Source organism: Gorilla gorilla, chromosome 8, assembly GCF_029281585.2.
Source record: "Gorilla gorilla gorilla isolate KB3781 chromosome 8, NHGRI_mGorGor1-v2.1_pri, whole genome shotgun sequence".
Classification (NCBI taxonomy): Eukaryota; Metazoa; Chordata; class Mammalia; order Primates; family Hominidae; genus Gorilla; species Gorilla gorilla.
The window spans coordinates 65,838,893-66,111,516 of record NC_073232.2 but is presented as its reverse complement, the minus strand read 5'-3'; the positions used below and the strand labels follow the sequence as shown (position 1 = coordinate 66,111,516).

Below are 272,624 nucleotides of genomic sequence, written 5' to 3'. Positions count from 1 at the left end.
AGAGGGTCTCTGTTGACCACTCAGGAAGCTCCAGGAAACAGGCCTTAAGTTTTGAGCTCAGAGACTCAGTAGCAGAGTGTTCAATGTCTTCTAGAAACTGGACTTCATCATTGTCTATGTCTTTGCTATTCAGACTTTGATCCACAAACCAGAAGCATCAGCATCATCTAGGAGTTTGTTAGCAATGCAGAATCCTAGCCCCACCCTAGACCTACTGAATCAGAATCCATATTTAAACAATATTCCCAAGTGACATGCACATTAAATTTGAGAGGCACTGCTCTCTGTAATATCAAGAATGTTTCAGCCCTTTAGAGAAAATTATGCCCTAGGTAAGGCTGTCAGCAAAAAGGATGCATAAAAAGGACCAACTTCGTGGCTTAATTTTCAGTGAGTTCATCTTTAAATATGTTAAATAAAAACTCCATCTTTACTTAAACAATTGAACAAGCAGAAAACAAATAACCCCATTAAAATGGGGCAAAAGACATGAACAGGTACTTGTCAAAAAAAGACATACAAGTGGCCAAAAAACATGAAAAATTGCTCATCATCACTAATCATCAGAGAAATGAAAATCAAAACCACAATGAGATACCATCTCACACAGTCAGAATGGCCATTATTAAAAAGTCAAAAAACAATAGATGTTGGCAAGACTGCAGAGAGAAGAGAATGCTTACACACCACTTGTGGTGATGTAAATTAGTTCTGCCACTGTGAAAAGCAGTTTGGGATTTCTCAAAGAACTTAGAACTGCCATTCAGCCCAGCAATCCCATTAGTGGGTATATGTCCAAAAGAAAACAAATTGTCCTACCAAAAGACACATGCACTTGCAGGTTCATTACAGCACACTATTCACAATAGCAAACTCATGGAATGAACCTGGGTGCCCATCAACAGTGGATTTGATAAAGAAAATGTGGTATGTATACACCACAAAATCTTACACAGCCAAAAAAGAAAAAAAGAATAATATCATGTCCTTTGCTGCAACATGGTTGCAGATGGAGGCCATTATCCTAAGTGAATTAAAGCGGGAATAGAAAAACCAGATACCGCATTTACTCACTTATAAGTGGGAGCTAAACATCAGGTACACATGGACATAAAGACGGCAACAATAGACACTGGGGACTACTGGGGGAAGGCCAAGGTTGAAAAACTAACATTGTCAGTACCTGGTCAGTATCAAGGTACCATGGTCAGTACCTGGATGATGGGACCATTTGTATCCCAAACCTCAGCATCACAAAATGTACCCACATAACAAACATGCACATGTACCCTCTGAATCTAAAATAAAAGTTGAAAAAGAAAAACAATTTAAAAAAAGAAAAAAAACCTCCATCTTGTCCAGGTGTGGTGATGTACCTGTATTCCCAGCTATTTGGGAGGCTGAAGCAGAAGAATCTCTTCAGCCCAGGGGTTCGTGCTCAGCATGGACAACATAGCAATAGCTCATCTCTAAAAAAAATTAAAAAACAACTCCATCTTGACTATCTATGTTCAAGAGTTCCAATATTTGGAAACATTTTTCCTTTTGCCACTTCCTCAGAGGCAGTTGTTTCTCTTCCAAGTGCCACTAGGGAGTGTTTCCTACTATGACTTTTATGGAAGACCACAGAAATATGAAATGGGAAGGCCTTGCTTGTGTGTGGTTCACAAACAGGCATTTCTTTTTAGGAGTTTGCATTGCATTAATATCTACATTTTAAAATAACACATTTTTAACGTTTTTATTATTGTTAATCATTTATGTCTGGCTCCATTCTTCTCTTTGGCCTCTCATCCTTCCATGGTCATATCAGGGCCAAAGAAATAAATCTCTCGGAGGTTGGCTAATTGTTGTCTTAATTTCTAAAGCTAGAGATTTTAGCATAATTACTAAAGGAAATGAGATCTGGCTGCATCAGGCAAGAAAAGTTAATGCACTTGTCCCACCAAGTGTGGAACAGTGGGCAGCCAGAAAGCAGCTGAACTTTCAGGACCAAAGGCAGCGCCCGGACCTCCACTCTGTTGCCATCTGGTGACCTGGCAGCTTCTGCCACTGCAGGCACAATTCCCAGCTCTGGATTTACAGCATCTCAGGGAGCCACAGAATCTCAAATGTCTCTAGACTTCAGAATTAATTCATTAAAAAAAATTAACTAATGTGTAGCACTTTACAGTCAGGTGAGTAGAATGTTATAAAAGCCAAATAAATGATCTTATGCTACAGAGCACAAAATATGGAAAGTGACAAGATGGTATTTAACCATGGTGGTTCAACTAAGACCGATATGGCAGTACTCTCCTTTGCCAAGCCTTCCACCTCCCTATACATCTCTGCCAGCATCTCTTTCCTCCTCCTCTGCCCAGATCTACGGGCTCTGAGGGGGTTAATTACTGGGTGACCTGGTAAAGGACTCTGAGGCATCTCAGGGCATCCAGATTATAGGAGTATCCATACAGCCAATTGTAAATACATATCAGAAACCTCAAAATGTCCACTGTGGAATGCTCTGTTGGGAAATCTATCCCAAATAAGCAAGTTTAAAAATAGTAAAGTTACACACATGGAGATGTTTCTTGCAGCATTGTTTAGAATAGCCCTAAGTTAGAAACAACCTAAAAGTCTAATTGTAGGGAAATGGCTAAATAAATTAATATACAGCTATATTATGGCTTATTTTCTAATCTTTAAGAAATGTGTTCATGAAGAGTGTTACAGTGAAAAATGCTTCTGATAGAATGCTATTATAGTCAATACTTATAAAGCACTTACTGTGTGCCAGGTATTAAGTGCTTTAAAATTTTGAATTTAACTTATTTAATTTTCACAAGTCTATGAGGAAAATATTGTTATTATTATCCCCTTTTTGAGGAAACTAAAACACGGAGAAATTAGACCAGCCCAGGGTCTAATGCCAGTAAGGGATAGAAAAAAATTCAAACTTGTGTGTACAGTATAAACTCACCTACACATATATACACAGAAAGACACAATTTTAACATCCTCCTTTTTAAAAACTTTTTTCTTGAGCTGTAACTTATATGTTAGGTTGGTGAAAAAGTAATTGCTGTTTTTGCCATTACATACAGTTAAGTACATCAATCTTATGTGCACGGCTTAATTTTTACATGGTATACACCCATGTAACTGCAATCCAGATAAGCACAAAGATAGTTTCCAGCATCCCCAGAAGGCTCCCAGGTACTGCCTCTCAATCAGTGCTTCCCAGAGGCAGCCATCATTCTGATCTCTATCACTATAGGTTAACTTGGGCTGGTTTTGAACTTTATATAAATGGAATAGTGCAGTATAAATCTCTTGTATCTGATTTCTTTCAATCAACATTATGCTTGTAAGATTCATCCTTATTGGATGTCTTGGTCATTTTCATTGCTGTATAGTATTCCATTGTATGCATATACAGCAATTCATTCACCCATTCTACTCCTGTTGGACTTCAGAAATTTTTTCTACTATAAATAATGGTCTATGAATATTCTAGTACGTGTCTTTTGGTGGACCTAAGCCCTCATTTCTATTAGATACATTTCCAAAAGTAGAATTGCTGAGTCTCGGGGTATGGTAGATACTGCCAAATGGTTTTTCCATTTGGTATGGCAGTATCATAGGAGAAAAGCCATGACACAGGAAGTGATGGAGGACTTAACACTAAACTCCAGATCCATCACTGAGTCACCCTGGATCTCAAGCGTGTAAATTGTGGGGTGAAACAACCTTATATGAAGTATTTGGTGTGCTTGGGGAGTGATATAAAGGTGTGCAAAAGTCTTCTAAAGAACTATTTTTAGGCTGGGCACAGTGGCTCACGCCTGTAATCCCAGCACTTTCGGAGGCCGAGGCGGGTGGATCACCTGAGGTCAAGAGTTTGAGATTAGCCTGGCCAACATGGTGAAACCCCATCTCCACTAAAAATACAAAAATTAGCTAGGCGTGGTGGCAGACGCCTGTAATCCCAGCTACTCGGCAGGCTGAGGCAGGAGAATCGCTTGAACCCAGGAGGCGGAGGTTGCAGCGAGCCGAGATTGCACCACTGCACTCCAGCCTGTCGACAGAGCGAGACTCCGTCTCAAAAAAAAAAAAAAAAAAAAAAAAAAAAAAGACAGTGCTAAAAGACTTTTAGGACAGTTAAAACTATTTTAACGGTAGATATACGTCATTTGACGTTTGTCTAAACTCATAGAATGTACAACATCAAGATGAACCCCAATGTAAATGGTGGCCTCTGATGAAATGTCAATGCAGGTTCACCCACTGTAACAAATGCGCCACTCTGGTGCTAGTGTTAACAGTTGGGGAGGCTGGGGGGTGGATATATGGGAACTCACTGCACTTCCTGCTCAATTCTGCAGTGCATAGAAAACTCCTCTACAAAACAAAGTCTATTTTTAAAATTAAAAAACTTTAAAGATGGTGCCAAACACAATGCCCAGCACGTAGCAACTGCCCTGTGAACATCAGCTGCAACTGTGGCATTATCATTATCATTATTATTGTCTTGCTGCTAGGGCCGTGTTCCTGGAGAGATGCCCCTGTGAGCCGTTTTGGGAACTTACAGATGGCACCTGAATCTTCTGGTGGTCTCCTAAATGAGCCCTGTCCCCCAGCAGGCCAAAGCCACACCACCCTTGGCAGAGCTCCCACTTGCCTGTCTGCCACACTTGCTTCCTTACCATTTTTTGTTCTTCATACTTAATTGCCTGGTTTGTTGAACTGTACTCAAAACACCTATTTTACTAGAAAACCTAAACCAAGGTCCTCTGAGCTGGATCAAAGGCATCTTATCCAGTTAATAGAAATGTTTTAGAAATTTAAATCCATTGCCTTTAGATTGGGCATGTCAACTCTACTTGTTCACAGACCTCACTATTCCCTACTACTTTCCTCTCTCCAGGTTGTGTAACCCCCCTGGCTCCTGCAGTTATCTGTCTTATTGGCCCCTGACATAAATTCTGTATGAATCTATCATTATTTTCAGACTGATAATGACTTTTTGTCAAGTGTTAGGATAAGAAAGGAGTGTGCTGAGGAAGGCCAAGTCTTCAGCTTCTAGCATTTCAGGGTCTCGTTCAGTCCATTTCAACCCTTCTCTCCTTCTCCCTTCTTTTTTTTCTCTCTCTCCTTTCTCTCCTTCTTTCTTTCTCTCTCTCTCTCTCCTTTCTCTGTCTCTCCTTCTTTCTCTCCCCTCCTCTCAGATATCTAGCACCTACTCTGTGCTATGCCAAGGGATGCAGATCTGAGCTTACAGCCCTGGGGAACCAGCCCCTAGGGATTCTGGCTAGGGAAGGAGATGGGGATCAGAGGGAAGGGAAACTGGTACCACGTGGAAACCACACCCAAAGGTACTGGATCCACTGGACCTTGTCTCCACCACCCTAGAGGAACTTCTGGATGGGCAGCTCTGAGAACATAGCTCACCTCCAGCTGGGGAGGAGGGGAGGAGCTCCTGTCCTTATGTGCTCTCCGGCAGCTTCCAATGGAGAAGAGCCCAAAGACACAGTATCTCCTCTGTCCCCAGAGTTCTCTCCAGAGTCTTATCAAGGGGTCTTGACAGGGCTAAGCATCAGCCGTCAGCCTCCTAATGGGACAATCTTGAGGGGCTGGACCCCACATTGGTCTGGGAGACCTCCTCCGGGTACACCCACAGGTTCGATTTCTAAGATCCCGGCATCCAAGACTGCTCTAATTGATTCTCTGGAGTCACTGACTTGGAGCAAAATACTTTTATAAGTATTTAGTTGGTAAGTCTAGCTATTATTAACATGCAATAATGAATTGCTAATAAGAAAACTAAATCAATCTAAGGAAATCTCAAATTGGGACCTGCCAGAAATAGAAGAAAGATCTCAGTCTCCAAGTCTAAATTATTTCACCGACAAACCTCTAGAAAAAAGAAATAGCTTTCAGGTTCAGCTCTTGGGTGCAAAGCTCTTTGGGAGCATTCATACAACTTGAACTAACATGTACGACTTGTGGTACATGGAGAGGGGACTGGAATGGGAATAGCAGAGGCAGGGTTGGCGGCCAGTCCTCCTGATCCCCAGCCCAACACCCCCAGCTGCTCCCTCCTAAATAGGACGTGGCTCCCCTCAAACAAAACGTACATTCGATTGCCCATATTAAGTGCTTGATAAATGTGTGGAATTTAATGGAAATGACTATGGAAGGAATGAAGTAAGTTTGCTACATGAACAAGACTCTGCCTCAAAAAAAAAACTATTTTTAGTCATTAAGGTCTGATCACTTCTGCTATGCATGGTGGCAGATACATGGTGGCTTTTCCTTTGATGAATTATGTTTTCTTTGCCATTTCTGAGATTATTATAGCTTAGCTGTGTCTGAACACTGACATCAAATTACAAGATGCATGAGTCATCATGGAAGAGACCCAAGGGAAAAAAGCAGGGCCTAATAAACTAGCCTCTGGGTCACAGCCTAACAGCATCCTTCTCCAAAGGGATGAGCTAAGCCTGCAGCCAGACATTGTCAGTGACTATTAAGGAGATCTGAATGCAAAATGTGAATGTCACCTGAGTCAGGATTAGTGGATGCATGAGACTCTCCTTTTCCTAGCAAGTAGATTCTTACCTTACTGAGTTCTACTCTGTGCTAGGGACATGATCCCTGCCCTCAGGCGTCTCACAGTCTGCACAGCAGAAACAGATAAATAAACGGGAAATCATGACCCAGCATAATAAGTCATGTCTGATGGAAACTGCAGGGCCCAGGGCCTAAGAAGGGCAGATTTTAATGTCTTGAAGAATTTAAGCTGACCACCAATGTTGAGAGGTGAAGCCAGCTGGACTTCCTGGGTCAAGTGGGGACTTGGAGAACTTTTCTGTCTAGCTAGAGGATTGTAAATGCACCAATCAGCACTCTGTGTCTAGCTAAAGGATCATAAATGCACCAATCAGCACTCTGTAAAATGGACCAATCAGCACTCTGTAAAATGGACCAATCAGCAGGACGTGGGCGGGGACACATAAGGGAATAAAAGCTGGTCACCCCAGCCAGCAGTAACAATGCTCTGGTCCCCTTCCGTGTTGTGGAAGCTTTGTTCTTTGGGTTTTCACAATAAATCTTACTGCTGCTCACTCTTTGGGTCTGTGCCACCTTTAAGAGCTGTAACACTCACTGTGAACCTCCATGGCTTCATCCTTGAAGTCAGCGAGACCAAGAACCCACTGGAAGGAACCACCTCCGGACACATGTGAGTCAAGAAGAAGGGCAATAGAACTTTTGAGCAAATAGCGATGCACCTGAAATTTTTTAAAAGTTAGCTTTCAGAGGCTAAAAGAGGCCTTTGAGTCTCCCAGACACAGGAAGTGTATTACAGGGAGACTAGTTCTAACCATCAGGTTCAAGAGCAAGGGGTTGCACATGTAAGGAAGGAGTTGCCAGGGGTCCTGGTTTCTGATCCTAGCTTGAATGCACTCTGCTTGTGGAGTCCTGAGAGGCCAGGTGCCTTCTCTGGGCTCAGTTTCCCTACTTGGGAATAGGTATAGACCAGAGGATCTCTGCAAGCTTCTTTCCAGATAGGACATGCTATGGCTGCTTAATATTTTTAAACAGGACAGATCTGCATCATCTCAAATGCTCATGGCAAGTCAACTCCACTGTATGCATTTTATCACTTCATGATATAATTTAATTTTGCTTGTGAACTCATCGTACATATCAAACCACATGCAAAAAAAAAAAAAAAAAGCCAAGCCAGAGAGAACATAAAAAAAGACAATGGCTTGAGGACATGATCTGGGGTCAAGAAATGAGACCCTTTTAACTCTTGAGTGCTCATGATGCAAAGTGAACCTGAGACCATCCAGGGATGACGAATGGATGCGAGCCACTCTTCCTCCACAGACTTCACCTTCCTTCCACCATCCTCAGAGTACCACGTCTAAAACTAGGATACTCATCAGTTGAATTGGATGGGAATGAAATCCAAGTCCCACCTCCATGGATTCCAGCCACACTCACTAAACATGAGAACAGGTAGAACGCACACAGAATGAGAAGTGGGCGTGTGAACAGGGGGCTGAAGTCTGGAAGGCACTGAGCAACAGAAGCTACCAGCTCTTTCGCCTTGAGAAAGCCTGGCTGTGCTTTGTATCTTGTCTGTAAATATCTGTTTACTGAGTTAAAATGCAAACAGTCCGGGTGTGCCTTAAAAGTGAACACCAAAGAGGAAAGGCCTAACCCAGTTCAGTGGCTCATGCCTGTAATCCCAGTGCTTCAGAAGGCTCAGGTGGGAGGATTGCTTCAGGCCAGGAGTTTGACACCAGCCTGGGCAACACAACAAGATCCCGTCTCTATAAAAATTTAAAAATGTAGCCGGGCACAGTGGTGTGCACTTGTAATCCCAGCTACTTGGAAGCCTGAGGCAGGAGGATCTCTTGAGCCTGGAAGGTCGAGGCTGCAGTGAGCCATGATTGCACCACTGCACTCCAGCCTGGGTGACAGAACAAGACCCTGTCTTAAAAAAAAAAAAAAAAAAAAAAAAGGGAGGGAGGGAAGGAGAGAAGGAGGAAAGGGAGGGGAGGGGGAGAGAAGGGGGAGGGAAGAGAGAGGGAAAGGGGAGGGGAGGGGAGAAGAAAGAGATCTGTGGGAAAGCTGATGTGAGCGTGACAAGGGAGGCGTCCTCATTCAACACATTGACTTTTGCGGTTTGCTCTGTGCTCAGGGCTGGGAACTCAGGGATGAGATAGCCAGTCGGTGTCCTGCTAAAGCAGAATGGTAAGACACACACAGAAATGAGAACAAAACCCTGTGCTGAGAACACTGCATTCTTCCACTCGAAGCATTGCGTGGACCTGTAGCGGCAGCACCACCTGGGGGTTTGTTAGAAAAGAATCTTAGGCTCCAGAACCAGAATCTGCATTGTAGCAGGAACTCCAGGGTTTTAGAAGCATGGCTGCATAGGGTAAGGGGCCCTGGGGAGCTTACAGTGGGAGGAGAAGGGCTGATTCTGTCTAAGAGGGTCAGGGAAGGCCTCCCCCAGGAAGTCACATTTGGGCTGGATCTTCAAAGATGAGTAGGAACTTAATTTGAGAAGAGATGGAGGAAATTCCAAGCAGAGGAAGGGGTAGGATGAGATGGTGACAGACTGCAGAGAGAGATGATGCTGAACTGGAAACGGGCTAGAATCTGATTTTGAAGGCACCTGTACTCATCTACCATATTAAAGAATTTATATTTTGTTTGTCTCCTGAGGATGAGAATCAAGTAAGGAGGGAGAACATTCTCCAGGCACCATGCTGACGTTTAATCAATGCAGGGTGTTCAGGGCACATTAGAGATGCTGATGACCTTGTTCACAGCGGAGATTTGCTCTCAGGGAAAATAGTAAAGACTGGTGCCTTTCAGGTCTGCTCACAGAGGGTGGGAGGGTCCTGTATTTAAAGGGAAACAGAAAAAAATGTTTCCATCTAAGGACGACTTCTTCTTCTTTTTTTTTTTTTTCCTGAAGGTGATAAAAGCAAGGGAATTATCAATTACTCTAAGTGGTAGGAAGCCAAAATATGGTGCCAAAGGACTGGAAAGTAATTTTTCTTGGAGGCAAAGTAGCAACTGTTTAATCTTTTAAACAGCCTCATGGAAGGCCAAGGCAGAGAGAGAGAGAGAGCTTGCTTCGCCTTAGCAGAAACCTGGTTGTAACTCAGGACTCAGAAGTCTGCTGTTGTCCAAGGACGGTCCACAGACCGACTGGTCCCATGGCGGGTGGAGCCCACGCTGCCCAGGACCCCGGCTCTGGGAGCGATTGCCTTCCCCATGCAGGCCTGGGCCCTCCTTCAGCTCCCAACTGGCCAGATCCTCTCAATGACGAGCCAGAGGAAGCCATGTGCTTTTAAAAATGCCAGAGGACATTTGTCACACTCTGTTATCATAATGATTATTGATTGCTTAAGTGGTCTTGTGTGTGTGGAATAATATAGCACATCCAATCTAGCACAGATAATTCAGACAGCTCCCACTTTTAAAGATAATGTTGTCTTGGCATCTGAAGGTGTTTTATTGTAGCGACAGTCCTTGGGCCGTTGGGACTGTGTATTGGGGGTATAGTATGTGAGAAGTAAAAGGAGAGCGTTAGCAACCAGGATTAAACTATGCTGCAATGTGTAGAAGGAAAAAAAAATGTGGGAGCTTCTGTTATTAGCACTCATTAAATGCTGTCCCTTTAATGAATGCTTTCTAGCACTCATCTCTAATTCATTCCACAACCCTACAAGAGAGCTGTCATTAGCCCCATTTTCAAATGAGTAACCTGGGGTCCGGTGAGGGTGGTTGTCAGGGCCCCGCGGCCAAGCTGTGCAGAGCTGGTGTTCAGGTCTAGGTCAGCCTGTTGTGGACCACAGCTCACCACTCTGACTTCCTGTAGTGTACTACCCTGCCATTCAGAAGTCTCTAAGATGCTGCAAGTTTGCTGAGAGTTTGTCTAGCCTTCAGAAAATTCACACAAAAGAAAAAAAACAGGGAAAACGCAGAAAACAGACAAAATCCACATAGGTAAAACATGAATTAAATATTAATTATTAAATAGCATACGATGTGTAAATTATATATAATCATATATAATAAATTTTTGTTGAAAAAGCTTCATTTTACAAAAGACTTCCACATAGGTTTTGTGTATACAACTTCTAAACGTACTTAAAGTGATCTGTTCACAGATATTTAGTTTGTAGTTTTTCCAGAATAGTTTTCGTTTCCATATTTCGCAGAGGAAGAGGATTTCACATAAGCCCAAATCTATGGATCCATTTGATTCCTTGAGACATTGGTATGAGCAAATCAATGAGCATTTATCTATGACTACTCCTTTAAAGATGCTGTGTTAAATCCTGGAGGAGAAATGATGGCGAAGGAGATACAGGTTCATCTCTAAAGAGGTCTCTCTCCAGTAGGGGAGATGAATCAAACAAGTAGAAAATTAAGTAAAAGAAGTGTGTTGCTGTTGTCACTGTTGTTTTTAATGTTAGTGACAAAAGTTAGAAAGAGAGATAAAGGTTTTACTGGCCTAAGTAATATTCAGATGACACTTACTGTAGGCACTCAGAAAGGAGAAATGAGATCGGGTTCAGGAAGGAAAGCTGTACAAAAACCAAGACTTGTTGCTGAATTTAGAAGAGAGTTAAGATGCTGAAAGACAGAAAGAAAATGTATTTATCAGAGCCCAACAAAAGTACACAGGAAGATGTACTTAGGGAAGAGTATCCAGACTAATTTGAATTTGAAGAAACATTTGCAAATGGACTAAAGAGTGTTAAGCCTGAAAAGGCAGGTTGGAGCCACACCAGCAAGAAAGTCTTGAAAGACTCATGCAGCAATTGGGACAGCTCTCTTTGGTGTGGCAGCCACAGAAGGTTTTTGATCTGCTTAAAGTACTTTCTTCCTTTTCAATAAACAGAGCTGGGAGAACTGGATATGCACATGCAAAAAAGAAAATGAAGTTAGATCCCCTATCTCACACTACATCCAAAAATCAACTCAAAATAAGGGTGGGCATGGTGGCTTGTGCCTGTAATCCCAATGCTTTGGGAGGCTGAAGTGGGTGGATTGCCCTGAGCTCAGGAGTGCAAGACCAGCCTGGGCAACATGGTGAAACCCTGTGTCTACCAAAAATACAAAAAAAAAAAAAAAAAAAAAAAAAAATAGTCCCAGCTACGTGAGAGGCTGAGGTGGTAGGACTGCTTGAGTCTGGGAAGCAGAGGTTGCAGTGAGCCAAGATCGCACCACAGCACTCCAGCCTAGGCAACAAAATGAGATGCTATCTCCAAAAGAAAAAAAAATCGACTCAAAATAGATCACAGCTGTATATGTAAGAGCTAAAATATACAACTATCAGAAGAAAACACAGAAGTAAAGCTTTGTGATCTTGAATTAAGCAATTATTTCTTAGGTACGACACTGAAAGCACAAATTATTAAAGAAAAATTGATGTTGAATTTAATAAACATTTTAAAACTGCATTTCGAACAACACCATCAAGAAATAGAAAGGAGGCCAGGTGCAGTGGCTCACACCTGTAATCCCAACACTTTGGGATGCCGAGGTAAGAGGATTGCTTGGCCGGGCGTGGTGGCTCACACCTGTAATCCCAGCACTTTGGGAGGCCGAGGCCGGCAGATAATCTGAGGTGGGGAGTTCGTAGACCAGCCTGACCAACTTGGAGAAACCCTGTCTCTACTAAAAATACAAAATTAGCCAGGTGTGGTGGCGCATGCCTGTAATCCCAGCTACTCGGGAGGCTGAAGCAGGAGAATTGCTTGAACCCGGAAGACGGAGGTAGCGGTGAGCTGAGATCATGCCATTGCACTCCAGCCTGGGTGACAAGAGCAAAAAACCCCGTCCCAAAAAAAGAAAAAAAAAAAGGATTGCTTGAGGCCAGGAGTTTCAGGCCAGTTTGGGCAATATTGTAAAACTCCGTCTCTACAAAAAAATTTTTAAAAATTAGCTGGGCCTGGCGGTGCACACCTGTAGTTCCAGCTACTCAAGAGGCTGAGGTGGCAGGATCACTTGAGCCCAGGAGGTAAAGGCTGCAGTGAGCTAGGATCACAGCACTACACTGTAGCCTGGGCGACAGAGCAAGACCCTGTCTCTAAAACAAAACAAAACAAAACAAAAACAAAGAAAGAAAGAAGAAAAGAAAATGGAAAAGACAACTTACAGACTGGGAGAAAATATTTGCATATCATATATCCAATAAGATACTATGTAGAATTAAGAAAAAAAACTCTTACAACTCAGTAATAAAAAAAAAAGTTTTAGTGGGCATAACCCATTTGAACAGACATATCTCTAAAGAAAGTGTAGAGCCAGGCACAGTGGCCCATGCCTGTAATCCCAGCACTTTGGGAGGCCAAGGCAGGCGGATCACCTGAGGTCAGGAGTTCAAGACCAGCCAGACCAACATGGAGAAACCCCACCTCTGCTAAAAATGCCAAAAAAATTACCAATTTTTCTCCTCTTACCTCGGCATCCTAAAGCCGGGCGGTGCATGCCTGTAATCCCAGATACTGGGGAGGCTGAGGTGAGAGAATAGCTTGAACAGAGGTTGTGGTGAGCCAAGATCATGCCATTGCACTCCAGTCTGGGCAACAAGAGCAAAACTCCATCTCAAGAAAAAAAAAAAAAAGAAAAGAAAGCATAGAATGTGCAATAAACACATGAAAAGATGCTCAACATCATTAGTCATTAGAGAACTGCAAATCAAAAATACAGTGAGACACCACTTCTTTTCCACTAGGGTGGCTATAGTAAAAAGCAGACAATAACAAATGCTGTTGAGGATGTGGAGAAAGTAGATTCCTCATACACTGCTGGTGGGATGAAAAACAGTACAGCTGCTGTGGAAAACAATTTAGCATTTCCTCAAAAATGTTAAACCTAGAGTTACCATGTGACTGAGCAAGTCCTCTCAGAGAAATTCTTTAAGAGAAATAAAAGCCGGGCACGGTGGCTCACGCCTGTAATCCCAACACTTTGGGAGGCTGAGGAGGGTGGATCACTTGAGATAAGGAGTTCGAGACCAGCCTGGCCAACATGGTGAAACCCTGTCTCTACTAAAAATACAAAAAATTAGCAGGGCATGGTGGTGTACGCCTGTAATCCCAGCTACTCGGGAGGCTGAGACAGGAGAATCGCTTGAACCCAGGAGGCAGAGGTTGCAGTGAGCCAAGATCATAGCATTGCACTCCAGCCTGGGCAACAGAATGGGACATTGTCTCAAAAATAAATAAATAGGCCAGGCACGGTGGCTCATGCCTGTAACCCCAACACTTTGGGAGGCCAAGGCTGGCGGATCACGAGGTCAGGAGATCAAGACCATCCTGGCTAACGTGGTGAAACCCCATCTCTACTAAAAATACAAAAAATTATCCAGGTGTGGTGGAGGGTGCCTGTAGTCCCAGCTACTCGGGAGGCTGAGGCAGGAGAATGGCCTGAACCCAGGAGGCGGAGCTTGCAGTGAGCCAAGATTGCACCACTACACTCCAGCCTGGATGACAGAGCGAGACTCTGTCTCAATAAATAAATAAATAAAGAGAGAAATAAAATGACATTTGTACTAAGATTTGAACACGTATAGTCATAGAAGCATTACTCACGATAGCCATTTGGCTGTGGAAACAACCCAAGTGTCCATCAACTGACGAATGGAAAAACAAGATGTGGTCTATCCATATTGTGGAATACTATTTAGCCATGAAAGAGAATTGAGTACTTACACATGCTACAACATGGATGAACCTCAGAAGTGTTATGCACAGTGAAAGAAGCCAGACACAAAGACCATGTGGAAGGAAAATTAATCTTGGGACCCCCAAATCACTAAAGCAAAGGGAAAAGTCAAGCTGGGCACTGCTAAGGGCAAACCTGCCTTAGTAGCTTAGACAGTTACTAAGAAGAAAAAGCTACATACCTCCCTCACAAGGAATTCCCTTATGGATAAAGGACAGACAGAGCTCAAAGTCATCCCTCAGCTCACTGAGATAGATGCATATCTGATTGCCTCCTTTGAAAAAGCTAATCAGCAACTCGAAAGAATGCGATCCTTTGTCTCTTACCTATGACCTGGAAGCCCCCTCCCCAACTCGAGTTGTCCCGACTTTCCAGATGGAACCAGTGTACATCTTAGGTAGACTGATTGACATCTCATGTATCCCTAAAATCTATAAAACCAAGCTGTGCCCCGACCACCTTGGGCACATGTTGTCAGGACCTCCTGAGGCTGTGTCACGGGCACAGGTCCTTAACTTTGACAAAATAAACTTCGTAAATTGACTGAGACCCATCTCAGGTATTTAGGGTTCACAATCACATACTATAAGATTCCATTTCTAGGAAAAGTGCAAACAAGGCACATATTCAGACAGGGCTGGAGGTGAGAATAGGATGTAAGTGAGCATGAAGTTTCTTTTTGGGATGAGGGAAATATTCTAAAATTAGATTAGAGGGCAGCACAACTCTATAAATATACTAAAGATCATCGAAGTGTGCACTTAAAACAGGTGAGTTTTATGGTATATAAATTGTATCTCAATAAAGCTGATTTTTTAAAACTCTTCCTTCATTCCTTTCTTCCTTCCTCCTTTTCTCCTTTCCTGTCTTTCTTGTCTTCTGTTCTCCTGTCCTTTTTTTTTTTCTCTTACTCTTTTGCCCAACTTTTAACCACAGGGAAGCATTTAAAACATAAATGTTGAGCAAACAGTCAGGTTGCCACTATTCAGGTCAATAAATGGAATGTTTCTAGCTTCCCAGAGGACTCTCCTGCATATATAGTGTCTCTTCTCAATTGCAACTTCCCCCTCCTCTAAATACCAATTATCCTAGCTTTTATGGTAGCCACTTTCTCACTTTTCTATACAGTTTTACCGGTTTTACTACTAAGTATGCATTTCTAGACAATATTAATTTTGTTTGTTTTTGAAATAGATATACAGGTACAGATATTCATACATTATGCATAGTTTTCTGTCTGGTTTATTTCATTCAACATAATGTTTGTAAGAATAGAATTTTTGATGAAAAGAAGCAAACTCTAAAATATTTGAAGAGATTTATTCTGAGCCAGCTATGAGTGACCAATGGCCCATGACACAGCCCTGTCCCCTTCTCAGGGTAAACACACCTGGCAGTGGTGTTTATCTGGTTCACCAGGCTGGCTGCTCCCTCAGGAATAACTTCCTGTGCGTCCTGATCAGATATATTCATCGGCGATTGTTTAATAGTGAGCTATGGGTGCTGCATCAACCCAAACATGCTCTTTCATTCTCTGGCATTGAAAATTAAAGATACTGGCCTGGTGTGGTCGCTCATGCCTATAATCCCAGCACTTTGGGAGGCCGAGGTGGGTGGATCACCTGAGGTCAGGAGTTCAAGATGAGCCTGGCCAACATGGTGAAACCCCGTCTCTACTAAAGATACAAAAATCAGCCAGGTGTGGTGGCACGCACCTGTAATCCCAGCTACTCAGGAGGCTGAGACAGGAGAATTGCCTGAACTCGGGAGATGGGGGTTGCAGTGACCCAAGATCATGCCACTGCACTCCAGGCTGGGCAACAGAGCGGAACTACGTCTCTAAATAAATAAATACATAAAACAATTAAATTAAATTAAAGATACTGATATGGTTTTATTTGTGTCCCCACCCACATCTCATGTCAAATTGTAATTCTTGTGTGTCAGGGAAGGGGCCTGGTGATAGGTGATTGGATCATGGGTGTGGATATCCCCTTGCTGTTCTCGTGATAGTGAGTGAGTTCTCACGAGATCAGATGATTTAAAAGTGCATGGTTTTCTTCACTGGCTCTCTCTCCTGCCACCTTGTGAAGAAGGTCCTTGCTTCCCCTTCGCCTTTCACCATGATTGTAAGTTTCCTGAGGCCTCCCAGTCATATTTCCTGTTAAGCCTGCAGAACTGTGAGACAAGTAATCCTCTTTTCTTCATAAATTACCCAGTCTCAGGTAGTTCTTTATAGCAGTGTGAGAACAGACTAATACAGATACTGTCCTTAAAGTAGTTGTTTTACAATCCATTACAGTAAAGGTTTCTCAGGAAGCCGATGATACCGATTTACAAAACAGATCCATTCCTTTACATTATCCCCTCTGGTTTTAATAGTTACTTGGGTTTGCCTTTCCCTTGACCATCTTCTTGGCAACCACAGGTCTCAGAGGTAACTTTTGTTGCCCTGGCTTAATTTTTCCTTTTATAGGTAGCTTCGAGGCTGGTGGCCTGAGCTGAGATAGACCCATACCTGAGCTTGGTGCAGCCTTAAGGCCCAACCCAGCACTCTTTTACTTCCCTTTTAGCTATTGCAGATAATAATAACCAAGGGATTGAATATTTTATCTTTTTCTCATTAGTTTGCATTTTCTTATGCATTCAATGAACCAACTCCCTAGGAGTATGAGTATGGCCCAGCTCTAAATTCCACAGGAAACTTTTACCTTTAGTAACTGATGCAATCCACTGCAGCTCCTTAAGATGGGTAACCACGTGGCCACCCAGGAGTCTAAGGTTTTTGATTTCCCACCTTTTTACCTTCCTCTTTATCCATTTAGATTTAGCCATATAATTTTTCCTTTATTTTAAAGCAACTCAAATAGCCTTTAAACTAGAAAAAAATTACATTTTCTTTAGCAAACATCCTCGTGTTTTTATAAACCTCACCAAAACATTTCTTACTCTTTTACTATTTTATCTCTTGGTAACCCAAATTCCAAGTGAAAAACCCAAGGTTACTTAATTTAATATAATATGACCTTAAGATTCTGAACTACTGGAGAGAATTTTGAGATTAAATTTACCAAATTAATCGTACCATATATTACTATAGCCATGTGAACTAAAAGGCATCAGAGCTAACTTTCGTTAGTCTGATTAGCACTTACTTTTCTTTAAGCCAATTGATGAGAGCTCTTTCATATAGTTTGATAGTTAATTATCACTTCCACATAACACATGTCGATATAACAGATACACAGACAAAAGCAGATCCTATAAGATTTTTCTTTCTTTCTTTTTTTTTTTTTTTTTTTGAGACGGAGTTTTGCTCTTGTTGCCCAGGCTGGAGTGCAATGGCGTGGTCTTGGCTCACTGCAACCTCTGCCTCCCACTCAGCTAATTTTTGTGTTTTGTTTTCTGTTTGTTTGTTTTTGTTTTTTGAGACGGATTCTCACTCTGTTGCCCAGGCTGGAGTGCAGTGGCGTGATCTTGGCTCACTGCAACCTCTGCCTCCCGGGTTCAAGCGATTCTCCTGCCTTAGCCTCCCAAGTAGCTGGGATTACAGGCATGTGCCACCACACTCGGCTAATTTTTTGTATTTAGTAGAGACGGGGTTTCACCATGTTGGTAGGCTGGTCTCGAACTCCTGACCTCAGATGATCTACCCCCCCCTCAGCCTCCCAAAGTGCTGGAATTACATGCATGTGCTACTGCGCCCGGCAATTTTTGTATTTTTAGTACAGACAGGGTTTCACCATGTTGGCCAGGATGATCTCAGTCTCTTGACCTCATGATCCACCCGCCTCGGCCTCCCAAAGTGCTGGGATTACAGGCGTGAGCCACCACGCCTAGCTATTTACCTTTTAATAACACATTTTTTAGAAAAATGTTTTTCTATAGTTTTTAAATTAGAAACTACCCAGTTAATGAATTCTATTATTTAATGTAACTTTAGATTCTAAATTATATATCAAGTTTGTTTATAAGCATTTATTCCATTACATTTACCTGATTAATTTTGATAGTTTACTTAGGTTATTTATGAAAACTGTGATAGTCATCATTTAAAGCTATTTCCTGTTAACCTTTTTTATAGCCTGCGAGTTTCTTACCTAAGTAAGAAACTTAAGGTTAAATATCAGTATTTTACCAATAACTCAGAATTTAGCTGTTTTCATTAAACCAACAATAGTAAATGTCTTATTTATCAAAAATTATACAAGAGGGCTGGGCGTGGTGGCTTACACCTATAATCCCAGCACTTTGGGAGGCCAAGGCGAGCAGATCACTTGAGGCCAGGAATTTGAGACCAGCCTGGCTATGATAGTGAAACCCTCGTCTCTACTAAAAATTCAAAAATTAGCCGGGTGTGTGGCACACACTTGTAATCCCAGCTATTCGGGAGGCTGAGGTAGGAAGATCTCTTGAACCCAGGAGGTGGAGGTTGCAGTGAGCTGAAATTGTGCCATTGCACTCCAGTTTGGGCAACAGAACAAGAGTCTGCCCGCCCCCCCAAAAAAACAGCAACAACAAAAATTACACAAGTAAAGATCATTTTGTTTTGGACTGAGTTTACAGTTTTATAACTCTTATACCAAATTTTGACATCTTATAGTATTTGGCAGGGATAAGTTTGAAACTGCTTCCATCATTCAATGGAAACAAAAATGCTGACAATTCTTAAGACACATCTAAAATTTACTAATAATTTTAAAGCTGGCTTATTTATTAAATATTTTACTTATGTCACATGAAGTTGAAAAACATTTGGGTTTATTATTTATGAGTACTCTTTAAGCCAATTTGGTACATTGTGGCCACAACACATAAAGTACATGTACATATACATAAACACACATACACACTCATACAAAAATCCTGTTGCTTTTACTTCAGAATTCTAGACATGAGATATTAATACGAACTCACCAGTTTACAAAAACAAACAAATGGCCTGGCACAGTGGCTCATGCCTATGATCCCGACACTTTGGTAGGCCAAAGTGGGCAGATCGCTTGAGCCCCAGGTGTCCCAGACCAGCCTGGACAACACAGTGAAACCCCGTCTCTACAAAAACAAACAAACAAACAAAAAATTAGCCAGGCATGGTGGTGGGCACCTGTGGTCCCAGCTATTCAGGAGGCTGAGTTGGGAGGACCGCTTGAACCGGGGAGACAGAGGTTGCAATGAGCTGAGATCATGCCACTGCACTCCAGCCTGGGTAACAGAGCCAGACCCTTCTCAAAAAAAAAAAAAAAAAGAAAAGCCAAATAAAATGGTTGAATCCAAGCAGTGATTTTTTTTTTAATCTCAGCAGAATAGTAACAACAGATTTTAAGCAGCAAAAAATAAAACAGAGAAATAGAGAACTTAAGAACTCCGTAGTTGCAGGTGGACCATTGGGCTCTGAATTTTTCCGTGATGTAATTTACCCATCAGTTCAAAATGTGCACAACAGACCATAGTATGTAACCAGCTCAACTACTAGAAAACCTGGCGTGCCTTTGGACTTTTCGTTTACTTTTCTTTCTTTTTTCTTTCTTTTTTTTTTTTTTTTTTTTTTAAGACAGGGTCTCTCTCTGTTGTCCAGACTGGAGTGCAGTGGCGTGATCTCAGCTCACGGCAATTTCCACCTCCCAGGTTCAAGTGATTCTCCCGCCTCAGCCTCCTGAGTAGCTGGGATTACAGCACCTGCCATCATGCCCGGCTAATTTTTCTATTTTTTGGTAGAGACCAGGTCTCACCATGTTGTCTTGAGCTCATACTCCTGAGCTCAAGCATCCTCCCACCTCAGCCTCCCAAAGTGTTGGGATTACAGGTGTGAGCCACTGCACCCAGCCAGACGTTTTTTTATTTCGTACAAACACTTGCAAGTAGAGCTGCCATAAAACCAATGGGCTGTCCAAAAGGCAGTTGTTTTTTTTTTTTTCCTCATTCTTAGATTATTTGTGTCCCACTTTTTTTTTTTTTTTTTTTTTTTTTTAAGGAGGAACTGAGCTGTGGCCTAGGGTTTAGTATGGTGGCTCAAAGTTTGCTGCTTGTGGGCGGGACTCCAGTGTGTCACAATTGAGTCGTTTCTGCCCGCTAATGTGTGTCAGTTTCCCTCTCCGGAGGTCTGTCATCTCCAAGAGGGCTTGAAACACAGAGTTATCAGCTCTTATATGCATTTCCTGGGTGTGCTTTTAAAACTAATTTTGTTGGAGGATTCCCTGCTGCAGGGCCGCTGCATATTACAAGGAGTCAATCCCTTAGAGGCTCCCACTCCAGCCCCTTGTCATCTAGGGGCACCTTCAGACTGAGAGGAGCAAAATCCCCTCTCTCTTCAGAGCTAAGGAGCTCAGACTCTCATTTATCTATGAAAAGGACAGTTCAGTTGCTCATGCAAATGCACAGACAAGCAAATTGAGCTTAATTTTGGGAGAAAAAGCAATGGAGAAGACCCTTTAGAATGCACCTCTGAACTAGAATTAGGATCCTAAACAATTTCCTAGGCGGAAAAAAAAAAAAAAACAGCTCAAAATAAATCAAGGATCATTTATAAACAAAAGGGAGGTCCAGGGCTCGTGAAGACTTCCCAGTTCCACTGGAGGAGAAGCTCGAAGTCGGGAAGGTTTCAGTGGGCCCCTGCTGGTACCTTAGCTCCAAGAACAGGCAACTCCTTCTGGGTCATGAATCTTCTCTGAGGCCCCACGTGTTTGGGCACCAAATTACTGTTGACAAAAAGAGCCAAACCCTGTAAAATATTTGAAGATATTTGTTCTGAGCCAAATATGAATGACAGCCCGAGGAGATCCTGAGAACATGTGCCCAAGGTGGTCATCGTGCAGCCTAGTTTTATACATTTTAGGGAGACATGAGACATCATTCAAATACGTGTAAGATTTACATTGGTTCAATCTACATTGAACAGCGGGTGGTGGGGAGACTTCCAGGTCATAGGTAGACTTAAAAATTTTCTAACTGGCACCCAGGCGCCATAGCTCATGCCTGTAATACCAGCACTTCGGGAGGCTGAAGCAGGAAGATCACTTGAGGTCAGGAGTTCAAGACCAGCCTGGCCAACATGGTGAAACCCCATCTCTACTAAAAATACAAAAATTAGCTGGGCGTGGTGGTGCGCACCTATAATCCCAGCTACGCAGGACGCTGAGGCTGGAGAATCGCTTGAACCCAGGAGGCAGAGGTTGCAGTGAGCAACCACTGTTCTACTGTGTGGAGAATGTGCCACTGCACTCCAGTCTGGGCAACAAAGCAAGACTCCGTCCCAAAAATAAATAAAATAAGACAAAATAAAATTTTTCTGATTGGCAATGGGTTGAGTTATTATCAATGGAAAGGAAAGTTTGGGTTATGATAAGGGGTTGTAGAGACCAAGGTTTTATCATGCAGATGAAGCCTCCAGGTAGCAGGTTTCAGAGAGAACAGATTGTAAATGTTTCTTATCAGACTTAAAAGAGGTTTATCAGTAATTCCAAAAGGGAGGGGGTATAAACGAGGCATGTCTGGCTACCCTTCCCATCACGGCCTGAACTAGGTTTTTTTGGTTTGGTTTTGTCTTTTTGAGACAAGGTCTCATCTGTTGCCCAGGCTGGAGTACAGAGGCACAGTCTTGGCTCACTGCAACCTCCACCTTCCAGGTTCAAGCAATTCTCGCACCTCAGGCTCCCGAGTAGTTGGGACCACAGGTGTGAGCCATCATGCCCAGCTAAATTTTTTGTATTTTTGGTGGAGATGGGGTTTTACTATGTTGCCCAGGCTGGTCTTGAACTGAGCTCAAGTGATCCACCTGCCTTGGCCTTCAAAAGTGCTCGGATTACAGGTGCGAAGAACCACCCCCAGACTGAAGTAATTTTTCAGGTTAACTTTGGAACACCCTTGGCCTGGAAGAGCGGTCCATTAAGATGGTTAGGGGGCTTAGAATTTTATTTTTGGTTTATGGAGTCTGGAGATAGATTCACACACCTTCATTAATTTTTTTTTTTTGAGACGGAGTCTCGCTCTGTCACCCAGGCTGGAGTGCAGTGGCGCGATCTCGGCTCACTGCAAGCTCCCCTCCTGGGTTCACGCCATTCTCCTGCCTCAGCCTCCCTAGTAGCTGGGACTACAGGTGCCCGCCACTACACCCAGCTAATTTTTTTGTCTTTTTAGTAGAGATGGAGTTTCACCATGTTAGCCAGGATGGTCTCAATCTCCTGACCTCGTGATCCACCTGCCTCAGCCTCCCAAAGTGCTGAGATTACAGGCGTGAGCCCCCCCGCCCAGCACCTTCATTAATTTTTGATGAAGTTCCCAAGGCAATTCAATGAGGAAAGAAAAGTCTTTTCAACAAGTGATGCTGAAATAAATGAACATTTATGCAAAAAAAAAAAAGAACCCTGACCCCTACTTTATCACATATACAAAAATTTACTTGAAATGGATCTTAGACTTAAATTTAAAACCTAAAACTCCAAAACTTTTAGAAGAAAATATAGGAGGAAAATCTCTGTGAACTTTGGTCAGGCAAAAATGTATTAGACAGGACACAGGTGGCACAGGCCATTACATTTTTGAAATAAATTTTACTTTACCTTACTTTTAAAAAGCCTGTTGAAAGACACTGTTAAGAAAATGAAAAAATAAGACACTGACTGAATAACATATTTGCCAAACACATATCTGATAAAGGATTTATATCCAGAAAACATAAATAATATTTAAAATTTAATAATAATTCCAGTGAGTTTAGCTAAAATTAAGAAACCTGGCCTGGCATGGTGGCTCATGCCTGTAATCCGAGCACTTTGGGAGGCCAAGGTAGGCAGAATGCTTGAGCTCAGGAGTTTGAGACCAGCCTGGGCAACATGGTGAAATCCCATCTCTATAAAACATACTCGAGTTAGCCGTGCATGGAGGCACACTCCTGTAGTCTCAGCAACTTAGGAGGCTGAGGCAGGAGGATCACTTGAGCCTGGGAGTCAGAGATCACAGTGAGCTGAGATCACTTCACTGCACTCCAGCCTGGGCGATGGAGCTAGACTCTGTCTCAAAAATAAATAAATAAATAAATAAATAAATAAATAAATAAATTTAATTTAATTAAGAAACCCAAGGATACCAAGTGTGGGTGAATATTCAGGGCAAATACCATTCTCATATATTGCTGGCGAAAGGACAAAATAGTGCAGCCACATTGGAAAGCACTTTGGCAGTTTCTTTTAAAGTTGACTATACAACCCAACCATCCGACTTTTGGGGTTTTACCCAAGGGAAGTGAAAATACATATCCACACAAAGACCAAATGTTTCTAGGGGCTTTATTCATAATCACGAAAACCTGGAAACAACCCAGTGTCCATCAACTGGTGAATGAATAAACAAATTATGGTACCTCTATACAATGGAATACTGCTCGGTAATAGGAATGAGTTACTGATAACTGATATGCTACAACATAGATCACTCTCAAAAAATGTGTGCTAAGTGAAAGAAGTTAGATAAAAAGATAAATGATTCATTCAAGATGAATGAATGACTCCATCACATTCTGGAAAAAGCGAAACGATAGGAACTGAACTCATATCAATGTTTGACAGAGGGGCTAGACCATAGGGAGGGGATTGACTTCAAGGGGCAAGGCAGAACTTTGGGCAGTGAACCTGTTATAGTTATGGTACAAATTGAAATGCTATGTTATAGTTTTCTTCTGCTCCATAGTTTTAGGGAGAGTTTCATGGGCTGAAATATTCTGATTCTTTTTGTTTTCTTCTTGTGGCTTTGTGTGGATGGAAACTGCCCATGTGCATGCATTCCGTGAATGGGATTGGGAGGCTGGGTGGTTTACAAAATCCCTCCTCCCTCTTCTGTCACTGCCGGACTGTCCTTGCATTTTCCCTAATAGATGGCTTTAGGGAAGGGTGTGTGTATGAAGGAGTATTTCATGTGTCCTTCAACTTTTTGGCTCTCTTCTGTCTTCCAATAGTCTATATTCCTCTCTTGTTCTTTCCCTTTCACCACTCAGGTTTCAAGAACCATTCTTTCTCCTTTTTCTACCTTTTTTTGTCTCACTCTGTCACCCAGGCTGGAGTGCAGTGGCACAATCTTGGCTCACAGCAACCTCCGCCTCCCGGGTTCAAGCAATTCTCCTGCCTCAGCCTCCTGAGTAGCTGGGATTACAGGCACGTGCCACCATGCCCAGCTAATTTTCATAATTTTAGTAGAGATGGGGTTTCACCATGTTGGTCAGGCTGGTCTCGAACTCCTGACCTCATGGTCCTCCTGCCTCGGCCTCCCAAAGTGCTGGGATTACAGGCATGAGCTACCGTGCCCGGCCTTTTCTAGCATTTTTGTGAGGATGCTCAAATATACAGAAAATAATTCTCCAGCAAGCACTCATATACTCATCACTTAGATTCTACAACTGGCATTTTATAATTACTGCTTTCCCACATGTTGCTGAAACTATCCCTCTCTCCCTGCACTAATCCATACTGTGTTGATACATTTCAAAGTAAATTGTACACATCTGTCCATTTCCCCTTAGACACTTTATCATATGTATCATTAAACAGAGCTCAATATTTCTTTGCAGTTTTTAAATGTAAAATCTACATACAGTGAAATTCACAAATATCCAGTATGTATTGCTAAATGTTGACAATTGCATAGTTCTGTTTAACCCAAACTCCTATCAAGATATAGGATATCATCATCAACCCCAGATAGTTTTCTTATGTTCCTCAGTAAATCTTCCACCCCATATTCACAGACAACATCGTTCTGATGTCATCATGGGTTTTTTTTTTTTTTCTGCCTGTTCTAGAATTTCATATGAACTGCAACTGTATGGTGTGTACAGTTACATGCTTGCATCAGCTTTGCATAAGCTTTGCATAAGCTTATTTCACTTAGCATGTTTTTGAGATTCATCCATATTGTTTTTATTAGTAATTTTATCAGTAATTCATTCTTTTTTAGTTCTGAGTAGTTTGAATATACCACAAATTGCTTATTTATTCTCCTGTTGGACATTTGGGTTTTTTCCAGTTTGAGGCTATCAGGAAAACGCTGCTAGTTATTCAGAGATGCCCTTTATCAGTCTAAGGGCTTCCTTCCGTAGCTTGCTGAGAGTTTTTATCATGAAAGAATATTGAATTTCCTTCCTAAAAAAAAAAATCTTCCTAAGAAGCCATGCCTTTCAAGGCTACCACCATGAGTCTCATAAACTTTTTTTTTCCCCCAAAAGAGCATCAGTTTCTCAACCCATAAATTTTCAAGGCCCATCCCTTTAGTGTTCTGATTTACTGTTTTGCAAAATTTAATTCACATACATGAAGTGTACAATTCAATGGTCGTTAGTCTATTGATAAGTGCAACCATCACCACAGTCCCTTTTAGGATATTTTTGTCACTGCAAGAAGAAACACCATACATATCATACATATCCTTTGGCTATTACCCCTGTTTTCCCTTCATCCCTGCCCCCAACCCTAAGCAACAACAATTCTACTCTTTCTCTATGAGTATGCCAATTCCGAACTTTCCCATGAATGGAATCATACAAGATGTGGTCTTCGGTGTTTGGCTTTTTTTTTTTTTAGACAGGGGCTTGCTCTGTCGCCCATGCTGGAGTGCAGTGAAGTGATCCTAGCTCACTGCAGCTCAACCTCCCTGGTTCAAGCAATCTTCCCACCTCAGCCTCCTGAGTAGCTGGGACTACAGATGTGCGCCACCATGCCCTGCTAATTTTAGCTTCTTTCGCTTATCATGTTTACAAGGTTCATCCGTGTAATAGCAAGTATCAGAACTTCATTCCTCTTTATGGCAGAATAACATTTTATTGTATAAATATCCCACATTTTATTGACTCATTCACCTGCTGATACATTTGGGTTGTTTCTATCTTTCAACTATTGTCAATAATGCTCCTATAAACATTCATGCGCAAGTTTCTGTATGGACATGGGCTTTTCTTTCTATTGTCTATGTAGCTAGAGTGGAATTGCTGGATCACGTGGTAAATTTCTGTGGAGTAACTGCCAGACTGTTTTCCAGAGTGGCTGGCCTATTTTTATGTTCCCACCAGCAGTGTTGGTGGTTTCCATTTCTCCACATTCTCACCAGCAACTGTTGTTATCTGAGTTTTTGATTCTAGCCATCCTAGTGGGTGTGAAGTGGCATCTAATTGTGGTCTTGATGTGCATTTTCCTGATGACTAATGATTCTGAGCATTGTTTCATGTGCTGTTTGCCATTTGTGTATCTTCTTTAGAGAAATGACTATTCAGATCCTTTGCCCTTTTTTTATTGGTTTATTTTTCTTTTTATTATTGCATTGTAAGAGTTCTTTATATAGTCTAGATACAAGGCCCATTAGATATATGATTTGCAAAAGCTTTCTCCCACTATGTGAACCATCTTTTCACTTTCTTGATGGAGTCCTTTGAAACATAAAAGTTTAAAATCTTGATTAAGTCAGCTTATCTATTTTTTCTTCTGCTGTTTGTTCCTTTGGTGTCATATCTAAAAATATTTTGCCACATTTAAGGTCACAAAGTTTTTTTTTAATTTTATTTTTTATTGTGGTAAAATATATACAACCACATACATATTATATATATATACTTGATATATATATAGTTTACCATTTTTAACATTTTCAAGTTAGGCTCAGTGGCATTAAATGCATTCACATCGTTCTGTGCAACCATCACCACCATCCATTTCTAAAACTTTTTCATCTTCCCAAACTGAAACTCTGTACCTATTAAACGATAACTCCCTGTATCCCCCTCACTCTTCACCTGGTCCCTGGTAACCAGTGTTCTACTTTCTGTCTCTATGCATTTGACTACTGTAGGTACCTCATATAAGTGGAATCATGTAATATTTGTCCATTTTTTATCTGGCTTATATTCCACTTGGCATAATGTCTTCAAAATTTATCCATGTTGTAGCATGTGTCAAAATTTCCTTCCTTTTTAAAGCTATATAATAATCCATTGTATGCATAGATCACATTTTGTTTATCTATTCATCTATTGTTGGACATTTTCCACCAACTTCCAACTTTTGGCTATCGTGAATAATGCTACAATGAACATTGTGTGCAAATACCTGTTTGAGTCCCTGCTTTCAATTATTTTGTGGGTATACTCAAAAGTGGGATTGCTGAATCCAATTAAGTAAAAAATTAATTCAGGCCAGGTGCAGTGGCTCGTGCCTGTAATCCCAGCACTTTGGAAGGCCAAGGTGGGCAGATCACCTGAGGTCAGGAGTTCAAGACCAGACTGGCCAACATGGCAAAATCTCTTCTCTACTAAAGATACAAAATTAGCCAGGCATGGTGTCCCACGCTTGTAATCCCAGCTACTTGGGAGGCTGAGGCAGGAGAATCACTTGAACCCAGGAGGCAGAGGATGTGGTGAGCCAAAATTGAGCCATTGCACTCCAGCCTGGGCAACAGGCTCAAAAAAAATAAAATTAATTCAATGTTTAAATTTTGGAGGAACTGAAAGGCCATCAAGGTTTACACCTATGTTTTCTTCTATGAGTTTTATAGCTTCCGCTCTTACATTTAAAATGTAATGTGTTTTTGACCCATTTTGAGTTTGTTTACATGTGGTATGAGGTAAGGGTTCCAACTCAACTCTTTCGTATGTAGTCTATCCAGCTGACCCATCACCATTGTTGAAAAGACTATTCTTTCCTCATTGGATGGTGTTAACACCCTTGCATAATCATACATTTATTTCCAGATTCTTAAACTATCCCATTAATCCATATGTCTCTCCTGGTGCCAGGAAGTTTTGCAATAGATAAATGTGAGTCTTTCTACTTTATTCTTTTTTTTTTTTTTTTTTTTTTTTTTTTGAGGCAGAGTCTGCTCTGTCACCCAGGCTGGAGTGCAGTGGCACGATCTCAAATCACTGCAACCTCCACCTCATGGGTACAAGCAATTCTCCTGTCTCAGCCTCCCAAGTAGCTGGGATTACAGGCACGTGCCACCACGCCCAGCTAATTTTTGTATTTTTAGTAGAGATGGGGTTTCACCATATGGGTCAGGCTGATCTCGAACTCCTGACCTCACGTGATCCACCTGCCTCGGCCTCCCAAAGTGTTAGGGTTACAGGCGTGAGCCACCGCGCCTGGCCACTTTATTCTTTATTTTCAGGATTGTTGTGACTCTTCTGGCTCCCTTGAAATTCCATGTGAATTTTAGAAGTATTTCATCAATTTGTATAAAGAAGTCAGCTGGGTGCCTGTAGTCTCAGCACTTTGGGAGGCTGAGGTGGGCACTTGAGGTCAGAAGTTTGAGACCAGCCTGGCCAACATGGTGAAACCCTGTCTCTACTAAAAATACAAAAATTAGCCCGGTGTGATGGCACTCCCAGCTACTCGGGAGGCTGAGGCAGGAGACTCGCTCGAACCTGGGAGGTGGAGACTGATGTGAGCCAAGATTGCACCACTGCACTCCAGCCTGGGTAACAGAGTGAGACTCTGTCCCCCGCCCCCCAACAAAAAAAGTCATAAAAGTATATTATATCCAAGATATAGTTTTTTTTTTTTTTGTCGTTTTTGGTTTAGTATTTACTCCATTTTACTGCTTAAAAGCAGAATTTTCTGAGCGCTTTCACAGCCCTAAGGCCTGGTAAACTCTAAAACCTCAATATATAGTGCAAACGTGTATTGAATTTAGGCTTAGTTTTTTTTTTAGAGAGAGAGAAAGAGATAAGGTCTTGGTCTTTCATCTAGGCTGGAGTGCAGCGGCGCCATCATAGCTCACTGTAACCTCCAACTTCTGGGCTCAAACAATCCTCCCACCTAAGCCTCCTGAGTAGCTGGGACTACAGGGTGTGGGCTACTATGCCCTGCTAATTTTCTACTTTTTTAAAAAATATTTTTTGCAGAGACAAGGTTTTATGTGTTGTCCAGGCTGGTCTCAAAATCCAGGCCTTAAGGGATCCTCCCACCTCAGCCTCCCAAAGTGCTGGGATTACAGGCATGAGTCACCACATGCCAGCCTGGTTTCCCTGTTTCAACATCTTGCATTGCTGTGATATATTTGTAACTGCTGGGGCTATATCGATACATTATTATTAACTCAAGTCCATTACATGAGGGTTCACACTTTGTGTTGTACAATTCTATGGGTTTTGACAATGCATATGTCATGTATCCACCATTACACTATGGTACAAAATAGTCTCATCGTCCTAAAAATCCTGTGCCCCATTTTTCACCCCTCCCCTCACCTGTCTACTCACCTTGAACCCCTGGAAACCACTGATATTTTTACTATCTCTGTAGTTTCACCTTTTCCAGAAGTCATAATTTGAATGATACAGTATGTAGCCTTTTCAGACCAGCTTCCTTCACTTGGCAATATGCATTTAAGGTTCTTCCGTGTTTTCTAGTGTTTTGACAGCTCATTTCTGTTTAGCACTGAATAATATTCCATAGTCTGCATGGAATGGTCCATAGTGCATTCACCTACTGAAGACATCTTTGTTGTTTCTATATTTCAGCAATGAGAAATAAAGCTGCTGTAAACATTCATGTGAGGATATTCTGTGGATATATTTTCAGTTCACTTGGGTAAAAACCTGGGAGGTCGGCTGCTGGTTCATATGGTGAGACTATGTTTACATTTGTTAAGAAGCTGTCTTCAAAAGTGGCTGTACCTTTTACATTCCCACCAGCAATAAATGAGAGTTCCTGTACCTCCACTTCTGATCAGTGTTTAGTATTGCCAGTGTTTGGGGTTTTAGCTATTCTAATAGCTGTGTAGTGTTATCTCTTTGTAGTTTTGATTTGTGGTACACTAGTGACCTAGAATGTTGGGCATCTTTTCATATGCTTACTTGCCATCTATATATCTTCTTTGGTGAGGTGTCTGTTCAGATCTTCTGCCTACTTTTTTTTTCTTTTTTGAGACAGAGTCTCACTTTGTCACCCAGGCTGGAATGCAATGGTGCGATCTCAGCTCACTGCAACCTCTGCCTCCCAGGTTCAAGCGATTCTCCTGCCTCAGCCTCCCAAGTAGCTAGGATTACAAGTGCGCACCATCACGCCCAGCTAATTTTTGTATTTTTAGTAGAGATGGGGTTTCACCATGTTGGTCAGGCTGGTCTCGAACTTCTGACCTCATGATCCATCTGCCTCAGCCTCCCAAAGTGCTGGGACTATAGGCATAAGCCACCACGCCCAGCCTCTGCCTACTTTTTAGTAGGGTTGTTTTCTTATTGTTGAGTTTTAAGAGTTTTTTTCTACACTTTGGATACATATTCTTTTTATTTATTTATTTATTTTTTTAAGACAGAGTCTTCTCTGTCACCCAGGCTGGAGTGCAGTGGCTCAATCTCCACTCACTGCAACCTCCATCTCCCAGGTTGAAGCAATTCTCCTGCCTCAGCCTGCCAAGTAGCTGGGACTACAGGTGCGCGCCACCATGCCTGGCCAAATTTTTGTAATTTAATAGAGACAGGGTTTTGCCATGTTGTCCAGGCTGGTCTTGAACTCCTGAGCTCAGGCAATCCACCTTGACCTCTCAAAGTGTTAGGATTACAGGCCTGAGCCACTGTGCCCAGCTGGATACATATTATCAGAGTAGCTGGGACTGCAGGCACGTGCCACCACACCCATCTAATTTTTCTATTTTTTGTAGAGATGGGGTTTCACCATGTTGCTTAGGCTGGTCTTGGACTCCTGAGTGCAAGTGATCTGCCTGCCTCAGCCTCCCAAAGTGCTGAGAATACAGGTGTGAGCCACTGTACCTGGCATTGTCTGTTTTTTTGTTTTTGTTTTTTTTTTTTTTGGCATGGTTTGTGCTTTTGATGTTATATCTACAAATTCATCACCAAACCTAGGTCACCTAGATTTTGGCCTTTAGTATCTTTAAGAAATTTTATAGTATTGTGTTTCATATTTAGGTCCATGATCCGTTTTTTAGTTTAATTAATTTTTGTAAAGGTATAAGGTCAGTGCCTAGATTCTTTTTGCACATGAATGTCCAGTTTGGATGTTGGTTAAAAACAGTATCATTTCGGCCAGGCGCAGCATCTCACACCTGTAATCCCAGCACTTTGGGAGGCCGATGCAGGTGGATCACCTGAGGTCAGCAGTTCGTGACCAGCCTGGCAAACATGGTGAAGCCCCGTCTCTACTAAAAATACAAAAATTAGCTAGGTGTGCTGGCGGGTGCCTGTAATCCCAGTTACTCAGGAAACTGAGGCAGGAGAATCGCTTAAACCCAGAGGTGGAGGCTGCAGTGAGCCGAGATCAAGTCTACCGATGTTCCTTTTCAGTATTGTGTTGGCTGTTTTGAGTCTTACTGTTCCATATAAACTTTAGAACCACTTTGTCAATATACAAAAATAACTTGCTGGATTTTGACTGAGACTATGTTGAATCCATTGATCAAATTGAGCCTTGGTAACAATGTTGAGTCTTCTGATCAATGAACATGGAATATCTCTCCATTTATTTATTTATTTATTTATTTATTTGAGATGGCGTCTCGCTCTGTCGCCCAGGCTGGAGTGCAGTGGCGCAATCTCAGCTCACTGCAACCTCCAAACCCGGGTTCAAGTGATTCTCCTGCCTCAGCCTCCTGAGTAACTGGGATTACAGGCATGTACCACCATGCCTGGCTGATTTTTGTATTTTTGGTAGAGACGGGGTTTCACCATTTTGTCATGCTGGTCTTGGTCTCCCCACCTTGTGATCCACCCACCTTGGCCTCCCAAAGTGCTGGGATTACAGGTGTGAGCCACTGGGCCCGGACTGGTATTTCTCCATTTTTTTAGGTATTTTTTATTTCTTTCATCTGAATTTGGTAGCTTTCTTCATATAGATCTTGCACATATTTGTGAGCTTTATGCATAAGTATTTCATTTTTTGTGCTAATGTAAATTTTATGGTTTTTAATTTCAAATTCTAACTGTTCATTGCTAGCATACAGCAAGGCAATTAACTTTTTATACTAAACTTGTAACCTGAAACCTTACCATAATAGTTTGTTTGTTTTCTTTGTCTTTTCTTTAGGATTTTCTAGATAAGCATGCCACTGGGAATAAAAGCTGTTTTATTTCTTCCTTCCTAGTCTGTGTGACTTTTTAAAATTTTCTTTTATTGTCCTATTGCATTGGCTAGGATTTCTAGTACAATGTGGGAAAGTAGTGGTGAGAAGAGAGAGCCTTGCCTTGTTCTTGATCTTAAATGTGAGAAATCTAACTTTTCAACATTGAGTATGATGTTAGCTATAGATTTTTATAGCTCCTTTTAAAAAAATCAAGCTGAGGAAGTTCCTCCTCATGCCTAGGTTGTTGAGAGTCTATTAACCTGAATGAATCTTGAATTTTGTTGGATGCTTTTTTCTACATCTATTGATTGATAATATGACTTTTCTTCTTTGGCTTCTTGATGTGATAGATTACGTTTTCAAATATTGAACCAGCTGGGCACGGTGGCTCATACCTGTAATCCAGCACTTTGGGAGGCTGAGGTGGGAGGATCACTTGAGCCTGGGAGTTCATGACCAGCCCTGGCAACATAGCAAGATCCTGTCTCTACAAAAATTTAAAAAAAAAAAAAAAAGCTAGGCATGGCAGCACATGCCTGTGGTCCCAGCTATTTGGGAGGCTGAGGTGAAAGGATCAGTGACTTGTGGTGGCACCATTTCACTTCAGCCTGAATGACAGGGTGAGACCCAGTCTGAAAACAATCTCAAAAAACCAAAAATATTGAATTAACCTTGCATACCTGGGATAAATCCCACCCTATTGCTCAATTCCATTTGCTATTTGCTAAGATATTTGCTAAGATATTTTTAGGCAGTTTTGCATCTATATTTCTACAGGATATTGGTCTGTAGTTTTGTTTATTTACTTTATCTGGTTTTGGTATTAAAAGGAATTGGGAAGTTGTTTCTCCTCTTCTGTTTTCTGAGAAAGATTGTATAGACATGGTATTAATTATTCCTTAAACATTTGGTAGAATTCTCCAGTGAAACAGACTGGGCCGGAATTTTGCTTATTGTGAGTTGTAAAATTAGAAATTCAATTTCCTTACTAGCTATATGGCTATTCAAATGATAAATTTACAAAATTAAACATACTCTTAACCATATGACCTAGCATTCACACTCCTTAATATTTATCCAAATGAATTGAAAGCTTTATTCACAAAAACCTGCATGTAGATGTTTATAGCAGCTTTATTAGTCATTGCCAAAATTTAGAAGCAACCAAGATGTTCTTCAGTAGGTGAATGGATGAAGAAACTGTGTCACATCAAACAATGGAATATTATTCAGTACTAAAAAGAAGTGAGCTATCAAGCCATGAAAAGACATGGAGGAAATTTAAATGAATTTAACTATGTGAAAGAAGCCAGTCTGGGCTGGGGGCGGTGAGTCATGCCTGTAATCCCAGCAATTTGGGAGACTGAGGTGAGCAGATCACTTGAGATCAGGAGTTCAAGATCAGCCTGGCCAACATGGTGAAACCCCGTCCCTACTTAAAATAGAAAAATTAGCTAGGCGTGGTGGTGTGTGCCTGTAGTCCCAGCTACTCAGGAGGCTGAGGCAGGAGAATCATTTGAACCTGGGAGGCGGATGTTGCAGTGAGCCAAGATGGCACCACTGCATTCCAGCCTGGGCGACAGAGCGAAATTCAGTCTCAAAAAAAAAAAAAAAAAAAAAAAAAAGAAGCCAATCTGAAAAGGCTACACACTAACACACTATGTAATTCCAACTATATGACATTGTGGAAGAGACAAAATTATTAAGATAGTAAAATATCAGTGGTTGTCAGTGCTTGCGGGGAGGGAGGAATGAACAGATGGAGCACAGAGGATTTTTAGGGCAAATGTATTCAATCAGTTGTAGTAATTTGTAAAACTTTTGGAATTTTTGGTCCATTTCATCTAAACTGTAAAAAATATCTGTAGAGTTGTTTGAGCATTCCTTTATTATCCCTTTTGAGATTTGGAAGGTCTATAATAATATCCCTTGTTTTATTCCTGATACTAGTAATTTGGGTCTTATTTTTTTCTTTCGGTCTTGTGAGAGGTTTGTTTTATATTTTGTTGATTATTTCAAAGAACTAGCTTTTTGCTTCATTGAGTCTCTCTTGATGTTTGTTTTTCATTTTCATTGATTTCTGCTCTTTATTTTGTTGAATTATGCTCACTTTGGGCTTCTTTTACTCTTTTTACCAGTTTCTTCAGGTGGGAGCTTAGGTTACCGATTTGTGAGTTTTCCTCTTTGTGTATGCACTTACTACTATAACTTTCTCATTCAGCACTGCTTTAACTGCATCCCACACATTTTGATATGTTTTCATTTTCACTCAGTTCAACATATATTTCAGAATTTTCCCTTGAGACTTCCTCTTTGATGCATTTATTATTTTAAAGTATGCCGTTTACTTTCCAAGTCTTTAGAGATTTTTCTTTTATCTTTCTGTTATTGATTTCTAATTGATCCACTGTACCAGAGAACACATTTATATGATTTCAACTTTTAAAAATCTGTTTCATGGCCCAGGATATAGTCTATCTTGGCATATGTTCCACGGGCACTTGAAAAGGATGTGCATTCTGCTGTTTTGAGATAGAGTGTTCCATAATCGCCGTTTAGACCCTGTTGATTTATGGTGGTGTTGCGTTCCTCTGTATTTTTGCTGATTTTCTGTCAAGTTGTTCTGTCAATTATTAAGGGAGGGGCGTTAAAATCACCATCTATAATTGTAGATGAGTCTATTTCATCTTTTATTTCTATTGGCTTTTGCCTCACATATTTTACAACCCTGTTATTTTGTGCATAAACATTTAGAATTGTTGTCTTCTCAGTGGCTTGACCCTTTAATCATGTAATATATCTCATTCCCTGACAACTTTTTTTTGCTCTAAGGTCTGCTTTACTTCATATTGTACAGGCACTGCTGTTTTCTTTTGATTAATGTTTGCAAGGTACACATTTTATTCCACTCATTCACTTTGAATCTACCCATATTACTATACTGGAAGTAAGTTTGTTACAGACACCATATAGTTCATATAATTGCATTCGTTTTTATAAGCTCTACCAATCTGTCTTTTATATCTAATGTCCTTAGAGTTCACGTAACTACTAATGTATTAGGGTTTACAGTCTTCCACTTTTTAAATTAATAAACTTCACGTTTTATAGTTTCAGGTTTACAGCAAAAGTGAGCAGAAATTACAGTTTCCATACATCTCATTTCTGCACATACACAACCTATCAATATCCTGTACTGCATTGGTACTTTTTTTTTTTTTTTTTTACAATCAATGAACCTACATTTACACGTCATCACCTAAAGTTCATAGTTTACATTAGAGTTCACTTTTGGTGTTGTACATTCTATGGGTTTTTATAAATATAAAGACATGTATCCCCACCATTGTAGTATCATACAGGACAGCTTCATTGCCCTAAAAATCTTCTGTGCTCCACCTATTCATCTCTCCCTCCCCACAAGCACTGGCAACCACTGATATGTTACTATCTTCATAATTTTGTCTCTTCCACTCTGTCATATAGTTGAACTATACAGTATGTAACCTTTTCAGATTGGCTTCTATCACTATTTAAATTTCCTTCGTGTCTTTTCATGGCTTGATAGCTCGCTTCTTTTTAGTACTGAATAATGTTCCATTGTTTGGATGTACCATAGTTTTTTGTTTGTTTGTTTGTTTTTGAGATGGAGTTTTGCTCTTGTTGCCAAGGCTGGAGTGCAGTGGCGCGATCTCAGCACACCACAACCTCCACCTCCCGGGCTCAAGTGATTCTCCTGCCTCAGCCTCCTGAGTAGCTGGGATTATAGGAATGCGCCACCACGTCCAGCTAATTTTGTATTTTTAGTAGAGATGGGGTTTCTCCATGTTGGTCAGGCTGGTCTTGAACTCCTGACCTCAGGTGATCTGCCCACCTCGGCCTTCCAAAGTACTGGGATTACAGGCATGAGCCACTGTGCCCAGCCAGGATATACCATAGTTTCTTTATCCATTCATCTACTGAAGAACATGTTGGTTGCTTCCAAATTTTGGAAATGATTAATAAAGCTGCTATAAACATCTATGTATAGGTTTTTGTGTGAAGTTTTCAATTCATTTGGATAAATACTAAAGAGTATGAGTGCTGCATCATATGGTAAGATTATGTTTAGTTTTGTAAGAAAGTGTCAAACTGTTTTCCAAAATGGCTATAAAATTTTGCATTCTTACCAGCAATAAATGAGAGTTCCTGTTACTCCACACGCTTGCCAGCATTTAGCGTTGTCAGTGCTTTTGATTTCAGCCATTCTAATAGGTATGTAGTGGCATCTTGTTGTTTTAATTTGCAGTTTCCTAATAACACATTATTGTTGAATATCTTTTCATATGTTTACTTGTGATTTGTGTATCATTTTTGGTGAGATGGCTGTTCGGTATTTTGTTTTTTTTTTTTTCTTTTTTTTGGAAATGGAGTCTCGCTCTGTCGCCTAAGCTGGAGTGCAGTGGTGCGATCATGGCTCGCTGCAAGCTCCGCCTCCTGGGTTCACGCCATTCTCCTGCCTCAGCCTCCCAAGTAGCTGGGACTACAGGCGCCTGCCACCATGCCTGGCTAATTTTTTGTATTTTTAGTAGAGACGGGGTTTCACCATGTTAGCCAGGATGGTCTCAATCTCCTGACCTCATGATCCGCCCACCTCAGCCTCCCAAAGTGCTGGGATTACAGGCGTGAGCCACCGTGCCCGGCCGTTTTGTTCATTTTTAATTAGGTGTTCTTTCTCTTATTGTTAAGCTTTGAGTCCTTTCTGTGTATTTTGGAGAACAGTTCATTATTAGATCTATCTTTTGCAAATATTTCCTCCCAGCCTATGACTTGTCTTTTCATTCCCTTAACTGTGTCTTTTGGACAGCAGAAGTTTTGAATTTTAATGAAGTCCAGTTTATCAATTATTTCCTTTATGTAGTGTGCCTTTGGTGTTGCATCTAAAAAGTCAACTGGGTTTTCTCCTATGTTGTCTTCTAGGGATTTTATAGTTTTGCATTGTACATCTAGGTCTATGATCAATTTTCAGTGAATTTTTGTGATGAGTGTAAGGTCTATATCTACATTTATTTTTTAACATGAGATATCCAGTTGTTCCAGCATCATTTGTTGAAAAGACTGTCTTTGCTTCATTGTATGGCATTTCCTCCTTTGTCAAAAAATGAGTTGACTGTATTCATATGGGTCTATTTCTGGGCCTCTATTCTATTCCATTGGTCTATTTATTTTTGCCAGTATGAATTACTGTAGCTTTATTTATCATTTTAGACCCAGTTGTTTAGTAAGTTTTGACGTCATGTCAAAGTCTTCCAACTTTGTTCTCCTTCAATACTGAGTTGGCTATTCTGGGTCTTTTGTCTCTCCATATAAAGTTTAGACTTAGTTCATCAATATCCATGAAATAATTTGCTGAGATTTTAATTGGGAATGTGTTGAATCTATAGATTAAGTAGGAAAAAACTGACATCTTGACAATATTGAGTCTTCTTATCCATGAACATGGTTTAGCTCTTTGATATCTTTCATTGAAGTTAAGTAGTTTTCTTCATATACATCTTATACATATTTTGTTAGATTTACACCTAAGTATTTTATTTTGGCAGGGGGTAATGTAAATGGTAATGTGTTTTGAATTTCAAATTCCACTTAATTGCTGGTGTATAGAAAAGCAATAGACTTTTGTACATTATATTATATCCTGGGCAGGTGTGGTGGCTCAGACTTGTAATCCCCGCACTTTGGGAGGCCAAGGCAGGTGGATCACTTGAGTCCAGGAGTCGACACCATCCTGGCCAACACGGCAAAACCCTGTCTCTACTAAGAACACAAAAAATTAACCGGGTGTGGTGGTTTATGCCTGTAGTCCCAGCTACCTGGCAGGCTGAGGTGGGAAGATCCCTTGAGCCCCTAAGGTGGAAGTTGCAATGAACTGAGATTGTGCCACTGCACTCCAGCCTGGGTGACAGAGTGGAACTCCATCTCAAACAAAACAAAACAAACCCAAAAACCATTGTATTCTGCAACCCTGCTGCAATTGTTTATCAGTTTATTTGTCAATTCTACATGTCATCTGTGAACAAAGTATTTCCCTTTATTGTTGTATTGCATTAGCTAGGATTTCCAGTACGATGTTAAAAAACAGTGGTGATATGGGATATCCTTGCCTCATTCCTGATCTTAGCAGGAAAGCTTCACGTTTCTCACTGTTAAGTATGATGTTAGCTGTAGGCTTTTTCTAAATGTTCGTGATCAAGTTTAGGAAGTTTTCTTTCTTTTTTCCCCCCAAAGATATCTTCATAACATTCAAAGTTTTCTTTCTATTCCTAGTTTGCCAAGGGTTTTTTTTTTTTTTAAATCATGAATGTGTGTTGGATTTTGTCAAATGCTTTTTCTGCGTCTATTAATATGATCACATTATTTTTCTTCTTTAACCTGTTGATGTAATGGATTACATTAATTGACTTTTGAATGTTGAACCAGCCTTACATACCTAGGATAAATACCACTTGGTTGCATGTATAATTATCTTAATACACTTCTGGATTCAATTTGTTAATATTCTGTATGGGATTTTTACATCTATGCTCATAGGAAATATTAGCCTGTAGTTTCCTTTTCCTGTAATGTCTTTGTCTGGTTTCAGTATTAGGGCAATGCTGACCTCAGAGATTAAGTTAAGAAGGATTCTCTCTGCTTCTATCTTCTGAATAACATAGAAAATTGGTATAAATTCTTTCTTAAATGTTTGGTAGGATTCACCAGAAATCTGGGTCAAATGCTGTTTCAAGGTCATTAATTATTGATTCATTATCTTTAAAAATCATAGGTCTAGTCATAGTGTAGTCATAAAATAGATTCTCTATTTCTTCTTATGTGATTTAAAGCAGATGTGTTTTTCAAGGAATTGGTCCATTTCTTCTAGCTTATTAAATTTGTGAACACAGTTGTTCATAATATTCCTTTATTATACTTTTAATGTCATGGGATATGTAGTGATGCCCTCTCTTTCATTTACTATTATTATTTTTTTTGAGAAGAAGTCTCACTCTGTCACCAGGCTGAGGTGCAGTGGTGCAGTCTTGGCTCTCTGCAACCCCCACCTCCTGGGTTCAAGTGATTCTCCTGCCTCAGCCTTCCAAGTAGCTGGGACTATAGGCACGTGCCACTATGCCCACCTAATTTTTGTATTTTTAGTAGAGACTTGGTTTCACCATGTTGGCCACGATGGTCTCGATCTCCTGACCTTATGATCCGCCCGCCTCGGCCTCCCAAAGTGCTGGGATTACAGGCATGAGCCACTGCGACTGGCCATTTTTTATATTAATAATTATGTATCTTTACTTTTTTTTTTAGTCTGGTTACAGACTTACTGATTTTATTGATCTTCTCAAAGAATCAGCTTTTGTTTTTTCTGACATTTTTTTTTTCCCGGTTGTTCTCTCTTTTTTTCTTCCTGTGGGTTAACTGAACTTTTTTTTTTTCTTAATTTCATTTTGGCTTATCTGTAGGGTTTTTGAGTATATCTCTTTTCATAGCCTTTCTAGTGGTTGCTCTAGCTACTACATTGTATTATGTATAGCTTTTCACAGTCTACTGGCATCAACATTTTAATTGTGTGAGCCGAAACCTTACCTCTATGCCCCTTTTCTTTCCCACATTTATAACAATTATTTTCTCTGCATACAGTGAAAACCCCAATAGACATAATTATATTTTGCTTCAAAAAATGTAATTTCAAAACCCACAGAGGTGTATTGTATTTACCCATACTTTTACTGTTTCTACTCTTCCTCCCTGATCTTCCAAGATTCCTTCATTGATGGTTTCCTTTCTGTTTCAAGAACTTCTTTAGCATTTCAGCCAGAACCACGATTTTCTAATAATTCACCAAAATGACAAACACAAAAAGGAGGAGAGGCACCTGATATATGTTCTCTGGACCTTTTATAACATGCAGTTGTTCCTTTGGCCACATACACACGAATCTAACAAGAAAAGTCATACCGTAGACATCAGTATGGGAACTGTTTCAAAAGGAATACCCCACAAATGTTCCCATGGCAAAACTGGGAGTCCACAATGTTACCCACCATGCTATTGGCATTGTTGTAAACAAATTAAGGGAAATACTCTTGTCAAGAGATTAATGTGCATACTGAGTGTAGTAAGGACTCTAAAGGTTGAGATAGCGTCTTGAGAAGTGTGAAGGAAAATGACCAGAAAAAAAGGAAGCCAAAGAGAAAGGTACCTGGGCTTAACTGAGGCGCCAGCCTGTTCTTCTCAGAGAAGCACACTTTCTGAGAACCAATGGGAAGGAGCCTGAGCTGCCAGAACCTGTTCTCTACTAATTCATGCCATAATAGGTGTGTAACAACAACAACAACAAAAGACCTTTGGACTGTTTAAAAAAAAACAAAAACAAAAACAAAAAAAACTTCCTTTAGCCATTTTATCAGGGCAGGTCTGCTGGCAACTAATTCTGTTAGTTTTCCTTTTTTGTGTTTGTCTTGTAGACAATGTGTCATTGCTTTTGGTTGCACTTTCCTGGTCCTTTAGCTACAGAGAATGGGCTCTTCTTGAGCCTCTGTCTACATACAGCCATTCCAGGTTGTTGGGTTCTCCAGTAACTGGTATTAAGTATGGGATATACAAGGCAGTAAGAAAATCCAGGGAACTCACCACTATTTTATTCCTTGATTCCCAAGGTCTCTAAGCAATTCTGCCTTCTTTTTTCCAACTTTCAAAGTGTTCTTGTTTGTTTTATATATAATGTTCAGGGCTTTTTAAATGAGTTTAGAAGAAAGAATAGAGAAAAGTATGTTTATTCCATCTTTTGGAATCAGAAGTCCTTTTCCGATTATTTTGATGTGTGTGTGTGATGATCCTGTGGTCATCTTTTTAAGACATACTGATTTACAGATAAAATATAATGTCTGGGATGAACTTTGTAATAATTTGGCATGGGTAAATGGGTAGGAATATAAGTGGAAGTGAGATTAGCCATGAACGGATAAATATTGAAGATGAGTGACAGGTACATTACCCTATTTTATTTTTGTATATGTCCAAAATGCTCCTTTAAAAAAAATTTGCTGACTATCCCACTCTAATATTACAGAATCTTACAATAATCATGATTTATCTATAGCTATTGTCTATGTTCCCTGGTAGAGTATAAACTTGTTAACAGGGATTCAGTCTATCTTGGTCACAATTATAAGCTCCAAAGCTTTAAAGTGACTGGCATATAGTTGTTACTCAAATTACCATGTTTTGTCAAATACAAGATGCCATAGATTGTAAAATGTGTCTTAATTTTATGTACCAGTAGGAAAAATTTCTGCAAATTGTGACACATACTACCAGTTTTTCTTTTTTTTGAGATGGAGTTTTGCTCTTGTCACCCAGGCTGGAATGCACTGGCATGATCTCGGCTCACTGCAAACTCCACCTCCTGGGTTCAAGCGACTCTCCTGCCTCAGCCTCCCAAGTAGCTGGGATTACAGATGCCTGCCACTATGCCCAGCTAATTTTTTATTTTTAGTAGAGATGGGGTTGCACCATGTTAGCTGGGCTAGTCTCGAACTCCTGGCCTCAGGTGATCCACCCACCTTGGCCTCCCAAAGTGCTGGGATTACAGGCGTGAGCCACTGCGCCCGGCCGACATACTACCAATTTTTAGAAGTATTTTGATTTGGGAGATGCTACAATGTGAAAACATGTCTATTGGTATCTGTGGAATAAATAAGCTGAAATAATGTGAGGTTTACATAATGGTGAATATGTGTTCAAGGACAGATCATGTATTAATTGGTAACAGCTATATTTTTTAGTCTATTATCAATTCTTCAGTGAATGTTCCTTCCCAAATATTAAAAATTTATGTTCAAGTTTGTAGGACTATTACAAACCTTAATAGAAAATGCAAGATTCCACAATGATGGTCTCCACCTTTTACCACCAAGAACCTCCTGTATTAATTTATCCCCAAGGTCTCCATATTTTAAAATACTTTGATAACCAAGTAAAGTTCATTTGTTAAGCTAATTTTGTCTTTTATGGATGAAATTATACTATTTGGATTGAGGTAATATAATTCCAGCTACAATAAAAGAAACTTCACCTTTTGCCCTACTTGTATGGATTCACTACAGGGAAATGTAACATTTCCATTAGAATATAACTTTGTAACCTCTAGGCCCCAGTGGAATGGGGATGGCAGTCACTGACTGGCTCTTAGCTCCTACATTAAGTCAACAAAGGGCATTTAGCTGGCCCATCTTACATTTATGTTAGGAGTTAGGCCATTTGTTTACACAGCTCTCCACAAAAGAGTCTTACTTTCTGTGTTCTGGAATACCCAGCTGGGTGACTTCTTACTTGGATTAATGATTTCTCTACCATAAGAACCAACCTACCCTATTCATGAAACATTTTAAAGAACGGGTCACTTAGTCTTGGGCTGCACAGGAGGAGATGAGTGTGGGGCTAGAAAAAGTGAGGACATGAAACAACCATGAATCTGCAACCAAAGCAAAGAATGGGAAAGATTTTAGTATCAACAGAACTAAAGACAGATTCTTCCAAATTTGAGAGATGACTAAAAATCTTAGTTATTGTGGTAAAAAACTTCAGTGACAAGTGGCTGCCTTCAGGTGCCAAATCTCACTATCCTCTCAATCTCTACATAAACAAAAAGTGCGATGGCCACCAGCCAAGGCCCTGTCTTTTTCCTGCCAGTAGCAGGAGGTCAGGCCATCCACTGAAGTGCCTTACGAATAGGATTTGACCGCCACTAGCGTTTCCTGACAGCTGATAGTAAACCAGAACAACAACAGGGTGGTTTAGGATTGTTTTGGAAATCTGAGTAGTAAGTGCTTCTGTGATGAAATTCCACTTTCGGTTAACACAGGATGGGCTTTGGCTTTCACTTTAACCTCTGAAAGACATTATTATTTATGTTTGTCGCCAGATTTAAAAATGCATAATTGTGATAAAGGACGTTAAACAGAACCCAAATAATGCCTAAACCTAATTGTTTCCCACCAGTCCAATTTTATTTAGATTTTATGTGCTCACATATAGACACACTTAAAGAGCATACGTTTATATATACATATATAAAATATAGATGATATGGGAGTTTCTGACAAAGTGATTTATTAATGAAAATTCATTCACTATATAACCTTTGAATACCAGAGAAACTTCAATATGTACAAATCAGCATGAAGTTCCCAGTTCTCAAACTTTGGTTATATGAATATGCCTCAAGCACCACAAAAGAAACATTAGTCCTAATTTAAAAAGAAAAAAGTACCAAGAAACAAATAAAATCTTCAATTCTCTTGAATCTGTTTTCTTTACACCACATCAGGAAAACCTCCTTTTATTCCACATTTCCTTTCATCTCAGCCAGTCTCCAAAACTGGTATAAAAAAATACTGATCAGAGGAAAAAAGACAGACAAACCATTACAGATAAAAGTGATACCTCAAAAGGACAATTTCTGGAAATTATTCTATCTTAAATAAAGAAACTATTTTAACCTAGGAGGTTTGCATTATGCAACCCACATATGAAAAAAACCCTAATTATTAATTTTCAGAATTTAAAAACTTAAACAATGCAAGCATATTAAGAGTTGAGTGGAAGGCTCACAGGGAGATTTTTAGCAAAATCAGTTAAAGAGATTCCTGGATTTCAACTTGTTTCCTGGCATCGCTGGCATCTGCGGGCTGCAGAAGCAACTGGTATAATATATGGGCAGGAAGAAAGAGACCCGACAGGCTGAGCACAACCTTCCATGGGATTTCACAAGAGATCTGATGGACAAAAGAAATAAACATCAAAGAATGAAAACTGAAATAGAAGAAAATAGAAACAAAACATATCTAAGTCCACGTGAGTCAGGATGGAGGGAGTTTAGATGTACCAATTGACAACTGCATATGTGTGGAAGAGATTGCGTCCTTGACTACAAATGTGGATTATATACACATTTATATTAACTTAAGTCAATTCATATATTACACCTGACAGCTCAAACAGGACGTCTCTGGTGGGAGGTGGGAGGAGATGCTATTCGCTCGGCTCCTCAGGTCCCTGTCCTTTGCCCTGAATGGTCAGCGGTCTCTGCACAGGACTCGACAGCATGGTATATGAATGGATAAAGCTTGATGTCTGGTCCAGGGGTGGAACAGTTTCTGCATTCTTCATTGTAGTATCGTAGCAACAGCTTATACACATCTCCTGGAGAGCAAAAGGTCAGACCAGAGGCACATTAAAGTATGTAATTGAAAAAACCTTAGAAAGAACACTCCAGTTTTATCTTAATCTAAATGGCATATGCTCAGACTTGGCTTTTGAAAATACAGCATGAATTTCATATGCCTGAAAGGCTTTCCCAACATAAATTAAACAAAATTTTTAACACTCTTTAAAGAAACAACTTCTTTGCTCCTGATAACAACAGGCTATCCATGGTACACTGTCCATGCACCCTCCTGGGAGTTCATGGCAGCCCTCGTTATACACTTTGCTCCTGAGGTAGCAAGCACACTGGATGAGCGCTGGCAGGTCTGAGAAACAGGACAGTGGGGCTTTCAGATCTGAACTTACCCTCATTCATCTTTCTCATTTTAGATTTTTATAGACACAAAAGTAAAAATGAACACCAACTCCAGCTTCTTGACCTTACTTTAGTAAGCTGATATACCCTATCAAGACTGTGGATGAAACTCTGACAGAACAAGAAGACTCTGCAAATGCTGCCCCTCCGAGAGCTTTGTCCTTCCTGCTTAGAGCCATGCTTTTGTTTCTTCGTACCCACTGTGATTCATCCAGATTTAGCAAGTGTTCCCACTGAATGGTGTACAATCCATCTAGATACCAAGTGTCAAGAGTATCTCCTACTTACCAACAGTGAGTTTCCTTTCAGTAAGGAAAATGTGCATGCTGTAAATGTCTCTCATCAATTCTGAGTCCCCAAAGGTGAAATAAACCACATCTCGCTCAGCTGCAGCAGCTGCCAATATCTGTATTAAGGCTGAGGCAAAGAGAAAAGACACAGCTATATCATGACATTTTCCACCTACATACCTTTAGCTCTTTACCAGCTGGTGTGCCACAGCTTCATCCTAAAGATTTATAAACCTAGTATACATGGTATTAGAAATGGGGAACACAAGGCTGGGCGTGGTGCCTCACACCTGTAATCCCAGCACTTTGGGAGGCTGAGGCGGGCAGATCACCTGAGGTCAGGAGTTCGAGACCAGCCTGGCCAACATAGTGAAACCCTACTAAAAATATAAAAAAAAAATTTAGCCGGGTGTGGTGGCAGGCGACTGTAATCCCAGCTACTCGGGAGGCTGAAGCAGGAGAATTGCTTGAACCTGGGAGGTGGAGATGGCAGGTGAGCCGAGATTGCACCACTGCACTCCAGCCTGGGTGACAGGGCAAGACTCCATCTCAAAAAAAAAAAAAAAAGAAATGGGGAATACAGGATGGACATAAATCATCTAGTTGCGTGGCTTTTCAGACATGCTGCCAAGAATATCGTCAAACTATAGAATTCCAACACAGGCACCTTTGCTGAACCACAAATAAAGGAAGCTGCAAACCATGGGACTAAGGTAGTATTTATATTCGCTTCTATTAATCTGGAACTAAAATTTTTTGTGTTTGCTTACTTGATATAATTGCTGTGTCTTATCACACAGCCACTGGTCTTTTGTATAGGCACATTTGGGAGGTTCTAATGTTCTCCTTAATCCCACAGCAGGAGTTCTCAAAATGGGCTGGGGAGCACACCTGCGTCCCTCCTGCACTCCCACCTCCACTGGCCACTGCAGAACTCCCGTTCTGCAGAGTTCCTGAAAACACTGGACAGTCACTCTCTGGTGTGTTATAAGAATGAAAAAACAATCGAGATCTACTGTCTCCAGGAATCAAAGTTACAAATCACTGAGCCTGAAGTATGTTTCCGAAAATTTAGTTACCTTACAATCTCAATAGATAGGATTTATTTTAAATAACCACAAAATTGAATACAGTTACAATAAATGCCCTTTTGCTAGTTATAAATCTCTTACTTCATAAAAGGGAAGATGGGAATCAAATTAAAACATTAAAGAGGATATATATATTTTTTGAGATGGAGTCCTGCTCTGTCACCCAGGCTGGAATGTAGTGGTGTGATCTCGGCTCACTGCAACCTCTGCCTCCCGGGTTCAAGCGATTCTCCTGCCTCAGCCTCCCAAGTAGCTGGGATTACAGGAGCCTGCCACCATACCTGGCTAATTTCTGTATTTTTAGTAAAGACACGGTTTCACCATGTTGGCCAGGCTGGTCTCGAACTCCTGACCTCAAGTGATCTGCCCGTCTCGGCCTCCCAAAGTGTGGGGATTACAGGCATGCGCCAATGTGCCTGGCCAAAGAGGGTATCTTTTTACAGTTTTGATTTTTGACAGCATGTTAATATTCTACATATTTACAAATTAAAATTAAAATACTAAGAATGGGAATGGGGAGAAACCTACAATTGAAGGTAAACTAAAATAAATGAGCGTAATTTTAGTCCAAATAAATACCATAACCACACTGAAGGGAAAGGAAGAAGAAAAGGAAGAAAGAAAGAACCCAAGTAACTTACAAAGACAATATATGACTTATATAAGTCCATAAGACCATAATATATGGTCTTAGGCCAGAAGGAGAGAACTGCAAACAAATTCCCAACTCTTTTTACAAGGTTTGCTTACCATAGTAGTAGAGGTGAAGCAACTCTGAAACTATTTTGAACTGTATTAGAGGAATGAGCAAATGAATAAATGTGTTGATGCTGCTGGGAACAGGTGTCTCACTATGGAAGGAGGGACACACAAAAATGGAATGGAGGAAGACAAAAAAGAACTGTGTGAGGATGGACTGAAATGGAAGGCATTGGTGTATACTCATGATGTCGAAAATATGTGTATCTGTGTGTGTGTGTGTGTGTGTGTGTGTATGTGTGTGTATGTACATATATATTTCCTAGCTCTGTCTGCTAAAAGGGCCAAAAGGGAGACACCACAGTAGCAATGAGCACACTCAGCACCCAAATCTTGGTCTCTACCATCATTCCCCGTAAATGGAACTAGATTTCTCAAGAAGTGCTTAATGCTATAGTTTGGATAAGAAATGTACAAGATGACCTCAAAATATTTTGTTATACCAGAAGGTAAAGTAGTGTTCAAATGGATAAAACAAAACAAAACAAAAAACAGAAGGGCCAGCTCTTCCCCACAGGAGAAAGCCAAAGACTAACTGGTAAGTGTGGTTGGGGTGTTAGAATAGGAACATCCTTTCTTTGCAACCACTGTGGTAAAGGTCAGGCAAGAATCATTAACAGATGCTAAATCTAGGGAAAATTTTGCCTTTGTTTTCCTACAGATTGCTTATTAGTTACAAGGGAGGAAAAAAACCCTCAACTCTGCAGTGGGGAAACTGGGCAACAGCCTGACACAGTGATCAAAATTAAGATCACCAGTAGTGTCAGATGGCCATCAAGTGCCTCTTGACAGTGTCACTGATGCAGCATTCTGACAGAGAATGCATAACCTCAACCTCATCACAAGGAAACAGCAGACAAACTCAAAGAACGTTGTATTCTTTAAACACATCAATGTCATAAGAGACAAAAAAAGGCTGTGGAAATATTCTCAATTCAAAAGGAGGCTAACAAACATGACAACTAAATGCAGTAGCTGACCCTGGACCCTGTGCTAGAGGGGAAAAAGGCTAGAAAGGGCTTTATTAGGTCATCTGACAAAATGAGAATATAGATGAAAGAGTAAATAAGATATCAGTGTACATTTATGAATTTAATAACTATAATGTGTTTATATAAGATAATATTTTATTCTTAGGAAATACAAATTGAAGTATTTAGGAAAGAGGGCATAGTATATGTAAGTTAAGCTCAAATAATTCAGAAAAAAATTATGTGCATGTGTATACATATATATGCATACATAAAGGTGTGTATTTTTATTTTTATAAATTTGAAATTATTTTTAAATAGAAAGTTTTAAAAATTACATAGGAAGAAAACATTTTAAGTTGAACAAGTAAAATTTGATATCGTTGAGTATTTCCCAGATTTGGGAAAGAATCTATGACATAATATATGTAAGACCCTAAAATACCATCAAAGTATGCCCTAATTCCCAAACTAATATTTATTGAGTACCCACAACATGGGAGGTGCCATGACTATGCCTCATTAATCTCAGAGTATTGAAAGTAATTAACTTCAAAATAGAGATAAGTTTTAATTAAAACTGCTCAACCAACTTATCCATACATTAAAGTTTCAATACACCCTATTTCAAAAGGTTCTTAATTAACCTAAACTACACATAAAAATGGGAACGAATGAATCATCATCTTTCTCGACCAAGAAGTACCATTTCTTACCTTTTACTGAAAATGAAAATTTAGCTTTAAGTATTTACTATTAAAAAAGACAGAGACCCAAAGAAGAGTCTTTTTCATCCTATTTCCTACTAGATCTCTAGTCATTTGCCATTTGTGAAAATGAAGTATTAATAAAAAACATTTAAAATTTATCTCTTTATAGAATTTATTTTATATTAAGAGAAAATCAAAAAGTAAAACCAATTCACATTACATTCTTGATTTCACACCCATTTCTATTAGAGTACATATTGTACCATAAGCACGTGTTAGACTAGTTAGGACTGGCAGGCAGGAGATCCAAGTTCTATCTTCAGCCTTCTGCCAGCTATCTAGCTCTGTGACTAGCCAGTTACTCTCTGGGCCTCATTTTTCTCAAGTACACCATGGAGTTAAATCAGATGCTCCCTGAAGATTCTGTCAGAGTTTAGAAATCCATAATCACTGTTATAATTGTTTTCCCTCCATTGAATGCTAGACTATACATACATAAATGAAATTTCCAGAAAGATAATCTCGATCCTAGATACATCAGTAAACACTGACAAAAGTTTATTTTAAAACATCACTGTCTTCAGGCCTCCTTGTCTACAACACCCCCAAGATCTTTGCAAATCTACAGAATTATGCTTCATGATTTAAGTGAACTCTCTTGCATCAAAAGTTAGATGAGAATAAATCACAAGTCTATTAGAGTATGTGGACTGATTCCAAGTATGATATAAAAACATCAAATTCTAACTTCAAGCACAACTATGTGCCAAAATAATCACTTAAATTAACCTGCAGGGAGCTTGGTTTTAATTTTCTTTTTGGCATCAATGTTAAGCTATGAAAAAATACAAATAAATATGAATAACATGAAAAGCAATTCATAGTGTCCTGTTGCAACAAATGGACCAAGCACAAAATGGGTAAGATGATTGATACTCACACCACAAGTGTGGTGTGAGGCCACCAGCATGTAATATTGGTAACAACTGCTAACACTGGGCTCTTATAGCATGCTGAACACTGTTCTAGGAGCTTTACAAACACTACCTCGTGATTCCTTACAAAAACTCAACAAGGGAATTATTATTTCCATATTGAAAATAAAGAAATTTAGGCATCAAAAGGTTATGTAATTTGTCTCAGGTCACACAGCCAGAAAGCAGTGGAGCTGACTGGGACACCAACTCAAGAATGCATGCCCTTGCCCACTGCTTCTGGGCTGCTGTAGCAATTCACCCTGGTCAACTCCAAGCAGACCTTACCACATGCCAGCCAGAGCAATGTCTTTACATTGTTTATTCAAACGATTTAAATGCATGCTGTCAAGGAGGCCAAAATAGTACAGATCTGAAAGTACTACGCATGTCCTTCTACTGAGCTCACTTCGTGAGCTCTCACATTTTGGGTACCCTGAGAGCTCAGCTTTGCTCACCAGTCCCAAAAGCATTTCACTTCTTGTTTCTACCACACAGCACTCTTCGAGGCCAACTCTTATTCTCCAATTGGTCTTGTCCTCTGGCTACTGTTTTAAATCTTGACACTCCCTCCTTTTCCACTATGGATGTTACTAATGGCTCAATCTTTGGTCCTCTCACCTGCTTTAAATACACTCTCTCTTCAAGAATGCAGCTACCATCTCTAGAATGGTAACTCCCAAATCTAGATCCAGATCCAGAGCTTGCAGCCAATACGGATTAAATAACAAAAGCACACAAGGGCTTCAATCCTGGTTTGAATCCTGGCACTACCACTTGCTATCTGTATGACTCTAGGCTAATTTACCTCTTGATGCCTCAGTTGTTGCCCCTATACAGACAAAAAAGAAAACTTACCTAAATAGGTTGTTGTGTGCTAACACAGGTAAAGAATATATTTAGTACAATTCCTAGAACATAGTATGCACTCAATATGTTCTCAACTAATAATAACAACAATAGTAATGAACATATATTGGTTTTTAAGAAGATGGAGCCAAGTTTGAATGTTGGTTCTGACACTTGCTAGCTGCTCTCTTGGGACAGGTTTATTGGCTGTCTATAAACCTTGGTTTCTCATTCTTAAAAGAGGGGCAATAAATGGAAGGGTAACTGTGCAAACCATAAGAGAAAATGCAGCGACTGTTAAACCTGGCTGATCCCAGCTCACAGATAGTTAAAAAAATTCCTAAAGCCATTTTCCAAGTCCACTAACTCAGCAGTATCTCTGAGGTGCTGACACAGGTTGAGTATCCCTCATCTGAAATGTTTGGGACCAGATTGGTTTTGGATTTCATTGTTTTTTTGGTAATATTTGCAATATCAGTTGAGCATCTCAAATCTGAAAATCCGAAATTAAAATGCTCCAAAGAGCATTACCTTTGAGCATCATGCACTCAAAAACTTTTGGTAAATTTTGGAGCATTTTGAATTTTGGATTTTCAGATTTGGGATACTCAACCTGTAAGAAATACATACTTGCTCCAGACACCTTTGAATGCACATTATCATGCCAGACCCCATTCTCAGCACTGGGGCCACGAAAAAGGATAATACAGAAATGTTAAGAAAGTAATCTTCCTGAGCAAGGCTGAGAGAGACCAAGAGAGTGTGATCTGTTCTGGCAGAAGAAAGCAAAGTGAGGAGGAGCCTGTGGTAGACAAACGAGGTGACCTGATCCAATGCTCTATACTCCTACCTTCCATTTTTGGTTGGAAGTCACCCCTTCCCCAACTCCATAACCACACTTCCTATAAAACTCAGTCAAAGGGCTAGTCTAGGCCAATCACAGCATGGTGGAAAATGACATATCAGCACTGTCTAAATTCTTTTTCTAGAGAAATGGTCTTTCTGGAGTTTAACTATCTTGATTCCAAAATTACAAAATAACTAGTGAAGACATTATTTAAGGTTGATATAAATGGACATAAGGTCTGAAAGAAATTTATAAAAAGTTTCTATATCTCAGCAACATTTCACTTAATATACATATGTCATGGAAATAAATTAGAAATCCTTTAAATCTCATTAGTGGATGTGTCTTGTGTTTCTTGATCCCTGGCTATGACAATTTGGTCCAAAGGATGAGAAGTAATCCCAGTTGGTCAAATTAGAGTATTTTTGTGACATTTTAAAACTAAGGAGTCCTCCTTTCTTCTTGGGTCACTCAACTGCAGGGTTGCAAGACTGGAACTATTTGGTCCTGGTTCCTGTCAGGCAGAGATAATCTGATGGAGACAGATGAAAATGAGGCCATTATATTGAAAGAAGCAGGCAGGAGAGGAACCAACACAAACAGAGGGAGAGCCTGATTCTAGGATCAACTCATACCTGAGGCCAACTCTACCCTGCTTTTCTCAGCCACGTCAAGCAACAGTCCCCTTTTAGGTGGAAGGTATAAGCTACATTAGTGTCTCTTTCAACCAAAAGAATCCTAATACAGAACTTTTCTGGTGGAAGGGAATGAGGGTCTTTCTGGAGTAGTTACCACTGGAGTAGAATCTTACAAGGGACCGAAGTAATTAGCCAGGTACAGACAGACAGTTACAGAAAAATGTGCAAAGCCCAAGATTAATTAAAGGCACACAGAAGCTACTGAATATATTTGTTAAATAGAAATTCATTGAGCATACTTTATTTGCAAGTCACTTTTAGGTACTGAAGGTAGGGAATGGGGATAGAAAAGAAAATGCAAAAAATGCAACAAGACACCTTTTAATGATAGTAAACTGGCAATGGCATACTGGTTTACAGGTCAGGTAACATATACGGGGAAGTCCAAGGGACAGAACACAGTCACGGGTTCTTAGTTTCTGTTCCTGATTGGGCCAGTAAAGCCCTTTCCTCATACCTCTTTTCCGCTTACCACTAGGGCGAGAAACTAAAAACCACAGCTTCAGGCTGCTAAGCACCTAAAACAAAACAAAACAGAACAAAAACAACAACAAAATAAGGCAAGTTGGAAGAACTTGTAAGTAAACAGCAAAGGAAATGCTAGGAGAAATTTACAAAAGCACAACAGAAGAAGGAACATTAAAGTAGCACTCAATTCCTTCACAAAATAAGCAAGTAAAGTCACAAGGACAGAGTCTGACCTAAAAGGTATGGAATCTTACAGCAAAAGAGTAAGTCTTATACCTTTCAGAGACACCTTTTCAAGTGCCAACATGTCTGCAATAATTGACTATGTTAGGCCATGAAGAGAAGTTCAAGAAACACCAAAAAGTAGAAATAGTATTATCTACGTTCTTTGATTACAATGTAATAAAATTAGACATGAGATAAAAGCAAAATTTTTAACAAACTAACCACTGAGATAATTTTAAGTTATCTCCTAAAATTCTCATGGGTGCCTAGGGTCTGGTGGTACATTTGAGGCAGAAGCCCCCCCCCACGCAAAAATCTCTGCTGAGACGAGATGTAGAAAGCTTAAAAAAAAAAAAAAAAAAAAAAAAGCTGCTTCTACCCCAACCATGAGAAAAGCCCAAATGTTGTAATCTACAAAATTATGACTTTTTCTGAGTTTATAAGAGAGCTGAGTTTTTCGAGGCAACCAAAGGGTGACAAGCCCCTCTGAGAAGATAAAACACATGAACTGTTTTATGTTTGAAAGTAACAGGAGAAAGAGGTGGTCACCACACAAATGGGTAGGAATAAATCAGCTAAAACTTCAATGAAATGTTAAAAGCCAAGTATGAACTAGGGGGTCACTTTGGAACAGTTAGGAGCACCAGAAATAAGTAGAGCTTGCACTGGCTCAAAAGCTTTCACATGAGTTCCACAAGGTGCTCAGAAAAATGCAGGTCAGGTAGGAGACCACAGGGAGCCCCTTTGGTGGCACAGGCATGCAGGAGGCCACTGGCTGCTGCTGGAGCCAGGCCCAAAGCCCCTCCATCTCCCCCTAGTCCCTTCTCTCCTAGCCTGTGGCTCCTAGGGCCACTGGCTGCCTGAGGAAGAATGTTGTTAGTAAACTGTCTATTGAATGAACTAACATATTAAAAATGTTCTCTTAATAGTTGTCAAAGTAATGTACAATTAAAGCAGTTCAAAACTAATTGTGAGGCTGGGCATGGTAGTGCATGTCTGCAGTCCCAGCTACTTGGGAGGCTGAAACAGGAGGATCCCTTGAGCCCAGGAGGTCGAGGCTGCAGTGAGCTATGATCACGCCATTGCACTCTAGCCTGGGTGACACGATGAGACCCTGTATCTTACAAAAACAAACAACTAATTGTGGTAAAACACAAAACTCATGTACAATTAAGTAACAAGCATGTTAAAAATATTTTGCCGGCCGGGCGCGGTGGCTCATGCCTGTAATCCCAGCACTGTGGAAGCTGAGGCAGGTGAATCATTAGGTCAGGAGTTCGAGACCAGCTTGGCCAACATGGTGAAACCCTATCTCTGCTAAAAATACAAAAAATTAGCTGGGCGTGGTGGCAGGCACCTGTAATCCCAGCCACTTGGGAGGCTGAGGGAGGAGAATTGCTTGAACTCAGGAGGTGGAGGTTGCAGTGAGTCGAGATAGTGCCACTGCATTCCAGCCTGGGCGACAGTGCAAGACTCCGTCTCAAAATAAAAAAAAAAAAAATTTGCCTTCTTTCTTTTGTAATTTTCTTTTTTTGTAAGAGATGTGGTCTTACTAGGCTGACCTTGAACTTCAGGGCTCAAACATTCCTCCCACCTCAGCCTCCCAAGTAGCTGGGACTATAGGTGCATACCATCGTGCTCAGCTTAGCCTTATTTCTATTAATAATTAAAGAAATACAAGTTTAAGGATTTATACCTGCCCATGTTACCCACCATGAACATTTTTTATAAGATTTTTTTGTTACAAAAACAATATATGCTCACAATAAAAAAGATGCAGATTAAAAATAAAGTATAAAACATCACTGACCAAGTGTGGTGGCTCACAAGTGTAATCACAACACCAGCCTAGGCAACATAGTGAAACCCCATCTCTACTAAAAATAAAAAATGAAAAAACCCCCAACAAAACAAAACAAAAAGAGTATCACCCACTAGAGAACAAACATAGTTAATCCTGGCACGTAAACAGATGAACATAGAGAACTTCAAATTTATGTGTGATATTTTATATTCACAATTTAATTTTAAAATGGTTTATACGGCATACATTGGGTATTTCTCCCATTTGTCAATATTCCAAAACCATCTTTCCCTGTCAGCAGACACATTTCTATAATGGTTTTTAAAGGAAGCATAATATTTTATTGCATAAATGTACCATAATTTCTTTTTTTTTTTAGCATCATAGTTTAGTAACCAATTCCCCATTGAAGGACATTATGACTCGTTCTAAATTTTTAATGACTATTTATGCTAATGAAGGGGAGGGAAATGTCACAGTTACTCCAAAATTTAAATCTCAATAGTTGAGGAAATGAATTATATAATGGAAATCTTAGACTACTATGCTTGATAGTCACCAGAGCAAGCACAGCTGCAGTCTGAAAGGCTTTTAAGCCAGAAAAAAAGAAAAAAGGAAAAGAAGTGAACACATTTATAAAGCTTTCCAAACTGTCTATCACAAATGACCACGGCTTACAGCAGACCTAGCTTCTGGATTGATGACTTGAATCTAGTCATTCATTTTACTTAAGAGAAAGACAGGAAAAAAGTATCTGTCGTAAGATCAATAAGCCCAGAGTGAAAAATAGGTTTCCTCAAACACCGAAAATAGCACCATGCAGTTTTTGTCTTTGAATTTGAAGAAAATGTAGGTGAAAGTCTTTAGCATAAAGGGACAGGAAAGATCTTTATAAGCACACCACAAAAATGTGAACACATAAAAGCTAACTCAGTAACTTCAGCCTGATCGGTTGAAATAAATGAAGAAGCAGAAAAATGTTTATAACATGTAACAGTTAAACAATTAACATTTTTTAATATACAAAGAGTTATTACTAGCCAGTGATAAAATCAAACTACTCCCAAAGAGATGAATGGGCAGAAGGCATGAAAAAGCAATTCACAAAACAAACAAATGGCCAATAAACACGAAAACTGTTGAACCTCAGAGAAATGAAAAATAGTAACAAAGTCCTGTCTTGGTGATGTTGTTCATGTGAGGAAGACAACGTGACTTGATATCACCTTTCAGAGTGAAATCTACAAGGATCAAAATGAAGTATACGTATTCTTTGAGTCATTAATTTCACCTCTAGGAATTTACCTTAAGAAGATAATTACACATAATATATATAATTGTACTACACACTGTAGTACTCCTTATAATATAATGAAAACAAACTCTGAATGGAGAATCTGTGAAATAAATTATGGTACATATGTGCATACAACAGAATACTGTGTAGCCACTAACAAATGCTGAGTACTCAGTAGATCTACATTTGTTAGATGGATAGTTGAAAACTATCCATGAGACTGCAGACTTTCTAAAAGGAGGAGGCTGGAGAATAGAATAGAGGGTGTCACTTCACCAAGTTACATACATTGCTACTGAGGTGACCTGAAGGATGGCCACCAAATGCTGACAGTGAATTCTAGTGATTTTTATATACTTCATGGTATTTTTCTAGATTAAAAAAATAATAATAAATGTGTCATTTCTATAAAAATATTAAGAAGCATTTTACTGATGAGGGGAAAGGCAGTTACATTATGACAGACTCAAGTATTCTCAAAGAGATGAATTTTATCTAAATATAGTTCGGCTATTAAGGCCAGCTGGCTGTTTTATGTCTGCTTTATTGCTTGTTACTTTGTAACTGTGGTATAAAAAAGAATTTTTCTGGTGTGCCATCTTGGGTTCCTGGTAGAAGCTTCAAACACCCTTGGAATTTCCTGAGTGCTGGTGCCTTTGTTCTGCTAATGAGGCGATTCAGATTGCACACCCGGGAGTCAGAGGAGGGCAGAGACCGAGCTCAATCATGCGGCCAATGATTTAATCAATCATGCCTACAGAATGAGACTTCAATGAAATCTTTGGTCACCAAAGGTCAGTGCAGCCTCCTGACTGGTGTACACGCTGATGTGCCAGGAGAGTGGGGTGCCCTGACACTAAGGGGAAGGGTTGTAGAAGCTCTGCTTTCCCTTCTAGGCTTCGCTTTATGTGTCTCCTTTATAATAAAACTGCAGTGGTAAGGACAGGACTTTTTTCTGAGTTCTGTGAGTCATTCTAGTAAATTATGGAACCTGAGGTGGGGACATGGGAACCTCCTACAATAGTAACCAGCTGTACAGAAATGTGCGTGGCCTGGGGATTCCCCTGAAACTTGTGGATGGAGTCTGAAGTGGGGGCAGTCTTGTGGACTCTGTTCTTAATAGGCGAGATCTGCGATTACTCCAGGTAGTCAGTGTCAGATTTGCAATGCAGTACACCCAGGTGGTGTCAGACCAGTTGGGATGAAATGGAAAAGTAATCATCCTAAGTAATGATATAGTATTATTTTCTATAACTGATACTTTGAAAAAATGTCAATGTAGTAAACGGCCAATAGCTTTGTTGATCGGGTTTTGTGAATTTCCTACCACAAACAATAACACGTAAGAAATATTTCTGCTTCTTGGACATCCAGATGCCTCCTATCTGTGCCATTCATGCAGCTCTCCCAGGCTGTGCTCCCACAGCCCCGTGGGCCTCCACTACAGCACTCATTCCCATTGTACTGCATCGGTCTCATACTGCCTCTCTCTCATACGCTGGACTGTGAATTCCAAAGCAGGCATCACATCTTCTCCATCTTTGTATCTCAGAGCCTACCACTGTGCCTAGAAAGTGGCAGAGGTGCTATTAAATTTGGTGGATGAATGAGTCAGTGAAATAACTGTCCATAAAAATCACTCCAGTGGAGGAAAGTGCAAACTCAGGTTTGAAACTTCGCAGTCATTATATGCTCTTCTCCTCCTGCCAACCTTTCAATATTCAACAAAATACTGTGTCTGGGGGATCAAAGTGATAAGCGACCTCTGAAGGAAAATGGTAAATGAAATAAGAATTCCTTCAAACATAATAGGAAAAAAGAAAATAGTGTTAAATATTCCTTTTCCTTTTCTCTTAGATTTTTGTGGTCTCATGACAGGACATGAGAAATCTGGTTTGAAGGACTAACTTTTTTTTTGTGGGCAGAATGCTTTTATCCTTTTCTACAACAACTTACCTTTTAACCTGGCATCACCCCCAAAGGCACCACAGCCCCAGTTTCCTGTGGCCACTGCAGAAAGATTCTCTGAAGAAACTCCAGGACGGAGAAATCCACAGTAAGCCTGCAGGATAAAAGAATTATCAAAGCCTGTGAGTGCCTAGACACTAACAGTGTTTCTGACTGATGTACTAGGATCAGTGTCCATTATCAAGCTTATGTTCAATTTCTCATTTTTTTTTTCCATAGGGGCCAAAATAGAGGGAAAAACAAAGAGGGAGGAAGGGAGAGAAAAACCTGGGATTATGCAAGGAAGAGACTAAGAAATGATAAATTCTAATATTTATTTGTTTGAATGCTAAGCATATAAAATCCCTTAAACTAATACAGGTCCCAATTTATTTTTCCACTTCAAACAAACAGAAATGAAAATAGCAGATATTTCAAGAACTAATAGGATCCCAATTATAAACTACTAGGAAAAACTACCAGGAAAGGGACTTGTTAGAACAGTTTTCTTTTTCTTTGAAGGCTTTAATCACTATTTTTTTCATCAGGCAAAGGGTCACTATTATGCCTCCTCAGCATTCTCTCTCTCAGTTATGGAGATTAGATTAATAAATGTGCTTCCTGCTACTGACATACTTAACAAAGAGCAAGCAACTATCTATAGAAGGGATTCCTATACCTGGTTATGAAATAACCTTTAAGATGCCTTTTGGCTCTAAGATTCTCTAGTTTCACAGCTCTGTTTTAAGCTAGAATATTTAAAAATTTGCCAGTAATCTGAGAAAAGTACAATATATTCTGAGGATGCTGGCTAAGTATTAATTAAATGAACAGCTCATTTTCTATATGAGAAGACCATTGTGTAAGATCCCAGAGTTCCTGATTTCCACCTCTTTGCTGTCAGCTAGTTGGTCTTTCTGGCTTCTTTCTAAATTCTTATTTTCTGAAGTGATCAGACTGTAACAGGCTTGATACAGCAGCAAAGCAAAACTCCCCTGGGTTCTCAAGTTCCAAACGAAGCCTAAAATATAGCTTACATATAATAGCAAATACAATTAAAAGAATGATCTTGACAAATGTTCCCAGAGAAAAACCAAGGATAAAGAAAGATGCTTCTATGAAACCCACACATAGAAATATATTAAATTGTTCTTTGAAGTTTCCACAAAGGTATAAAAATTTATTTTACAGACTGTCTCGATGGATTAACAAGGCTATTCCTTCCATACCCTCCTAGACTGTAAATCCTGACAGATATTAATTATAAGTTGGTACCAGATCATTATTCAACACTGTGGTATAGAGCTTACACAAGCGCTCACAAATTACCCGCATAGTCAATTGCATGGAGCTTCTGAAAATCTCTTTCAGGTCAAAAAAATCTGAGAGCTCCATTTGTTTTGAATAGGCTCTTGAAAGATAGTCTGTGTCACTAACGAACAAGGGAAAAAACAAACCCTCTGGAAGAATAAACATAACTTTGCCGCTTTGTTTCATGTCAGAATTTTCTAACATGCCTAGAGAGAAGAAGGCTTCCTCAGATTCCTAGTTCATTTCTCTGTTTTATACTATCAGGATGGTTTTAGTTTCTTTCTTACTGCTGTCTCTAAACAACTGGGTTAACTTTACTTCAATGTGCAAAAATAGCTTAGTGAAACTAAGGCCTAATGATTGAGAATTTGAAACATTTAAATTATTAGAAGCAAAATCTAGTATAAAATATTATCCAATTTTCCTGGAAAATTATCTATCTTGAAAAATGGCCATAAAAACAAACCATGAAACCGAAAATAAACCTCATTCAGTGTTTAGATCAAATCTTTAAAAGTTCACGGCTGTAACCCCAGCACTTTGGGAGGCTGAAGTGGGAGGATCACTTGAGCTCTGGAGTTTGAGACAAGCCTGGGCAATATGGCAAGACCTGTGATGTCATCTACTTGGGAGGCTGAGGTGGGAGGACTGCTTGAGCCTGGGAGGTCTAGGCTGCAGTGAGCCATGATGGTGCCACTGCACTCCAGCCTGGGTGGCAGTGAACTCTATCCCCCACCCCTGCCACCAAAAAATATTAATCAGATAAAAATTAAATGATAAAATTACATAGAAATTAGAATAACTGGTTATAATGATTAAATACAAAATTATTTTATTCTGTTAAGAAGCAAGCATTTGTAAGGTCAGAAATAAGACAGCAGTAGTATGCTGCCCTGAGCCCTCTTTGGAAAGTCAGCCCAGGCTTCTCCCTTCTCTAGGAAGAAGGATGCCTTAAGTGCTGGAGACCAGGGCAGAGCCTTGAATCAGGGGACCTTTCCTTTTATGAGTAGGAATTGAACTCCTTTGGTAAAGAAACAAAGATGAGATAAGGATAGAGACCTTAAAAGAGTTGCCAAGTTCTCACTCCACAGCGAAAGGCACTAGGAGTTCTCAAGAGCTCTATATTGGCAAATGCGTTTGTTTTTCCCCCACCCAGAGCAAGAGTACTTGAGAAGACTCATCAGAAAGCTGCGAGAATAAAAGAAAGCCAGCTTGAACTCTAGCCATACCCTGCCCTGACAGTCTGCAATGACAGAGCAATTTATTTTTACTAATCAACAACTCAGAAGGGGGAAAAGAAAAAGGAAGCACTGAGACCTCAGGATAGTAAGCAGAAGATACCAATGAACAACCCTCTCTTGGAATGAGTTTTGATGGGAAGGGAAGAAGACAGCGAACATAAAGGTAATTTGGGAGTCCTGAAGGTTGCAAAGGGGTGTATTGAGAAGAAAGATGAAAATATTAGTACCTGGAGTTAAAAACTAGAGACCAACCAGGAAATGGTAATGATAAAGATGTAGGAAAGAAGGAAAGAAAAGGGAAAAGAGACCAAACAAAACTGGTATAAAGTCTACAGGCCCAAAATGAGGCCCAGGAAAGAAATGGTATCCAGGGGAATAGTCTGGCACAAACTGATGTATAAGATTTTACACTTAAGTAAGATCTTTGGCTTCAATATCAATTTTAGAAGGCCCAAGCAGATAGACAGTTACGTGCTGCATAGTGATGTTGCAGTCAACAATGAAGCACAAACATGACGATGGTCCTATAAGATTATTATACCATTATTTTCATAGTACCTGCCCTATGTTTAAGACACAAATACCTACTGTTGCGTTACAGCTGCCTATAGTATTCAGTATAGTAACACACTCGACTGGTTTGTAGTCTAGGAGCAATAGGCCATACCATCTAGCCTAGGTGAGTAGCAGGCTATACCACTTAGGTTGTGTAAAGTGACATGTGCACAGTGACTACTTCACAGAACATATCTCCATCTTTAAGTGATGCATGATTTTACTTAAAAGATGTCTTTCATTATCATGTAAATACATTATTCTATTTGCTGGAATAATTTAATAATTATTGTTCCTAAAGAGTTACTCATTTATATGAAATCAATCTACTATACTTCTTTAACTTAATACACAGTGGATATTGATACTGATTTTCTGAGGTTTTTAGTATTCTGTGATTTCTTACGACTTTTTTTTTTTTTTTTTTTTTTTTTTTAGCCCAGGCTGGGTTCAGTGGTGTGATCCTAGCTCTCTGCAAACTCCACCTCCCAGGTTCAAGTGATTCTCCTGCCTCGGCCTCTCGAGTAGCTGAGATTAGACTTTATCCCTAAAATAATTATAACATTAATACATTGTTTTTGCTATTCTAAAATGCAATATATAAAATGAAAGAAGTATGCAGATCTTAGTTTCCTGATGTATAAAATCCAAGATTGGGTTATGTATTTAATTGTTATTCTGATTCTATATATTGGGAAACTTAAGGGAAAACCCACTACAAATGACACATTTTGAACATTCTCGAAAAGTAAAGTGACACATATTTTATGAAAAGACTGTAAGTGCTCAGATGCTGAACTTCTTAGGAATATCAGCAGCAAATACTGACTGGTTTTGTTTTCAGGCTTTGGTTTAATAACAGTCCTATTCCAAATACGGTGGTGAATAATAACAAAAACATCAATAAACAGATCAATTTTTAAAAAGGTAATGGGGATGATTTCTATCTCTCCACCTTGTTCAATTTCAGATTCAGAAAGCTCCACAAAACATATTCATTACTTAATCCTACCTAAAATCCTACCTAACATGGCAAATACAACTTTTCACAAGTGATTTCTTTCTTCTCTTGCAGTGCTATTTGCCACTTTTACAAGCTGAAGTCATTAATCTTTCTAACCCTAAAATAATTCTCCTTTAGAATGATACCCAGCTGATCTCTCACAGGATTAAACATTCTAACATTATCAGTTAGATAAAAGGAGACTGGCTCCCCCCTTTAAAAACCAACTCTACTTGCAGGTCACGATGGGGGTCCAATAAGACCGGTGGAGCCTGGATGGAGCAGACCTTTTCCAGAGGCCTGGAAAGCACTTTGTAGGATTGGCTTTTCAATTATTAACTGGTGAGTAATGCTTAAAAGTAGCAAACAGGTCCCCAGAGGTCAGAGATCCATACTGAATTCTGACGGTGAAAACTGGTTTTACTTTTTCGCTTAGAAAAATGTGGGTTTTTTTTTTCTTTTCCTCCTTTCTCTCTGGCATGCATATACACACACACACACACACACAAGCAGAATTGTGCAAGTCATCTCTAAAGTGATTTAACACAGACTTCTGCTCTAAAAGTTTGTAAAACATGAGATATAAAATATTAAACATTGTCTCCAAGTTGTGCTGTCAGTTTATGTGAGACTCCTGCTGCTCATAACCAAAATTCTTAAGTCAATTTTAATAGGTAAATGTAACTAGTAAGGGACAAATGCTTTAATTTAGAAGGCCTAAAGTTGTTTGGATTAGTTTCTGATTAAGTTGCCAATGACATTTAACAAAATCATTTACTGCTTTTTCCTTTTTCAGTGAAAGAATTAAAAAACTAATTCCTTGTTAAAATAACACATTTTTTGGAATATATCAGTGAATAAAAGAACACACATTTATCAGATGCCTTCCCATGTGCCAGGCCCTGAACTAGGTGCTTTCTCAAAGTTAGTCCATGTGTTGATAGGCTCTATTACACTCGAGGTATTTCCTTGTCTCACAGGTGGGGAACCCTCAAATTTCCTTGAAAAACTATATCAAACAGAAAAGCATATTGAGAAAAGCATTTAACAGGTACCTTGCTCACAGCAGAAGTTTATGATCACAAAAGGAGAGTGATTCAGGCATAAGTATGTAGGAGACTATTCCAAAAGCAGAAATATTCTCAATGATTTAAGTTTGAACCACAAAAAGTCTAGAAGGTGAAGCCTAGTTATAGTAGTCTCTGTGTGCAGGATTTACATTTTTAAAAAATGATTTGGCTGGGCGCAGTGCCTCACGCCTGTAATCCCGGCACTTTGGGAGGCCGAAGCGTGCGGATCACCTGAGGTTGGGAGTTCGAGATGAGCCTGACCAACATGGAGAAACCCCGTCTCTATTAAAAATACAAAAATAGCCGGGAGTAGTGGTGCATGCCTGTAATCCCAGCTACTCAGGAGGCTGAGGCAGGAGAATCGCTTGAACCCGGGAGGTGGAGGTTGCAATGAGCCGAGATCATGCCATTGCACTCCAGCCTGGGCACCAAGAGTGAAACTCCGTCTCAAAAAAGAAAAAAGATTTGAAGTCAGGGGAGCCTGAATTTGAGCCCTGGTTTGGTCAGTGGTCAGCTATGTGACCTGGCCTGTGACAAATTACTCAACTTCCTAAGAAGTGAACTCACTGTCTCCAAATGAGAGACAAGAAAAATAGTTACGCCTCCCTGAGTGGTTAGGACTAAATCAGACACTGCATTTAAAGCACTAAGTAGAATGCCTCATAGAGAGTAAGCAATCATTTAATGGCAAGAATTACTTTTACTATTGTTATCTGTATAATTTGAAAAAAAAATTCCACCTGCATTTGACTGAAAAGAATCTTTTATGAATTATAAATTAGACTTTATTGCATATTGACATGAATAATTGCAGGTTGAAAATGAATGTAGAACTGCATCACTATACATTAAAAATTAACCCATCTGCTTCATATGGCTTCATCTGTCCCAAACTTGATTTGACACTCAACTTACTAGGCTTTATTGAGCACTTAAAGAATATTTAGGAAATATATAACATTTTGTGACATATTGAGTGACTTAAGATAATGTACTTATGTAACTTCTAAAATATTTACCTCAAAAACCTAAATTAACATTGTCTAAGAAGTTATTTAGGCCAGGCGTGGTGGCTCACGCCTGTAATCCCAGCATTTTGGGAGGCCGAGATGGGCAGATCACCTGAGGTCAGGAGTTGGAGACAAAACTGGCCAACATGATGAAACTCCATCTCCATTAAAAATACAAAAATTAGCCTGGCGTGGTGGTGCGTGCCTCTGGTCCCAGCTACTTGGGAGGCTGAAGCAGGAGAATCACTTGTACCCGGGAGGCAGAAGTTGCAGTGAACTGAGACCATGCCATTGTACTCCAGCCAGGGCAACGAGTGAAATTCCGTCTCAAAAAAAAAAAAAAAAGTTATATAATTGTCAGTCAAGTCATTTAACAAAATATTTTTGAGACACTTCCATAAGGCAGTGTGACTGACTGCCGCCAACTCCTAATGAAATAAAACTCCTGTTGCCAGGTTACTTGAAGACTCATTCTTTGTATAAAACACCCCTCATTAAGACTCTATATTCTATAAATAAATGTTCTTCCATGTTGCCAATATTTACAACTAACTTGACCTATTCACATATATCTTTTAAATTTCTGGTGTCTTTGAGGATGGGCAAACTGAAGGTTGGTGATACACAAGTAAGTGCAGAGAGAATCAACTGGACCTGGCAATTTTAAAAAAGACTTATGCCCAAAGTTACCTTCTTAAAAGATCATAATTGAGGATAACTTCTAAAAGTGAATGATCTAGTTCTCATAGGAAAGTATATGTGGGAGTATACAGTTCATTCATAAAATAGTGAAGCTTTCAGTTTGTATTCATGTATTAACTGTGGCTAAACACATTTTGGTTCTACTTTCCTTTTCCATATTTCTCTCCAACAACCTACTGCTTACATAAATGTCCTCTTGACCGTGTGACAAATTCACATATACGTGTTTAGGTAAGTAGCACCTCATGAAAATTTAAAGACAAATCTTATTCTACTTGATATGCTCTATCCTAAAAACATCATGGTACTGGGGACAACTGCTTTAAGGCAAGAGTTTGGAACAGTGAAAACAGGCTTACATTTAAAATGTATCCAATTACTAGTAAAAGATACTTTTCAGGCAGGGCATTGTGGCTCATGCCTATAATCCCAGCACTTTGGGAGGCCGACGGGGAGGAGATCGCTTGAGCCCAGGAGTTTGAAATTGGCCTGGGCAATATGGTGAAACCCAGTGTATCTAAAAAAGAAAAATTAGCCAGGTGTGGTGGTGCACACCTGTACTCCTAGCTACTCAGGAGGCTGAGATGGGAGGATCACCTGAGCCCAGAGAGGTTGAGAGTCTGCAGTGAGCTGTGATCGCACATGCCACTGCACTCCAGCCTAGGCAACAAAGACCCTGCTTCAAAAAAAAAAAAAAAACACAACAAAAAAAAATCTTCAGTACAGGCAAATCTCTGACTTTCAGAGTCAGGTAGGAGAGAACTTTAGAACTGTTGATACACCAAAGGCCAGTCTTTCTGGATAGCTTTTCTGAGGGATTACTTTTTATTTTCATTTTTAAATAAATGACATCTGTTACGTAAGTTCAACTTTAAAAAACAGTGCATTATTCTTCAAACATTTTATAAAATTTGAGAACTCTAAACATTAAAATAATTTAAAAAATTATACATACGAGAACATGTTCAACAATAAATTAGATTCTCCCAAATAGATCAGGATATAAGATACTTAATTATGTTCAAAATATCTACTAAGTTGTAAGTGTAGTAAAAGTCTGCCTAGATCACTGTTATTATTCTCAGAAGTCTGTGTAGGAACTGGCACACCATGTATAGCCATGTAAAAACCACAAGCCTCATTATCCTAATAATCTCATAACTAAATCCTACTCATGGGAGTGAAAGAATGATTTTCAGAATTGGGTCAGTCTTCTTGGCTGTGTGAATAATTTGTGGAACTAAAGAAAATCTCTAGGCTGGGCACAGTGGCTCACGCCTGTAATCCCAATACTTTGGGAGGCTGTGGCGGGCAGGATCGCCTGAGGTCAGGAGTTCGAGACCAGCCTGGCCAACATGGTGAAACCCCATCTCTACTAAAAATATAAAAATTAGCTGGGCGTGGTGGCGGGCGCTTGTAATCTCAGTTACTTGGGAGGCTGAGGCAGGAGAATCGCTTGAACCCGGGAGGCGGAGGTTGCAGTGAGCCAAGATCATGCCATTGCACTCCAGCCTGGGCCACAAAAGCGAAACTCCATCTCAAAAAAAAAAAAAAAGAAAAAAAGAAAATCTCTGCTGAGTGAATAATTCGAGGAACTAAAGAAAATCTCTGCTGTTTTGGGAAAGCCCAAAATCCAGAGAACAGAATCAGCTCTCTATTGTGTAACAGAGTTTATTTATTATGGTTGCCAACACTGAAAATTTGAACAACAGGTATGGTTCATTTTTATATTTCTGTAATAAAAAAGAAAAAATGAATATAGTAGGCGGCACTAAGTATTACAGAAAATAATAGATACCATCATAAATCTTATCTAAAATAAAACAACATTTGATTTGGCTTTTTCAGTTTTTCTGTTTTAACCCTGATAGCATACTTTGTAGAGAAAATGTCATTAAGCAGGTCTGAGAAAAAATTTTCAGAGCTCATTTGTTTCTATATGGTTTTACATTGATAATGTCCCATAGCAGCTAAGGTACTTGATGAGATAAATGCATGTGTGGGGTTTAAAACTAAGCAACAGCCTATCTGGCAACCTTAGCTGCGAATCAAACAATTACAAAATGGAAAGTACATCTTGTACAAGCTGACAGAGCCATTAAATCAGGAGAGCTGTGGGCAGACATACTGACACTGCAAGAATTACCAGAAAGCATTAATTTCAGCATTAATAAAATGGCAGTAAATAGATGACAGCTGCCAGATTAACTAAGAAATAAGGTTACTGGCCTTGTTCAGCTCGCGTCTCATTTTCTCAGGCACAAACTGATCGAGGTAGCGTCTGAAGTGAAGAGCATCGATGGCAACGATCTCAGTGCAGCGCCGCTGCCAGTCGTCCCTGGGACAGGATGGAAAGGGGAGAAAAGATAAGGAACAGGTAGTCGCTCAAATAAAATCCTCTCAGGGGTCAGGTTGCCAAGACTTTAGCTCTGTTAAAATATTAAAAACAAACCAGTGTCTGCAGGTCTGAGCAAAAGGAAAGGAAAGGAAACACCCTTTATTTTTAGATTGAGGCATATACAGTGTGCACTGCCAGGCTTTAAAAACTAAAATGAAAAATTACCCAGAGACAACACAATGACATAGTGTAAACAGGTAAATCATTTATAGTAAGTCTCAGAGGTTAAAGGATTTGGGGGCAAACAAAAGGAATCTAGTTCTTTGTTTTCCTCTTATACTAAGGACATGGCACTTGCATCCTGACAAAAGCTCATTCCTCCTTTGCTTTGAGAGATCTGCTTTAAATCACTGGGGTTGTAACATCACTATATACTGTCCAGGAAATAATCCTAAGAAGTGTTACAAAAATGTGAAAGAATTCAGTGCAGCATTCTACCTACTGTGCTCAATTGCTGACTGTGAGAAACTATTTTTAAAATGACAAAGACATCAAAGCAGACAATACCATGTTGCCTGTGGAAATAGAAAGGACTGGTTGAGATGATAATTTTGGAAACATGTAAAATCCCAAATATTTAATCTCTTTATAAACTTGCATATATTGCTGTGCCAAGCAACTTTTCAAACTGAAAACCAACAATAGAAATCTTCATGCTGGTTTGTAAATAATTGTAAATAATGTAGAATAAACATCTACATAGATGTTTGTTGCAACCATATATTTTAAACAAAATAGAAAGAAAGCAGAGGATGGACTTGAGACATTATGAGGAATAAATTTGTGGCACGTGGGCAAGAGCTGATTCTTTCTGCCACAATGGTTTTCTCAACAAATAACAAACAAAACAAAACAAAACAAAACACCCCACAAGCTTTCAGGTAGCATTTCTGCAAAATTTTATCTCTGGTTAACTAGAAGTAAGAATGTCAAAGTAGAAGACTATATTTCAAGAAGATATAGGAGACAGAAGCAGCAAAGCACACCGCAGGTTCTGCCATCAACTGGTTTGTGGCATTAGGTCAACTGTCGCAACATAGGTTTCCTCCACCTAATTTCACAGAAAAATTAAAGATAACTTAATAAGTTGGTCAAAGGCTTTAAGCTCTAATTAGAACCTATTCTACTCAGATTTAAACATGGAATTTAACCTCCACAGTTTCTGACTGTAGCTCAGAGGTAAAGAACTGTAGAGAATTCTGCCCCTCTTTGTCTTTGCTTTAGACTTTTGGTTTTATCTTCTCTGTTCTTCCCTTTGGTACAGGAAGATGGTAATAGTGTTTTCAATGCCAATGAACCTGTAATGCTGATTTCTTTTCTTTTTTCTTTTTAAGTTCACTTGCTGAAATACAAGTAGACAGAATGAGAGTGTGTGAGGGTCAAGCCCAAATTCCTTTGCTTTTAGCCATGGAATACTGAAGACAGAAACAGACTCACCTTTCACTCCCATCTTCGTGGCTCCGGGACCAACGATATGTCTCAGCATAGCCTGTGTATTCACTGTACTGCTCAGTACCTGAAACAAACAATCTGTCACTATTAACTTCACACTTGATGGCAAAAACATTCCACCTATCATAACATGGCAAGAATAACTTCTGTTTAGCACTGTACTGAAGGTCTCTCCAGCCAGTGCAATAAGGCAAGAAAATAAACAAAAAGGCATAAAGAATGTAAAAAAATAAGTCAAACTGTCCCTATTTGTAGATATCATGATTGTTTACATAGCAAATCCTAAGGAATCACTGAACTAAAGAGAGAGGCCAGGCGCAGTGGCTCATGCCTGTAATCCCAGAGGCGGGTGGATTACCTAAAGTCAGAAGTTCAAGACCAGCCTGGCCAACATGGTGAAACCCCACCTCTGCTAAAAATGTAAAAATTAGCCAGGTGTGGTGGTGTGTGCCTTTAATCCCAGCTACTAGGGGGGCTGAGGCAGGAGAACTGCTTGAACCTGGGAGGCGGAGGTTGCAGTGAGCCAAGAGTGTGCCACTGCACTCCAGCATGGGAGACAGAGCGAGATTCAGTCTCAAAAGAAAAAAAAGAAAAGAAAAGAAAAGAAAGGGGAAATTAAAATAAAGAAAAAGCATATAAGTAAACTTAGATCAAGGGTATGTCTGTGTACTAGCAACAAACAATGGGAAAATAAACATTTTTTTAAAATCCATTACCCATAATGTCAAAAACCATAAAATACCTAGGAGTAAATATAACAACAAAGAAGACACTACTGGCCAGGCGCAGTGGCTCATGCCTGTAATCCTAGCGCTTTGGGAGTCCGAGGCTGGTGGATCACCTGAGGTCAGAAGTTCGAGACCAGCTTGGCCAACATGGTGAAGCTCCGTCTCTAATAAAAATACAAAAATTAGCTGGGCATTGTGGCGTGTGCTTGTAATCCCAGCTACTCAGGAGGCTGAGGCAGGAGAATCACTTGAACCCGGGAGGCAGAGGTTGCAGTGAGCGGAGATTGTGTCACTTCACTACAGCCTGGGCCACAGAGCAAGACTCCATCTCAAAAAAAAAAAAAAAAAGACACTAGAAAAAACAAGAAAACTTAAACGGAGACCTGGGAGGCGGAGGTTGCATTGAACTGAGATCATGCCACTGCCCTCCAGCCTGGGTGACAGAGCAAGACTCCATCTCAAAACAAAAACAAAAACAAAAAACAAATGAACAAACAATGAAAAAACACCTTCAGGAAAATGTTTAGACAAGTCTGGAGAAAAAATATTTGCAAATCAAATATCTGACAAAGGACTTGTGTTCAGAATATGTGACGAACTCCTACATGTCTGCAATAAAAACACAACCCAATTTAGAAAAATGGACAGAAGACCTGAATATAAACTTCACACAGGAAGATATACAACTGGCTAACAACCACATAAAATATTGCTCAACATTATTAGTCATCAGAGAAATGCAAATAAAAAAAATCACAGTGAGAAACCACCATACACTCAAAAGAGAGGCTAAAATACAAAAGAATAAAAACGAATGACAACACTAAATGTTGACGAGGATGGAAAACAAGTGGAAATCTCATTATATATTGCTGGTAGAACATAAATTGGTGTAATAATTTTGGAAAAGAGTTTGGCAATCCCTTGTAAAATTAAACATACATGTAACCTTTGACCTACAATTTCCATTCCTAGATATCTACTAAACAAATACTGAAAATGTGTGCTCACAAAAACTGCAAAGAACAATGTTCATAGCAGGTTTCCTTACAATAGATTTGTGTCAGTCATTGCTCAACCAGAGAAATGGAACCAGGAGGACGTATATATGAAGAGATTTATTGCCAAAAATTGGCCTACACAATTGTGGAGCTGACTAGTCAGGTCCAAAGGGTGCACTGGAACTCTCAGGCATGGGTGAAGTGGCAGTGCACAGAATGAATTTCCTCTTCAGAGAAGCCTCAGCTCTGCTCTTAAGGCCTTCCACCCAACTGAATCAGGCCCACCCAGATTATCGCTTACTTAATGCAAATTGTATTGAATGTGGCTAAGCACAGTGGCTCATGCCTGTAATCCCAGCACTTTGGGAGGCCGAGGTGGGGAGATCACTCGAGGTCAGTAGTTCGAGACCAGCCTAGCCAACATGGTGAAACCCTGTCCCTACTAAAAATACAAAAATTAGCTGAACATGGTGGCAGGCACCTATAATCCCAGCTACTTGGGAGGCAGAGGCAGGGGCATCACTTGAACCCAGGAGGCAGAGGTTGCAGTGAGCCAAGGTCACATCACTGCACTCCAGCCTGGGCAACAGAGTGAGACTTTGTCTCAAAGGAAAAAAAAATGCTTATTGAATGCAATAAGATTAACTCCTTTACTTGTAGACTTTGATCACATCTATAAAATACTTTCACAGCAATACCCGAATTAGTGTTTGACAGAATAACTGGGGGCTGTAGTCTAGCTAAGCTGACATTAAAAAAAAAAAAAGACTATCACAAAACTAAAGGTGGAAACAATCCAATTATTGATAAAAAATTAACAAAACATTTGCCACGATGACACAAAGGAATACTCCTTAGTAATAAAAGGGATAGAACCACTGACACATTAAAAAACATAGATAGATCTCACATTATGCTAAGCAAAAGAAGCAAGATACAGAAGTGTGTATGACATGTATTTACATGACATTCTAAAAAAAAGAAAAAAGTAATTTATAATGAAAAGAATAAAAATTATGGTTGTTTCTGGGGTTGGGGACTGACCAGAAAAGGGCTCAAGGGAATTTTCTGAGGTGATAGACATGTTTTTTTTTTTTATGTCTTGATAGGGGTGTGGGATATAAAAGCATATCTATTTGCCAAAACTCACCATATTATCCACTTAACATTGTATACTTCAATGTGTGTAAATTTTACTTCAAAAATAAAAGAACTGTAAACAAATAATGAACTCTATTTAACAGGTTTACTTTTTGCAGTGGCATGGTTTAGAAGTTCTGAAATCACCCTTTGTATATATTAGGCTTAAACAAATGAGAAAAATTGAAGATATTGGGAGCCACATTCTTCATTGTTGGGGAAGAGAGTTCCAATTATGGAAAGGGGGAAAGACTATAATATAGGCTGTGATGCTGGTTAAGAATGGGAGGTATCAATATAAATTCACAGTTGTATATGTGTGTGTGTGTGTGTGTGTGTGTAACATATATGTTCTAGTTCAAATCTTGGCTTCCAAAACTAACTAAAATCCAGGACCACCTGCAGAAATGGCTGATTCCAGAGCTGGTGCAGGGAATATATAAGATGAGCCTACAACATCTTTTTGTGCTAAAAAGATGGAGATGCTCAAAGAAGAAAGTGCATTAAAGAATGATGGGCACATGTCAAAGGCACACAATAGTTAACTTGAAGGCATTCCCACTGATGGAATATGGGACAATTTAGCACCAAAGAGATAATAGCAATGGATCATAATCCACTGAATACAATAAGAATGCAAGTGTCTATACTTGCATATATATTAATAAATAATAAATATTAATAAATAAGTATACACAAATAAGGAAAAAGGGAAAATCCTTCCTTATAGTAGAATGCCAACTACTAAATGTAGAAAGAATGGGAGTTTAAAAAATTAGCAATGACTGCTAAAGTTAGTAGGTGAAAGTTTGATGAGGACAAGATGTTTACAGTTTCAAAGTATATAAAATATATAGCAATACATTAATTACAGAATGAAAAAGTATAACCTGACAGTGGAGGAACCTGGTCAACCCAACTTAACCAAGTCATTACAATGGTGTCACAAATATTGGGACAAACTGCTATCACATGTCTCCTCAAAAGATATACTAAATAGAACACAGTATCACTTCAGTGGGATTCCTACCGAAATGAATAACCTGAACCTAATTAGGAAGAAGCAGTGGGCAAACACAAGAAGGACAATCTACAAAATAACTAGCCTATCCACTTTAGAAATATCAAAGTGAACAAACACAAGGAAAGGCTGAGAAATGGTTCCAGTTTAAAGAATACCAAGGTATGAGCCTGGACTAATTGAAGACTGGAAAGAAAGCTACAAAGGTCATAATTGGAATAACAAAATTATATTATAATATAGATTAACTAACAGTACTGTATCAAATTAAATTTCCTGATTTTGATAACTAACTGTGCTGTGCTGATGTAAGACAATGTCCTAGTTCTTAGGAAATATACAACAAAGTATTTAGGGATAAAAGGGCACAGTATCTCCAATATATTCCTAAACAATTCAAGAAAAGAAAATAGAGAAAATGATGAAGTAGATGGGACAAAAATGTAAACTGGTGAATCTGAGTAAAGAGTATATGGAAATTCCATGTATTATTCTTACAACTTTTCTGTGAATCTGAGTAAAGAGTATATGGAAATTCCATGTATTATACCTGCAACTTTTCTGTAAGTCTGAAATTTCATATACATACACATAAAAACACTTAATATAAGGCCCGGTGGGGTGGCTCATGCCTGTAATCCCAGCGCTTTGGGAGGTCGAGGCGGGCGGATCACAAGGTCAAGAGTTCGAGACCATTGTGGCCAACGTGGTGAAACCCCATCTCTACTAAAAATACAAAAATTAGCTGGGCGTGGTGGCGTGCACCTGTAGTCCCAGCTACTCAGGAGGCTGAGGCAGGGGACTCACTTGAACCTGGAGGGTGGAGGTTGCAGTAAGCTGAGATTGCGCCACTGCACTCCAGCCTGGTGACAGAGTGAGACTCTGTCTCAAAACAAACAGAAAAACACACAATAAAAACCACATAATATAAATAATGCTATGAAAATACTCTATTTTCATATATGATTAAAAATTTCCAGAATAAAAAGTTCCAAGATTTAAACTCAATACTAGAGTTTCCAGTCTATTATTTAATATACTACTTCTAAAAATAATTTGTATTTTAATTATTAGACATTTATCTAGAATTTTGGACAAGATATTCATGCTAAAAATCAAGAAAATAACTAGAAAATTTATGTTATTTCTTTTATGAAGCATTCCTTGACACCATAAGTAGGGTTGATTGTTCTTCCTCCATGCTCCCAAGGTATTTTGCACATAACATTGGTAGAGCACTTAATATATTGAATTGTAATCTGAAAATCAATTGCATTTCCACATAGTAGCAATGAATAATTAAAAACAGAAATTTTAAAAACTTACAACAGCAACAAAATTATGAAATACTTACGGATAAATCTGACAAAACGGGGAAGAATTATACAATGAAAACCATAAAATACTAATATAAAATACTAGTGAGTAAAACTGACATGAATAAACAGAGACATATACCCTAGACATGTGTCAAAGACAAAACATTGTTAAGATGTCAATTCCGAGATTGGCGGATCACCTGAGGTCGGGAGTTCGTGAGCAGCCTGACCAACATGGAGAAACCCCGTCTCTACTAAAAATACAAAATTAGCCGGGCATGGTGGCACATGCCTGTAATCCCAGCTACTAGGGAGGCTGAGGCAGGAGAATCGCTTGAACCTGGGAGGCAGAGGTTGAGGTAAGCTGAGATCACGCCATTGCACTCCATCCTGGGCAACAAGAGCGAAACTCCGTCTCAAAAAAAAAGTCAATTCTCCCCAAACAGATCTACAGATTCAAAGCATTCTCAAAATTCAGCAAGCTGTTTTGGTAAACATTGAAATACTGATTCTAAAACTTGGCAAAACGACTCTGAAGGAGAAAAAAGTTGAAGGACCCATACTACCTGATTTTAAGACTTATTATGAAGCTATAGCAACCAAAACAGGAAGAAAACAACACATTAATAAGCTTACTTCAAAACTTAAAACTTCTGTGCTTCAAAAGTCACTGTGAAGAGAATGAAAAGACATGCTAGAAATATCTGATAAAGGATTTATATCCAAAATATATAAAGCTTTCAAAACTCAATTAAAACAAAAAACAAAACTTAGACAAAAGATAGCTTCATGGGTGTAGTCATACGTCCAAACTTACATAATTGTATACTTTAAACAAATAGTTTATTTTATGTCAATTATACCTCAATAAATCTGTCTTAAGAAATGGAATCTGACTCCCTCACTAGACTCTCAGCTCCTCAAGGGCAGGGATTATAAATTATAGGTGGGGTGTGTTGGCTCATGTCTGTAAGCCCAGCACTTTGAGAGGCCGAGGCAGGAGGACTGCCTGAGCCCAGGAGTTTGAGACCAGCCTGGGCAACAGAATGAGACCTCGTCTCCACTGAAAATTAAAAAAAAAAATTAGGTGGGTGCAGTGGTGTGAGCCTGCAGTTCCTGCTACTCAGGAGTTTGAGGTGGGAGGATCCCTTGAGCTCAGGAATTTGAGGTAACAGTGAGCTATGATTGTGCCACTGTACCCTAGCCTGGGTGACAGAGATCCTGTGTCTAAAAAAAGAAAAAATAAATAATATTTTTATCTATATTAGCATCTTGTAATGCAAGAATATAAAAGCAGTTGAGTAAGAACTTGCCGAATAAACATAATAATTAATGAGCCAAAGAAATTTAACTGATGATTAAAACAATGAGTCCAGAAATAATCTGAAGGCACTACATAATTGACGCATACTAAAAATTCACATCTACAATAAATGCATGGTATGGTAAAAAGAGCACTGCACTGAGATTAGGAAACGTGAGAAACTCAAAGTGGATCTTCACTAGCTAGGTGACCTTAGATAACCAAACCTCACTGGACATCATTCCATCATCTGAAATTCAGGGTTCTTAATAATTCTTATTTTGTTTACATCATAGAATTCCTTGGGAAACTAAATAAGACAAGTACAAAATTCATTCAAACCCACAAAGCCATCAGTATTGGTGTCATTAGAAATAAATTTTTTAAAGGGGTAGAGAAACCACAGATACGTGATTCTATTTACTCGGGGGTGAAAAGCAACCTGGTCTACTTGCCTGATAGGAACCAAGACAGCAAGGACTACTCCTTCTTTCCTGTTTTCTGCCTAGCGGTAGACAAGCCTTGTTTTTCCTGTTCATAAAAAGATAAACTGCCTATTCTGATCTGTTAACTCGGAAAACAAATACTTGTTCTGTCTTTTTAAAAGAAAGTGGCTGAAAAATATAAAATATCAATTATCATGTTTCTACTTCATGTTAATATAGTTTCAGTGTTCTTCTCTGAGAGGAACAAGGTTAGATTTACTTCCTTCCCTCCTTCATGGGAAATAAAAAATACACATACAAACACTTTTGTACTAAACAAGTTAAACCCTGGGTTTTCTAAGTAGACACCTTTTAACATGCCAACTGTCTCCTTCGAAAAAAGTGAATGCCCTTAACTTGTTTAAAATTTAAATTAATGAACTATGATGAAAATATAAAGGTAAACTGGTAACAGCTACTGAGACAGAAGACTGAATGACCTTTGTGATAGCTCTCACTAGGGATGGGCCTTTAAGACTTCATAGTCAAAGACCTTCACTTAAGGAAAAAACTAGAAGGAATCCATTAAAATCTTATGAGGAGTTCATGACCTCTTTATGATTTTTTAGATTTAGTAGTAAGAAACATGGTTATTTTCCCTTATTAGGAATAAGAGTTTGTAACGATCATGGGAAAAAACATTCGGAGATTAAAAAAAATTCTACTTACCAATGGATTGTTCCCTTGGAAAGCAGGTTTATATAAACACCATTTTACCCAAATTTTATTAGCATCACTCAAACAGTAGTGATTATGCAGTAAATAGAAAACTCTTGCTTTTAATTCTAATGATTATTAAAAACTTAGAAAAGACAAGCATAAAAACGTTTAATTTCCAAACATTTTTGGAAAACTCCAACTGAATTTGGACCTTTCCCAATGAGCTGGTGTCTTGACAGGCACCTCTAGTACTTTAACTCTAGAAGATGTCACCAGTCCTATAAGCAATGGTGTCTACTTGTTATCATTTCTATCAGCTCTGCTGACATTCGGAAAAGATGTAAAGATTTGTGATGTCTGGGATAATCCGATTCACTAGAGGCAGGTTTTACGTTAAATACAGGAATACTCTGCCCAGTAGGTTTCATGTCTAGGCACCTGGTTTATGTGCTCACCAAACAGAAGCAGAAAAACAACTCTTAGAAAACTCAACACCCTTTAGTATTGAAACTATTTTCTGGATGTTGTACAGAAACAAATAAGAGAAGACAAAAAATAAAAAAAGAAGAAATGGGAAGATTGGAATTTTAACTCTTTCCCTCTATCTATACTTACTGAAAGGTTTTTAACTCATGGCTGCCCCAGGCAGGATCACAACAAACAGAGGGATAACACTGTCTGTATAAAAGTATTTGCCTGTTTGCATGACCTGTTTCATATTCTTTTAGAATAATGATACCAACCAGATGTCCCACAATGATGATAAATTTAATTTATTTCCAATTTCTCAAACTCTTCTACAGATTCAGGCAGCACAGTCACAGCCATTAGCTCACTGAGCTGGACGCATCATTGAAGGAACGGAATTGATCAGGCAGATAGATTGCAGTGCATGGCTAAGAGTCTCCTAAGGAGGGAGATGGCAGAAATCCAGACATCAAATAGATGATGAAATGGCCATTTCCATTAAGGTAACATCACATCACAGATATTAATTAGGAGGCACTATAATAAAGTTAAGTGGATGTGGGGGAAAATGCTGAGTTAAAAGTCACCCCATATGTCCTTAGCCTGAGGTAATTACAGATCTGAAGGTGAGTCATGGATCTGCAATTTTCCATTCATTTTACAATAGCTGCAGGAACGTTTAGAGATTACGTAAAAGGAGATTAGAACCCTTTTTTAGACTGGGGACAAATTATCTTTAAAAAAAGAAAATATTCTTATGTTTTCCTTTTAACATTCCTGTTTTATTCCCAAGGAAAATGACATCCTTTATTTACATTAACATTAATGGAGGATGACAATGTACTGACTACTTTCTTCTTCTTTTTTTCTTTTTTTTGAGACGGAGTCTCGCTCTGTCACTCAGGCTGGAGTGCAGTGGCACAATCCCGGCTCACTGCAACCTCTGCCTCCCACGTTCAAAAGATTCTCCCACCTCAGCCTCCTGAGTAGCTGAGACTACGGGCGCACACCACCATGCCTGGCTAATTGTTTGTATTTTTAGTAGAGATGGGGTTTTACCGTGTTAGCCAGGATGGTCTCAATCTCCTGACCTTGTGATGCCCCCTGCCTTGGCTTCCCAAAGTGCTGGGATTACAGGGGTGAGCCACCTTGCCCAGCCCAGTTCTTACTACTTTCTAGAGCAATTAAGCAAATGAAACAAGTTAGCTTTAAGTTTAAATGCATTTTACCAAGTTTTTTATTTCAAGAATGTAAATTCATCTTAAAAACTGATGGGATATTTTGTTCTCAGTGTTCAATCCAAATCTACCTTAACAGCTAAAAAAAAAAATTTTTTTTTTTTTTTTGAGACAGAGTCTCGCTCTGTTGCCCAGGCTGGAGCACAGTGGTGTGATCTCAGCTCACTGCAAGCTCCGCCTCCTGGGTTCACGCCATTCTCCTGCCTCAGCCTCCCAAGCAGCTGGGACTACAGGCGCCTGCCACCAGGCCCAGCTAATTTTTTTTGTATTTTTAGTAGAGACGGGGTTTCACCACGTTAGCCAGGATGATCTCAATCTCCTGACCTCATGATCCGCCCGCCTCAGCCTCCCAAAGTGCTGGGATTACAGGCGTGAGCCACTGCACCCAGCCGGAATAACAATCTTTTAAAGTATTATCTGATGTACGTAAATGATGAAGACAGTCATATTCCAAACCTGCAGAGCTTCCCTACAATAGTATGAGACCAATAGCCAAAGTGCTGGTTGCTCAACAATAGATTTATGCCAGTTTTTTTTGTTCTGTAATTCCTTGCAATCTTATCTCCCCTAGTACCTTGCCCAATTATATACTTCCCACGTGCATCCATGATAACTAACAAATGCAGACAGATGGCCAAAATGTGAGTTGAGGAAGTGTTGAGTACAAAAGGAGTTTATCTTTCCATTTCTGTATAATTTGGATCATAATCTCAGAATTCTGGATGCAGTACTCCAAGTCACTAACTTCAAATGGCTGACTGAGGCTCTCTGTCCAGGAAAAAAGTTCCTTTGCAGAAGTTCCAATCTTAATTTCCTACATAAACTCAGATAATTTACAATTTTTTATTTTTTGCCTTACTTCACCAAAAAAGCAGAATCACAGGGATAAAAATTTACATAGGATGTCTAAATGATGTAGAATAACTCATTGAAAGCTCCTTTATCCACGGGTGCTTACAAAAGATAAAAAGATATCAGTAAAAAATGGTGCAGTAAAAACCTCTGAAAACTCTCTCCTCCATGAAAGCAATGTGAACACTGTGATGAGCACTGTGAGAATCAACTGAAAAGTAGCCAAAGGCTTGCAGCAATCCAAGGAGTGCTTATTCAAGAAAAACCAGCTGAATCTTGGTAAAAACAATAAACTTTGCAGTGTTTTATTTGCCTTATTCCCATCCCACTCTCCCAAGCTCCAGCTCGGCCTTAAAAACTAACCTTCCTGAATCACAATGAAAATCAGAAGCCATCAGAGGGGGCAAAAGCAAGCTGAAGCTCCTTCAAAGCCCAATTCTCAGAGAACTGTCATTATTTGACCTGTCTGGTGGTCCCCTGGAGGGCCGCGCTCAGAAGGCTGTCTTTACTTTACAGGACTTGGAGCTTGGCCAGTAGGAAAAGCATAATTCTTTTGAGGGTTTGATGAAAACAATTACAGGGATTGTTTAACACTGAAACTTCTTGAGGTGGTGGCAAACAGCTGGGGCAAACAATAGGCTAACCAAAAGCTTCAAAGGAAAAGTTGAAGAATGAGAATGTCCACAAAGGGCTTTGAAAAGTTCTAATATATTAAAACAAGAAGGAATCTACAGGGCTCATGTGTGCCCATGGCCATATGAATGCTCAGGAAAAACTAGAGAAAGCCCTCAGCTCTCTCCTCTGCCTGACCTTGACAGGAAGTGAAGGCTAAGGCAGAGGCATCAACTGCTTAGTGCAGTGTTGAAGGTAGGCTGCACCTGCACATACAGCCCTTCAACAAAGACTATTAGACTTTGTTGAGACTTATTAGTTTCAGGCATCTAAGGAAATCTGTTCAAGCATTAGCTGACTAGTAATCTAACGAGCAGGGACTTCACTGGCCACACACAGAAAGAACACAGACATCACAAAATTAGTTTAGAAAAGTCATTGAAAAAACAGCAAGAAGGATGAACTGTGATGAAAAGAGAAAATCTGATTTCCAGGGTCACATTACATTATTTTAAATGTCCAGTTTTAAATGAAAATTAGAAGACATGGAAAGAAATGAGAAAGTATGGCCCATACTAAAAAAAAAAGCAGTCAGTAGTAACTGCCCCTGAGGAGCCCAGATGTTGGACTTAGTAGACAAAGAATTTACATCAGCTATTTAAAATATACTGAAACAACTAAAGAAAACTATGTCTAAAAAACTAAAGTATAAGAATGATGCCTCTCAAATAGAGAATATTAATAAAGGGATAGAAATTATAAAAAATAAACAGAAATTTGTAATTGAAAAGTACAATAACGGAAATAAAAAATTCACCAGTGAGATTGAAAGCAGTTTAGAGCAAGCAGAAAGAACAACCAGTGAACTCGAAGACAGGTCAATTGAGATTGAGCCTCAGGAACAAGAAGAATAAAGAATGAAGAAAAATAAACAGAGCTTCTGAGACCCGTGGAACATCAAGTGAATCAACAAACATGTAATTTGGGAGTCCCAGAAGATGAGGAAAGGGGAAGAACAAACATTTGAAGAAATAATGGCCCAACATGTACCAAATATAACAAACATTAGAGAGGTTCAAAAAACTTCAAGTAGGATAAAGTCAAAGAGATCTGCATGTAGACACACCATATTCAAACCATTGAAAGTCAAAGAGAATCTTAAAAGCAAAACATAAGAAAATATACTCTTCTGAAGGTTGTCTACAAATCTATCTGAGGCACAGTGTGGCTTCAAGATTAGACTTTGGAGTCGGTTTTGTCATGTATGTCTTTGGAGGTAATGCGGTTGGGTACACATTTTATATAACTCATGGGGATGGTTTTTCTCCTATTATAATTTTTGGGAATAACAATAAACTAAATTCTACAACCCAGGTGAGTGTTTAGACCCCTAAACTCATCTCCAAGCAGTAACAGATTCTAAGTGGAAATAAAAAATCCACTTTTTCAGGAAAAAAAAATAGTACCAGCAACTCATGGTGCATTAACGGCACTTACGTGGGAATATTCTTTTACATACTTGAATAAAAGACTCAACTTACATATGGTGCCTGATTAAGAGTTTCTTAAGAGATATGAGGTAATCATCATTTTTCTTGATAGCTTATTCAAAGAAAATACTGTTACATAGTGATCTCAGTCTGAAGAAACAAAAAAAAATTAAATCTCTATAACAGACCTAAAGCATACACGTGACTAAATTTCCCCCCTCCTCCTCCCATATTAGCGTAAAGAAATCAAGAAGAACAGGAAGAAACACCAAGATAATCAGACTTTTTTTTTCTTGAGATGGAGTCTTGCTCTGTTGCCCAGGCTGCAGTACAGTGGCGCAATCTCAGCTCACTGCAACCTCTGCCTCCCGGGTTCAAGTGATTATCCTGCCTCAGCCTCCTGAGTAGCTGGGATTACAGGCACCCGCCACCGTGCCTGGCTAATTTTTGTATTTTTAGTAGAGACGGGGTTTCGTCATGTTGGCCAGGCTGGTCTTGAACTCCTGACCTCAGGCGATCTGTCTGCCTTGGCCTCCCAAAGCGCTAGGATTACAGGCATGAACCATCGCGCCTGGCCATGATAACTGAACTTTTTCTTTTAGGATTCTAAATAGGGTAAACAAAAGGTTACTGATTTCTCTAAATACTGTTCCTGTGCTTCTTATATTTACACAATGTCTTCATACTAAAGTACAAGAAACCACTTGAAAATTATTTTTAATAGAAACAAATCACTCTCAAATGGAAGAATTACAACAGAATACATACTAGAGGCATATCACTATGTTCTTCTTAAGAGCATTATTATGTCATAAAATTTCAAACTGCCAAGCGTGGTGGCTCACGCCTGTAATCCCAGCACTTTGGGAGGCCGAGGCGGGCGGATCACCTGAGGTCAGGAGTTCGAGACTAGCCTGACCAATATGGAGAAACCCTGTCTCTACTAAAAATACAAAATTAGCTGGGTGTGGTGACGCATGCCTGTAATCCCAGCTACTTGGGAGGCTGAGGCAGGAGAATCGCTTGAACCTGGGAGGCGGAGGTTTCGGTGAGCCGAGATTGCACCATTGCACTCCAGCCTGGGCAACAACAGCAAAACTCTGTTTCAAAAAAAAAAAAAAAAAAAACAAATTCAAACTGTGGGGTAACTGAATAGTTTTTAATCCCTGTTCCTCAGATAAAGATGCCACGAAAGAAAGAAAAGGTAAAAATAAGATGTCTTACTTAAGATCAGGAAAATAAGGCTGTAATAATTTCAAAAACTAAGTATAAATTAATGGATAAAAATATTGGGACTAATGCCCATGGAAGAGAAAAGCTATACTGGGTAGTCTCTAGTTTTCATGACAGATATTCACAGATGGGGAAGACTACCCAATTTTCCAGGCTTCCCAAAACTAACCTGTGATAATTAGACATTCATTGTGATCCAGCACCTCAGTGAAGAGCCGTGAAATAATCAACTCAGGATTGATTAAAAAGCGGATTTCTTCTTGCACAAGTCCTGCACTGGTTACACCACCTCCAACAAAACGATTTGCAAAATCCACCTGTTGGGGAAATGTGGCATATTAAATAATGGTCAAAAATACCTACATATATGATCAAGAAGCACATAGTCTCTAAGCTCTCATCTTTTCCTCTCCCATGAAAATCAATCCCCAAATAAGTAATCTTCCCAGGAAGAGCAGATTATGGTTGCTTAAGCTCTTTCCACCTCACTGCAGTTAACATCTCTGCACATTTTTCTGGATCCCAGAACCAGAGAAGCAATCTGGAAAATGGAGCTTTTAGGCAAAATATTATGTATCATACAGACTCTTGTTTATAAACCTATTTGTGTCTCATGGGCCACAAATCAAGGGAGGTCTTTATCTGGGAAGGTTTCAAAGTCATTCTCCCCCATTCACTACTCAATTTCCCTTTATGTATTTCACGTGACTTTAATATAATTAAACTTTTCTTATGTAATATGGTAACCAAACACTTGCCCTAAAGAACTGAAAAGTTTAGTAATCAACTTTTTGGGTAACCTTTTCCAACTTTATTGTGAGAATAAAGAGATCGAATTTTTGTCCTTCTAAATTCAACCCCAAACCCCAAACTACATGAACATTACAAACTATTTTTTAAAAATATAACTAAGGAAAAAAGGAAGAAAGAAAACCCAGTATAGCAACAAAGATTCAATTAAAGTAATATTTCCAATTAGGTTGGAAACTCTTAAGCTTTATGTGGAGTAGTATGATGGGATCCCCAAATGCCTACTAATAAAGAAGAATTACACAATCCTCCAGAGAAAGCAAACTCAACTTGCTGGCATTATTTCCGTTTGTCCAGTGTGTCCAGCACTATGCCAGCCTCATGAAGCAGTATGTAAGAAATAGCAACCATCTTTTCCTTAGTGAGACTATCTGAGGAGTCAGATCACACACACACACACACACACACACACACACACACACAACTTGTGTATATACATAGTCATACACACAAGTAAAATAGGATTTACTAAATACTATGAGGCTTATATTCTTTCAAACTATTTTAAAATATACGATTTCTTAAAACTTCAGTGTTCTCTAAAGCAAGATACTAAATGACAATCTGAAGCCTATTTTACAAAATAGTGAAACAATAGTATGAATCGTTTGATATGTAAAAATATATGTCAAAAGACAGAAATTAATAGAAGGCGAAGCAGTCTTCTTTTACCACAGAAGAACTTAGAAAATACTAAAACATACCACTGAGGAGTTCTTCAATTGAGCTACCAGAGAGAATCATATATTTGGATTTGTGTTCTGGAGTACTAAAACCAATGCTAAAAAACTAGAGTAACTCTTTAGCTTAAATAGGAAAATAATTTTGGTGAAACCAGTCTGTTGATTAGAATTAGCTACCTACTACATATGAGGTCTATGGGCACTGGGTGATTCATGGCTTAAATTGTCCAATTCAACAAATATTTACTGAGTATTGTGCTGGGAATCACTGGATACAAAGATGAATAAGATATGTATGGTTCCTGGCCTCACGGCATTTGCAATTTAGATGGCAGTCAGAATGAGCATAAGCAGAATGAGAAGATGATTATTGAAGAGCTTGTTACTATGTATTTGATACTTTCTAATAATACAATTAACTAAAATTGGAGCATGGCAGGAAGATAGGAAAGCTTTACAAGGGGATGTGGCAGCTGACATGCAGGCTGAGGGCATAGCTGCACAAGGACACAGGGCAAAAAAAAAAACAAATGTAAATGACTGTACAAGGGGAATGGTAAACAGATTCATTGTGTTTGCCTGCAGTGTAGAGTAGGTGGAGGCTTACAGTTGGTGATGAGGTGGTCTGAGGTCTAGGGAATTTTTACTCAGTTTCCCTCTGAAGGTTCTGGGAAAGATTCAAGTTAACATCTGGACCTATGTTTTAGGAAGATAATTCAGGCTAGAGTTTAAAGAATAAATGGAAAACTGTAAAACTAAAAGTAAAAAGGCTGGTTAGGTGAGTACTAAATAGTTTATACAAGCACTACTAGGGCCTCAAACAGGAAAGTGGTAAAGTAAAGGAAAGAGAAGAAACTCGGTAAAGAAATAAAATGGACTGTACTTGAGAACTAAGAGACTGGCTGAGTGCCTAAAAGTATAATGATATTGTGACTACAAATGAGAAACAGACGAGGTTTAAGACTGGCCTAAATTAATTTTTACTGGAATAAGGTACATAACAAAAATAAAAAGATAAGCTCTATCCAACTTACGTACTACTTGATAATGATGATGAAATACATTCAATGTGTATGTTATTGTTTACTCTTTGAATAAAAGGCCCACATTTTTAACTTGAAAGGTGTGCACAGAAATAAAGACACTAAACTCAGTATGCCTCTAAATGCCAGAGTCTTTTAGAAAACCAAAGTTTTACTACTTAAAAAAGTTCTTAACAATAAAGACCCTCTACAACAGTTGAGAAACCTGTTCCAGTACATGAAAACAAGAATGTGAATGCATCCTTATTTTTAGCCAGTTATTTTCCAAGTCACTTTAAAGCTACTCATTCAGATTACTCAGCTTCTGAATTATAACTTGATGAAAAGACAGGAATGATAAAGCTCCTCAGAGAGGTTTTGTTGTTGTTGCCATTCAGCATAATGTAATTTATATGCTACACAAGGAGCTCTGTAGCATTGCAATACAATATTCCCCGATCTCCTGTGGAGACATGGCATGGGTAGGGAGAACAATTAATAGCAAGAAGCCCTTACGGTATTCTCTAATCTACCGAGGTCTCACATTTCATCTATAATATATTCCAAGGAAGTGGGGAGGATCTCAACCTTAACTGTTGTTAAATAATTCCTTGTTGAATTGTATTGTAATGAAAGGTCAGCATTCCTGTGGTGCTAACTAGCAGTAACTTTGTTTAGTTCATGTGTATTAAGAATCTCTCAGTTTATCCAAGACTTTAAAGATGGAAAGAACTTCATCAAGAGGGGAATGTGGGGGAAAAAGTGATATTAATTTGAACCAATATTTAAGCATATTTTAAGATTATTTTTTAAACAGAAAAAAGGTATAGGAGTAAATGCAAATTTAAATATGTTTTGTTTTTGTTTATAAGCTCAAATAACCACTGGGAGAAGGTGATTTAGAATAAAACATAGTTTGTCTCTTTGAAGATTTTAATTACAAATATGTCCAAATAAAAGGCCATTTAAAAAAGAATCTCAGTTTCATTTAAATAATAACTAGACGTAAATTTTATAGTAAGCATTAAGTTATTCAAACAAATCAGTCCATTTTCAGGCAACTGCTTTATTTAGATTCTGAACCAATATAAGCAACAAATAAGAATCTAAGAAGAAAAATAAACTATTATCAGTATAAATGAGATGGTATACAAGCTTCTTTCAAAGAAAACTCAGTTTACAATGCTCTTATAAATGGGATAAGAACACAAAACACTAACATCATTAGTGAATTTTAAAGAAGCATTATAAATCAAAAGATTAGGTTAGATATTACTATATTTTAAACACGGGGCTTTTGTTAACCCCCTTCTCCAAAAATACTTTTTAAAGGTAAAGGCAGTAACAGATTATTAACAAAGATTGAGAAGTGGACCAGAATTACCTGCTTTTAACGGGGAAAAGACATAGCAAACAGCTAGCTCACGTGCGTGAAACTGTTACATATGAGAGAGAGGCCTTTCTTATCAATCAGTTTTAGATGTCTGCCCCCTCAACCTAAACAAAGCTGTTGGTGGCAGAAAAACATCTCCATCTGGTCATCAACTGGGGCAGAGCAAGAAGAGCCTTTAAGGAAAAAGAATAAAAATGCCTGGTGACAGTCTGTCAAGACTATACCCTGGGAACTTCCTCCACTGTCAACCTACTATCAATGTCTGAACCAAGAGGCTGATGCTGTCCAGATCTTGGGATTTTCTGTCAAAGGCTTTTTAGAGAAGCACATATAAGAAACAGAGAGTATACACTGGCAAATAACAACATTACCAAGGCTGTCACAGTGATCTGTTTGGTGTTTTTCTTCATTCTGCTATCATGCTTCTTTGCATTAAATCAGTTTAGGAGACAAATAAACAGCTTTTCAAATTTCTTTTGCTGTCAGAAGCTTGACAAGAAAAAGTCCTACCCATACACAGACACTACTAAGATTCACCTACCTGTAGCATGCCTCGGCCATTTTCTTCTATGGTACCTTCGTAAGTGACATGCAATCGTGTCAAGGGTTTTTCACATCTACAATATAAAAAGACATTCCCTTATTTATTATTTTAATGATAAGTTGTTCACTGCAGACAAAAGTGAAAATATAGGTAACTATTCAAAAACCGAAACCACCCCAAATCTCGAAAGTCAGAAACAGATGCCTACTGTTAACATTCTTGGTATTGATCCTCCTTTATCCAAACATGTAAATATACATATTTAAATTAAAATTGGATAACATAGTTTGAAACCTGCTTTTCCTCTAAATAATATGAAAGTTTTTCTTCTTTAAAACAGTTGAAAAACATTACAAAATATTAAAAAAATTAAGATCTATGAAATTTTGTTATGGCTAGAGTTGGCAATCTGAGGAAAAATGTACAAAAAATTTGGCAATAAATCATATATGATTCTCTTCTGGCTTCCATTTTCTATTTTCACTGTTTGATAACCGTGTGTGTGTGTGTGTGTGTGTGTGTGTGTGTGTGTGTCTTGATGAAAATACATGCCACAGAAATTCTGAACAATGGTATTTTTCTATTAATACGGTTAACAGATAAACTTAGTACCTGTAATTTAGAAGGCATAATTATTTTCTTTCCCTTTCAACCATGGCCACTAAGGTATTTACTGGACTTATGTTATATTAACAACAAATTCCATTGTATTAAAAGTATTTGTTAACATTATTTGCCTTATTAGATATTTTTCCCCTGATCACTTACTGAATAAAAAATATAAATGAATGAAACAGAGGAGATCCAAAGTTCTAACTCACATAAGAGTGCCCATAATCTTTTTTGGGAGGGAGGAGATGATTATATTTTTAGAAAATAGTCTGGGAGGTTAGCTGGAAAAGTACTGAGAATTGTTTGATCCCTTCCTGGTTTCATTGAGTTTAAATACATTTCTGGCAAAACTCCAGCCCAACAGGCTGATAGCTTTAACTCAGAAGGTAATTCTGCACAGGTTCTGTCTAAGAGCCTTATTTGTATGAACTCATTTAATCCTCTCAACAACCCTATTACTATGTCCTTTTATAGACGGGGAAACAAAGCACAGAACATCTAAGTAAGCTAACCAAGACTAGTGAAATAAAGCAGCAGAGATGTGAAACTAGGTAGACTCACTCAAGCTCTGAATCAGTATGCTACACTTTTAGAAAAATTACTTTCCCGGTCTCTTGTAGAAAACAGTATCGTAAGTTTGATATATTTTTTTAACTTCCTTTTTTTGGTCCTACTTTCCTAGCCATTTTATTCAGAGGAAGACCCCTGTAAGCATACTACTAAAAAGATAAAGAAGCATAATCTAAAAATCTCTGGGCTGTCAGTCAGGACTTCAGAATGGGAATTCCATCTGTTGTCAACTATTCTCCATGACTGAAGCTAGAAACTTTATAGTATAGCTCTTAATAAAATCACGAAATTGCTAGAAACTTTTTCTTGGTTTTGTTTTGTTTTGAAGCATTTTCTAACTTCCCAATAGGTCATCCTCTACACCCCTGCCCCAGGAGTCAGAGACGTAGATGATTCTGGCTCTCTGTGATTAAGCCTGGCTAAAGTATTTGCTGATAATCAAAGGGTTAACTATAACATGCCGGAAACATGGAATTCAGGAAAGCCTCTAAGTTCCTGGACCCATTTAGCCCCTTACGCTTGGGAACACCAACAATCCTTATCTTTTCTTCATTCTCCCTCTTTAAGTGAATGCATGTTTCTGGTTCTGTGGAGCCTGGGAGACTGATTTTAATTATATTCTCCAACTCACTTATAAAGCAACTAAAACAAAAAAGAGATCAATGAAACAAAAATAAGTCAAATTCTGCCTATCAAAATTAAGGTGACAATCTTCGTCTCACTTAGAGGCAAAGTTACTGTGTCTCATTGACACAGCAGCCTTGCCAGTCTCTGCATTTTGACCTGTCCCTTCTCTCCCACATGGTGGTATACAAATGGGTGCTCTTTCACATTAGTGCCAAATGAATATCAGATGCAAATTAGAGATCCTGGATGACTTAAAAATAAGCTCTCAGATTGATCTATAAAATCTACACCAAAGTAACAGGAACAAAACATATGCATTCCTATTAGAGATTAATAGAAGAGTGAAGAAAAACAATCCTCTGCACCATAGAGATGACACAGCGGAATGGTACTTTTAATTCCAGGCACCATATTTTAAGGGGGCCCAATGAATGGGAGTATGTTAAGAGCAGAGACAAAGGGTTTAGAATCCATATTACATGTGAAATAGAAGAAACGAATCATTTTAGTATGAACTTGTATGCACTGTTAGAGAGGGAAGTAGGTTAAGAAGCCATTAAGATACATGAAGGAGGGTCAAATGCTAAAGAAAACTAGAAATTCAGATTTATTTATGTAGCTCCAGAAGGAAGAACCAGGAATGGTGGAGAATGAATGTAGAAAACATTTTTAGTGAATGAAAGCATGAGATGATAACACAAGCAGCCACCAATGGAACAAACTGATGTGAAACAGCGGATCTGCCATCACTGAAGCTATCCAGTCTTCTGTCTGTTGCAGGTATTACAGAGCTGATCAAGAGTTTTAGTAGGCGGCTGGGGTTCCTTTCAGATCTAACATGCCATGATGCCAAAATGCTGTACATGTGCTCACCTTTTTCTGGCTCATTTTTTTTTTCTCTCTTCAGGTCGCTTAACCTTTTATCTACTTCCCTCTATTAATAATCATCTAAACCATGCACTCAGTCTTCTGAAGTAAATTTCTTTATCTTTCACTTCACAAATAAACATCTTTGATGGATGAAAACACTGCAGGAAAGCCACCTAAGCAGATATGACTTCTCAAGTTAACTTTTTTTTTAAGTGATTTCCATTCATCACTAATTCCAAACAAAACAATTACAAACTATCATAAAATTATTAGAAAGTGAAAATGGGAGGCATTGGTTAAATATGTATTTAGTATGCTTCATCATGTCCTCAAACATATTTAAAAAGTTAATCCACACTTCTTTAAGTGTCCTGGGGGACTTGCTTTAGATTAAGAAATATGTTAACTATTTCAGGACCCTTCTTTAAGTATATTGGGAGACTTGCTTTAGATTAAGAAATATGTTAACTATTTCAGGACACTAAGGACTTTACAAATCTGAATTAGCTCATATTGGCTGCTATCTCCTCAATATTTTCTGATAAATAAGAAACAAACAGTAAATAGCAACTTCCACAAAATCTACCAGTAGTACACAAGGGCAGCCAAACTTCAAAATTCTTGCCACTCGATGAACTCTAGATGGTTACTATTTACTAAAATGTAAATAATAAAAAGACTTTTCTCAATCTTGTCCTCCAGAAAGAAAACCCATAAAGTTCAAACGCTAACCAAAAAAAAGGGTAAGGAGAAACATTTAAATATTGGTGTTCCTTTTATTAGTGTCTTCACATACAACACCCCTCAATTTTAAACAGGACTTTGTTTCAGAAGACAAAACCAAGACAAAATGGTAGAAATCAAAGGGTTATAGACTTTGATTTAAAAGGCATAACCTTTTCAAACATGAGAGCTATCAATGGATCACTCATGAGAAGAAATTCCCTGGCACTAGGATAAATAGAGGTTGGAAAACCATCTTTCCAGGTGCTATAAGATAGAATCCTCTCATGGTGCAAGAGTCCTTCTATTTCTAGGGGGTCTAGGATTATTTTTATTATTGTTGTTACCTTTCCCATTCTGGAAAATCTTCAAGACTCTGTCTTGTAAATGTCACCAACCCAGTAGGTTCTACAGAAGCAATAAAAGAAAAACATACCCAAAATAAGTTTCAATTTTGAAAAGATTATACACACACACACACACACACACACACACATACACACACTCGGTAAAAGAATAGGTCTAACATTGGCTATAAAACTAACCAGGAAATACAAAGCCTAGCATTGGAAAATAACAGAATATTGATTGAAAATAATATCCTTACAGTAGAAACTCCTTCTATAAAATAATAAGACTTCACTAAACGAAACTATACAAATAACAGCACAACAGTAGGATTTGAGTGCTGGTATTTTTGGTAAAGTTTTTGAAGCTGAATACACTTTTTTTTTTAAAAAAAGCATTGAAAAAAAGGATGTATAACTGGTACAGCTAATGCAATAAAGACAAAATTGAATTCAAATTTGTAGACTCCTTTACAAAGAAAGGACTTAACCCTACATTCAAAGACTGGAGAATAAATACACATTTATGTACTATATGGTAAAGTGAAATGCCACAGATTTAAAAAGGAAATCATTTGCACATCCTCTGGAGTTAGTACAGCTAAGTCTCGGGCTTAAACAGTGGGCAATCACTCTACTTGTTAGTAGCAGTCGTAGCCAGAGGAGAAATTACTGGTTCTAAGAGTTTACAGAACAAAGATGACATATTTTTCAAGGAGCAATAAATTTGGGAGGATCTAAATGAGGTACTATTAATGTAGTCAATAATTTTAGGGGATGAGATCCTTTTCTAGTCAGATTTATTTATTTATTTTTTAAAGCTAGTAGCAAAAGAAACAAATAAATCAGCTGGCCAGAAGTAATTTGTCTGATTCAAATCAAAGAACAAACTAAAAAGGCCATGCCATTTCTGTTTTCTTGAATACAAAAAAGCTCTTAAGGAAAGAGAGAGATGTCAGGAACTATTAGTGATGACAGTGTATAACCCAGTGAAAGCCTGGCCATCATTTCATTCCTGTGCACAATTCCACATTTCCTTGTTCTCTGTCAAAAGCAGGAACCACTCAAAAACCATATGGAGCAGTTGCAGTAGAAAACAAATTTTTTGTTAACATGGGTCTTACGTCTTTTAGATACCTAACTTTAAGATAAATGGATAACATATTTAAAACTCACAAGTAAGTGGTCAAACAACTCAAACACTAGTGAAGCAATTCCATGAATATAATAGAAAACATCTCTCTTGTCATTCGGTAACTTAGCAGAGAAGTAAGAACATCAAATGTCCTTAATACATACTAAGAGATGCTAAAAGAAATTCATAAACACTGCTGGCAAAGCAAGAAAAGGCAGAAGAACATGGTTTCTTAGATTAACAAAAATGCCTTGAGAGCACGTCTGTTAGCGTTTTTTCATAACAAGGCAACTTTCATCTCAGAATAGGATACTTTGATTAATCAAATGCTTCCCATAATAAAATCACAATATATACTACATACAGGTCATAAATTTTCAAAAACCTGATCTATAAGACACTTTATCTAAAACTATATAGAAAGTAATTTAATTCGGAAGGCTTTTTAAAATACTTCAGTCTCAAGATCTTCATCAGATATAAAATACACATGTTTAACAACACTGAAAAGTTGGTCCTGATGGAATTCTAGTTTATCAGTTCTAAAAGGCATGTTTTTTCACGTTACATTTCCGAAACTGGAATACATCTTTTATAATGGAGGTATCTTACCATAGGTCTAGACTAGAGGTGAATTTTCCCAGAGAAGATGTGCATCTGCTTCTGCTGTCATCTGGGAACACTATCAGCCTGATACCATCTGAATTAATCCTTGGTGGCAGGCCTTTGTGGACCACATTGGTGGTAAGGCTGCACACTCAAAGCTTAGGGCTTGTGGTTCAAATTCTCAGAGAAATGTTTTTTTCCTTTCTCTATTTAGTGTCAAGGTTGAGACTTGCACGTTTCTTTATGGTCCCTTTTCTGGATGGTCAAGTTAATTTCTCATTTATCCTTAGGTGTACCAGCCTTGTGGGTCATGTCTCCTACTAAACTCCCTGTCCTGAGTGTTTTTTCCTTCTTAGAGGTATATAATATAATAGCATTTTTAAAAAGTAATCTATGACATCTCAGATTCGATGAAATATGGTACCTTAAATAAGCTTCTGAAGTCTATTGAGTAGGCTCCAGAACTTCTACACAACCACTCATTATACTGCAACCTCTTTTATTCTCTTTAGTATTTCCTCCTAAACCGTTAGCTTTACACACTGAAGACCAAGAGCAATGTTGTACTGTATTTCTACAAAGAACTTAATTAACATGTACAGTGAAAAAGTCAGAAAATAAAATGTCTACTTATAATCTATTTCTTCAAATTCCCAATACTTATAATGGCATATACATTTCCAGTTGAAAAAACAAACTTTAAGCTTTTTCCTTAAAGTATCTGAAATCCTAAAATTTAGAAAGCCAAGTTAGTTTTTAGAGAAGACATACATGATTTGACTCCCAGGACAAAAAAGTAAACTCTGTACTACTTAGTTATAATAATTCTACTTAAAACGGCAACTCAAAGTACTGTAAAAACAAAACAAAAAAAAAAAACAATAGTAATAATTCTAATTAGACCTAGAATAGCCAAAAAAAGCAGTCATTTATTTATTTTTTTAGACAGACTCTTGCTCTGTCGCCCAGGCTAGAGTGCAGTGGCACAATCTCAGCTCACTGCAACCTCCACCTCCCGGGTTCAAGTGATTCTTGTGCCTCAACCTCCCGAGTAGCTGGGATTACAGTCTCCCGCCACCGCGCCTGGCTAATTTTTGTATTTTTTAGTAGAAACGGGGTTTCACCATCTTGGCCACGCTGGTCTGGAACTCCTGACCTCGTGATCCACCCACCTTGGCCTCCCAAAGTGCTGGGATTACAGGCGTGAGCCACCGTGCCTGGCCTTACATAGTCATCTTTTTAACAAGTCATTACAAATTCTAATTTGATTTTATGTCTCATAGGTCCAAATGATTCTGCATTTTAATATTTCATTCAGTACAGGGCACAAAACTGAAATTCAATAAGCTATGAGATAAATAATTCCATATCAGAGAAGCATGTAATTTTCCCTTAAATATCAAAATCCTGATAATTGATTTCATTCTAAAAATTTAACAATGTCCAATAGCAACACATTCAAGGGGGAAGATGCCAAGTACACTGTAATGCAAGAGTAAAAGAAGGATATGAGAAAAATGACCTTAAAATGATTCAAAGACATATTTTAAGACAATCCTATGACCCAGAACTGAAAAAAGGCCATTTCACTTGACCAGGTTGACCTTACCTACTTAGCACAAAGAAACTTTTGAGGTGTTCTGGTTTACATCCACTTGTAGGAAAGGCTACCCATTGATAATAGCTTACATTTATTAAGCATGTATCTTCTTGTTTAATATCTATAACTACCCTGTAAGGTAATTGCCATTATTATATTATTTCATAGGTGATAAAACTGAAGCTTAGAGGTGTCAAGAAACTTGACCATGGTCATTCAGCTTCTGAGATAAGAGTGGCAATACCAATCTATTATCAGCTGGTCATTACCAGTATTTGTTGGACATTTACTATTACTGTCTTAGCTGCTATCAAGTTTTGGGGAAGCAAGAATGTTAAGGTTCAACAGAGGAAGATGGAGATATAAAACTCAGTACAAAACAGTTTTATAAGAACTCCACAAAGGGCTTAGGGGGGCACAAAAGAGAGGAATGGGTAGAAAAGCAATGCGTTAGTTGACTTATGCAAATAAACTAGTGAATACTTCTTTAAATAAAGAGCATCCAAAATTTATTTCCTGGTCAATATACTTTCTCTGGTTTTTATTCATGAAAATCTTTTGATGTATATTACAGATTTCAGAGAATATGGGTCCGATTTCAGAGTATGTAAACCCCGCCCCCCTACATTTAGCACACGCTTATGCTTATACACAACATAAGCATAAAATCTAGGTTATATTGTCGCATCATTACTAGTGTTTCAATGTGGTTGGGACAGGAAGGTTTACGTTAAACACAAAATGTTCCTCACATGTCACTTGACTTGAACTGTTCCCATCAGCAAGAAAAATTACAGTAAGAATGAAAGGAATTTACTTTTCTCTGTGACTCTTCTAAAGTAGCAGAAGAGCGTTTTAAGTTTCTCCGGTTTCCTTGATGAACGTCCCTCAAACAATCTAAAAGAGATAAAAAATAAAAGAGAATGGAAGATAAGTTAAAATGCCTGAATGATTCACAAAACTACATCCATATTGCTACCAAGTAATAAAAAGAAATAATTCTTCCAGAAGACAATTCTGTAATGATAAGAACTGGAAAATTGGTTTAGATTCAAATGGCATCTGGAAAGAACTGAAACCAACTAGAACCAGACTTCTTCAAAGCTGCTCAAATCAGACATCATTTACTACCAACCACATTTCTCCAACCTATCTTCCACCACAGAGAAGGCACCATCCAGCCCTCCCAGTCAATTGGGGTCAGTCAGTCAGTGCACAGCTACTTTCTCAACGGCTAATAACATTTATAATTCATAATGTTACTACGTAGTTTGATAAGTAACAAAAACAGTATCAAAAAAAAATCCTTATCTGAGTGTTTGTGAGGAAATGAGAGTGGAGGGTAATGGGGGTAGGGACACAGGCAGGTATAACAAGATATCAGGGCTCCACAATCCTTGTTAATTAAGGCTCGACAATCCTTGTTAATTAAACAACTAGATTCTTTTATGGACTGAATGTTTGTGCCCTCTCAAAATTTATATGTTGAATCCTTAATCCCTAATATAGCTAAATTTGGAGATAGGGCCTGTGAGCAGGTAGTAACAGTTAAATGAGGTCATAGGGGTGGGACTCTAATCTGATAGAACTGGTGTCATTTTAAAAAGCAAGGTGAGACTACAGTACTCTCCCTCTGCCGTGTGAGGACAAGATGCCAGCCAACCTATAAGCCAGGAAGAAAGCCCTCATCAGGAACCAAAGCAGCAGCACCCTGATCTGCAGCTTCTAGCCTCCAGAACCATGAGAAAATAAATTTCTGTTGTTTAGGCCACCCAGTTCTATGGTATTTTATTACGGCAGCCCAAGCTGACTAATAGAGATCCTTTGCATGGTAACCACAACAGTGCCTACCCTGTGTCATCTAGTTTTCAGCAACCCGGACTTGGATTACTTAATTCCGTTTTCTTTGAAATGATGTGGCATTGTTATTGGTAACATACAATTCAGTTTATTCTGAGGAAAGAAAAGCAGGGCTTTAAAAGCATTATGACCTGAGTAAGTAGCTCACTAAAAGATTTCTGACACAAAAGCATGCTTTTGAGCATAAGATCTAGCTTTCCAAAGGCATTTAAAAATTATAGAGACTCAGTGGCTATGAATGATGAGGTACTCTTCATCTGCTTCTAGTCATGTGCTCTGACTTTAAAACCAGAGACCCTTCAAGTAAAGTCCATGTTAATAAGTGCTGAAATGGGTAATTATTTTTCATGATTACAACAGCAAGCTTATGTAACTACGCTGAGAGGGAAAAGTTAATTCCATGAGAAAATCCTATTGAGCGACTGAAATAAATAAGGAAAAGGAAAGGAAATGCACATTTCAAATGGTTCCGTTTTCAATGATCTGAAATCTGTATTCAGGGTCAATTTCTGGAAAAACAATTTATATGAATATTTATTTCCTAAAAAGAATACTAATGTATGCTAGTATTTTAACCAAATCTAAAATCAGATCTCTTTTTAAAAATAGTTTAAGACAGCCTGTGTGATAATTTTTATTTAAAGAACCTATCTTTCTAAAATATTTAATACACATACTCTTATAATCCAGTTGCCAGCTGAAAGAAAGGCTCTTTGAGGGTGCAGGTTTCAGCACGGCTTCTTCTAGAATAGAGTTTAAGTCAAAATGAAGAAGCCACATGGCAGTTTAATTAAACATCCTGTATCAATAAATATGATTTACTAAATGAATACCTAAGGCTCCCCTGCAAAATCTCTTTCTAGGCTCACTATGTACTAGAGGAAAGCAATATGAATACAAAAGTAGCCACCACCTTTTCCTAGAGATGAATTGATGTACTATACAATTCAATTAAAGGATTAAAGTTCTTCTTCAATAGAACTATTGCATAGTGAGGAGAAAATGGCTGTTGCTCTTAAGAAATAATTCTCTAAAACATAGGAAAAGTGTCCCTAGCTTCCATATGCGGTCATCTGTATAAAATCACATAAAAGGTCACATACTTCACAACCATGATGACAAATTATTAACTTAAGGAGCCTCGTGAGACTGCAGATTTATTACCCTGGCAAGACAGACTTTCCTGGAAGATTTTATGGCTGTTATTATCACCCACTACAAATGAACACCACTGTTTATTTTGCAGGTACAAATCTTAAAGGTACAAATCAAGCAGAATCTCAATGTATTCTGTTTATTCATTGCTCCAATCCTAACTTCAAATCACTGTGTAACCAAATACACTTTCCCATCTTCCTGATAGAGCAGGGGGAAGTGGGGGAAGTGTCGTGGTGGGTGTCGGGCGTAAGAAGTGGAGATAAAGTCAGAGGAGATGAAGCAGGTTTAAAATCCTTGTGACAATTCTCAGACTTGGCTGTTGTGAAATTTTAAAGTTGTATGCACAGCCACTCAAATAAAATGAATTATCCTGATATGGAAGCAAGTAAAAATAACATAAGACAGGCAAACAGCATGAATGAAAGTCATCCCAGGAGTGATATACAATCTGAGGGACAGCTTTTGGGAAGGAGGAGGAAAACAAAAGGACTGAGGCTGGAGCCCAAGAAAGGGATGAAGGGAGAGAAGAAAGATGGGGCAGGGAAGATAGAGAGAAGAGAAAGGCTGATAGAAACGGGGTTAGACAAAGAGAGCACGAGAGACAGACACACACAGAGAAAGACATACACAAACAGGCTCAGAGAAAGTGAGACCTTCTCATAATCATTAAGCATCATTCCCCCGCCCCCACTTTTTTTGTAAACTTCCCAACACCTTTCTTTTTTAATTTAGATTTTTCAAGTCCTGGGTATGTATATTTGAAGGCATATTTTAAGTCAGCAGTGTGCACACAAACCAGGCCACAATAACTCCTCTACATGTAGGGAGGACATTTGGGCATTTAATTGAAAGATAATTACAGATTATTAAAGAAATCAAACAGAAAAAGCCAGTCAGGAAACCTTACTTTGCTCTAAACAAAACTGTTGGTATTTTCAAAGACAGACATCAGTCAAAGGTCAGACACTTATTAGCTGGTGTTTTTCTTTGCATACTTATAAGGAGAAACAGAGTTGAATAAAATCTTTCCCTGAATGGAATACTGATAACATTACTGGAATTTTATTCTAGGTATATCCATCCCCACCCCCACCATGACCCACTATGCCATTTCAAGTTAAGTAATAATCCCATTAGTATACAGTAAATCAAACCCAAAGCACTACAACCTCCATTTTAAAATACGAGCAAGTGATAATCCGGAACCCAGCCAGAAAGTCATTCCTGGCTCTTCTGTGAGGCACTCTGCCATATGGCCCCAGCAGCATTTTCAGTCCAGGGAAGAGGCAGATGTAAAAACCTCCTGGGCTGACCACTGCTGAGACCCACAATTTATCTCTGACCATCTAGTTTCCATGCAAACTCAGAAGCATCAATGCTAATCACATTGGAAGCCTTTATATGAATGTTTAGGACCTGAAAGGCAAGCAGGGAAAAAGGTCAGGGGTATTTACCATAACTAAGCAGGGCTTAAAGAACACAGCAATAAATAAAAAAGGGAAGACATATTCAATTTATTGACATCAGCCTCCCACCACATACTCTTACCATTTTTCTTATTCAACTAGCTAGCCATACCTCTCTTTTGAGATTAAATACACTCTCACACACACAACTCCCCACTGCTAGAAACTGTAATCATAAGTAGAAACTATGCATAAAAGGAAATAACACAATAAAATGCTACATAATCAGCTTAACAAATGGCTCATCAGATTACGTACTGGATCTTTCAGAAGCCACATAAAAGTGGGGGGACTTTCAGTTGTTTGGCATTTCCGGAGCACTCAGAGCATTTTGCTCATGACAGGCTTTGAGATATAATAAAAGAACACTGAGTTTGAGTAGAAGACAGTGATCAAATTCCAGTTGTGCTAACAATTCATTTATTCTCCCTGAACCTTATCAGTAGAGAGGCTTCCCTACCTAGAAAATTCCATAGACAGAATCAAAGCAAGCCATCAAAAGACAGTATCAATGGTGATGTACAGTTGTTGTTCCTATTATTTGCTAGCTTAGGCTCATTAAAACACACACCATCTCACAGTGAAAGGCAAGTGCAGACATCCTGGCTGCTTAGGATTCTCTACAACATTGTGGAGACTAACACTAGGTTACCTGCCTTAATTCATTTTTCATATTCTGGTATCCAAAAGAACATCCATCACCTAGGAAGACAAGAATATGCCTGATTTCAAATCTTCAACGGAACTACTTAAACTCTTATTTGGTGAGAATGCTATTTGCTGCAAGCTTAAATCCGTCATGGTCACTCTGGACTTACAAATGGCTTTAATTCATTTAATAGATCAATGATTATTTCTAAAAATAGTTCTAATTTTTGACTAGTCATGAGGTAAGAATTATTAATTCAGTTCAAAGGGAGACTGCGTAGCAGAATGGTTAAGGGACACAGCTTCTCAAAGGAGACTACATCCTGCGTCTGAATCTCAAGTCTACTAGTTACTGTGTTAACTTGGTGAAGTAACCTCCCCTCTCTAAACTTCCACCTCATTTTAAAAATGAGTGTAACAACAATTCCTAATCAATATTCTAATTCATATGGTTAATGTGACAAGCAAATGAATTTCAGATAATGCTGAGTAAGCTAAGGTACTTGCGCTAAAATAAGGCATTACATAATGCCCAGGCAAAAAAAATCAACATTCATTTACATAAAGCAGTTGCATTGTTCTAATTAATATTCCCTTCATTTAAAAAAATGGCCCAGCCTTGATTCCCATCAAGCCCAACATGCTGACTTTCAGCGCTAACCAGCTCAGCCTTCAGGATAAATGACCATGTACAATGAGAAAGATAAACCTGCCATCGCCAAGAAGCCCCAGACTTCCCCACTCAGAAGTTTGGCTGAAAAACAAAGGTCTTTTAAAATTAAAATATATAATAAAATTGGCCGGGTGCGGTGGCTGATGCCTGTAATCCCAGCACTTTGGGAGGCCAAGGCTGGTGGATCACGAGTTCAGGAGACTGAGGCCATCCTGGCTAACACAGTGAAATCCTGTCTCTAATAAAAACACAAAAAATTAGCCGGGCGTGGTGGTGGGTGCCTGTAGTCCCAGCTACTAGGGAGGCTGAGGCAGGAGAATGGTGTGAACCCGCGAGGTGGAGCTTGCAGTGAGCCGAGATGGCGCCACTGCACTCCAGCCTGGGCGACAGAGCGAGACTCTGTCCCCCCAAAAAAAACAAAAACAAAAAAGATATATATATGAATGTAAATTCTGGTAATTGGTTACAGGAAATTGGAAGTCACCAAAGCCAAGCCTTCCCAAGACATCTTGACCTCTGCCTGTCAGCCATCCAGCAGCTATGGGTCTTTGCTCCCTACAGAACTCTGTGGATTCTATTTCTTCCATAAGAAATAAAATGCTATATGCTGAATAAGTAAAATAGGGTGAAGTAGACACAATGACAATGTGTCTATGGAGGAGTAATTGGAAAGAAGCTATCCACACTAGCTTTTTTGGAAAAGCCTCAAAAAATCTGTGAAATTCCACCCTCAAAATCAAATTACAAAAATTGTCCACTCTTATTAACTTTGTGTTCAGCTTGATTTCTGGCAACTGACTTGTTCTTCCCTGAACTATCTTTTCTTCTGCACGTAAAAGTAATATATGGGCTGGGCGCAGTGGCTCACGCCTGTGAAACAGGTTTTTTATATAACTGCAATTGCAGATGCCAATGCTCGGTGTTTTCTCTCAATTCTACCCCAATTACTAACGAAATCAGAAGTAAAAGCTATGTTTGATTATATGTGGCTTAAAAATAAAACATCTTGTAATTCCTAAGACATAATATGAAAAAAGACAAGAGACTGAGAACAAAGGGTCTAAATTATAGTCTTAGCACTCTGCCACTAACCAGCTCCATTACTCAAAGCAAGTCACTTAATTCTCAAATATTTCATCTGTAAAATTTTTCATTCATTCAAGAAGCATTTATTGAAGGCCTACAATGCATGAGACTTTGTGAAAATAACAAAGACAGTTAAGATCCCTGTCCCACTGAAATGATTAAATAAGCAATTATGAAGTAGTCTAGGTAGTACAGTAGGAAAAGTAGGGGACAGTAAAGGCACACATCTGGTTGTACAAACCTAAGGAGTACCTTGGATGCCTCTCTCCGCCCATCTACCAATCCTGTCCATCACCATCACTCTGGCTACCCCTTCAAATGTCTCCACACCTCTGTCCCCTCCCCTACACTATCCCAGCTACCATCCTCTTTCCCGGTGCATTGCAGTAGCCTCTCCAATTGGGTAAACTCATGTACTCTGGCCCCTCTCCGCTTGATTCCCACATTACAGCCAAAATAAACTTTTGAAAATGTAAATCTGAACACATGTGCTAGTCTCCCTCTACCCACATATCTAATCCTCCAATGACTTCCTGTTGTTTTCAGATGGCCTAGTGAGGCACAGCATGGTCCAGCCTCCAGCTACTTCTGTAGCCTCTACCACCTCCATGCTCCTTCTCACTCTCTGTGCTGCAACCACACTGTCTTCTCTCAGTCTCTGGACATGTCAGGTCCTTCTTGCAACAGTGACTTTACACATACTTTTCCCCTGCCTAGAATGCAACCACCTCTCCTTCTCCTTGGCAAAACTCTTATTCACCCTTTTGTACTTAATTCAAAAGTTGCGCTGGGCATGGTGACATGTACCTGTAGTCCTAGTTACTTTAGAGACTGAGGTGGGAGGATCTCTTGAGCCCAGGAATTTGAGACCAGCCTGGGCAACATAATGAGACCCAGTCTCAAAACAACAACAGCAAGAAAAGTTATTTCCTTGAGGAAAGTTTCCTTTATTAAATTATATCTTTCTTTAATAAAACATCATGGTGCTGTGCACCTCTCCAGAGGTACACACAGGCTAGCATAGGAACCTAGAGTAGCAAACCTATCCTAGCAGAATCTGAGACACCAGAAAAACTGATACGTGAACTGAGTATTGGAGGAGGAATAAAAGCCATATGGAAAAGAGAAGGGCATCTGTGACGTGAGGTTTGAAAATGAGACAATACTACATAACAGTAAGAACTCAGAAACTGGCTTCTCCTTTCTCTGTAACCTTATGGCACTTAATACACTGTGGGGAATATTGCAGTTGCTCATTGTACATTTGAACTAAACATTGACTAAATACCAGTATCTAAAAACAAACTTACCTACTGTACAAACTTGAAAAATAGATTAAAAATATGCCCCTTGCAACTAATATTTACGTAACCAAGGAGCATATTATATATAAAAAAAACTATCCTGTTTGCTAACACTAGGATTTTAAAGAAATTTTCTTAGATAACATTATTTTTCATTCTTTGCTGCCCCTTTCTTAGTGTTGATAGTAGAGGGTAATCATATATAATAACAAATTATCATCAATATTTTAATGTTTGAAGGTCATAAAAATAGAACCCAAGAATTATGACAGTCTAAGAGCAGCTTATATTCAAGTCATCTGCTATACTTTCATCTGCTAAACACACAATAAATGCACTGAAATGTCTAGTTTTTAAGTTTAATTAAAAATTTACATTAGGAACTAACCAGCTGAATTCTAGAATTCTTCTCATCTTAAGAGAGTAAAACATTCTCCAATTTTAAAAGGCTAAAAAATATGGTCTTCGGGGCTGACACTCTGATATTGGAGAGAATTGTGAATTCATTTCTCTGCTGCCATGTGGAGTTATAAGAAATGCTGCCCACATAAAGTAAGTTGCATTAGAAACAATGACACTCTAGCAGCAATGAGCACACCTATCACCTAGATGTTGGTTTCTAAATACTGTTGTACAATAAAAGAGACCAGGAATCCTTGAGAAAATGGTTCATTCCAGGATTGAGGCATGGAAAATGTAAGATGAACCTGGAACAATGTATGATTCCAGAATGAAAGTTAATGCTCAAAAAAAGGATGGGGCTTATCAAAAGAACATAGGAGTCAACCTAAAGGAGCCCTAATGGCCAAAGCTAGAATAATTAAAGCAGTAAAATAAATAATACTGTTTAATTTAAACTGGCACAACAAAATAAATATCCATGAGTCCATTCTGATATTTTAAAAATGGGGGAAAAGGGATAGCTCTTCCTTACAATGGAATTTCAATTAGCAAATGTAGAAGAGGGAAGCAGAAAATTCACAACAGGCAAACACTATGGTAATAATCATTGCAGACAAGATGCACCAATGGATGACAAAATTAGTAGGGATAAATGTGAGGCAAAACAACATTTGCATAGTGTTTTATCTTTTGGAAAATATTTATTAATCACAAAAGGAAATATGGTAACTTTACAGTGGAAAAAGTCAGCAGACACTACCTTCGCCAACTGATCACCAGTAATAAGAAGTATCATGATCCCACTGATACGGTGCACTGAGAAGGACACAGGATCATTTGTGGTATTCTCCCAAAAATGCATGACCTCATTCCAATCCTGAAAAAACATCAGCCAAACCCAGACTGAGAATATTCTCCAAAATAACTGTGATGACTACTCTTCAAAACTGTCAAGATCACGACAGAAAAGAAAAAACAAGGAACATGTTGGAGGAGACTAGGTAATTAAATGTAACTGGGATGCTGGGTAGGATCCTGGAACAGAAAAAGGATACTAGAAAAACTGGTAGAATCAGACTGGGTGCAGTGGCTCACACCTGTAATCCCAGCACTTTGGGAGATAGAAGCAGGCAGATCACCTGGGGTCAGGAGTTCGACACCAGCCTGGCCAACATGGTGAAACCCCGTCTCTACTAAAAATACAAAAATTAGCCGGGCGTGGTGGCATGCACCTGTAAGCCCAGCTACTCAGGAGGCTGAAAAAGGAGAATCGCTTGAACCCGGGAGGTGGAGGTTTCAGTTGGCCAAGATTGTGCCACTGCACTCCAGCCTGGGCAACAGAGTGAAGCTCCGTCTTAAAATTAAAAAAAAAAGTGGTGTTACTGATCATTCTACTTTGGAGACAAAAGCAGTATGGCAAACAAAAGTGGGTTTTGTTTGTGTATCCGCTTTATGACTTTATCTCCTACTCTGCATACTGCCCCACCCTCAGAGGCAGGCTCTGGGTGACCAGAGGCAGTGAAGGGCATTACACACAGCCTGCTGGGAAAGGGGCACAGGTTATAGCAATTTTCTCAAGTCTCACACTGAAATCAGGGAAGAAAACTCATATATTCTATTCATGGGTCCTATAAATATAATTCTCAAGTGAAGAAAGAAACAGAGGTGGGGATATGGGAGTAGTGAGTAGGAGGGAAGAAAAAACATTAATTTGCCAAGAAGATTCTTTAAAATATTTTTGTTTGTGTAGAAGATAGAGAAAGTAGTCACCTGGGAAAATGGCTGGAATCTAAAACTTTATCAATACCTTCACACTGTATTAATTTAGTCGAGCAGTTTGAACATTCTTTTGTTTTTCTTTTAAAAATATTACACTGATAAATTAACCATGTCTATAAAGGGTCAAAATCACCTTTCACTTTTCATCAAAACAATTACATTTTTCAAGTCTCATAAGACAGCTCATGACTTTAGACTCTCATTTTATAAGACCTTTGTAGAAAGGAGGACTTTTCCTCTACCTTTCACAGTATTTCAGCATTAAGGAATATAAGCACAACAAAAGTTCTCATGAATAATCAAACTGAAGAGGCATGTGGAGTCCAGAGAACTGGGGAATCATCTGAGAGGACAGAAAGAGCATGGGCCCTGGAGTAAGACAGGCCTGAAATAAAATCTCAGTTCTGTGACTTACTAGCTCCTGGATCCTAATCAAGTTCTTTTAACCTCAATGAACTTTAATCACCTTGCCTGCAAAATGGTGAAAATGTCACTTAAGTACTGTAAAAATTAAATAAGACAACTGCATATAAAATGCTTGGCCTATGGAATTCATTCAAAAAATATTATTAGTTCCTTCCACCTTTGTCTTTTTCATTGTTAAAGAGGTGTTTTCTGAAAACATACCGATTGAAGTTAATGTCTGGGTAACTAGAATACTCCGATTTCATCTTAGCATTTCGTCGTGGAAATGTGCAGAAGAAAGCATTAGCTAAAAGACTGGCAATCTGTTCCTGCGACATTGTGATGGAATGATTCATATTCTGTTTCAGGAGTGGTATTGGCTGATAAAAGAAACAAAAAAATACAGACGAGAAGAGCAATAATTAGTTTAGCAATTTCAAAAGCAGAGGCACCAAACTGCATTTGCTAAATTAAGGCAGAAATAATTTCAGGCCATTCTTGAATCCTTAAATCAGCAATATTGTAAAAGTCAAGGGCTGTTTATCAGGGATGATTCAGAAAATGCACTTATTTGACAAACTGCAGATTTCTAATCAATAATGATAGTGAAGAGAATATAAAACATTACTTATTAGTGAAAAACAAGATTGCTTCAGCAAGTAAATAAAAACACATTGCCCATGTAATGAAAAATTAAAACAAAAGATGAAACAAAAATATATAACATTGTTTAAGCTAAATTTTGTTTTTATATTAAAAATTATTGGCCAGAATAATCTTTCTTAGTCCTCAATAAAATGATCTAAGATAATTCAACAAATAAGTCTTAACCCTCTTATTCCAAATTACACTTCATACTCACAATTTCTTTATAAGAATCAAATCTAACTTCATTAAAGCTATTAATAGAACATGTAAAAGCCACCATACGGACATGCATAAGTTGTAAAAAGATAAGACATTTCTTACATAACCAAACATTCCAAGTCAAGGAAGATGTAAGACACTTTTCCTTCAAATCTTTTATGTCTAAAATGTCTTCTAGTTATGCCACCAAATTCACTTACCTTTTATTGTCAGTATAATCCACACCACCTGAGTATTGTGTTCAGTGGGTTTTATTCTGTTTGTAAACCAAAAATAAAGTTCCAAGCCCCCCAACCAACTGAATGAACCCCTCCTCTTGACCAAGGGGATTCCAAAGTTAACCTGAAACACTAGTCCACACCATGATAGGAAGTGTGGGTCTGACACGCCTCATTATATGCTCCTCACTTTAGAATTCAGCACAAGTGACCAGCATTAACAAGAAAACAGAGACCTTAAAACTGATGAAACAAATCTTTTTATAATAATAAGACTCAACTCCAGCCTGACTCGAGTATAGCATCACATGACAGATAGCAGACCTTGAAAGAATTGAAGTATTTTACCCCAAAATATATTTCTTTGACATATTTTGAAACAGCCCTGCAAAGCTGTCTGTTGGGAAAATGTACGTTCTGTAAAGAATCCCTATTCCTTTCCAGGTGAGAATTAAGAAAGGGTGTGGTACCTTTTTAGATCTGATAAAAGCTCTGAAGCCTGCTACAAGGTTTCATCCACATGATAAAACCTTGGTCTCCACAAACCCTTATCTTAACCCAGATATTCCTTTCTATTGATTCCAGGTCTTTGGATAATAACTCTTCCAACCAATTGCCAATCAGAAAATCTTTGAATCTATCTAAGACCTGTAAGCCCCCCTTACATGTATTGATTGATGTCTTATGTCTCCCTAAAATGTATAAAGCCAAGCCTGACCATCTTGGGCACATGTTCTCAGATCTCCTGGGGCTGTGTTACAGGCCACTGGTTACTCCCATTTGGCTCAACATAAATCTCTTCAAATATTTTACAGAGTTTGACTCTTTTTGTCAACATATTTTAAATGTTAAACTATGTTTTTAAAGACATGCTGATAAAATCAAAGACCAACTACCAGTTTATCCTTCAGATGTTAAGTTTCAAAATGCTCCCACAGAATATTTAGAGATACATTTCATTCTCCCCTTCAGTAAGACCCAGAACTAAGAGTTTCGGGTAACTGCACTCATCTCAAAATGGCATGCCTAGAGCAAACTTTCCTGATCATATCTCAGGAGTGGACACCCAGAATGAACCTGAGGAAAGGGCAGGCAAGACAAACCAAAACTGCGGTGCTGAATAATGAATGCTTTTCTAAGTACAGAAGCACACACCACTGCTAGAATAAGAGTTTGCCAGAAAAAAGAACAGATTAAACTTGCAATTCAACCGTTTCTCTTGGAAAAATTCAAAGGTAAACAAATAAGCAAAAGGTAAAGAATCTATTTTCACTATGTTATACAAAATTCTCTCCCCTTCAGGTCTTAGCAATCACCATTTCTGAGAAAAATAGAGAGCTCATATTGATCTCCATTTTCCATCCCGTGCATTTGTTCACAACCAAGCAACGAGTTTAGAAAAGGTGACAGTGCATCAATGGCTTCAAGCAAAGTGCTGCTTGGTTTTAGGAAGAAATGAGTTTTTAACTACCATTTACCAAGTTATTCAGAAAAATGATTTTAAAAATTAATGGTAAATATTTCAGGCTTAATGGACTTCAAACACAAACATTTCTTGTCTCCCAAATAAACAAATAGTATAATTTTAAATAGAGTTAATGATTTCTCCTCTCTTGGTGAGGAGAAATGACTAAAAACTCATTATTTGGAGAAATCAGGAGATGTAAATCTTACTGTCAAGCAATCGGCTCAACAAAATAAGAGGCTGGTTACTGTGAACCAAGATATTTCAAAAAGTTCCTGACCAAATTTGTTTCCTTTAATTTTATTTTGATAAATCTAAAATTTACCCTTTAGATTTGGCCTAGAGTACTTCAATGTGATAAATTATTAAACACCAACATATACAATTTAACTTGCCACAAGACGTATTTTGATCTCAAATAAAAATCTTAACTTTCACAGCAGAGATTGACTTTTCAATAGGGGGCAAAGCACGGAATTTCCATGCTCTCCCCGTTGATATGGTAATGGAGAAGAAAGTCACTGGGAGAAGCCAGGACAAAAAGCTGAGGACTCAGGGGTCTGATTTTGGTTCCAAGGGACTTGTTATAGCTTACAAAGTTAGATACCTTTGAACAAAAATTTCTCATTAAATAAAATATGGAAACTCTCATATGCACGAGGGGAAGAGGATTAAATGGCCCACACCCAAAGGCTACCTACTACCTATTATTGATTATGAACTACATATTGAATTCAAAAAGCATATAATTAAGCACCACGCAAACCAGGGACACAAAGAGGATCTCCCTTTAAGGAGACTATAATCCAGTGGCAAGAGATATATAATGACAAGAATTACAAAACAATGATTTGAGTGCTTCAAGAGGGATGAACCTTGCCTGGGAGGCAGGGAAGGCTTCACAGGGGAAGTAACAGACAGGCATACCTAGGAGGTAGGGAGAGATTTTACTAAGTAAGGAGAGAAAGGAAAAAGAACAAACATGGAATATGATCAAGCAAATAACTTCCAACAGAAACAAGAAGATATGTTTTAAAATATATTTCCCCTGCCCAATAGTAAAACTTATTTCAGGCACAATGCATTACTGAGGTGAAATTAAAGTTACATAAAATTGAAAACATCACACTGGAAAACATTTCATGGGTCTCAACTGAAGGTGGCATAGTCCAAGAAGGCATTTGGATAAGTATGGGTTGTTTTCTGGTTGCCTCAGTGACCCTATTTGTGGTTTTTGGGGTGTCCTAATGACATACTGCAATGCATGGGACCATTATACACATTCAGAAATTGTTCCACCCAAATGTCCATAGGGCCCCTGTGGAGTAAAATGCTAGCAGAACCCTGGTAGCAGCCATGCAGCAAGAGGCGTTGGCCCTAGAAATAAAAGACAAAGGCAAATTCAAGCACGGTTGTGAGAAACACAGGAATAAAATTTTGAACAAAACAAACCCTGTGGAGGTTTGAAAATACGTTCACAAATTCTTTGATGCTCCTCTCTTTAAGAGGTGGAGTCTTGGGCACGGTGGCTCATGCCTGTAATTTCAGCACCACGGGAGGCAAAGGCGGGCGGATCACATGAGGTCAGGAGTTCGAGACCAGCCTGGCCAAAATGGTGAAACTCCGTCTCTGCTAAAAATACAAAAAAATTAGCCGAGTGTAGTTGCACACGCCTGTAGTCCCAGCTACTCAGGAGGGTGAGGCAGGAAAATCACTTGAACCCAGGAGGCAGAGGTTGCAGTGAGCCAAGATCATGCCACTGCATTCCAGCCTGGGGGACAAGGATGAAATTCAGTCTCAAAAAAAAAAAAAAAAAAAAAAAAAACAGGTGGAGTCTAATACCCCTCCCATTGGGTACTGGCTAGCTTCCAATGAACAGAAAAACAGCAGAAGTGATGCTAGGTACCTTGAGAAAAATAGGTCATAGAAGACACTGCAGCTTCCTTGCTCTCTCCCTTGGATTGCTTGCTCTGGGGAAGTTAGCTATTATGTCATAAGGACAATCAATCAACCTATAGAGAGGCCCATGTCAGGGCGTTCTGCCAACAGCTCTGTAAGTAAGCCAACTTAGAGGTGTGTCCTTCAGCCCCAGGCAAGCCTTCAGATGACTGAAACCCTGGCTGACATCCTCACTGCAACCACGAGAGAAATCCTGATCCACAACCACTCAGTCAGCTAATCTGCTCCCAAAGTCAACAGAAGCTGTGAGATAATACATGTTTATTGTTTTAAGCCATTAATTTTGACATAATTTGTTATGTAGCAATATATAATTAACGTACTCCAAACAAAATAAAATACAGGATTCTTTATTTTTAAAAGTTAAGGCTGGCACAGTGGCTCACACCTGCAATCCCAGCACTTTGGGAGGCCAAAGCATCATCTGAGGTCAGGAGTTTGAGACGAGCCTGGCAAACATGCTGAATCCTCGTCTCTACTAAAAGTACAAAAAGTAGCCAGGTGTGGTGGCGCACGCCTGTAATCCCAGCTACTTGGGAAGTTGAGGCACAAGAATTGCTTGAACCCAGGAGGCAGAGGTTGCAGGGAGCTGGGATTTGTGCCATTGCACTCCAAAAAAAGAAACAGCCGGGTATGGTGGCACATGCCTATAATCCCAGCTACTTGGGTGGCTGAGGCAGGAGAATTGCTTGAATCCAGGAGGTGGAGGATGCAGTGAGCCAAGATTATGCCACTGCACTCCAGCCTGGGTGACAGAGCAAGACTCTGTCTCAAAAAAAGTTAAGAAAGTATCATTAACTCATTTGTTATAGAATTTGGGGGAGGGTGAGGAAGGAGTGGGTCATATTAAGCCATTTTGAAAATACGCTATTCCAGGGGGGAGGAGCCAAGATGGCCGAATAGGAACAGCTCCAGTCTACAGCTCCCAGCGTGAGCGACGCAGAAGACGGGTGATTTCTGCATTTCCATCTGAGGTACCGGGTTCATCTCACTGGGGAGTGCCAGACAGTGGGTGCAGGTCAGTGAGTGTGCGCACTGTGAGCGAGCCGAAGTAGGGCGAGGCATTGCCTCACTTGGGAAGCGCAAGTGGTCAGGGAGTTCCCTTTCCGAGTCAGGGAAAGGGGTGACGGACGGCACCTGGAAAATCGGGTCACTCCCACCCGAATACTGCGCTTTTCCGATGGGCTTAAAAAGTGGCGCACCACGAGATTATATCCCGCACCTGGCTCAGAGGGTCCTACGCCCACGGAGTCTCGCTGATTGCTAGCACAGCAGTCTGAGATCAAACTGCAAGGCGGCAGCACAGCGAGGCTGGGGGAGGGGCGCCCGCCATTGCCCAGGCTTGATTAGGTAAACAAAGCAGCCTAGAAGCTCCAACTGGGTGGAGCCCACCACAGCTCAAGGAGGCCTACCTGCCTCTGTAGGCTCCACCTCTGGGGGCAGGGCACAGACAAACAAAAAGACAGCAGTAACCTCTGCAGACTTAAATGTCCCTGTCTGACAGCTTTGAAGAGAGCAGTGGTTCTCCCACCACGCAGCTGGAGATCTGAGAAGGGGCAGACTGCCTCCTCAAGTGGGTCCCTGACCCCTGACCCCCGAGCAGCCTGACTAGGAGGCACCCCCCAGCAGGGGCACACTGACACCTCACACAGCAGGGTACTCCAACAGACCTGCAGCTGAGGGTCCTCTCTGTTAGAAGGAAAACTAACAAACAGAAAGGACATCCACACCAAAAACCCATCTGTACATCACCATCATCAAAGACCAAAAGTAGATAAAACCACAAAGATGGGGAAAAAACAGAACAGAAAAACTGGAAACTCTAAAAAGAAGAGCGCCTCTCCTCCTCCAAAGGAACACAGTTCCACACCAGCAACGGAACAAAGCTGGACGGAGAATGACTATGACGAGCTGAGAGAAGAAGGCTTCAGACGATCAATTACTCTGAGCTACGGGAGGACATTCAAACCAAAGGCAAAGAAGTTGAAAACTTTGAAAAAAATTTAGAAGAATGTATAACTAGAATAACCAATACAGAGAAGTGCTTAAAGGAGCTGATGGAGCTGAAAACCAAGGCTCGAGAACTACGTGAAGAATGCAGAAGCCTCAGGAGCCGATCCGATCAACTGGAAGAAAGGGTATCAGCGATGGAAGATGAAATGAATGAAATGAAGCGAGAAGGGAAGTTTAGAGAAAAAAGAATAAAAAGAAATGAGCAAAGCCTCCAAGAAATATGGGACTATGTGAAAAGACCAAATCTACGTCTCATTGGTGTACCTGAAAGTGACAGGGAGAATGGAAACAAGTTGGAAAACACTCTGCAGGATATTATCCAGGAGAACTTCCCCAATCTAGCAAGGCAGGCCAACATTCAGATTCAGGAAATACAGAGAATGCCACAAAGATACTCCTCGAGAAGAGCAACTCAAAGACACATAATTGTCAGATTCACTAAAGTTGAAATGAAGGAAAAAATGTTAAGGGCAGCCAGAGAGAAAGGTCGGGTTACCCTCAAAGGGAAGCCCATCAGACTAACAGCGGATCTCTCGGCAGAAACCCTACAAGCCAGAAGAGAGTGGGGGCCAATATTCAACATTCTTAAAGAAAAGAATTTTCAACCCAGAATTTCATATCCAGCCAAACTAAGCTTCATAAGTGAAGGAGAAATAAAATACTTTACAGACAAGCAAATGCTGAGAGATTTTGTCACCACCAGGCCTGCCCTACAAGAGCTCCTGAAGGAAGCACTAAACATGTAAAGGAACACTCAGTACCAGCCACTGCAAAAACATGCCAAATTGTAAAGACCATCAAGGCTAGGAAGAAACTGCATCAACTAACGAGCAAAATAACCAGCTAACATCATAATGACAGGATCAAATTCACACATAACAATATTAACTTTAAATGTAAATGGACTAAATGCTCCAATTAAAAGACACAGACTGGCAAATTGGATAAAGAGTCAAGACTCACCAGTGTGCTGTATTCAGGAAACCCATCTCACGTGCAGAGACACACATAGGCTCAAAATAAAAGGATGGAGGAAGATCTACCAAGCCAACGGAAAACAAAAAAAGGCAGGGGTTGCAATCCTAGTCTCTGATAAAACAGACTTTAAACCAACAAAGATCAAAAGAGACAAAGAAGGCCATTACATAATGGTAAAGGGATCAATTCAACAAGAAGAGTTAACTATCCTAAATATATATGCACCCAATACAGGAGCACCAAGATTCATAAAGCAAGTCCTGAATGACCTACAAAGAGACTTAGACTCCCACACATTAATAATGGGAGACTTTAACACCCCACTGTCAACATGAGACAGATCAACGAGACAGAAAGTCAACAAGGATACCCAGGAATTGAACTCAGCTCTGCACCAAGCGGACCTAATAGACATCTGCAAAACTCTCCACCCCAAATCAACAGAATATACATTTTTTTCAGCACCACACCACACCTATTCCAAAATTGACCACATACTGGGAAGTAAAGCTCTCCTCAGCAAATGTAAAAGAACAGAAATTATATCAAACTATCTCTCAGACCACAGTGCAATCAAACTAGAACTCAGGATTAAGAATCTCACTCAAAACCGCTCAACTACATGGAAACTGAACAACCTGCTCCTGAATGACTACTGGGTACATAACGAAATGAAGGCAGAAATAAAGATGTTCTTTGAAACAAATGAGAACAAAGACACAACATACCAGAATCTCTGGGACGCATTCAAAGCAGTGTGTAGAGGGAAATTTATAGCACTAAATGCCCACAAGAGAAAGCAGGAAAGATCCAAAATTGACACCCTAACATCACAATTAAAAGAACTAGAAAAGCAAGAGCAAACACATTCAAAAGCTAGCAGAAGGCAAGAAATAACTAAAATCAGAGCAGAACTGAAGGAAATAGAGACACAAAAAACCCTTCAAAAAATTAATGAATCCAGGAGCTGGTTTTTTGAAAGGATCAACAAAATTGATAGACCGCTAGCAAGACTAATAAAGAAAAAAAGAGAGAAGAATCAAATAGACACAATAAAAAATGATAAAGGGGATATCACCACCGATCCCACAGAAATACAAACTACCATCAGGGAATACTACAAACACCTCTACGCAAATAAACTAGAAAATCTAGAAGACATGGATAAATTTCTGGACACATACACTCTCCCAAGACTAAACCAGGAAGAAGCTGAATCTCTGAATAGACCAATAACAGGACCTGAAATTGTGGCAATAATCAATAGCTTACCAACCAAAAAGAGTCCAGGACCAGATGGATTCACAGCCGAATTCTACCAGAGGTACAAGGAGGAACTGGTACCATTCCTTCTGAAATTATTCCAATCAATAGAAAAAGAGGGAATCCTCCCTAACTCATTTTATGAGGCCAGCATCATTCTGATACCAAAGCCAGGCAGAGACACAACAAAAAAAGAGAATTTTAGACCAATATCCTTGATGAACATTGATGCAAAAATCCTCAATAAAATACTGGCAAAATGAATCCAGCAGCACATCAAAAAGCTTATCCACCATGATCAAGTGGGCTTCATCCCTGGGATGCAAGGCTGGTTCAATATACGCAAATCAATCCAGCATATAAACAGAGCCGAAGACAAAAACCACATGATTATCTCAATAGATGCAGAAAAAGCCTTTGACAAAATTCAACAACCCTTCATGCTAAAAACTCTCAATAAATTAGGTATTGATGGGACGTATTGCAAAATAATAAGAGCTATCTATGACAAACCCACAGCCAATATCATACTGAATGGGCAAAAACTGGAAGCATTCCCTTTGAAAACTGGCACAAGACAGGGATGCCCTCTCTCACCACTCCTATTCAACATAATGTTGGAATTTCTGGCCAGGGCAATTAGGCAGGAGAAGGAAATAAAGGGTATTCGATTAGGAAAAGAAGAAGCCAAATTGTCCCTGTTTGCAGATGACATGATTGTATATCTAGAAAACCCCATTGTCTCAGCCCAAAATCTCCTTAAGCTGATAAGCAACTTCAGCAAAGTCTCAGGATACAAAATCAATGTACAAAAATCACAAGCATTCTTATACACCAACAACAGACAAACAGAGAGCCAAATCATGAGTGAACTCCCATTCACAATTGCTTCAAAGAGAATAAAATACCTAGGAATCCAACTTACAAGGGATGTGAAGGACCTCTTCAAGGAGAACTATAAACCACTGCTCAATGAAGTAAAAGAGGATACAAACAAATGGAAGAACATTCCATGCTCATGGATAGGAAGAATCAATATTGTGAAAATGGCCATACTGCCCAAGGTAATTTACAGATTCAATGCCATCCCCATCAAGCTACCAATGACTTTCTTCACAGAATTGGAAAAAACTACTTTAAAGTTCATATGGAACCAAAAAAGAGCCCGCATTGCCAAGTCAATCCTAAGCCAAAAGAACAAAGCTGGAGGTATCACACTACCTGACTTCAAACTATACTACAAGCCTACAGTAACCAAAACAGCATGGTACTGGTACCAAAACAGAGATATAGATCAATGGAACAGAACAGAGCCCTCAGAAATAATGCCGCATACCTACAACTATCTGATCTTTGACAAACCTGAGAAAAACAAGCAATGGGGAAAGGATTCCCTATTTCATAAATGGTGCTGGGAAAACTGGCTAGCCATATGTAGAAAGCTGAAACTGGATCCCTTCCTTACACCTTATACAAAAATCAATTCAAGATGGATTAAAGACTTAAATGTTAGACCTAAAACCATAAAAACCCTAGAAGAAAACCTAGGCATTACCATTCAGGACATAGGCGTGGGCAAGGACTTCATGTCTAAAACACCAAAAGCAATGGCAACAAAAGCCAAAATTGACAAATGGGATCTAATTAAACTAAAGAGCTTCTGCACAGCAAAAGAAACTACCATCAGAGTGAACAGGCAACCTACAAAATGGGAGAAAATTTTCGTAACCTACTCATCTGACAAAGGGCTAATATCCAGAATCTACAATGAACTCAAACAAATTTACAAGAAAAAAACAAACAACCCTATCAAAAAGTGGGCAAAGGACATGAACAGACACTTCTCAAAAGAAGACATTTATGCAGCCAAAAAACACATGAAAAAATGCTCATCATCACTGGCCATCAGAGAAATGCAAATCAAAACCACAATGAGATACCATCTCACACCAGTTAGAATGGCAATCATTAAAAAGTCAGGAAACAACAGGTGCTGGAGAGGAGGTGGAGAAATAGGAACACTTTTACACTGTTGGTGGGACTGTAAACTAGTTCAACCATTGTGGAAGTCAGTGTGGCGATTCCTCAGGGATCTAGAACTGGAAATACCATTTGACCCAGCCATCCCATTACTGGGTATATACCCAAAGGACTATAAATCATGCTGCTATAAAGACACATGCACACGTATGTTTATTGCGGCATTATTCATAATAGCAAAGACTTGGAACCAACCCAAATGTCCAACAATGATAGACTGGATTAAGAAAATGTGGCACATATACACCATGGAATACTATGCAGCCATAAAAAATGATGAGTTCATGTCCTTTGTAGGGACATGGATGAAATTGGAAATCATCATTCTCAGTAAACTATCGCAAGAACAAAAAACCAAACACTGCATATTCTCACTTATAGGTGGGAATTGAACAATGAGATCACATGGACACAGGAAGGGGAATATCACACTCTGGGGACTGTTGTGGGGTGGGGGGAGGTGGGAGGGATAGCATCAGGAGATATACCTAATGCTAGATGACGAGTTAGTGGGTGCAGCGCACCAGCATGGCACATGTATACATATGTAACTAACCTGCACAATGTGCACATGTACCCTAAAACTTAAAGTATAATAAAAAAATAATAATAAAACCCCTGGAAAATTCAGCCTTTTAATGTAGCCAAGGTGACATTTAAATAGAACAATACGCTATTCCAAATCCATTAGTATGTTTTGAAATAATGAATACTTTTTTAAGTTAGAGGTTATTTAAACAAAGAGAGAAAAAAGTCAAAGTAAACAAGCTTCAACAGTGTAAACAGACGCTGAGGAATGGAATGCTGCATTTTTAATGTCCTTTTGTAGTACTCTCTACCCTCTATCCTTTTCCTTAATACAGCAAAATTACTATACTCTTTGGCAAAAACTGTTTCCCATTTCTTCTCTTCTCCTCCTCTCTCTCTCTCTGTCTCTCTGTCTCTCTCTGTCTCTCTCTGTGACCCTGGCCATTCAAGTTTAAGGGAAATTCAATTGTCAGTCTCAGGGAAGCTACTGAGGAAGCTACATCCACTAACCTGGGTGCAAATATTTGGCAGACAGAGTGCAATTTTCACCATATCAGGCAAGATGGACTGATATAAATGTTGAGCTTCTGCTTCTTCAAGTACCTGAAAACCAATAAAATAAGTTATGTGAATAACAATAACCAGTAAATATAATAACCAATGAATATGTTATGAAATTAAATTACATATCTGCTTTTCATGGAACCCCATAAAGTGGCACCCTATCAGCATCACCAAACACATGTACAAATGCATCAACAGGTGTATACAAATAAACTTACAAATTCATTTCCAAATGTATATTTGGCATTAAGGCAATTCACCTTAATGCCCTCTGAAAAAAATGTAACTATCCCAAATATCAAATATCCCTCACACAACATTCACAATAAAGTAAAAACACTTGCAAATGGAAAACAGTACATTCTGCCCTTGGTTATATCAACTAGAAACTGCTAGACACCAAGGACTTTCTTAGAAGCCCCCAAGGACCCATCTAGTTTCAATGGTCTACAATTGAAGAAATCTCCATAAAAGCCACATTACTTACTTCAGAGCATACTCTATGGGTCAAATCTAATCTGTTGGGTAATAAACAATGAGGTTTCTGATGGTCTTAGAATTTCTCTTTTCCAGACACCCTTGGAAAGTGAAAACCACAATTCCCATATAAAAATTTGAAGCACAACAAAGATGCCATGCATGGTCCATTTTTGTCTTTTATAAAATTTCCCCTCTCTATAACACCTTTTAATCTAATGTCTTTCTAAACATCAGGGCATTTCTTTAAAAGTACTGGAAATGACAACACTCTTAATTTAGAGATACTACATATACAGTCAGGACTGAAGTAAATACTTTATCTACTTGAAATCACATTTTAACTAGAAGAGGCCTCAGTTATAATCTAGTCTGAGCTTGTCACTATTACAGAGAAAACTGAGGCCAAGGAGGTTACCTGATCATCCTACATTGAGGTCAATTAAAACCAAATCAGAACAAGAACCTAAGTGTTCTGGTCTCTATGCCACAGCTCTTCCTACTTCCCTATGTGACCAATGTTTGGAATCGATGAAGAAACAGACTCTTGACAAAAATCAGGAACTAAGCTGAAATAAAGGTAAAACCATTTGTTTATCTGCAGCTGGACAGGGTATGTGTGTAAATAGAAAAAGTAACAAAGAGTATTTGCCCTGATTTTGCCAGTAAATTCTAACACTAAGAATTTTCTTTACACCAAAACTCTAAAACCCAACCTATGTTTACTTCTCTTTTAAAATTAAGATAATGAGTAAACACATTCAGAATGAACAGAAGGATATTTGTAATTCAGAGAGTTTGAAATTCAATTAGTCATAAGCATACAGAAAATTAAACAAAAGACAATTATTAATTCTGGAGAAAACAAAAAGTTGTTTAAGAGAGGAAAAGCAATCACAGCCCATATATGAATAGTGTTTATACTATCCAACTGAAAAAAAACTACTGATGTAATTGAAATGAATATGAAAACTATAGTGAGAAAATGCGGAGGTAGAAATGAGGTTTGCATTTATGGTAGTGGAGAAAGTGAGAATAAGAGCTAAATCCTAATCTTCTAAAGTGGGACTTGTTTTAAAAAGACTTTAGAGTAGTCAAATGACTGCCTCTTTCTAATCTGCCTCTTTAACTCTGTTAAAAATAAAAAAACTAAATTTTTAAAAAATCTTATATTCATAGATGACATTCTACTATTTTACAGGTATGCACTAAAGATACTGGCTTCTCTATATCTGAAAATGTATAAAATATATTAATGCATTTGTTTAAAATATTCAAACTCTTCCTGTTTATAATTTATCTTTTTTTTTTTTTTTAATAGAAACAGGGTCTTGCTCTGTTGCCCAGGCTGGAGTGCTGTGGCATGACCATAGCTCACTGTAACCTTGAACTCCTGAGCTCAAAAAATCTCTTCCTGCCTCAGCCTCCTGAGCAGCTAGGACTATACAGGCCTTTTTGCTTTTTAAAACTATGTATTCTGAAATAATTATAGATTTACAGGATGTTACAGTACAGTATACCTCTCACCCAGTTTCTCTCAATGGTTACATTTTACATTACTATAACATACTAAAAACCAGGAATACCAGTACAATGTGTATCATTCTATGCCATTTTATCACACGTACATTTCTTTAATCGCCACCAAAATCAAGATGCAGAACCATTCCACTGCAATAAAGATCTCATGCTACCCATTTATAGTCACACTCAGCTTCCTTCCTCTCGCTATTCCTAACACCCACTAATTTGTTTTTCAGCTGAAAAATTTTGCCATGTTACCTACATGGAAACATACAAGTCTTTCGAAATTGACTTTTTTTACATGGCTTAATGCCCTTAAAAGGCATTCAAGTTATTGCAAGTATCAATAGTTCACTCCTCCTCATTACTAAGTAGAATTCCATGGTATGAATATAATATTATATAACATTCCATGGTTTGTTTAGCAATTTCACCTACTGAGAGGCACTTTGGTTGTTTTCAGTTTTGTACTATTATAAATAAAGCTATCTTTAGTCTCAACCTATCTATATTGTTGTCTGAAATCACTTCCTGTAAACAGCACAGTGTGTCATTTTTAAAATTCACTCTGCAAATCTGTCTTTTAATAGATGAATTTAGGTCATTTATGTTTAATGTGGTCTTTGATATGTTGAAACTTAAATCTGCTATTTCATTTTATTTCTTTTATCTGTTTTCTTTTCCCTTCCTCCTTATGGGTTACTTGAACATAGTTTAAAATTCCATTTTTGTTTATCTAAAATGTTTCTGACTGCATCTCTTTGAATAGATTTTTTTTAAAGTAGCTGCTGAAGGACTGCATTACATATAACTTATCAACATTTACTGGTGTCAACATTTCACCAGTTCCAGTAAAGTGTAGACTTTACCTTCCTTTAAATTCCTTTACCCTTCTCCATTTATAATCTTCAATATTTCCTCTACATACATTGATAACTATACTATTTTACAATATTTGAAAACAGTGAAAAAAGTCAAACATAACTTACAACACTCAAAAAAGTTTTTAAAAAGTCTATTATATTTACTATATTTTTACTCTTTGTTGTTCTTTCTTCTTTCCTGATGTTCCATGATTCCTTTTTTTTAATAATTTCTTTTCTGTTTCAGGAAATTTCTTTAGATATTACTTTATGTTAGGTCCACTGATGTCAAGTTCTGTTTTCCTTCACCTGAGAACATTGTGGTTTCCTCTTCCTTTCTGAAGAATATCTTAATTGGATATGGAATTCTGGGTTGACAATTCTTTCCTTAGTCCTCAAAATTTTGTGTCACTTCTTTCTGGTCTCCATGTTTGCTGCTGAGAGATCCGTTGTCATTCAAACTGTTTTTCTGTATAGGCATTGTGTCATTTCTCTCTTGCTGCTTTCAAGATTTTTTCTTTGCCTTTGGTTTTAAGAAATGTAATTATAGTATGTCTTGGTATGAATTTCTTTGGGTTTATCCTACTTAAGTTTTGGTCGGCTTCTTGAATCTGTAGATTTATGACTTTTGTCAAATTTTGGAAGTTTTCAGCCATTATTTCTTTGAATATTTTTTCAGTCCCACCCTCTTTCCCCTCCCTTTCTGTCCACACAAAGACACAAATGTTATATCTAAACTCTGGGTTTTGTTTTTTCATCTATTTTCTCACTGCTGTTCAGACTGAGTAATTTCTCTTAATTTCTTCCAAGTTCACTGATTCTTTCCTCTATCATCCCCATTCTCCATTAAACCTGTCTATTCCATTTTAAAAATTCAGTTATTATATTTTTCAGTTCTAAAATTTCCATTTGGTTTCTCTGGATAGTTTTTTTTTTTTTTCTTTGCTGGGACTTTCTGTTTTTTCCATTTGTTTCAAGTATGTTTATAATTGCTCAGCCTTCTTGTGATGGCTACTTTAAAATAATTGTCAGACAATTCACATATGTATTCTCCTGGTGTCTATTGATGTTCAGTTTTCATCTCAGTTGAGATTTTCCTGATTCTTTTCTGGTCATGAGGGACATTTTGTTGAAATTTGGATATTTGGGGTATTATAAATCTTTAGATCTTATTTAAATCTTCAGCCAGAGCAGGCCTTCTGTGATACTGTGCCAGCAGGGGAATGGGATAGCTACTTCATTACCAGCAATTGAGGGTAAAAATTCATGTTCCCCAGTCAGCCTTTAGTACCTAAAGTGGAAAGTGAGAGAGGTACCTTGATAGTGCTGGGTTGGGGTGAGAGTTCAAGCTCCCCACTAGGTCTTTACTGATACCACTTTGGTGCCATGTACTCTCCTAGGGTCCCATAGTCCCTGCTGGTCAGTGGTCTTCTACCTTTCAGAGTCTTATGTTTGTTTTACATACAAGGTCCCCTGTTTTTCACTGTAATTAGTGGGAAGGACAGAGAGAAGTGCCTATTCAACCATGTTAAACCTAAAGATATTAAACCTTAAGTGTCTTAACAGGCTGACACGTCTCCTTTGGGTATCCATCTTTGTCTTTTAAAACTGACATGAGTGGCTACTGCAGCGCTCTGCTGACAAGCTTTACAATATTGCTTATTTATCTGATGAAGCATTATTGCACTGTACTTCTTCACAACTGTCAACACTCCAGACCTATGTCTAATGCTGCTTTGGAAACACAAAAAGGGAACCTAAAAATGTCATTTAAGAACATAAGCGACTAAACTACTGTTTGAGATGGAATGCATAATCTAAAATATCACCATGACCTTATAACCTGTACAATGCAAACTGGGATGCAAGTAGGGAAAAGTTATTTAAGATGTACATCATTTCTTAACTTCAAGAAAAGCAAGAGCCATTGGTCAAATCTTCTATAACAATTAAAGAAAAATAAACATATATTACTTATTATGATGATAATGATGATTATAAGGGAGGTAAGCATTTACATGATGGTAAAAAAAGAAAGTTGTATTAAATTCTCCCACAAGTAAAACCCTGTCCTCTACTGGATAGTCTGCATAGATAATTACATACAGCAAGTGTTTTGATCTGTGCGTGTGCGCGTGTGTGTGTGTGTAGCAACTTTTTATTCTAGTCCCACAAATTGGCTGTATATATATGTAATATATATTATACATATATTTCAGTCAGAATTGATACAATAAATTTCAAAATTATACTGCTATTTTGCCTATCTCCTTTCCTTAGATTATAGATCTGTTCATTCATTCGATTGGCTGATAAACAAATACCTGAGGAACTATTATGTGTCAGGAATTGTGCCAGAAGATGGCAGAAGAGTAAACAGTTAACGGACGTGGTCACTGACCTCATGAATCTCATGGCACAAAGCCCTATCCTCTCCCTGTGACCCCCAATACATCAGCCCTAACCTAGGAGGGCAGTTATAACTGCAACCACATCATAGTGACTGTGGACAGGCTATTTTTTTTTCTTCTCTCCACAAATAGAAACAAGCTACTGAAATAAAGGAACTAAATCTGCCAAACATCAAAACATTATAAATATTTAAATATCTACAAACATCCAAATAGAAAAGAGATATTTACTTATTTCTTCTTTCTTTGAATATCTGATTAACTACATACATCTGTTAAATGTGCTCTAATATTTATGAAAGACATATTTATACATGACTAAGTACCATACCTGACATATGGAAAGTATTAAATATTGACTACTGAACTTTGAATTAATAAGTGAAATCTGTAGCTCGCAAAATGAGAAGACCAGTGTTATTTCAATAAAAGAAAATATTTCCATAGATCTTTTTCAAACAGTTTAGGGCAAACAGCTTTAAAAAAGTAATCAGGCCGGGCGTGGTGGCTCATGCCTGTAATCCCAGCACTTTGGGAGGCCAAGGCAGGCAAATCACCAGGTCAGGAGATCAAGACCATCCTGGCTAACATGGTGAAACCCTATCTTTACTAAAAATACAAAAAATTAGCCAGGCGTGGTGGCACATGCCTGTGGTCCCAGTTACTCGGGAGGCTGAAGCAGGAGAATTGCCTGAACCTGGGAGGCAGAGGTTGCAGTGAGCCAAGATCGTGCCACTGCACTTCCGCCTGGGTGACAGAGTGAGACTTTGTCTCAAAAATAAATAAATAAATAAATAAATAAATAATAAAAAAATAAAAAAAATCAATCACAAATCAATGAATATAAGAAATAGCACAAGCTGCTCCGTTTTCTCTATTGGTCTAAACCTAGTTAGATCCTAATAAAATTGTGAAAAGTTACTAATAATCCTCTTTAATAAAAAAAATCAAAATCTATATGAAACGTCTAGGATGTGAAATTTTAGACAATTTTTCAATAAGAAGTACACCACTCCAAAACCTAAATAGCAAAGAGGAAATATCCTCATAATCCTATGGTCCATATATATATATATATATATATTTTTTTTTTTTTTTTTTTTTTTTTTTTGAGATAGAGTCTCACTCTGTCACCCAGGCTGGAGTGCAGTGGCATGATCTCAGCTCACTGCAACCTCCACCTCCCAGATTCAAGCGATTCTCCTGCCTCAGCCTCCTGAGTAGCTGAGACTACAGGCACACACCACCACACCTAGCTAATTTTTGTATTTTTAGAGATGGGGTTGCACCATGTTGGCCAGGCTGGTCTCAAACTCCTGACCTCAGGTGATCCACCTACCTCAGCCTCCCAAAGTGCTGGGATGACAGGCATGAGCCTGTAATACTGAAGATGGGTGATAGAAACAGGGAGGTTCAGTACCCCATTTTATTTTTGTATATGTCTGAAATGCTTCTTTAAAAAAAAATTTCCTGGCCGGGCGTGGTGGCTCACACCTGCAATCCCAGCACTTTGGGAGGCTGAGGTGGGTGGATCAACTATGTTCCTAATAGTAACATAACCAACTATGTTCCTAATAGTAACATAACCAATATTTATACCTAAGTTTCTTTTTCCTCATACATAGGTGCATTTATCAGTTGAAATTATGTTGCTCAATTTCGTATTTTTTCTCACCAAATATGACAAAAAAGGCATTTTTTACATCACTAAAGGCAAAATGTTTTTTAAAATGTCATGTGTTTTCACTGAAGAAAATTAATGTAAACAAAAAGAAAAGAAATATTACCCACAAGCCCACTGCCAAGATATCCTCTTCTCAGATATAAACAAATGCATATTTCCTCCCCAAACTTCTTCTGAGAACTTAGGTGTGTGTGCATATAAACACACAGTTTTGTGTTACCTTAATTTTAAAAATATTATATTTTTCTACGACTTGTTTTTGCCTTAAGAGAAAGCCTAAAAAGTCTTTCCATATTATACAATGACAAATGCTACACAGTATTCCAAAGTAGAGAAGTACAATAATTTTTGTAATCATTCCCCTTTGAGAACCATTTTTCCCAACATTTTAAAAAATTTCAAAAATATGGTGAAGTTAAAATAACTATACACTGAATACCCAAATACTATTTGGTTTCTATGATTAACATTTTATATTTGCTTTTGTCATGTTGTCATCAGTCCATTCTTTTGACCACATATCAATGCATTTTTTAATGCGTTTTGAGGTAAGTTGCAAGCATTCCACCCCATCACTTCAGTTTGCATATCAGCAACTAGAGTTCACGCCAGTCACGGTGGCTCACCCCTGTGATCCCAGCACTTTAGGAGGCCAAGCCAAGTGGATCACTTGAGGTCAGGAGTTCAAGACCAGCCTGGGCAAGATGGTGAAACCCTATCTCTACTAAAAATACAAAAATTATTTTATTGTATGAATACATCCACAATTTGTTTATTCATTCTCTTGTTGATAGATACCTGGGCTGTCCCCAGGTTTTGGCTATTATAAGTAAAACTGCTATAAACATTCTTCTATAAATTTTTTTGTGTGCATATATTTTCATATCTCATAGGTAGGTATAGAAAGAAATGAAATTAATGGGTAATAGGGTAAGTATATGTTCAGTTTTCTAAAAAACAGCCAGACCTTTTTCCAACATTGTAGTACATTTTAAACTCCCAACAACAAAGTATGAGAGTTGCAACTGCTCCATATCGCTACCTACATTTGATCTTTTAGTCTTTCTAGTGCCTGCAGGCTAATATCTTATTCTAGTTATAACTGGCATTTCTCCAGTGACAAATAATATCAAGCATTTTTTAATGTGCTTATTGGCAATTTGTATACCTTCCTTTGTGAAATCCTTTCAAACTCTTGCTCATTTTCTAGTGAGGTTGGCTGTCTTTTTATTTTTCAATTGTAGTTCTTTATATATTCTGGATACATGTCCCTTGTCAGATAAACATTTTGCAAATATTTCTCCGTCTTTTAAAATTTATTTATTTCTATTTATTTATGTGAGACAGGGTCTCACTGTGTCGCCAAAGCGAGAGTGTCGTGATGCAATCACATCTCACTGCAGTCTTGACCTCCCAGGCATCAATCCTGTCACCCTCAGCCTCCCAAGTAGCTGGGACTGTAGGTGTGTGCCAACATGCCTGGCTAATTTTTGACTTTTTTTTTTTTTCCTTTTTTTTTGAGATGGAGTCTCCCTGTGTCGCCCAGGCTGGGGTGCAGTGGCGCGATCTTGGCTCACTGCAAGCTCCGCCTCCCAGGTTCACGCCATTCTCCTGCCTCAGGCTCCCGAGTAGCTGTGACTACAGGCACCCGCCACCACGCCCAGCTAATTTTTTTTTGTATTTTTAGTAAAGATGGGGTTTCACAGTCTTAGCCAGGATGGTCTTGATCTCCTGACCTCGTGATCCACCCGCCTTGGCCTCCCAAAGTGCTGGGATTACAGGTGTGAGCCACCATGCCCGGCCTAATTTTTGGATTTTTAATAGAGACCATTGCCATGTTGTCCAGACTGGTATTGAACTCCTGGGCTCAAGCAATGCATCTACCTCAGCCTCCCAAGCTGCTGAGATTACAGGTGTGAGCCACTACACCTGGCCTCCAAGAGATCCTTCCACCTCAGCCTCCCAAGGAGCTGGGACCACAGGCATGTGCCACCATGCCCAGCTAATTAATTTTTTTTTTTTTTTTTTGTAGAGACAAGGTCTCCCTATGTTGCCCAGGTTGGCCTTGAACTCCTGTACTCCAGCGATCCCTCTGCCTTGGCCTCCCAAAGTGCTGGGATAACAGGCATGAGCCAATGCGCCTGGCATCCCTGTCTTTAGCTTGCCTATTTTCCTAATGTCTTTTCATCACAAGTATTTATAAGTTTTTTTCTTTTATAGCTAAGGTTTCCCATTAGCTATAAAAGCTGTAGGTCCTAGGAAATCTTTGTCGACTCCTAAGCTACAAAGATGTTTTCCTCTAGAAGCTTTATAGTTTTTGCTTTTTCAGTTGGAATTTAGAATTATTTTCTATGTATAGTATGTGGGAAGGGGCAATTTTTTTTTTAAGCCCACATGGAAATCCAGTTTCGCCAACACCATTTGTTGAAAAGACACTTCTTTTCCCTTGTTGTATTGCTTTAGCACTTTTGTTGAAAACCAAATGACTGTATAAACATGGGTCTGTTTCTGGGTTTACTACTTGGTTCCACTGATCAATTTGATTGTTATGTCAGTATCATATTGTATTCATTTCCTTGAGCTGCTGTGACAAAGAACCACAAACCAGGTGGCTTAAAACAACAAAAATGTATTATCTCACAGTTCTGGAGTCTAGAAATCTGAAACCAGTTGTTGGTAGTATCACGCTCCCTATGAAGGCTCTAAGGCTCTTCCTGGCCTCTTCCTAGCTTCTGGTGGCTTCTAGCAATCCTTGGGGTTCCTTGGCATGCAGATACATCAGTCCAATCTCTAACTCCATCATCATATAAGCGTTTTCCCTCAGTGTCTTTGTCTCTGTGTCCTTTCCTTCTCTCATAAGGACACCAGTCATTGATTTAGGTTACACCATAATCCAGTGTGGCCTCATCTTAACTAGTTACATCTGCAAAGACTGTATTTCCAGATAAAGCCACATCCTGAGAGTCCAGGTGAACATTAATTTGGGGGGACATTATTCAACTCACCACACATACTGTCTTGTTTACTGTAGTCTTATTGTAAGTATCCAAAGCAATTCAAGTAAGTCTGCAAACTCTGCCCTTCTTATTTACAATTTCTTTGTAAACAAGGGTCCTTTGTGTTTCCATATAAATTTTAGTAATCAGCTTTGCATTTTCTACAAAATGCCTGCTTGGTATTATGATTGGAACTGCATATAGGGAGAACTGATATCTTTTTTTTTTTTTGAGATGAAGTTTCACTCTTGTTGCCCAGGCTGGATTGCAACGGCATGATCTCGGCTGACTGCAACCTCCGCCTCCTGGGTTCAAGCAATTCTCCTGCCTCAGCCTCCTGACTAGCTGGGAGTATAGGTGCCTGCCACCACGCCTGGCTAATTTTTTTGTACTTTTAGTAGAGATGGGGTTTCACCATGTTAGCCAGGCTGGTCTTGAACTCCTGTCCTCAAGTGATCCACCCACCTCAGCCTCCCAAAGTGCTGGGATTACAAGTGTGAGCCACCGCGCCCAGCCGAGAACTGATATCTTAACCACACTGAGCCATCCGGTCCATGAGCATGGTAGATATTCTTTTATTCAGGCTTTCTTCAATTTCTCTCAGCAATGTTTTACGGTCTTCAAGATACTGGTCTTACGCATTTTTTGTTAAATTTATTTCTAAGTATTTTATGGTTTTTTAAAGCTATTTTTAATGAAATTTTTAAAATTTCATTTATGGCAAGTATATAAAAATATAATGATTTTTGTATACTGACCTTATGTCTTGCTAAATAAATTAGTTCTAATAGTTATTTTTTAGGTTTCTTGGGTTTTTCTGCATAAACAAACACCGTCAACTACAAATAGAAACAGTTTTACTTCTTCCTTTCTGATTTTCAAACATTTTATTTCTTTTTCTTGCCTTACTGCATTGGCTAGGATTTCTAGTACAATGTTAATAAGAATGAAGAGCATGGGTGTTCTTGCTTTTCCCCCAATCTTTGGGAAGAGCATTTCATATTTCACCATGAAGCATGATTTTAGTAGTAGGTTTTTCACAGATACTCTTTAACAGATTGAGGACATAGTTGTTAATAGTTCTGTTGTTGTTTTTTTTTTTTTTTTTTTTTTTTTTCTGGAGACAGTCTTGCTTTGTCACCTAGGCTGGAGTGCAGTGGTGCGATCTTGGCTCACTGCAACCTCTGCTTCCTGGATTCAAGCTATTCTCCTGCCTCAGCCTCCCGAGTAGCTGGGACTACAGGTGCATGCTACCACGCCCAGCTAATTTTTGTAATTTTAGTAGAGATGGAGTTTTACTATGTTGGCCAGGCTGGCCTCGAACTCCTAACCTCAGGTGATCCACCCGCCTTGGCCTCCCAGAGTGTTAGGATTACAGGCATGAGCCATCACTCCCAGCCTGCTAACAGTTTTTCACTCTGAATGGTTACTAAATTTTGTCAGGTGCTTATTCTGCATTTATCACAATAATCATACAGCTTTTAAAATATAAATCCAATCCTGCATTTCTGAGATGAACTCTGCTTAGTAATCATGTATTATCCTTTTTACATATTTCTGGATTTCATTTGCTAATATTTTATAAAATCTTTGTCACATACTAGTATCGGAGGTATATATATATGGCTTTATAAATAAGTTGGAAAGTGCTCCCTCCTCCTCTCTTATTTGAGTTTCTGTGAACTTAGTATTATATCTTCCTTAAATGTTTCAGAGAACTGATCAGTGAAAACATCTTGGTCCACATAGTAACCAATGTTTAATTAGGCATATTTTACTAGGTATTAATCCTTTGTCTCATATATGTTAAAATAGTCTCCCCCGTCTGTCATGAAACCACTAGTTTTATTATTTTTATTTTTTAATATCTAGAATATAGCATACTTGAGCCCCTTTTTCAGTTTTATCTTTATCCTTTCTGTTGCTTGTTTGCTACTGTCCAGTGATACTTAACTATCTGCACCTCCCTAATGTACCATACTGACTTCATTAAATACTATGATCAAATCACAACCTTTTGAACGTATTTTCTTACTTATAAAATGAAAATATCTTGCAGAGATGTGGTCAGAATTATAAGCTTTTCAGCAAATAACAGCTAGTATTATGATGATGATGATGCATTATTTTACCCTCTGCCTTGTTTAACATTTTACTACCATTAAACCACGAATTATGCTTCAGGACTCAGTTCCCATCTCCCTGGGAAGCCTTCACTGATTGCCTGACTGCCCCTTACTCTATGACTCTAGAGCCAAATGTACATACTTGTATTAGAACACTTACTGCGGTTATTACAATTATTTATCTGCATTTCCTGTCCTCTGATCTGTGAAACACACAAAAAAATTTAAACATCTTGTGGCCCCCCAGTACTAAGCATAGTATTTAGTGCTCATTATTTGCTGAATAGAGTTGATAAAACCAAAAACATTGCATTTTATCTTCAAAGTATCCTTGCAAGGTAGAAAGGATAAGGGCATCTAGAGAGACTAAAGCTCCAAGAAATAAGCAATTTGTCCACATTCAAAAACTTACTGGTGGTTAGGGGCAGTGGCTCACACCTATAATCCCAGTATTTTGGGAGGCCAAAGCAGGTGGATCACTTGAGGTCAAGAGTTCAAGACCAGCCTGGCCATCTCTACTAAAAATACAAAAATTAGCTGAGCACTGTGGCCCACACCTGTAGTCCCAGCTATTTGGGTGGCTAAGGCATGAGAATCGCTTGAGCTCGGGAGGTGGAGGTTGCAGTGAGCTGAGATCATGACACTGCACCTCCAGCCTGGGTGACAGAGCAAGACTCTGTCTCAAAAAAAACAAAAAAAACAAAAAAAAACCAAAAAACAAAAAGACATTGGGACTAGATGCCAGAGCTTTTCTTCCCAGGTTCACAAGGAAGGATATAAAAGAAATACTGGCCAAGAAACTGGAAGACTAGTTATAGGCCTAGATCTGCATTTACTCTTGTATTAACCACAGAAAAATCCCTAAATTCTTTATTTCCTCATCCATAGTAAGGATAATTCTACTATAACTTTAACTTACAGAGTTACGAAAGCTTTCAGATATAATAGTGTTTTATGAATTCTAAAGCTCCATATAAAAAGTATTAATGTCTAATGGGCCAGTAATTCACAAACTTTCTGGAGCCTCCTTCTTCTTTTATCACCCCCATATCAATTAACTCCAAGTCCTATATTGATTGATCCAGCAGGATCTCACATATTTATTACCTCATCTTAATCACTACTAAACTACCCTCAGCCCTCATCCAGTCTCATCAAGATTACTACAATAATCTAACTGCTGCCCTGCTGCTAGCCCACCTTCAGTTTCTGCCCAAGTAGACTATGATGTGCTTCTGCTCCACTTCAAAGCTTTCAATGGCTTTCTGCTGCCTTTTCAATACAGAACAAATCCCTTGAACTAACAGTCAAGCTCCCTTACCCGAGATTCTTATCTAGTCTCATTCAGCACATATATATAACATACACACACACACAAACTCTACCCTCTGTGCAGCCTACATACTAGAAACTCAGAAATTCATTTTTCTATAGCATCTGTTTGTGCTGCTACAGATACGATCCTGGAATATCTTTCCTTCTTAACTCCAAAACTTATCCAACCTTTTGATCTTGCTCAAACAATAGTTTGCTTCAAGCCTATCCAAATTTACTCTCCAGCTAAAAAGTAATTCTCCCTCTTGTAATTTATTTGAACTTTTTTTCACAAGACACTTAAGACTTTCTGCTTTCTGTTGTTATTTATGAACGTGCCTTCTAGCCCTTACTAGAAGCTCCTTTAAGACAAGATTTATGATTGATTCACCATTCCTACAACAGTGGTGTTCATATGTAAAACTGTCAATAAAAATGTTAAATTAACTGGCACTTTCTATCTGGATTAGCTGATTTTACAAAGCTCATCCTCCTCCTCTCCATTGCCTTTCAGAATCTCTATTACTTAGCAAAAATATTATAGTTTTCTTTTGTGTAAGTTGATTAAACTGTCTATAGGCTAAGCTTTCTATACTGGAACTACCTCTAAGTTTTCCCAAGTCTAAAGCACAAGCTCACATTTCAAAAATTAAAAGTACAAAAACATTAAATGTTAGAGGAAAAACAATCATACTACTAAATTACGTAAGGGTAAAAAAATCGACTGGAGAAGGTGAAAGTTTCTAACATTTATCTGTGCACAACTCAGGCTGACACTTTGAAGAGAAGAATGTGACAGCTTACAAGAAAACAAACTCACTCATTCCCCTTAATTTCTGAAGGCTCATGAAAGTCTGACAGGCCAGCCACAGGGTGATCTCTCATGTGTATCGCCCATGACAATTATGGCTTCAATAAAAATGGTCTCCATTTTTAATAAACTCCAACTGGTTTTCAGGAAATAGCCAGGCTAACATGGTCATATTTAAGAAGGCATATTTCACCAATTAGCAGCTAACTTATTTAGTTCATGGACCTAAATAAGACTGTGCATGGAGAGGTACAAAATCAATGTGGTAGCAGAGGGCAAGGTGGTGTGAAAGGCTGAGTCCAGGGGTCAGCTGTGGTGACACATACAAATGGCTGTGCTGAGGATCACCTTGCCCCTCTACTTTCTTTTGGTTTGATTTGGTTTTCCTCTTTAAACAGCTATTAAGAGTCTCCCTATGAATTTTCAAAGTGTTTATGACTCAAATCTGGGAAATACTGATAAAAATCACAGCTCATTATAAGCATTTGAAATGATTTGCCCTAACGATAGATAAATGAAATACACCGAGTTTTTAAAGTACTCTGTAATTCACACTGGAAATAACCTGCAGTTGTCCTTATATTAATTTGACAGTTGCTTAATATGAAATAATCGGGCTGCTATACAGACACTTTGTTTCCTCCCCATCAAGGATTGCCAGCAGAAGGGGGAAAAGAGGAAAAGAAGTGCTAAGCAATGAAACCTCCTTTCATTTTTAGTCTCCACTCCTATGGGCCAGCTCTTATCAGCTAGTGCAGGACGGAGGAGGAGGAATGAAGGGAGAAAGAGTCCTCCTGCCAATTCTCACCACAACCCTACTTCCAATCTCTCCTAAGCACTGCTGTGTTTCTAGTGACAGAACTCTGCATTAGTTTTTCACTTCAGAAAACAAGCCATCAGAGGTTTAAAATTCACAGACTTTCTGGATGTGGTGGAAATTTCCCCATCATGACTCCTAATTCCAAATAATTAACAACTAGTCTGGGAACACAATCAGTTTAGGAAGAAGATCTTCACCCAATTCTTGAAACAAAATATGCCTCTAATCAAAAACAGTCACACTATTTTCCTACACAAACTTCATTAAACATGAAGAATAGAATTGTGTAGGTTTATAAAACATGAAGGAAGTTCTTCTTTAAACAGTATTTATTGCACAATCATATCGATTTTCATGCTAATAATAAACAGCAGAATTCTTACTTTAGAAAAGACAAAACATAATAATACACCCTCATTATCCTATGCCTCCAAAGAATTTACTTCTCAGTACTATTATGGGAAATGATTATTCCTTAGGAAATAAACCCACACTGGCACAAGACGCTCTGACATGTCTTTCCTATTTCTCACTTCTATTACTGTACGACTACATGGCCATATCCATCAATCACTTTTGTAAACACCACCAAACCACATTGCTATTATGTCCAAGCCAATGGATACTTTCAATACCACATAGTCACATTATTATCCATCTTTATAGACAGGCAGTAAAACTCAACATGACAAAATTTCAGAGAAACAGCTAATGGTGATATAAGTTTTCTAGCCCTAGAAGTAAAATGGATGTAATTTGTCCAAGAAATACAGGTGAGCAATAACTTCAATCTTTTATTTTAAATAATTAGCAGGTTTTTTCAACTCTAAGAAGTACCCTGAAAAATACTTATTTCTCAGTAATATATATTTTTAAGGGATGGGGGTCTCACTTTGTCACCCAGGCTGGAGTGCACTGGTGTGATCATAGCTCACTGCCACCTCGAACTCTTGGGTTCAAGGGATCCTCCTGCCTTGGCCTCCCAAGTAGCTGGGACTACAGATGCATGCTACCACACCCAGCTAATTTTTAAAAAAATTTTTGTAGCGATGGGGTCTCACCATCTTGCCCGGGCTGGTCTTGAACTCCTGGGCTCAAGCAATCATCCCACCTCAGCCTCCCAAAGTGCTAGAATTACAAGCACGAACCACCACACCCAGACTTAAGTAATTTTTATGGTAGTTCAATGACAGCTTAGCACACTCACAGAGCTATTATAAAATGTGCCATGCAAATCAAGTAACGTGCATACATACATATTATAGAGCTTAATTCTTAATTTAATTAAATTATCCAGTATGAAATAATAATATTATAGTTTGAACTTCACTCTTATTAAGGATGAAACAAAACTAATTTTCCTAAAAGGCTTGAGGACACTCTCTGGAAGCGCACTCTTTGGAGAAAGAATAAAAATGCAAATACATTTGTAGTTAAAACAAATGCTATTACAATGAAAAGATCTTTATTAAAAATGGACAAGTTCTACTCAACAACTCAATTATTTGAAGTAATATCCAATCTAAAAAAATTCAAAATGCAGTCAAACAATGCTGAGAAATCTCAGAAGTCCCTGTGAGCAGGCTTCCCAGCAGAAGGATGTCAGATGCAGAAGGATCCTTAGGGATGACCTAGTACATTTCTATTCAGTCTAACTTTCTGCAGTGATGAAAATGTTCTATATCTGTGCTGTCCAGGATGGCAGCCGGCAGCCACATGTGGCATTTGAAATGTGGCTACTGTGACTGAAGAACTGAATTTTAAATTTTATTTCATTGTAATTAATTTCTACTTAAATAGCCTATGTGGATAGTAGCTAGTGTTTGGACTTCACAGATGTAGTCTTTCTTGATACCCTACTCCAATGAAACAGTCACCAGGGCAACTGAAAGAAGATTCAGGGGTTTTCAGACATATGTAGATACAACTACAGATGATTAAATCTGTAGCTTTTTGTTTAGAGGTTCTAAAATACACCTAATTTTATTCAACTGCATCAGGCTACTTTTGGTAACTCCAATTCATTTTAAAAGAAGGATGAAAATGGTCAAATATTCCTCTTGAAGTAATTTTGGTTTTATAGCCCATATAAAAATGAAGGCATATGAGGACCAATGTGGCACATAGCTATATCACATAAAACATTAAGAGGTCAGGTTCAATCTATCATCTAAGGCATTCATCCTCCTTTTGCATGCAGGGAATTAAAGAGGTAAATGGGCGCCTGAAGCGTGAACTTACGGAGCTCAGAAATCCAAGAAAGAGAACAGCCTCTCCCTTCTACTGAATTCTAGTCACGTATTGCTACTTAGTCCAAACACATATTGAACACCCACTTTGTCCAGGACATTAGATTGAGCACTGTGAAAAATAAACACCAAGACAAACAATACAAGGTGTCTGTCCTCTAGAAACTTACTACTTTTTAGGGTAAAAATGCTACACAACAACTATAAAGCCTGGGCACAGTGGTTCATGCCTGTAATCTCAGCACTCTGGGAGGCCAAAGCGGGAGGATTGCTTAAGGGCAAGTGTTTAAGACCAGCTTGGGCAACATAGTGAGACTCGGTCTCTACAAAAAAATTTTTTTTTTTTTTTTGAGACGGAGTCTCACTCTGTCGCCAGACTGGAGTGCAATGGCGCGATCTCGGCTCACTGCAACCTCTGCCTCCCGGGTTCAAGTGATTCTCCTGCCTCAGCCTCCAGAGAAGCTGCAACTTACACGCCACCACACCCAGCTAATTTTTTATTTTTAGTAGAGACAGGGTTTCACCATGTTCGTCAGGATGGTCTCGATCTCTTGACCTCGTGATCTGCTTGCCTCAGCCTCCCGAAGTGCTGGGATTACAGGCGTGAGAGCTACCATGGCCGGCCAAAAAAATTTTACTTAGGTAGGTGTGGTGGTATGGACCTATAGTCCCAGCTACTCTGGAAACTGAGGTAGGAGGATCTTGCTTAAGCCTAGGAATTTGAGGTTGCGATGAGCCATGATTATGGCACTGCACTCCAGCCTGGAGGACAGAGCAAAGCCCTGTCTCTGGAAAAAAAAAAAAACAAAAAAGACTATAGTAAAGGTTATGCATACTGGCCTTACTTTTTCTCTCTACCAATCACCAGTCGCAAATGGTCAACTATCACCTTACACAAAATAATTCCTAAATCTCTCGGTAAGTGATTGTGGTTCAAGGCCCACATTTTTGTGTGCTGGACTACTCTCCCTGAATATCCTGAACTCAGTTCAAGAAACATTAACTGTGCATTAGCCATGGGCTAGAAAATAGTAAGATGCCCTGGAAAAATTGGGCCTCACGAATATTCAGACATTTCGTGGCTATATGATGCCTAATGTAACAAGCACATGGAGTTGTGCACAGGTACTACTGTGAGCACACAGAGGAGTTTTTAGTAGAGGCTGAGAGGACAAAAAAGGATACTCAGAGGAGATAAAAACTGAGCTGAGTCTTGAAGGCTGGATTAAGAAGCAGGCAAACACCATGACAGAGAACCACAAGTAATTTAGAGTCATTAGACCATCAGGTTTCAAGCAGGAAAAGTGGCATGAAATGATGCCAGAGAGGTGGGCAGAGGCAAGGTCATGGAATGCCATAAATATCACCAATAGAGTTGAAAAGAGATGAAATGCCATGGAGGTTTTAAGATCTATGCTTCAGATAGCTCACTGTGTGTAAGCAGCATGAAGGATGGATTTGAAGGGATCAACTGCACACAGGGGTCGACTAGGTGACTGTTACAATATACTAGCTGAGTCATGACGATGGTATGGAGGAGACAAGTGTAACAGAAATAGAGCCGAAACTCAAGAAGTATTTAGGAAGTAAAATTATGACATCATACTGTAAGATGAGGAAATGGTAGATGAGCAGAAAAAGGTGGCTGAGGCAGAATAGGGCAGCTAAAATGATTAACAAGTTCTGGCTTGAGTGAATGAATAGATAAATGGTGGAATCATTCACTGACAGAATGTGGAAGAGTGGTGACAAGGCTAGTTTTAGGTACTTGTGGAATATCCAGGTGAATAAATCCAATAGTCAATTAGAAGATGGCAGAGAGAAAGAGCAAAAGAAAAAAGATTTGCATATAACCTGCATTAAGTGGTATTGAAAGTTCTCACTATGTTAAGTACTAGGAACATAACAAAGAACAAATCACAGCCTCATACAAGGAAGCTTATAGAAGATGACAGTAAAACATCAATTACAGAACTTCGAGTGGTAATGATGTGTCAAGGTAGGTTCATCAATTGTAGCAAATGCACCACTCCAGTGGGGGATGTTGATAATGGGGGAGGATGTGCATGCCTGGGAGTGGGGGATATATGAGAAATCAGTGTATTTTGCTATGAATCTAAAACTGCTCTAAAAAAAGAAAGTCTAGGTCAGGCACGATAGCTCATGCCTGTAATCCCAGCACTTTGGGAGGCCCAACGTGAGCGGATCACCTGAGGTCAGGGATTTGAGACCAGCCTGGCCAACATGGTGAAACCCCATCTCTACTAAAAATATAAAAATTAGCCAGGCAAGGTGGTGCGTGCCTGTAATCCCAGCTACTCAGGAGGCTGAGGCAGGAGAATCGCTTGAACCCAGGAGGCGGAGGTTGCAGTGAGCCAAGATCATGCCACTGTACTCCAATCTGGGCAACAGACCAAGAGAACATCTCAAAAATAAATAAATAAATAAATAAATAAAGTCAATTGCAGAAGTGATAGTCATGCTGAACACTAAAAGTCAACCAAGCACTAACCAGGCAGCAGGGAAACAGCGACAAGGCCAGAAAAGAAACAGTGACATATGTATCCTAAAGTATAATTGTTTTGGACATGCTGCCCTTGAGGAATGGAATAAGACGAGCTTTTCCTTTGAGATAACAAGAAAGAGAAGCATGAGGTATGTTGAAACCCTTAAAATAAAGAAACTTAAAGAATTTACCTTTTAGATGTCCTCAAATCTCTCTGAGAGGTATTAAGTAGGAGCAGACTGATAGTGGAATGTCAGTAAATGTTACAAAACAATGAAAAGGTTTGGAATCCTAGAGTAATAAGGAAATATATAAAAGATGGCAACAGGAAACAAAGGCCTAGTTAAGATTGAATAACATGAACTCTTAGCAAGGCCTATCAGTAAGATTTGTTATTCCCTCTCTCCCTCCTTCCCTCTCTCCTCTCGCCCTTTATTTCTTCCTCCTTCCCTTCCTTCCCCGTTACAACTGTGCTCTGCAAAGTGTGCTCCATGGAATACTTGCTACAAAGGAAGTCAAAAGCTGTTACACGGAAGCTGTTTATAAATAAGTTTGAAAAAAAGAGGTTTAATTAAATAAAGCTAAGCATGTTTCTTTACTGTAAGACTCCTCAGAGCTATTCCCAGAAGGAGGATATAATACGCAGTACATTCCCCCACCTTAACTATTAACCCTTTACTTACGAAGTGTTAATATTTGCGTAATACAACCTGGGACACAGTGGACCAGAAGAAAAGGGATGAAAGCAGTGGAGACTCAAAAAACAGAAAGCACAGTAGGAATAAGGGAGTAGAAAACTAGGAGGCTGTGGTGGGAGAAGAATTCTGAGCTCATGGCTTTAGAGAAGGAGCTGGCCCAGGGGATAATCAGGTCCAAGCTCTGGTCATTTGTGGTCACATGGGTTAATAAAGTAGAAGGTCTCACACACAGACTGGGTTTGACTAGTAAATGGTTCATCAACATGAATATCAACTGAACTGAAGTTGCCCAAGGCGATGCCAAGTAACAGGAGAGAGGAAAAGAGGTGTCAAAGATGGGCAGATAACAAGAATGGGAAGAGGGAATATAACCAGATGGCAAAGGATTCAAAGGAACAAAGACTGTTGGAAGCTGGTAGGTGCTTTCCCTGAGGCTGTGATGCTGCTGCTTTTTTTTTTTTTTTTTTTTTTCCCAGAAGAAACAGGGTTTCACCATGTTGGTCAGGCTGGTCTCAAACTCCTGACCTCAAGTGATCTGTCCGCCTCAGCCTCCCAAAGTATTGGGATTACAGGCGTGAGCCACATGCCCAGCCATGTGGTTCTAAATGATGCCAGATCTAAGGCTATGGGCCATTAAGGCTGCCTTCTGCTAGACGGTTTTCTTCTTCTTTCTACCTTGAATTCAAATCTTTGAACTTATTGGGCCTCCCTAGCTTTACTCAATTAGTTTTTATGATGAATCTTCCCCTTTCCCTAGCCATTTTCAATTGACCTAATGTTTGGGTAGTATGTTTAATCTGATTCAGCTTCTTTCCTAGGTGCTATGTCAAAGACCGATTCTGACAGCATGTGCCACAGTCCATAGATAAAAATGAGATGTCACTTAGTTACTTAAACTCCCTAAACCTTGGTTTTCCATTCTTCATTTGTAAAACAGAAATATTAATAGCGTCTAACTCATGAGGTGGTTGTTAGAATTAAATCAGATAAAGCATACTGCTGACACTATAGTTGGTACATAGAAAACTCTCAGTAATAAGCACTACCACCTCCATCGCCAAAGATAACCAAATAAGATGATCCAGCAAACACAAAGGAGATATTTACAGGGAGGATCTTGTAGAAGAGGTGAGTCTGGGATGAGACAGGCCTATGCCTGCAACAGACAGAAGTGTCCAAGAGAAGTGAGGCTGGAATAGTCTGCAACTTAAGCAGCAGGCATGGAAGAAGGAAAGGATTACAAAGGGAGACAGGAGCCAACTATCAGGAAAGAGGCTATGCATATGGTTACTTAAGGCAGTGAGCAGTTCCAACATTGCACTCCCAGTGGAAGATGCCCTTTTTTATCTTAGAGCTAGGCTTCTCAGGACTGAGGCAGATTAGACCAAGAGCAAGACCTCAATACATATCACTTTGGAGTTCATTTGAAAATATTCCATATTTCATTATGCTGGAAATGGCCCTTGCTGCAGAAAATGTCTTTTTGTAACACTTTTCATGTAATCAAAGAGCATTTGTGGTGACAAGGCACTATGTCACTCAGCTTACTAAAAACTTCGTTAACACACTATAAAGAAAAATTATTTAGCCAGCTTAGAATCTGACAGACTCTTGTAGTAAATCATTACCTGTCATTATCATCACAATAAATCGAGGATGAGTATTTTTCTCTACTAGTACTAATAGTAAAATAAGGAGAAAGACCATTGGCTCAGTCTTTGGTAAACCACAGCACTAACAGCACCCCCTCATATAAAAGGACCAATGGACCTATTTAGTCTTTGATGAGCAAGTTTACCGCTTGTTTAGATAGGCTACACACTGAAACAATACATAAATTTGAAAAACAGATCTAACGTTCTGTTTTTATTTACTCATTATTTTTACCTTCAGATAAAAATACTACAATAGCCCTTCCAGGGTTAAATATGAAATGTTACATGTAGATAAGTGTTCAAAGCATACTCAAAAGGACTATAGAATTTATTTTTATGAGTAGGAACATAAGAAGAATAAATGCAAATTAACAGGAATTATAAATCAAGGCATCATGTTTAACTGTGTTAATAAAATACAAACAAAACAAAACAAAACCCAAAACACTTCAGAGCTAGCTGATAGAGATATAAATCATGGGCAAGATTAAAACACAGAATTATTTTCACTCCTCTAACAGTAGATTTTTGGATAATGAAATCAACACCACAGCAACATTTAAAAAGAATAACTTCCACTGCTATTTGACCCAAATGAAGGGTTAGAGTTATAGGACAAACTAAGTACTAGCTTAATTTCATTATTAGAATATAAGAGAAAGTCTACTGAATGAATTTTCACTTTTGAGTATCTATAACTTCTAACCTCTTTGTCCACCACATAAATAAATACAATCCAGATAGTGTTTTGCAAACACAAAATAACAACTCTAACTTCATCAGTGATCTAGTGCATAGAGGGCTCAACTAAGACTGATATTCCATGGTAACTCATCAAGTTTATAAAAGCAAAGTGCCTAGTTCCAATTGGAGTAATCTGTCCTTTGGGATATGCACTATTTAGAAATCATAAATCATAAATATGAAACCCTCAACATATGTCCCAATTCAAAAGCACTCATTAACCAAACCAAGGAGAGAAATTCCACATATTCCATACAAATCTAAAAGTCACAATTGATCTGTTTCAATATTTTAGTGATTCTGATTAGCTCCCTTTTGGCTCCTATAATTCTCACGAATTAAATTGAGCTGTAAAGTAATGCAGACCTTATGATTCCAGAGACTGTGAGTCACCAAGGGAAGAGGTCCAAAAAGGTTAAATTTCCACTGAACTCCAAATCAGAGGTTCGAAAGCTAGAGAGATAAAGACATTAGCTGTAGTCTTATGAAACATTTAAGGCTGCTTTCATTTGACTAGGAGTTTGGTACAGGCTCTTTGTGACAAATATAACAAAGACACTTGATATTTTTTAAGCTTTGAAGAAAATCCCAGAAAACAGATTATCTACGAAGAATGTTAAATGAAGCTAAGTAATAATGTGTTTATATACATTCAGAAACTTACTTCAGTGTTATCAAAAAACCAAACCAAACCAAAACAAAAAATGACCACCAAAAGGCTATCATGGAAGGAGGCCACATTCCTTCAGTTACTGAATAACGAAATCTGTTGTGATTTAAAATGGTAGTTATAACAATTTACCGCCTTAGGTCAGCTTTTCCCAAACTATTCTAAAAAGCACTAACCCTCCATGAAATGTTTATAGACAGTCTGGGGATAAAGAGGTGGGGATAGGAGGAATGAAGAGAGAAGAAAAATCCTCTAACAATATTTTTGTTCTAAAATTTTTAATACACAAAAATACTGAGTATATTTGATACAGTTAAAATTACCATGAGATAAGCTACTCATAATACCATGCCACACCTCAGAAAGCCAGGATGTCCACAGTATACCACATAGGCATGAATGCATTGATGCTCAAGTGATGCATAAACATACAACTATTGTGTTTTACGTTATTGAATCATAGCTGATTTGTGCTGTGATTTTTGCCTAATAATTTCAACATATATTTTAACTTTTTATTATATAAGAAAGGCATAAATCAAAACTTAATTTCTTCCAGCCATTACTTTGTGTATGTGAAATAACTTTTTGTAATCTATTTTAATACAAGTTTATGTTCTTTTTTCTGAGTTTCTACTGATGCTCTGTCAATACATTATCATTTTTAAAGTTTTCCATAATCACAAGTTCAAAAACTGTTATTTTAGCTAAACACAGGTATAATAATACATGCCTCAATTTTGGAGACAATGAATTATGTTGTACCTGTTTTTAAAATTTTAAATGGCCTTTCTCTTTCTGCCAACTTGGAGCCTGTGGAGGGCTGCTGGGAACAGGAATACTAAAAGGAAGTATGTCTGGAAGGCTGTGGTCCAAGGCCATTTTTGCTGAGTATAAGTGGGGTCTCCAGAACCAAAGACAGCACACAGCTCTTTTTAAAATAGAAGGTGCTTATCCCCAAAATGAAACAGAATTCTATTCGGGCATAAGATGTGCTTATATATACAAAACAAAGAACAACAAAGTGACTCCTGGTGGCAGACCAAACAAAACCAGAGTAATCCAGGGAAAGGTAACTTGGTCCCAGGGAAATAGTGGCATGGTTCACGCCAAATTCTGAAGCAATCTTCCTGCTAAGGCCACTGGACACAGAATCTGTGTGATGCTGTACCCCTCAAGCATTTACATTAATGAAAAGTAAATAAATAAAAGTGGATTTGTGCTCTTGGAAAAAAAAAAGTAAAAAAAAATTTAAATGACAGAAGCAGTTCTGAAGAAAAAGACAGATATAATAACATGATCAACTTAATTTGCATCATTCAAAACTCAATATGATGTCCCATTTACCTTTTAAATTAAGTAGCACATAAATAAAAATGCAAGTTCAATACTAATAGAATTACACACTCTTATTTACAGTGATAGAGGCTTTAAACAGTCTTTCTCTGACAAGTCATAGGACAAGAGCTGATAGGAGAATGCGTAGTCGATATTTTAATAACTACAGCGAAGACAAAAGATGCACAATTTCTAAGTTGCAATAATCTATTTTGTATGTATGATTTGAAGTAAAGACTTTATGCTATATATCTATATTTAAATTGTGGTTTACAAAGAGAAACATATTACTCGCCTCATCACAGCAACAAAATCATTCTAAAGTCTAGGTTTTTCATTTTTTACTTTTAAATGTCCTCTCATTCCTGTACTCCTATCTCTCACTCTCTACCTTTACCAGCCACAGATGCAAAAAACAAAAGCAAAACCAAAACCACTTCATTTTGTTATTTATGACAGCCTTCATGGAAAAACCAATGGAAGGATGAAACGAAAGGCTTATACATTTCTATCTTTTCAATTCCAGACATAAAACTCAACATGGAAAGGAAGATGAAATAGTCACTAAAATCCTTAGGCTTCCTTTCAACAATTAATCCATTTTCTTAAGAAGTTTGCTACATAAATCAATTGCAGATTTAAAGCTCTTTATAATAACATTTTATACTTACTGTGAATATTCAAAAAGTACATAAAAATATATATGTATAGTCTAATGAATAAATATAAAACAAATATCCAAGTCCAGAAATAGAAGCCAACATTGCAGACACAGAAGAAACCCCCTTAAAAATACGTCCCCCATGCCGTTCTTCAGTTACTACAGCTTTAATGTAAATTTCACAAGTTAATACACTATAAGTGAAATGAAACAGTGCCACAGGTGTTGTAAAAGAGGAGTATTTGGCTGGGCACGGTGGCTCATACCTGTAATCCCAGCACTTTCGGAGGCCAAGGTGGGTGGATCACCTGAGGTCAGGAGTTCGAGACCAGCCTGACCAAGATGGTGAAACCCTGTCTCTACTAAAAATACAAAAATTAGCCTGGCGTGGTGGTGGGTGCCTGTAATTCCAGCTACTCAGGAGGCTGAGGCGGGAGAATCACTTGTACCTGGGAGGCAGAGGTTGCAGTGGGCCGAGATTGTGCCACTCCACTCCAACCTGAGTGACAGAGAAAGACTCTGTCTCAAAAAAAAAAAAAAAAGAGAGAAGTATTTAAAAATTCCTCCAAGATGCATTGATAGAGGACTTTTATAACATATAGAACATTTTGTACAACTTTCCAGTGAAAAATGCCAGGAGTAAGTATATTGATTCATTTAGAATATAAATTACAGAAGTGTTTGAATTTAATTTTGTGAAACACCACACAGGAGGGCCATAAAACACAGATTGTGTGTTTGTAGCACTTCCAGCAGCTAGCAGTGAGGAAGACCAATATTAGCCCTGAAGTTGCAGAAAACACTAAATAACAGCCATTTCGACTCAGTAGCACCTAAATATATAATTATAAATAACAAATTAACAGATTGGTCTCTGTGATCTTTGCTGGTTTCTGAAAAACTAATAAAAGCTTAGGTAATACTCCTTACTTCCATTCCAGTAGAGGTGCTCACACACCAGGGTGGGCTTCTGGGCACCTTACCTCTTGTGCTAGAGACCAGAATGTAGGTAATTACAGTACCATGGATTCACAATGACTGTTGACATGAACTCCTCTTGTTGTAAGGTAGTTTGGGTTACAAAATCCTTTACTTACAGAATTAATCAAAGAAAGGTTTTAAGGAGATAAATATCAACAGCTTCAAAATAAACGTAACTGCAAAATATTAATCTTAATATGATGTCAAATTTAATTCTTTTCCTTAATAAAACAAGCCACTCAGAGTTCAATGTGACATTTAAGTAAAGAATTTCCAAATTCTGGCTGGGAGCAGCCGCTCACACCTGTAATCCCAACACTTTTGGAGGCCGAGGTGTGCAGATCACTTGAGGTCAGGAGTTCGAGACCAGCCTGGCCAATATAGTGAAACCCTGTCTCTACCAAAAATCCAAAAATTAGCCAGGTGTGGTGGTGCATGCCTGTAGTCCCAGCTACTCAGGAGGCTGAGGCACAAGAACTGCTTGAACCTGGGAGGTGGAGGTTACAATGAGCCGAGATCATGCCATTGCACTCCAGCCTGGGCAATAGAGTGAGATACTGTCTCAAAACAACAAAAAATTAGAAAATAAAAATTGAAAATATTGCCAAACCCTGCTAATAAACAATGTTTAAGGACCCTTAGTTTAAGGCTGAGCGCGGTGGCTCATGCCTGTAATCCCAGCACTTTGGGAGGCCGAGGCAGGCGGATCACGAGGTCAAGAAATCGAGACCATCATGGCCAACATGGTGAAACCCAGTCTCTAATAAAAATACAAAAATCAGCTGGGTGTGGTGGCGCACGTCTGTAGTCCCAGCTACTCGGGAAGCTGAGGCAGGCGAATGGCTTGAACCCAGGAGGTGGAGGTTGCAGTGAGCCGAGATTACCCCACTGCATTCCAGTCTGGTGACAGAGCTGGAATCCATCTCGAAAATAAAGAACGCTTTATAGGCCAGGCACAGTGGCTCATGCCTATAATCACAGCACTTTGGGAGGCTGAGGAGCGAAGATTGCTTGAGCCCAAGAGTTCAAGACCAGCCTGGGTAACAATGGTGAAACCCTATCTCTACAAAAAAATACAAAAAACTAGCCAGGTGTGGTAGCACATGCCTGTAGTCCCAGCTAAACGGGAGGCTAAAGTGGGAGGATGTATACAGCCCCGGAGGTTGAGGCTGCAGTGAGCTGTGACAGCACCACTGCACTATAGCCTGGCTTTAAATAAAAAAATAAAAGAACCCTTTATAAACAAGCATTCCTAGTACAGAACATAAGACACTGAAAATGCAAACCAAATATAATTTGTTTTCAACTTAAAACCAAACCAAACAATTGTTTCCCTTGCACTAAAAATCTTTTCTTCCACCAATCCCACCTATATAGGTATGTCTGACACTTACTTCTCACTAACCACTGCAAGCGTGGGCAATGTTGTCCCTGAGGGTCATGACTTGCTAAAGTTCTAGAATAATATCTGGAGATTTGATGGATAGAAAAATAAACAAGTGTATTAAACATCCAAGGTATTTTGTTAAGTACACTGATAATGACAGAATAGCAAACAATCACAGGGAGAACCACCTTCAAATCTCTAGATAAGCTTTACACAAATTTTTTCAAATCTCCAACAAACACAGGAATGGATGAGCAGACAATTTATCAATTTGATGGAATATTATTGCAACCATTAAGGCTAAACATTATAAAGTTATATAACACAGAAGATTTTATAATACAGCAAAAATTTTAAACATACATTTATATCTAGCTATAAGACATCATATATATGGGCAAAGACTTAAAAAGAATACAATAAGAAATGAATACTTAGTGTAGTTGTGGGGACTTCTCCAACCCTCCATATGTTTACAAAGTAAATACAAATCAGAAGGTCTGGTTGGGGGCGGTGGCTCACACCTGTAATCCCAGCACCTTGGGAGGCTGAGTTGGGTGGATCACTTAAGGTCAGGAATTTGGGACCAGCCTGGCCAACATGGCAAAACCCCATCTCTACTAAAAATACAAAAATTAGCCGGGCAACGTGGCGGGCACCTGTAATCCCAGCTACTTGGAAGGCTGAGGCAAGAGAATCGCTTGAACCCGCGAGGCAGAAATTGCAGTGAGCTGAGATTGTGCCGCTGCACTCCAGCCTGGGTGACAGAGTGAGACTCCATTTCATAAATAAATAAATAAATAAATAAATAGTAGAAGGTCGAAAACGCAAGGACTCTTCTCCCTAAAGAACTGTAAAACCATCATCAGCACCTGCGTAATCATCTCATATTTATGATCTACACTGAACACACCAAAACTTGCTATATATTACCCGTTTCAGGCATGCTTCTGGGCAAGGTCACCAGATAAAGGGGAAACAAGGTCCTGTCTGAGTATTCTGATTAAGAAGAGAGAAACAAATGACTACTTCATAGCAAGGTGACAGAGGTATTGTAACCAATGGCATGTTTTACTGCCATCTCAAGGTATCAAATTATACATTACTTCTTACCCCAATTAACCATCATGTCCAATTTAAGCCCAGAAAGTTACAATACAAATGTTATGTCCTGATAACTTAAGTGACAAGGATAACGATTATATCGGTTTGATCTACTTTTCATCATATCAGATATTACATTGCTGTTACAGTGAAAGACATTTAGATTCAAGGATATCTGAGATATCCAATTTCCAGACACAAGGATAAGTCTTCCATTATTTATGCCTGCCTTGTAAAAGCCATATGGGTCAAAAGCTCAATAAGATAATTCTGAAATTACTGGCACTACCTCAAAATGCAGAATTAGTTTGGATTCTATTAACGTGACGTAAGAATTGCCCTTAGCACCTAGGTTTTTTGCAGAAAGTAACAAATTAATCCTAAAATTCAGAGTGAAATGCAAAGAATCCAAAAATAGCCAAAACAAATTTGAAAAAGACCAAAGTTACAGGACACACACTTCCTGATTTTAAAACTTACCACAAAGCTACGCAACCAAGACTGTGTGGTACTGGCACAAGGATAGACATATAGACCAGTGTCGTAGAACTGAGAGGCCAGAAACAATCCTTACGTCAACTGGTTTTGAAAAGGTGCCAAGACAATTCAACAGGGGATAGAAGAGTCTTTTCAACAAATGGTGCTGGGACAACTTGTTATCCACATGCAAAATAATGAAGTTGAACTCCTACCTTACACCACATATGAAAATTAACTCGAAATGGATATTCACATGGAAAATAATAAAATTGGACTTCTAATTTACATCATATACAAAAATTAACACAAAATGGGTAATGGTCATAGTGTAAGAGCTAAAGCTATAAAATTCTTAGAAGAAACATAAATCTTCACGATCTTAGATTAGCTTCTTAAATATGATCCCGAAAACAGAAGAAAAAAAATGATAAACTGACTTTGTCAAAATTAAAAATTTTTGAGCTTCCAAGTGTAACATCAAGAAAAAGAAAAAAAAAAACACAAAATGGGAGAAAATATTTGCAAGTCATATATCTGGTAAGGAACCTGCATCTAAAATATACAAAGAATGCCTAAAATTCAATAATAAAGACAAAAAATTTGAATAGGTATTTCTCCAAAGAAGATATAGAAATGGCCAATAGACAAATGAAAAGACTCTCTCTGCTGATGGTACTATGAAAGTGATATTCTTATCCACTACTGGCAGCATAGTAAATTGCTACAATTAATCTGTGGAAAAATGATTTTATGACAAAAGTTTTTAAAAGATTTTTAAACAAATGTTTTGTGCCCTTTGACTTAGTCATCTAATTTCTGGAAATCACCTAAAGAAACAATATCAAATATGGGAAAAAATATATACATATATAATGATGTTGCCACAATGTAACTGAAGGTAAAACTGGATGCAACCTGTACGTTTGAGAATATAAGAACCATTATATTCTCAAAATCTAATCATGGACTATTATACATTCCTTGATAATGCTGATAATGGTATGAAAATATAACAGAAAATGTGTATTCTAAGAGATGAAAACAAAATTCAATATTAACTCCTAATTGTATTTACCTAAAACATACATATAAAATAACAGCAAATTTATAAAACTAAAAGATAATTATCTTAGTGTGGCAGAATTATGGGTATTCTTCTCAAACCTTCTTATTGAGTTTTCAATAATATTTTCATAAAGAAATAAGGATACTTTTACCTTATCCCAGAAATCGATCAAAGCTGTAAAGTCCCATTTCTTAGAATATGCCACATTGTATTTCAGAATAGCATCCTGTGGAAAACGCAGAAACAAAAAAACGTCATGGTATGGCCAAGTGAATGACCTATGAAGAGCCTGTCTCTCATGAATTACCTCCAGTACATTTCATAATGTTAGACAAGCTTCCTACTACCTCCCCCTGCTACTGATATGGACATCAGTAGCTACAGACAAACAGAATGAATACTAATTTATTACTCACTTAAAAAAATGAGATTAGAAAGGTCAAGTAATAGGTGAAAAAACACAATTACACCCTAAAGCATGCATGCTAAATAAGGTGATATACTCCAAATAGACAAAAACTGGATCTTGAGGGATAAAAAATAAACTTAGTTATCACAATTGTTGGTGGTCCTTGAAAGCGTCAGATTATATATACACAGACATACATAGCAGATTTGTAGTATGAAAATTTCATGGGTCAGTTAATAGGGTTGAGGCATAAATTTTTTTGTAAAAAATAAAAAATAAAAATTTCATGGGGACGAGGAGATTAGGAAAAAAGTATTTAAAAACTGTCTTTTTTCCTTTACTATAAAGTATTTTTATACTATATATAAATGATTATCTTCCTCCAGCAGTTCACATAAATTACACATTTATGTAGAATGAAAAGTCAAAATATTATGCCATCTACTGGTGTAGCTTTTAACTGTTTGAATAGGCAATACTATACATCTGGTTTCCAGAGTCAGGTATGCATAAGACAATCCACTAGATGTGCAGAAACAACTATTTATTTATAATTACCTTTTATCTCATCCTTTTAAATATCTACTTTGGTTTTATTTTATACTGTACATATTACATTAATAAAGTAATAGATATGTAGAATTTATAAATGACTATTTATATTGGTAATACACACTCAAAATTTTTTTTACTGAGGCACACAGGTCTGAAAACCACTGTTAGATTATTACTATAAATCTTCCAGATTTCATTATCATTGAATAAGTTTTTAAAAAATTAATACTCTGTCAAAGCTTCCTGAATAGTACTTCATGCCATACTAAGTATCTAGGTTAAAAGATGAGCCAACAAAATGTGTCTTATTCACTTGGAATCAGGGGACATCCAAGTTCCTTAAGAAAAGAAAAGAGAAGAGAAGATAAAAGAAAAAGAAAAATCTTCCCTAAAATAAGATAGCAAGAAAGAGTGAAAGAGTCTTTATTTTTCGCTCACAAGTCATACATAACATTTTCCATTAAGAATTAAGAGATTTTAGGCTGGACGCAGTGGCTCGCGCCTGTAATCCCAGCACTTTGGGAGGCTGAGGCGGGCGGATCACAATGTCAGGAGATCGAGACCATCCTGGCCAACGTGGTGAAACCATGTCTCTAATAAAAATACAAAAATTAGCTGGGTGTGGTGGCATATGCTTGTAATCCCAGCTACTCGGGAGGCTGAGGCAGGAGACTCACTTGAACCAGGGAGTCAGATGTTGCAGTGAGCCGAGGTCGTGCCACTGCACTCCAGCCTGGGTGACAGGGCGAGACTCCGTCTCAAAAAAAAAAAAAAAAAAAAAGAAAAAAGAATTAAGGATTTTGGCCTGCACGGTGGCTCACGCCTGTAATCATAGCACACTCCGGGAGGCCGAGGCAGGTGAATCGCTTGAGTCCAGGAGTTCGAGACTAGCCTGGGCAACATGACAAGATCCCTAGAAAAAAATACAAAAATTAACCAGGCATGGTGATTCGTGCCTGTAGTCTCAGCTACATGAGGGTGCTGAGATGGGAGGATCGCTTAAGCAAAGGAGGTTGAGGTTGCAGTGAGCCGAGATTGCACCACTGCACTCCAGCCTGGGTGACAGAGCAAGATCCTGTCTCAGAAAAAAAAAAAGAAAGAAAAAAAAAATTAAAAGATTTTAAGGATTTTTTTTTCCAATCACTGGTATCTAATTTCAAAACTTCATAAAGTATTAAATAGAAATGTGTATCAATAGGTGAAGGAATAAACAATGCATATACTGGAGCAAACTATCAATATATTGAACAACATGGATGAATCTCAAAATTATCTTCATTCTGAGTGAATGAAGCCAGACATACCCACTATGATTCAATTCATGCAGAATGTAAACTATAGTGAAAAAGAACAGATTAGTAGTTGTCTGGGGCCAGAGCAGAAAATGGAATGGACTGCAAAGTGGGGAGAGGAATCTTTGGGGATGATACAAACATTCTGTATCTTGATTATAATGGGAGCTTCATGGGTATGTGTAAATGTCAAAACTCATCAAATGACACACTTTAAAAGGATAAACTTTCTTATCCATACGTTATTATTCCTCAAAGTTGGTAAGGAAAAAAATTTTAAGTAGCAATTGCATTCTAATTCTTCACTGTAATTCTCTAATTATTTTAGTGTTTTATAATTAGCATTAAGCTTTAGCTCGTACTTATTTTTACTTCAGTCTTCAAGTCTCAAAAGTAGTCCACCATGAGGTTGCCTGTCATTAGAAAAACTGGATACTACTCTGTACTCTTGAGTTATCAACTACTGAGTAAGTTCTTTATAGTTCATAATTCACAATAAGCACAAAAAATTCTTTCTGTGCAAATTATCACACACATTATTTATATAAGTACTACTGTGTAAATCAACTTTTGAGGACACTATTACTTTTTAAAATTCTGAATGTCTCTAATCCCTCTAAATCCAACATCAAATGGTATATGAACAGCAAAAAGATCATTATATTCAATTAGAGGGATTTAACGTTTCCCTCTTCCTCTCTCAAAGCATTCTTTCAGCAAAGGAAACAATTACCATAAGCAGATAGAAAAATATCTCGATGGATTACTCTGTTCTATTAAATCTACCATAAGAGAAATGCAAAAAGGAAATTCAGATTAAAGCAATTACCCCTTCCTGAAATAATCATGGTGCACTAAGGAATTGCTAGAGAGGTAAGCAGACTGTGTAAGTTAAAACACTATAGTTATTCTTTTTTTTTTTTTTTTTTCAAATATGGAGTTTCGCTCTTTGTTGCCCAGGCTGGAGTGCAGTGGCATGATCTCGGCTCACTGCAACCTCTGCCTCCTGGGTTCAAGCGATTCTCCTGTCTCAGCCTCCTGAGTAGCGGGCATTACAGGCACCCGCCACCGTGCCCGGCTAATTTTTATATTTTTAGTAGAAATGAGGTTTCACCATGTTGGCCAGGATGGTCTCAAACTCCTGACCTCTGGCGACCTGCCTGCCTCGGCCTCCCAAAGTGCTGGGGTTACAGGCTTGAGCCACCGCACCTGGCCTCACTATAATTATTCTATTTGCAGTTGAAGAAATACAAAAATTCTTAAAAACAGCCTCTGTTTAGAAGAATAAAAATAAAGAACCTAAGATAGTGTTCATCAAATGGACTCTGGGTAGTATTCCTGGGCAGCCTGATTCTATGTGAGTTTATAATTTTGTTTTTAGAAAACAATGGCCAAATAACAACACGCTGTACGAATGAAGGCTAGTACTATTAATAGAAAAAATAGTGAAAAGATTGAGCTGTCCTACTATACACCACAGTACAGGTATGTTAAATTCTAACGAACCTTCATCCAGATGTGGTAATTACATGCCTGTAATCCCAGTACTTTGGGAGGCCAAGGCAGGTGGATCACTTGAGCTCAGGAGTTTGAGACCAGCATGGGTAACATGGCAAGACCCAGTGTCTCAGCCAAAAAATATAAAAAATTAGCCCAGTGTGGTGGCATGCACCTGTGGCACATGCCTGTAACATTATACTAAAACCAAGTAAACTCTAGCAGAACTTGATATTTTTTTCCAGCTACTCAGGAGGCTGAGGCACGAGAATCGCTTGAGCCAGGGAGGTGTAGGTTGCAGTGAGCTGAGATCGTGCCACTGCGATCTGATGTTCTATATAAGGATCCCATCTTTGTATCCACCAACATCCATCAACTGTTCATGATTAGTAGGAAAAGTAATAATTGCAAAATAATTTCTTCTTTATGTAGTATTTTAAAGAATTTCTCAGCATACTATTTTGGGGTTTGGATCAGCGGTTTGAAAATTTCCGTGCAAAAAAAGGAATAATGACTACAAATTGTTTTCACTGTGATAATAAATACAAATCAAATGATGGTTCATTATACCTGCAATTTAAAAAAAAATCAAACTGATATAGCTGTATAAGCACTACAGGTATAAGGAGTTAGCTGGGAGCAGTGACTCATGCCTATAATCCCAGCCAGCACCTTGGGAGGCCAAGGCCAGGTGGATCACTTGAGCCCAGGAGTTGGAGACCAGCCTAGGGAACACAGAGAAACCCCGTCTCTACAAAAAAGTAAAATAAACAAAATTAGTCTGGGCATGGTGGCATACACCTGTAGTCCCCGCTACTCAGGAGGCTGAGATGAGGATCGCTTGAGTCTGGGAAGCAGAGGTTGCAGTGAGCTGTGATCACCCCACTGCACTCCACCCTAGGTGATGGAGCAAGACCCAGCCTCAAATTAAAAAAAAAAAAAAAATATATATATATATATATATACTCCATATATACACATATATATGGAGTTTATATTTAGTTTTATGTTTGCATACACATAATTAACATTATACTAAAACTAAGCAAACTCTAGCAGAACTTGAGATTGTTTCCATTTAAAGAGTTTGCTTTTTGTAGCTGTGAGCCTGAGTGGTTAGCGTATTGCTGGTATTGCTGGAGGCAGGGTTGATCCCTCACCTGATACTTGTGTTCAAGATAATCTAAATCGTGTTAGGGAAGGGACTGACTGTACTCATGGCTAACCTGAAATATTAAAATAAGGCTGCCCCTAAAACCTTCTTAGTCACACAGGATCCCTGTAGCCAAAACAGTATATGTTCCAGCTGCAGAGAGCAGACTGCTCTCAGCTTGCACAGCACCTTAGGTGTGGGAAGAATATATGGATAGGGAATGGGGTGGAGAAAGAAGGACGGAAATATTGTCACCCAGGTGGCTTTAGGGTCCTAAGGAGTGGAAAAGGATGGCACTGGGGAGGTCTTCATGAATCTGTGTAGGAGTTCCCTGTAGATAAATTACTGATCCCCCATCTACTATCCCCAGTATGTAATGGCTGAATTAATACATAATCAACTGCATTGTATCTAAAGCCTTAGAACTAGTCAGGTGCTCCTCCCACCTAATACCATTTCTTACCCCGTAATCCTACCTGATTTTTAACAAACCATTAATAATTCTAATGATAATCTCTGTTTTGTTGTGTTTTTTGTAACCGTTTTAAATAAATCAATTTGTACTGTAAAAAAGAAAAAGTCTGCTTTTTTTCTTTTTTTAAAAAAAGAGCCCATTAGAAGATTGAGAAACACTGTCCCCAAGGAATAAAGCCTTCAAAATACATTATGGTATAACATATCAATGTTTTCCATGTAAAGAAAAAAAACAGGAGTTACAGAAAGGTATAGAAAGTTTAACAATAACTTGCAAGTATCAGTAGAAAATATTAAGAAAGCTGAGAAACTATACACAACAAATTAAGTCTCTGAAAGAAAATAAAACTCATTTTCATAGAAGTATAAAAAATTCTGTCACTGTTTATATTTATAAAAACATGAGAAGTTTTCATGGCTATAGTGCCCCCAAAATATAAATATATATATACACACACACACACTCACTCATATTTTAGATATTAGAAAAACAATCTACTAGTTACCCTTGAAGTCATAAATGAAATATAAATATATCAAAAATAAATTATTGCCAAAATATAAGATTAATAAATTATTAAACTGCTAGGAGCTATAGCAATAAAAACCAGAATGCTTAACATATACTTTAATCATTGGGAAACTCAGCTTCCCTTTGGGCAAATATTGCTGAAGTCATAATTCTTTCCTGATTTATTTTTAAAGATATTTCAGAAACATGATAATTTTAAAACAAAAAAAAGAAAGAGAAGCTTGAACTGAAGGAAATTGGATGGGGAATCAAGAAACAGAGGTATTATTCCTGGTTCTCCAAATTATTCTGTGTGGCTCCAGGCAAGGCATTTGCAACTCTCAGTTCTTCTCATTTCCTAGTAGAATGTCTCTAAGGAGCCTTCCTTAGTGCCAGGAAGCAAGCACTTTGCATCTAAAGAATGTTGCTACCTGAGTCTATTAAGACCAAAAAGTCTTTGAAAGAGGAGACACAGGGCCCATAAAGAGGCAAGAATGGTAAAAACAACATACCTTCAAGTTTTGGGGTCGTGTAAATTTATTGAGAAGTGCAGTCTGAATGAGCTCCCACCGGCTCCCCGCAGTTCGCTCACCATTCTTTTGGAAAAAAGAAAAACATATGAGGAAGCTATTCTAAGTTCTTTTGCATCACAGAATCAAAGGTCAAACAAGCAAGTACCAAACCATTTTTCAGAGACTAAAAGAATCTCGGTTTTGTTCTTACCTCATCTTCCACTGGGTACAAATTTTGTTCTGAACAAGGCATTTTAACATGCTTGTTATCCCACAAATCTTTATAATGTGTTGGAAAAGGTTTAGGAACTTCTCCTGCTCGCAAAAGATCTACCTGAAATTGAGGGTAAACAAAATTGTCAGTGCATAAAAACAAAACGTATCTTCTATAAAATAATCCAAAGTAACCAAAGCAAATGCTATAAAATAGAGACCAGCTCCCAGGCAAGAAATCACCAAAGAACCCTTCAGTTCTTCCCATTCCTCACCTCCATTCAACCAAGTTCCAAGTCACCAGATACAGTATATATTCTAGCTCCATATCCCCTAGGAATCCTTCCTTGCCTCAGCTTTTACTAAGTGTTTCCTATCCTTCTCCCTAACTCCAGCTGTTGCTAGACACATCTAGCCCCCATAAAACCCTTTCTAAAGAACTCCCAGGCTTCTAATGCTATAACGCCTATACTCTGATTCTAAGTGTCATCCTGATTTTCATATACTTTCTAATCAAAACACCATTCATTCCAAACAAGTCTTAAACAACACTTAAAATTCCTTAAACATAGCAAATTCATTTTCATATTTATATGCCTGTATACATACTACTGTGGCCTCTCTTTTTAATACCACTACTACCAATTGCCACCTCCCCCACTGTATCTGGTTAAATCTCTATTGTCACCTTCATAGCTCTGCCAGATTTTCATTATCTTTATGAAGTCTTTAGAAACTTCAAAGTAGGCAGCTATTTATCTTTTTTGTTAGATTATTATCATGCTAGAGCACACTTGTTTTCCTCTCCCTCACTAGATCCCAAACTTCCTGAAAATAACCATATTAACTTTGTATTCTGAACATGTAAGATAGAACCTGGCATGTGTACATGTGTACGCATATACATGCAAATATATATATACACACATACGCTACTATAATAACTATTAACTAAATGTTTGAGGAAGTGGTACAGTAGGTAGCCATTCAGACATGAGCAGGGCAGGACAGGGCCCCTACCACTACCAGGAATGTCAGACAACCCTCAAGTGATGCACAGGGAGTTGTGAAACTGCCTCTCTAAAATAATTGGAAGCAGCCGGTGCCAGGGAAAGGAGTCACCCAATAGATAGAAAAATCTGAAATTGGTGATCAGCAGCTTCCTGTTAAGATCTTAGGAGTTGGGCAAGTCAGCTCCAGCATGTGTACTAGGGAGCAAAATGGCAAAGTTTAACTGGTATATGACCTTATAAGAACACTCAACTGGTAAGGGAAGAATACCTCAAGCAAGCATGTGTACAACTCCAGTAATCACACCGCACATGCAGACAGCCCATCTCAAGGGAAGAATCAGGGGAGAAGGGGACACCACCCCCTGGAAGCATGCCAACATATAAAACCTCAAGTCAAAGGTCAAACTGTGTACTTGATCTCTCAAGTCGCCCGCTTGGCCCTCTTCCAAGTGTACTTTACTTCCTTTCATTCCTGCTCTAAAGCTTTTTAATGAACTTTCACTCCTGCTCTAAAACTTGCCTTGGTCTCTCATTCTGCCTTATGCCTCTCAATCAAATCCTTTCTTCTAAGGAGGAGTATTAACATTGCCGCAGACCCATATAGATTTGCCACTGGTAAGAGAAAGAGATTATGGTTTAAAGTTTAACATTATGCCTATTCTGGATATTTCATATAAAAGAAATCATATAATATGTGGCCTTTTGTGTCTGGCCTTTTTCACTTAGCATAATGTTTTCAAGATTAATCCATGTGGTAGTATGTATGAGTACTTCACTGCAGAGCATAATCACATAAATATATAATTTCACTTGTAATATGTTATGAATACGAGGAACACTGTGTTATGAGACCAGCTCAGATTTAGTTTATCTGGTAAACTTAGGTAAGGCTTCCTTGAGGAAGTGGCAACTGAGCTTAACTCTAAAGGCTAAAAAATTAACAAGGAAAAGGGTGAAACAAAAATAAAATTCTAAGCCCCCCGACCAGCTGAATGGGCCCCTCCCTCAGCCAAGGGCATTCTAAAGCAAACCCCATACACTAGTTCAGGCCATGATGGGAACGGGTGGTTGGACATGCTTCATTATACCTTCCTGCCTTTGAAATTTAGACATGACTGACCAGCATTAACATTAAAACAGGTACTTTAAGACTGACAAGGCAGACTCTTTATAGCAATTAAGATACCAACATGACAGATACCAAGCTCTGAAAGAAACGGAAGTATTTTACCCCAAAATGTATTTATTTGAAATATTTTGAAATGGCCCTGCTAAACTGTCTCTTGTGGGTAAAATCTACATTCTGTAGAGCAAGGGTCCCCAACCCCCCGGAATGCAGACAGGGATGGACCAGGGGTCTATGGCCTGTTAGGAACCAGGCCGCATAACAGGAGGTGAGCAAGGCTGAGCTCTGCCTTCTGTCAGGTCAGTGGCAACATCAGATTCTCATAAGAGGAAGAACCCTATTATGAACTGTGCATGTGAGGGATCTAAGTTGCACACTCCTTATGAGAATCTAACAAATGCCTGATGATCTGAGGTGGAACAGTTTCATTCTGAAACCATCCCCCAACCCATGGAAAAATGGTCTTCCATAAAACTGGTCCCCGGTGCCAAAAAGTTGGGGACTGCTGCTGTAGAGAATCCCCTTCCCTTTCCAGGTCTTCCCTGATCCAGTCCAGGAGAGAAGTAATGAAGCATCTGGTAAGAGCTCTGAAGCCTGTTACCTACAAGCATCAACTGCATGATAAAACCTTGGTCTTTAGAAACCCTTCTTAACCCAGACATTCCTTTCTATTGATTCCAGGTCTTTAGATAATAACCCTTTTAACCAATTGCCAAGCAGAGAATCTATGACCTGGAAGCCCCTTTCGAGTTGTCCTGCCTGCTGGACCAAATCAATATGCATCTTACATGTATTGATTGACGTCTTATACCTCTCTAATACATATAAAACCAACCTATAGCCTGACCACCTTGGGCACATGTACTCATATCTCCTGGGGTGGTGTCACAGGCCATTGGTCACTCATATTTGGCTCAGAATAAATTTCTTTAAATATTTTACAGAGTTTGACTCTATTCACCAACATTCCTTAAAAAGGGAAGAACTATGGAAAGAAGACTGTCAAACAGGCAGCTTCATAAAAACATCTGCTGAGACAGAGCAGGGAGCCCTCTTAGGGGCCTGCCAGGAGTGCCCTCAAGCAAGGAAATAAAAGAAAATCTCGAATCCCTTTGTTAGGAATAACGCTCAAAATCCTAAGGAAATTGAACACTTGAACAAAGGATTCTTAGCAAAGCAATTTTACTTCTGCACAGAGGAGTGCCTCCTTGGCCAGTCGCCATGAGAGCACACCTGAACAAAGGGGCACAAGAGCCTTTATTCCTGATGCAAGTCCTGCCCCTGTACCCTTTCCCCATTGGCTGGGGTCGGGTCATACAATCTAAACTAATTCCGGTTAGCTAAACATTTGATTTTTTTAGATAAGGTGGGCATGTGAAAGAAAGCGGAGAGGAAAGGGGAAGGCATGTCTGTAATAAGCTAGAAAGTTAGTTCTCTTTCCAAATAAGGAAAGGAATGTGAGCTGGTATTGATAATGCTTGGTACTGTGACGTGCCTGGGCATCTAACAAAGGCAAAAAGGAAAAAAGGAGAAAAAGGAAAAAAGGAAGGGGGGCACTATGAATTAAAGAATAAAAGACTGGTCAGGTTATTTGAAGAGAAACCTCATCATATCTGAAACCTTCAAGGGAAATTCCAGGCACCTATCTAGCCTTGAGAAGTAAATGAGCCACCAGATAAGCAAGGAGGTAATCACAGCTTAAACCAATAGCCACTCACGGAAGTCAGAGCCACAAGATGTGTTGCTCCCTATAGAAAATAAAGATAACATCTTGACATAGGTCCCTGAGTTATTTTTCAGAAACTCAGACCCCCGCCAAATGGAAAGTGCCAACCACCATCATCACATAAGGGGGAACTGAAGACTGAACTCTGACTGACGTTCTTCCTTCTAAATTTCTTCCTGAGGGGTCTGGACACAGTGACACCCACATGCCAAACCTTAACATTCCTTTCCGCTGATCCCAAGTTTCTAGACAAAGCCTTGCTTCCTTAACCAATCGCAAATCAAAGAATCTCTGAATCCTGCAACCCCACTTCAAGATATCCTGCCTTTTGGGACCAAACCAATATATAACCCCCATGTATTGATGTATGATTTTGCCAATAACTTCTGCTTTCCTAGAATATATCTCTGCCTTTAAAAAATCTTGCTTGTAAGCCATTGGGGAGGTCAGGTTTTAAGCAATAGCTATCCTATTCTACTTGCTTGGTGCCCTGCAAACAAACACCCCTACTTCTCTTGCTACAGACGTCAGTGTCGGTGTTTGGCTTTACTGCACTGGGTGAGTGTACTCAGGTTCAGTTTAGTAACACTGCAACTTAAGAAAAATAAACCTGGGCTGGGGGTGGTGGCTCACGCCTGTAATCCCAGCACTTTGGGAGGTTGAGGAGGGTGGATCACAAGGTTAAGAGATCGAGACCATCCTGGCCAACATGGTGAAACCTCATCTCTACTAAAAATACAAAAATTAGTTAGGCATCGTGGCGCGCGTCGGTAGTCCCAGCTACTTAGGAGGCTGAGGCAGGCGAATCGCTTGAACCTGGGAGGCAGAGGTTGCAGTGAGCTGAGACTGCGCCACTGCACTCCAGCCTCGCGACAGAGCAAGACTCTGTCTCAAAATAAAGAAAGAAAGAAAGAAAGAAAGAAAGAAAGAAAGAAAGAAAGAAAGAAAGAAAAACCTGTGAGTCATCTATATAAGTGATCACTAAAACCACAAGGATGGGTGAGACCGATCAGAGAGAGACAGAAGAAAAAAGGACCTATGAAAAAGGCTTGAGGAACTCCAACAACACTTACTTGTCACATACAGAAGAACAGCCTAAAAGGAAAATAAGAATTGGCTAAGGAGGAAGAAAGAAATTTAGGATTATATTGTGTCATGGAGCCAAAGGATGAGTATATTCCAAGGAGAAAAGAAATGTCTATGGAGTCAAATGTGGCCAGGCACAGTTGCTCGTGCCTGCAATCTCAACACTTTGGGAGGTTGAGGCTGGAGGATCACTTGAGGCCTGGAGTTCAAAATCAGCCTGGGCCAACATAGCTACAAATTTAGAAAATTAGCCACGTGTAGTGGCACATGCCTGTAACCCCAGCTACTCATGAGGCTGAGGTGGGAGGATTGCTTGAACCTAAGAGTTAGAGGCTGCAGTGAGCCAAGATCACACACCACTGCTACTGCAATCCAGCCTGGGTGACGGAGTGAGATCCTGTCTCTTTAAAAAAAAAAAAAAAAAAAAAAAAGAAGGCCAGGAACAGTGGCTCCCACCTGTAATCCCAGCACATTGGGAGGCCCAGGGGGGTGATCACCTGAGGTCAGGAGTCTAAGACTAGCCTAGCCAACATGGCGAAACCCCGTCTCTATTAAAAATACAAATATCAGCCGAGGTTGGTGGTATGCACCTGTAGTCCCAGCTACTTGGGAGGGTGAGGTAGGAGGATCGCTTGAACCTGGGAGGCAGAGGTTGCAGTGAGCCGAGATCACACCACTGCACTCCAGTCTGGGTGACAGAGCAAGACTCCATCTCAAAAAAAAAAAAAAAAAAAAAAAGTCAGATGTGACAGAATCAGCAGTTATGCTGAAAGTATTTTCACCCTCATAAGAACGTCCCAAAGGTGATTTTATAAGGATGTTCCATATCATCTGATAAAACAAAAGGGGAACATACATGTAATATGCTTTGTGTGTGGCTCTGTGTTTGCATGCACTCACATATGCATGTGTTTGTTGGAAATCGACCACTAAGTGCAATTTCAGATTGCCTTACATTTCTAAAGCTAAATGTTGGTTTTATTTTTAAGAAACAGGGTCTTACTCTGTCATCCAGGCTAAACTGCAGGGCTCAAGCAATCCTTCTGCCTTAGCCTCATGAGTAGCTAGGACTACAGGCATGTGCCACCATGCCGGGCTAATTTTTTAACTTTTTGTACAGATGGGCTCTCCCTATGTTGCCCAGGCTAGTCTTGAACTCCTGGCCTCAAGCAATCCTCCTGCCTTGGCGTCCTAAAGTGCTGGGATTACAGGTGTGAGCTATCATGCCCAACTTTCATTTTACTATTTCAAAATCTGTAACTATTAACATCTGGAATCTTAATAATGTAACTAAACACTGCTATTAAGTAACTGCTAATTACATTTATATCTTATTATCATATTCAGGAATAAGAATCTAGAAGAAAATACGACAAATTGTTAAACTCTGGGAATAAGACTGACAGATGGGTTTTCTGAGTTACATGCTTTCATATAATAGTTGTGTATTTTTTACAATAGTCTTGCATTGCTGTTGTAATAAAATAGAAGATTTTAAAAACTCAACGGTCCTGGGTATCTAAGAAAGAAACATTAACTATAGAGATTATTTGATGGTAGAGATGGTAGATATTAGAGAGATATAATGACGGTACAGGATGGTTTGGGTTTTCTTTGTGGGAGGGTGGGAGAGAGGAGGAAGAGAAAAAGCTAAAATATCACTTAACACCCTCTGTCCATCTTTTCTCCAGTTCCTCACCATTAACATCATCTCAGTAATCCAGACTAAGAACCTTAATTTTACATGCATTATCAACAACTCCTTTTTATTTGTCACCCATATTTAGGAATTCACCATATTCTATCAATTTTACCTCATAATAATGCAACCTTCTATTTTCTTTTTTATCCCCATGATTATTATCTCAGTGATTTTCAAGCTTTTTAAAATAGCAGAATCCCTTTTTTCCCTAAGAAATTTGACATAAAGTCATTTAAAGTCACACCAAAGCTATTTTTAGAAATACAGTTTTTGGCCGGGCGCAGTGGCTCACGCCTGTAATCCCAGCACTTTGGAAGGACGAGGTGGGCAGATCACCTGAGGTCGGGAGTTTGAGATCAGCCTGACCAACACGGAGAAACCCCGTCTCCACTAAAATACAAAATTAGCCAGGAGTGGTGGCGTATGCCTGTAATCCCAGCTACTCGGGAGGCTGAGGCAGGAGAATTGCTTGAACCCGGGAGGTGGAGGTTGCCATGAGCCGAGATTGTGCTATTGCACTCCAGCCTGGGCAGCAAGAGCAAAAAACTCCATCAAAAAAAAAAAAAAAAAAGAAATACAGTTTTTATAGTAACTTTTACTTACTTACTCTAATATCAATAAGTGATGATGAGACAGTTTTAAATACAAAATTTGAAAGTAGGAGTTAGGGATGAGAGTTAAAGCTTACATCAATCTACCATTTAGTTTACATTTATCTCTCTTACACATTATTAAGAAAATCCTGATTCATCCATCTATACAGTTGCAAATGGTAACATTTTACAAACTTTATTTTGATATTAAGCTAACTCTTCAGATAAATGGTAGCAAGGGAACCTTGGCTCTATGGTCTGCACAAAAATGGGTTATCTTGGCAAAAACAGCTGGTTCAAATGTGGAATTAAGCATCTTCAAATTTGATTGTGCAGTTCTTTTTTAACAAGTTTTTCACTGTTAAAAATATAATTTAGAAATGAAATTTGCATCAAACTTCAAAAGAACTCCTGAAGCACCTCTATGTGGCACAATTCGGTACATACTGTTACCTTACTTAACTCTTATCTGGGCTCTTACATTACCTCTCCCGTCTCCCAGTGTATCCTCACTTCTGTTTTCCTTACATGCAGCTGTCTGATTAATCTTGCTACAGCACAGATACTGTCTGCACAGACATGACTTAAGTCTGGTTCCTGTCACTTGAAGCCCCCTGTGATATGAACCCAACCCAATTTTCAAGTCTCTTCCTCATTCCCCACCCAAATTCCACACTCCAGCAAAGGCACTGTTTTCCATTTCTAAAACAGATAGTTTTCAACCACACAGCCTTTTCTTATAAATCTTATATATCTGTCTGGAAGTCTCCTATCTTACTAACTGCACCTCAGAAATTTATGCTTATCTTTTAGAGCTCAGCTCAAACCCCATAACTCTGCTCAATGTTACTCTCACCTCTAAATATGCTAAAGAATTCTGAATTTCAAAATAGTTAATCACATCTACACTAAATTGTATGTTAAAAGGGATCATGTCAATTTTTTTTAGTACTGCGTGTGAAATCTATATAAAACCTGACTAATAAATGAGATGAATGTTTAAAACTACCCAGCAAGTGATGGAAATCTAAAACTGGATTATGGTGATGGTCACATAGCTCAAAAAATGGACTCAATATCACCAAATCGAGCACTTAAAATGGGTGAATTTTTATATACCTCAATGAAGTTGTTTTTTAAAAGCAAGAACACACAAAAAGTACAAAAGAGGTTACTAAGAACTAGGGGAAGCAGGGAAGGAGGTTTAATTATTTAATATGTTTAATATGTACAGTTTCTGTTAGTATAGTGTTATGATATTCACATTGGTTTTTGTCCAGGTTCTTGGCTTGTAACTCCCATAGCCCTCGTTATAGTCTTTTGTTATAATGTTATAATGTTAGTCTTTTGTTATGTTTTGTTACAATGTTGTTATAATGTTATAATATAATGTTAAAACAAACATGGTAACAGCCCTTTCAAAGAAACCCCCTTCTTGCCTGGGGACTAGACTGCCACCGTAGGACTAACAAAATAGCCACAAGATTAGAAATTATGGTTTAGGAGTCATGCAGCTGGAGGCTACAAGATTCTGACCCTGCCTAAACTGCTAAGATCAGTGCTTGGGATATTTTGCAGTCCCTGCACTTGATGGATCAGCTGGCACCACCCAGATGGATAAACTGGCTCATCTGATCTTGTCCCCACCCAGGAACTGACTCAGCACAAGAGGACAGCTTCAGCTTCCCATTATTTCTTCTTCTGACCCAACCAATCAGCACTCTCGACTCACTGGCCTTCCCCAACCCACGAAATTATCCTTAAAAACTCTGATCCCCGAATGCTCGAGGAGACTGATTTGAGTAATAAGAAAACTCTGGTCTCCAGCAAAAAAAAAAAAAAAGGCACAGCTGGATAATGATTTAAGGACACTAAACCATATGCAATTTTGAAATTTAGGGACGAATGCAGGATTCTGCAGTCAGTACACAATACTATCAACTGAGTAAAAAAAAAAGAATCCAATGAGGTTTCTTAAAAATACTGGAAAAAAAATTATCTTCACCATCAGCTGATAATGATTGCTAATGATTGCTAATTTGTTAAGTTCTATACTAAGTAAGTTATCATTATATTGCTCCATTCTGTAGAATTCTCAGTATTTTATATATGCAGAAAACAGAAGAACTTTCTAAGCCTTGGTCTGTTTCTCACTTAATAAATATCACAATAAATAAGGACTTCCAGTCTTCTCTCATCATAGATAAGAGGTGCTACCTACCCGAATAGTTACTGTGTGATTGGCAGATGGTCTCAAGAGAGGCAGCCGGATCCCACACCGAGGCATTCTTCTCATCTCCTCAATGGGAGTTCCAAGCCACTTCTTATCTGGAGAAAGGTGAGGTGGAATGTATTTAGGGATCTTCCTTTCTGTTCTTTGATGTTTGGTTTCCCATTGTTCTTTTCTAAGGTCAAGACAAATGTATTTAGTCACAAATTATTTACTGTTTTAATTCCCTTAGATACACAAGCACAAAACTTACCCAGACGTTGTTATTTAAAGTATGCCATACTTGGGCACTCACTTCGTTATGTTTTATATTTACAATCAAAAGAAAAACCTATAAAGCTTATAAAACTCAAGAGCTTATTTTCAACAGTCTGTGGAAGAAAGTTCCAAACACATGTAAATCACCTTCTCAAAACAGAAATGAGTCATGGTTCACAGTATCATCTACACAGTAATTTTCAATGAAGTGAACTCACTATTGCATGCTGATTGCACTATCTCAGGAAACTCAAATCACAGAAATCATGGATGGGATTTAAGATTCCATATGGGGTAACGGCAAAATATAAGCTTTGTAATATGACACACCTGGATTTAAATCCCAGAATTACCACTCAGAAGGTACATGATTCCAGTGAATTCTCTTACCCAAATCTCAGTTATCTCATTTAGTGAGTATAATACCATCTGTCTGCCTGTCACGGCATTAAACAAAGTGTAAAAAAAAAAAAAAAAAGTGTAATATACAATGGTCTAGAAGAATGTCTGGCTGAAGAAACAGTAGCTACTATCAACCTAGTATTTTCACGTTCTAGTAATTCCCATAAATACCAAAAGGAAACTCATGAAACTAAAAATCTGATTTCTAATATTTATTTCTTGTTTTCTGTTTCTAGCCTTTTTAGAGTTTAAACTTTGGAGTCTAAGTTTAAATTTAGTATAAGTAGTTAACAAGAAACAAAACCATTTCTTTGCTTTACTAGAAATCATAGCTTCGTTAAACTCCCTTACAAAACTATAAAGCATATTATGCTATTGGAGAGATACTGCTGACAGAAAATTACCTTCTGTCCTCTGCTTTGGGCAGTCTCATGAAATGATCTGTGATTTTAGAATCCTTTTTTCCATGTTGCTTAGAATTTCTGCATTCTACATTCAGGCTAGAAATATTTCCAGGTAGTTTAGCATTTAAATCATTCATTCCAGTGCGACTCTCTCCTCCTTCAAATTGGAAATGTAATCTAACTTCACCGCCCTTAGTAGAGTACCGTTTCCTAAATTCAATGTCAGCGTCTCTTGCTTGGAACCTTGAAGGTTTATTTGCTGTTTGGGAGGAACTACCATCTTCTTGTTCATCAAAACCTGGACTTGTCTCCTCATCTGCTTCTGAGTCTTGACAACTATTTTTAGAATTATCCACATCCATCGGTGACTCGGGTTCACTTTCCTTCTCAAATGGAGGAGAATTTCCTAGGCAACTTTCTTGTCTAGTCAATTTGTTGTCATTTTTTGGCCCAGTACCAACATCCTCAGAGCCAACATCTGACAATGGACTCTCTGGCACCACGTCTATCTCATCTTGCTGACAACTTGCACAGTCTTCCCCAGGATGGCAAGACTTGCTGCACTTCTGGTGGCTTTTGGCTTCTCTGGCCTGTTCATCTTCTGTAGTCTGCTTTGCATTTGCAAGCTTTACAGTTGTGAGAAACTGTTGATTGTCTCTATTCTCTTCACTATCTGTGTCACTGTGATCATCATTTTGAGGTGACCGATCAATGTTAGCATTACTAAACTGCTCTGGTACCAGGGTTACTGTTTGAGGTTCACTTTCCAAAAGCTGCTCCGTGTGTTTCCCTTCATTTTGCCACTTACACATTGCTGCAGTCTGATGCTGGTTCAAATACTGTGTACTTTTTTCAGTGGGTGACTTATCAAGACTTAGCTGAGAAACATTTTCTAATTTTTCTACATTATGTTGGTAAAAGTTATCTTTTTGTACAGAACTCATCATGGATTCTATTCTTGTATTGTTGTTTTCTTTACTATCCAAACTACAAGAGAACAGAAAGAACTAAAAACAACTTATAATACAAAAAAGTCACTTATCCAATCATACCCCCAGTGTCACAGCAGTAATTAAACTCCCTGTGGTTAGCTGAGCACACAGCATGTCTTCCATGACTCCATGTCTTTGTATGTGATCCCTAATGCCCTCCCTGCAGCTGTGTGTCTGGCAAACACCTGCCTTTCCTTCAAGTCATAAATGTCACTCACCTCTCTGTGCAGTCTTCCTTTAGGGACCAAAGGTAAAGTTGAACATTTGTTGCTTCTACACACTAACCACCACTGTGCCTTGCTCATACCTTTACTATTGCATCTATCACACCAGGCAGTAATTATGTGTTTTTGTGTCTGTGGCCACTGCTACACTGTAAGTATCTTAAAGACACAGACTGGCTGGGCGCAGTGGCTCACACCTGTAATCCCAGCACTTTGGGAGGTCGAGGCAGGCAGATCACGAGGTCAGGAGATCGAGACCATCCTGGCTAACCCGGTGAAACCCCATCTCTACTAAAAATACAAAAAATTAGCCAGGCGTGGTGGTGGGCGCCTGTAGTCCCAGCTACTTGGGAGGCTGAGGCAGGAGAATGGCGCGAACCCAGGAGGCAGAGCTTGCAGTTAGCCGAGATCACACCACCACACTCCAGCCTGGGCAACAGAGTGAGACTCCATCTCAAAAAAAAAAAAAAAAGACACAGACTATTCCTCTCTCATCTCGGTATCTCAAGTATACAGGGCAGTCCCTGGCACACAGGACTCTCTAAAAAATTACTTATAAGTTGATTTTGAATTAACATAGATAAAGGAGAACAGAAAAGCATGAACAAAGAGAGAAAATATTAAAGCAACAAGATAAAACATCCATGTATTATTATTCATTTCTCTACATAAGAATGTTTCTATACCTTTCTGATTCCGCTGTCTTGATTCCTTTAGTGTCCATCCAACTGGTAATAGTCTTTTGTTTGAAAACTATAAAAAAAAATGTATATTCATACATTCCTTCAAATAGAAAACATATACAGCATATTGTACATGCAAGGAACTATGCTAGGTTCTACGGGTTAAACAAAAGATTAATAACTCAAGTATTTGCCCTCAAGTATATGGGTAAGACAGGAACATAAATGTTAATACATATGACACAGGGTAGAAAATGACTGGTGCCTAAAAGAGTTGGTATGGCCTAATGGATAAGAGCATAGGCTATGGAATCAGAACATCTGCATTCAAATCCTGATTCTCCCATTAGCTTCCTATGTTACTCTGTGAGGGGTCATTTCTCTGTATCTCAGATCCCTCATTTGTAAACATGCAAAATAACTATCTCTCATGAGATAAGGCTTAATTAAGTAAAAATAGTTCATGTAAAGCGTTTAGGGCATTATCTGGTTTATGCTTAGTAAATGTTGATTCTTAATTATCATGATTATTAAAAGAGGTCCTGATAAAGGAATTAAGGTTATTTCTGAGGAAGACACTACTTCAGTGAACAGGAGAACATGGGCATAATCGGTAAGATTTCTTCGGAAAAGGTAAGGCTTGACTTATGCCTTGAAAAGTAAACATGCAGTCACATAAAGAGAAAATTATAAGCAAAGGCACCAATATCAGGGAAATATAAAGAACTTAAAAAGAAAGCAAAAGAAAATATGGTTGAAAAGTCAGCCAGGATCATACCATACAATAGGATCTTGAATGACCCACAAAGAGAAGCACAAAAAACGTGTTGAAAGACATGATTCCTCTCATCTAGGAGGCTCACAGTCATGCATGACAGCCTGGAGGATAAATCTGAGGGGCAAGAGGGAAGAGCTTATTGCCAGAAACTAGGGAGGAAGCTACTAGTCCAGGTCAGTGGTTCCCAAACTATCTGGATCATCAGGAAGCCAGCCACACCCCAGTCCTTCTGAATCAGAATCTATATGTGAGTAGGATGAAGGCATGAGGGGAGCTGGAATCTATTTTTTTTTTTTCCAAAAGTGATTCTGATGATCCACTAGATTGAACAGTTACTGGCCAAGAACTTAAACTAGTCCTTGTGAGAGTAGTAAAAGTGAGGAGAGTCATTACAGACTTCACGATAATAGGGGAAGTTAAAAGTGACTTTAAGCTTTGAGCCTGAGAGACTTGAAAAATGATGACAGCCTTAAGTAGAAATATGGAATACAAGAGAATTGTGTTTAGGGAAGAAATACGATTAGGTCGTTTCTGCCTATACTAAATGTGAGATGCCAAAGAAGTAACTAGATAGAAAACCATATCACTACTTCTGGCTTCCTAAGGTTTCCTTCCCAACACACCAGCAGACAGTAGCAAAAGTAGAATTAATAGCTCAGGAGAGGGAGATGCAATATAAATAAATACAAGCCACATTTTATATAATCATTAGAAATAAGTGTGCTGTCAAAATTTAATATACTGAATAGGGATTAAATGTACATCATATTTTAGTATCAGAAATAAAATCTTAAACATTCGCAAATGTTTAAGATTTGAGATACTCACTAAATTGCAATGTAAGAATCTTAGCATCCTAAGTCACAGGATCTTTCTTATTTACCTACCTCTCCTCAAACACCATATGGAGCAAAACAGATGCAGGCTCAAATATATGAAAATCAATGGTTTATTTTTCACTGAAATAATGGCATAATCGAAATACATTTCAGATGGGGAGAATTTTATACCAGAAAAATATTCAATTGCTATATAATCTTTACCTTCCACAAAATACTTATAATCCAGCTAGTAAAAATCTTTGATTAATGTTTCAAAAATAGTTTCTATCACAAAAAAGTAATCACGCATAGTGATTTCTTATTGTTAAACACCATTACTTCCACGATTTTATTTAGCTTTCTGCAGCAGATCAGGCTTCAGAGAAAAAATGAGCTTCAGTCAGAGGGAGTAAGAGGATAAACCATTTGATTCTGAAACTTTTTCTATAGTTCTGTATTCTCTATTTATTTTCTTTATATCAAATACAGCAAGTATAGTTTAGAAAATCCTCAAATTGGGCCGGGCGCAGTGGCTTACGCCTGTAATCCCAACACTTTGGGAGGCCGAGGCAGGCAGATCACAAGGTCAGGAGATTGAGACCATCCTGGCTAACACGGTGAAACCCCTTCTCTACTAAAGATACAAAAAATTAGCCAGACGTGGTGGGGGGCACCTGTAGTCCCAGCTACTCGGGAGGCTGAGGCAGGAGAATGGCGTGAACCCGGGAGGTGGAGCTTGCAGTGAGCGGAGATCGCGCCACTGCACTCCAGCCTGGGCGACAGTGTGAGACTCCGTCTCAAAAAAAAAAAAAAAAATCCTCAAATTACAAACCGGTAATATGCCAAAACATTCATTTTTTGAGTTGGTTTAGAAGTTAAAACATCTTTTTTCCATAAATGTAAGGATTAATGTTAAGATGCAATGACTAGGTTCCTATAACACACACGAAGCATGTACTCCCGTGATAAGTCTACAGAACCTAAAGACTGCACACATCATTTCATGAAAAACCAGGAGTGTTCCAGTGATGGCAAAAAAAGAAGAGAGCTCTCTCCTGTAGCCCTGACCCTGAGAATGTGTTCTCTCTCCAGTTTCAGGCTTCCTGAAGCCTGGGGAAGGGATGAAGGAGGAAAAGCAAGAGGTAAGGAACCAGTATCTTCTGCTAATAAAACATTGATCAGTCCTTCTTAGGGCCTCAGAGAAAGGACTGCTTACTGCTCTTTGCAATATCACTGCTTCTGGCTTCCTAAGGTTTCCTTCCCAGCACACCACAGGACTGTGTCAGAGCTTTATCCCTCTTACTCCTGAAGTAAGCATAAAATTATGCTTTCCAGGTTGCCTAGGAATTTTAACTAGAGATAGTCACAGCAAGGCAAAAAGAGTGGCAATAAGAAGTGACGAAAAGATACAAGATCTAGAGTCAGATAGTCTTGGATTGAGATCTTTGTTCAGTCACTTACTAGTACCACCTTGGTCAAGTAGCTTCACTTCGTTAAGCCTTTATTTCCTCACCCATAAAATGAAGCTAACAACACCTACTTCTAAGGGTTATGTGGATCAATTACAAAGCAAAAATTAGAGAAAATATTGTGTTCAGCCTCACAAAGCACTCAATATGTTATCTCCTGACATTTCCACCCAGTCTTTTTTTTTCCACTGAGATCAGTAATTCTCCAACTTTGACTTCACACCATTTACATTTACTCTCATCAGCAACATTATTCAGTACCCAGTATATTTTAATCAGCAAGTCATTCAATTAATAGCTATAGATACAGCCAAAATGCACAAAATGCAATAAAATTCACCTGCATGTCAAAGGAACATTCCACTTTCACAAAAAGTCTACAGTAACACATCTGGATAAACCTGCGTCATCACAATGTGAATAACATGCTGAGTTCTGCCAATATGCAGGTTTGCAGATTTTTTTTTTTCTTTTTTCAGAAGTGGGGTCTCGCTATGTTGCTCAGGCTGGACGGGAACTCCCGGGCTCAAGTGATCCTCTTGCCTTAGCCTCCCAAGTAGCTGGGACTACAGGTGCATGCCCAGCAAAATTAGCGATTTCAGTCAATACAAGAAATATGTCCAGGAAGATAAATAACATAAAATTTAAAGATACTGAATAAATATCCATTTCGCTACCCCGCCTACTTGTCCTAAGATAATTATATATAAAAATTTAAATACCAAGTTCCTAAAGGAATCCCAAAAATTAGAACAATGGGCTTTTGATACAAATATTTTGATACAAATATTTGTATCGAACATTCTGTTAATTGGTGTCCTGTGCCAGGTATACAGAAAACATTTAAACATGCGAAATACAGCCCCAAGTATTCATTTGGTACCTCTTCTGCAGAAATCTTAATTAAGATCCAACCAGTGAGGACTGAGACATTCTGTTAATTGGTGTCCTGTGCCAGGTATACAGAAAACATTTAAACATGCGAAATACAGCCCCAAGTATTCATTTGGTACCTCTTCTGCAGAAATCTTAATTAAGATCCAACCAGTGAGGACTGACTGCCCTCACCCCTATTTGCAACTAACTCCTCCTCCTTTACATGCAAATAAGGTTAATGAAACCACAAATTATCCAGTCACAGAAGCTGAAGTACACCTGAACATATACCTGAAGTTCACCTTCAGTTCCCTCTCCCCTATACCAAGTTCTCCGAAATCTACATCCTAAATTTTAAATCCATCCCTTCCCCATACCCTTTAAACACATCGCTTACTAGACAACTGCCATTTGTTTCTTGCAACTAGTCTCCCTGTCTACAGCCTTGACCATCCAGTGTTCTACAAACTACAAATGACCAGTCATTTTTCAATGAAATAACACAGACAATATAAGAATGCATCACACATAGTAAGGTTAAGTATTATTTCATGAAACATTTATTTCAGTTATAAATATGGCTTATTTGCCAGGTTACATATATTTCTTACTCTGTGTACTGGATAAAATTTATGCTGTGGGTTGCAGTTAGAGAAGTCCAAAAGCCACTTTGCTAAAATATTAACCAAATGGTATTCCCACGCTTAAAAGCTTTTTAGTGGTTTCTCCATTAACCACAGAATAAGGTTGAAATTCCTTAAAATGGAATTTGAGTTTCTTCATAAGCTCCTGTCTGCCACCCAGCCTCATCAGACACTCCTCTGTCATCTTATGCTCCAGTCTTACCAACTTTTGCATGTCTTATTCCCTCTGCGTGTATAATTCTTTCTCCTCTTGATTTATACAGCAAATCTTCCTCATCCTTCAAGGCCTGGTGCAAGTCTACTTGGTACTGCCCCTAAGTTTGAAGACATCTAAGTGTACACTCTTCACCAGAGAACTGCCCGAGCTCTGCCCAGCCTCTTACACTGTTAACGAATGCATCCTTTTTGAAATGCTCTCCTTTGTCTGACACAACACGAGCCAGGCTTTCCTCCCACCTCTACAGCCGCTTCTCTTCAGTCTATTCTTAAACTTCGGTGTTCCTAAGGCTTCTGCCCTAGGTCACCTTTACTTTCTCTACATGTTTATGTTATCTATGCCCATAGCATCCATTATAATGTTTATGCCACGAACTCCCCAATCTACTTCTCCAGCACAGAAATATTTCTTCTCAAGTATCCCATTCTTTCATGAATCCATCCCCTTCCCTATTGCCAGCATCCAGGCCTAAGCTACAATTATTTCCAACCTAGATTAACTCCTTAACTGAGTCTTGATGCTCCACTTGAGTTCCTTTTCAATCCATTCTTTATTTTCCACACACCAGCCACACAGACTTGTCAACAAATAAATAAGTCTAATCAAGTCATTCCCCTACTAAAAACCCTTGAGTAGCTTATCAATGCCCTTAGAGTTCAAAATCCTTAGCAATGTCTACATATCCAATTTGATCTGACTTGTCTGTACCACCCTGCAGCCTCATCTCTCACACTCTCTTGCGTTCACTCTATATATCAATTGCACTCCTGTTTTTGTTTTGTTTTGTTTTGTTTTGTTTGAGGCGGAGTTTCGCTCTTGTTGCCCAGGCTGGAGTGCAATGGTGCCCTCTCGGCTCACTGCAACCTCCGCCTCCCGGATGCCAGCGATTCTCCTGCCTCACCTGCCTCAGCCTCCCGAGTGGCTGGGATTACAGTTGCCCGCCACCACGCTAGGCTAATTTTTTGTATTTTTAGCAGAGACGGGGTTTCACCATATTGGTAAGGCTGGTCTTGAGCTCCTGACCTCAGGTGATCCACCCGCCCCAGCCTCCCAAAGCGCAGGGATTACAGGCAAAACCACCGCGCCCGGCCTCGATTGCACTCCTGAAACACTTCTTACTTCCTCTTCATCTAACTCCTACTCATTCTACAGTCCTCAGAATAAGCATCTCATCTTCTGGAGGACTATTTTCGATTCCATAAATTCAGTTACGTAAAACAATCTGTCCTTCATCTATCAGAACATCCATTACCTTTTATTATATTAACTTTTGCTATCGTCTATCTCTCCAGATAGATTTTAAGGTATGAAGGCAGAGACCAAGTTTCTCTCGTTCAACACTGTATACCAGGGACAGGTACAATGCCAGCTTAGACTAATAGCTCTGCATCCTGGGACCCAGAATCTGAACAAGTGAGGTTGTTTTCTTCCTATCTAGAGGCTGAAGCGCCCTACTGTTTTACATACACAATTAGATCTCCTTGACGACTAAGGCAATTTCTCAATCAAACCTGAAGAAGCAAACAGGTGGTGGAGTCTCCTGCCATCTTCCGCCCTGTGAGTGACTGCTCATCAGGGTTTCTCACATCAATCGCACTGGGAAAAATGCGGCCCCATTCACCCACTAGTGGCTTTGGTAGCTCAGCAAGTGGACCTCAGAGTGACGATGCACACAAGACCAGAAAGGAGTGACTGGAGCCCCTGGGTCCTCAGACTGAGACCAGAAGGTTCGGGCCGAGGCGAAGGACAAAGATTTTTATTTTCCCACGTACCAAGCGAGGTGGCGCTGCCTCTGTGCTGTCCCGCCCGCCCTGGGACGCAGGCTGGCGAGGACGGTGGGACCCTGAACTGCACGTGAGCGTCCTTGGGGTCGAGGACGCGCCTCTGCCTGCTGGGAAAGCTCCGGGCGTCCGAAGCAGCCGGCGAAGTTGTAGCGGCGCCCCAGCGGGGTCGCTTGGTGCAGGGTTCACAGCCGGGGCCCGCATTCATGCTGGGACCAGCAGCGCACTGTCCCCGGGCCGGCCCGGGCGGAGAGCCTCATTCACTAACCCTGAGAGAGATGGACTGCGCCTCCTTCTCAGCGCCTGCCTGCACCATTCCCTCTCTGCCGCTGCCTGCTTCTGCAATTGCTGATCCGCCGGCCTCCCAAGTCAGGCCGTAAACACTCGCCTGCCTTCCCTCTTCCACTGGCACCCCACCTGCCTCAATGCGCCGCTTTGATTCGGGATTCGTTCACTTTCCCACCACCGGAAAGCTGCCGTCAGGCGCTTCCGGCTTCCGGGGCGCACACTGCCGCAAAGCGGAAGTGTGGCGCTTAACGGGAACCGGCGCCCGGAACGTCAGCGTGTGAAGTAGGCGCTGGCAACGCGGGGTTACCCGCTGTTATTGAGGAGTAACGGCCCAGAGGACCACCCAGGCTTGAGGCAGCGGCGGGAACCACTCGGTTTGCTGCGATACCATGGAAGGAGGCGGGGGAAGCGGCAACAAAACCACAGGGGTATTGGCCGGTTTTTTAGAGCCGGCGGAGCAGGTTACTCGCACGCGGATTTGGCTGGCGTCCCGCGTAAGTATGGGGCCTAGCTTGCGATTATTTCTGACTGGTTCTTGCGTCTACACTAAAGTTGCGCGTCCCATGTTTTATGTTGTTGTTTTTTTTTTTTCCTTGCTGGCATTTACAAACTTAAGTACCAGTGGTGGGGTTAGTGTATCTGCATGGCTGCTCTTTCAAGATAGAAAGGCCTAAAAAAGGGCCACGGATCTCCTGGGGAAGCTGTCCGTGATTGACCTGGACTCGCGAGATGATGCATGTTTTCTTAGGTTTATATCCAAGCCTCGTACGTTTTGTGTGTGGTGGGCCCCGTGTGATTGACCCTTAAGAGTAGAGCCCAGCTTTGGGAGTAAATGTATTCCAAATAGCAAGCCCGTAGTTAACTTTTTAGTACACAGCGACATATTCCGAGCCTCCAAGTAGCCGTCAGGGCAGAATATTCAGTAATATTGCATGTAAGTGAGAAATAAATATGACTTGGGGCAGGCTAGGAAACCTTCTTTAGGAGCTAGGAAGTAAGCTGAACTTTAAAGGTGGTATATAGACATGAAGAAAGAAGCCAGGTAAGAATTATAGGAAAGGAAATAGGCAACATCAAGGTATACAGAGGCATAAATATCTTGCCTTTGCCTCTCCTCGGTCTTGTGAATATGTTTTCCAGAACTTTGGTACTTTGTAACTGTGGTTGTTCAACTAGGTAAATAGAACTTGGACCTAAAGATAGGCAGTTGGTCGTGGATAAAGCCTTTACGAAAGTACTTTCTTTTTAGAGAATCCTTGTAATATTTCTCTAGGTATTTTATACTAAGGAGCAACAACAACGAAATATGTTCAGACTGACTCTAGTGCAAAAAAATATAAAAGACCTTTCATTTCCCTGGTGTCACCTTTGTCAAACTGAATCTACAACACATGGTGTTTTGTTTCGTTTTTTGTTTGTTTGTTTTTAGAGTCAGGACCTCGTTCTGTCACCCATGTTGGGGTGCGGTGGCATGATTATACTTCACTGAAGCCTGGCACTCCTGAGCTCAAACAATCCTCCCCTCTGAGCCTCCTAAGTAGCTGGGACTCTAGGTACGTACCACCACGCCTGGCTAATTTAAAAAAAAATTTTTTTTGACTTATTGTGGAGATGGGGTCTCCCTGTGTTGTCCAAGCTGGTCTCAAACTCTCGAACTCAGGCCATCCTCCTGTCTCGGCCTCCCAAAATGCTGGGATTCCTAGGCCTGAGCTACTACTTTACCTGTTTAGAACACAGTTTCATATTAATCTTAGTATCTCTGAGTTTCAGAGCACAAAGAGCATATATACTTCCTTAATGTGACAATATTGTTAAATTAATTTGATTAAGATTTGAAGGTAAATTGGGGGACCAGGGAATGAACACCATTTACTGAGCTTTTACAGTGTGCTAGCTACATTTCTGGGGGCAGGACTATAGTGGTTTTTGTGGGTTTTTTTTTTTTTTGAAAAGAGGACTCTTGCGCTCACAGAGCTTACATAATACTGAGGTAAACCAACAAACATAAATTAAAACATTGCCGTTAGTGATAAGTACTATAAAGGGAATAAAGCAGAGTCATGAGATTGTGATGGAAGCAGGATGCCATTTTAGAGCGGATTAGGGAAAACATCTCAAGGGAGTTGACATTTGAGCTGTGACCCAAATACAGTACAAATGCTTGGGAGGCAAGTATCCAGGAAAATAGCTAGTGCAAATGTCCTGAAACGAAACAAATTTGGCATGTTTAAGGAACAGCTCTTAGGCCAGTCTGTCTTCGTAGTTACAAGGGAGTTGGATCAATTGAAGCTTGTGAAATCAGAGAGGTAGGGAATGACAGCTAATGTAGGATTTTGTAAGTTATGGTAAGGAGTTTCGATTTTCTTAAGAAAAATCACTGTAGTTGCTATGTAGACAGTGAATTGAAGGGGTAAGAGAAAGCAAGGAGTTAGGAAATTGTTGCTGTGAGATATGATGGTTGGACTAGGATGGTAGCGATAGAGAAGATAAGTAACACAATTCAAAATAGGTATTAAAAATAGAACAAGCAGGACTCCTAATTGATGAAAACATAGAGGCATGGGTGATGCATAGGTTTGTAAATAACTGCTGAGATACAGAAGGAACCAAAGATGATAGGTTTTACTGTTTTCAATGTTAGTGAATTCAGGTCTGGCCCTCTCAAAGTTTGTGTTTTCTTTTGCACAGACCCACATACCTGTGGTAATGACCCAAGGATTCTCAACCTTGCCACAGTAAATCAATCGTTAATAGTAATATGTGAAGGAACTGCCTTGAAATAGTTAGATACAACATGTACACAGTCAGAAAACCCAACCCAACCACTGTTTTTCCCATGGAATTGATTAGTCTTTTCTCAGTCTTATTTTGCAATTTACATAGTCACCAAGCATTCTTGTAGTAAAGTGAAAGAAATTAGCTTTGTAAATGGCCTGGACTGCACTTCCTGTAAGTTCAAAAATCAGATCTATGACACTGCGATTATCTTATTGGTGTAAAAGCCTGAGCCACCAGTGGAAGACCTGGTTTGGGATTGAGGGTCTCAGGATGAGTCAGCCCCCAAACTGACAGATAGGGAGGATAAAATGGGAAAAAATTTTCCGCCTTCAGTGAGCCTATAAAAATTGCAAACACATGTAACAATCAGGAGCTGAATTAACTCTAACTGAATTAACTTAAAGAATTTTGTTGCAATGTGACATTTTGTTTTCTCTCTAGTAGCTGGTATGAACCCTCTGTCTCCTTATTTAAATGTGGATCCACGATACCTCGTGCAGGTAAGATTAAGATTTTACTAGTTTGGTGCATTATTTTACCATTTTTAAAAAAACGCCAAGTGCTATGCTGACTTGAACTATGACATACACTTCTGGAGGCAGTAAGTCTCTGGTCTCCATTCACCCTTTTTTCCTCACAAACACCAGGAGCTTGGCCTGCATCTCTCTGAAACCAGTTAACTCCCTTCAAAAGCTTATTTTTTAAAACCAGAGCAGAATTAATTTTTGAAAGCACCCCAATAAAAGTATTGGGATGCCTAGTTACAAAGTGTGTGGGTTTTTTTTGTTTGTTTGTTTGTTTGTTTTTGAGCCAGAGTTTTGCTTTCGTCCTCCAGGCTGGAGTGCAGTAGCGCGATCTCTGCTCACTGCAACCTCAGCCTCCCAAATTCAGGCCATCGTCCTGCCTCAGCCTCCCGAGTAGCTGGGACTACAGGCGCCCACCACCACGCCTGGCTAATTTTTGTGTTCTCAATAGAGACGGGGTTTCACCATGTTGGCCAGGCTCCCAAAGTGCTGGGATTACAGGCAAAGTGTGTTTTAAAGCTCGGTTTACAATATCAGGGTTTTTTTGACTAAGCATCAAAAGTTTCAAAGAGTATCTTTTTGAATCCAAGATATATTAGGAAATATATCTTGGGTATATTAGAAAAGCAAGGTTGATTTAACATCTGAAAATTAATGTATTGTGCCATATCAATTTATAATAAAGCAATCAAGGAAAGAATATAGTACAAAGACCACATGCTTATCTCAATAGATTCACAAAAATCATTTGACAACATCCAACACCCCCTTTAATGATTATAAAAACAAACTAGGCTGGGCGCAGTGATTCACACCTGTAATCCCAGCACTCTGGGAAGCTGAGGTGGGCAGATCACTTGAGGCCAGGAGTTTGAGACCAGCCTGGCCAACATAGCGAAACGCTGTTTCTACTAAAAATACAAAAATTAGCCGGGCGTGGTGGTGCCTACCTGTAATCCCAGCTGCTTGAGAGGCTGAGGCACGAGAATCGCTTGAACCCTGGAGACAAAGGTTGCAGTGAGCTGAGAACACCACACTACACTCCACACCACACTACACTCCAGCCTGGGCAACAGAGTAAGACCCTATCTCTAAATAAATAAATAAAACTAGACATAAAAGGGACTTCAGCCTGTTAAATGCCATCTACAGAATATCCAAAGCTAACATAATTTAATGGTGAAAGACTGAATGCCTTCTCCCTAAGATCAGGAACAAAATAAGTATATTCACTCTCATTTATATTCAGCATTGTCTGGCCAGGGCAATTAGTCAAGTACATTAAATGGCATTCAAGTTGAAAAAGAAGTTAAACTATCTGTTTACAAATGACATGATCTTATCGATAGAAAATCACAAGGGAAATCACAAAAATCTGTTAAAACTAATGATCGAGTTCAGCAAGTTGCAGAATACAAGTTCAATATACATAAATCAAATATATTTCTAGACAGTTGCAATGAACACTACAAAAATGAAATTACAAAAAACAGTTCATTACCAATAACATCAAAAAACAAATACTTAGAAATAAATGGACCAGGTGCAAAACATATTCTGAAAACTATAAAACATTATTGAAATTAAGTGGAAAGACACATGCTATGATACTGAAAATTTTAATATTAAAATGGCACTGCTCACCAAATTAACCAACAGATTTAGTGCAGTGCCTGTCAAAATCCCAGCTGGCTTTTTTGCAGAAATTGACAAGTTTTTATCCTAAAATTCATATGGAAATTCAGGGGACATAGAATGGCCAATGACCTTGAGAAAATAGATTGGAGGACTTGAACTTGCCAATTTCAAAACTTTCTACAGAGCCACATCATGATGGTAACATAAGAATAAATCCATAGTTAATGAAATACAGAGTCCAGAAGAAAGACCTTACAATATATGCAGTCACTTGCTTTTCAACAAGGATGCCAAGATAGTTAAGTCAGGGGAGACGTTAGGACAACTGGAATCCATATGCATAAGAATGAAGTTGAACCCTAACCCTGCACCATATGCAAAATGTTACCACCAAATGGATTAAAGACTCAAATGTAAACTAAAGCAGTCAAACTCTTAGAAGAAATCATGGGCACAAGTAGTTGTGACTTTGGATTAGACAGTGATTTCTTGGATGTGACACCAAAAGCACAAGTGGTAAAAAGAAAGTTGATAAATTGTATTTAATCAGAATTTTAAGATTTTGTGGTTTAGACAATACCAACAAGAATGGAGGCCAGGTGCAGTGGCTCATACCTGTAATCCCAGCACTTTGGGAGGCTGAGGCGGGTGGATCACCTGAGGTCAGGAGTTCGAGACCAGCCTGGCCAACATGGTGAAACCCCATCTCTACTAAAAAACACAAAAATTAGCCAGGCGTGGTGCTGGGTGCCTGTAATCCCAGCTACTTGGGAGGCTGAGGCAGGAGAATCACTTGAACCTGGGAGGCAGAGGTTGCGGTGAGCCGAGATCGTGCCACTTGCACTTCAACCTGGGCAACAGAGTAAGACTCGGTCTCAAAAAAAAAAATAAATAAATAAATAAAGAATGGAAAAAGTCCTGGCGCAGTGGCTCGTGCCTATAATCCCAACACTTTTAAGAGGCTGAGGCGGGAGGATCACTTGAGCCCAGCAGTTTGAGACCTGCCTGGCCAGCATAAGAAGATCCCATCTCTGCAAAAAAATACAAAAATTAGCGGGGTGTGGTGGTGTGCACCTGTAGTCCCAGCTACTAGGGAGGCTGAGGTGGGAGGATCACTTGAGTCCAGCAGGTCAAGTGTCAGTGAGCATAATCAAACCACTTAACTCCAGCCTGGGTGACAGAGAGAGACTTTGTCTCAAAAGGAAAAAAATTGGGAAAAGACAGTCCACAGACTGAGAGAAAATATTTGCATATTATGTATCTGATAAGGAATTTATATCTAGAATATTTAATTTTTTTAACTCTTGAAACATTAATAAAAAATAATTACAAAATGGGCAAAGGATTTGAGTAGACATTTCTCTATGAAGATATACAGATGTCTAATAATGACATGAAAGCTGGTCAGTAACATTAATTAGAGAAATAAAACCACAATGAGATACCTCTTTACACCCACGGGGATCACTATAATCAAAAAGAAAATAATAAGTATTGTTGAGGATGTAGAGAAATTGGACCTCTGTACATTGCTGGTGGGAATGTAAAACGATACAGCTGCTTTTAGAAACAGTCTGGCAGTTTCTCAAAGTGTTAAAAATAGAGTTACCTTATGACTGGCAATTTCACTTGCGTATACTCCATACTCAAGAGAATTGAAAACCTCTGTGCACATAAGTTGTAAATGAATGTTGCTAGTAGCATTATTCATAATAACCAAAAAATGGAAACAAACCAAATGTTTATCCACTGATGAATGGATAAAAAAGTGTGGCATATCCATACAAACGGAATATTATTTGGTAATAAAAAAAGAACTATTAAATTATGCTACAATATAAATGAACCTTTAAAACTTCCTAAATGAAAGAAACCAGTCACAAGAGACCACATATTGTGTGGTTCCATTTATATGGAATGTCCAGAATAGGCAAATATATGGACAAGAAGGTAGATTAGTAGCTGCCAAGGGTTGGGAGTAAATGGGCAGTGACTGCTAATGGGTATGTGATTTTTTTGGGGGGTGATGAAGATGCTTTAAAATTTATTGTAGTCTTGGTTGCACGACTCTGACTATACTAAAAACCACTGAATTGTACGCTCTAAGTAAGTGAATTGTATGGTACATGAGATACATATCAGTAACTCCATTTTCTCTCTCTCTTTTTTTTCTAAGAGACAAAGTCTCACTCTGTCTCCCAGACTCGAGTTGCAGTAGCAGCATCATAGCTCACTGTAACCTCAAACTCCTAGGCTCAAGCGGTCCTTCTGCCTCATCCTCCCAGATAGCTAGGGCTGCAGATGAACACCATCATGCCTGGCTAATTCTTTTTTTTTTTACATTTTTGTAGAGATGTGATCTGACTTAGTTGCCCAGGCTGGTCTCTTCACTCCTGGCCTCAAGTGGTCCTTCTGCCTTGGCCTCCCAAAGTGCTGGAATTACAGGCATGAGCCACCATGCCTGGCCTTTTTTTTTTTTTTTTTTTTTTTTTTTTTTAAGCGTTATGGTTGGAACCTTTTATTTCAGAGTTGAATCACTAACGGCATCTGACAGCTGCTGCATTTCTTGTTTGCGTTAAGTGTTCAAATTGAAGCAAGTTGATGGTTTGGACCTTGCCAATTTAAAGCTTCATTATTTTTGAAATGTTTTTCAAATGTTATATTTTAACATTGGGTGTTCATTGATTTTTTTTTACTTTAAAAGTACTCCTTTGTCAGTTTACTCAAAATTTCAAAACTAGTTGCATGTATTTTGCTTTAATGTTGAATCTACACTTAGAGGTTGTACTCTAGATCTAGTTAAAATTCAATATCATTGTGGCCCTGCATTGCTAGGTGGGGCTTATTAAGGTTAGACATAAAATATTTCATATCCCCCCAAAAACTTGTGAATTCATTCTTCATCATGAACATTTAATCTTCCATTGGAATTCTAGAGGGACTTCAGACTTTAAAAAGTGTTTTATAAACCTCATCTGTTATTGGAAATAATTCTGGAGACCTTAAATTTAAAGATAATAGAAATTACATTTTGTAAAACTTTTATTTATACTTTTGAAGGTTAGAGACATCTTAAATAAAATAGTACCTGTCAACTCACCATGTCGTGACTTTGGCAACAACTTTTTTTTTTTCTTGTTTAATAGTAGACACAGGGTCTCACTGTGTTGTCCAGGCTGGTCTGGAACTCCTGGGTTCAAGCAGTCCTCCCACCTTGGCCTCCCAAAGTGCTGGGATTATAAGCATGAGCTACTGTGCCTAGCCAACTTTTATCTGATACAGTATTGTAGTTTCTCTTACTAATGCTTTTGTATTGTCACTACTCTTATATCCTCATTGAAATTTTTTTTTTTAATTGTGTCAAGTAATAAATTTTTTTGTTAGCCCAGGTGAACATCTGGTACAAAAATAAGGAAAATTTAAATATTTTTAACATCCATAGTGTTAAACACGCAAAATTATAAATTAAAAAAGTTTTTTCTTTTTTTTTTTTTTTCCCCCCAGCAAGTACATTGATACCAATTCTTGGATTTATCTTCCATGTCAGCAAACTCTGGTACTTGGGATTTTAGTAATACTAGTGTCCTGGAGTGTCAACAGGACAGGTTTAACAAGAGCTTTTTAGTAAATCTTCTATACATTCAGTATATTAACATACTTTGATAACAGCCTTGTTTGTGTGTGAATTGATGGACGTTTGCTTGCAACCCTTGTTATATTTTTCAGTTGATACTAGCAGGAGAATGAGTTGGTGCTAACGTGCACTTTTGCTTGCTTGATAATGTTCATCACAGCCTTTTTTTTTTTTTTTTAAGTTTTCTTTTCTTTTTTTTTTTTTTTTTTTTGGAGATGGAGTCTTGCTCTGTCACCCAGGCTGGAGTGCAGTGGCGTGATCTCAGCTCACTGCAACCTCCACCCCCGGGTTCAAGCAATTCTCCTGCCTCAGCCTCCCAAGTAGCTGGGACTACAGGTGCACACTGCCACGCCCAGCTAATTTTTTGTATTTTAGTAGAGACGGGGTTTCACCATGTTGCCCAGGGTGGCCTCGAACTCCTGAGCTCTGGCAGTCCACCTGACTCGGCTTCCCAAAGCGCTGAGATTACAGGCGGGAGGCACCGTGCCTGGCCAAGTTTTCTATTCTTAATTAGTGGTCTGTTTCTGTATTGAAGGATAATTTTTTTTTTCTTCTCAGCAACCATGGCCTGAGACTGAAGAATAATTATTTACCTTACCACATTGAATCTAGCATTTCTAAAAACTCAAACAAAAAGCAGTTTAATACTAAGTCATTATTTAAAAGTTGAAGTACCCAAAATTTATAAAACTCTATACAATTATATTATGACATGGGATCTATTCGGATTTTATTATTGCCCAACAGACCATTCTTATGTGATGAGAGTGGATGTGTTTGTTTACTTTTGCAATTTTTGGTGAGGATGTGGCACATGCCAGAAAGAAAAAACCAAGGCAGAACCACAGTTTTCTGATTAGGAATACGGTTTTCTGAATCAACATTCAGTATTTGCCACAAGGATGTAGGAGAATGTTAATTGTCAGTGGTCTTTACTATGTTAAGTGTAACACACTATGTGTCTTTTTGCCAAGGGTGTGACCTAGCCATTAGAGGCTTATTTTAACCATCTTTGGATGGAAAGCTTGCCAAAAATGAGTGTGATTTTTTTTTTTTTAATCCAACATGGTGATAAAATTTTGTTTTTTTGAGTGTGTTTTTCATAAAGGTGCATTGACTCTTCAAAATTGGTAACCATATTTTGCTCTTAAGAGTGTCATTTCTCAATCTTAGTATTTTGGATGACCTTCCAGGGGTTCATGCCACATTTTGTGTATGCAATTACTAGAAATAGGGTCTATAGCTTTCTGAGAGTATCAAAGGAATATATACTCCTTAAACAGATAAGAATTATTAAAGGGGGTCATTTGCCCTTGCATAATTGATCCAAACTGTTGTACTTTATTAGTTTTTGCTCATGTTTGTGAACATTTGGCTTTATACATAGAAAAATGCACAATAAATAGCTGCTACAGAATGAAAGTTATTTGTGTCTTCCAGACTAGTTGTCTGTTCTGTTCTTCTCATAGCTTTCAGTGTTCCTTTCTCTAGAGCTGTCCTTTCTAAACACTTTTGCACAAATCTATCAGATTTACGTTTTGAAGGAAACAAAGTCTTTAATGAGACTCCCTTCTAAGAACTGTGTTTCATATTTCATTTCACTTTGATTTAGGTGTTACTTCTGCAGAAAGTTTTATTTTTGTTTAAGTATAGGTTTGAGTTAATTTAAGGTTTATTTTCTGTGAAAAACTACTTGAAATGTTAAAAAGGCAACTTTACAAGATTTGTGTCTTGAGGGACACTCAGCTTGGTTTTCATTATTATCCTTTTAGGATACAGATGAGTTTATTTTACCTACCGGAGCTAATAAAACCTGGGACAGATTTGAGCTGGCCTTCTTTACGATAGGAGGATGTTGCATGACAGGTGAGTGTTACATACTTTTTTCTCAAGAGTGCTCAGTTCAAGTAGTTGAGGGAGCGTAAAATCAAAAGCAATTAGAATGTTGGTTTCAGGGTTTTTTTTTTTTAATATTTACATTTGTCTTTTTCTATTAAATAAAAATGAAAAAGAATCAGAAGTGTAGTTATGCAGTTTTGAGGTTTTTTTTTAATATAAAGCTGTCTTATCTGGGTGAATTTTTATGATTTACCAGGGGCTGCGTTTGGGGCAATGAATGGTCTTCGGCTAGGATTGAAGGAAACCCAGAACATGGCCTGGTCCAAACCAGGAAATGTACAGTAAGTCTCTTGTAACCATCTGATGTAGTGATACTTGAATATTAAGCTCTGTTGTATTGGTTTGATGAGTACAACCTTGAGATTACAGATGGTTAGCATAGTTATGTGCTTTTTTGTCTTTGTTTTTTAATCTTAATCAAAATAAAAGCAACTAAGGAATCAGATTACTGACTCTAAGCTTTTAAAAAGGAGTGATTTTTTTAATCAGTGTCCCTCAGTCAGCTAGTGCTATGCCAGCCTGACTTCTCAGCTGCACCTGTTACATTCTCCAACCCTATGTGACTTGCTTTTCAAATTGTTGAGTTGCTAATGGGAATTTTGGATTGTTTGGGGGCATGCAGATCCATAGGAAATGGTAATGAAGAATAAGCAGCTTATGAGAGTGATGGCTGAAGCTGCCATCATTTAACTTGAACTTCTTACTGTCTTGACTTTGTTTCCGAAATGATGAGCCAGATACATTTTAAATAAAATTTTTAGAATTAGAGTTAATTCCAAAAGGATAAGACACAGTTTTCTGTTAGAACTTGAAGTTACAGAGAAGGGAAAGTACAGTTAAAAGGATCGGAAAGTATGTTTTCACCCAACTTAAGAAGTAAACATGGCCAGTCCCTCTTGATATTCCTTAAACAATATGTTTAGTTTTGCCCATTTTTATGCTTCATGTAAGTGGAATCATGAGTATGTATTCTTCGATGGCTACTGTTTTGTTTTAGGACACTTTAAACTCCCATCTTCCTTTCATATTGTTCACCCAGCAGATGGCACCATATGTGCTAGAATTAGACCATGGGAAACTGGAAGGCCTGTTAAATTGTGGGGTTTTTTGAGAGACAGGGCCTTGCTGTGTTGCCCGAGCTGGAGTGCAATGGTGCCATCACAGCTCACTGTAGCCTTGACCTCCTGGGCTCAAGTGATCCTCCCACCTCAGCCTCCCGAGTAGCTGGGACTACAGGCACATGCCACCATGCCCAGTTAATTTTTTAATTTTTTGTAGAGACGGGGTCTCACTGTATTGCTCAGGCTGTTCTCAAACTCCTGAGCTCAGGTGATCCTCTTGCCTCAGCCTTCCAAACTGCTGGGATTACAGACATGAGCCACTGCGCCTAGCTTTGTTAAGTTTTTTATATTCCTGTTAACTGTGTGGATCTCTGTCCATGCTTTACCAGCCTAGATCCTTCAATATTTTTATTACTTGTCCCTTGCTTCAATAATATTTTTAAGTTATTGTATTATGGGGAATTTTGAATATATAAAAGTAGACAAAATACATAGCATAGTGAACACATGAACCATAACCCATCCTCAACAACCATCAACCATGGCCAGTTATATCCCATCTCCTTCTCCTCTCCCACCTTATTTTGAGACAAAAACCTCAATATCATATTAAATACAAATTTGGAAGTAGATCTCCTAGAAAAGACAACTTGCTTCCTTTCTTAAAACAAGTTATTAAAATGCTTGTTAAAAATGAAAAAATGATGGCTGAACTTAAAATACGTTAGTAAATATGTAACATAATTAGAAACAATATACTTCTGTTTGTAAACATTACTGATTTTTAAAAACAATCTTTTAGAAGCAATACAAATTTTTGTTTCTGTAGAACATTGAGTCGTTTAATAATTAAACTGAATGAGTTCCTTCACTCTTTGTTACTGTATTTCCATAATTTCCAGCAGTAGTCAGCTGTCTGGACAGAACCATTCCTGGGATGGTGTTACACTGCTGGGAGAAGAATGTCTTCTCTTCATCCAGTTGCCTCCATCACTGTTCTGGTGGTATCTGGCACTGGTGCAAGGCAGAACTGTGCTTCCTTGAGAGTGTGCTGAGCATTCACCTTGGCTGCTTGGTTCTAGTCTGGGAGCAGACACAGGGTGCTTTCCCCATGTATTCTAGTTAGATGGCTGATTCCTTCTGTTTAATTCTACTTTATATTCTGTACTTTGATATTCTTTACTTTATATTCTATACTTTGATATTCTTTACTTTGATTATCTTTAACATTCTAAGCATATGTTCCCCTCCCAAAAAGAACCTTTTAGAAGCTAGCTCGCCATAGTTAACAGTGACATTTTTTACATGGATTAGTTTCTGTAAACCTCTGTAAGATACATTCCAGGCTGTCATTCAAAGCCTTATATATATTTAATGTGTATTCATTATATTATACATTTAATAATAAGAGTTTTCCTTATTATTATTATTATTATTAAGGACTTATATAAAAGTCCTTAAGACTTTTGCCTAAAGTTTTGAAAGTTTTAACCTAATTTTCACTTATGTGGAGTAAAAACCATCCTTATTGAAATCGGAGATAGTAAGATGTATTTTAGAATTTAAAAAACTTTGCGCCCTGGGTCTAGACATGTTAAATAGCCATTATTGTTTTTAAAGGTTACTAGAGAAATAATGATTCTAAATACAGATTCTTTCTCTTTCTGCCCTGATAGGATTTTGAATATGGTGACTAGGCAAGGGGCACTTTGGGCTAATACTCTAGGTTCTCTGGGTAAGTAGAGATCTCGTTTGATAATAAATTATTAACTTAAAGAAAGAATGCACAAATATGAACAATTTGATCAACCCATATTCTGGTCCTAGGATATGAGACAATTACGTTTAAATCCATTCCAATGCATAATGTAGATACTACTTAGGGAAAGACCATGAACTAACTTATGAAATAATCTCAGGTGCTAATACCATTCTGAATACCATTTCTGAATTTTTAAAATCTTTTGGACACTGCACACTCTCCTTTCCAAGCACAACACCCAATAAAATCATGTTTAAATGAAATCCAGATAATTTAGGTCCAAAGTAAAGAGCTTTGTATGTTAGACAAGGTTCAAGGTCCTGTAGTGATACATGATAAATTAATCCAGCCCTCTTGCTATGTTTTCTTAATAGCCTGTTCATTAGTCTGTTTACCTGAGTAGATTTCAGGCACCTAATTGCCACAATTGGAATAGATTCCTTGTAGATAATGAAAACGTTTGCAGTTCTAGGCAAAAGGTAATTTAGTAGTGCTTAGTCAGAGCCTAATGCTTTCATACCATATTGTTTATGAATGATTGATCACTTAAAATAGATCTCTTATGGCTTGTGTCCTGACATCCAAAATTTTCCTACTGTATGAACTTAGTTGAAAATCTCAATTTAAATTGTGGCAGATTAAGGAGGGGAAGACATAGAAAACTCATTGAAAACATAGAAAAAGCGTTTGTTATGGCAGAGTAAGGTCCTGCCTTGTCACAGAATTTGGAAGCAGTACATCTTCACACTGTAAAGCCAGTTTTCACACTTTGGATCCTAAGAGGTGGCTGCTTTCATATGTTGCTGATGTCTGCATTCCTCCCACCCTCCTACAGAGTCACCCCTCTCTGTTTCTTTTAATTGCTTGTATACCTAGAGTAGTCAGCTGTCCTTGTCTGCCTAGGACTTTCAGAGAAAAGTACAAGAAACTATGTTCCAATAATCTCCATCCCCCACCCACCCCGCCCCACAGTCCTGGACAAACTAGAATGGCTGGTCACCCTCTGTGTACCCATTGTGGTATGATCGAGAAGGATGTTCTGCTCGTGATCAGTTTCAGTTAAATAAGTTGAAGAGGAAGATGAACTTTCATAGAAGTATAAAAATACTGCAGTAGAGGAGTTGTAAGGCTGAGCGCGGTGTATTGTTGCAAGGGGCAAGTGTAGCTATAATTTTGAGAAAGAGTTTAAAAGTTTAACATTCATTCCAGATAGGAATCTGCAAGAGCATAGAAAGATGGCTTGGGGGAAGATACTTTAAAATGAAATGGTGCTAGTGTCATAATACGTGAGAATCAGACCTCACTTTTTTTTTAATCTATTTTTTCTTGTACTAGAAATACGTGTGTGTGTGTGTGTGTGTATGTGTGTGTCTTTAATCTGAAGTACAGCAATTATGGGTAGCATATAAATGAAAATTTTAAATATTCTTCCTGAGACTTCCTAGCGGTACTTTCTAGAAATAGCTACTATTGATGTTTCTTCTGAATTCTTCCAGGTGTTTCTCTGCATAGCCAGTCAGTCGTGTACCATGTGCACATGTCCCTGATTTACTTATTAGTGAAAATGATTCTTCTGGTTTTTAAGTGACTGTATAGTATTCCATTATATGAAAAGTCCCTCTCTGGATCAATTCAGATGGTACAAATGCTCTTGATGGGCATTTTATTTGTTGCCAGGTGTTTGCTATTAGAAACTGTTCTAGTGATCATTCCATGTATATCTTTGGATAAATTTTCTAAATATAATTGCCATACTGACTTTTGTGTTGAAAAAAAAAACAGTTTTTTCTCTGCTCTCACACTACAACAGTCAACATAGGATAGTTCTGTGACCAGTTATGTGGGAATATTTCCCCACATACCAAGTAATCTCTTTTGCAGTGGACACCAGTTAGGTGTCCTCCTGTTTCACTTCTGCCTGGAGATAGCATTAGATCAGCAGGTTGAGCACTCTGTCCCACAAAACTGAGCCCCACTTTGGATACTTCTGATGCTGATCGCAAGCTCCAGGTTATTTTACCTGTGCTTCTGACCAACCAGCTTTGTCAGGGTTTCCCACAACCCCCTCTTTGGGTTTGATTAATTTATTGGATTGGCTCACAGAACTCGAGGGAACACATACTTAACATTTGCGTATTTATTATAAAGATTTTTTTTTTTTTTTGAGACAGGGTCTTGCTCTGTCACCCATGCTAGAGTGCAGTGGAGCTCACTGCAACCTAGACTTCTGGGCTTAAGCAAGCCTCCCACCTCAGCCTTTCAAGGAGCTGGGACTACAGGCAACATGCACCACCATGCCAACTAATTTTTTAAAACATTTTTTTGGAGAAGGGGGTATCCCTATGTTGTTGCCCAGACTGGTCTCTGACTCCTGGGCTCATGTGATCTTCCCACCTCGGCCTCCCAAAGTGCTGGGATTACAGAAACTTTGTGAGCCACCACACCTGGCTGGATATTTTTAAAGGATATAAATAGCCCAGTCAAGGAATACATAAGGTGAGGCCTGGATGGGCCCTGAGTGCAGGAGCTTTCATTTCACTGGAGTTGGGGTGCACTAGCCTCCTGACACGTGGGTGAGTTCTTTCTCACTTTCCTGCAAGTCCCATGAGTTGAGCTGTCCAGAAAGTCTTCCGACCCCATCCACTTGGGCCTCATGTGGAAAATTGATTGGATAGGCATGACTGAAGCATGGACAACCTTATAGAACTGTGATTGGACAAAAAGGCCATGCTCTACTACTAGTAGACTGGGCACAGAAACCCAGCAAGGCCTGCCTGCCCAGATTCTCCTTGGCCTTTCTGTGCAACATTTCTTCTTCCTGGGTATGGGGTACGATCTCTTCTGAAATGGGGGTCTTACAGCCTGCAGTCAGACAAGGTAGGTCATAGAATTTCTTTATGGCCAGTTCCAAGACAGGAAGGTGTGGGGAAAGATTAGAGTCCTGCTGTGGGGAGAAAAGGGAGCAGGTGAAAGGAGGGCAGGAGAAGGTCAGAGAGAGAGATTCTGTTTCTGAGGCTGCTTCTGAGGCCTGAAGTGCCCCAGTAATACAACAAAAGACCTTCACCTTTGTCCCTCTGAAGCTGTTCCAAAGCTGATTCCAGAACCAAGGACAAATACCTTAACAAGTGATTGTTTTAGTCACTTAGGAAGGGCTATGGGAGTTATGAGCTAGGAACCATGGATGAAAACCAATATATGTATATCATAATATCACACTTTATCACTGTTTTGTCACTGAGCACTTCCATTTCCTCTTTAGCTTTGCTCTATAGTGCATTTGGTGTCATCATTGAGAAAACACGAGGTGCAGAAGATGACGTTAACACAGTAGCAGCTGGAACCATGACAGGCATGTTGTATAAATGTACAGGTGAGTACTGTTGAATGGGGAGCCATCTCTTAATATACTTGAAGTGCGCTTTTTAAAATTCATGGTTTTCAAGGAAATTACACTCTGTTGCAGTATAATCTAGTGTTCTAACTTTATGGTTATTTTGGTTTGGTTTTTAATTGTGGTAAAATAAACATAAGATTTACCCATCTTAATCATTTTTAAGTATACAGTACATTAGTATTATAGTCACATGATTATATAACCAATCTCTGGAACTTTTTCATCTTGCAAAACTGATACTCTGTACCTATTAAGCCTCCCAATTTACCACTTCCTTAGCTCCTGATAATGTTACACTTTCTGTCTCTGAATTGGCTGCTTTAGGCACCTCATATAAGTAGAATCATACAATATTTGTCCTTTTTTGATTGGCTTATTTTACGTAGCAGAATATCCTCAAGGTTCATCCATGTTGTTGCATGTGCCAGAATTGCCTTCCTTTTTAAAGCTAAATAATATTCATTCTGTGTATGTATACCACATTTTGCATGTGCATTCTTTTATCAAGGAATATTTGGGTTGCTTCTACTTTTTGGCTATTGTGAATAATGCTGCTACGAATATGGATGTACAAATATCTCTTCAAGGTCCTTCTTTCTTTTTTTGGATATATGTGCAGAAGTGGGATTCTTGGATCATATGGTTTATGGTGGTTTTTTGACATTAAGAATATAAGATACTTTTCTGTATTTTTCATTCATTTTAGTTTAGTTTTTTTAATCTTGGACAGACTAAGCAATAGAATATTCAGAATTGTTGGTTTTGTTTTAAACAATAGTTTGGCCTGTGACATCAGCATATTAAACTATCACAAGACACACACAAGGTCGAAGCCCAGGAATGACTTCCCTGTAAGTCAATTTAGAGCATCTTATTCCTATGATCATCTTACTCTACTGGGAGATCAACATGTTGCTGTCAAGGGTCAGATAATTCTCTTCTGTGATAAATTTTACTAGTTTAGAAGCATACATCCAAGTAATGCCTAATTTAGCTTTTTTATTGTGTTGATACATCTTTGGCTACTTAATTTTTATTTTTATCAAAATAATCCACATACATGATTTTTTAAGTCAAGGTTTTTATCTTAATGTCTAAAAGATTTTAATGATGTTTAATCCACATACGTGATTTTTTAAGTCAAGGTTTTTATCTTTTTAACATCTAAAAGATTTTAATGATGTGCAACAGTGTTCTATACGTCTCACCTTAATTCCCTTTTCCCAAAGGCAACTTTTAATTTTTTTTTGTTTTTGTTTTTGTTTTTTGAGACGGAGTCTTGGTGTCACCCAGGCTGGAGTGCAGTGGCATGATCTCGGCTCACTGCAACCTCCACCTCCTGGGATCAAGCAGTTCTCCCATCTCAGCTTCCTGAGTAGCTGGGACTGCAGGCACATACCATCACATCTGGCTAATTCTTGTATTTTTAGTAGAGACGGGGTTTCACCATATTGGTCAGGCTGGTCTCAAACTCCTGACCTCAGGTGATCCACCCTCATCAGCCTCCCAAGTGCTAGGATTACAGGCCTCAAGTGAGCCACCACTCCCAGCTTATTTTAATTTTTTTTTTAAGACAGAGTCTCACTCTGTCATCCAGGCTGGAGTGCAGTGGCACAATCAAGGCTCACTGTAGCCTTGACCTCCTGGGCTCAGGTGATCCATCTCAGCCTCCTGAGTAGCTGGACTACAGGCACACGCCTCCACACCCAGCTAATTCTTTTTTTTTTTCTTTTTCGGAGATGGGGTCTTACTATGTTGCCCAGGCTGGTCTTGAACTCCTGGGCTCAAGCAGTCATCCTGCCTCAGCCTCCCAAAGTGCTAGGATTGCAGATGTGAGTTACCATGCCCAGGCTGCTTTAATTCATTACTTTTTATTTTCATGTTTTTAAATAATATTATCTTGATTTTTCTTGACTTTTCAGTCTTACATATTGTCTGTTGACTTCCAAGAGGAAAGCTGTGTTAACTCCACTAAGAATTGTACAAAATACGCTTAAAGTAGAAAGGAGGTCACATCCTTTATATAGGTCAGCTCATTTACCATTCTCTGAAGGTAGTAGACTGGTACTCCCTTGTTTTATAGACAAACTAAAATTCAGACAAGTTAAATTACCTCCACATGCTCACACAGCTCTGTCACAGTCTAGTGCATCAAACTCTAGTCTGAGTCCAAAGCCCGTTGTCTTTCTCACCAAACCAAATTACCTCCAGGATAGAGAAATCAGGAAAATTTCTAGAAAAGGGAAAGAAGTAATAAATAACAGTTGAGCCAGACCTTAAGGATGGACTGAATTTTCTGATGTATCTGTTTGATTATATGTTACATATAAGGAAGGTGTGGGAGAAAAGTCTGGGAAGATAGTTTAGGCTTATGGCATGGAAAGCTAAGGTAAGAAGCTTAAAATTACCTAGAAAGGCAGCATGTCATCAAAGGTTTTTGGACAGAGTATTAGAATTATCTCTGAGGAAGATTAAGCTAGAAGTAGTGGGTAGATAAAATAGATTGGAGGTAGAAGCCTAAAGTCATAATGGTCCAGGAAAAGTATTAGTTGAAGAGATGGTGAGGAAAAGGTTGAAATGAAAGATGATTGGGTCAGCTGGGCACGGTGGCTCACGCCTGTAATCCCAGCACTTTGGGAGGCTGAGGCGGGTGGATCCCCTGAGGTCAGGAGTTCGAGACCAGCCCGACCAACATAGAGAAATCCGGTCTCCACTAAAAATACAAAATTAGCCAGGTGTGGTGGCGCATGCCTGAAATCCCAGCTACTCGGGAGGCTGAGGCAGGAGAATTGCTTGAACCTGGGAGGTGGAGGTTGCGGTGAGGTGAGATCGCGCCACTGCACTCTAGCCTGGGCAATAAGAGTGAAACTCTGTCTCAAAAAAAAGAAAAAAGAAAAAAATGATGATTGGATTAGTAGAAGACTGTTTGCTGTTTGGTGGTTTCTTTCTGTTTTGTTATATTGTGGAAGCAATATATGTGACTTTGAATAGCATAGCAGCTAGCTGTTCTGGGCTCCCTCACCACTGCCCGCATCTGTCCCTTACTTGTCTCTTCCAGGCAAGACTAAACTCACTAAAATGTTTCCCTTGTTTTTTTTTTTTTTTGAGTTGGGGTCTTGCTCTGTCACCCAGGCTAAAGTGCAATGGTGCCATCATGGCTCACTACAGCCTTGAACTCCTGGGCTCAAGGGATCCTCTCACCTCAGCCTCCCCAGTGGTTCAGACAACAGGTGCATGCCACCACACCCAGCTAATTCTTTTCATTGTTTCTTTTTTTGTTTAGCAATGGGGTCTTGCTATGTTACCCAGGCTGGCCTCAAGCAATCCTCCCACCTTAGCCTCCTGAGTTGCTGGATTACAGGCGTGAGCCACTGTGCCCAGCTGCCTGAATTGTTTTTGACTCCCCATAGTACTGTGTCCTTTTAGGAGAGTTTTTTTGCCACTGATTCTCAGTTGTTTGGGTGATTGCTTTTCTGTGGGTGGGAGGAATTGTCCTAGATCTCTTTGAGGGTCTTATGAAAGTTTTTGACAGTTTCTAAACCCTGCATTAACATCTCAGTATGCGTAGACTCTCCTTAGGAGAATTGTGAAACTTAACTCTTTAGAAGTTTTATAAACACTTTGAGGCTTATGATTAAATGGAAGTGCTGATATTTAGAAGGTAGCAATCAAAATCCAATTAAGCTTTTTTTTCCTTTTTTTTTTTTTTTTTTTAAAATGGAGTTTTGCTCTGTCGCCAGGCTGCAGTGCAGTGGCACAATCTTGGCTCATTACAACCTCCACCTCCCGGGTTCAAGCGATTCTTCTGCCTCAGCTTCCCAAGTAGCTGGGATTACAGATGCCCGCCACCACGCCCAGCTAATTTTTGTATTTTTAGTAGAGTCGGGGTTTCACCATGTTGGCCAGGATGTTCTCGATCCCCTGACCTCATGATCCTCCCACCTCAGCCTCCCAAAGTGCTGGGATTACAGGCATGAACCACCACGCCGGGCCAAGCCAGATTCTTTAAAGTGGCTCTATCTTCTCTGTAATTTGCTCCCTTGCCACTTTGATGACTCTAGATTCTACTCCTATTCCCATTGTCTTTTAACTCCCACTTCAGGGCCTTTGTTCTTGCTGTTACCATTTCCTAGAACAATCCTTCCAGATACCTACCTCAAATGCTGCATCATCTGTCCATCTTTGTTCAGATACCACCTTTTATTTGAGGCCTTTTCTTAAACACTGTAGTACATACAGTTTTGCCCATACATTTTAGTTGTAGGATAAATTGCTAAAAATTAAGTTACTTGTGCAACTTATCTGCATGCTTAAAATGTGAATGACTACTGCCAAATGACCCTTCTAGTACTTGCTAACGTTTGCCAGTGTTAGCATCTACCATCACTTTTTTTTTTTTTTTTTTTTTTTTGGAGACAGAGTTTCACTCTCGTTGGCCAGACTGGAGTGCAATGGCATGATCTCGGCTCACAGCAACCTCTGCCTCCTGAGTTCAAGCGATTCTCCTGCCTCAGCCTCCCGAGTAGCTGGAATTACACGCATGCACCACGATGCCCGGCTAATTTTGTGTATTTTTAGTAGAGACGGGGTTTCTCCATGTTGGTCAGGCTGATCTCGAACTCCCGACCTCAGGTTGCAGTGAGCAGAGATCGCGCCACTGAATTCCAGCCTGGGCGATAGAGCGAGTCTGTCTCAGAATGAAATGACGTGACATGACATGACATGACATGATGAAATGAATAATGAAATGCCTGGTGTGGTGGCACACTCCAGCCTGGGCGATAGAGCAAGTCTCTGTCTCGAAATGAAATGGAATGAAATGAAGAGAATAAATGAAATAAATGAAATGAAATAATAAAATGAATAATGAAATGCCAGGTGAAATGAAATGATGAAATGAATAATGAAATGCCGGGTGCAGTGGTGCACTCCAGCCTGGGCAATAGAGCAAGTCTCCATCTCGAAATGAAATGAGATGACATGAGATGAAATGGGATGAAATGAAACGAAATAATGAAATGAACAATGAAGTGCCAGGTGAAATGAAATGAAATGAAATGAAGAAATAAATGAAATATTGAAATGAATAATAAAATTCCGGGTGCGGTGGTGCACTCCAGCTTGGGTGATAGAGACTCTGTCTTGAAATGAAATGATGAAATAAACAAAATTAAATATGAAATGAAATATGAAATGCTGGGTGCGGTGGCTCACGCCTGTAATCCTAGCACTTTGGGAGGCCGAGGAGGGTGGATCACCTGAGGTCAGGAGTTCAAGACCAGCCTGGCCAACATGGTGAAACCCCTTCCCTACTAAAATACAAAAATCAGCTGGGCGTGATAGCGGGTGCCTGTAATCCCAGCTACTTGGGAGGCTGAGAGAGAAGAATCGCTTGAACCCAGGAGGCAGAGGTTGCAGTGAGCAGGGATCGCGCCACTGCACTCCAGCCTGGGCGTTAGAACGAGCCTCCGGCTCGAAATGACATGACATGACATGACATGATGAAATGAAATAATGAAATGAATAATGAAATGCGTGTGGTGCACTCCAGCCTGGGCAATGCAGCAAGTCTCTGTCATGAAATGGATTGAAATTGAGTGGGAATGGGAATATGGGAATGGAATAAATGAAATGAAGAAATATGAAATGCCAGGTGTGGTGGCGCACTCCAGCCTGGGTGATAGAGCGAGTCTCCATCTTGAAGTGAAATGAAATGAAATGAAGAAATGAAATAAATGAATACTGAAATGAAATAATAAAATGAAATGCCAGGTGTGGTGGCACACTCCCGCCTGGGCAATAGAGCACGTCTCCGTCTTGAAATGAAATGAAATAAATGAAATGAGAAATGATGAGATGAAATATGAAATGCTGGGTGAAATGAATAATGAAATGCCAGGTGTGGTGGCGCAGTCCAGCCTGGGTGATAGAGCGAGTCTCTGTCTTGAAATGAAATGAAATGATCAAATGAAATGATGAAATGAAATAATGAAATGAATAATGAAATTCTGGGTGCAGTGGTGCACTCCAGCCTGGGCAATAGAGGGAGTCTCCGTCTCGAAATGAAATGAAATGAAATGATGAAATGAAATAATGAAATGAAAAAATTTAAATAAATGAAATAATGAAATGAATAATGAAATGCCAGGTGCAGTGGCACACTCCAGCCTGGGTGATAGAGCGAGTCTCTGTCTCAAATGGGATGAAATGAAATGCAGAAATGAAATAATAATGAAATGCCGGGTGAAATGAAATGAAATGAAGAAATAATGAAATGAAATGAATAATGAAATGCTGGGTGTGGTGATGCACTCCAGCCTGGGTGATAGAGTGAGACTCCGTTTTGAAATGAAATGAAATGAAGGAGATGAAATGATGAAATAAATATGAAATGGAATATGAAATGGTGGGTGCAGTGGCTCACGCTTTTAATCCTAGCACTTTGGGAGGCCTAGGTGGGCGGATCACCTGAGGTCAGGAGTTCAAGATCAGCCTGGTCAACATGGTGAAACCCTGTCTCTACTAAAATACAAAAGTTAGCCGGGCATGATGGCAGGTGCCTGTAATCCCAGCTACTCAGGAGGCTGAGAGAGGAGAATCGCTTGTACCCAGGAGGTAGAGGTTGCGGTGAGCAGAGATCACACCACTGCACTCCAGCCTGGGCAATAGAACGAGTCTCCATCTCAGAATGAAATGACATGACATGATGAAATGAAATAATGAAATTAATAATGAAATGTGGGTGGCGCACCCCAGCCTGGGTGATAGAGTGAGTCTCTGTCATGAAATGAAATGAAATGGGAAATGAAATATGAAATGAATAATGAAATGCTGGGTGCACTCCAGCCTGGGTGATAGAGCGAGTCTACGTCATGAAATTGAAAAATGAAATGAAAAAATGAAATAATAATGAAATGCCGGGTGTGGTGGTGCACTCCAGACTGGGCGATAGAGCGAGTCTCTGTCTCGAAATGAAATGAAGTGAGAAATGAAATGATGAAATGAAATACGAAATGCTGGGTGAAATGAAATGAATAATGAAATGCTGGGTGTGGTGGTGCACTCCAGCCTGGGTAATAGAGCGAGTCTCCATCGAAATGAAATGAGATGAAATATGAAATGAAATAAATGAAACTAAATGATAAAATGGAATAATGAAATGCCAGGTGCGGTGGCGCAGTCCAGCCTGGGCGATAGAGCAAGTCTTCGTCTGGAAATGAAACGAAATGAAATGATGAAATGAATAATGAAATGCTGGGTGAAATGAAATGAAATAAATGAATAATGAAATGCCAGATGCAGTGGCGCACTCCAGCCTGGGTGATAGAGCGAGTCTCTGTCTCGAAATGAAATGACATGACATGACATGACATGACATGATGAAATGAAATAATGAAATGAATAATGAAATGCTGGGTGTGGTGGTGCACTCCAGCTTGCGCGGTAGAGTGAGTCTTCATCTCTAAATGAAATAAAATGAAATGATGAAATGAATAATGAAATGCCAGGTGCGGTGGCGCACTCCAGCTTGGGCAATAGAGCAAGTCTCTGTCTCGAAATGAAATGAAATAAATCAATAATGAAATGCCAGGTATGGTGGTGCACTCCAGCCTGGGCGATTGAGCGAGTTTCCATCTCGAAATGAAATGAAACGAAATGAAGAAATGAAATAATGAAATGAATAATGAAATGCTGGGTGCAATGAAATGAAGAAATGAAATAATGAAATGAAATGAATAATGAAATGTCAGGTGCAGTGGCGTACTCCAGCCTGGGTGATAGTTCCATCTTGAAATGAAAGAAATGAAATATGAAATGCTGGGTGTGGTGGCTCACACCTGTAATCCTAGCACTTTGGGAGGCCGAGGCAGGTGGATCACCTGAGGTCAGGAGTTCAAGACCAGCCTGGCTAACATGATGAAACCCCATCTCTACTAAAATACAAAAACTAGCCGGGCATGATAGTGGGTGCCTGTAATCCCAGCTACTTGGGAGGCTGAGAGAGGAGAATCGCTTGAACCCAGGAGATGGTGGTTGCCATGAGGCAAGATCGCGCCACTGCACTCCAGCCTGGGCATCTGAGCGAAACTCTGTCTCCTAAAAATAAAAATAAATAAATGAATAAAATAAATTACCCTCTATCTGACAGCTGCTAGTTTTTCCCTCATGATCTTTCTATTAAAATAGCTCTGTACCTACTATGTTGAGCCCTTCCTTTTTTTTTTTGACAGGGTCTCAGACTAGAGTACAGTGGTGTGATCATGGCTCACTGCCACCTCTGCCTCCTGGGTTCAAGTGATGCTCCCATCTCAGCCTCCCAAGATGCTAGGACTACAGGCACACGCCACCATGCCTGGCTAATTTTCTTGTGTTTTTTGTAGAGACGGGGTTTCACCATGGTGCCCAGGCTGGTCTCAAACTCCTGAGCTCAAGCGATCCACCCTGCCTTGGCCTCCCAAGTATTGGGATTACGGGTGTGAACCACCACACCCGGTCCCCTCTTTTTTTAAATTTCCGTATTTAAAGAGTACGTTGGGGATTGGAAATAGTTTAGATCAGCAGGGATTAGCCATTCCCTAAATGTAAACTTCTTCAGTGGTGCTATACTTAGAGTGCCTAAGGTCATTTCCAAATCCATGAATCTGGAAGTTGAAGTTATATTTGTATTCCCACCACACAAAATTTATGTCTGCCCTGTCTTCTTGGGTCTGTTTTTAACCAGAAATTAATAAGACATTGATTTGCCTTTGTTAGAGTGATTTCAGTGTTTCGAGTTAAGACAGGGAGTGTGAGTCCATGTTGGAATTCTGGGTCAGCAGATTATTTACCTCTTCTACAATTGCAATGGAAATTGAAATCTATTTGTCCTATGACATAGAATTAATGAGTATTCCTTTTTGCTTTTTCTCTTCTGAGCCAAGAGCTTTCTTTTAATAATTTATGTTGGAGGTGTTCCAGACTATGTTACTACTGCAAGAAGGTCCTTGCCACAGAAAGTTAGACTCTCATTTCTTTTGATAATATCAAATATTCAGCCTTTTCCTCTGTCTTAAGAATACATATAATATGCCTTAAGTTAGATGCTATACCATAGTGGCTTCCCTTGTGTAAGAAAATGGAGTGGAGGGGGCTGAGCTGGAGCTTCCATGCCTATCTGTTGGGCTAGAAACACCTCCCACTCAACTCCAGCCATTTGCCACTCTGTATAATTAGTGTACCTCATTTATTCAGAAGAAGCTGGAATCCCAGATTTTTATGTGAAATCTCCTGTTTTTAAAATATTTTATCTTTTTCAACATAATTTGGCCCAACAAAACTCTTGCTGGCTTGAGTGCTGCCCTGGTACTGCCAATTGAAGTTTAACATTTGTCTAACCCTAAAGACTTTCAAAGTGAAATTATTTTTAGGTTCTTAACAAGGTTTTTCTATGCCAAGGTAAAATTTTCAAGGGCATATGAGGTATTTGCTGTCTCACTCAGAGTTCTGTTTAAGTGAGCACATGGGCATGCATGTTGGAGAAAGTGTTGTGAGCTCTTACGGATAAAGTTTGAAATGCAACCTATTTTCAATAGAAAAAAGCCTCTTACTCTCAGATATCTCAGAAAAACTTAGATTTTACAATCCTTTTAAGACTTAAGACTCTTAGGTCTGTGGAGTCAAAATGCTACGTGTTATTTGTGGTGGATGAATTACTGAAAAACAGAATTCCTCAGCGAATCAAGTGTCTGATGCATAATAAACCAACCCAACAAAAAAAGCTGCTTTTCAGAGGCAAGAATATAGAACATGTGTAGTTAATTAAGCTATTTAAAACAGAAATGTTAGGCCTGGCACAGTGGCTCATGTCTGTAATCCCAGCACTTTGGGAGGCCAAGGCGGGAGGATCACAAGGTCAGGAGATTGAGACCATCCTGGCTAACACAGTGAAACCCCGTCTCTACTGAAAATACAAAAACATTATCCGGGCATGGTGGTGGGTGCCTGTAGTCCCAGCTACTAGGGAGGCTGAGACAGGAGAATGGCGTGAACCTGGGAGGCAAGGCTTGCAGTGAGCTGAGATTGCACCACTGCACTCCAGCCTGGGCCACAGAGCAAGACTCCGTCTCAAAAAAGAAATGTTATGAAAAATTTGGAAATATTTGTCACTAGCTGTATGACCTTTTGAAAAAGGTCCGCCTAATACCTTGCTCATCTATAAAATTGGGGTATGATGATTATCAATTTACAGGATTGTGATGCATTTTAAATGAAACAAGTTCCATTAAGTGCTTATTGCTGAAGGTATAATTCAGTGAATGTTCTTTCCTTTTCTTAGAGCAGAGTTTGGTATTTTATTTTCACCTAAGCCATTTTGGTTCAGTTCTTAAGGCTTTGATTATTTTTTTAAGTTGAATGGTGTTTAGTGTGCCCATGTTCATAACAGCGTATTATTCACAACAGCCATACAGGCTGGGTGTGGTAGCTCATGTCTATAATCCCAGCACTTTGGGAAGCCAATGTGGGCAGATTGAGTCCAGGAGTGTAAGGGCAATATGGTGAAACCCTGTCTATACAAAAAATTAGCCAGTCTTGGTGGTGGGCACCTGTAGTCCCACTTACTGGGAAGGCTGAGATGGGAGAATCACCTGAGCCCAGGAGGTCAAAGCTGCAGTGTGCCTTCATTGTGCCACTGCAGTCTAGCCTGGGCGACAGAGTGAGACCCTGTGTCAAAAAAAAAAAAAAAAAAAAAAAAAAGATAGATTCTAAGAGGCCAAGGCAGGCAAATGGGCAGATTACTTGAGCCCAGGAGTTGGAGACTAGCCTGGACAACATAGCTACTAAAAATACAAAAAATGAGCTAAGCATGGTGGTACATGCTACTCCCGAGACTGAGGTGGGAAGATCACTTGAGCTTGGGGAGGTCAAGGCTGCAGTGAGCCGTGATCATGCCACTGCACTCCAGCCTAGGTGACCCTGTCTCAAAAAAAGAAAAATGTGGTATATACATAAAATATTATTCTGCCTCTAAAAAGGAAATTCTGGCTCTCCCTCTCACTCTCTCTCTCCCTCTCCCTCTCCCCATGGTTTCCCTCTCCCTCTCCCCACGGTCTCCCTCTCCCTCTCTTTCCATGGTCTCCCTCTGATGCTGAGCCGAAGCTGGACTGTACTGCTGCCATCTCGGCTCACTGCAACCTCCCTGCCTGATTCTCCTGCCTCAGCCTGCCGAGTGCCTGCGATTGCAGGTGCGCGCCGCCACGCCTGACTGGTTTTTGTATTTTTTTGGTGGAGACAGGGTTTCGCCGTGTTGGCCGGGCTGGTCTCCAGCTCCTAACCGCGAGTGATCTGCCAGCCTCGGCCTCCCGAGGTTCCGGGATTGCAGACGGAGTCTCGTTCACTCAGTGCTCAATGTTGCCCAGGCTGGAGTGCAGTGGCGTGATCTCCGCTAGCTACAACCTCCACCTCCCAGCCGCCTGCCTTGGCCTCCCAAAGTGCCGAGATTGCAGCCTCTGCCCAGCTGCCACTCCGTCTGGGAAGTGAGGAGTGTCTCTGCCTGGCCGCCCATCATCTGGGATGTGAGGAGCCCCTCTGCCCGGCTGCCCAGTCTGGGAAGTGAGGAGCGCCTTTTCCCGGCCGCCATCCCATCTAGGAAGTGAGGAGCGTCTCGGCCCGGCCACCCGTCGTCTGAGATGAGGGGAGCGCCTCTGCCCCGCCACCCCTGCCGCGCCGCCCCGTCTGGGATGTGAGGAGCGCCTCTGCCCGGCCGCGACCCCATCTGGGAGGTGAGGAGCGTCTCTGCCCGGCCGCCCCGTCTGAGAAGTGAGTAGCCCCTCCGCCCGGCAGCTGCCCCGTCCAGGAAGTGAGGAGCGTCTCCGCAAGGCAGCCACCCCGTCTGGGAAGTGGGGGGGCAGCCCCCGCCCGGCCAGCCGCCCCGTCCAGGAGGGAGATGGGGGGCAGCCACCGCCAAGCCAGCCACCCTGTCCGGGAGGGAGGTGGGGGGCAGCCCCTGCCCGGCCAGCCACCCCGTCCGGGAGGGAGGTGGGGGGCGCCTCTGCCCAGCCACCCCTTCTGGGAAGTGAGGAGCCCCTCTGCCCGGCCGCCACCCTGTCTGGGAGGTGTACCCAACAGCTCATTGAGAACGGGCCATGATGACCATGGCGGTTTTGTCGAATAGAAAAGGGAGAAATGTGGGGAAAAGATAGAGAAATCGGATTGTTGCTGTGTCTGTGTGGAGGGAAGTAGACATAGGAGACTCCATTTTGTTCTGTACTAAGAAAAATTCTTCTGCCTTGGGATGCTGTTGATCTATGACCTTACCCCCAACCGGGTGCTCTCTGAAACATGTGCTGTGTCCACTCAGGGTTAAATGGATTAAGGGCGGTGCAAGATGTGCTTTGTTAAACAGATGCTTGAAGGCATCATGCTCCTTGAGAGTCATCACCACTCCCTAATCTCAAGTTCCCAGGGACACAAAAACTGCGGAAGGCCACAGGGTCCTCTGCCTAGGAAAACCAGAGACCCTTGTTCACATGTTTCTCTGCTGACCTTCCCTCCACTATTGTCCTATGACCCTGCCAAATCCCCCTCTCCAAGAAACACCCAAGAATGATCAATAAATACTAAAAAAAAAAAAAAAAAAAAAAAAATACTGCAAGAACATCTGCCCCAGAACTGCCTGTCCAACCTGGACTGACATCATCCTTGTTATTGATCTTTGTAGCCAAATATAATTATTTTAAAACAAACAAAAAAAAAAGAATGTGAGCAGTATAAGACTTTAAAACACACAAATGAAATATACATGACTACATGGTTCAGTGAACTAAAACTTTCATGTGATCTTTATTTTGCAACATTCTGAAGTAACATTACAGTCTTTTCATTGTGCTGTGTCATTTATATCCCTTACTTTATCCTAGGAATCCTGTATTGCCATTGAGCATATGCAAATTGAGACATGTGCATAGCTTCTCCCCGTTGAGCCCATCAGTGGGGAGGAGCTATGTACCGGGGACATTTGGCAAAGATTTTCATGAGTCTGTTGGATGTAACAGCTCCTTAAGAAAACCTCAGTTTACCTCCCCTATTTTTTACCATTTGTAAAACTAAGGCTCAGCAATGTAAAATATAACACATTCTGTGCTGTGGCATAACTGCAGCTTAGGTTTTTATATTCAAGACAAGCAGAGGTATAGCTGAAAAGGTATGAACACTTACTATGCTTCAAGATCCCTTTGTTGGTTTAGTTGTGGCATTTTAGAACAGCTGACTTGGGACCAAAGCATCTTTCTATCTGGGATCAGTATTTCTAAGTTGCCTTTAAGCTGAATAAACATTTGGTTTTTATATTTAATTGCTTCGATGTGAAACACTGCAATTTAAAAAATTACACATATGTAATATAGTATTTTACACTAAATAATAGTGACTGGCAGTCCATTGGCCGAAGAAGTATTATTTTTCAGATATTCTGCTCTGTCATCAGCTGTAGACACTGACTGGTATTTATCTGGAAAGGCTTGCTGTCAGGGGTTCACAGTGCTGCTTGTGGGTTATCTCCAGACCCTTTACATTCGGCACTTTAGGACAGCGTGAGTCACAGGTTGCACTAGAAGTTGCCTTTGAAACTAGACCTAAACTATGTGGAACTGGAACCCTTGTACACAAAGCTCTCTATCATCCAAATCCTGCTGAACTCTCTTAGGAAAGAACAGTTTTACAGATTCATTCTTTACACACACAAGATTTCCCCACTGCCCAGTTACTCTCACCTTTTTTATTTTCTTGACTGTTATGTTTTACTTGACTCTGGAATCTTACCTTGTACTCTCACATTTACATGGAAGTATAGCTTATTTCACCAATTATACTATCAAAAGCAGAAGTAGTTACTTACACCTGAAAATTTGTACTGAGAATGTAGCTGTGAATATGTTTAAGAAAGTATACTTAAAGCAGAAATCCAAGGAAGTATATTTAAATCAAAGCAAGAAATCCCATTTCCAAATGGCAATAAAGCATGTGTTACATAGAATCAGTGCATGAAAGTGTTTTAGTAGCCCAGATTAGATTGTACCCTGGCGAATAAGCAAGAGTTCTTTTTCATTTTCATCTTGCAATTCAACTGGGTATTTGGGTTCTTTTTCTATTCACTCATGTCAGGTAGAGACATGCATGTTGTAAATTATTTTGTCAGAATGAAAGACTGGCAGATTAAATGCTTTCTTCTCTTCTTGCTTTACTTGATATCAATCTCTTGTTCATTTCTTGATAATATGTTTGGTTATTTTTGTTTTCATTGCTTTTGGTGTCAGAGATGGCTTTGGATTCCCCGTTCTGTGTGCTGCTGTCTGGCTCCTGAACCCAGCTGTAAAGGTGTGTCAATCCCAACTGGTGAAGTACTGAGAGGAAGCTACACAAAAGGCAGCAAAGTATTAGTAAGTGTACCTCTGACATTTTAACCACCTCTGACTTTTCCATGGAATGGACAAGTAGTAGTCTCTGTCAGAGCTACATTTTAAAGGAGAAAAAGAAACGTGAAGTCATGAACTATTTATGCTGTTATTTTTGTGTTTACTCACCTCATGTATATTGACTTGTAAATTAGTAATTTCGGAACTATTATTTATCAATTCATTGCCTACATGTCAGCAAACAAATTTTCTTCTTAATAAAGAATCCAGTTGCTGGACACAATGGTTCACACCTGTAATCTCAGCACGTTTGGAGGGCAAGGCAGGAGGATTCCTTGGGGCCAGGAGTTCAAGACCAGCCTGGGCAATATAGCAAGATTTCATCTCTACAAAAAAATGAAAACATTGGCTGGGCATGGTGGCTCATTCCTATAGTTCAGGCTACTGAGGAGCCTGATGTAGGAGGATCACGTGACCCCAGTAGTTTGAGGCTGCAGTGAGCTATGATCCTAACACTGCTCTCCAGCCTGGATGACACACCAAGTTGCCATCTCTTCAAAAAAGGAATCTAGAGACATCAGTGTGTGCACAAGCATGGTTTGTGAATTTGGAAGTGCGTATGTGCATAGTTGGGCCCAAGAATGTGTTGATGATTATACCTTCTCAGAATGGAGGTAATTTTTTTTCTTTCCTTTTTTTTTGAGATGGAGTCTTGCTCTGTTGCCAGGCTGGAGTGCAGTGGTGCTCTCAGCTCACTGCAACCTCTGCCTCCCGGGTTCAAGCAATTCTCCTGCCTCAGCATCCCAAGTAGCTGGGACTACAGGCACACACCACCACTCCCGGCTAATTTTTTGTGTTTTAGTAGAGACGAGGTTTTACCATGTTGGCCAGGATGGTCTCGATCCCCCGACCTTGTGATCCACCCACCTTGGCGTCCCAAAGTGTTGGGATTACAGGTGTGAGCCACCGTGCCTGGCCTGAAGGTCATTTTTATAAAGATCTCTCCATGTCTTAGATTTGATTCTTCCTTTAAATATTTTTCTCATTGACATTTGAAAGCACCTGACCTTATATAAAATGAACAATTTTCATAACTCCTTAAAAGGAGAATTATGGCATCATCTACTATTTCTTTCTCTTGTCTCATAAATCTAAACCATCAACCTGCTTATTTTTGTATACTGTCACACTGTGTATTCCCTGCATTGAATGCCTTTCTATTGACATTGTCTGTAAAAATTGTGGGAAGTTTTCTGCACCCTGAAATTTCTGTTATGCGGATTAAATATCCACTATCCATTTTTTTCCAAGTCTTACAGCAGAAAGGGTAAATGCAGCCCTCACAGCAGCCTGTTGTTCGTCCTGCAAATGTGTTTCCATCACATTACACAAAGCCTCTTTGTCTTCGTGGTTCTACCCTACTAAGTTTTTAAAAAAATTATGTAATGTGTGTATATACAAATACCTATATGTATGTGTGTACACATACAGCTGATATCTGCTGAGATTATGTATGCATGAACTATAGAATTAACTTGTAATTTTAAGAAAATAAATTATTTTGTAAAGATAAATCTCATGTTTAAGAAGAGGAATTACAATTGAATCATTTAGGGATGCCTCAGCCTAAACATAATATGGAAAAAGCCATAACCAAAAGTCATTTTAGAGTACTGCTAGGTTACTCAACCTATCATCACATTTAATTAAAATATCAGTTTAAACCATGGCCAGTCTATGTTGGTTAATATGTTATTTAAATCAACTTGTGAAGTCTTCATTTTAAATATAGAATTTGTGTTAATGAACTGGAAAATAACATTCTATTGCTTGGAAGATGTGTTAAAGTCTAAAGATTTATGACTTTGTAAAAGAAGAAAACCAGCTGGTGATCAGTTGGCATTAGTATATAAGGATGTACTCATATTTGGTAATAGCCATTTTTTTCTAACTAGAGTAAGGGAGTTGGGAATGGGAGGCAGAAACAAGGACACAGACATGTAAAAAATCATAGAACAAAACTGTATTGAGTTCTGAGTATGGGTCTGTGATCCATGGTTCAGTTTGAGAGGTTCATGTGTCCCTTATGAGAAGGGACAGGAAAGCCAGGAGGACAGGAGTATGTTTGGGCCTGTGCCTGTGCTTCCACCACAGAAGTCAGCAGCTCTACCTTTCTTTTTTCTCCTCTTTATCTAATAATTGTCTCCTCTTGAAATTTGGGAAATGAGCTTAATCAAAGATTTGTTGTGTTTTGTTTGTTTGTTTTCGAAATGTGGCCTCAGTGTGTTTGCTCAGGCTGATCTTAAACTCCTGGGCTCACATGATCCTCCCTCTCAGCCTCCTGAGTAGCTGGGACTACAGGCATGATCCACTACACCCAGCTAAGTTAATGCTAATGTGTAATTTATCTGCTTCAATTTTGAAGGGTAGGATATATATAGTTATGTGTGTGTGTGTGTGTGTGGTTGGGGGGGTAGTGTTTGTGAGTGCAGGTGTATATATATTTATATATTACTAGTCGATTGCTGCTACAACAAACTACCACTATGTCAGGGCATAAAACAAATTTATTACACTCTTGTATGTCAGAGTATGATGTGGATCTCACTGGGCTAAAATCTAGGTGGTGGAAAGGCTACCTTCATCTCTAGAGGCTCTAGGGGATCTTTTTTCTCGCCTTTTCCACATTCTGGAGTCTGCCTGCATTTTTTGGCTTTGGGCTCTTCTCCACTCTCACCATTAGCAACCTTGCATCCCATGGGCCCTTCTTCTGTGGCCACATGTCTCTGTGGCTCTTTCCTTCCCCCTTCTCTTCCACTGTTAAGGACTCATGTGCTTACTTAGTCCTGAATGGAGACACCGTCATCATCCACATGAGCCCACTGTCCTAATCCATACAGGCTGCTACAAGGAAATGCATTAGACCAGGTAGCTTATAAATAACAGAACTTTGTTTCTCACAGTCCTGGAGGCTGAGAAGTGCAAGATCAAGGTGCCGGCAGTCTTGGTGTCTGGTGAAGGCCTGCTTTCTCATAGAGGCTTCCTTCTTGCTGTGTCTTCACATGGTGAGAGGAACAAACAAGCTCCCTTGTGCCTTTAATAAGGTGCTAATTCCAGTCATGAGGGCAGAGTCTCCCGTAAGGCTTAACCTCCTAATACCATCACCTTGAGGGTTAGGATTTTAACACATGAACATTGACGGAACACAACGTTCATTCTGTAGCACCAGGGTAGTCTCCTCATGTCAAGGTCTTTACCTGAATCACATGCATGATGTACCGTTTTCATGTAAGGTTCTAGGAATCTGTGGACATCTTTGGGGGGCCATTATTTTGCTGATCACATATTACATATATTTTAATATTCTAGACTAGTATGAAAACAATGCCACTTCCATTGCTTTATATATGTATATATATATATATACACATTGTCTAATGCTATAATTAAAAAAAGTTGTAGACAGAAATATACCCATTTAAAAAAAAACCCATTTTTTGCTATTTTACTTCATACTGCCAACTCCTTTTTCCTGAAACTGCTTCAACTCTGGAATTCTTTTTTGCTGTTAGTTTTATTTTATTGAAATATTCATGAACGAGCATACACTTGTATATGGATTTAAAATTCACAGTAATGTTCTCATGAATTCATCGTGAATAACATTTTATAGACAAAATGTCTGCACTAGGACAAGAGAAAGATGTATAATTCCCTTGTTCTAAGGTATCGCCATTCATTGTTATTATTTTAAAATACGAGTGTCGACTGATGTTAAAACACAAAATGGGGCCGGGAATGGTGGCTCCCGCCTGTAATCCCAACATTTTGGGAGACCGAGGTGGGTGGATCACCTGAGGTCAGGAGTTTGAGACCAGCCTGGCCAACATGGTGAAACCCTGTCTCTACTAAAAATACAAAAATTAGCTGGGCATGTGTTGTGCGCCCGTAATCTTAGCTACCGGGGAAACTGAGTCAGGAGACTTGCTGGAATCTGGGAGGCGGAGGCTGCAGTGAGCCGAGATCACACCAGTGCACTCCAGCCTGGGTGACAGAGCAAGACTCTGTTCTTCCCCCAACCCCCCCAAAAAAAACCACAAAAAGGGATAATTGGCTGGGCATAGTGGCTCATGCCTGTAATCCCAGCACTTTGGGAGGCCAGGGTGGACAGATCACCTGAGACCGGGAGTTCGAGACCAGCCTGACCAACATGGAGAAACCCTGCCTCTACTAAAAATGCAAAAATTAGCCGGGCATGGTGGCACATGCCTGTAATCCCAGCTACTCAGGAGGCTGAGGCAGGAGAATTGCTTGACTCTGGGAGGTGGAGGTTGCTGTGAACCAAGATTGCACCATTGCACTCTAGCCTGGACAACAACAGCAAAACTCTGTCTCAAAAAAAAAAAAAAAGAGTTATAACCAGGCAATGGAATTGAAAATCATTTTTAAAAATATCCAAAATACCTAAGGAGCTTGTATAAATAAATAGGAAAAAAAAAAAAGAAAAACATCAAGAAGCCCACAAAAAAGCAGATTTGTAAATGGGCAATGGATTTCAATAGACATTTAGCCAAAGAAGATATCCAGTTGGTGAAAAGGCATGTGGAAAGGTGCTCAGCATCACTGATTATCAGGAAAATGAAAATCAAAACCACCACAAGTGCTTTAGACCATAGCGGCATGCATGAAAGTTTTCAGGCCTCCAGTTGTTGGGAGTGGCTGAGGAGATTGGAGAGCTTCTGTCTCAGTTGGAAGAGTGGAGTCTCAACAAGAACCAGTGTATTCTGGACATGTGTGGGCCCTGGAGTGTGCATGGCTGGATGCCTTGTCTACCTGTGCCTTACAGAGTGACACCATTGTGGTGTGGTCGATCAGAGGGCCAAGTGGCTTTCAGAGGGAGTGGGAAGTGGTGGGGGTTGGTTTGCCCATGGATGAAAGCAAAAGTGAGTTGGCTTCCCAAGAACTTTTACCAGTAGCCTGTTTTGCTACAATTCTAGACCCAGACTGGGGTCCCAAGGCATCATAGCCCACAGCTTCTTAGCAAGTGCATGTTCAGTTGGATCCCCCAGCTCAGCCTGGGTCATCCCCACCTTCTGCCTCTTGGGCCATAGCTCAGCTCTGCACACTGAGCCATCATCCTATGGTGAGCAAGACCGCATTCTTGGGCTTCAGTCTCTTTCCCTGCAGCAGGCAATCAAGGTGGTGGCTGGAAAGGGCCAAGGAGCCACATCTCACAGTGCCCTGCTGCCTGAACAAGGACCAGAGGCCTGTGGAACACATGGCTCTCAGATTTCTCCCATTTGATGACTCATCATCTGCCCCCACATGGCTTCCTAGCTCACAGCAGATCTAGCCTTCTCTGAGCAGTGAAGATGGGATATTTTATGGTCATTTTCCCTGGTGTGCAGAGCCCAAGTGGAGTTCTTCAGCACACCCTAGTCCATCCCCTCACTAACACCCCCACCTGTCCAGTCTTACCAGCCTTCATTTCAAAAGCCCACAGTTAACCCAGAGGGCTTCTGCCCTGCCCTGCCTGACTTTCTGGGAAACCCCTCTCTCCACCCACCCTAATCAGGACACTGTCTGAAGGTTCCTCCTCATCATTTTAAAAGGAAGAGAAATTTTTCTGCCACAGAGGTTCTGGTGAAGTGGCCTGCTCCCACATCACAAGGTGATGGCGGTTTGGGCTAGACCAGGATCAGACAGTGGTGTCCTGAGGCTGGCCGTGTGATAAGGGGCTACAGAAAGGGCAGTGGTGGATCCCTGAGAGGCTTTCTGCTCTCCTGATCGCAGGTTTTTGGTGAGAGGACCTATTGGCCACTAGAGTGTCAGCGTGCGTGCATGTGTGTGTGTGTGTGTGTGTGTGATGTGTGTTTACTTGGATTGACTTCTTTCAGCATGAAGCCCACTGTTTTGCTGAATGTATCTCACTGTTTCCTGAAACTCAGTACATTCAGCTGGCTTAAGGGTCCTGGGGCCTCGCTGTGTCATATTTGCACAAGCCTAGTGTCTGTGCAGACTGTACAGTGGAGTTCAGTTGTAAGACCCTTTTGATCCCTTATTCTGTTCCTGTAATAGAAAAGGCATTTCACTCAATGGAATAGAAACCCAGATCTAATGGAGAGATGTTCTAATCTGCCATACACTGGGGCAGTGGCCAGTGATTTGGACTTTGTGGCACAGATGGAAATTTCCAGGTTCTATAGGTGGTAGACAGAGGCCTCACTTCTTAACAAACTCCCCCACTCCACCCCTGCCAATGAGGATGTTGCTTAGAGGTATTTCTATCAGTGTTGAGTAGAAGAGATCATTTCTTGATGTTGAATTTCAGGTAAGGATGCCAGCTTCTGCATATCAGGGTGGTGATGCTTGGGCTGAGACAGGTCTAGACAGCACTGTCTGAAAGGGGGCTCAAGGCAGTAGCTGTGAAAGGCCCCTGGGATGTTTTCTGCTCCCCTTTCTGCAAATTCCCTGGGGGGAGATCCTGTTAGTCACTACAGGGTGTGTGTGTGTGTGTGTTCATCACTTGTTGCTTAGGGGTGGGAAGAGACAACAAAAGCCTACAGAATCTATAGTTCTCAGTTGATCTCCCATCCTAGTCCAATCATGGCCTAACATCCTTAGCTACCGATCGCAGAGGAGACTGCGCATTTGTGTTCATGTGGCCTTGGATGTTGGCAGATTCAGATTGGTGCCCCAGGCATCTGTGCCTGTAACTGCAGTTTCAGCGGGCTCAGGACCAGGCTAAAGGGCCTCCAAGCTTCCTCCAGTTTCCTGGTGCATGCATGTGCAATATACTCCCCTGGCCTGGGTCTTTCCTGCCGCTTCTTGCCAGTTGGGTCAGAACTAGCTTATTAACCAGTTTTTTCTGAGCTTTAATCGAACTGGCTCTAACCAGTTGGAGACTTGAAAAGGGCTACGTGATAGTTATAGATTTTTAAAGATATATTATTATTTTAGAGTAGTTTTGAGTGCACAGCAAAATGGAGTACAGAGTCCAGAGATCTCATATGGCCTCAATTCCTGTACACTCTCAGGTCACTCCACCAACAACCTCCTACACCAGAGCCACTTTGAAACATTAGAAAATATATTTGAGCATTCAGAAATGTATAAACTAGGCAGCTCCAGACTGCAAGCAGCTCAGAGTTCCAACAGAGAGGCTTAGGGAGGGTGGGGGAAGAATTTTATATGGTGAATGTGGAAGAAAAAGAAAATACTTGATTGGGTAAAGTGGAGCAGTGGCCTCATTTGGAACATTACAGTGGAAAGTCTCTATTTAGATGTTAGTTGGTGGTTTCTGACTGGTTAAGCTTAAGTTTTCCTTTTATTATTTACACTGAGTCAAGTTTTGGGTTATTTAAGGAGGAATTGAGTGCACTGCAGCCACCTCAGCCTCATGGCCACCTGTTTATTTGATTATTTTTAACAGAGAAGATCCTTTTAAAAATATCTGTTACCCTGGCTGGAGTGCAGTGACGTGATCACGGCTCACTGCAGCCACAACCTTCCAGCTTAGGTAATCCTCCCACCTCAGTGCTCCCCACCCTGAGTAGCTGGGACTACAGGCATGTGCCACCACACCACCATGCTAGGCTAATGGTTTGTATTTGTTTGAGAGATGCAGTTTCCCTAAGTTGCTTAGGCTTCTTTTGATCTCTTAGACTCAAATAATCTGCATGCATTGGCCTCCCTTAGTGCTGGAATTACGGGCCATCTAAATCTTTTATCTCAGGTTTGCCTTGTGACAAAAGGAGGGGTACTTTTTCTGACATGATGAGGCAGAGAAAGGTGAGGTGGGCACATCCTTTGCATATGATTTTCTCAGGTGATGGGAATATGGTTGGCTCTTGCCTAATGAGATATATTTTCTCTTTGAATGATTTGGCAAGATATCAGATGAGAGAAGTTGAATAAATGTTAGAAGAACATAGAAAAAATAGGTTATACACGTTGGGTTTCTGAAGAAATGATGTCATTGGAGAAACAAAACTTATTGATTTCTGGAAACATTTAGGGCCATTTTTTTATGTAAGTAATTTGAATTTATGATGATATCTCTGACCACTTTTTGATATTTTTTCTGGTTCAGGTGAGTGGTGTCATTGAGCAAACACAAAGTCGGGCTCATCCAAGGATGAGATTTTGCCAGAGAAAGGACGAGCAGCAAGTCAGGGAGCTTAAGGTAATTATGAGAAAGTGACTATCTGCAATTGCTTAGGTAGGAGACAGATTGGATTTCTGTGTGTTTGGTATTTGGGATAAGAGGGATGTGGGTGTGTACTTGACATGGGTTGTTTATTCTCTGTCTCTGTTTTTTTTTTTTTTTTTTTTTTTTCGAGAGGGAGTCTCACTCTGTCGCCCAGGCTGGAGTTCTGTGGCACAGTCTTGGCTCACTGCAACCTCTGCCTCCCAGGTTCAAGGGATTCTCCTGCCTTAGCCTCCCGAGTAGCTGGGATTACAGGTGCCTGCCACCACGCCCGGCTAATTTTTGTGATTTTTTTTTAGTAGAGACGAAGTTTCACTATGTAGGCGAAGTTGGTCTTGAACTCCTGACCTCAGATGATCCACCCGCCTCAGCCTCCCAAAGTGCTCGGATTACAGGCGTGAGCCACCTCACCTGGCCTGTTTATTCTCTTAAGAGAGAAAATGAGGGGATTAGTGGACTGTAGTTCTGGACAAGGTGGAAAACTCTTAAAGTGGAAGTGTTGGGGCAAGTGCTCTGACAGGCTAGGATGGTGCAGTCAGTCCCTTCACCCAGAAATCAGTAGAATGTTAACAGTTCAGGCTCAAACCTTGTGAAAAACAGGTTCTGGAAAGGAAATCCCTCACAGCAACTGGCACCAAAATCAAGACAGAATCTTTGCAGAATAAATGGAGTTACCTGCTTTCAGCCCCAGGTCGTAGCTATTGTCTGCCCTGCTGATATGTGATAATAATTTGTGATCCTGTTGTCTTAAAATGGGGTCACTCATCTCCAGTAGAATTAAGTCCACAGTGAAGTTGTCCCCCCATCCCCAGAGATAAACATATATGAATGAACTCACGTGATAACAACTGCTGCTGCCTGGGATCATGAGAGACCTGAACTGAACTGATAGGAAGTGAAAGGTGGCTGAGGTAATGAGAATAGACCCATCTGCAGAGGATCATAAAACCAGCAAAGACAAGATCTTGTCTAAGATGCCTTCACAAACTTTGTCCATGATAACTCTAAGGACTTCTGCAGACCTGTTGGCTGCTGCTGTGATCTCTGCCCAAAAAGAGCCTCTGACCAACATCAAAAGGGCTTCTGGATCCACTGAACTCCTCTGGAGGTACCTTCGTCTCCTGATTCATGGCTGTGGTTTTTTACTCCGTTTATCACTCCCTGTGTGTAGAATGATAATTGCACAATTGATAGTGTGAAGACCTCTTGATAAATGGTAAATCTGAGCATATGTATTTGGCTGACATGTCATTGTGAAACCTCACAGCTTCAGTCAGTGTCAGCACAGCTAGGGAGCATGTACCTAATACACATATCACTGGGCATAGTCTACAGGCACCTAATAACTCAGGTACCTTAACAGTCACTAATGAGTGTCTCTCCAAGGTCTAAACAATGGAAGACTGTAGAAGATGCTATTCATTAAGATATCTCAAGAATGTGGAAGACTATTATTCGCTTCTCATGGGACAGGACTTTATAGGGCACCTGAAAAAACTCCCATGAAAAATCACTTTTACAAAATGTCAAGTTATGATATCCAAGATGAAACCAGTGAGTCACAACATTCACATAATACACTGTACAACCCTTATCTCTTGACTGTCATCAAATGTTTCTTACCTCTAAACCAAAGTTTCATTTTATAATTTAATTTTTCTCATTTTTTCTGTTCTCTTAGCTTAAGACAAGATCATTACAAACTTTTTGTAAGTTTTTCATATATGCTTGCAGAGGGTTGTAAAACTTTATTGTGATTATTCTTGCTTTAAGCTGAAACTTCCCTAATCTTTCTTTAGAGATTGTGGCATAGCATGTTAGTTTCTTTTCCATATCCAATTGTTTTCTGTAATGAATACAGAAATATGGGCACTATTTTGTAACTTTAAATAGACATCATCTCAAGTCTACAAGAATTATCCAAAATGGTATTTAATGACATTTCTAGGTCTTCAGACACTATTAATGCAGATTGTAGCCTCTAGGTCCTGAAGATTTTACTAGATACTGGTTACTGAAACTGAGCTTTCTTGAATTCTTTTTCCTTCCACTGTGGTTTCCCGCATTTCAACACATCACCTATTTTTGTCCTCAAACGTTACTTAAATTTTTTCCACAGAATTAAATTAAATATGAATCATCCCTCCTCTGATTTTTGAAATGACCCTTTGCTTCCTATGATAATGATTCCTCTGGTCCGTTTTGTAGTTATATGTTAGAGTTTGTAAATATTCACACATTTTGCAACTGCATATAATTTTCTCATTATTTTTTCCTCTTACTCTAAACCTGCTGTTATTTCTTTTAACTTTTTGTGGGAAAAATTAAACCCATCTTTCACTTTGTTGATATACTTATTTATAATTGAACTCCTTGATTTTTGCTTGAATTGCTTTTCAAGTTACCCACTTTTAGGGAAGACATTTGGGTTTTGTTTAGTGTATCAGGCTTTTTTTAGTTAGTTGTATCAAGAAGTGTAGACTTTTCTATACATAATATCCTTTTTCCCACAGTAGTTTTTTTTTTTTTTTTTTTTTTTTTTTAAAGTCTAGCCGGGTGCAGTGGCTCACGCCTGTAATCCCAGACTGTGGGAGGCCGAGGCGGGCAGATCACGAATTCAAGAGACGGAGACCATCCTGGCTAACACGGCGAAACCCTGTCTCTACTAAAAATACAAAAAATTAGCCGGACATGGAAACGGGTGCCTGTAGTCCCAGCTAATCAGGAGGCTGAGGCAGGAGAATGACATGAACCCAGGAGGCAGAGGTTGCAGTGAGCCGAGATTGTGCCACTGCACTCCAGCCTGGGTGACAGAGCAAGACTCCATCTCAAAAAAAAAAAAAAAAGTCTGTTAAAATAAAGGTCATCAAAAGATCTTTTCCTAAACCTTTCCTTTACCAGAAATATCTCTAGAGTCACATGGTCCTTTCTCCCTTCTTGCTTTTGTAGGAGTCCAAAGCTAATCTTTCCCTGATCCGGATTGCAGGCACCTGTGCCTTTTGGGGCCCTTCTGCATTAGTTCTTCCTTCTCTTCTAACCTCAAAAATGTGTTTTCTCTGTTGGCTCTTTCCCTTTAACATAGAAGTATACTCACGCTTTTGTTGAATCTTGGAATAAAAGTCTTCCTTTACCACATACTCCCTTTAATACTACATCTCTGTTCTCAGCCAAATACTTGGGAAGAGAAGCCCTGAATTTGTGTCATTGTTTTCTCACCTCCACTTCACTACTTTACCCACTGCCTGACATCCAGCTCGCTCACACACACACACAAGCCCAATCACTAAGTTGCCATAGCTAATTTGTAGCTTTCCTGCCCTCCTGGCAAAATTTGACTCTGCATTGGGATAATACATGTTGAGTACCTATTGAACAGGCACTGTGCTAGGTGCTGCTGTTATAGATATGAAAAGAAGGCATCATCTCCTTTCTAACAACTGACAGGAGCAGCCATTCCTGATTCATATGCAGGTCTCTTGAGTCTCAGTGCTCGCTTTTGCAAGCTTCACTTAATGCCTTGTAAATCACCCTATTCTCCAGGTCTTCTTTCTTCCCAGTTCTCCTTACTATACACAACTTCTCAAGGCAGTCACCTCCACACCCATGGCTTCAATTGCTTTCTCCATTCTCTGAGAACAATAGAATTTTAAATGGTTTTTTTCATGTATTAGCTTTATTTTATACAAGGTGCCTCACTTGCTGTAACCATAGATTCAAAGTTGCTCCATGAAAGTAATAAATGAAAAATGGTGATTTTTTAGCATGTAAATTTTAGGAAATTTACCCAGTTACGCTTAATGGCTTGTTTTAATATGTATGTTATTTTTGAAAACATATGTTGGGGTGTCACAAATGGACTTAGCCTACAGAGATTTATATTCAACTTTTGACCAGAGAGTTCCATTTTAATGTGACACTGAGAGTAAAAAACTATCTTTTCCTCCTTACCCATTTCTCTTCCTACATTCTCGGCCAGGAGGAAGGCACTGCTACATACCCAGTCTTCCCCAGCAGAGCCTGAGCAGCTCTGTTTTCCTTCTACTTCCCCTCTTCTTTCACATCTTATGGCCAAGCACTTCCTATTCTGTCTCCCAAATGATCACAGACTTTTTCCTCCACTTTTGTCACTGCCACTGCCCTTAGCATTACTCTGCCTTTAGAGAAAGTCTCTTAATTTGTTTGGTTGCTTCCTTCAGTCCTTATTATACAGACCACTACACGCACATCTGACAGAGACTTTTCACCTTTTTATGGTTGAATGACTGAAATTCCCAAAATAAAATTAAAACCACCCCAGCATCAAATTTGAGGTCAAATATAGGTGGGTTTGTATCCCAGGTTCATATACTGTCCAGCAGTATGGTCTCAGAAAACTGACCTCCTTAAGCCTTTGTTTGTGTATCTGCCTACACTCATTGAGAGTTGGGACTATTTCACATATACAGTGCCTGGCATGTAGAAGGGACTTAATCAATGTTGAAAGAAGGGGAGGCATTTTAAAATCCACATCAAAAAAATGTTGTTCTGTTCGGGAGTGGTGGCTCACGCCTGCAATCCCAGCACTTTGGGAGGCCAAGGCAGGTGGATCACCTGAGGTCAGGAGTTCAAGATCAACCTGAACAACATGGTGAAACCCCATCTCTACTAAAATACAAACATTAGCTGAGCATGGGGTTGGGCTCCTGTAATCCCAGCTACTTGGGAGGCTTAGGCACTTGAATGAGAATCACCTGGACCCAGGAGGTGGCGGTTGCCGTGAGCAACGATTGTGCCACTGCCTGGGCAACAGAGTGAGACTCTGTCTCAAAAAAAATAAAAAAAAAAATTCTTTTAAAAATATATGAATCTGGCTGGGCACGGTGGCTCATGCCTGTAGTCCTAGCACTTTGGGAGGCTGAGGCGGGCCTGACCAACGTGCAGAAACCCCGTCTCTACTAAAAATACAAAATTAGCTGGGCATGGTGGCGCATGCCTGCAATCCCAACTACTTGGGAGGCTGAGGCAGGAGAATCGCTTGAGCCCGGGAGGCGGAGGTTGCAGTGAGCCAAGATCACGCCATTGCACTCCAGCCTGGGCAACAAGAGCGAAACTCCGTCTCAAAAAAAAAAAAAAAATTAGTGTTCAGCAAAGTTGAAGCATAAAAGGTTAATAGCCAGAATCATTTATCAATTGTATTTCTATACATCTACAAGACACAATCTGAAAATGAAATTAGAGAAACAATTTCACTGGGCAACAAGAGCAAAACTTCGTCTCAAAATAATAATAATCATCATCATCATCATCATCTACAATGTCATTTCCCATCCAAGCTTGACTTCTACCTTTACTTTCTGATATGGTTTTGCCATGCCCCCACCCAAATCTCATCATGAATTATAATCCCCATAATCCTGATGTGTCGAGGGAGGGGCCTAGGGGGAGGTGATTGGATCACGGGGGCAGTTATCCTCATGCTGTTCTTGTGATATTCAGTAAGTCCTCATGAGATCTTATAGGGTTTGGTTTTGTTTTGTTTTTTGGGATGGAGTCTTGCTCTGTTGTCCAGGCAGGAGTGCCATGGCACGATCTTGGCTCACTGCAGTCTCTGCCTCTTGAGTTCCAGTGATTCTCCTGCCTCAGCCTCCTGAGTAGCTGGGATTACAGGCATGCACCACCACACCCAGCTAATTTTTGTATTTTTAGTAGAGACAGGATTTCACTACATTAGCTAGGCTGGTCTCAAACTCCTGACCTCAGTTGATCCACCTGCCTTGGCCTCCCAAAGTACTAGGGTTACAAGTGTGAGCCACCGTGCCCAGCTGAGATCTGATGGTTTTATACATGTTTGACAGTTGCTGCTTCACATGTTCCCACTCTCTGTGCGGCCACCATGTAAGTCGGACCTGCCCTTCTGCCATGATTGTAAGTTTCCTGAAGGACTTCCCCTTCTGCCATGATTGTAAGTTTCCTGAGGCCTCCCCAGCCATGTGAAACTGAGTCAATTAAACCTCTTTCCTTTAAAAATTACCCAACCTCAGGTATTTCTTTATATCAGTGTGAAAACAGGCTGCTATACTTTCTGATAATCATGCTTAAGCAATTGGGGAATTCAGACTACCTGGGATCAAACTATGGCCCCACCCTTAGAAGTCATGTGACCTTGGGGAGGTTACTTACCTTCTCCATCTCAACAACTTCTGTAAAATCTGTAACATGAGATTGTTTCTGAGGGTTAAATGAGCATAGCACAGTGGGGACACTGTCAGGCACACACTACTTGCCAGATGTTGAGTATTCATCTTTATTGAAATAGGACTGTGGTAAGCCACTTTATGGCTCTCGATTTTGTATGACAAAATCATGCTTAGTGCCTTGTTAGTAAAAGAAAGGAAATGTGAAAGTCCCTGCCATGGAAGGAAGAAATAGCGGGGAGAAAAGGGAGTTGGTAAGTTTCAGCATTTCAGAGCTTGGAGGGACAAGTTAGGTTTCTATTTTATGGAGAAGGAGGTGGAGGCAGGATGGGTCCTAAGGTGTCATTCAAGACACACAGCCATAACTCTTTATTGAGAGCAGAGCTAGGGCCCCAGGGATTGCTGTGGTCAAGTTGCGGACAAAAATGACCACTCATTGGAAGACAGGAGAGGTGTGTTTAGTTACAAAAGCAGTCAACAATTCAGATGTATCTATATTCAGTCAGCAAAGAAAAGTTGTTCAACTTGGTTGCTAATGGGACCCACTTTACTGAGGCTTTGTATAGAACTCACAGAGGAAGATGGCTTCAAGTAATGAACTACCCTGTGCTTTTCTTAGGACTAAAATCTCAGGAAGCTGGTGATGAATGAAAACCTTAGTCCCACTGGCACTGCACGAGGGGCCAGGAGAGCAGCAGCATCATAAGCCACAGGGTGGGGCAGCCAAGGCAGGGGCATTCTGAGCTGTTGGGGAGGGGTGGCATTCAGGGTGGGGCACTGTGAGCTGTCGGGGAGGGCACTGTGAAGTGTGGGGTGGGGCATTGTGTGCCACATGCCTGGGTTCCCACCTGGGCCAGTGGGCTTCAGTCTGTAGGTGACTACGGAAGGAGGAGGAGCTCCGTCTGTTCTCTCTTCAGGCAGTTGTTGTGTCTCTCAGCGCTTGTTGGGTTCACAACCTATTAAATAAGCCGGCTGGTCTTCACCCTCCCAGACAAGTCAACTCAGGGGAGGCAGCAGGGTGCGGGCCTTGGCCCGCAGCCCTAGCCGGGGCCGGGGCCAGGGCTGGTGCCCCGGGCCGCGCTGTGAGGTGGGCAGGCGAGGAGCGGGAAGACCATCTCTGCAAGTGCAGCATAGGCTTGGCCTAGGACAGCGGGAGTGCGTGGCCAAAGCTGTGAGCAGAGGCACAGGTGGTGGCAGACAGTAGAGGTGCCCCATGGGGAACATACTGACCTGTCGTGTGCACCCTAGCGTCAGCCTCGAGTTTGACCAGCAGCAGGGGTCGGTGTGTCCCTCTGAATCTGAGATCTATGAGGCAGGAGCTGGGGACAGGATGGCAGGAGCGCCCATGGCTGCTGCTGTACAGCCTGCTGAGGTGACTGTTGAAGTTGGTGAGGACCTCCACATGCACCACATTCGTGACCGGGAGATGCCTGAAGGTAAGGAGGTGATAGGTGCCATCTACCCTCGGCTTGCCTCTGGCTGCTGCTGTCCCCAAGATTCCCTTTGAGGCGTCTCCCACTTCGAGCTCCTTTCTGCTTGTAGCCAGCTTTCCCGGGGGCTGGCCAGGAACAAAAGCTGGCTCTGCCTTGAATTCCCACCCTTTAGTCTTTCCCCACCGAGTTCAGTCAGTTTCTTTTCGCCTCCCCTCCCAATCACCCATTTCTTGCTCTCTCATCGCATTCTCCCAGGCTGGCATGGGACCATTTATTTATGGCTCTTGTCGAATAAGCAGCAGTTGAATAAATGAGTTGATAAATTTTTATAAATGATTACACCTTTTTTCTTTTCTCCCTCTATATATATAGCTTTGGAGTTTAACCTTTCTGCCAATCCAGAGGCAAGCACAACATTCCAGAGGAACTCTCAAACAGATGGTGAGACAACAGTGTCTGTAGCTATGTTTATTATCCTGTGGGACTTTGTTTAGGCTTCTTTGAACTATTCTCTTCCTTTTCTCAATAAAAACTCAAATATCCCAACTTTTCAGTACCCATCTTATTTTTTCTTTGTACCTATCCAGATGGTACCTAAGTGAAGGAACCAGGTAAGTGCCTAATTGTTTCCTTTGTTAAAGTAGCCAAATCTCAGGACAGTTCCTATTCAAATATTTGGGGATTTCTTATTTAAAATCAGAATGGAGGTTGCCACGGGAGGGGCTATATAGTATTCTTAATGGGCTGCTCTAAGTCACCTTGATAGAAGCTGCTTAGTTTCTTCTAACTATAATTTGAACACAGAAGGAAAAAGAAAAAAGGAGAGTGCTTAAAATAATTGTGAAAGGTGTGAAATGTCACAGCCAGGGCTGCAGAAAAATGGTTGTGTGTGTGTGTTTGGGGTTTCTCAAAGGAGTTTACCTATGAGGCTCTGATTACTTTAAAATTCTTACTTTAACAGAAAATGTGTCTCCAGATTTATTCTGGTGACTTAACAAACTTTACTTACCTCGTTGTTCTAAAAGAGAGGTGGGGATTGGTTCATGGTCAAAACTTTCAAAACACATGAAACGTCAATGTAGACTTTTAATGTGTAATATAAAGATTGCAGGTTAAAATGTCAGACCTTCCCTGTAAGAGTGTTTATTGCCGTAGCTCCCCGTTTGTCCTTTCCCCTCCTGACAATAGCATCTTGTTCAAAGATAAGAAAGTTACAGTTTTGGCTGGGCTTGGTGGCTCACGCCTGTAATCCCAGCACTTTGGGAGGCCGTGGCAGGTGGATCACCTGAGGTCAGGAATTCGAGACCAGCCTGGCCAACATGGTGAAACGCTATCTCTACTAAAAAAAAAAAAATGCAAAATTAGCTGGGCGTAGTGGTGCATGACTGTAGTTCCAGCTACTCACAAGGCTGAGGCAGGAGAATTGCTTGGACCTGGGAGGTGGAGGTTGCAGTGAGCAGAGATCATGCCAATGCTCTCCAGCCAGGTGACAGAGCGAGACTCCGTCTCACAACAAAAAAAGGAAAGAAAGTTGGAGTTTTTTAGTCTCTTCACTGCTGGCAGAGGCAGGGGATGGGAGCCGGTAGAAAAGCGAAAACAATTAGTTGGTTTGCCTCTAAAATTTTGCAAAGAGATGAATCTAAGTAAAAGTGATTCTGGGTAATAATATGGTTCTTGAATAAAAACTGAAATTTTCAAAATAGAAAACATTGCATCATAAACATATTAAATCCAGTTGGCTTATTGGTTTCATTTAAATGCCAGAGATTTCATTACTATAGAGGAAATGTCTTATAGCTCTTCTATTTAAACTTTGGTTGGGCTCTTAATTTTTAAAGAGGTAGGATAATTAAGAATCATTATGAGTGTGACTTTGTAACTTGGAAGTACTATCTTCACATTTCAAGATATTTAAGGATTGCTTTAGAATAAACAAATGTATTATGTGAATTAATTGATTGTACTTTTATACACAAAGCATGTAAGTACTTGTGTAAACTTATACTCTGCTTGGTGATGTTAGGAAAGCCTGATGGATGTTACATACCAGTTAGTAGATGGGTAGTGTTGGATGAGAGCCCAAAAATGGCTCTTTATTGTCATTCTTTAGGATTACAACACAGTTTATGTATGTCTCACTTGGCCCTTTCCAATACAAATAAGGCCTGTGTATGTTCTCCCTATGTATTGCTAATGAAGAAATGAAAAATAGAGATATCACATGACTATGGAAGACAGCTACTCAAGCGAACTAAGATTCTGTGTCCTCAGAATGAAATGGAAGTGACAGATATGATGAATTTACTTTTTAAAAATTTTAAAAACTCTAGAATACATCTTATATTTTGCCTATAAAATAGACCTGTCTTTTAAAACTTACTGCCCTCTTGATTTATTTTATGCAAAGTTGATTTTACACAACTCAAAGCCAAAATTTACCTCTTCATTTTTTTTTTTTTTTAAATAAAGGGGGGTGTCATTATGTTACTCATGCTGGCCTCAACTTCCTGACCTGGGTTCAAATGATTTTCCCATCTCAGCCTCCTGAGTAGCTGGGACTACAAGCATGTGCCATCTTGCCTGGCTCTATCTTATGTCTATACATTCATTTCAATGGATAAGAATCAAAGTAGAGATAGTGAAATAGCCTAAATGCAGCAGTCGAATAAACGAGTTGATAAATTTTTATCAATGATTACATCTTTTTTTCTTTTCTTCCTCTATGCATATAGCTTTGGAGTTTAACCCTTCTGCCAATCCAGAGGCAAGCACAATATTCCAGAGGAACTCTCAAACAGATGGTGAGACAACATTGTTTTTTCCGCCAAGAGAAAGAATAAAAGCTCTTGTTTGATCAGGTTATAGAAAGTATTTAGAAAAACTCATATTGGTTTAAATGTTTCACATGTTCACTTGTCTTATTTTAATATGTGATATACTTTCCTTTAGTTGTTATGATGTTAGTGAAAACGTGTAACCTTTTTGTTTATACATTTTGCCATCTTTTTATCAACACAATTAATTTGTCATGTGATGGAGGAGTCATGGATTTCTCTTTATAATTCTTGGATTTATCTTTATTTATAATTAATGGATTTATCTTTATTTATAATCCCTTTTCCCTTGCTCCAAAAAGTACACTTTAAAGATGAATGGTAGAACTTAGGCTTCAGCTTGGTTTTCATTTAAACAAATTAAAAAACATAGTTGTTTATCATCAGGGATTGAATCTGTGATTTGGGCCTCCTCTTACACAGTCCTCTGACCACATTCATTTACCACATCCAAGTTCATGCTACTCAAAAGTTTTAGGTTATTAATGTAATGTAAATTTAAACATGCCCTACTCCTGCTTATTTCCCTTAATGTTATGTTAAATCCTCATTTATTTGCCAACAAGCCATACACAGCCAAGTTTTCCAGTTGACTTAAACAGCAAGAATACAAGTGAGGGTTCTATAATAATATGCAAAGTAATGCAGCACAGTAAAACACGGGAGTTTGTAACCTTTGTTTTTATAGTTTGAGTAGACTTTGCCCATCTTGAGTCAGTTATTTCTGGTTAGAATTTGTCTTCATTTTTTACATTACTATAAAGTGATACCTAAGGATGGGTAATTTATAACAAAAAGAGGTTTAATTGGCTCAAAGATTTTCAGGCTGTACAAACATGGCTTTAACATCTGCTTCTGATGAGGGCCTCAGCAAACTTACAATCATGATAAAAGGCAAAGGGGAAGCAGGGGTTCCACACCGTGAAAGAGGGAGGAGAGAGGGGAAGGGGGAAGGTACGACACTCTTTTTTTTTTGAAATGGAGTCTCACTCTGTTGCCCAGGCTGGAGTGCAATGGCACGATCTTGGCTCACTACAACCTCCATCTCCCAGGTTCAAGCAATTCTCCTGCCTCAGCCTCCCGAGTAGTTGGGACTATAGGTGGGCACCATAACACCTGGCTAATTTCTGTATTTTTGGTAGAGACAGGGTTTCACCATGTTGGCCAGGCTGGTCTGAAACTCCTGACCTCAAGTGATCTACCCACTTCAGCCTCCCAAAGTGCTGGGATTACAGGCTTCAGCCACTGCACCTAGCCAGTACCACAGTCTTTTAAATTACCGTAATGAGAATTTGCTTATTACCATGGGGATGGGACCAAGCCATTCATAAGGAATCCACTGCCATTACCCAAATACCTCCCACTAGGCCCTATCTCCAACATTAAGGGTCACATGTTAACATGAGACTTGGAGGGGCAACATATCCAAAACATATCAGAATTGTATTTCCCAGTTCCTTCCAGAGCCATGGGCTTCTCACACCTAGACAGCATGGAAGCAGTGAAAGAAAAGCTATTCCATGTCCCTCACTCTTCAGTGGTAGGAACTTTTGCCTACAAGGCCCTTCCAGCATCAGAGGCAGAGGCAGTGTAGGAAACAAAGCATGGCCCAAGTCCCTCTTGGGGCTTTTATTATTCTGGCCTCTTTTTAGGGAAAAAAAATGATTTTTTGTGCTGCAGACACCATGTGCAATTAGGTTTGTATACTTATTTTAACATCAAAATTTAGGCCAGGCTCTGTGGCTTACACCTGTAATCCCAGCTCTTTGGGAGGTTGAGGTGGGTGGATCACAAGGTTAGGAGATCAAGACCATCCTGGCTAACACAGTGTAACCCTGTCTCTACTAAAAATACAAAAAAAAATTAGCTAGGCATGGTGGCACGTGCCTGTGGTCCCAGCTAGTCAGGAGGCTAAGGCTGAAGAATTGCTTGAACCTGGGAGGCAGAGGTTGCAGTGAGCTGAGATCCCGCCACTGCACTCGAGCCTAGGTGACAGAGTGAGACTCCATCTCAAAAAAAAAAAAAAATTTAAGATAGGTTACTTTCCAGTTGTGTAAAGACCGTTTTTTAATTTTGTTTTGTTTTTAGTGACATATTAGTAGATAACCACTAAGTGTGGTTCAAGATGCTTACAGGGATTCTGTTGCATCTAGAGATAGGTGTCTGGTCAGGAAGTAGTTCTTAGAGCTGTTAGCTCTTAGAGTCTGATAATTAAAGTAAGCTATGTGTAAATGCAGAATGAGAGAATACTAATGGATCATGGCTCATATATGCAACAGTTAAACTTTTTATTAGCTAAATTTTTCATCTGGCCTAATTTTTTTGCCCTTTTCTTTTGTACATGAGGATTCTTTCATTTTTACATAATAGAAACAAAAAGTAAACTAAATGAAAATCTAAGTTTTTAGATTTGACTTATGAAATTAATCATGCCAGATAATTTAAATTATAAATTATTGAAAATTATTTTTTTAAATGGAATTTTGTCTCATTTTTCATAGGAGTAATCAGTAAGATGTTAACAACTACTTTTATTTTATGGTATTTGTATCAGAAGTGACCAGGTTTTTTTTTTTATTCTTAGTTGTAGAAATAAGAAGAAGCAACTGTACAAACCATGTAAGTAAACACTCAAATAGTTAAGAAATTGATAGTTTGACATAAAAGGATGTCTCTCTTGATTTCTTTAAATTACAATGTGGACCTGGTGGTGGTAGCCTGGACCTCTTTTAGTGGATTTTCTAAATCTCTTCTGTTTTCCTGAGTATTAAATTTATCCAGAAAAGTGTTTAGCTTAGCGTGTCCACCTTTTAAAGATTTCTGACACTTAAGTTAAATTTCAATAGTCTGGTTCAAAAGATCTGCCTTAAGGCTGGGCATGGTGGCTAACGTCTGTAATCACAGCACTTTAGGAGGCCGAGGCAGGCTGATCATCTGAGGTCAGGAGTTTGAGACAACCCTGACCAACATGGTGAAATTCTGTATCTACTAAAAATACAAAAGTAGCCGGGCGTGGTGGTGCATGCCTGTAATCTCAGCTACTCAGGAGGCTGAGGCAGGAGAATCACTTGAACCCAGGAGGCGGAGATTGCAGTGAGCCAAGATCGCACCATTGCACTCCAGCCTGAGCAACAGAGCGAAACTCTGTCTCAAAAAAAAAAAAAAAAAAAAAAAGCCTTAAATATTTAATCTTATTTTTAATGAAAGAACAAAAATAGAATAGCTAAGTTAATTGCCAGCACTGTCTATTGACTTTCTATCACAGCAGGTAAAAGCATACCCTCCCCGCTACACCATGATCTTATGTTTCTCCCTGTGTTTCTTCCAATTGTAGCACACTTTTTAATTAAATCAGTAATATTTACATGATTATGACTCTGCAAATATTCACTGCTAAGTCATATGGTGTTTTCACTGTGCCTCTGCATTCCATGTCCTTCATCCTGTCTCTGAAACAGTTCTGAAATCTGAGCACTTCTGCAATTCTCCTGGATCTTCTTTTTTCCTAGCCTACATTAGTTTATCTATCCAAATATCGTTAAGTAGGCTCTGGGTGCTCTGTTTGCTTTCACATCCATTATTTTTTAGCATGAAGCTAATTTTCTGACTATATTCATTTGCCTGTTTTCTAACAGCTGTTTTTCCCCCAAGTATTGTAGCATTTATCGCATGCCTTTCAAAGATATTTTCCATCTGTGAAAACACATCTGTTCCTTTTTATGTTTGTGTGGGGGGCAACTTTCTTTGGCCTTTTGTCATCCTAGTTCAATATAGCGTGGGTTTCCCTAGATATGCTCGATGTCTGCTTTTCTGGGCTAACTCGTTAAAGTCTTTTGGGATCTCACGTAACTGCTGTCTTGTGTGGGATCACCTGAGTCCTAGATTCTGTGTTTCCTTCTGTCCTGTTATCGTCTCTAGTTGTACTTGAACACATTTTCCTGGGTGGAGATGTTAAAATCCCTCCTCTTTGATAGAGAGTACACCTCTAGGTTGAATCTAAATTGTATGGTTCTGAAGACATTTTGCAGTTGTGCTCTTATTACAGTGTTGTTCTTGAATCTATTGCCGGTGTGTAATATGTTATTTACAACCAGGTTTTAGTTATCTGCGGAAGCTTTTTAGAATCTCTCTCTCTAAGGTTCTGAAATTTTATAACAGCTTGTTGGGGATCTTTTCATTTTATTGAGGCTACTAAACCTGCAGACTATCTCTTCTTGAGAATTTTTTTTTTTATTTTCTCTGTTCCTTTTTTACTGATAGTCTTGTTATTCAGATGCTAGGCTGCTTAGACCAGTACACCTGCATTGATTTTTAATTTTTCCCCTTCTATTTTTTTCAGTTTGTCTTTTTATTCTAGTTCTGGGATATTCGGTGACTTTATCCTTTACTATTTCTATTGAATTTTATATTTTTTGAGAGTGTTTTAAGATTTTTTTTTAAAGTTTTGCTCCTGATTTTGACTGGTCCTATCAATTCCTTGTTTCTACTGTTTTGATCTCTTTTCTTGGAGGCTTCCCTCCAATGTGGGGTGGTCCCTGGCCTGCTTTATTTAGAAGCAGGATTTCTGTTAACTGATAGCACTCAGTGTGAGGCCTTAGAAGTCTGACTAGCTTTTCATTTGGGAGACCTCAGTGTATTATCTGGGGATCTTTATTGAAGACATTTCAGTTTCTTCTGAGAAGGATCTCCCAATTTTCTGCCTGGAAAGGAAAAGCAGGCCTGGAAAGGAAAAGCAGAGTTAGCGAAGAAAGTTGGAGTTCCATTTTTGGTGTACAGTTTTCTTTATATCTCAGGTTTAAGCCATGGTATCTCTGAGCCAGAAATTCTAAGGTTTGATATATCCGGAGAACACACATCTAAGTTTCTTGTCAGATGGAAGGACAGGTGGACTTGGGGCTCTAGTTAGAGATTTGCAACTGACCTTGCTGACTTTTTTTTTTTTACATTTTACCCTACTTTCCAAAGTGCCATTTGCCTGTAAGTTCACAACCTGCCTTTAGTTCTGCAAGACAAACTGGCTCGCTTCTGTTCCAGTCACTTTCTGTAGGCACCAAAGTTGTGTTTCTGTGTTATTTACCACTCCTTTATCTACTTTTTATGTCTCAGCATTTATTAAAAATTATCTCTGTCAGCCTTTTGTGCTGGTCATGGGCGTAACCTTTATTTTATGACTGATGAGGCTTCTGGAGGGAGACGAAATAAATTTGTGGTCAATCTATTATATTTAATCCAAATTTAGGACCTATGTTTAAATCAAAGTCTAATTTGAGTATAATTAATGATATTAAGCCAGAGAATTTTTTAAATTAATGTATCTATAATAAGCATATTACACTTTTCTCCTCAGGCCTTGTTTAATATTTTCATTCAAAGTTTATCCACTGCCATATACTTCCCATTACTTCACAACATAGATGGAGCTGTTTTCCTGAATGCCCAAAGTGTTAGAAATATTTAAGCTAATTAAAATTTGTTCATTTTTAGCCTGGTCAACATAGCAAGACCTCATGTTTACAAAAAGGTTAAATAACAAATTAGCCAGGCCTGGTGGCATGCGCCTTTCGTATTACCTACTCAGGAGGCTGAGGCAGAGGATCGCTTGAGCTCAGGAGTTTGAGGCTGCAGTTAACTATAATTGCACCACTGCACTCCAGCCTGGGCAACAAAGGGAGACCCTGTCTTGTAAAAAGGAAAAAAGTTACTAATTCTTTAAAAACCTATCTAAAATTTGTCCTGCCCAAAAGGAGAGTGAAAAATATGAACTTTAGTCTTTGTTTTATTTTATGTTTGCTGAGAAAAATGCTGTACTTTATTTATTTATTTATTATTTCCATAGGTTTCTGGGGGAACAGGTGGCATTTGGTGACATGACTAAGTTCTTTAGTGATGATTTGTGAGATTTAGGTGCACCCATCACCTGAGCAGTATCCGCTGAACCCAATTTGTAGTCTTTTATCCCTCACGCTCCTCCCAGCCTTTCTCCCAATTCGCCAAAGTCCATTGTATCATTCTTATGGCTTCGCATCCTCATAGCTTAGCTCCCACGTATGAAAGAGAACATGATATTTGGTTTTCCATGCTGAGTTATTTCACTTAGAATAATAGTCTTACTTCCATCCAGGTTGCTGGGAATGCTATAATTTATTCCTTATTATGGCTGAGGTGGTATTCCTCATATATATATATATATATATATGTATGTATATCACAGTTTCTTTATCTGCTCATTGATTGATGGGCATTTGGGCTGGTTCCATGTTTTTGTAATTGTAATTTGTTTGAGTTCCTCATAGATTCTGGATAATAGCCCTTTGTCAGATGTATAGACTGTGAAGATTTCCTCCCACTCTGTGATTGTCTGTATACTCTGCTGATTGTTCCTTTTCCTGTGCAGAAGCTCTTTAGTTAAGTCTCACGTATTTGTGTCTGTTGCATTTGCTTTTGTGTTCTTGGTCATGAAGTCTTTGCCTAAGCCAGTGTCTAGACGGGTTTTTCCAATGTTATCTTCTAGAACTTTTATGGTTTCAGGTCATAGATTTATGTCCTTGATCCATCTTGAGTTAATTTTTGTGTAAGGTGAGAGTTGAGGATCCAGTTTCATTCTCCCGCATGTGGCTTGCCAATTATCCCAGCACCATTTGTTGAATAGGGTTTACTTTCTTCACTTTATGTTTTAGGTGGCTTTGTTGAAAATCAGTTGGCTATAGTTATTTGAGTTTATTTCTGGGTTCTCTATTCTGTTCCATTGGTGTATATGCCTATTTTTATATCAGTACCGACCTATTTTGGTGACTATGGCCTTATAGTATAGTTTGAAATCAGGTAATGTCATGCCTCCAGATTTGTTGTTTTTGCTTAGTTTTGTTTTGGCTATGCCGGTTCTTGTTTGGTCCATATAAATTTCAGGATTGTTTTTTCTAGTTCTATGAAGAAGGATAGTGGTATTTTGATGGGAGTTGCATTGAATTTGTAGATTGCTTTTGGCAGTACGGTCATTTTCACAATATTCATTCTACCCATTCATGAGCATGGGGTGTCTTTCCATTTGTTTGTGTCCATGACTTCATTCAGCAACGTTTTGTAGTTCCCAACGGCATATCAAAAAGATAATCCAGCCAGGCACGGTGGCTCGCACCTGTAATCCCAGCACTTTGGGAGGCTGAGGCGGACGGATCATGAGGTCAGGAGTTCGAGACCAGCCTGGCCAACATGGTGAAACCCCATCTCTACTAAAAATACAAAAGTTAGCCGGGCGTGGTGGCGCTCACCTGTAATCCCATCTACTCAGGTGGCTGAGGCAGGAGAATCGCTTGAACCTGGGAGGCAGAGGTTGCAGTGAGCCAAGATCACCGCACTGCATACTCCAGCCTGGGCAACAGAGCGAGACTCCATGTCAGAAAAAAAAAAAAAGATAATCCACCATGATCAAATGGGTTTCATACCAGGGATGCAGGGATGGATTAACATACACAAGTCAATAAATGTGATATACCACATAAACAGAATTAAAAACAAAAAATCACACGATCATCTTAACAGATGCAGAAAAAGCATTTGACAAAATGCAGCATCCTTTTATGATTAAAACCCTCAGCAAAATCAGCATACAAGGGTCATAGCTCAATGTAATAAAAGCCATCTATGACAAACCCACAACCAACATAATACTGAAAGGGGGAAAAGTTGAAAGCATTCCCCCCGAGAACTGGAACAAGACAAGGATGCCCACTCTCACCACTTGTATTCAACATACTACTGGAAGGCCTAGCCAGAGCAATCACACAAGAGAAAACAATAAAAGGCATGCAGATCAGTAAAGAGGAAGTCAAACTGTTGCTGTTTGATGATGATATGATCATATACCTAGGAAACCCTAAAGACTCCTCCAAAAAGCTCCTAGAACCGATAAATGAATTCAGCAAGGTTTCAGGAGACAAAATGAATGTACACAAATCAGTAGCTCTGTTAGACTCCAAAAGCGACCAAGCTTAGAATCAAACCAAGAACTCAACCCCTTTTCTGATAACTGCAAAAATAAACTAAACTAAAATAAAATACTTCGGAATAGACCTAACCAAGGAGGTGAAAGATGTCTACAAGGAAAACAACTTTAGTATTTTTAATGGGTTAAAATGAGAGGCAGCAGGTACAGCAGAAGAAGTCAGTGCGTGGGCATCCGCATCCAATGGGTACTGCACCTTTGATGGTAAGGCTTTGGTTTTGACTTACTAAATTACTAGGTACGATTATTTTCTAGTTTTTGTCATTAAACCTTAAAACTACTAAGTAACCCCTTCCATTTCTTGTTAAATATTGTAAAATTTCATACTCTCATTTATGCTGACTGACGTTAGATTATTTGTTTCTATTTTGTGACTACCTTAAATAATACCTATAAACAGTAAACTGTTAGTAGTGTTTTTGCTGAATTAAATGTAGTAAGACTTACCTTCCAAATGATAACTGAATTGTCAAACACTTGTTGAAGTTTTGGATTTACTCAAAACTCTATGCTCAGCAGCTGGAGGTAGGAAGAGTAAGGGCCCTCCCTTACTCTTATGGAGAGGCATACTTTCTCACGAGGGGAATACTCTGCAGGAATTAGCATCTTGTAAGCAGTGGTGAATTCAACTAATTAGTGTATAAAAATACATTTTTTGGTGTGGCTGCCGACAAAGAGATCCAAGAGGGTAGATGGAGTCGAGCTTGCTGAAGCAAGGAAAGAGAAAAGCAGTATTCTAGGCAGAGAGCAGGGGTAGAGCAGGAAAATGGCTAGGTGCAGGTCAGATGATTTATAGAATGAAATTGATCAAGTTTTGAAGTGAATGCAAAGTATTCTCCGAGAGTCTCATTTGAGTCATGTCTTGGCAGTCTTATTTAAACATGAAGTGAAAGTTAGATTTTTTAAGTTGTCATTTGTTTTCAGGGTGTGAGAGAATATTTAAGTGATACTCTTTTTATCCTCCACATAAGAAAATAGGACTAGAGAAACCTATGGCTTCCTCACTTGTTGGTGGCCTAGCAGCCCTGGCACACAGAGCCTCTGAATCTGAAACACTTCTTTTGTAACAATATCACCTGAAATAATACATTTAGGATTAGCAATTTAGTAAATGCATTAGTCTTGTATTCACTGCAATAAAATGCTCTTGTAGCAGGATTATTTAATACATTACATTTTATCGTAGTAAATAAATAATAGAAGGGCTGGGCGCCGTGGCTCACGCCTGTAATCCCAGTACTTTGGGAGGCTGAGGCAGGCAGATGGCGAGGTGAGGAGATCGAGACCATCCTGGCTAACACGGTGAAACCCCGTCTCTACTAAAAATACAAGAAGTTAGCCGGGCATGGTGGCGGGCACCTGTAGTCCCAGCTACTCAGGAGGATGAGTCAGAAGAATGGCGTGAACCCGGGAGGCAGAGCTTGCAGTGAGCCGAGATCGCGCCACTGCACTCCAGCCTGGGCGACAGAGCGAGACTCCGTCTCAAGAATAAATAAATAAATAAATTAATTAATTAATTAATAGAAATTCTCGGCTGCTTTTTATTGCTGTAGAAAAAAATGAAATCTTATTTTGAACTTTTTTTTTTTTTTTTTTTTTTTTTTTTGAGACGGAGTCTCACTTTGTCTCCCGGCCTGGAGTGCAGTGGCGCGAACTCGGCTCACTGCAAGCTCCGCCTCCTGGGTTCACCCCATTCTCCTGTTACAGCCTCTCGAGTAGCTGGGACTACAGGGGCCTGCTACCACGCCCGGCTAATTTTTTGTATTTTTAGTAGAGACGGGGTTTCACCATGTTATCCAGGATGGTCTCGATCTCTTGACCTCGTGATCCGCCCGCCTCCACCTCCCAAAGTGCTAGGATTACAGGTGTGAGCCACCGCGCCCGGCGAAGCCGACTTTTCCCATTATTTTTAACGGTAATTCATAAAATCCTTGTTAGGTTTGATGACAGGTACCATATTAAGGGCAGCATTTTATAACCCATATCTTAAACATCATCTCTGGAAGTTGAGAGCCTCCAATGGGTTTTCTGTAGAGTGCACATGATACCACACTCAGGCAGTTGATGGAGTGTAAGACATATCTTAGTGCTTTGTCATTTGACATTTTAACTGAGAAAAAAAATACACTTTGATAAGTTTGACTTACACTTCCCTTCCCCTTCAGGTATCTACTGAGCGTTTCAGTCAACAATACAGCTCATGTTCGACAATATTCCTTGATGACAGCACAGCCAGCCAGCATTATCTTACAATGACAATAATATCGTGAGTACAGCTATGCTGCCGAGGGACAGATTCCTTTATTCTAAAATTATTTCAGCCATTTGGTTGTCCTCTTCAGCAATCAGTTTAAGAAATTGGAGTCAACCATATATTGATATCCAGATTCTCAATATTAAGTATCAGTTTCTCTTTTAATCTTAGACGTCGTAGTGGAAGGAAAAATCAGTTAGCAAAGAAGCAATCCCAGAAACAGTGTATCTTTTTGATGCCTTTATGCCTTTAGACAATGTGGAACACAGTGAGAAGGATAGGTTCCCTTTATTGAATGTTTTTTGTGGAAACTTAGTTTTTCAATGCATCATAGGCCCAAATCAGTGTGCACTACTTTGGGCATTATCCTTGGAAGAAGGAACAGCTTTTCTTCTTCTGGCACCACAGTGTATCTGCCTTTGAATTTCTCCCATTGTGCATGAGCACCTCGTGGGCCACAAAGATGCACTTTGAGAGCACCCTGAGATGAAGTTTATTTTAAAAGGAACAACAACCAACACCACCACCAGCTCCACAGGGGCCGTCCAGTGTACATTATTCTCATCTCCTTGGGTTATTAGTCTTGATTTTTAGAATACAGTTTGGAAAGTGCTAATTTAGAATATTAATGTCTTTTTCTTTAACTTTTCATTCTGTAAACATAACTAGCTTATAAACAATTTTGTTTCAAATGCACTAGCCTTTTTAACTAATTCAATTGTCAATAACTTTTACTTCAATTAAAAGTGGCAAGTTTACACTCATAATAATGTCACTTTCCTCCCTCCCTTTTAACAATAGTTGAGAGGAAATTGTGTTTCGAACAAAAACTGGACTCAAACTCTGTCTCAAGTCCTGAGCTTTGGGACCTATTGAGTAATCACTAAATGTCTGTAGTCAGCCAAGTCTCTTAAATCTTTGAGCACACATACACAAAAATTACTTTGACTAGAGTCCCTGGCTTCTTCTGAGTTCCAAAGATTTTGATATGTTAGCATATAATTCAAAAGCAGCTTTGAAGATTAATTTTGCTGAAACAAATTTTGTGCTTTTTTCCTCATTATTCTACTTTTTAGAAGTCTACTTTTGAGAGTATAGTAAGTTTTAATTTGCCACCAGCAAGTTTGAGAAATAATCATTTGGTGTATTCACCATTGGTGAAATAAAGTTATTGAACAAATTAGTAGGGCAAATTGGCTTCAAGAAGATATTTTGAAAAATGTTTTATGATGAATCAGTAGTGCACTGTTGTCAGTGGGATAGGTGGAACTCGCTGAGATCACTTATGCAAGGTTTTTTTCAAAATACAAGTCTGCAAACACATGTATCTTCCCATCTCCATTTTCCCTCTATCTCTAGGCACTGAGAAGTCTTTTAGGAAAATCGTGATGGATGTGAGGCATCTTTCTGTGAAGAAAAGCATCCCAGAAGATTCTGATTTTCACCCCAGCTCAATCATTCCAAACTTTGCTGCTGATTGAAATCACCTGGGAAACGTTTACCAAGAACCTTGATGCCCAAAGCCATACCCAATACTAATTAAATTAAAATGTCTCATGTTGAAGATGAGGCAGATATTAAATCTTCTCAGGCGATTTTAATGTGCAGCAAAGTTTGAGAGCCACTGCTTAATTTGAGTTTAGGACGAGAAACTGCTCCTATTTGGTGGGACCTTGGGCAATTCAGTTTTAAGGTCTGTTTCCCTGATCTGTAAAACGAGTGTTGAATTAAATGTCACATAAGGTCATTGGTCCTTTCCAGCATGTAACTTTAAATTCTGTGATTTTAAAATTATTTCAGAGATGAAAACTACTTGAAGCACTATAGACATATCCATCTTACATGCTAATGTTACAGGCTTTTTAAAAAGTGCTAATATTGTGTAGACCTATTTGTAGAATTGAGATTTGCCTTCCCTCAGTTAACTGTTTTGAGCCTCACTCTACAAAATTAGCTGGGCGTGGTGGCACATGCCTGTAATCCCAGCCACTTGGGAGGCTGAGGCAGGAGAATCTCTTGAACCCGGGAGGCAGAGGTTGTGGTGAGTTGAGATCACACCATTGCACTCCAGCCTGGGCAACAAGAGCGAAACTCCATCCACCCCCCCACCCAAAAAAAAAATTATCTGGGCATAGTGGCGCAAACTTGTAGTCCCAGCTTCTTGGGAGGCTGAGGCATGAGAATCGCTTGAACCTGGGTGGTGGCGGTTGTGAGGAGTCAAGATGGCACCACTGCAGTCCAGTCTGAGCAAGAGAGACAGACTCTGGGTCAAAAAATAAATAAATATATAAAATAAATCGCACGGGACGAAAGGTTTCGTGGGTAGAAAAGCATATAACAGGGAAATCTGTTATTATTTATATATTGTAATCACCAACAGAAACGCGTCTTCTAACGGCATATTTCCTTGCATTTTGGTTCTCATATTTTTGTAAAAAACGAAATGAAAACAAAGTGCCTTTATGGTACTGTTCTGAACTAGAAGATTTGAATTTCAGGGCCACTAGGAGAGTTTCCTCTGCCCCCCTTTTAAAAAATGTCTTCAGGCCTAACAAATGATAACATCTATTGTTATGAATTTTTTTTCCTTCCACAGTGTGACCTTGGAGATACCTCATCATATCACACAAAGGTGAGCTTTTTAGAAACCTGTCTTGTTATTCTAGCTAATTACTTTGCAAGATATCAAGCTCAGTGTTAGGTCACAGCTCTAGACATCATAAGCTGTATTGTGCCTACTAAAATATCGAAGCAAATTATTTGTATTTTGTTTGTTCCTTAAGACTCTCATAATTCTTAAATGATTGAGAATCTCAAAGAGTATGTGTTTATATTGATTATATTGATATTTAGTGTGGTAGAATTATACAATTGAAATTTTTTCAAAATCTATTTTTAGTTCAGATTTCACAGCCTTACCACTGTTGATATTATGGGCTAGATAATGCTTTGTTGTGAGGACTGTCTTGTGCATTGCAGAGAGTTTAGCAGTATTCATGGCCTCTACCAACTAGATGTCAGTAGTAACCCATGACCCAGGTTATAACAACAGAAAATATTCCTTGAGAACAGTATTGTTAACAGAAATTTTTCATTGAAAAATAACTTTTCTACAACAAAAGGTTGAGTAAAAAGTGTGTCATGTATTTATATTATTTAAAGTCTCTCATGTTGAGCTTAATAGGAGACAAATGGATTCTCTAGAGCTTTCTTTGCAATTTGCTTTAAAGAAGCAATAAGAGGCTGGCTGTGGTGGCTCACGCCTGTAATCCCAGCACTTTGGGAGGCTGAGGCAGGCGGATCACAAGGTCAGGAGATCGAGACCATCCTGGCTAACACGGCGAAACCCCGTCTCTACTAAAAATACAAAAACTTAGCTGGGCGTGGTGGCACGCACCTGTAGTCCCACCTATTCTGGAGGCTGAGGCAGGAAAACCACTTGAACTTGGGAGGCAGAGGTTGCAGAGAGCTGAGATTGTGCCATTGCACTGCAGCCTGGGTGACAGAGCAAGACTCTGTCTAAACAAACAAACAAAAAAAGCAATGAGCTGGTGGGGCGCAGTGGTTCACACCTGTAATCCCAGCATTTTGGGAGGCCAAGGTGGGTGGATCACTTGAGGTCAGGAGTTTGAGACCAGCCCGACCAACATGGTAAAACCCGCCTCTACTGAAAGTACAAAAAATGGCTGGGCGTGGTGGTGCATGCCTGTAGTCCCAGTTACTTGGGAGGCTGAGGCAGGAGAATCGCTTGAGCCTGGGAGGTGGAGGTTGCAGTGAGCTGAGATCTCGCCATTGCACCCCAGCCTGGGTGACAGAGAGAGACTCTGTCTCAAAAAAAGAAAAAAAGAAGCAATAAGATGACCTAACCTCATGCAAATATGTAGTTGGTAGAAGGTGTATTTTTAAAGTTTTCAGACAGTTGTGGGTATTTGTTAACACTAAATCAAAACTTCACAAGTGGTGGTTTCTTAAATTAGTTACGGTGGCATTTTACATATTAATAAATTTATTCCATGAGTACTCATTGATCTTTCTTGCACAGTAAATGGATCTTTTGCTCCATACTTGCATTTATAATATCATGCATTAGTTACTTGGAATATATTGGTTTATGTTTTATTGTGTCAAAAATCACTTTTAGTTTAACCACCAATCTTACTTTAACACGCCTTTAAGTATTGAAAAGCTGCCAAGCCTACAGTAGAAGGAACAAGTTTTTCAAAGTCCACAGGAAAGCTTAAATTTTATCATTGGGAACAAATACGTATTTCCCTTGAAGTGACAACCTCTCACTTCATTTATTTTTGAGAATGATAGTTGAACTGGTTTTTTAGACCGAGTTTCACTCTGTCACTTGGCTGGAGTGCATTGGCATGATCTCAGCTCAAGCAATCCTCTCACCTCAGGCTCCTGTGTAGCTGGGCCCACAGATGTGTGGCACCACGCCAGGCTAATTTTCTTATATGTTTGATAGTGACAGGGTTTCATTATGTTGCCTAGGCTGGTCTTGAACTCCTGAAGGAGCTCAAGCCATCTGCCTGCTTTGGCCTCTCAAAGTGCTGGGATTTTACAGGCGTGAGCCACTGCGCTGGCCCAGTTGTACTTTTAAATAAAAATGATGTTCTGTGAAAAAAGTGATTTTTCAGTTCACAGTTAAATCACAGATTCTTTAAGAACAAAAAAAAAGTGCTTCTGGTTAACTTTCCACTTATTCAGAATATTAGAGACATGTCAAGATTTAACAACATTAATTTTTACTGCTTCATCAAAGACATTCTTAAGAAATTCAGGCTATGTTTTTTACCTGTAGGGGACAGTGAAGAATAGAATGACTACTAATGTAATTGGTACCACTGCCTTGATTTATGCTGAGAAACCAGCCATTGTACCCAGTTTTGCTTTTATATAATCATGGCAAGTGTCAATGAAAAAGCAGGCAATGACTTTGTATTACTTTCACAAATTTTTAAAATTTTTCATCAGCTTTCTCAGGTTTAATTAGTATGATTCAGAACAGTGTTGGCCAGGCACAGTGGCTCAGGCCTGTAATCCCAGCACTTTGGGAGGCCGAGGCAAGCGGATCACCTGAGGTTAGGAGTTCAAGACCAGCCTGGCCAACATGGTGAAACCACATCTCTACTAAAAATACAAAACTTAGCCAGGAGTGGTGGCAGGTGCCTGTAATCCCTGCTACTTGGGAGGCTGGGGTAGGAGAATCACTTGAACCTGGGAGGCGAAGGTTGCCATGAGCCGAGATCACACCATTGCACTCCAGCCTGGGCAACAAGAGTAAAACTTGGTCTCAAAAAAAAAAAAAAAAAAAAGAACAGTTATGACCTCTTAGGCCTTCTGGAAGGGGTCTTCGGGATCCCGAGAGGTCCACAGAGCACATTTGGAGAACCACTGGTTTGTACATAGGCACAATGCATTAGTTTTACGAAGTTTAAAGTTCATCAAAGACTGGCCTCTTAAAAAGGCAGATGAGTTTGTCATTCAAACAACAGAAAGTACATAAATACATCATGAGAGTGTACTACAGAGAACTAAAGAGAAAGGAAGCTAGGAAATCTGAATCACATTTACATTTATTAAAGTTTACTACTACTGCTTTGTAGAACATTCTTGTGTTTCAATGTGTGGTTAGAAGAGTGAAAATATGTTTGGTTTATTGCCATGGCCTGTTAGGGAGAGTCAATACTCACGGGCATTTCTGACTGGTTATCATATAAAAGACTTCACGGTACAGGCCATGATGTGCTGAGAAAGAAGAAGTCAGGAAACCCTCTGCAAGTCAGGATCCAGGAGAAGAATTCGTAAAAACTGCTTTGGTAAAGTAAACACCAAAGCACACAGGAGGCAGTATTTTACTAAACAAATATTATACTAAGATATTAACAGTTTTTGAAGTAATGCGCTTTCTTATTTTATAGAGACGCAGATAGATCTTTGAGGACACTTGATGAACAGTTACACTCATTTGCGGTAAGTGGCACTTTTATTGAGGTTGTATTTTCATCGTACACTTGTATCTGTTTCATGCTGAAGTCAAAGCCATCTTTTTTTAAATCTTCCCCATTTCATGTTACATTTAGTCATCTTAAGTGTTGTGAAAAGAATGTGCTGGAGTGAGAACTGATTTGCAGCTCTGTTTAGTTAGTGAGCTAGTATGAGTAAATATACTATCCAAACAACAGAAAATGTATCTTTTTTTTTTTTTTTTTTGATGGACTCTCTTTCTGTAGCCCAGGCTGGAGTGCAATTGTGCGACCTTGGCTCACTGCAGGCTCTGCCTCCCAGGTCCCTGTTCAAGCAATTCTCCTGCCTCAGCCTCCTGAGTAACTGGAATTACAGGCATGTGCCACCATGCCCAGCTATTTTTTTTTCTTTTTTTTTTTTTTGTAAAGACAGGGTTTCACCATGTTGGCCAGGGTGGTCTTGAACTCCTGACCTCGTGATCCACCCACCTTGGCCTCCCAAAGTGCTGTGATTACAGGTGTGAGCCACCATGCCTGGCCCAGAAAATGTATCTTTTTAAAAGGTAATTGTGAGCTGTCTATAGGACCCTGCAAGCCACTACCCAATTTTTGAAGCCATTCCTCCTGTTCCACACAGGTTTCCACCGTGCACATTACCAAGAAAAAAAAAGGAGGTGGGAGTTTAAATAACTATTCCTCCTCCATTCCATCGACTCCCAGCACCAGCCAGGAGGACCTTCAGTTCAGTGTTCCTCCCACTGCAAACACACCCACGCCCGTTTGCAAGCAGTCCATGCGCGTCCAACCTGTTTACATCTGAGAAAGGGAGTGACCCAGACAAAGAGAGGAAAGCCCCGGAGAATCATGCTGACACCATCGGGAGCGGCAGAGCCATCCCCATTAAACAGGGCATGCTCTTAAAGCGAAGTGGGAAATGGCTGAAGACATGGAAAAAGAAATATGTCACCCTATGTTCCAATGGCATGCTCACCTATTATTCAAGCTTAGGTGATTATATGAAGAATATTCATAAAAAAGAGATTGACCTTCGGACATCTACCATCAAAGTCCCGGGAAAGTGGCCATCCCTAGCCACATCGGCCTGCGCACCCATCTCCAGCTCTAAAAGCAATGGCCTATCCAAGGACGTGGACACCGGGCTGGGTGACTCCATGTGCTTCAGCCCCAGTATCTCCAGCACCACCAGCCCCAAGCTCAACCCGCCCCCTTCTCCTCATGCCAATAAAAAGAAACACCTAAAGAAGAAAAGCACCAACAACTTTATGATTGTGTCTGCCACTGGCCAAACGTGGCACTTTGAAGCCACGACATATGAGGAGCGGGATGCCTGGGTCCAAGCCATCCAGAGCCAGATCCTGACCAGCCTGCAGTCATGCGAGAGTAGTAAAAGCAAATCCCAGCTGACCAGCCAGAGCGAGGCCATGGCCCTGCAGTCGATCCAAAACATGCGTGGGAACTCCCACTGTGTGGACTGTGAGACCCAGAATCCTAAGTGGGCCAGTTTGAACTTGGGAGTCCTCATGTGTATTGAATGCTCAGGAATCCACCGCAGTCTGGGCACCCGCCTTTCCCGTGTGCGATCTCTGGACTTGGATGACTGGCCAGTTGAGCTCAGGAAGGTTATGTTATCTATTGGCAATGACCTAGCCAACAGCATCTGGGAAGGGAGCAGCCAGGGGCAGACAAAACCCTCAGTAAAGTCCACGAGGGAAGAGAAGGAACGGTGGATCCGTTCCAAATATGAGGAGAAGCTCTTTCTGGCCCCACTACCCTGCGCTGAGCTGTCCCTGGGCCAGCGCCTGCTGCGGGCCACCGCTGATGAGGACCTGGGGACAGCCATTCTGCTGCTGGCACATGGCTCCCGTGAGGAGGTGAACGAGACCTGTGGGGAGGGAGACGGCTGCACGGCGCTCCATCTGGCCTGCCGCAAGGGGAATGTGGTCCTGGTGCAGCTCCTGATCTGGTACGGGGTGGACGTCATGGCCCGAGATGCCCACGGGAACACAGCGCTGACCTACGCCCGGCAGGCCTCCAGCCAGGAGTGCATCAACGTGCTTCTGCAGTACGGCTGCCCCGACGAGTGCGTGTAGTATCTGTTTTATTTGACTGCAGTCTTCTTGGTGCAAAAACAAAATGGGAAAAATAAGGATAACTCAGAATTTCAAAAGGAAATCACAAATTCAGCTAATAATAGCATTTTCAGTACTTTTCGTAAACTAAGTAAATACACAAAATGTTGATTTTTCTGACCATAAGACATATTTTGTGTCCTTTTGCCGAGGTGGATGTGTTAGTCTCAGGCCCTCCTGGCCACATTGCCCAAGTCACACAGGCTTCTGTATTATGTATTTAGATAAAATGTGTGAAAATATATTTGAAATAAAGTTCATAAATATGCATTGATTTTTGTACACATGGCACCTCTTTTTCATTTTTATTTTTATTTTTATTTTTGGACGATGTTTTGCTCTGTCACCCCAGCTGGAGTGCAGTGGCGTGATATCTGCTCACTGCAAGCTCTGCCTCCCGGATTCACACCATTTTCCTGCCTCAGCCTCTCAGGTAGCTGGGACTACAGGTGCCTGCCACCACACCTGGCTAATTTTTTGTATTTTTAGTAGAGACGTGGTTTCACCGTGTTAGCCACGATGGTCTCGAACTCCTGACCTCGTGATCCGCCTGCCTCGGCCTCCCAAAGTGTTGGGATTACAAGCGTGAGCCACCGTGCCCGGCCCATGGCACCTCTCTTAATTTATAAATTGAACTGGATGTGAAGTAATAATGTCAGCTAGTTGAGATAAGAGGGTTACAGATCGGCTGGGTGCAGTGGCTCACACCTGTAATCCTAGCACTTTGGGAGGCCTAGGTGGACTGATCACCAGGTCAGGAGATCGAGACCATCCTGGCTAACATCATGAAACCCCATCTCTACTAAAAAATGCAAAAAATTAGCTGGGCATGGCCGGGCGTGGTGGCTCACACCTGTAATCCCAGCACTTTGGGAGGCTGAGGCAGGCGGATCACAAGGTCAGGAGATCAAGACCATCCTGGCTAACATGGTGAAACCCCATCTCTGCTAAAAATACAAAAAAAAAAAAAAAAGCCAGGTGTGGTGGCGGGCACCTGTAGTCCCAGCTACTCGGGAGGCTGAGGCAGGAGAATGGCGTGAACCCAGGAGGCGGAGCTTGCAATGAGCTGAGATCGCACCACTGCACTCCAGCCTGGGCGACCAAGCGAGACTCCATCTCAAAAAAAAAAATTAGCTGGGCATGGTGGCAGGCACCTGTAGTCCCAGCTACTTGGGAGGCTGAGGCAGGAGAATGGCATGAACTCAGGAGGCAAAGCTTGCAGTGAGCAGAGATTGTGCCACTGCACTCCAGCCTGGGCAACAGAGTGAGACTCGGTCTCAAAAAGAAGAAAAGAGGGTTACAGATCATTGCACATGGAAAATATTCCCAGCAGTAAACACTTCCATTAAGGTGATCTACAGCTTTTAAAAAGGAGCATCTCAGAATAAGATGGTGGTACAATTTGCTTACTGAGAAAGGAAAAAACACATGAGTATATTACAAAGGGAAAAGAAGGAATGCGATTTCTCATGATTGAAAGCTTGATTTAGATTGCATACAGCTTTTGCTACCCAAGACCAAGCGGCTCTGGCAAGACAGGGTGGTTTTCCGAATGCCAGACCGAGGTGCCTTATGAAGGCAGCTGCTGATGGTTCCAGATGTAGAGAGATAGGTGATGCAGGAGGGAAAGCTGGATTGGAAAAGGGAGAGTTTTGTAGACGGGCTACGCTTATTGTGCCTTAGAAAGAGCAGAGCCGGTAGCCTCTAGTCATCATTTCGATATACAGGACTAGAGCATGAATCTGATGTAGAGCTACAGAATGAAGAGCAACAGCAGCTGTTTAAATACCGAGAAAGTGTGTAGAATGAAATTGGACAAGCCAAGCATGGTGTTTTCATGCCTTTAGTCCTAGCTACTTCGGAGGCTGAGGTGGGGGAATTACTTGAGCTCAGTAGTTTGAGTCCAGCCTGGGCCAGATGGTGAGACCCTGTATCTTAAGAAAAGAAAAAATAAGACCAGGTACAGTATCTCATGCCTGTAATCCCAGCACTTTGGGAGGCCAAGTTGAGAGGACTGCTCGAGTGTAGGAGTTCAAGACCAGACTGGGCAATAAAGTGAGACCCATTTCTACCAAAAAAAAAAATCAAGAAATTAGCTGGACATGGTGGCACATGCCTGTGGCCCCAGTTACATGGCATGGCAGGCTGAGGCAGGAAGATCACTTGAGCCCAGGAGGTGGAGGCTGCAGTGACCCATATTCATGCCACTGCACTCCAGCCTGGGCAACAGAGTGAGACCCTCTCTCAAAAACAGATCAAGTGGACAGAAAATAGGTCGGTAAGGACTAATCATTTAAGGGACAAGCCCCCAGAAGAGTGGCTACTAGAGTGGGAGGAGGAAAAGCAGAAGGAGAAAGAGTTGAAGGTAGGCGAGGCTGTGGTCCCAGTGCTGAATTCTGCCAAGCAGTGACTTGATTCATGAACACTCACTGGATGCTGACTCTGTTGCTCTTCTGAGTGCTGGGGTAGAGGAGAGGAGAGATGGAGCACAGTTCTTGCTTTTATGAGCTTATGTTCTAGGAAGTTCAAACAAGTATTTTTTCAGGTAGTATGAAATAGCAGGAAGAGGAAGCAGGCTAAAGGGACACAGAGTGATTGGGGGCTATTTTAAGTAGAATGATAAGGAAGAGCCTGTCTAGAGAGCTATTTGAACAGTGACCTGACTGAAGGGACAACAGAAAGCAGTGCTGACATTACAGGTAGCAGGATGACTGCCAAGACAGAAACGCATTTCATATGTGTTTGAGGAACAAACAGCAAGGTGACCAGCATGGGGAGAGTGAAGAATGAGGGAAAACTTGAATGAGAATAAAGCAATTCCCATCTTGGATGCTAATCTGCCATATTCTGATTAATCCCAGTTCCAAGAATTCATCTACGATTTCTATTTTATCTTTTTTAAAAAATTATTTTTTATTTTTTATTTTTTGAGACTGAGTCTCACTCTGTCTCCCAGGTTGGACTGCAGTGGCACAATCTCAGCTCACTGCAAACTTCACCTCCTGGGTTCAAGCGATTCTCCTGCCTCAGCTTCCCGAGTAACTGGGATCACAGGCGCCTGCCACCACGCCTGGCTAATTTTTGTATTTTTAGTAGAGACGAGGTTTTACCATGTTGGCCAGGCTGGTCTGGAACTCCTGACCTCAGGTGATCCGCCCACCTTGGCCTCCCAAAGAGCTGGGATTACAGGCGTGAGCCACCGTGTCTGGCCATACACATCCCTACTGAAGCCCGCATTACCCTTTCCCTATGCTATATAAGCCCTGGGTCGGGGAGGTGGGGGTAATGGCACAGGGATCCACCATCTTATCTTGGTGCCATCCCTGACTTGGCTTCTGTTCGTAAATGCCTATTAAATGTTTCTTTCTGAGAAACTGGATTTGTCAGCCTCTTTCTTTGGTATCTCAGGTTCCTTGGCCTTTGCGGGTAGGTTTATATAGACCTGCTCAGCACGGAACAGGCAGTTTCTCAAAAAATTAAAAATAGAATTACCAAATGATCCAGCAATATCACTTCTGGGTATATAGCCAAAATAATTGAAAGCAAGGTCTCATAGAAATATTTGTACACTGATATTTATAGCAGTGGTATTCACACTCGTCAAAAGATGGATGCAGCCTAATTGTCCATAGGCAGATGAATTGATAAAATGTGGTATATACATACAATAAAATATTCTTCAGCCTTAAAAAGGAAGGAAATTCTAACACATGCTACAACGTGGATGAACATTGAGGACCTTATGCTAAGTGAAATAAGCCAGTTAGAAAAAGACAAATACTGTGTTCTTTCACTTATGTGAAGCGTCCAGACTGAGTAAGCAAACTAATTAGAAACAGTAAGTAGAACAGGGGTTGCCAGGGACATGGGGAAGGGAGAAAATGGGAAGTTGCTTAGTGGATATAGAGTTTTGATTTTGTCAGATGAAAAAGTTCTGGAGATTGGTTGCATGGCAATGTGAATATACTCTACATTACCCAACCCAAGGGCTCTCCTTGACCCCTGTTCCAACTGCCACTTAGAAGTGGTTAAGGTAGTAAATTTTATGTATATTTTACCACAATTCAAAACAGAATTATTTTTTTTTGTTATAATTTTTTGAGATCCCTCACTCTGCTGCCCAGGCTGGAGTGCAATGGCACTGTCTCGGCTCACTGCAACCCCTGTCTTCTGGGTTCAAGCGATTCTCCTGCCTCAGGCTCCCAAGTAGCTGGAACTTACAGGCACATGCCACCATGCCCAACTAATTTTTGTATGTTTAGTAGAGACAGGGTTTCACCATGTTCACCAGGCTGGTCTTGAACTCCTGACTTCAGGTGATCCACCTGCCTTGGCCTCCCAAAGTGCTGGGCTTACAGGTGTGAGCCACCATGCCCGGTTGTCAAAATAGGTGTTTTTTTTGTTTGTTTGTTTTTCAGATGGAGGTTTGCTTTTGTTGGCCAAGCTGGAGTGCAATGGCAGGATCTCGCCTCACGGCAACCTCCACCTCCCGTGTTCAAGCAATTCTACTGCCTCAGCCTCCCGAGTAGCTGGGATTACAGGCATGCACCACCATGCCCAGCTAATTTTGTATTTTATTTTAGTATAGATGGGGTTTCTCCATGTTGGTCAGGCTGGTCTCCACTTCCTGACCTCAGGTGATCCACCCACCTTGGCCTCCCAAAGTGCTGGGATTACAGGTGTGAGCCATTGCGCCTGGCCTTTTTTTTTTTTTTTTGTGATGGACCTTCACTCTTGTTATCCAGGCTGGAGTGCAATGGCACGATCTCAGCTCACTGCAGCCTCTCCTCCTGGGTTCAAGCGATTCTCTTTCCTCAGCCTCCTGAGTAGCTGGCATTACAGGCATGCACCACCATGCCTGGCTAATTTTGTATTTTTAGTAGGTATGGGGTTTCTCCATGTTGATCAGGCTGGTTTTGAACTCCTGACCTCAGGTGATCCACCTGCCTCGGCTTCCCAAACTGTTAGGATTACAGGCGTCAGCCACTGCGCCTGGCCTGAAAAAAAATTTTAAAGTTTGAGAAAATACAAAATTTTCATAGTCTCCATGTATTTCTCCTAAGATCTTTCCCCCTATGAGGGGGAAAGATAGTAACTTTACAATGGAGAAACCCAGCAGAAACCTGAACCAAATGAACAAGTTCAACATCATCAGTAAGAAGCACTATCAATGCCATAACTCTGATGGAATGCACTGGGAAGGATTCCACATCATTTTTGTGCTGTAATTGCCAGAAGTGCGTAACTTCAGTCCAATCATGGAAATACATCAGACAAACCCAAATCGAGGAACATTTGACAAATAGTGATCAGTACTGGTTCAAAATGTCACGGTTATGAAAGATAAGGAAACACTGAGGAACTGTTATTGCAGTCCTAAAAAATGGCGAGAGACTAAGAAATAACTAAATGCAGCGTGATCCTGGGTGGAATTTGGGAACAGAAAAAGGACATTAGTGGAAAAAGTGGTGAAACTCCAATAAGGTCTTTCGTTTAGCGAATATGTTCATTTTAAATTAGTTAAATTATTTAAATATATTTAAACATTATTTAAATGTATTAAATTAATAAAATTGGTTATTTTGTGAAATAATTTTAATATAGTTAAATATGAGAATGTGGATTTCCTGGTTCTGATCACCGTACTTTGGCTATCTAAGAGGTGAATGTTCAGGGAGGCTGGGGGAGGAATACATGGAAATTATACTATTGAGTTGGAAGAGAGAAACCTACCCCATCAGTCAGGAAACCCTCACATTCACGGCAGTGTGTCGGAGGTTCCAGTATGAATGGCATTTCCCAGATGTCAGCGCAAGGTCCCTGTGGAGGGAGTGGGGCTCCCTGGGAATCTAGTGGAGAGCATTCGGGACTCCCTTCCTCAGGAGCCTGCCCTTCCTGCACAGAAGCATCAGCCTCACCTCTGTCCCACTGCCCCTCTGCCTCTCCGAACCCACTTGGCTTCAGGAAGTTTCTACTGCCAGCCTCCTTTCCTGGATACAGCCTCCAGGGACTCAGCCCTGCCTTCCCAAGTGTTCCCGCCTCTCTTGGGAAGAGGCGCTCTCAGATCCCGCATCCCTGGACTTCCCCGGGCACCACCTGCTCCTTCTTCACTTCTCCAGCTCTGCGTTCTCACTCTGAGGGTCCTCTCCTGCTGGGAGTGTGTGTTGCTGGCAACAGTGAAGATTCCCCCCTGGGTGGCCCCCCATGCCCTGTTCTTCTGCACTTCCCTGGCTTCCTGTGTTGGTTCTGCTGGTGTCACCTGCTTTTGGGTTTATGTGGCTTCCCAGCTTCCTAACTTCTCTGAAGTTGAGTTTGATGTGTGTGTTGATGATGGGCTTTTTCTTCCTCCTCCTCCTACCCCTCCTCAGTCTTCTTGTTGCTCCACATAGTTTCCAGAAGGAGAAAAGGGACACTGTAAAATTAAGCTGCTGCAGGCTGGGCACACTGGCTCATGCCTGTAATCCCAGCCCTTTGGGAGGCCGAGGCGGGCGAATCACTTGAGGTCAGGAGCTCGAGACCAGCCTGGCCAACATGGTGAAATCCCATCTCTACCAAAAATACAAAAATCAGCAAGGCATGGTGGCATGTCCCTATAATCCCAGCTACTTGGGAGGCTGAGGCAGGAGGATCTCTTGAACCTGGGAGGCAGAAGTTGCAGTGAGTCGAGATCATGCTACTGCACTTCAGCCTGGGTAACAAGAGTGAAACTCCATCTCAAAATAATAATAATAATAATAATAATAATAATAATAATAATAATAATGCCATGTTTCTATCAGACCCAGAAATCCCGCAGAGTGAGCTGGAATTCTCTGTTTCTCTGTTTCCCCTTCATACCCACTGGCTCCTCTCTGCCCGATCCTTCTTGGACTGCATCACCAGGGTGCCTCACTGTCTGGCCCTAGTGGAATTCACACCGTGGAGGATGTCATAGGAGGTGGGAGAGAGAGGAGAGGTGGTTATTCAATCAGATTCTTCCTTGCTGGTTTGGCAGTGGCCACATCTTTCTACTGATGGCTGCAGCTCCTGATGATCCTCCTCTACAGCCACAGCTCTCTTTGGGATCTGTGGACACCTTTCCTGTCCCTCTAGACCCAGGGAGATAACAGCTCCCACTCTTGCTGGTCCAGGGCATTTCTCATCTCTCATTGGTTCCCTTAACTCTGTCCACACTTCTGTGAACAGCCCCTTTTCCTCAAGTACCCATTCGAATATGTCCTCTGGCTTCCACCAGGAGCCTGACTGATACCCACAGGTGGGTGAATGCTGGCGTGCTGCTGGGCCCCTCTTCCTCTGGTGACTGGCCAGCCAAGTCTCCAGGAGTCTCGTTAGGGTGGGCAGGCGGTGGGCACAGCACAAACTGTGAGCTCAAATCCACAGAACAAAAGTGGGAGAAGACACTGGCAGGATGGACCGCCACAAAACTCTTGGCATTCGTGACGTCTGTCCTTTAAATCACGCAAGGCATCATCATGCTTCAGACATGAGACAGCCTAAGTATTTAAGTATTTCAAATAAACAAATTGTTTTTCAGAATTGGTAATTGCTAAGTTGGCAAATTGCTATTGGAAACATTGGCTCTCCTTGACTCAATGATTCAGCCAGCTAGTCCCTTGCCAAACTTGTTTGTTGGGCAAATTCCACCTTGAGAATTTATCTGCTCCTGTCAAAACCAGATTCTCCCTGCCTGAGGGGAGGCTGGACTTGACCTTCTGACTCAGGATATGCTGACTTGGGTCCCTAGGTCCAAGGGCGGCCCTCTTGGGCCCATTGTGGGCTGGACCTCTTCCATGATGGGGTGGTGGAGGGCAGGCCCCACCTGATTCACCCTTGACCTCATCCAGGCAGGTGAAGTTCCCTGCAGGAGTCACCTGAGCCCAGCCCCTCAGATCAGGATCCATCATGGTAAGGAGGATTTTGGGCTGTCTCAGGTTCTTTGGCTAGAAAGGGGTCCCCCTCTTAGGGGTCTGCCCCAGAGGTGGGACACAGAGGGCCTGCTGGGGTCCATGGGCTGGGCTGGGTGGACAGGGATCTGGTCACAGCAGCAGCTAGAAGGCCAAGTGGGAGGGCACAAGGGCCTAGGGCCCTTGTCTGGTCCTGGGCCTCCCCAGGCCTCTTGCCTTCTCCCCAGCAGGCGTTTGGGATCTGTGTCTGGATCCAGCCTTACCCAGGAAGTCTAGGGCCATGGTGTGTTGTCATTAGAATCACAGTGCTCACGCCAAGGCATTGCATTAAAGCAGGGCAGGGTCTCATGGGCAGGGGACCAGTAGAGGGGGTGGAGGGAAGAGCAGTTGTCCCCAGAGGCTGTGGTGGGCCTGGCTCTAGGCTGGGCAGTGGACCAGTGTCCTGCTGTGTGGCTGAGCTCTGACAACAGGCTGTCTGGGGTTGGTGAGCTCCTGAGAGAGGGGACTGGTGCAGAGTACCCTAGGGTGGGAGCTCATGAGGAGGGAGTCCGTGGGGTCTGGAAGCCATTCTAGAGCAGGCAGATGACACTTGTCAGGGGAACAGGCATAGAAAGGACCCCTGTGGGGGTGGGGGACATAGAGCCTCAAAAGAAATAGGGAAGGGGCTTTGACGGATCCAGGGAGCATCCCTGAGGTTTCTTAGCCCAATTCCAACCAGCCATGTCCCAGGTGTCCCTCCCCCAGCACCCAACCATCTGCAGTGCCAGCTCAATGCCCTGGGCAAAACATCCTGGACTCTGGCTGTTACAAGAGGAGGACAGGGTCATCTGGACCTGCCTGAACTCCAGGCCCCCCACTTTCACAGCCCCTTCTGGGTCCACAGGTTCATACGTATATAAATGAAAAATGTGCAAGAATCATATTACTGTATTCTTTTTCATAAAGAGGCCCCTCTAAATTGTTGAAGCCCCGATTCACCCCTGCCCAAAGGAGACAGCAATGGCATGTGTGGGGCCGTGGCCTTGAGACCCAGAGGTCCTGCTGCCCATGGTACCCACTGCCCACCCTAGGGGGACTGGCCATAGCCCTGGAGCCCGCAAACACCATGCAGGAACGCAAGAGGGTCTCAGCTCCCGAGTCCCAGGCTGGGAGGGCCCACAGTCCAGTAAACTAATCAGGCCCCAACACATCCGGTAGAGTAGCTCCGGGAGCCTGCATTGGTGAGAGGGCATCAGACCACTGTCCCAGGCCTGCACCCCAGAAGTAGGAGCATGGGAAGACCTCTCCTTGGCTCCTGGCCAGTGGAAGTCACATTCCCCAGCCCTCTGGCTCCAAGGCAGCCTCATGTCCCAGTCACTCCTTGGCCCACCCCACCGGTTGGTCAGAGCTCACTGCCAAAGGGCACCTCAGTGATGAGTGGAGGGAACAGGTGTTTACCAGGAGCTTGCATGCTTTGTCTCAGGGATGATTAGGGACACAGCCAAGAAGGCACGCTATGCCCATTTTACAGATGAGGAAACAGAGGCTCAGGTTGGGCTGGTGACTAAGGGAAGCAGCATGTGGCAGGTGGCTTGAGGCATGTCTGTCCATCATGAGTAACTAGAGAGCAGCCCTGCCACTCCTCATGCGATGCACCAGGAGCCAGGGAAGCTGCTTTCTAGGGGATTCTAGCTAAGGCCAGAAGCATCTCCCTGAGTGGTGGTGGAGGCCTCTGTCTACTCCTCCAGGACTGCCAGGGGATAGGAGGGCACCGCTGACCTCACAGAGCCTCTTGGGTGAGTGAGCATCAGCTGAGTGGCACCAGGTGGCTGTGCTTCTGCTCAGTGCTGTGCCCCCTTCTGCCTCGGGCAAGGCACCACCGTGAATGCCCCACCTGTCCCATGGAGGCCGCAAACTGCTCTGCAGAGCCAGGGTCTCCAGGAATGGGGAGGGCAGTCACCCTCACTCCACTTGTGTTTGTGACCCAAAGGACTGCCCAGGTCTCCAGGCCCGTAGAACCCCCAAACCCCTGACTGGGCCACACTGGGGACCTTGAGCAGCAGACTTAGATTCCCAGGTCTTGTCTCCGGGTACATATCAGTGCCCAGGCTTGGAAGCTTGGGTCTCAGGGGGGTTGGCACTCAGGCCCCCTGCCTCAAGGAAGGGGCATGTCCAGATCTCTCCTGTCCAGCCTCAGCCCTGCTCCCTGCCCCTATCCTTCACGGGGTCCCTAGGACAGGGTTACAGAAGTCTCATGCTGTCAGGCGATGCTGCCACCCCAGTGCCGGGGTGGCTCCACCCAGCCCCTTTCCTGCTACTGTCCTCACTGACTGACCTGGCCAGCCTCCTACTGGGCTGGGGCAAGGGCTTGTTGCCCCAGAGCCCAGATGAGCACCAGAGGTATCTATAAAGGCACGTTGGGCCAGTCCTCAGCATCCTAGTTGGCCACTGTCTGCTGCTACATGATGCTGGGAGGCCTGGGGAAGCTGGCTGCCGAGGGCCTGGCCCACTGCACCGAGAAGGCCACCGAGGGAGCCAGTGAGGACCCGGGGCTCCTTTCTACCTGGGCTGGGGGGATCTGGGGCAGACTGGGTCCATTGGAGGTGGATGTTAGTAGGCAGGCGAGGACCTGCGGGGAGGCCTTGTCCCCTCAGGAACCCTGGAACCCTGGCTTCCAGCCCCACCAGGTCAGCACAGAGTTGAGGGTTGGAGAGCTGGGGAGGTCTCCTGGGGGCAGGGCATGAGTCCTGGTGCTGGGTGAACACTGGCAGCTTGGACCCTTCCCTCTGGAAATCTGGGGAGCCTTTCTTATCAAAACAGCCTATTCTGAATAACCTATGCAGGAAAAGGAAGATGGATTTTTATTTTTACCATAACTTTAAAGCTTCAAAGATTTCTTAAGAAATCACCCAAATCTGATCTGTTCAAAGTCAAAAAGGACATTTTCAATTTCATCCAAGTCCCCTAAAGCATGTTTACTTTTATTTTTATTTTTATTTGAGACGGAGTCTTTCTGTGTCCCCCAAGCTAGAGTGTACTGGTGCAATCTCGGCTCACTCTAACCTCTGCCTCCTGGGTTCAAGTGATTCTTGTGTCTCAGCCTCCCAAGTGGCTGGGATTACAGGCGCCCACCACCATGCCCAGCTAATTTTTGTATTTTAAGCAGAGATGGGGTTTCGCCATGTTGGCCAGGCTGGTCTCAAACTCCTGACCTCAAGTGATCCGTTCCTCTTGGCCTCCCAAAGTGCTGGGATGACAGGCGTGAGCCACTGCACCCGGTCCCGAAACAAAAAAATTGTTTTGTATTCAGAGGTCAGCAGCTGTGTGTGGTGGGGGGCCAAGCAAGGCCCCACCCATGGATCATCGTGTGAAAAACAGTCTTGCCTGAGTTTGTGTCCTCATTCTAAATGGCAGCAGACGTGTATTTTCTTTCTGACTCTGCAGCTGGTGTGGACCACCTGCTTTAACCTTTCACTAGCCTCTGAGTTTTCTATGATTCCTGTTGGGAGAAAAGCTGAGTGTTGGGAGAGCAGTGGGCCTGCTCTGAGCCCTCTCCCTGGACTGGGGGAGCAGTGGGCCTACTCTGAGCCCCTCACCCTGAGCTGCGGGGTCAGTGGGCCTGCTCTATGCCCTCACCCTGGACTTTGGGGCCAGTGGACCTGCTCTGAGTCCTCACCCTGAACTCGGGGGCAGTGGGCCTGCTCTATGCCCTCACCCTGGACTTTGGGGCCAGTGGACCTGCTCTGAGCCCTCACCCTGAACTCGGGGGCAGTGGGCTTGCTCTGAGCCCTCACCCTGGACTGTGAGGCCAGTGGACCTGCTCTGAGCCCTCACCCTGGACTTGGGGGGCAGCGGGCCTGCCCTAAGCCCTCACCCTGGACTCGGGGGCAGCGGGCCTGCTCTAAGCCCTCACCTTGAACATTCAAGATTTAAGAAAGTTTACCACCAACAGATTCTGTTGGAAAGAACTACTTAAGAAGTCCTCCTGCAAGAAATGACATGAATCCAGAGGAAGAAGCAGTGTGAAAAAAGTAACACTTCTTTAAGTAATCAGCCAATGCTATTATTTAAGACTAAAGTATTGATTGCCATGGATGCTTAAAATAACAATTTAGAATTAGAATTCTGGATTATATCAACAGGAGAGTTGGGGAAAAGGAAAACAGTGGGAGGAAGTGAACACTCCTTATCTTGTTTGGGAAGAGTCTATATGTACTGTTTACCTTTAGATTTTGTTAGGCAACATTATATATGGATATAAAAAATTAAGAGTATTAGAAAAATAGCAATGAAATGTATAAATTTCAAACCAGTAAAGGAAATAAGATGGAACAAAGAAATTTCAATCAACCCAACAGAAAGCAAGAACAGGGACAAAAAGAGAAACAGCATAATCAATAGAAAACACAAAGATAGGCCGGGCATGGTGGCTCACGCCTATATTCCCAGCACTTTGGGAGGCCGAGGAGGGTGGATCACTTGAGGTCAGGAGTTCAAGACCAGCCTGGCCAACATGGTGAAACCCTGTCTCTACTAAAAGTACAAAAATTAGCCGGGCTTCTTGGTGGGCACCTGTAATCGCAGCTACTTTGGAGGCTGAGGCAGGAGAATCACTTGAACTTGGGAGTCGGAGGTTGCAGTGACCCGAGATCATGCCATTGTACTCCAGCCTGGGTGACAGGGCGAGGCTCTGTCTCAAAAAAACAAAACAAAACAAAACAACCCCACAAAGATAATAAAGTCCAAACAAATGAGTATTCATAATAAATGGGCAATAAGAAAAAAAATCCAATGAATAGCAAATAGGCAATTCATATGAAAATACTATTCAAGGAAATTAAAATTGCTAAGAAAGAAAAAATGCTCGATCTCACCATTTATCAAGGAAATACAAATAAAAGGGCATTGAGATGCTATTTTTACTGATTAGATTGGCAAGTATTTTTAACTTTGATAACAAATGTTAGCCGGAGTTGGGCAAATGGGTACCCTCATGTCCCACCAGAGGGAGTGCATATTAGTGCAGCCAATTTGGAGGGCATCTGACATATCTATCAAAACCAAAACATTTGCATGTGTGTGCAAGAAAGTATAGTCAAGATTATCTTAGCAGCATTGCTGGTAGCAGTGAGATATTGGCAATGATCTAAAGGCCCATCATTGGGAGAATAACTACATGAACGATTGTATGTTCCTACCACAGAATACTCCTCAGCAGTTAAAAACAGTAACTTAGAATCATTTCTTTCTTTTTTCATTTTCTTCTTCCTTCCTTTCTCTCTCTCTCTCTCTCTCTCTTTTTCTTTCTTTGAGACAGTGTCTTGCTCTGTCTCCCAGGCTGGAGTACAGTGATACAATCTCGGTTCACTGCAATCTCTGCCTGGCAAGTTCAAGTGATTCTCCCGCCTCTGCCTTCCAAGAAGCTGGGATTGCAGGTGCCCACCACCATGCCTGGCTACTTTCTGTATTTTTAGTAGAGATGGGATTTTACCATGTTGGCCAAGCTGGTCTCAAACTTCTGACTTCAGGTGATCCACCTGCCTTGGCCTCCCAAAGTGCTGGGATTACAAGTGTGCCCCACCAGATTCATTTCTTATAGTACGAGTAGACTTACTGTGACTATTTAAAAATTTTCAGAAGGAAAGGAACAGAAACATATTTTATATGTGTAAAGCCACATAAGACAACACTACCGTCTTTTCACAAAGCCCTTTCCCCTTCCCGCTTGCCCGCTTCTTTCCCCTATCCTGCTTGCCACCCTCTTTTTGCCCTCCATGTACCCCAAAACTATTTTCCCCATCGTCTTTTTCCCAGTCCTCTTTCCTCCCTCCCTCTCGCCACCCTCTTTTCTCCTCCCACTCGCCGCCTTCTTCCCCCCCCATCCACCCAAAAGCTTTTTACCCACCGTTTTTCTTTCTGCACCGTCTTTCTTTTCTGCCCTCTGTCTTTTCGCAAAACCTTCTCTCCCTCCCGCTCGCCACCCTCTTTTTCCTTCTCCCACTTGTCACCCTCCTTTCCCCATCCAGCTACCCAAAAACATTTTCCCCCACGGTCTTTTTGGAAAGCCTTGTCTCCCTCACTCACCACTCTCTTTTGACCCCTGCTGCTCTCCACCCTCTTTTCCCTCTCCATCTACCCAAAAACATTTTTTCCTCACTGTCTTTCCCCCCTCACCATCTTTTCACAAAGCCTTCTCCCTGCTCCTGCTCACCACCCTCTTTTTCCCCACTCCCACCCCTCTCCCACATGCCACCCTTTTTTCACCCTCCATCTACCCCAAAACTATTTTTCCATCGCCGTTTTCCCAACCCTCCTTCCCACCTCCTGCTTATCACCTTTCCCCCCTCCATCTACCCAAAACCTTTTCCCCCACTCTTTCCCCCACCGTCTTTTATGCCTCCTGCTCGCCACCGTCTTCTCCCGCTCCATCTAACCAAAAACTTTCCTCCCCACTGTCTTTTCTCCCCACTGTCTTTTCACAAAACATTCTCTCCCTCTTGCTCACCCCGTTCCCCCCGCCCTTTACCAATCTCTCTTTAGTCCTCCCACTTGCCACCCTCCAGGGTCAGACCCTGAGTGCTGGCACTCTGGACGCACCCCACCGTCAGCAGGGAGAGGCGCAGGGCTGGGAGGGGCCTGGAGTCTTGCCTGGGGTATTACTTTTGCAAATTCATTTTGTGCGGGCCTCGGTTGGTTTCCCCGGCAGCGATTCCATTGGAAGCCAGCTTCAAGCCGGCATTTCCGGCCTGGCAGGTGTTCACAGCGGCGTCTCTCCTGCCCCAGGACGTGCGCAGTGCTTGGCACAAGGGCGGCAGCGATGCCAGCTTCAGCAGCGCAGTATGGCCACTCAGGCCCAGGCCCCGGCCCGGGTTCGCGGGTTCGCGGGTTCGCGTTAGTGCGGCTCTGCCGGAGTAGGCGCAGAGCTTTGGGAGTTCTCCCTAGGTGCGGGTCGGGCGGGGGCGCCCAGGAGCTTCTTGGAAGCCGCAGCTGGCGGCCCATCGGGACAAGCGTCCAGTCAGCAGCATGTCAGAGCCGGTGTCACATGTGCGTGCACTAGGGGAAGGCAGCCTGGGGTCGCTCCTTGGGGCCATCTGCCTGCAGGAATGAGTCCACCGACTTGTAGCTGAGCTGCAAGGGCGTCAGGCAGCGGAAAGTGCCAGGAGAGTGGGGGATCTGCACGCAGGCCCTCTGTGAGGGCACCACCATCTCCCCAGAAGACAGCCAGGGTGGCACTCCGGCGATGAGGCTGGGGCCCAGTACTCGCCCGGACACCCCCCCCCCCCACCCCCGTCTCCTCAGCATCATAGTTGGGGGCCTCCTCCGTGTCTGAAATTTGCAAGTCTTTCTCCTGAATGGTGAAATTGTGCACGGGGCTCTACCTGGGCAGCTTCCTATTGGGGATGCTGCTGTTTTACCGCTTCTGGGCGCTCTTTGGCTTGTACAGCTTGGCTGCCTTCTTGTTCTGGTTGATCCCAAGCTTGCTCAACTTGAAGGACTCCAGGTGCTTCCTCATGGACCTGTGGAAGATTTCCCAGTCCTGCTTCTTGTCCTCAGTTGGTGTGGCTGTAGCGATGCATGTACTCCTTCCCCGGCTTGCACAGGTACTGCTGCAGCGTATGGTGCGTGACGGGGTCCTCCCCATACGGAATGCTCTGCCACACTGCTCTAGGGACTGAACGTCCAGACAGACGGCACTGATGTTCTCCCTCAGAAGGTAGGAGACAGAGGCCACCATGGTGGACGATCATGGCGTGAAGTCCATGTTGACGACGTTATCATTACTGGGGGAGCTGATGAAGGCCACGGACCTTAGGCACTCTCCTTTGGTGGCTTAGCTGATGGCATCCTTCAGGTTCAGCTCATGGAAGACATTGAGGATCCCATATGGAGACTTCTGGGCCAGCATTCTCATGAGGACTCCACTGAGGAACTTCCTGTCAAAGTGGGACCACATCTCTCTGAGATAGTTGTGCCTGATATGCGGGGATATGTCCTTGATGGCCAAGAGGATGTGGTTGAAAGCATGGTGGTGCAGCTTCTCATGGAGCTTGGGCTCCTGGTGCTCACTCCTCTTCACCTTCAGCCACTGCACCAGGGACTTGATGGTCAGGCCCCGGAAAATGACTGTGAAGAAGATGATGATGGTGGTGCTGACAGACAGGTTCTTCTCCTTGACATTGCTTCTGTCTGGAAGCATGACCAGGATGAAGGCCATGACCCCATGCAGGACTCTATAGGACATGACCACCTGGTCTATGATCTCCAGCTGCATCATCCAATAGCAGTACAGGAGTCAGGACTGGATGACACCATGGCTCGGTACATGAAGGTGAAGGCCAGTGCAGGAGGATGAAGGCCATGTTCCACGTCCAGATGAGCAGGTTCATGGCCGAGATGCCCAGGGATATGAAGATGGTATTGGCACCACTGGCCAGCATCTTCACGGTGTAGTGCATGGTGTTGGCCGACTGCTCCAAGATGTTGGCCTTCATGTACTTATGACAGCAGATGCCACAGAAGATGATGGCCAGGATGGCCAACAGCAACAGCTTCTCAGACGTCCTATGGACGGGTAGGAGATGACTAACACAAAACCAGGCTAGATGATGTGCACATGCTTGGTGAAGTGGGTCACCAGTGACAGCAGGAAGGCAAAGACCACCCCACAGTCATGCCCCCCAGGCTCACCACAAAGGACACTTTTGGCATGGTCCACGCTGGTCGTGTTCTCATCATTCAGTGTCACAAAAGATTGAAACACATTGTACAGAGTCATTCAGTAGCAACTCCCTGAAGATGATGATGAACAGGACCTCACTGACATGAGCCTCCTCAAACCCAACCAGTATGGCTGCTGGGTCCACAGTGGTGATCAGGCTACCGAACAGGAGGAAGTCCAGCAGCCCTATCTGCAGGTTGCCCATGAGCCTGCTAAGAGAGATGCCATAGAGGAACAGGATGGTGGTGGCTGCATTGCACACGGTGCTGATGACCTGGTACAGCAGGATGGTGCCCAGATTGCCAAAGAAGAGCCGGTTGGGCATGAAGTAGCCGGCATCTGCATGATGGGGGATGTCAGCATGAAGTCGCTATGTGGTGGGCCACCCAGATGATGCTGCCCAGCACCAGGCCCAGGACGATGAGCAGGGGTGCTCTCAGGGACCACGGTGATGCCTTGTGGGACAGGTGGAACCAATCTTGGCCAGCCTGACCACAAGGATGCAGATCACAATCATGTACTGGTCCTGGACATTGGCCCATTCAAAGGCGGCCACGTGGGAGCCCTGGCTCACATCATGTGCACTACTGTGCTCCTCCTCGACACCACCTCACCCATAGCAGCCACCCAGCACCAGCGCCACTGCCATCAGCAGCCCCCGGCAGCAACATCAGTGCTCCGTCTCCGTGCCAGCCTGGGACACGCATGTTGTGGGGAGTCCCAGCTGTGCTCAACTGATGCACCATGCTGGGGCTGCTGAACACACAACCCAGCAAGGAGCCCAGTGGCCTTTGGGGCTGTTGCTGATGGCAGTCCCCTTGTTTTGTTTTTTAATCACACATCACTTTTTTAAGTACACACACATAAAATATCATTGAAATGAGATATTCTTAGAACATTTTTTAGTTCAAAGTTCATCTTCTGTAAAACTTTTGACTTAAAATCATCAGTGCCCTCATTTTTCCACACATTGTTTTCTGTTCCATCAAGAGAAAGGGACAACAAACTATCACCCATGAGCCAAATGTGGTCCTTCCTTTGCTTTTGCAAATAAAGTTTTGTTGGAATACAGCTACAATCCTATGACTGCTTTCAGGCCCTGATGACAGAGTTATGTGGTTGCAGCTGAGCCTGTATAGCTTACAAACCAAAAATATTGCCTACCTGGCCCTTTACACAAAACATTTGGTGGCCCTTGATTGAGGAGCACAGGAAGTGAAGCATTTCTTGCAAGCGTGTCCACTCATCCTGGGGATGTTTTGTTTTGTTTTTTTGAGATGGGGTCTCATTGTTGCTCAAGCTAGAATGCAATGGCACAATCCTAGCTTTCTTCAGCCTGGAACTCCTAGACTCAAATGATCCTCCCACCTCAGCCTCCTGGGTAGCTGGGACTACAGACACAGGTAACCATGTCCAGGTAATTTTCAAGTTTTTTTTTTTTTTTGTAGAGATGGTGGTCTCACCATGCTGTCCAGGCTGGTATTGAACTCCTGGGCTTCAGCAATCCTCCTGCCTTGGCCTCCAAAAGCTGTGGGATTACTGTTGTGAGCCACTGTGCCCAGCCTGGGATGGTTTTTAAGTCCCATTTTTAAGTCCTGTTTTAAGTTTTTAAGTACTTGGTTGTTGCTTTGCAAGAAAACCTGGATTGCGGACCTCCCTGCAGGGATGAATATGTGTCTGTCTCACCAACATCACAGAGGCATTCTGCTGCTTTGTTCCCAGCCTTCTTGCGTACACACTAGCTTTTCAATTCAAAGCTGAATCACAGTCGAATCTTTCTGAAGACATTTAAAATAGCACCTATACTCCACATGTGAAATAACCATGCCCAAATCTTAATTGATGTGACAACGCTATGAACCGCTGTGGCTGAGTCTGTATGAGACCAGGCAGGACAGCCATGTCACAGTTGTGATTAGAAGACCCAGCTAAATTTCAGGTATATGAAAATGTGAAAAATCAAGATGTGTATCTTTATATTGATGAAATACTGCAATGCTCCTCCCTTAGGTTATAAGCGTGTGTGGTTAAATCAAGACAGTGCATGCGAACACTGAGCCATGTTCAGGACACACTTGGCACTCAGTAAATGTTGTTGAGATGAATTTAGTGGAGGGATGGTGACATTGCCCTCCTAACAAACCCACTTGAGATAAAGCAGGAGAGAAGTCTTGTAGGCAAATCCCATGGAGAAGAGGCCCGGCTGCTGGGAGGCAGGTGTGTGGGAGTTGTGGAGAGGAGGTTTCTGGGTATTGTCTGTGGGATGGGCCCTAGAGCTCAGCTGTCATCTCTTTGTTTATTTTTTGTTTGTTTTTGTTTTTTGATGGAGTTTCACTCTTTGTTGCCTTGGCTAGAGGTCAGTCGTGTGATCTCGGCTCACTGCAACCTCCGCCTCCCAGGTTCAAGAGATTCTCCTGTCTCAGCTTCCCAAGTAGCTGGGATTACAGGTGACTGACACCACGCCCGGCTAATTATTGTATTTTTAGTGCAGACAGGGTTTCACCATGTTGGCCAGGCTGGTCTCGAACTCCTGACCTCAGGTGATCTGCCCACCTCGGCCTCCCAAAGTGTTGGGATTACAGGCTTTTTGTCTTTTAAGCTTTGCCAAGATAAATGCCTTCTCTTTGGAAAGGATGATTTTCAAGAGGGCCAGAACCTCCTTCCTGGTTCTAAAGGAAGTTTGGGCCAGGGCCCCTTGAGCTTAGGGGAAGGCATGAGTGTGAAAGTGATGGGGGCAGGTGGTTTTCATAGCTGGATGATGTGGAATGCATTGTGGAAGGGTGGCTGCAAGTGGCTTTGCTTAGCATGGCCACCTGGAAGGAGGCTTAGGGTCTTGCAAGTGGCCAGGGCCTTGAGGGGATTAACCCAGCCTCTTGGTTTCAGTTATCTATGTGGTTCTTGAGTCAAATGGGCCAGGGTCTATATCCACGGTGACTCCAGCATCATGGCCAAGCCTGAGTACTCCTCTGTCTGCAGAGGGATGACATAGAGGCCATGCCAGGGATTTCTGTCCCCACATCACACAGCTGATGTCATGACCTAGAAGTGAACAGTAAGCCAGCTGATGTAGGGGTCTGTGGGGAACCTAGACTATGAAAAGAGGTAGGGCACTGGGTCTGCCACGCATCCCCTGGGTCCCTTCATTCCCCTTGGCACAGGGAAGTTCCTCTCCTGGGGAGGAGAGGCTTGCACCCTGCCCCTGCCTCTGCCCGCTACTCTGCCCGGTTGTTACAGCCACTTGGCTCAGCCTCCCTTGCAGCTGTGGCCTCATGGGGAACTCAAAGGCTCAGGGGGATCCAGAAACCAAGACTCTTGGGACATGGAATTTGGCAATGCCCTGGTCAAAACCATCCAGAGGGAGAAATCTTTACAAAGATCTCCTAAGACTGCAAATGGCAAAATGTTTCCCAGTCTCCAGCATCCCTTTCCCAGCACTCAAGGGAAGACAAGAGGTGTTAGTGAGTATCTGATCCAGGGCTGCATCTTCTGTGAAATCTTGTGATTTATAAGATCCAGCAAAGGCTTTAGTCAGGCTAGGAAGAAATTCTGAAACAGGGGATTCCCTGCTGGAAAGCCTGTATGCCAGCACAATTAGGAAAGACTTCATGAAGAACAAAGGAAGCCATGGTGCAAAGGTGTGGCCGACCCAAATATTTCACTTTGAGGAGCCTTGGCTGCTGTTGGGAATGAGAAGCAATGGCGTTGGCTGCTCCAAGTCCACAAGTAATCGATCTATATTTATATATATATTTACTTTTTTTGGTTTTTTAAAGAAACTTTTTGGAGACATAACCTCACTCTGTCGCCCAGGCTGGAGGGCAGTGGCGTGATTTTGGCTCACTGCAAGCTCCACCTCCCAGATTCACGCCATTCTCCTGCCTCAGCCTCCCAAGTAGCTGGGACTACAGGTGCCCACCACCACACCTGGGTAATTTTTTGTATTTTTAGTAGAGATGGGGTTTCACCATGTTAGCCAGGATGGCCTCAATCTGACCTCGTGATCCGCCTGCCTCTGCCTCCCAAAGTGCTTGGATTACAGACATGAGCCACCGCGCCTGGCTGAAACAAATTTTAACCTAAAGATACACAGAACTCAGGTACCGTCAACATGCTCTAATGGCCATCAGCCTAACCCTTCTCCCCTGTAATATTAAGCTGAAGCAACATGCAGACATTATATGATTTCATCTGTAAATATTTTAATGTGTATCTCTAAAAAAAGGGACTCTTTTCAAGAAACATAACCAGAACACTGTTATTGTGCTCTGTTTAATGTGAAGCCTCAGGGTGGTTAACATCAGGCCTTGGAATGATGAATAGTGTTCTCTAAGCCGGTCACTTCCTTTGCAGGGTTTACCCTTTGTGCTCAGTGCTGGTCAGTGGGTGGGACAGTCGGTCCTAGGCTGAGCACAATAATTCAGCTCCAGTCAGACCCTGCTGTTTATCTCAATCTCTCTCTCACTTTTGAGACGGGGTCTTGCTCTGTCACCCCGACTGGAGTGCAATGGTGTGATTCCTGCTCACTGCAATCTCTGCCTCCCAGGCGTAAGCAATTCTCCCACCTCAGCCACACTACCACACACAGCTAATTTTTGTATGTTTTGTAGAGACAGGGTTGCACCATGTTACCTAGGCTGGTGTCTGTGTCTCTCTCTCTCTCTAACATTTTATTTTTATTTATTTTTAAATTTTATTTTTTACAGAGATGAGGTCTTGCTTTGTTGCCAAGGCTGGTCTTGAACTCCTGGGTTCCAGTGATCCTCCCACCTTGACCTCCTAGACTCAAGAATTTCTAATCAGGAGACACTCATGGAAGAACAGGGTAGGCCTCCTGGGGATGCTCTGAGACTGGAGCCTTGCCTCAGCCTCTTTATTTTAAACCTTGGTCTAAAGTCTTCTGTGACCTCCCGGCTGAGTTCAGATTACACAAGCCCCAAATCCCTTTGTAGCATTTAAAAAACTGTAGTCACAGAATTCTGTGCCTAGCTGTATACCTACAATCTTGCCCTTGAGAACTAAGTGCCTTGAAGGCAAGGGTCCTGTCTTGCTCAAATCTTATCCCCAATACCTGCCACAGCTTGTAGCACATAGTAGGTGCTCAGATCAGCTTTCTGAAATGAAGCAGAGAAGTCAGGGCACCTGGGTTCATTCCCCAGATTTTTTTTTTTTTTTTTTTGAGACTGAGTTTCGCTCTGTGGCCCAGGCTGGAGTGCAGTGGCGTGATCTCTGCTCGCTGCAAGCTCCACCTCCTGGGTTCATGCCATTCTCCTGCCTCAGCCTCCTGAGTATCTGAGACTACAGGCACCCGCCACCACTCCCAGCTAATTTTTTTTGTATTTTTAGTAGAGACGGGGTTTCACTGTGTTAGCCAGGGTGGTCTCCATCTCTTGACTTCGTGATCCACCTGTCTTGGCCTCCCAAAGTGCTGGGATTACAGGCATGAGCCACCACGCCTGGCCCATTCACCAGATATTTACTGAGCACCCAACTTGTGCCAGCCACTGTGCTAGAATCAAGGAAGACAGCAGTTGTACAAAAGGAGAGGAAAATCCTTATCTTCTCAGAGCTTACATTCTGCTGGAAGACAACGGATGGGCAAGGAGATGGATGAATATATGCTATGGGACCAAGCCTTTGCTCCACCCTCACCTTGCTGGATGACCTGGGGTATTTCACTCCATCTCAGTGAGCCACAGTTTTCCATTTCTGTCAGATAAGGAAGTAGGGCAAGATGGTCTCCTTAGAATTCAAGACATTCCCAGAGGGTCTGCAGGGATTTCTCAAACATGGAATCGTCTTCCGTCCAATGTCAATGCTTTAAGCATACTGAGGACCCTGTTTGTTCCTTGGACTTAATTAAGCCCAAGGTTGTGTGGGCAGGAAACTCAATGCTCATGTTTCAGGAAAAGCACTGGATCCAATGATTGCCAAGTCCCACCCCAGCTCAGATCAGCTAATCGGGGATCCCATGCTTCTGCATTATCTTTTTTCTGTTTGTAAAACAGGCACATCCTAGGTGCTTCAATATTGAGTTCCAGCTGAATCAGCCCTTCCAAGGTCACTGCCCAGGGTATGTATGGGGCATCCCTAGCCCTGGGCTGTGAACCCCTATCTATCCTTGTTACTCTCACCAGAACCTAAGGATCCATGGAAGATAAATGGCAGGGGTCAGAAATGTGGGGTTTGCGTGTGGGGAAGAGAGATGCCCAGGGGCTCCAGCATCACTTGGAGGACAAGAAATCGATGGAGATAAGCGGGGGGTCTTTGTCTGGGCTGGTGCAGGAGCACTTCTTGTTTTCACAGACAGCCCTCATTCCTGCACAGCCATGATCCTCATTCCTTAGCTGGGTATCCCAATGTTAGAAAGAAAAGATCACCAACAAGTTGGGTAATGGGGTTCTGGGGTCAGGTTGGACTTGCCTCCAATCTCAGCCCTACTGTGTGGAGCAGTGGAACCCTCCTATGCTGCTGGTGGGCAGCCAATTTACAGAGGCAAGTTTGGCAGTTTCTTGTATAACTTACCCTTATCATGTGACCCAGCAACTCCACTCCTAGGGATCTACCCAAGAGAAATGAAAACATATTCTCACACAAAAACTTATACACACATTTTCATAACAACATTATTCATAATAGCTCAAGACTGGAAACAACCCAAATGTGCACCAGCTGAAGAATGGATATGTAGACGTTTGTGGTCCATCCATGCAACAGAACTTTATTTGTCAATAGACAGGGATGAAGCCACAATGGACATTACAACATGGATGAACCTCAGAAGCATTACACTATGTGAAAGAAGCCAACCACAAAAGGCCACACAGTATATGATTTCACTAAGAGGGAATGTGCAGAAAAAGGCACATCTGTAGAGTCAGAAAGCAGATTGGTGGTTGCCTAGGGCTGGGGGTGGGAATGAAAGATTGACTGCAAACAGGCAAGAGAAATGTTTTCAGGGTAATAGAAATATTCTAAAACTGGCTTGTGCTGATGGTTGCCCAAATCTATAGATTTACTGATCTAACTGTATATTTACCGTGAGTAAATTTTATGGTGTGTAAATTATGCCTCAGTAAAGCTGCTGAAATATGCAAAATAAAACCCAAAACTCACCCCTTGATTCTTCCTGCTGTGCAGGCTGGGACAATCAACTCCAGTTCCCTGAGCCTCAGTTTATTTATGTGCAAGATGGGCATGTACTAATGGAACCTCTCAATGAGCATGCCAGGAGGATTCATATAACAGAAAATACATGGAAAGACTTGCTGGGAACCCGGCACCTGCACAGGGCCCTCAATTATGTGGGCTGTTGGTGTCATTTCCATGGAACCAAAGAGACTATAGCCACAGAACTCCTCCTTGCTGACATCTGGTGGGGCTGGTGTTGGCTTTGTTCACTGAGCATTTCCAGCGCTCGGCATTCACTGTGCACTGTAAACATTCTCTAAGCATCATGGACAAGTGAACAAAACAGAGCCCCTCTACAGGTGTCCAGCACCCTTTCGGGAATCAGAGGAGAAAACAGGTGTTTGCAACCCTGTGTGATGGGCACATGTGCTGTAGGAGCCCAGGGAGAAACAAACTGGCTAAAATGGGCATGTGAGGGGCTCCTCAGAGGCAGCTACACTTGTGTCCTTGCATGAACCCTGCTGAGCCCGATTCTGGAACAGATCAGGACAGGAAGAGCTTTCAAAGAGTTTCTGTTTCAATATTATTTTCATTGCTAGGAAACTGAGGCTGAGAAAGGGGTAGGAACTGGCTCAGGGTCTGTGGTGGGAGTGGGATTTGAATGCTGTCTGACCTTGAAACCTGTGTTAGTATGAATCCTCCCAGAAGCAGGCACCAAGTTAGGATGAGATCAGCAGAGATTTATTGGGGATGCACCTATGCAGGTTAAGAGAGGGGTCAGGAGTGATCAGGGAGAGCCTTCAGACTGCCACGTGAGAGAGGGGAGGGGGAAGGAAGGAAGGTAGGGCAGGAGGAGTCCGCGACACAGCACAGCTCTAGGAACTTTTGGCCGGATCAGTTGGGAGTCTCTGGTGGACTGTTGACTGTTAGAGGATTCCCTTGTCCTGCAGGAACAGGTGGCACTAGTACCCTGGCATGCTCGGTTCTGGCTGGGAGCAGCCTATAGGAAGTGTGGCCTCAGTGCCCAGGCTGGAGTGCAGTGGTGCAATCATGGCTTACCACAGCCTTGACCTCCTGGGCTCAATTGATCCTTCCACCTCAGCATCTCAGGTAGCTGGGACCACAGGCATGTGTAACCATGCCCAGCTAATCTTTTATTTCTTATAGAAGGTCTTGTTGTGTTACCCAGGCTGGACTCAAACTCCTGGGCTCAAGCAATCCACCCTCCTTGGCATCCCAAAGTTCTGGGATTACAGATGTGAGCCACCGGGCCCGACCAGTTGGTTGTATTTCTATTGGATAGTGCTGGTCTAACACAGGTTTTCTCAGCCTCAGCACTGTTGACATTTGGGGCTGAATCATTCTTTGTGTTGAGGGTGGTCTTGTGTATTCTACAGTGTTCAGGAGCCTCCCTGGCCTCCAGCTACTAGATGTCAGTAGCACCTAGTTAATCCTCAAGGCATGGCAACCTGAAGTTTCTCCAGACATCGACAGAATCACCCCACTTGAGAACAGAGCACATGTTGTGTAGCCACAAGAGCCTATGGCTTACCACATGCCAAGCACTGGTATTAAGGACAGGTTGTTAGGGATACAAACAGGGAATGAAAAGTCCTGCCTATGTGGCACTTACTTTAGTGGGAAGTAGAGACAATGAATAAGTAAATATACATTGCCCCTGGCAACACGCGCTGTGGTAAACAGTGAAACAGGAAAGGGAACAAGGAGCAAAGGGTGATGTGTGCTAGCAGGCTTCCTGTTGTGTGTATTTCATCAGGGAGGCCTCACAGAGAATCGAAGAGTGAGGAAACAAGCTGGATTCTGAGACCAGTGTTCGAAAAAGTGGCAGGGGCCAGTGCAAAGACCCAGTGGTGCACATCACTGAAAACAAGGAAGGAGATCCCTATGTAGTGACATGAAAAGACTATTAATCAGGGAAAAATTTGTAAAGGGGGGGCCTTGAACTTAAACTAGGACAAATGATACACATCTTTCTGGTGAGGTGGGTAAACCTTTTTAAAAACAGCTTTATTGAGGGCCAGGCGAAGTGGCTCACATCTGTAATCCCAGCACTTTGGGAAGCTGAGGTATTTGAATCACCTGAGGTAAGGAGTTAGAGACTAGCCTGGCCAACATGGCAAAACCCGGTCTCTACCAAAAAATATGAAAATTAGCTGGGCATTGTGATGCGTGCCTGTAGTCCCAGCTACTCGGGAGGCTGAGGCAGGAGAATCGCTTGAGTCCAGAAGGCAGAGGTTGCAATGAGCTGACATCATGCCACTACAGTCCAACCTGGGTGACAGAGCAAGACTCCATCTCAAAAAAAGAAAGAAAAAATCTTTATTGAAATATAATTCACGTGCCATAAAAGTCACTCATTTAAAGTCTAAAATTCAATGGTTTTTATTACATACATAGAGTTGTGCAAGCATTACCACATTTGCTTTAGAAAATTTTCATCACCTCTAAAAGGAACCCCATACCATGTAACCATCACTCTGAAATTCCCCCACTCAACCCTAGGCAACCACTAATCTACTTTCTGTCTTCAGATTGGTCTATTACATTTCACATAAATAGAATCATATATGATTTTTTTGTGACTGGCTTCTTTCACTTAGCATAATGTTTTCAAAGTTCATCATGTTCTAGGATATATCAGTACTTCATTCCTTTTTATTGCTGAATAATAGTCCCTTGTAGCAATATATCTCATGTTGTTTATCCATCCATCAGTTGATGAGCATTTGAGTCGTTTCCAATTTTGGGCTGTTACATATAATGCTAAGATGAACATTCAACTGCAAGTTTTTGTGTAAACATATGTTTTCCTTTCTCTTTGAAGTAGCTTTGCTGGGTTATGTGGTAACTCTTATGTTTAGCAAATTGTGGCACTACCAAACTTTTCTAAATGGTATGGATCATTTTACAGTCCCATCAACAATGAATGAGGTTGCCAATTTCTCCACACCCTTGCCAATACTTCTGTCTTTTTTATTAAAGTTATCCCAGTGGGTGTGAAGTAGTATCTCATTGTGGTTGTGATTTCCATTTCTTTAAAAACTAATGATACTGAGCATCTTTTTAATGTGATCATTGGCCATTTGCATACATTCTTTGGAGAAATGCCTATTCACATATTTTGTCTATTTTTAATTGGATTCTTTATTGAGTTGTATGAGTTTTTATATTACATATTCTAGATAAAAACACTAATGGATATATAAATGGCAAATATTTTCTCTCAGTTTGTGGGTTGTTTTTTAACTTTCTTGATGGTATCTTTTGAGACACAAAAGTTTTTACTTTTGGTAAAGTTTAATTTGGCTATTTTTCTTTTGTTGTACTTCAAAAGCTTGGCCTAACCCACAGTAGTAAGATTGACTTATATATTTTTTCTAAGAATTGTATAGTTTTAGCTCTTATATTTAGGTGTGTTGTCCAATTTCAATTTAGTTTTGTGTATGGTGAGAGGTAGGGTCTAACTTTATTCTTTTGCATGTGGATAACCAGTTGTTCCAGTATCATTTATGAGAAAAACCATTCTTTCCCAATTGAATTGTCTTGGATCCTTGTTAAAAATCCATTTTTTGTAAATGTGAAGGTTTATTTCCAGACTCTTCATGCTACTGATCTGCCTATGCCAGCACCACCCTACCTTAATTACTGCAGCTTTGTAGTAAGTTCTGAAATTAGGAAGTGTGAGTCCTCCAATTTGTTCTTCTCTTTTTAGATTGTTGGCTATTCTGAGCTCCTTGAATTGCCATATGAATTTTAAGTATGCCCATTTTGCAAAAATGTTAGCTGGGATTTTGACAGGGATTGTATTAAGTCTGTAGATTTGGAGAGTATTGCAATCTTAATACTAAGACTTCTAATCCATAAATATGTACTATTTTTCAGTTTATATCTAATTTATTTCAACAATGTTTTACAATTTTTAAAGTACAAGTTTTGTTCTCTTTTGTTAAATTTATTCCTAAGTATTTTATTCCTTTAAATGCTATTATAAATGGAATCACTGTCTTAATTTCAGATTGCTCATTGCTAGTGTATAGAAACACAACTGATTTTAATGTATCGATCTTGTGCACTGCAACTGTGCTGAACTGTTTATTTAGTTCATTTAGTTATTTAGTTCTTCCTAAGGATCTTCCATATAAAAGCATTATATACAAGATCATGTCATTTACAAATAGAGCTTTACTTCTCCCTTTCTAATCTATATGCTCTTTTATTCCCCCCACTTTTTTTTGAGAGAGAGTCTCGTGCCAGTCTTGCCCAGGCTGGAGTACAATGGCGCAATCTCAGCTCACTGCAACCTCCGCCTACTGGGTTCAAGCGATTCTCCTGCCTCAGCCTCCCAAGTGGCTGGGATTACAGGCATCTGCCACCATGCCAGGCAAATTTGTGTATTTTTAGTAGAGATGGGGTTTCACCAAGTTGGCCAGGCTGGTCTCGAACTCCTGACCTCAGGTGATCCACCTGCTTTGGCCTCCCAAGTGCTGGGATTACAGGCGTGAGCCACCATGCCCTTCTTATTTCCCTTTCTTCCCTAATTGCCCTGCTCTAGAACCTTCATTACAAGATTGAATAAAAGTGGTGAGACTGGACATCCTTGTCTTATTCCTGACTGTAGAAGGAAACCATTAGGTATAACGTTAACCGTGGGGTTTTTATAGATAACCATTGTCAGGTTGAGGAGCTTCCCTTCTATTCCTACTTTAGGTGGGTTTTCTTTTTAGTCATGAAGGGGTGTGAATTTTGTCAAATGCTTTTTTCAGTGTCTATTGAAATCATCATGTGGTTTTCTTTCCTCTTTTATTCATATATTACATTAATTTTTGTGTGTCAAATCAATCTTGCATTACTGGGATAAATCCTATTTGTACATGGTATGTAATCCTTTACAAATGTTGATGGATTTGGTCTGGAAGTATTTCCTCAGGATCTCTGTGTCTATAATCATAAGAGATGATCTGTAGCTTTCTTTATGTCTGTCTGGATTTGGTATCAGGGTAATATTGGCCATACAGGATGAGTTGGGAAGTGTTTCTGACATGGGTAAATTTTTAAATGTATTTCAGGATAGGCAAAGCCTCAGAGTGGGAGAAGGATATCAGTAAGTAAACCTAGGTGAACAGAAAGTGAACACTATGAAAGTGCAAGTGTCAGAGAAATGTGCCATACATAATTTTTTTACAATTTTTTCTACCAAAGGATATGAGATATCACTGAACTCACTATAATATAAGCATGTTTAAAGAAGCAGTTATTTTTAAAGATGGTGGTTTTGTTAGTAATCTCCACTCCATAAGCATGATATTCCAGAGGCCTCTGAAATCCAAAGTACTCAAAACTTATAATTTTTCCCACAAACCTCCTGCTTTCCTGTAGTCCCCATCTTGGTAAAGAGGTGCCTTTCATGCCATCACTCAAAATGATCTGTCAATCATTTTGGATTTTCCCCCAACCCCATGACACCTAGAAATGACCAATTCTAGACAATATGACTTCCTAATATTGTTTTTTGTTTGTTTGTTTGTTTGTTTGTTTTTGAAACGCAGTCTCGCTTTGTCACCCAGGCTGGAGTGCAGTGGCACAATCTCGGCTCACTGCAACCTCCACCTCCCCGGTTCAAGAGATTCTCCTGCCTCAGCCTCCTGAGTAGCTGGGACTAAAGGCACGCACCACCACGCCTGGCTAATTTTTGTATTTTTAGTACAGATGGGGTTTCACCATATTGGCCAGGCTGGTCTCGAACTCCTGACCTGGTGATCTGCCTGTCTCGGTCTCCCAAAGTGCTGGGATTACAGGAGTTAGCCACTGTGCCTAGCCTCTTAATATTGTTTAAATCTCTCTCCCATTCCATCTACAATGATTAGGACTTAATTTAGGGCTTCACTAGCTCTCAACTGAGCAATTTTCATGGCCTAGTTTTGATCCTCGATTCTTGCCTTTCACTCTTTCAACCCATCTGTCCATGAAGCCAGTTTTAATTTCAATTTTGAAAAAATGTTTATGAAAACTAGATTAGGGTATCATATTTTTACATTATTCTGCAATGATGTTTAAGCAAGCGGAGAAGTCACACAAAGTTCTAAAATAATTTCATGTTCGACTTTAGAATGCATTGCAATGAAACCTCACCAATGAAGGAACTGAATGAGGGAAATGAACTAAGTTAGTCTAAACATGAAAAGGTTCCTTTTTGAATAGATTTCACTTTTTGAGCAGCAGAACTGAGCAGAAATTACAATGTTCCTATATGCCCCTCACTCCCACACTCTTCTCCTATCACAACCTGCACAAGAGTAGTACATTTATTACAACTGCTGAACCACACAGTGACACATCATTTTCACACATAAATTGAAGTTTGTAATTTACATTAGGGTTCACTCTTGACGGATCTGAACTAATGCATAATGATGTGTATTCACCATTACAGTACCACACAGAATACATACACTGTGCTACAAATCCTCTGTGCTTTGCCTATTCATTCCTCTCTCCCCTCAGATCCTGGCAAACACTACACTTTTTACCGTCTCCATAGTTTTACCTTTTCCAGAACATAATTCGGGATTTTATAGTATACAGCCTTTTCAGATTGGCTTCTTTCACTTAGTAACACACATTTAAGGTTCTTCCATGTCTTTTCATGGGTTGATATAGCTCATTTCTTTTTGGTGCTGAATAACAGTCCATTGGCTGGGTATAGTACAGAGATTATTTATACATTCATCTGCTGAAGGACATCTTGGTTGCTTCCAAGTTTTGGCAATTATGAAAAAAGCTTCCATACACATCTGCATGCAGGTTTTTGTGTGAACATGTTTTCTACTCACTTGGGCAAATTCCAAGGAGCATAATTGCTGGATCATACAGTAAGAATATGTAAGAAGTTGCCAAACAATCTTCCAAAGTACCATTTTGTATTCCCACCGGCAGTGAATGAGAGTTCCTGTTGCTCCCCATCTTCCCCAGCTTTGGTGTTGTCAGTGTTTTGGATTTCAGCCATTGTAACAGTCATGTAATAGTATGTCACTGCTGTTTTAATTTGCATTTTCCTAACGACACATAATGTGGAGCACAGTTATCTTTTGAAAACGTAGAGCTGATCATGTTATTTCTTGCCTCAAGGTCCTATAATGACTTCTCCCTGTCTATAGAATAAAATTCAGACTCCTTAGAAATGCTCCCAAGATTATGCATCTCACATTCCGGCCCCATTTTACCCATCTACAACCTCACCTCATCTTGCAACATCTCTGGTACTTCTATCCTCTAATCATCTGCATCTGTAGCTTCAGAACACATCAGCTTCTATATTGTTGCTCCTGCTCTGCTCTACTTACTGTCATGTGCACACATGGTTACCTGACAAGGACCTAATCACCTTTCAACATTCAGCTCCAATATCAACTATTCCACAAAGCTTTTATACCTACCCCCTTTACACTACTACCTACATCATATATTGCACCCATAACAATTTCTTTATTTTATTTTATTTTAATTATTTTTTTGAGACAGAGTCTCACTCTGTCACCCAGGCTGGAGTGCAGTGGCATGATCTCGACTCACTGCAAGCTCCGCCTCCTGGGTTCATGCCATTCTCCTGCCTCAGCCTCCTGAATAGCTGGGACTACAGGCACCTGCCACCACACCTGGCTAATTTTTTATATTTTTAATAGAGACAGGGCTTCACTGTGTTAGCCAGGATGGTCTCGATCTCCTGACCTCGTGATCCACCCGCCTTGGCCTCCCAAAGTGCTGGGATTACAGGCATGAGCCACCACACCCAGTCCCTAACAATTTCATTTTTTACTAAACTGAAGGGAGCACATCTGATCTCCATCACCTAGCACAGTGTTTTGCACATATTGGTACTCATTAAAGCTTTGTTCAAGGAAAGAACAGATATTTTAGTCTT

The 272,624-nt window shown here is 40.4% G+C and overlaps 3 protein-coding genes, 1 non-coding gene and 2 pseudogenes across 7 annotated transcripts; 4 read left to right on the top strand and 2 right to left on the bottom strand.

Annotated features, from left to right (window-relative positions):
• Positions 1 to 43,315: 43,315 nt before the first annotated feature.
• On the bottom strand, positions 43,316 to 173,329 carry PARG (poly(ADP-ribose) glycohydrolase). Of its 4 annotated transcripts, none has more exons than XM_055353242.2 (18): positions 172,549 to 173,329; positions 165,975 to 166,041; positions 164,073 to 165,059; positions 163,000 to 163,183; positions 153,531 to 153,653; positions 153,320 to 153,403; positions 147,068 to 147,142; positions 116,298 to 116,390; positions 104,679 to 104,836; positions 94,493 to 94,572; positions 90,335 to 90,395; positions 86,583 to 86,658; positions 82,303 to 82,450; positions 68,569 to 68,647; positions 66,963 to 67,071; positions 57,851 to 57,956; positions 45,200 to 45,328; positions 43,316 to 44,532 (listed from the first exon to the last, which is right to left on the bottom strand). In XM_055353242.2, the coding sequence occupies exons 1-18, from the start codon at positions 172,763 to 172,765 to the stop codon at positions 44,378 to 44,380; spliced, it is 2,931 nt and encodes a 976-aa protein (XP_055209217.1). In that variant the 5' UTR covers positions 172,766 to 173,329; the 3' UTR covers positions 43,316 to 44,377. The 4 variants fall into 4 exon arrangements, with proteins under 4 accessions (XP_055209217.1, XP_063565823.1, XP_055209218.1 ...); XM_063709753.1 differs by having other exon boundaries at positions 172,975 to 172,993; XM_055353243.2 differs by lacking the exon at positions 165,975 to 166,041 and having other exon boundaries at positions 172,549 to 172,673.
• LOC101134616 (large ribosomal subunit protein eL33-like) lies at positions 140,753 to 141,100 on the top strand (annotated as a pseudogene).
• Positions 173,235 to 205,654, top strand: TIMM23B (translocase of inner mitochondrial membrane 23 homolog B). The gene is given in 8 exon segments (XM_055353255.2): positions 173,235 to 173,289; positions 173,292 to 173,339; positions 176,065 to 176,123; positions 183,192 to 183,285; positions 183,515 to 183,599; positions 186,056 to 186,114; positions 189,401 to 189,511; positions 203,827 to 205,654. Coding segments are annotated over 8 exon segments (558 nt in total). The 3' UTR covers positions 203,874 to 205,654.
• LOC115936113 (small nucleolar RNA SNORA74) lies at positions 185,277 to 185,477 on the top strand. The gene has a single exon (XR_004071694.3). It is a non-coding gene; the product is annotated as a small nucleolar RNA SNORA74 (small nucleolar RNA).
• Positions 205,655 to 206,998: 1,344 nt separating the features above from the next.
• Positions 206,999 to 241,229, top strand: AGAP6 (ArfGAP with GTPase domain, ankyrin repeat and PH domain 6). Its single transcript, XM_055353244.2, is given in 10 exon segments — positions 206,999 to 212,110; positions 212,434 to 219,743; positions 220,113 to 220,181; positions 222,473 to 222,541; positions 225,159 to 225,193; positions 232,742 to 232,842; positions 235,427 to 235,462; positions 238,761 to 238,812; positions 239,443 to 239,603; positions 239,605 to 241,229. Coding segments are annotated over 9 exon segments (2,058 nt in total). The 5' UTR covers positions 206,999 to 212,110; positions 212,434 to 219,520; the 3' UTR covers positions 240,917 to 241,229.
• Positions 241,230 to 255,876: 14,647 nt separating this feature from the next.
• LOC134759147 (sodium/hydrogen exchanger 3-like) lies at positions 255,877 to 264,882 on the bottom strand (annotated as a pseudogene).
• Between the last annotated feature and the right edge of the window lie 7,742 nt (positions 264,883 to 272,624).

What these genes read in the sequence shown, in the direction of transcription:
- PARG (XM_055353242.2), bottom strand. Translation starts at nt 172,765, where the DNA reads ATGAATGCGGGCCCCGGCTGTGAACCCTGCACCAAGCGACCCCGCTGG. An exon ending in TGATCGATTTCTGGGATAAG is followed by an intron (nt 116,391 to 147,067) that starts GTAAAAGTATCC and finishes ATTGGTTTTCAG; the next exon opens with GTACTTGAAGAAGCAGAAGC. An exon ending in ATGGCCGAGGCATGCTACAG is followed by an intron (nt 82,451 to 86,582) that starts GTAGGTGAATCT and finishes TTTCCCCAACAG; the next exon opens with GTGGATTTTGCAAATCGTTT.